The 269,288-nt window shown below is 35.4% G+C and overlaps 4 protein-coding genes across 4 annotated transcripts; 2 read left to right on the top strand and 2 right to left on the bottom strand.

Moving 5' to 3' along the window:
- The first annotated feature begins 26,269 nt into the window (after positions 1-26,269).
- Positions 26,270-232,539, top strand: PDS3 (phytoene desaturase 3). The gene is made up of 14 exons (XM_089813998.1): positions 26,270-27,065; positions 29,958-30,090; positions 30,846-30,934; positions 32,001-32,058; positions 55,016-55,171; positions 120,572-120,720; positions 177,011-177,130; positions 177,858-178,071; positions 178,293-178,395; positions 178,698-178,745; positions 179,116-179,161; positions 213,912-214,099; positions 230,252-230,414; positions 232,008-232,539. The coding sequence occupies exons 1-14, from the start codon at positions 26,880-26,882 to the stop codon at positions 232,068-232,070; spliced, it is 1,716 nt and encodes a 571-aa protein (XP_089670124.1). The 5' UTR covers positions 26,270-26,879; the 3' UTR covers positions 232,071-232,539.
- LOC149572900 (uncharacterized) lies at positions 124,925-125,454 on the top strand. Its single transcript, XM_089812302.1, has 2 exons — positions 124,925-125,154; positions 125,199-125,454. The coding sequence occupies exons 1-2, from the start codon at positions 124,925-124,927 to the stop codon at positions 125,452-125,454; spliced, it is 486 nt and encodes a 161-aa protein (XP_089668428.1).
- Positions 142,631-143,332, bottom strand: LOC149572899 (uncharacterized). The gene is made up of 2 exons (XM_089812301.1): positions 142,918-143,332; positions 142,631-142,813 (listed from the first exon to the last, which is right to left on the bottom strand). Exons 1-2 carry the CDS (start codon positions 143,035-143,037, stop codon positions 142,631-142,633), a joined length of 303 nt encoding a protein of 100 aa, XP_089668427.1. The 5' UTR covers positions 143,038-143,332.
- On the bottom strand, positions 143,354-144,275 carry LOC149572898 (uncharacterized). Its single transcript, XM_089812300.1, has 2 exons — positions 143,668-144,275; positions 143,354-143,556 (listed from the first exon to the last, which is right to left on the bottom strand). Exons 1-2 carry the CDS (start codon positions 143,879-143,881, stop codon positions 143,354-143,356), a joined length of 417 nt encoding a protein of 138 aa, XP_089668426.1. The 5' UTR covers positions 143,882-144,275.
- Positions 232,540-269,288: the final 36,749 nt, after the last annotated feature.

Raw genomic sequence — 269,288 nt, 5'->3', positions numbered from 1 at the left:
CGATAAGGAACAATATTAAAAGGGATTGAAGAAATTGATTGTTTTGTATTACTTGCATGGTACAAGGTTGTTCTTAGTCCTGTGTTCTAATTACTTGTAAATTTTGTATATAACTTAAATAGTAAATGTTACTTTTTAGTTTTGTCAACATTGTAAATTTTCTTGATGCCTTGCTTGATTCCTAATTTGACATATTTATAGATAAAGCATGTGCAATAAGTGAACATATAGTTGGATAATGAATTAGCTTTCACCTCCATTTAATCTGGTCTAAGCAATACTAAGGACTCCATGCAACAACTCTTGCATGAAATTGTAAGGAAAAGAGAATGGTGTCAATGCATGAAGATAACTATCAAGGCATAGTTTATTACTTGGGCATATGTGATTAATATTCGAAATAAATTTGATGAGCAGACAAAACAACATGCTAGTATTCTTACTAGCCTCCTGGTGCTCTCATAAATTATTCATTGTTCTATTTTATGTGGCTTCCACTTAATCTTTACAACTTGTTCTTTCATTTACCTCTATTTTATATTCTATGCTTAGTTTTTTGTTTCTTAGCCTTGGATTATATTTATGTTCAAGCAAATCTTTGGTCCACTCTATTTTCAAATTTAGGTGCTAGAATTATGGTTTATTGTTCATGTAAATATTCCTATAATTAATTATTGTTGGAAATATACTTGTTTTAGCATTTCTCTTTCTCCTAATAATGATGTAGTAATTAAGGACAATCTTTATTTTGAGATGTACTGTGACTCTATATTTGGTTTCCTTATGAGATTGGAAATAGTTCTTTCAATAGCTTTGATTATTCACTACTTGGTTTTGGTTTGATGTTGTCGAGAATAATATTTACTAAAATATATTGTTAGAATTTAACATTGTAACATTAACTTACCCATGAAGCCTAATGACCAAATGTATTTTAAAAAGGTCATAAGTATGTTCTACAAACTTTTATTGAAATGCTTGTAGATATCATTTCATATATAGTATAAATACTATGACTTTTGAATAATTTAAAGTGTCACCCTTAGTAATGGAACTTGCAATATCCTTTACACTTTTTAATGATGTTACTGACCTTCACTAGCTATTTAGTTTTAAAATTATCTTGCTCTCATTGTGTAATTTAAAAGTAACATTTTCAATGTAAAAAAAAATCATAATATTTAAACTTTAAAACTACTATCACCCAACTAATCTAAAAAGAAATTTATAAACCCATAGACACAATTTTGAAGTGAATTAGGCGAAGTTTTTGATAAGATAAACAAGTTTTAAGGGTGAATTAGGCGAAGTTACTAAAAACTCATGGGCATAATTTTTAAAAATTGTCCAATATCTTTGAATGTCTAGAAAGACTTATTACATATTTTGTTGCATAAACAAGTAAAATGGATTTTTTTTTGTTAGACTAAAATAGCATGGTTCAAGATAATCAACACTAATTTGAAAATAATGTATGATAACTTGACAATATCTTTATCCTCCTTAAGTGTCTTTTTCCCTTATAATTGTAGCTTTATTTCATCTATTTTGAGAAGTCATAATTATTGGACATGTACCTTCTATCACAGTAAAGTCATTTTTACATATTTGTACCTTTAATGTGTTACAAGAGCAACTTCAATTTGTTTAATTTTTTGCTACTATTAAGATAAATTTGTGTGTATGATTTTGTTATATTGATTATAAGGAAGATTTTCTTAATTTATCTCTTTTAATTTATATTTTTATTTAACTACCAGTGTGCATGTAGACCTTGTGTGTCTTTTTGATGTAATTTACAAGTAACAAAATATGGATAATTAACAGGAGCAACTAGAATGCAAAGACCATCATATGCGTGACTTGGAGCAATAATGAGAAGAAAGATAAACAAAAAATCATGTGAACAAGATAGAGATGAATTAAGCAGTGAGTCAGGTTTTTCACATTTCATTTTTTAATGTTCATATTTGTTACCATTATCTGATTCCTAAACAATAACATGTATTCAATATTCTTCTTTGGTTTGTTCTTTTCTAGGTATGGGCTAAAGATGACCTTCTTAGAGAGAAGAATAATGAATTAGCTACCTTATTGTATGGATATAGAATGAAGTTTGCCTATGTTAAAGATAGTTAGTGTTGTCATGTTCACATCATTGTGTAAATTGAGTGGTTTAAATATATTCTAAAATATTTCAAGACATGGTTAATGATTGCCCATAAGTGTCTTGGAAAATTAAGTAAATACATGAACATTATTGAGTAGGTCCTGATGGAAATGGGTATTTTCCACATTTAGTAGTCTTATGTAATGATTGTTTCAATCACTTTTATTCTTTAGACCAAAACTTCAATGTTGAATGCTACTATTTTCTTCTAGAAGACCAATAGATGAAATTGTTGCTGCAACATTTTTTTATCAAAATCATATGGAAAAAATTATCAAGTTTTTTGAAACACATCACAAGGTAATCAAACTTTCTTTAAGGGCTATTTAGGACTTAGGTATGTAACTCTATCATAAATAACTTGTTTTTGACAATGATAAGAAATATTGTTCTTTGATTAATTGTGTGTTCATAAGGTGCAATCATATTGTTCTATATTTTATTTTTAACTCTTTTTGTTCTATAATATACTAAGAATGGGGGTAGGACATCTATCTTAGTAGACAATAGCAAATGTTATAACAAATTATCAACCTACAGAAGGTGGGATACAAGACCTATCTATGTTAGGGGTATCATACCTTAATTCACTTGCTCAAGTATTTTTTCTTCCACTATTACAAACACACACACACACACACACACACACACACACACACACACACACACACACACACACACACACACACACACACACACACACACACACACACACACACACACACACAAATGGTACTTTTGAGGAAGAAAGTTGTGGACAATAGACAAAGCTGAAAAACACAATTTCTAGCATAGGTATGCATGTCTGCTAGAGATGTCTATAGTTTTTTAAAATTATAGACTATGGTAGACAAAAAAAACTTTACTCTTATAGTGAGGGTAATGCCATCAACAAGCCATAAAATCAAAATAACCAAAAGACTACAATACTTCTAAATCAAAACAACTAAGGAATCCCCTATTCGAAAACCACTAAGGAATTTTGTGCACTAACAATTTTCTGAATATTCTCAACATATATACCCTTCACATATATAAGAGTTGATCAAAGAATGCTTATGCATGGGTAAAGAGCACAAAAATTTTCCTAAAGGACTGTTGGGAGATGACCCTCCCACAAATGTACTAGTGTGATATCCAAATCCTACAAAATCATCATTGGTACATTTAGGGTAGGGTCAAGCTCTTAACAATGCTTGGGAAAATTTGTGTGCTCATTACTGGTGCATATGCCTTCTCTAAGAAACTCTTAGAAGCACAAATGAAGTTTGTATATGTTGTCAATATTCAAAAAAATTATTGGTGGTTGAAATTATTTGGTGGTCTTCTAATAGAGGATTTCTTAGCTATTTTGATTAGAAATCTTCTAGTCTTTTATGTGTTTTGATTTGTTGGCTTGTTGAGGGTTTTCCCTTGCTTATAATAGTTATAATTCTAATGTCCACAATAATTTATTACCTAAAAAAACTATAGAACTCTAACAAAAATGAATATTTTTTTTTCAGCTCTTCTTGTTGTCCATGCATATGGATTGAGGTTTTATTGTTCTCAACCTGCTTACTCAAAAGTACCATGTTTGTCGCTATCAAAATTTTAATAGAAATATTGTAATTTTGATGGTAGGCCCATTAGATGGTAGTTAGAATTTTGACAAACTTCCAAAAATGACCAACGAGGATGCCTATTATAATGATTTAGAATAACTAAGAGGGCTGGGGCTGAATTAGTTACCCTCAAGTCCAAATGTACCAATTCAACTTTTAAACACTTCAAACAACTTAATCAAACTCATATACCCACTCGGTCTGTTGGTGTTTTAAAATGTTGTAGGGTTTTAAATTATCCCGATGAGAACAAAACATATCTAGGGGCAGCTAACTCCCATTTTCAACATATCTTTTCAGACATCAGGCCAACTATAAGGCATGACCCTTCTTCTACTTCAGGCTCTGCAAAACCTAGGCGAGCGAACCTCAAATCCAATTAATATGGTACCAGTGCAAAACATATCCCTGGATCTAACAAAGCCGATTATGACCCTTATATCTCCTAATGACCCATGTAATAACATAGATCTACAGTAGCAAATTGCAAATCCTATGATATTCACAAGCTGAGTGAGGGCATCACATTTAGGTCCTTCAGCATAAAATGAGAAAATACGTTTGATTAATAATGTTGAATTCAGCAAAACCTCATATATGCAACAATAAGACCTAATGATCCTATAACTGATCAGTGTCTTAACCATTGGGCAAATCCATGAATCACAAACATACATATGAATATCTGAGACATATGTGTATCTTCAGATATCTGATCTATCTATTCAACTTGTAAATAGACATCAATGTTCAATTTAAACCTTATTCTTACATGATATCCCCATTAGTAACCTCACAACCCTATTGATTTCCCTGAAGCACTTATGTAACCCTTTGAGTCACAGGCAACAATGAAATAACATACAACCTTAAGGGACTGCAACTACAACCTAAGATTTATGTTAAAGATTATAAAACATTGAAGATCATTGATGAAGGAGACAAGATTCAAGATGAAACTCAACCATCTGTTGTTTTTTGTATTAATTTCCTTGAAATTATACATTCATATGCATGAAATGAAAACACAGAAAACACCTAATAGATTTGAACTATCTGTATTATCCTTGCTAATGCTATCCATACAAGAGAGAATATGCTGAAGAAAATTGTTTCACAGTAAAACACTGGGACCCTGCTAGTATTACCCAGAGAAAACTGCCAACCCTTACAATGAATGAAAGATAGAAAGATATAGGAGAAGATGAATTCTCGAATCTGATCTATGCCTGACATGTGTCCACTTTGAATTCAATCCCTTGCAACTGAATAACCTCTCTCTTCCTTCTCCCCTTTTGATCTAATTTGGTTTCTTCATCATCCTGTAACTGAATACAGTTCTGAAATAGGAATATGGAAGAAAACCTCCTATAGATTGAACCAGTGGTGTTCTATGCAAAAACTAACTTCATAATAGAAAAATTTAGTTTCTCCTAGTTTCAGCAATATATAACATCGCATATTTAGCCTACCGAAAACTCCTTAAATCTTAGTTTGAAAATGTCCCTTTCTGGTAAAACACTCAGGTCTGCAACTCTGATTTTAAATTTTCAAAAATTTAAAATTGCCTAAAGTTGAAACTTTGGAAAATGACCTTTTTAAATTTAAAAATGATTTGACGTGTATACCCACTTTTGAAAAAAAATAATTTAAAATAACATTTTAAAACAATTTGTTTTTTCCTCACCCCCTTCAAACTCGGTGTCAAACGGGTTTGACTGAGTGCCACGTGCTGCTTTGTGATTGGCTGCTCGAACATGTATCTGCCACGTTAGTGCCACCAAGGCCCATTGCCACATGGCACACACCTACAAACCCACATTCCTTAACCAGTGTGCATCTTTATTTTGCAAAATTGCACAAGTCGTTAGATCGTGACACGGGTCACGATCCTGTGACCTCCATCTGAGATTGCTCGACTGCCACCTCGTCAAGACCCACTGCCACGTGTCATATTTTTGTAATCTCACATTATTTAACTGTTAATCACAATCATTTTGTCATATTTTTGTAATCTCACATTATTTAACTGTTAATCACAATCATTTTGTCATATTTTTGTAATCTCACATTATTTAACTGTTAATCACAATCATTTTGTAGATTTGCGTTGTCCGTCAGATGAAGACACGTGTCAGAATCTTGTGCACTTGGTTTGAACTCGCCACCTCATTGCACTTGCATGTTCGGTCAAAATTATGCTTATGACTAGCCAGCTATTATTAATCTGTAACTCACTGTCGATAGGCCCCACAAATGAGCAACTTTACCTTTCAAAAGGCGTGCCTCTTTAAGACTTTTCCTATCGGACTGCTGGAGTACTTGAAGATTTAAAAATTCCCCAACATAGACAATGTGGGATAAATGTGGCTTCACATTTTTCCCTCTGTTCTCTACAATTTCTCGTTGCTATAAGTAACATTATGTTTACATTAGTCTCATGATTGACCATGCCTGCAGCTTATTACCTTTGATTGGGGTCTTGAACTGCAATTCTTCCTCCATCTTCTTGCACATACAAAGCATTTAGCAAGAATGATTAAGCAAAATGATTGCAGGGCCTTTGAATTGTGCTTTGTGCGTGGAGTTTCTACCCTTTTCTCATGCTTGGTTTACTATTTAATGCATGAATGACCCTTCAATGTGTTTGGCATGATCTGCCCTTTTCATTGCTTCCTTAGTTTGGCGTCTTCTTCTTTAGAAGGCGTGAGCTCTGTCTAAATGTGGGCTCGACCTTTTATATGCTACGCATGATTCCTTCTATGGCGATTTCCTTTTGTCATGAGGTGAGTTCTTTTTGTGCTGCAGCTTATGCTCAAAGCATGGGAGTTTTGTTTTATTGAGGGCTTCTGATCCTCCTGGCATAGGAGATCCTACCCTGTTGACTCCTCCTTTTTGATGCATTGACTCCTCTTTTCACACTACCTGCATTGCCTATCATGGGGTTTGCTTTGCTAAATGTGTGGGTTGTTTCTTTTTTGACGTGCGCTAACTTCTTTTTAAGCGCTGCCTCTGCACTTTCTTTGCTCTGTTCCTCTGTCTCTAGTCTGAGCATGAATGTTACTAACATTCTACCTTTTATCTTGCCCCCCCCTTTAACAGAGTTGCTCCTCTTTTCTTAGTGTGGCAACTCTTCTCAATGCCTTTTTGTTGTGTGAGAGTTTCCTTTTATTTCATGGCATTACTTTGTGGACATGGATAATCATTCCACCTTTGACTGCGAGTTCCTGCCATGCAGTGGCTTCCACACTCTTTTCAAACTACAGCCTCCTCTTTTCATGCCAACAACATTGCAAAGAGCCTTTTATAATGTCGTCCCTACCTTCTCTTCATACGCCTACTGCCTCTGATGTGGCGTGGACTCTGGTTGTCTTGTTTTGACATGGCATGGAGGCTTTCTTATTGCATGGATAGTGTTGCTTAATTTCCTATGATCTTCAACTTCAAACTCCCCATTTCCTGGTGTGGATTTTTGCTATTGTGTGGAGATGTGTCTTCAACTCTACAGGGGCTCTTACCTGCGACTTTTCTAATGCATTGGCTTTTCCATGCTGTTGCCTTTTGCTTGGGGGAGTTCTTCTTAATTGATGGCGGATTTTCATACTCTCATGGCGTGTGTCTTCTTTATACCTTGCTACCTCCTTTTACATTGCGTTGACTGCCATCAGAAAGCGTGGGTTTCCTACTGGTTGCTCTTTCTAATCAAAGTGTGAGGCTTTCTTTCCTTTATGCAACAACTTGTGCCTTGAAATTCTGGATTTTTCTTGACATTGGGTGTGTTGATATTCTACCTTCAACGTGGGGACTCCTCTTTGCAATTTAATGATGTCTATTCTCCATATTATCCATCAAACATTCATCTCTCTTCATGCAACTATTCTTACTTTTATGATCTAGTAATTGGAAGTTCTTTGCATGTCTGTAGTAATGGTGCATATTTGGAGATTTCTTCCTTCTTCTACTATTACACTATTTAACATGAGAAACTCTATTGTTAGGATTTATAGTTTCTATCTGGCCACCACAAGTACAAACTCCACCTTGATTATAATAAGAAATGCATCTCCAATTGCACTCTTAATTTTTTCTCTTGAGTTCATATTAATTTTATCTTTCTCCTTATAATGAGTTTGTGATTCTATTCTACTTGTCATTCCATCCTTGAGAGATTCTGAATTCTTTTTGTTATAATTATTTTGATTATGCATCAAATCTCTATTGCGAGCTTGCCCCACAGAACACTTAAACTCTTATCACTGTTTGTACAAAGAGCACGATACTAATATAAGTAGTCAAGTGCCCCAGAGTAATTACCACATTCAAACTAAAACCTGGCATATTGACTTGGCTTTAAAACATATTGTCCTCACAAATGTCCTAAATCTGATGAATTTAGTTGGGCCCCAAAGTGGGTCCGGCTAAAAAAAATTTGTTTCCCAACAACTGAGCTAGAAAATTGATCAATTGAACATCTGATACTGATTAGAAACAAATTCAACCGCTGAATCAGCATTTGAAACTCTAATTCACCTCTTTCTGCAACTTGTCAATTTCGTGCCAGGAGGTCCTTTGACTAGCCTTAAAAACTGACCCAAACCTTTGACCAGGCCCTAAAATCTGACCCACTGATACTTCATTCCACATACTCTTACCCCGTCAAATCTCATCTCATGAAAAACTCGAGGTCAAAAGATATTTGCTATCAAAGCTAACCTCTTAGAACTTCCTACAAGAAAACATGTCAGAAAGCAATAAACTGGGTTCAGATTTGGCTTTGAAAACTGGGCAAACTGCACTTGGAGAGATGAAAACTGGGGCATTGGTTTTCTGTCATGAGGAGAGTATGGATCTGCAATTTGGGCTCATGATGAATAACATGACACTTTTGGCAAGTGGTCAAAGTAGGTTACTCAAAATTTGACAACTAGAAACAATGATAGAAAAGTGATTTTTGCAAATGCAATTGACTTGGAAAAGTGTGCAAATAAATTCATCATGACTTACAAACTGGCACACTCAGAGTATTTTTGGAAGACAAAATAGTGGTACAATCCATTTTATCTCACCTATCATAGATTTCAAGTTATAACATCCCAAACAGGGGTACCAAACAATCTATACATTCACACTGGTAAAAAGATAGAAATCCCATTTGGAATCGCGTTTGAAAACTAACCAAATGGATTCGTCATGAGCTAAAACTTGAAATATAACAAGTCTCTGATGTCTACAATGCAATGCAAAAATAATTTCATCATTTGGGTCAACTGGGTCAAAGTTATATCTCATCAAACAGGGCTTCCCAGAATTATGTGCAATGTGCATAAGCATGAAAACAGTAAATGACCAACTTTGAGGGATTCAAGACCTAGTCAAAAGGACTTGAAACAACTTGAAATCTAAAACATAGGCTCTTAGGTAAGGACAATAGATACTCCCAAAGCAATGAGTCATGAAACATTTCTAGGTGCAAGATATTCACTTGCAAACATGGCCTCCTGTCGCTATTTGACACACGAGCAAAAATGCAGATTTGACATTCGCTCAAAACAAGACTTCACGGAATGGCTCGAAATGGAAATTTGTCTTCATGGAACACTTAGATAGGCTAAATGGAAGGTTTTAGAAATATTAAAAAGCTCTTAGGCCTCAAAGGTACAACCAGGTACATACGCATTTATGGCACTTTAAAGGGCTTGATTTCTCAAAATTCTCAAAATTTTCAATATGCGACTCAAAATTAACCATGCAATTTTAAGTCCCAACATAGTCTCTATAGCATACCATCAACAATTTAACATTTTATCAATTTACTCAACTCCATGCCTCTGTATGTGTCAACAACCAACTTAAATAAACTACTATAAAATATAGCATGCAAAGAAATAACATACACACATGATAATAACACTTTAAATTCAATGGCTCTTAGCAACAAGAGGGATGAAATGATCTGGGGGGAAAACTCCAATGGAAACTACTTTGTTGCTTCTGGGTATATGGCTCTTTGGAGCTTAAAAGAGAAGCCTCCTTGGTCGAAAGCTTGGATCCCAGGCCTCACTCCTAAAATCAATATATTTTATTGGATGGCCTTACAAAAAAAAATTCTCACTTAGGATAACCTTATAAAAAGAGGATAGATTTTGCCAAGTAGATGTAGTTTATGTAAGAAGCTACTGGAAATAGGCAACCACTTGTTCATTCACTGTTCCTTCTCTAGGGAGGTCTGGGACTTCCTGACCCAAGACTTAGGGATTAGTTGGTGCATGCCAGATAATCTCCTAGATTTTTTCTGCTAATGGAAATCCTTGTTCAAATCCCCTATTTTGCAGGAATTAGGAACTTGGATCTTACCCCACTACTATTGGAGCATATGGAAGGAGAGAAACAATAGATTCTTCAAATATATAGAGGATCCAACCATTGTTCTCGAGAAGAAGATTCACAAAAATATACAGGAAAACTACCTAGTAAGGAAGGGGGGAGATATCGAAGTGGGTGGTAGGAAAATGGAGAAGGAAAAAGAAAGAATGTTAAAAAGACAGGAAGCCAAGTGGCTTCTCCCCTTAGAAGAATGGCATAAAGCCAATTTTGACAGGGCCTCTAAGGAAATCTTGGCTCCTCGAGATGTGGAGGCATAATTAGGAATGAATTCGGGGATGGAGTAGTGGTCTTCTCTCTCCTGCTGGGATTCCAAACTAATCACTTTGTGGAAGCAAGTGCGACCTGCCATGTGGTGAAACTGGCTTTTGAAGTTGGAGTTACTAATCTATGGCTTGAAGGGGACTCAAATAACATTATTAAATGTTTAAATGGAAAATTTCATTATTCGTGGTTGATTACAAATCTTATTGATGAGACACGTGAGACTCTTGCTAAATTTGATAGAGTCCATGTCACTCACATTTTTCGAGAAGCAAACCCGATGGCAGATTGGTTTGCAAATAAAGGTGTCCAATCTGACCAAAAAATGACCTAGCAACTGGGAAAGAGTTTTTCGATGGATATTAAGAGCCTGATTAAGCTGGATAAGATCCAAGGGAGTACGGAGGAGATCAATCTACAATTATGAATAGGAAAGGCTTATGGGGAAAGGGTACGACTCTTAAAGGCTGTATTGGTAAATGCAAGAAGTGAGAATTATTACAGTTTATTCGACACACTTTATGGGTCATTTTTTGCATTTGTAACCTGAGCAACAACAAGGCTTATTTCCTCAGTCTCTCTCTAAAACATAGAGAACCCTATCAGGTGGTGAGGTTTCAGAGGGTTGTGCTTATGAGAATCGTGGGAGAGCAAAGTGCTGATATGGTGGGTGAAAGGTGCAGAAAATAACTGGTGGGAAAAATGGAGAAATGGAGAAGCAAGGAGAAAGTGTGGAAGAAGCTGGTTCAAGGGGGGATTTCAAGGTATATTATGAAGCTACATGGTTACGACCAAAACGTGACTAACAACATGGTCAATTCGTGGAAGGATGGTAGAGTCAAGGTGAATGGGATAACTTTTCTGATAATGGAGGAGGTGATTTTGGCAGTTATTGAGATTTTGATGGTAGGATTTAAGTTCTTTAGGGACAAAAAGCTTTCAGCCAGTGAAGTGAAGGACTTTTCTGACAACTCGAAGGAGCTGAATGCCATGAAAAAGAGTGATACGTTTTATGATCTAGATTCTATAATGAAGATTTGGAGGTATGTTCTGCATTTTTTCATTGAGTACATGACTCTTGACCCTAGGTTTGATCGTGTTTGCACCCACCATTTCATTCTTTTGAATCATTTTCAGCATGATAGAAAAGTTTCTTTCCCTTTCTATTTGTTGAACTCTATGAGCAAGGTGGTGTCAAGCTTCAAAAAGAAACCCTCTGCTAACCCTACTTTGCATGAGGGGTTGTTACTACTCATCTATGAGCACTTCAAGGCTCAGACGATAAGTAACATCCCTTCATAGGCTGGGAATGAGGAAATCGAAAGCTCTAGCTACTCCTCTAACTCGAATGATATACAGAGCATTATTTCTAAGGAAGGGGGGCTTACTTTCTTTGGTAAAAAAGTAACGCCTAATGTAAAGAAGTTGCCCTCCCCCATTACCCCTAGAAGAAAAAGCCCTAGAGATCATGGTCGGAAGAAGCTTGGGAATGAGGAGCAGGACAACTGTGATGAAGAGGAGGCTATGGAGTCTGAAGATAAGGAAAAGGAGTGGTAGGAGGAAAAAAGGAAACCTAGGGTGGGAAGAAATGCAAGAGGGTGGGCACAGAGGATGAGAGGTTGTAGCAGGACCCTAACTCTTCTTCGCTCCCTCTCTCCCCTATCCATCCCCAAGCCCACCCGGAGGAGCAGATAAAGGATAGTTTTGGAGCTGGGGGGGAGGTGCTGGCCAAAGATAGGAGGAAAGCCTGGAGAAATTTTAATGTGAGGACTTCAAAAATGGGTATTTTTAGAGAAGTGATGAACCCCTAGATCTTGGTGGATAGCTAGGAGGAACCGCGTCTTGAAGAGCTCATTAACCCTGCGATTGTGGCAATCTCTGATAATGCTAAGGAATCTGGGATGAACCTCTTGAACAATGCCCACAACAATATGATAAACAATTACAGGTCAATCAAGTGGCTTTTTCATGAGTTGGAGGAGGTTAAGAAGAAGGTGGGTCAAATGGAAGGAGCTAGGAATCTAAAGGGCCTAGAGAAAGGGACAGATTATGATGATAGGCATAGCCTAGTGGAAAGGAGGATCCACAACCTAGAAAATTATAATCACAATATGTTGAACCAGACGATCTCACTGCTCAACTCGATTAATAACAACATTCTATCTTTAACTGATTGGCTTAAAGATAGAGGCATGCAGGGGGATGTGGATGGAAAAGACGAGGCTAAAACCAGATCTGATGACGATAATACCATTGGTATCACTTTTTCTACTCTAGACTAGGAAAAACATAAGACTCACCAGCAGGAGGTCGAGGAGAAACAGATGGCCTAGGAGGTTGCCCATGTCATGAAGGAGCTGGAAAGAAAGATCGAGGATTAGTTCCTGTCTTTTTCCTTTTTGGTTGGTTTTTTGTTTTGCCTTTTGATTGTTTCGTTTGTCTTGTCTTTTCTGTTTGGCCTTTGCTTTGGCTTTTGTTTATTTAGTTGGGCCTAGTGCTTATTATCAACCTTCAAACTTGTTACTTTTGTGGTTGGGCTTCTAACGCTTATTTTCAGCCTATTATGTTTTAACTCTTGGGTTTCAGGATCCCTGTAAAACTTGTTTAGCTAATGAAAAAAAATTTGAACCTAGGATTTAACATGGAAACCTACTTTTGGAAAACCACCTAGTAACATGCTACCAATTTTCAATCTTCTGAAGTGAGCTCAATTAAGAGCCAACCCTATTAAAGGTTATACAACACATTGTTAAATGTGACCCTGTTAAAGGATTTAATCACCCTATTAGTAGTGGCCTTATTAGAGGACTTTAGAACATTACATTAGAATGCCACTATTGACATTTTTTGTTAACCTTTAGCCCATTGTAGATAATCAATCAGAGATATATTTCATGGGCTAAGTTTTGTAATTTTTGGCCAAGGAAAGTTGTTTATTTTTTGACATTTTCATGTGCAGGAAAACACTGTGCATTTTTGGGTGTCGAAGGAGTTGGTCAAATGAGACAGCTTATCAAATGAACACTTTTCTTCTCATTCAAAATTCATAGGTAAAAATTGTGGCTCATTTTTGTCCCCACCCAGGATCGCAAGACAATTTAAAGAGAAGGGACTCTTTGTTGTAATGTCATGCATGTTGAAACTATTGTGCATTTTTGGGCATCGTAGGAGTTTCATCAAATGAGTTGACTTATCAAAGGAAAAAAAATTTCTCATTCAATGTTGCGATCTTGCGTAGGTTGTGATGTCACATTGCAAGATGTTTTCATTCTTTTTGCATGATCACATGGCTTGTTAGGAAGAAAAATTTGATGTTGTGATGTCACACTACTAGATGTTTTTGTTCTTTTCATGAAATCGCAAGGCCTATGAGAGGAAATAAAAGTCTTCTTGCAATGTTGCACTATAGTGCATTTTTTTGTTTGCAACATCGCAAGGTGTGTGAAGGAAAGAAAAGTATCCTTGTGATGTTGCATTGTGGTGTGTTTTCGTGGTCTATGTGACATTGTGGGTCTTTTGTGCAAGAAGGAAATATGTAGTTCGATGGTTGTGTATTTTTTGCGCCTACATTATTTTTTCTTATTGACAGTGATGCAGCCCAAGAGCTCAACATGTATTGTTGAACTACTTTTTGGAGCATTTCACATGACATAAAGGCTTTTTCTTCCTACGTTGCCACTTGTAGAGGGTATGGGCATGATTTTCTTGATTGTAGGACCATTTGTTGGCCCATTTTTTGTCACTCCATGAGTAGATTTTTGTACAAAATTATTTTTTTCTAATTCTTCTTGATTTACATTCTATAATCATAACTCTAGTTGGTGGGAGTTTGAACGATATTATTGTAACCAAATTATGCCTAGTCTCTTTAAAGGCAACTTTGTACATTTTTTCTAGGATCTTCTTTGTTGTATTTTTGTTGTAGCTGTATGCTCTGCAACTATATTCCTTTGCCTACCATTAATGAAATATTTTTATTCTCACCTATTACTTCCATTCATTAGTATGTCCATGTATCTTACCTCACTTTGAATGTTTCATTCCTATTTTCCTTATTTGTATGTTGTGTTAAATATGTTATTAGTGGAAGCATAATGAAATTCCTTTTCCTTTCAACACCTTGATTAGTTCCAGACCTGCATGTGATTCCTTGGAAAATAGAATAGAGTTAAGATTGGTGTTTTTTTGGTGTCTTATTGATATGTAGTGTAGTCTTAGGCAAAGAGAATAATCAAATTTCAATCCAGTGCATCACCTTTCCCTTTCAATATCTCCTTCTCCCTTTTCCCTCAAAGTTGTAGTTTAGGTGCATCCTGATTGTAAGGAAGTTGGTCTTCTATAGAGATTCAACCTCAAAGTGCAAGTCCCACACTTGAAGGTTGTTTCCATGTTATACAATGTTGTTTAAGGGTCATCCCTCAAGAAAGGGTGTATGATTTTGTGTCAATAGTCACCTTGATTAAAGGATTTACAAAATGAATGTTCGGTCAACATTGATTAAAGGATTTTGGACTAATACGATGGTTAGAATGTAATAGTAGGTTAGATCGATAAATCACAACTAACTTTGAAAATTTAGATCTCCATTCACTCATATATTGGTCCATTGACTGGCCTCCATTAACATCTCCATCACTAATTTTTTGGCATCTCCTCAAGCAATCACACTTCACAAACTCTTCACACTTCACCTCTGTTATTCTCCTCTTCATAACTTCTTATTAAGATCATCAATCAACCACGAACCAACCTTAAAATTTATTCCTTATGCCTCCTTAAATAGGTAATTTTGATATTTTTTCGTTTAAACATCAACATTGATCATATGGTTAGGTCAAATTCATCAAATCCTTCCATCTTTTTGTTCTCCTTCTCCTTCTAGAAACATAATCAAATCCTTGCCTGTGATTATGTAAAAAACTCTCCTCATACTTTAAATATGACAACTCATTAATCCTTATCTTCCACGCACTTTGATTAACTCAAAATTCCAAATTTAACTTTTTTTGTCACTGAGAAATCACTATGTTCTTCAACTTGGTCATCAATGTGTAGCTCATCATACACTATGCTTTCTCACTCGACATCAACATGATTGCTCGACCATTGCTATGTTCAGTCACAACTACACTCCTCCATACATTTTCTTGGCAATAACTAACTACTCAGCTTGAATTATTCCACTCGACTTCTACTAAGTTCCTTAGTCTTATGCTTCAACTCCTTTATTGCCCATGCAATACTGATACTCAGTCAAGCTCATCCTTTTGACTTGTTTCAACTCTTAGCTTCATCTAATTGTATTCTACACTTAGTGTATTGATTGAACATCACATTATCTTGTCAAGAACTGACTAATCAAGTGCCCATTGTATTTACATGATACTTAACACATCTCAGCTCAACCTTTCACTAGGTCATCTCATAATCTCTTCTTTTCATATCCTCTTCATTAATAAAATGATATGGCACTCTACACTATTAGTAAATGTCTTTCTAGTAGGTTTGACACTCTATCTTACCAATAGGTTCAATAAATAAATGTTGTCAACATAACAATTGTTCCAATTGTAGTTTCCAACAATCTCCCTCTTTGACATTGATGGCAACACCTAATATACTTCACTTACTTTACTAGTTACCATGCAATCCAAAAGCTTCAACATTGTACTGTTTTCTCCCTCTATGGTTTTCTTTGGTCTCTCTTAGTTTCATTTCGATTCTCATTTAATCAATCTCAGGACGGTCCCTCTATCAATTCAATAGATACTCTTTCACTATATAAACCTCAACATATGTCAACCTTTTTGACAATAATCATTCTTTTATGCATAACTTCTTAGTAATACTCTCCCTCTTTGATATTATCAATGTCATACTCATCTCCCTCTTTATATGATAATTATGTATCTCTCCCTCTTACTGCATACTTGTATAGTAACTTATGCTTTCATCTCCCTCTTTGACAATAATGCCAAAGACATACCATACCACATATATCTTCATGTCAGTGCTCTAACTGATACAACAATATCATCTCTTCATAAAATCCATGTAGCTTCTTTTATTCATAGTTCAGTGTCTTCCATTACACACATTTAGGCAGCTCCTAAAGTGTGACCATTTGCATCAATATTCAAAATATTCTGATTCTTACAGATTGATGCAATGCAACATCTCTGCTTAGTTTTCTTTAGGTAGGGAAATGATCCCTAACTTGCCTCTTAGACACTCAAAAGCATCCTTAGGTAATGCCTTAGTGAACATGTTAGCTAATTTCTCCTTTGTGTTCACATATTCCAATCTCACTTCTTTCTCTTGTACCAGCTCTCTCAAGTAATGATACTTGATCTCAATACGCTTAGACTTTGTATGCATCACATGGTTCTTTGATATGTTTATAGAACTTGTGTTATCACAATAAATCACAACAAATTCAGTGATCTCTCCCTTCATGTATTTCAACAATTAATTGATCCATACAACATTTGAAAAATTCACTATTGCAACAACATATTCAACTTTTGTTGTAGATTATGAAATACAGTTATGATTCTCGCTTGTCGATGAGATCAATCTTCTACCCAAGAAGAAAGCTCCCCCACTTGTGATTTTCCTATCATCAACATTTCCTCCCCAGTTAGCATATGTGTACACTTTCAATTCAAAATTGTCACTTCTCTTATATCATAGGCCATGGTCTTCTATTCCTTTCAACTAGCTTAGTATCCTTTTTACTATCATCATATGATTCTCCTTGGGATTAGTTGAGAATTTAACAACAATTCAAAGAACTAATGCAATGTTAGGTCTCCTATGTACAACATATTGTAGTTTTCCAACTATAGACCTCTACAATGTTTGATTCACCTCAGAAAAATCATCATTCTTTGATAATTTGTGTCTAGTCACCATTGGTGTTCTAACTAGTCTCGAGTCTTCTATACCAAAGGTCTTCAAAATTTCTTTGATATACTTTGGTTGAGTAATGAAAATACCATTTTCATCTTATAAACTTGTAAACCAGCAAAGAATCCAATCTCTCCAACCATTGCCATTTCAAACTCCCTTTTCATTTGATTAGCAAATGACTTGCTCAATGAATCATTTCCTCCAAATATGATGTCATCAACAAAAATTCTAGTTGGCAATATCTTGTTTTCAACTTCACTTTTCAGATACAATTTGCTATTGTCATTAGTTCTTGCAAAACCAATCTTTACCAAGTAATTGTGTAACCTTTCATACCATGTTGTAGAGGCTTGCTTTAAATCATATAGAGCTTTGTATAATTTTCATACCATATCCCTTTTGTTTGAATCAACAAATCCTTCATGTTATTCTATGCAAACTTCTTCCTCTAGAATTCCATTCAAAAATATAGATTTTACATCCATTTGGTCCACTTTGAATCCTTTATAAGAAACATATATTGCAAGAAAAGTTATCACTCCTTGCAACTAGGGCAAAAGTTTCTCCATAATCAACCCCTTCCTCTTGTGCATATCCCTTACAAACCAATATTGCATTTTTTCTTGTGACTTCACCTTTCTCATTCAGCTTGTTTTTTAACACCCACTTAGTTCCAATCACATTTTTGTCTTTAGATCTGGATACCAATGTCGATGTTTTGTTCTTCTCAATTGGTTTAATTTCTTCATTCATTGCCTTGATCCAATCTTCATTCTTCAAAGCATCTTTTAAAAATTTAGGCTTAAACTCAAATAATAAACGTATACCATTCTTCAATCTTCTTATTGTCATGAATCATGAATCTTTATCTCCAATGATTTATTCTGGTGCATGATGTCTTCTTACATACTTTTCCAATACAGGTTCAAATCTTGGTTCATTTTGTTGTTGTTCATTGGATTTTGCATATTTAGTATCTTCTATTATCTCTAGTTGTAACTCAACTACCTCTGTCTGTTGTTCGGCAGTCACATCTTGTGACTCAACTCCTATATCCTAATGCTTGAAAGACTATTGATGTTCGAAAAAGATCTTCTTTAGAACCTCGATAGTGCTTGGTTGTTGATGCTCGGTAGCCACCTTTTCTAGTTCAAGTAAGGTGCTAGGTTCACCTTCATAGATATAGACAAACTTTCTATAATTTTCAAGTTATTTCTTGAATTCTTCTTCATTTTTCTCTGCAAATTCATCAACTCTAAAATTTGCACTTTCCACAATCTCTTAGTAGAATAACCTAGGAATATGCCTTCAATACTTTCAGCATCAAGTTTATCTTTTCTTGCATCTTTCAATACATAACATTTGCTTCCAAAGGCTTTAGAATAATTCACATTTGGTGCATATCTATACTAGAGTTCAAAAGGTGTTTTGTTTGTTCCTTTCTTCACTTGAACTCAGTTCAAAGTATAGAATGCAATGCTTACAGTCTCTCTCCAGTACTTTTGGGAAACATCCTTCTCCATCATCAGTGTTCTTGCACAATCCATAATAGATTTGTTCCTTCTTTCTTAGATATTATTATGTGTTGGAGTCCTTGGTGCACTCATTTTCTTCTTGATTGCTTTGTCATTGCAAAATATGTTGAACTCATCTGAGGTGAATTCATCACCTCTATCTGATCTCAAACATTTCAAACTCTTACATGTTTCTTTCTTAACTCTAGCAAGATACCACTTAAAAACATTTGAAATGCATCAATTTTTTCTTTAAGAAACATCATAGTCATCATTCTTGAAAAAACATCAACAAACATAATAAAGTATTTATCACCATAATATCTTTGTATTCCAATAGGACCACATAAGTCAATATGAACCAACTCCAAAACTTCATCAAAATAATATGTCTTGCTCTTAAAACTAGACTTTGTCATTTTACCCATTTGACATTGTTTTCACATCACTTTATCGGGTTTGCTTAGTATTGGTAACCCTCTAACTCTTTCCATTTTACTTATGCTTACCAAATTATAAAAATTCACATGTCATAGCCTCTTAAGCCATAACCAAACATCTTCACATTGTGCAAATTGACAAGTATCTTTAGATAGGTCTATATAGAACAAGTTACCTCTTATTTGCTCTCCACTTCCAACTAGTTCACCAGTAGCATCATAGATCTTGCCCTTCTTGTTCTAGAAATCAACTCTATAACCTGAACTTATCAAGTGTGCTATACTTGCTTCAAACCATCAACCTAAACACTTGATCTTTACATTCAGTTTACTTGGTCCTTGACCTTTCACATAACATGGTGCATCATTACCAAACTTAACACTACTTCTATTATAATGTTCTAGCTTATCAAACTTACTTGTGTCGCCAATCATATGATGTGAGAAACCACTATCATTTATCCATCTATCATTCTTAATCACATCTAAGATCAATGTAGTTTTCTCGTCTTCATCATAATCATCTTTCATTGTAACATAAACAACTTCTTTCATCATGATCATCAATATTACTATCAGAACCATCCTCTTCTGAAATATAGCAAGATTTCCTACCTTTTTCTTTGTAGTCTCTTTTATCTTTGCTGCTTCTATCATCTCTCCTTCCTTTGTACTTGAAATATTTCCTCTCATCTTTGGCATCTAGCTACAATGTGACCAACTCTGTTACATGTAAAACATATAGTATGAAGTTTACCTTTGTATTTGTCTTTTCCTTTAGGAAGTCTTCTTGCCAATAGTGCTTCAAGTTCATCAAGGTCATCATCAGATCCACTGCCACTTGCTACATACTTGATTTTCTTCTTTTCTCTTAGATCCATCAAGGGTTAGTTGAGCTTCGAATGTTGATTCAACATTTGCAGGGGAATAATTATCAAAATTTGATAATTCAAATATAGTAAGTCTAACAATCAAACTATCCAAGGGTAAATCATTACCAAGTGTACATCTCAATTCTTGAATTGCAGATACTTGTTGGTCATTTTTACCTTCCCACCAAATTGCCATATTTGAATTCAAACATAGTAACATTTACATATTTGAAAATTCAAAAAAAAATAGGGCACAAAATACGTATACTAAAACCTTAGATTATTCCCCTTTTCCTAAGTGTTGGCACAATTTAATATCTTTGTGAGCTTGTATCTTCCCCATCGTCAGATCTTCCTAGTATCTATGGCCATTGCCTTGTCGCCTTATAAAGTTACAAGGATCTTATGGAAGGTGACATGGCAACATTGTGACGCTTGTATTTGATGATGTCATTCCCTTGGTGGGCCGCAAAAGTAAAAGTTTTTCAAAGAGGTTGGCATACAGATAGGTTCTAATTGGTTCAAATCCTAGCATGGTCAAAAAATTGGTTGCATGTTTCTGGGCTATCAGATGAAGGCAGATCAACATCTCTCGTTATGTTGCTATGGAAAACTGATCGATCTAAAGTTATAGAGACATAATGAGGTCTTGAAACATGTTCGCAGTGGGCCCAGTTTCTCCAAATCTTAAGGGAGAAGGGTTAGGGTTACAATAATATGACCAAGTTTCCTTGTTATGATCTTACAATCCAACATAAGATCGTGAAGTCAATTACTAAGGTCGTCGATGTTACAATATGCAGTTATTGTAACATCATAGAATTGTATGGTCACATCAGGTGATAACAAATGGTTGCGATCTTACAGGATATGGTTGTCATAAGGTCATAGGTGCAACTGTAGAGGTCTTCCGAGGGCATGAAGACAAGGGTTTGTCATATCATCGTGGTGATCATAAGATCGTAAAGAAACTTTAAAGGGAGCCTGGTTTTATGATAAACTGATGATCATAAGATCATAGAGATTATTAAGAGTGTCCCCAAACATAAGATACCTTGACGATCGTAGGATCGTAAGACCTAGGTTGACCTAATAAAGATGTTTTACTTGTCTGAGCTGGAAAAGAAAAGGGTCTCTGACCAATAAAATTGCAAGAAAGGTACAAGGTGAGCGTTGAATGTAATTGACTTGCTGATACATCTGATTTAGAATGCTGGTAGTGAAGACAAAACAACTCTTTAATGGAAAATCAAAATTTTTATCGTTTGCAAATTTATTTTAGCATCCCCATGCCTAGTAAATGTAGAAGGAACATGTACTCATCACCTAGTTATCCATTTACCCAACTATGCATTGATTGGCGTCATTTCCATCACTTTAGGGTTTTCTCTAGCCATGGTTTCCATGATTTTCATGCCTCTGCAAGTGTACCAAATCCAATCCATCATTGGGATCATCTTGGTCATCCTCTAAGCATTTAATGGCAATGGTTGTGGAGTAACTTCGGTTAGAAATATCTCAGTTATGCTTGAACTATAAAAGCAAGGTTGTAATTCTTTCTTAGGGTTGACTCTTCTCTGTTTTCTCTGATATTTCTCTACAAGTTCACTGTAAATTCCCTTTGCCTTTGCACCTAATGACATCTTACCTTATCTCCTTCTATCATTGATGACTATGTAAGACCTATTTGCCTCTCATTAGTGTATTGTGGATATTTGTAATTTTGCATGATTGTGTCTCTTTGACCTATGAATGATATATAAGAGAATCTTATCTTTCTTGTGTCATTTATTTGGGTTTTCTGATTTGCATGTAATTGTTAGATTAAACAAGTCTGAGTGTGTATATCTTTTGGTGTCATGATGGTTCACAAATGCATGTATGGGTAGAGATTGGTTTGAACACTCTATTTTGGTCCATCACCTCTTAGATTAGAATAGGTAGATTTGTTCCTTTGCATCTCCTTCTCTCTTTTCCTCTCTAAGTGTAGTTACATGCACCCTGATAGTAAAGGAAGCCGACCTTCTCCGGAGACTCAACCTCATAGTTCAAGTCCCACAACTTGGAGGTTATTTCCATGTTTCACAAGGTTGTCCTCAGGTAAAAACTTTGGACAAGGGTGCAAAATTTGTGATAACAATACTCTTATTGCATAGATAAGAAATAAAGTCCTGAATACCTTACTTATCACAGTCTCATCAATTATATGTCCTTCAACTCCCCTGATAGCATTCACCACTTCTTTGATTAGGCTACATTACTGTGAAATGTTCTCACCTTCCTCCATTTTCATGTCATCAAACTTTCCTCTTAAGCTTTTTCCCTTAGCTCTTAACAAATTCTTGTCTCCCCCATGGATTTTTTACAACTTGTCCCACATTTTCTTAGCATTAGTGCATTCCTTCACATCATCAAATTCTACATAACTAAGGGTTGCTAAAAGTTCAATCATCATTTGGTTGTGCTCCCTTCAAACTTTCTTGATAAGTACCAAAGCTCTAATACCAATTGTTATAATGATTTAGAATAACTAAGAGGGGGGAGGGGGTGGGGGGAAGGGGGTGAATCAGTTATCCTCAAGTCTAGATGTACTAATTCAACTTTTATACACTTCAAAAAACTTAATCAAACTTAGATACACACTCCGTCTCTATAGCATACCATCAACAATTTAACATTTTATCCATTTACTCAACTCTCTATCTTTATGTGCCGACTACTAGTAAATAAACTACTATACAATATAACATGCAAAACAATAACATCCACACATATTAATAACACTTTGACACTAGGATTTAACGTGGAAACCCAATTTGGGAAAAACCACCAAGTAACATGCTACCAATTTTTCACTCTTTTGAAGTGAGCTTGGTTAAGAGCCAATCTTGGTAAAGGTTATACAACACACTATTAAATGTGACCTTGTTAAATGATTTAATCACCCTGTTAGGAGTGACCTTTTTAGAGAACTTTAGAACATTCGATTAGAATGTCACCTTGATTAAAGGATTTACAAAATTATTGTTAAGTCAGCCTTGATTAAAGGATTTTGGATTGATACAATGGTTAGAATGCAATTGTAGGTTGGATCTATAAAGTACAACTCACTTTGCAAGTTCAGATCTCCATTCGCTCATGTGTTGGTTCATGCACTAGCCTCTATTAACATCTCCATCATTGATTTACATGGGCATCTCCTTAGCAATCACACTTCACAATCTCTTCACACTTCATCTTTTTTGTTCTCCTCTTCACAACTTCTTCTTAAGATTGCCAATCAACCATGAATTGACCTTAAAATTCTTTCATGATGCCTCCTTAAATAGGTAATTTTGATCTTTTGTCTCTTAAACGTCACTATTGATCTTAGGGTTAGGTTTGATTCATTTAATCCTTCCATCTTTTCATTCTCCTTCTCCATCTAGAAACTTCTGATCAAATTCTTTCCTTTGATCATACAAAAAACTCTCCTCGTGCATTAAATATGCTGACTCATCAATCCTTATTCTCCATGGGTTTTGACTAACTCATAATTCCAATTGCGTCGGCCTAAAAATCATATCTTTCTCAAACTTTAAGTTTTGTTATCACTTGAAAATCACTGTGTTCTTTATCTTGATCATCATTGTCTAGCTCAGCACACACTATGCTTTTGCACTCAACATCAACATGCTCGCTTGGCTATTACTATGTTTAGTCGCAACTACACTCCTCCATACATTTGCTTCGCAATAACTAACTGCTCGACTTGAACTGTTTTACTCAGTTTCTACTAATTTCCTTAATCTTCTACTTTAACTCCTTTATTGACTATTCAATACTGATACTCGATCAAGCTTATTCTTTTGACTTGTTTCAACTCTTAGCTTCATCCAATTGTCTTCTACACTTCATGTATTGATTGAACAACATATTATCTTGTCAAGGACTAATTAATCAAGTGCCCATTGTATTTCTATGATACTTAACACATCTCAACTCAACCTTTCACTAGGTCATCACATATTCTCTTCTTTTCAAGTCCTCTTCATCAATCAAATGAGATGACATTCTACACTTTTAGTAATGTCTTTCTAGTAGGTTTGACATTCTGTCTTACTAATAGGTTTGACATCAATGACAACATAACAATTGTTCCAATTGTAGTTTCCAACAATACTTACAACAACATCCTCATCAATTTCATGGACAAATTGGAGTCAAAATTCTGATGGTTACCTACATTATTTATGACAGAGGCATTGTACTTGCAATGACACTTATGATGGTAGGCTTGTTGGATGTGAGTCTGAATTGCAATGACCTTCTCAATCCATGCCATTGAATAATTAAATAGACTAGTGTTGCCTTGCCTACGACCACTTTAATTGTTAGTGACAATAGGCAAGTCAAAATTTTGATGAGATTTCGTTAGATTTCTGGCCAATCAAATTCTAGCTTGTTGGTTACATTCTGACAGCTATAGGGGTTAGAATGTTGACATCCATGACGATCATCACAAAATCAATGACACCAATTATCATTAGATTTTTTGATGACAATTGTTTGACGACCCTATTGGTCGATTGTCTGAGGATTTGGTGTCACAATTCTGATAGATGGCCATAAAAATCCACCTTGAATGTACTGGTGGTCCCAATATTCTACTTATAGGTTGTATATCATAATCCATGTAGGTTTCTCCTTAATCTCATAACTCCGTGGGTCACAATTGGGTGTCCAATTTAAAACATTTTTATTCCATCTAGAAATTGTGGACCCTTCTCTAGGGCACTTTGCCTTTCCTTGCCCAAGGATAAGACCACCGTAAAGAAGTCATTTGGCAAGATTTGCAATTGAAACTTATCTCCCCATTTTGATATGCACCACTCATATATTTTCTTTGTTTTGACATGCCCCTCTCCCCATTTGATGATCAAACTAACCTCCTTGTATCTATCAACTATTTTCCTAATTTGTTCTTTTTGTAAAATAATAAAAATAGTTAAATCTAGAGGGAAATTACTTGATGCAATTCTTGGCTTTGAATGCATTTTTGTTTGTTTGGGGTATTGGTACTTTGCTTTTCAAAGGATTGCTTGTTTATTTGCTTGAATCACTAGGGACTTTAACTCGCTAGCTCTCAAATGTGTATGCATTTTACCAAAATTGTACCCTTGCTAATGTCTTCTAAAGTTAGGAGTTTTCCAATCATAGTTCCCCATTCATTCTTCTTTGGGGAAATTTCTTCCTCCTTGATTGAAGTTTTGCCTTTGCCATTCTCTACCTCTTGGCCTTGTTCCCTCCTTTTGTGGTTGCCATGCATTGTGTATTTGTCTTGTTGTCAACACTAGATACCTACATTTGTCCACCCATTTCCCATTCTCAAACAACAATTGTGACCTATATATGGGACTAGATTTCTGATCTACCCTAAAAAATGTCACTGTAGGCTTGCTATCTATTATTGATTTTTGCATGAAAATTATTAATTGGTATCTCACAGTCAAACTTCTTCTCCCTATCTTTCAATAGTCTACATTCTTTTCAATGCTTCTTGCCTCTCCCCTTTTTTTTGTGTTCCACCATTGCTTCTATGTTCCTCGTCCCATTGGTCCTTGTTCCTTTGCCCTGCTCCTCTACTACACTACTTCTCATGTGATCTAAATATTTTTGAAGGCTTCAAAATATTTCAATATATATGTTATATGCTAATATTAATATGAAATGATAATCACTAATATATATTAACAAGTTTATAAATATATATTAAATAAATTTAATAAGTAAATAAATTCATATTCTATTATAGATTGAAGACAAATTTATAATATAAAATTTTAAAAACTATATTATTTTATGATTTATTATTAAGTTAAAGTGTCATATTAACATTAAAATAAATAATAATTTCAATTATAGAATTTAAAAAAAATTCAAATTGAACCTTTAGTTTATTCGTGAAGTTGAATGGCTCCCACAAGAAATCAAGTCATTCTCGTACCTAGATGCCCCTCAAGCTTCAACATGAAGAGGTACAATTACAGCCGTCAAATTCGAGGAAGCTTTATAGCAATTACGCTCAAATCCTTACACATTCTGTATTTTGACATCCCCGGGCATAGATGGGATATTCCATTCCCTTTTTCTTGAGGGCAGAGGCCATAAAAGACGAAGCACTATTTTTCAAAAGGGGAAATAACGTGCAATTCGATAATGGAGTGGCTTTCGTTTGGTTTGGTCACTCATGTGGCGACACATACGTTGCTACAGGCAATACCACTCACTCCAAATCAATTTTATGTTTGTGTTGTCGACTAGCACAGCCGGTGATGCTAGCTGCTCCTAATGCAGATTCGATAAGATTAAACAAGCACAATTTACTCCCAGACGTCGCCTTGATTCATTGGTACGAATCTTAGGCCTTGCCCATGAATTTTTACAAATCCAAGCAAAAACAAAATGAATTGAAGCCTGAAATTTCAAATTATTCTTCACTGTTGGGGGCTTCGATTCCGTTAAAATTGCTTGAAGTTCCGTGATTAATCCTGGTAGAATATCCCGGGGCCGACTTATATAGAGTTTTTGCTGAAGGAAGTCCTCGTCTGCTCTCTGACAATTTCTCTTAAGATTAGCAGCGGCAGATTGGCCAGGAGGAGCAGGACTATGTGGCTTTACATTTATTAGCAGAGTATTGAATCGGTAATCTCAGTGTTAGGTTTGGGCAGATTGGAGGAAAAATGCAAGGGGTTGGCCTTTCATCAATTTCGAAGTCCCGTAGTGGAACATTTTGTGTGTCAGCTTTCAACTGCAGAAGTCAAGAACCATTTGAGATCGGGAGAAGTAATTATTTGGGCCGACCTGTTCGGGTTTTGTGTTTCAAGAAAAGAATAAATGCCAGCAGAAAATTTGTAGCTCCTTTACAGGTGCTGACAGCATAAAAATATCTTTGAGTGAAATATTCTGTTTTTTCGGGGAAAGAGTAGTTAGTTATAATAATCCTTTTGAACTGTAATGTAGGTTGCGTTATAAGACAGTCAACCGTTTTCTTTAAATGCTTGTGGAAAATTTAGTTTACATGCTCGTTATAGATTGAGAACAAAATACTTCAGAAATTTCAGTCCGTTGAAGATGGTATTTATTACTTTATAGGTAATTAGGATTGATTACACTCCCGATTGTGAAACTCATAACTTTTTTCCTTCAACAATTCCAATGGTTTTTTCGCTGGTTACAGCTCGGAGATGGTCTTATTTGCGTTAAGTTGCACCGCATTTACAATTTTCATTTATTTTTGATTTGAGTAATCAGCATGACGTATGAGTGAGCTTAGTTCAAATTTATCTTAGGTCGCCCAAATTGTTTGGAAATATATTGAATACATAGTTCGAATATCTATGCATTACCATAGATTTTGAAAACATAACTTGTATGATTTTTAATTGTAAGCACAACGAAATAGATTTCTTTGCGAGAAATAGTTCAACTGTTGAATCGTAGTTTGCTTTCTGATTGCGAAGAATGAACTCTAAATTGAAGAGACCTACAACGGCTGAGAGTAGTATTACACTGATAATAACCAAAATCTGTCAAATAAACAGAAAACAATGTTATTGTTCAAGAAGGAAAGAACTATAAGCAAAACTAGATGTTTTTCGTGTTTAGGCCAAACAGATGATATGATTTGCTGTGCGTTCTCATATCTTCCATATTTTCTTAATGTACTATAGACGTTAGGGGTAGGTGAGCAGTCTGTAATGGCTAACTGCTAACTGCCTAGTGGTTTCTTACTTGCAGGTCTTCATAATAGATTCTTTAGTTTGGCTTTTAAGTGACATTACGATACGAGTGTACTTACCTCTAGTAGAATTCAAACACGTCCATAGTTACTACATGATTAAATATCATTCTTGGACACTAGCTAAAATCTGTCATATAATACCTATAAATGCGAACTGTAACCTGAAGTAACTGTTTAAATTGTGTTTGGTGGCAGCATTTTTTATTCCTTAAATCCTTACAGTAAAGTGACATAGCGAATCAATAGATGCAAATATCTGTATATTTTTAATTTTTTCTATTAGTCTGTCTTACTCAGTGTTCCATGGGGTTTTTGGGATGGGTACGCCTCTAGGATGCAGGGACTGGGGAAATGTCCCCCTGCTGTGCCACCGCCATCACCTGTAGATGGGTCCCTTATTGCGGTCCTGAAGATGAATGTGTCATCAGGGTCCATTTACTCAGGGTTTTGTGGTTAAACCAAGTCTTCATTGATTGAGTGTGAGGATTAGGAAGAGTGTTAGCAAAAGCAAGAGCAAGTGCAAATCTTCATGGATGTTGATAAAATTGTGCAGCCTTGATCATTCAGACTAGTCAGGTTCTTCAGCATCACTATTATTTTTTTGAAGAATGAAGATTTGGTGAGAAATAATAAGGATGGTGTGCAGAAAACATAGTGATAAAATTGTGCAAATGGCATGTGCTGCCCTGGGGCCTCCACCCCTAGATTGCCACCCACTACCATCCTGTCATTGACCCTCACCATCCACAAATCTTGGTCCCTTGGAATGATTATCCTCAGGACCCATCACCACATCCTCCAATCCTGAGACTCTATGGAAGATAGGTTTCTTTGTAACTTGAAGTGACTGCCCACACTTTAAAGTGCACGAGCTAGGCTGCTGCACTTTATATTGCTCACAGGCTTACGATACATGGACACAGAATAGTAGTAGAGATAAATATCTTTTAATTTTTCAGTTCCTTTACTAATTTGTTTTTCTTTTACCTCTGTTAGAGCCACTCTTCTTCTATACGTACACCATAGTGCCATGGATATGGCATATATTTTATTTTATTATGCTATCAAAGTGACTTGCTCCTTGTCATTAAAATGTGTCCAACTTATCTCTACATTAAAACCAGGTAATTCACATGATTGCTTTCCGGAGAGTTTCTCATTTGGAAGGAAAAGGCTCTTGGGCATTGGTCTTTATACAGTGCTTTACTGTGTAACCTCAATTAGTTTTCATTTGCAATTTCAAAGAAAATAATAATTTCTACAAAAAGAGGAATTCCATTGCCAAGCTTTCTAGTTCTTTGATTTCCTAATTCACAATCATGCATCCATTTCGTCATTAACATAAGATTTCATACCACTGTTTTATATGTCAAATAAAGTGGTGTTGATGGTTATTTATTGGCTCTTTGGCCCTACTCTTAAAGATACTTTACCGTTGCAACTTGCGATTCAACTTGACTCAAATAACCATGAGTATCTTATCTGCTGTTATGAATTCAGTGCCATTTGTTGCAATGATTTTTTTCCCTTGACCTTTCCATTGACAGGCCATGTTTCATGGTGTAGATGAGTGCTTAAATGAGATGCAACATTGAGTCATATATAATGAATGTTTAATAATTTTATAATCATTGTTATGTTAGCATTGGAGAGCAGTTTCTCCGACTTCAAGTCTTTCTATACAGGGCACATTTTGATTATAACCCCTCCCTGTTTTCATCTCCTCATCTAGGTTTTTGCTCTTAATGTTTTAGAGAGAGGGAGGGGGAAAAAGGGAAGGTGGGGAGAGGGGAAATGTGGGAAGCCGGGAGGGGGCAAGTGAGGGAGGGAAGGAGAAAGGGAGAGAGAATCTAGGTCACCTGCTGAAATTTATTTCCAGCACTTGATAATTAGAAATCCATCTTATATTTGTTCAGATGTGTTTGTGTGGTCTGATGCTTGAATTCATGTTCTAAACTTGTCTTCTTATTGTTATAACTAGCAAATCTGAACTTCTTGGATTCAATGTATGATGTAGGTTACATGCAAGGACTACCCAAGGCCAGATATTGACAATACAATCAATTTTTTGGAAGCTTCTGCCTTATCTTCTTTGTTCAGGAGTTCGCCACGTCCTAATAGACCACTAGAGGTTGTGATAGCAGGAACAGGTATGTTTCTCAAAATGTGAAAATTGAGTAGTTCCCATGAAAACATGCTTCCCATGTTTTTCCTTCTGTACCACCTAAATGATTGAAAGTTTTCTATCTGACTTATTTACGTCATTAACTTGTAAACTTTAAAAGTGTCTTCTAACAAGTCGCTAGTAATCATGTCTACATGTGCTGGAAAATCAATTTACCCCAGTGCATATCTTATTTTCTCATACTTGGTTTAGCAGTATTTATCCTGTTCTTACTTCACCCTCCAGCTTTTGATGAGACAAAAGAGCTGATTTTCTAGCTAAGGTTTCATTCAGATAGATGCCTATTTGCTCATTTTCACCTGGGAACCCTGACATCTTTAGTATTATCTCCAGTAGGAAAGCTTAATTTTTGGCCTTGTTTAGTGGATTATTCTAGGATAGCTTAAAATCCATAGGGTGGCTGCATGAAACAAGTCTGTAATCTCTAGGCATTGGAACTGGTGATGCTCAGCTATGTTCTAAATATCAGTGCCGAACAGAGAGCATCATTATGGAAAGTCTTATAGGTGTTGGAATATTTGCAGAAGTAGCTGTAAAGATTTTTCAGTTTTGGTAGATTATTTTTTCATACAAGTGCCATAAAAATAATATTCTGGCCTATTCATGGCAAAACTATCCTGTTGACAACTTGTAAATTGTTTGGAAAACCCAATCATATTTTCTTCAGTACAAATTGAATGCAATCTTTAGAAGTTGTGACTTCCGCTCTGTTTTGTATAGGTTTGGCTGGTTTGTCAACTGCAAAATACTTGGCTGATGCTGGTCACAAGCCTATACTATTGGAAGCAAGAGATGTTCTTGGTGGAAAGGTACAGTTGCTGTCTACGCTTCTTTATTCTTTACCATGACATTGACTATTGCTTTTGTTGTTACCTCTGCTGCGAATTTCTTCGTATCTTTTTCTGCCATCTCAATTACTGCCAAGCCCTAAAGGCCTTTTACCTTACTTCTTCCTTTCTGCTGGAATCCTCCACTGGAGAGGAAATTGAACTGTTTGTTGCTTTTTTTTTCGTAATGAGCTTCTTTAGTGTTTGTGTTTTCATTATGTGGTGTTGCTGACGTTAGCATTAGAACTGTGAATAACGAGGTGATAAATCTGAAAAATCCTGTTCTTTACACTTGGAGGTCAAAATAGATAATCACACAGATCATGATGGAAGGATTTGAATTATTGAATTTTGATATCGTAAATACAGACATACTTATAATAGCTAAATATCATTATGATGATAGGACTGATGTCAGGATGCTGAGAAATATATTTAATCAAAAGCAATCTTTCTTATTCTAATTTCTAACGAATTATAGGCATTTTTGACATGCACTTTCACATGGAACTACATAATTTAATTTTGAGATTTTCACTTTTGCAATTTTTTTGACTTCGAGTCCTGTTTTGTCATGACACCAAGGGTTGAGTGCACATCTTGCTTCGTAGTGTCTTTTTTTGTGATTTTGAAACTTGAGAGATATGTTCCCATCAGAAAGGATGGTGATTCTTTTGCTAACCGATTTGGCTAACATTTCACTTGTAAAGCTTGGCTGATGCCACAATATAAGCTGACAACTTTACAACACTAGGGAACCTTAGCTATTGCTAACTATAAGAAAGAAGACATTTTTTTTTAAAGATGCTTTAAAAAAAATGAATTATCAGCGCAGGCATTTACTTTAAATAAGAATTGAAACTTGGAAGTAGGGTGTATTATCTTTAAGTTCGTCAGTCTGAACTGTAGTCCATTTTAAGATTCTATGCTGTGGTCTCTACCTTTTGTTGTATCTTTTTGGACTCATGTAATAATGTTGAAAAAATATTTATTATTTCTTGTTACATTGATTTATTTTCAACATATTTCATTTGTTGTGACATGGAAGGTAGCAGCTTGGAAGGATGATGAGGGAGACTGGTACGAGACAGGCTTACATATCTTCTGTAAGACAAATCTTTTCTTTCTTTCCTAAATAGAAGTATTGTATGAACACATAGGGAACACTTATGAAACTACAACCAAGAGATGAAATCAGTATGTAGATTAGATACCGTCAACAGAAATGCACTATCCTGTTTTTATTAATCTGAACACGGGGAGCAGAAAGCAAAGAGACAACTTGAGAACAAACCAAGCTCAGCAAACCTTAGAGGGAAAAGATTATTCCTCTTGGGATTGCTCCTCATTTACATCATGTCCCCTGGAGTCTTCGTTAATCTTTGCATGTTCTTCATCATGCTTGTTAGTAGACAATAAACTCAGTACCATTGTCAATTAACTCAGTACCATTGCCCAAGTTTCCATCATCTGGAAAACCAATTCCATTACAGTCTGTGAGGGGTATGCCATCTCCCACCCTCCGTCTTTCTCTGTAGAGCATGCTCCTTTGTAACCCCTCTTCTCTCTTTCTAAAACCAGCGATTGTCTCCTACTATACTGGGGACCTTTTCCTCAGAAAATTATTAAATAATGAATTAAATAATTGCTGCATGGCCAAGAAAATTGCTGCAGATCCTATTGCCAACAATAAAGTAAAACCATCACAAGGACAACCACAACTTCGAGTTTAACTGCCACCTTAAGGAAGAACTAATAATTAGGGGAATGACAACAACAAATTGATAACGATAGAGGATGCTCCTTCAATAAAGAAAAAATCAACTAAAGAAAGTTTAAAATGTTTCCAAATTGTCCATATAACAACCACCAAACTTCTAGATGAGAAAAACAATCAAGGCAAAGATAGCTTCAAAAGGATTTAACAAACCACCCTACTCATATGGTAGCTAGTACTAGGAGAGAGATCAGTTCCACTCAATTTGAAGAGACATAATGTCCCCTTTTGGGATCACCTTATACTTTACCCTAAATTCACAAGTCCAAAATGAAACAGGAGCAAAATTTTTGTTAGAGATGTAATTCTTACTCAAATAAGCTAAGCTGTATAAATATCTGAAGTCTAATTTCCCATATCAGGTTGATCTCCTTTGTCAAATGGGATTCTTCCACTCAGTCTGCTGTCAAATTCTGAAAAATACTCTTATATTGTTGCTCCTTTTATTGCTTGGAATGAAATTTCCTTTATAAATTAATTGGTGAAACGGCCACCACCTTTCATTAGAATTGTGTCACCATTTTTCATTCTTGCCTTTGAGAGTAACATGTTATTCCCCAAATTGCTCTCGCTTGGATGTCCTCCTCAAATGAAACATTCTACCCTTTATATCTTCTAGTGTGGGGGAAGAGTTGCACCTCCTCATCATGGCTGCCCTTCGCAAAGGTCTCAACCTTCCACAATTACCACCCTTTGGTTTAGTCACAACTGTTCATCATTTATGCCCTTTGAAAGAGTCACAGCACATACTAATTTTTCCTCTTTGAAATAGTCACAACACTTCATAATTACCATCTTTTCGAAGAGTCACAACTCACAACCCTTAATAACTTTTGCCCTTTGAAGGAGTCACTTTGATTTTCTTCTCATTTCTTTTTCCTCTTCTATCAATTATTCTTTACTTCACACCTTCCCTTTTTTCTTCCTTCTCCTTTCTCTCTCTCCCTTTTTAAATGAAGTTCTTTTCTCCCTTTTTATATCTCATGTTTGAGTGAGTCACAACTTTTTATTTTATACCTGTTGACTCTTCATTAACTTAACTAAATTTAATTATGCTATATTGTAATCTTATTATTTCATATTTTAATTTTTTAAATATCTTAGTTTTTATTATTATTATTGCTTAATCCTATTTCAGAAAGGGGACATCACAAGAGCTCCTAGCGAAAGATAAATAGAAACTTGTCCCTACAACTCACAATAAATAATCTGCAAATTTTATGCTTTGATCAGACTTTATCAGCTATGCTTAGGAGGTTAATACCGTACTTCTTTAACTCTGATTACAACTGAGAATAATCAATCTTGATCTGATATTATGTGGGAGTTTATCTGCAGTATTATTACTGGATATAGATGCTTGAAGGAGCAGACTGAATTGTGTTTGTGTGTCCTTCAAAACTGCATCACCATCCCTCTAAATATCTAAACCAAGAGACGTTACCCTCAAAGGGCATGTCCCTATCTTTGCTCGGCTTTCATAAACCTTTCTCACGAGTCGGCGACTTCAAGACTAGTTAAAATTAGCAACTAACTAACACATTGTGTTAGGTTAGTATCAATGCAAATTAATTTGGAAAGTTGCCGCCTCACAATAAGAAAAAAGGAGAGTATATAAAGCCATTCGTAGATATCTAGAATGAGAAGATTAAGTGCGACCTGCACTTCTACACCTAGAGATTATCATGTTAAATTAACACTCCCTCTTAAGTTGATAATCATACAGAGAGATATTATATCTAGCAACATCAATACAAATGAATAATCAAGAATTAATACTCTATATCTGTCTGAATCTTCTTAGAACACATAATACATTGTTATATTACTAAACCTGTGATATGACAAATCACTGCTACTAGTGATAAGACACAAGTTGTGACTCATAGAAACTGGTATTTCTATATCACAATGAGATCCCGAGTTTAAGATCTACCAGAATACAGGATAAACTTGGAGAATACTAAAATTCTTCCTTTATCCAAATTGTGACTCATAGACATAGCAATGTCTACCTCACAATATGATCTTGAACTCATCTAGATCTTACAGTAGAACTCTACTGCTTAGCACATTATCTAAGAGATTGTCACCTCTCATAATGTTTTATATATAAGTGTTCATCATTTCAGAGATCGTCACCTCTGAAATAATGAATACAAATGGTGGAGCCCATAATAGTCAATAGCCTGACAAATAAATTATTTTATTAATAATTTGAAGAATACAAATGAATTACAATTCAACCATACCAAGTCTTCTCCTGAACTGGTCTATCTTTACTTTACATAGAGGTTTGGTGAGAATGTTTGCTGTCTGATCTGCAGTGCAAATGTATTCTAATTTTACAGAATTCTTGTCTACCATATCTCTTACATAATGGTAAGGAATTTCAATATGCTTAGACTTGTCATGGAAAAATGGATTTACTGAAAGCTTGATGGAACTCTGATTATCACAATGAATAATCATAGGATTAATGGCTTGCCCAAATAATCCTACAAGTAACTTCCTTAGCCAGACTGCTTCTCGAGAGGCGATCGCTGCTGCAATGTATTCAGCTTCCGTGGAGCTGTGAGCTATTGAGGATTGCTTTCTACATATCCAAGATATCATAGCTGATCCTAAACTGAAACGGCATTCTGAAGTACTTTTTCTATCTTTAACACTTCCACCCCAATCTGAGTCGGTGAATCCATGCAAATCTAAATCAACGTTATCATATTTGAGTCCAAAATTAAGAGCGCCTTGTAAGTATCTCATAATGTGCTTAATTGCAACTAGATGAATCTCCTTTGGCTCACACATAAACTGACTCAAGACATTAATAGCATAGCAAATATCCGGTCTTGTGTTTACTAAATACATAAGGGACCCAATCCTCTGTCTGTATCTATGGAGGGTGATTTTGCTGTTGCTTCTTTAAGTTTATGTAAATTAGTCTCCATTGGAGAAGACATAGACTTGCAGTTCCACATTCCAAATCTCTTCAAAATATCTAAGGTATACTTCTTTTGATTAAGTATGATATTGTCAGAATTCTGTCGTACTTCCAATCCTAGGAAGTAATGGAGAAGCCCCAAGTCTTTCATCTCGAATTCTCTAGTTAGATCTTTCTTGCACTGATCTATAAGATAATCATCACCTGTGATTAATAAATCATCAACATACAATATCAAAATTATCATATCATCTTTATCTCTTTTATAATATAAATTTGGATCGGCTTCATTCTTGGAGAATCCTAAGCCGATGAGATACTTATCAATTCTTTCATACCAAGCCCTTAGAGCTTGTTTAAGCCCATAGAGAGCTTTTTTGAGCTTGCACACAAAATTGTTAGGATCATGAGTTCAAATCCTTCAAGTTGCTCCAGATATACTTTTTCTGTAATATTTCCATTTAAGAATGCTGTTTTTACATCCATCTGATGTACCTTCCATCCTTTCAATCTGGCAATTGCTAAGACTGCTCTTATTGAGGTATATCTGGCAATAGGAGCAAAGGGTTCTTCATAATCAACCCCTTCTTTCTGAGAAAATCCTCTGGCTACAAATCTGGCTTTATACTTCTCAATACTACCGTCAACAACATGCTTTATTTTAAATATCCATTTGGAAAAAACAACAGATTTTCCTTTAGGTCTTGGAACAATTTCCCAAACATCATTATTTATAATAGATTGGTATTCTTCTGTCATAGCTTCTTTCCAAGCTATATATTTAATAGCATCAGAAGGATTGGTTGGTTCTGTTTTGGACAAATCACTCATGTTTGTTGTATAATTAGAGAATCTTTTAGGTCTTTTGCTTTCTCTGACTGTTCCAGAAGGTGCAACAAAGTCTTGAGCTGCCTCGATTGTTTTAATGACCCAAAGTGGTCTTTTCTTTGAATTTTGATTTTCTTCAAGATTTAGGTTTTGAATTTCATCTTCAATTTCTTCTAAGTTCTTCCTTTGGGACCTAGATTCACTATTTCTTTTAGAACTAGATAAAGGAGAAGGCTCTTCAAAACTTAGGGCTCTTTTGAATGCAAGATCTTCTTCAGAAATCACATCCCTACTTAGTTCAATACTTTTTTGTCCAAGTATGAAAATCTTGTATGCCTTAGATGTTTCGTTATACCCTACAAAAATACCTTTCCTCCCAGAGGGTTCCAACTTGGTTCTCTTTTCTTTTGGAACATGGATATATACAGGACACCCAAAAATCCTGAGATGACTTATATTGGGTTTGACCTTAGTAAATACTTCTTCAGGAGTTTGATCTCTAAGGTAAGAGTGAGGGCTTCTATTTTGAATATATACTATAGTACAAGAGGCTTCTGCCCAAAGATAATATTCTAGATTTTGATCAAAAATCATAGCTCTAGCAGCTTCTATAATTGTTCTATTCTTTCTTTCTACTACCCCATTTTGTTATGGATTATAAGGAACATTGTACTCCCTCTAAATCCCTGATTCTTTACAAAAACTTTTAAACAAGTCTGAGGTATATTCCCTCCATTATCAATTCTAAGGGTTTTAATTTTATGTCCCAAAATTTTTTCAGTTAATGTCTTGAATTCTTTGAATCTCTTTAGGATTTCTTTTGATTCTTTGCATTTTAAGAAGTAAATCCGTGTTTTCCTAGGGTAGTCATCTATGAACAAAATGTAATACCAAAATCCTCCAAGAGAAGGAACAGAAATAGGTCCACATAAATCTGAATGAATTAATTCTAACACATTATTTGTTTTTCTAGTACTATCATGAAATGGACTTCTGGTGTTCTTACCTAGAGCACACCCTTTGCATATACTAGAGTGGTCTTTATTTAGTTTAGGTAACCCAGTAACCATCTTCTCCATCGTTGATAGGGTTTTGAAATTTAGGTGCTTTTGTGCCATATCTCATTTATGTCTGCTACTTCATGAATTAAGGCTTGAATAGGTCGGCTGGATTATTTATTCAGTTGATACAAATATCCTTTTCTTTGGCCTATCAACTTCGCTTTCTTGATTGAGGAATTCTTTGGCCAAGTTAACACTTTACCATCCACGAATACAACATTATGCCCATCATCTTCGAACACTGTAATTGAGATTAGATTTCTTTTAATTCTTGGTACGTAGAGTACACCTTTGAGAAGAAGAGAATTTCCAGATTTTAGCTTCAAAGTGCAATTTCCAATTCCTTCGACAGAATGTGTAGAATTATCACCAATGCTGACTTCGTCATTAACCTTTTCTGAAAAGGAGTCTAGTGCTTCTTTGTATCCCATTATATGTCTAGAAGATCCACTATCAATTACCCATGCTTTACTTGAAATTTCATTTGATAGTGATGAGTATAATACCCGATTCTCAGGATCATGGGTATCTTCTTCTCTAGTAACATTAGTACAGTTTGCTTGTTGTTTAGAATTCTCAGGACAATTAGATTTGTAGTGTCCAAATTTTTCACATTTTTCACATTTTATTTTTGATAAATCTTTCTTGGGTTTTCCATTCTTTTGATTTCCCTTTTTCTTCTTGAAATTCTTTTTCTTGCCCTTATAAGAATTTGTATTAAGAACATGGAGTTCTTCATCTTCTATTTTCAGTTTCCCTCCTTTGTTTAGTTTTCTGGATTCTTCTTGAAGGCAATCATTCTTTAGTCTGTTGAAGTCAGGAAGATTGTCTCTTGCACTTATTCCTTGTGCAAAAGTCTCCCATGAATCAGGTAATCCATCAATAGCCATTAGTGTTAAATCTGTGTCACTAATAATGGTTCCTATTCTTGACAATTCATCTCTAATGTCAGCAACCCTTAGGAAGTAGGAATTCATTTGTTCTCCTTTCTTTATCTGAATGTGATTTAGTTGCCTTTTTAGTGCGAGAACCCTCGTTGCATTGTTGATCTCATATGCATTTCATAATGCTTTCATCATATCAAATGCACTTTGATGTTTTGTAAGCATGGGTACGATATCATTTTTTACTTCATCTAATATGATTTGAATTGCTTTTCTATTTCCTCTGCTCCAGATGGATTTGTGAGGTTTAACTGAAGGTTGTGTGGATGTTCTCTCAACAACTTGTTTTACATCATTCGCTTCAAGAATCATCATGATTCTGAATTTCCAAGCATCAAAATGTTCCTTCCCATTAGACCTATCCTCGGGTCTGATTGTGTATGCCATAGAAGATAGGAGATTGTTGCTAGATGTATACAAAGTGTGATTACTGAAATTTTGTAGAGCCTAGGTTCGATTACCAGAGCTTTGATACCTTGTAAATAATCTGCAAATTTTATGCTTTGATCAGACTTTATCAACCATCCTTAGGAGGTTAATACCGTACTTCTTTAACTCTGATTACAACTGAGAATAATCAATCTTGATCTGATATTATGTGGGAGTTTATCTGCAATATTATTACTGGATATAGATGCTTGAAGGAGCAGACTGAATTGTGTTTGTGTGTCCTTCAAAACTGCATCACCATCCCTCTAAATATCTAAACCAAGAGATGTTACCCTCAAAGGGCATGTCCCTATCCTTGGTTGGCTTTCATAAACCTTTCTCATGAATCGGCGACTATAAGACTAGTTAAAATTAGCAACTAACACGCACATTGTGTTAGGTTAGTATCGATGCAAATTAATCTGGAAAGTCACCGCCTCACAATAAGAAAAAAAGAGAGTATATAAAGCCATTCGTAGATATCTAGAATGAGAAGATTAAGTGCGACCTGCACTTCCAGACCTGGAGATTATCATGTTAAATACTTAACAACTTTTGGGCATCCCATGCAATCTAAAGATCTTCCTAAGAAACAAATCAGCTACTTTTGCCACTGTATATGTCACTGAAATAGCAAAAGAGAGTGCGAATTTTGATGAACTATCAATCACCACATGTAAAAACTCTTACTAATTCTGCCTCTTTTTTCCAAATTTTGAATGTTTGACATTTTGCTAAACACGTGTCATGTAAACCTCTGAATTCTGATTTTTTGGGTTTTATATGTATTTGACTTTTGTTGTTCAAATTTTGGATTGAATTGTGTTGCAATAACATGTACCAAATAAGAGAGAATATAAAAACAACTTAACAATACTAAAAGGACCTTTTATTGATGAAATATGGGGTCTGATTACTGATAAATCAAGTCTGATATGGTATTTAATATTTATCATACTTTAGCAACAAGTACCAACTCTTAAGTATTTGATTGTTCAAGAATTACAACATACTTGGATGATGCATAACTCCAATGGCAATGAGATGAGCAATGTAGAAGACCATATGATGATGAAACAAACTCAAATCTGAACTCCAACAAGTCTGAAATTTCTGTTGATAACTGGAAGGTTTGAAATACAATGCTGATTGCAATTTGATAATGCCAGACTCTCCAAAATTTCCGCCAAACCCTTGCAGTCATAGATTTGCAAATAAATGAAATTTCCAGCACTTCCTCAATGCCAAAATGCTATCAAACCCTCCAAAGAGATTTCTAGCAATCTGATAATGAGCACAATGGTGAGTTCTGGATGAATCCACACAAAAGATGGATCTGGGTTTCTGTCCAAACCACCAAGAAAGGATTTTTGTCCTCAAATTTCTTGTAAATGAAAGCCAAAGCTCTCAAGCTACTCAGAGAGAAATTAAACAAACCAAGTATATCAAATGACTTTATAATAGGCCACCCCGAATAGATTAAAACTGCTTGTTACCAGTAACCTGTTCAGTCCATTTTTTTAATAAAAATTTCATCTAAATAACCTCTCAGTTTGTAAAAGGCTCTAATGCTTGTTTACGATTTGTACAAAATCAAGTTCAACAACAGTAAGGTGAAGCAACTAAGTCTCACTGTTTCTACTTTTTAAAACAATTCATCAACACAGGAGTATTTTTTTGTACATTGCTTGAAACAATAATAATAAGCTTGAGTAATAAATCTAAATAACAATCCCTTGCCTGTCAGTTATGCATACCCTAAACACGTCACACAGCTCATGGAGAAACAGTTGTTTATCAAGGACTTACTTGACGCTCGCCAATCTTCCTAAAAGGCCCAAGCGTGACATTCATAGCCTCTGCTCGTACCCAGCATGTTAGTTTCTCCCACAGATATAATCCTTTACTGCTATTGGAGTAATCTTCCAATCTGTGAGGGGCTCTCGATGTTGTCTACAATAACTCCCATCACTCTTGTTGCAAAACTCCTTCTTGTCAGTCCGCTTACTCATTGATTTGCCGATGCTGGCAAACATTATTGAATTTGAGTCCTTCCTGCACCTGATTTAACACCTCAGTCCCTCAGTTGCATTACCACGTCTGTTCACCTATTGCTACTCTTGAACACGTCTATGGCTCATGTTTCCCTGCTGGTGAGTCCTCCTGTTCCAGTCATTCCTCTGTTTTTCCCTTGGCTGTAAGTCACCACTCAGTAATGGTTGTGCACTATCATTATCTTGTTGATTCTCTATGATAGAGATTCAGTGTCACTTCATGCAAATTTCATAGATAGCATTCCGTGTTTGTCTGCTTCTCATTCACAATATGTGTTGTTCTTGTCCAATTCGCCCAGTCTTCGAACCTGCATGGTCTCCAAACCAACACTTGTATAGGTCAGTTATTTCTTCATCTGGCAATACTGCACAAGTAGCTTAATTCACTCGCCAGCTATCCTGGGCATACATCTCAATGCCGAAGATAGTAGTTTCTGGCAAGGCCTGTCTAACACCGGTGACAAGCCAATCCAGTTACATGGTCATGAAAGATGTTCTGTCTGTCCCAATTTTCTCCTGTCAACAGTTCATTCCCGAGCATGTTTTTTCTGTGCTGAAGACAGGCCCAAACAGACGAGTATTTTTTTGTACATGGCTTGCAACAATAATAATAAGCTTGAGTAATAAATCTAAATAACAATCCCTTGCCTGTCAGTTATGCATACCCCAAACAAGTCACACAGCTCATGGAAAAACAATTGTTTATCAAGGACTTACTCGACACTTGCCAATCTTCCTAAAAGCCCCAAGTGCGACATTGATAGCCTCTGCATGTACCCAGAATGTTAGTTTCTCCCACAGATATAATCCTTTACCGCTATTGAAGTAATCTTCCAATCTGTGAGGGTCTCTCGATTTTGTCTACAATAACTCCCTTCACTCTTGTTGCATAGCTCCTTGTCAGTCCTCCTCTTACTCATTGATTTGTCAATGCTGGCAAACATTATTGAATTTGAGTCGTTCCTGCGCCTGATTTAACACCTCAGTCTCTCAACTGCATTACCACTTCCGTTCACCTATTGCTACTCTTGAAAACATCTATGGCTCATGTTTCCCTACTGGTGACTCTGCCTGTTTCAGTCATTCCTCCGTTTTTCCCTTGGCTGTAAGTCAAGACTCAGTAATGGTTGTGCACTATCATTATCTTGTTGATTCTCCATGATAGAGATTAAGTGTCACTTCATGCAATTTTCATAGATAGCATTCCGTGTTTGTCTGCTTCTCATTCACAATATGTGTTGTTTCTTCTCCAATTTGCTCAATCTTTGAACCTGCATGGTCTCCAAACCAACACTTGTGTAGGTCAGTTATTTCTTCATCTGACAGTACTGCACAAGTAGTTTAATTCACTCGCCAGCTATCCCGGGCATATATCTCAATGCCGAAGATAGTTACTAGTTTCTGGCAAGGCCTGTCTAACACCGGTGACAAGCCAATCTAGTTACACGGCCATGAAAGATGTTCTGTCTGTCTCAATTTTCTCCTGTCAACAGTCCATTCCCGAGCATGTTTTTTCTGTGCCAAAGACAGGCCCAAACAGACAAGCCTTTGTTTCCCTACAACAGCCCAACCAATACAATTTGTTCTTTGTCCAAATTCCTGTCCAAAAAAATCCCCCCTAAATTAAGGGTTACCGAGCTGTAATGCCCAAACTCCTTGACTTCCTCAGCTACATAGCCATACTTGGCTAGCGCTCCCTCTTGTTCTTTTGTCTTGTTTTATTCTTCACTTTATATATATGTATAACCAAATCATTTAACTTGGAGCATGTGCGTGTGCACACACACACACATATACATACATGTAATTTATTAAATGCAAAGAAAAGAGGTTGAAAAAAAAAGCATTTAATAAATTCTTCTGAACTACTTTGAAATTAGAGGGGGACATCACAATCCTCCTTCCCCAAAAATTGCTTGACCTCAAGCAATTTCAGAGCTGGATGAAGCCAAATCTGCTCATTTTCCCAAGTCACATCTTCCATTGGTAGGTCCTTCCATTTCACCAAGTATTCTTTAATCACTCGCTTCTTGAGAGTCCTTTCATTGGTGTCAATGACTGCCTCCGGGATTAAGATCAATCTCTCTTCAACATCTAATGGTGGCAAGACTACTGATGGGTTAGGTTGTGTCCCATTGCTTTCTTGAGCCTAGACACATGAAATACATTGTGTATCTTGCTGCTTGAAGGTAGTTCTAGCTCATAAACCACTTCTCCAATTTGCTTGACCACTCGGTAAGGCCCATAAAACCTTGGCTTAAGCTTCTCAACTCCACTTTTCTTAAGAGAAGATTGCCTATAAGGCTGCAATCTTAAATACACCAAATCATTAACCTCAAACTCTCTCTCTATTTTATGGTGATCCGCATATTGTTTCTGCTGGTTCTGAGCTTGTTGGATATTTTCCTTTAATTATTTTACGATGTCCATGCTTTGCTGCAACAAATCCACAGCTTTGGGTACCTCATTGTCCATCAAAACACCATAAAGGCCATGTATGGCGACATCTTAATGGACATGTGATAGGTAGAGTTATAGCAATACTTGCTCATGTGCAACCACTTCACCCATGCTTTCTGCTGTCCTGAAACAAAATTCCTTTAAGTAAATTTCCAGCCATTTGTTAACAATTTTAGTTTGACCATCACTTTGTGGATGATAACAATGCTCGGAGTGAGCTTGGTTCCACCCAACCTGAGAAATTCTTGCCAAAATAAACTCACAAATTTACTATCTCTGTCACTTACTATGTTCCAGAGCAGCCCATGGAGTCTGAAAATTTCTTTTAAAAAATATATGCTACTTGCACTGCTGTATATGTAGCTAATATGGCAAAGAAATGTGCAAATTTAGTCAATCTATCAACCACAACATAGATGGAATTTTTACCTTGAGCAACTGGTAGGTCTGTTATGAATCCATGGAAATGCTCTCCCATTTTTGGTTTGGTATGGGCAAGGGCTGTAATAGAATAGCTGGATATGTGTTTCCATGTTGTTTTTGTTGATGTCTTGGGCATTCTTTTACAAACCTTTGAACTTCAAGCTTTAGTTCTTTACAACTGAATCTTTTGCATCGGATCAAACATCTATAGGTTGTACATGCATACCACTTGGGTTAACCCCCATAGAGGTCTTTGCCCCAAGATGCCCTTCTATGTTGAGTATATCCTTGAGTCACATGACGGTCTCATTATTCATCCATCATACATCTCTCACCATTGGCCACATTCTCTCAGGATCTTTCTTGGCTCTTTCAGAGTGGGATCCCATTGCCTTCAGTTGAGATTGATTACCAGTTGGACAAAAGTGGTGGAGTATGCCAGCTTTGCAACCTCAGTGAGGTTGAGTTGGAGGAGCTCTTTATCTTTCACTACCTTGTTTACTGTGAGATTAGAGGAAATTTGTATTGTCTTTTTAGAGAGGCTCAGTCCCCCTCCACCTTTTTCAGGTTCACAGACCAGAGATGTCTTGCTTTCTACTTACAAGAAGCTATTTGGCTCAGAGACCATTCTCTTTAGTGCTCCATTGTGCCCTGAGTCTGATCGGCTCAATACCTTCTTATTCTCTTGAACTCCCCCATGTGTGGCACCAAAAGACAATTGGCTTCTCCCTATCATTCTTGTTCCATGGGACCTTGCATAGGTTGCACTCAGAGATCCACCTCTTCTAGTCGAGTGGGCATTCAACGATGGCATTGCACTACTACCATGAATTATCCTTTGGTCTTGTGGTTCTTCTTCGTTGCTCTGGCTTCTTATTCTCTCTCAGTGGTTTGGGGTTCCCTACTTGCCCCTACAACCCCGTCCTTCAAGTTTCTATCTTTTTCTGTTTGTTTATTGTTCTATGTTCATTGATCACTTTTGGTGTTCCTTTTGTGGGCTACCCCTTGTTTTTACTCTTCACTCTCATTGATCCAACTTGTTGGACATTAATAAATTTATCTTATCCATCTGAAAGTCCTCTAGGTACTACTTTCCTTGATGCTTGAATCTCCTCTCCAACTCTTGTAAGTTGAAAGGGAACTCCACAAGTGATAACATCCATGTCATACCAAGAATAACACATTGTGGCCAAAACCAAAAAGAATTAATCTTTCAGCTCATAATCACCTGATTGTATGACCAGGTTAGAGATTTTTTGAGTACAATGAAGCACATACCTATTGGCCACCATCACCTTAAGCACATTGTGCTCTTTAGTTTGCAATCATTTATTGGCTACAAACTTTCATCAATGAAATTATGCGTAGCTCCTATATCAATCAAAGATGATCCGTTGCCTTTGTATCACACCTCTCGTCTTAAATGTTGCCTTTTGAGCGCAAGAGAGTCATGCAACAGTTCCATTGTCTTTGGACTCTTCTTCGAATGTGTTTTCCTCTTCTCTTCTCTCTGAACCAGACTTCTGACCTGATCTTTTTGCTGTAGATTCCTTAGCAGAAATATACTTTGACTGCTTAATTTTAGCCTTCACACTGCACTTAACTTATGGGTTTGAAGATTTTATTTATTCCTCCTCAGGTCATTTAAATACTTACTGACGAACCTATCGGAATCATTTCATGGCTGGTGTGACTCCCCATTGAAGTGTTTCTTGTCTTTGTCCTTCCTTCTTGTGAGAGAATCCTTTGGACTGAAACTTTGTTGTACAAGTAGAAGCCTCCATATCTCTTTCTTCTCCAATAGCCTCCTGCAATGTAGGTGGATTGAGAGCCTTAATGATATGTCAATCCATTCTCAAAAAGAACCATCAGCCTCCTCTCTGAAATATTTGTAACCAATACACCAAGTCATGAAAATCAGAAACAGATGTATAGCCCCATTGCTTCAGCTGTGCCAACTCTTTGAAATGCAGCTATTCGTCTGATGATGCCACCACTCATGTAGAAAGGGTGATTGTTCCCAACCTGAAATGTCAGAAATCTGTCATATTGTACCCTCTAGAATGCAGGATATATCACTTTGATATCATAATGTTTTGAATGTGTTTTGCAATGATTTAAGTTGACAAATAATCTGCAAATAATAAAGTAACTTGCAGCAAATAAACAACCTAAAAATATGACAACTTTCAAATATACATATAGCTGAAAATTGCAGATTTCATTTTTGATTTGAAAATGCAAAAATTTCAAATGTAAGAGAAACCCAGTTATCCAAATACATTACATATCTATTTCAAACATACCTAGAAAATTGGATAAGCTTTATTAATTCTCTACTTGCAACCAACTCGTGCAAGGTCCCAAGAATGGACACCGCATCCATAAATGAGTTCCTTTTCTGATGAAGCTATAATAGAAAGCAATAATAACCCTGATGCCTCTCCCAAACCAAACCCGCAATACCGAACCTTCAGTAGGGCTCCAAAAACTTAACACCACTCTGAAACGGGTACTGCCTATTACAATAATAGATAAGACGCCTATTATTAGTTAATGGTTATCTTGTAAATATCTTTAGATTTAGTTTGCTTTCGTTTTTTGCTTTCTCTAGAATAGAATGTTTCTATTCTTTACGATCGTTTCCTAAGGAAACATCGTCTCATTCTTTTGTATAAATTGACCTTTCGGTCTCTGTTATTTATAAGCAAGTATTTACCAATTACCTTGTAATATGGTATCAGAGCTAAATACTTAAATTTTTTCAGAAAAATTTATAATTTCTTCTTGAAATTATTTGTTTAAATTTTTCCAAAATTATTTCAGCTAATTTCTCCAAAACCCACCTAGGGTTTTTCTGCTTGGAGAAATTCCCGAATTACGGGTCTGCAAATCGCGTGGAAATCGTGGCCATTTTTTGAAGACTCGCATTTTTGGGGTGAAAATCTGCATGTTTCTGTATCAAATCTTCATGCTCTTAGCCGTCTCAGTCTGTCATCGTGCTCTGGGAAGCAGATTCGACCATTTTTCATCAAGAAATCTGAAGTTTTTTCAAGCTTTTTTCAGCTAGGGCCGTTTTTTTTCGAAACCCTAATTTTTGGGGTCGAAATTTTTTTTTGTTTGCAAATTCGTGGTGGGTTTTTCGAGAGCTCAACTGGGTTGTCGTCCGTTTTTTCTGGGTGCCTCAATTTTTGAGCCAGCAGATTCAGAAAACGACAGTAGATTCCTTCTGGATTTTTCGAGCTCTCTTTTGGGTCCTTTGATTCTTCTGGGTCTTCCATATTTTTGCCTCAAAGAACGTGCCTTCACAGATTTTCACAGTTTTTCATTGAAAAACGTGCCATGGCATCTCTGACAAATATTCTGCTTGAGCATAATTCCAAATTCAATGGTCGCAATTATGGAACCTGGAAGCAGCGCATCATCGCAATCTTCGAATATCGAAACACCGATCAACTTGTTCTGGGTGTTAAGCAGCGTCCGACTTCTCCGGGTCCTGATCAAGATACATGGGATCTGAACAATCGAGAGGCAGTAATGCTTCTCAAACTCTCCGTAGCTGATGACTAGCTTTCTCAGATTCCATCCGGCAAGACAGCGGCCGAAATCTGGACACATCTAAAAGGTCTTCATGAGACTTCCGACAAGAGCAGAGCCTTCTTTTTGAAAAACACTCTGTTTTCTATTGTCATGGATGAGCGCACCTCGCTCCAGGCACACCTGAATCGGATTCAGGAAATTCGTGATCAGTTACTTGCCATCGGTCGCAAGATGGAGGAAGAGGATATTGTGGTAATCACTCTTCGGAGTTTACCAAATTCCTATGAGCATTTTATCGAGACTCTCAACATCACATCTACTGGTGTTGATCTAAAGTTCACTGATCTTTGCACCCTGCTACTTCAGCAAGATCGGTGGAAACAACAGTTCGGTAGCAGCTCCAGTTCAACCTCCATTGAGCAAGCCTTTGCTGCGAAATCCTTTCAGAAGGATAAGGGCAAGTTTCAGCAACCATCTCAGCAGAAGTCTTCTGCTCCAGCATCCGATGGTACCAAAAAGAAGAACATTCAATGCAACTATTGCCACAAGTATGGTCACATGAAGGTTGCATGTTGGAAATGCTTAGCTGCCCAGTCTAAGCAATCAGGTTCGCAACCCAAAGCGAACAGTGCAGAGCACACTGAGCAGGTGGAATCTGCCTTTTATGCCTTCATGGCTAAAAGACCCGCAGATCATGTACAGTCATCTGCCTGGTACATTGATTCAGGTGCCTCTCGACATTTCACTCACCGCAGAGACTGGTTTACTGACTACCAGCCTTATTCAGATTCTGTTATCTTTGGTGGTGGAGAAGAGTACACGGTTGTTGGTAAAGGCAACATTCAAATTCAGTCTGTTGGGAGGAAGCTCATATTCCTTGATGTGTACTACGTTCCAGGGATGGAACTAAATCTACTCTCGGTCAGTTAGTTGCTGCGACATTCTCCACACTTGGCAGTCACCTTCAGTTCACATCAGTGCACCATCACTGATCGGGCGACTAAGTCTACTATTGCAGTTGGTCTTGAGGATCATGGTCTTTTCAGACTTACTGATTCTGGTGATTCTCAGGACTTAGCTATGGCTGCTCGGCGATCTTCCATCAGCTCACTTTGGCATCAGCGATATGGGCACTTAAATGTGCATTATCTCTCACAACTTGCTCGGGATGAGCTTGTTCTTGGTTTGCCAGAGATTCAAACCCAACACCTTGGAGTTTGTGACGCATGTCAGGCTGGGAAGCAACATCGCACACCTTTCCCCAGTGGCGATTCTTGGCGAGCTTCTCAAGTACTTCAGCTTGTTCATGTTGATATCTACGGCCCTATGGTCACTCCTTCTGTTCTTGGGTACAAGTATTTTCTTTTGTTTGTAGATGATTTCAGTAGAAAAATGTGGGTGTATTTCCTTAAAAAGAAATCCGATGCATTTATTGTATTTCAGAAGTTTAAACCCTTAGTTGAAAAAGAGTCTGGGATATCTATTATTACTCTTAGATCAGACAATGGGGGGGAATTTTGTTCTAATGTTTTCTCCAGCTTCTTGGATACACATGGCATCCAACGCCAGTTCACCACACCCCACACGCCACAACAGAACAGTGTAGTTGAACGTCGGAACAGGACAATCACCGAGATGGCTCGTTCCATGCTCGAACACAGACATGTTCCGAAGCGTTTTTGGGCAGAAGCAATTAACACTGTAGTTTATCTGTTGAACCGGTCACCCACAGTGGCGGTCAAAGGTAAAACTCCGGAAGAGGCCTGGTCAGGTCGCAAGCCCAGAATCAGTCACCTGAAGGTTTTTGGCTCTCTTGCTTTTGTTTGGATCCCTGATGCTTCACGCACCAAGTTGGATGCCAAGAGTCAGAAACTGATGCTTGCTGGATATAGCAGTCTTCACAAAGCCTACCGCCTTATTGATGTTGAGACATCTTGTCTCATATACAGCCGCGATGTAGTCTTTGATGAGCAGCGAGGACCATTCATGCCTGTTTCTCCTGTTCCTGATCCAGCAGACCAGCCTATGCAGGTTCATGATTTGGGAGTTCGGCTTCCATTAGGTCCACCTGATGGGAGGGCTCCAGTAGCTCCTACAGCTCCAGTCCTGCCAGTGATACCTGTACAACCACCTCCGGCTTCTCCTGCAGGATCACCTCGTTTTGAAGATGCTTCACCTGAGTTTGATCCAGATTCTTCTGATCAGGATCCTGCTGATCAAGCATCTCCTAGTACTACTGTTGGTCATTCTCCTCTCCGGCCTAAGTGGTGGGCTAAGACACTTGCTGATCTTCATGATGATGAGCTCATTGATGGGAGAACTACTCGAAAAAAGAGCAAAACTATAGATTCTGTTAACTTTGCTCTTATGGCCAACATTCACAGTATGTTTGAACCTCAAACATATTCCGAGGCTAAAGGAATTCCAGAGTGGGAACAGGCCATGCAATCTGAACACCAAAGCCTGCTGAAGAACAACACTTGGGTCCTTTATGATCTTCCCCCAGGGAAGAAACCCATTAGCTGCAAATGGGTCTACAAAATCAAATACAAATCAGATGGTACTTTGGATAAGTACAAAGCTCGTTTAGTGGCAAAGGGCTTTTCTCAGCGTCAGGGCATTGATTATGAGGAGACCTTTGCTCCTACTGCAAAGATGAGCACCATCAGATTAGTCTTAGCCATGGCAGCACAGTTTGGCTGGAAGGTCCATCAGATGGACGTAAAGAGTGCTTTCCTGAATGGTGATCTCCATGAAGAGGTCTACATGACGCAGCCTCTTGGTTTCAAGGTTGCTGGTAAAGACTATCAGGTTCTCAGATTGGTAAAAGCTCTCTATGGTTTGAAGCAGGCCCCTCGGGCATGGTACATGAAGATTGATACGTACCTCAGTGATCAAGGCTTCAAGAGGAGTTCTTCAGACTCAAATCTGTACATTAAGACTATTGACAGTGACATCATCCTTCTGGTTATCTATGTGGATGATCTGATCATCACTGGCAGTTCGGCATCTTTGATTCAGGGAATCAAACAACACTTATGCCAGTCTTTTGATATGACTGACCTTGGGCTTATGCATTATTGCTTAGGTGTTGAAGTTTGGCAACAGTCTTCTGGTATATTCATCTCTCAGTCCAAATATGCTAGAGCCTTGTTAGACAAATTCCGAATGCAGGATTGCAAACCTGCATCTACACCTATGGAGAAAGGTCTCAAGTTGTCAGCCAAGTCTGATTCTCCTTCCGTTGATGATACTACGTATAGGCAACTAGTAGGCAGCCTCATCTACCTATCTGCTACTAGGCCTGATATCAGCTTCGCAGTCAGCTATATTTCACGCTTTATGACAGCTCCTAAGGCTGATCATTGGATGGCAGCAAAGCGTGTGCTTCGTTATGTGAAAGGCACTTCTGATTATGGACTTCTGTATTCTCGGAGTTCTAATCCTAAACTCAGTGGGTTCACAAATTCAGATTGGGCAGGCTCTGTTGATGATAAAAAGTCAACATCTGGATATGTGTTCAGTTTGGGATCCGGTGCAGTCACATGGACCAGCAAGAAGCAGCAGGCAGTTTCTCTCTCTTCTACAGAGGCTGAATACAGAGGGACTGTTAAGGCAGGATGTGAAGCTGTCTGGCTTCGTCGGATGCTTGGGGATATGCAGATGTCACCAGCAGGACCGACTACTCTGTTTGTTGATAACGAAGGCGTTATCAAGTTAGCACGGAATCCAGTCTTCCATGAACGAACCAAGCATGTGGATGTTCATTGTCATTACATACGACAGTTGGTTGAAGACGAGACTATAGATCTGCAGTATGTTCCTACCACAGATCAAACTGCAGACATTCTCACCAAGCCTCTTGGTCCTGATAAGTTTGTCAAATTCAGAGGACAGCTTGGTGTGTTAGATAGATTAACCATTAAGGGAGGGTATTACAATAATAGATAAGACGCCTATTATTAGTTAATGGTTATCTTGTAAATATCTTTAGCTTTAGTTTGCTTTCGTTTTTTGCTTTCTCTGGAATAGAATGTTTCTATTCTTTACGATCGTTTCCTAAGGAAACATCGTCTCATTCTTTTGTATAAATTGACCTTTCGGTCTCTGTTATTTATAAGCAAGTATTTACCAATTACCTTGTAATACTGCCAGCCAAGAAAGTCACAACATCAAACAATCTCTTCAAAAACATCCTTCCAGTTTGGACAATCAAATTTGCAAATTCCTCTTTCAAAAGTAAACTTCACAAATATGCCCACCAGTGATCTATGAGATGAAATCACCAAGATATTCTTTAGATTGTTTCTCTTAACAATGTGGAGAATGTTGCTTGCAAAGGGTTTTATCCTCATAAACCCGAGAAAAGAAATCTCCTCCAAGAGCAATAGCAATATCAGAATTTCAAACTCAGCATCAAAGAAATAAGCTCCAACTTTCTCTTTTGTATTGTTCCTAGAAGGAATCAGCCTCTCCCAATTAGCTTTAAAAAGTATTAAAAGAAAATCAAAGACTAAAAAGTGCTCTTATCTCCAAAGATCCCCCTTCATTAAATTTTTGCATTTGACTTTAACCTTGCAGATCAAAAGTCTTAATTTTAAAATATACAAAATAATGATAAAGTTAAATATTCAACTTTATAAGGTTTTTTCTTTTCAAATATTCAACTTTATAAAGTTTTTTCTTGTCATTATTTAAATTATTCTCACCAGACTATACTAAAAATCAAGCCAATAAACTTCACTACTTCCACTGACTTGTCTAAAAATAGAACGTATGATGATTTGCTCGGTCAGTGCCCAAAACTAACTAAACCATTAAAAATATTATGTGTGTGAAAGCTCATCAGAAATACCTGCTCATCATAACTGCCAAAGACCTAATAAATATCTAATACTGCAACCTACTAGATCAATTGCCTCCCAAGATCCGTAGCCTTAATTCAATATTTTTCATGAACCCAACTGAATGGGCTAATGATTAATCACCCTGCTGAACAGTTAGGAAGGGGACACAGACTTAAAAAAAAAAGTATTTGATCAAAAGTGCTGTTTCTGGCAATTCTTTGGTAAGGTTAAAATGCTTGGTGCCAAGTTTCATGAAAGTGCCAACAATTTGAAAGATATACGTCCTTCAAGAAATTCTGTTGCTATTGCTTTTGTTGGCAAAGATAACACTTGAGCATCCTATTGGTGTACTCTACATCTCGTATTATCCATGCATTTTCCAATTATTCTTGAACCATGCATGCAGGTTATTTGTAGTTGGTTGTGAAAGATACAACATATATTGCTGCTTCTATTGAGAGTAGAGATATTCCCTGCAATCTTATTTTCATCTTGACAAATTGTTGGACTCCCCTGTAGAGCTTGAATGCTTCGATCTCTTGACCATCAATGTATAGTTTATTTCATTTTCCTCGGGTCTACATTCATTTTAATGAAAGTGCAACACAATTGTGAAATAAATTCATGAATATCCATAAGTGAGTCAGACTAGAGTTAGTTTTCATTATTACAATGTAATGTTCCCAATTTTAATTAATTTGGGGCCCAAGTTATTAATGTTTGTATTTAGGGGTTTCGATTGATTTAGTAAATCTCGGACTCATTTTTATTTATTTGTTTTGTAGGTGTTGGCCATCGGCTATTTTTGTAAACCCTCGGGATGTTTATCCGAAGGGTATTTAAGCATGGCATGTAGGTTGTAGTTAGTATGCGATTTGGATTATTTCTCTTGTACTGTGAATTCTAGTTGGGATTCTCTGTTGTTCTCCATTTTGGAAGTGAAAGATCTTCCCTATTTGGCTTGTACAGTTTTGGTGGGATTCAACCCTCACACTATTTTGTTGGGTGTTGCACTTTGCTCGGATTTGGCAAATCGAAGCACCATCTTTCGGCATATATTGAAGAAATTATTTGTATTCCAGTTTCTAATCTTGTATCCGATCTACTTGTGTATGAATAAATTTCGCATCCATTGTTGTAACGTGTGGCATCCAGACATTTCCGTATGGCTTTCTCTTTACCCGTACGGCTTCCATCACTCCCTACCCATACACTCTGACACCGTATGACCTGCTCATCCCCTTCGTACAAACACATAGTTCTATCGTATGGTCACATAATCTCCCGTACGGCTATCCAGTCATTACCGTGCAGCCTCCAGCATCGTCCCTACTCCCCTTCAGCGTTATTGAACGCCCTCCAGCATCGTCCCTACTCCCCTCCAGCATTACCATGCGGCCTCCAACATCGTCCCTACTCCCCACCAGCATTATGTACGGCCTCCAGCATCGTCCCTACTCCCCTCAAGCATTACCGAACGACCTCTAGCATTGTCCCTACTCCCCTCCAGCATTACCATACGGCCTCTAGCATTGTCCCTACTCCCCTCCAGCATTACCGTATGACCTCTAGCATCATCCCTAACGGCCTCCAACATCGTCCCTACTCCCCTCCAGCATTATTGTACGCTCTCCAGCATCGTCCCTACTTCCCTCCAACATTACCAAACGGCCTCCAGCATCGTCCCTACTCCCCTCCAACATTATTGTACAGCCCCAATTTTAGTATCCGTACTTCATGTTAATACCCAACAGAAATCAGGAACCATATTCTTGTTTGTCGCACGCACATAGAGGTCAGGAACATTACATACAATTGTACTTTTTTGTGTATCCTTTTGCACTTATGTTCTCCTAGTTGCCTTTCTTGAAGTTCCGCTAGAAATTTTTTTTATTATCTCCTTTATCTCATTATTATAAATAAAGGATGAAATTGTAATACAAGTCATGCCATTGAATGACATATTATTGTAGCAATAAATTAATGAATTATTCTCTATGCCAAAACTTTATTAGTGTCAATATATTGAATCTGATTAGAGAAGGATTGCAGCCAGGTGGATCCTGGTGAAATCTTATGAATCTGTTGAAGACTGCAGTATATCTCTTTTCCAATCTTGATTTTTAAACATTAAACTCAGTGTTCCACGGGGACGTGTCCCCTATGGTTTTGATGGACTTAATTATGAAAAATTCTTTTCTGAACTGTATCTGTAGGTCATTCAGTTTTTCACCAGAAAAAACTAATATCTTGGGATAAATAAGGAATATGAATTATTGAAACATTTGTTGATTGAAAGATTATGGAAATGGAATTGTCTGGTTATGTTTGTTTATGAAACAATTAAATAATATAATTTTTGAACCATGCCTAGTGACAACAAAAGAATCATAACTTGACTCCGTGATTCAACGGGTCTGACAGACATAAGAAAAATTTGGTAATCTGTACATTATGGTTAAGTTGTTTCAAATTTTTGCATATTGATAATCAGTCTATGAACTATCCAGCATTCATCACAGTGATTCTTACTGACATTTTTTTACTTATGAAAGAATCTGATATGTTGTTAAAAGGTCTCAACTCCCTTTCATTTTATCAAAGCATATTCTCCTAGTATTATATTAGGGCCAAACACTTGAAAATAATTCTTAAAAAGATGAAAGGAAATGCTTTTAGTTTACAGATGAATATCTAGTTTTGATACTTGTTAAAATTTGTTTAATCATCTCCTCATATTCTGTATGGTTGTTATCCAGTTGGAGCTTATCCTAATGTGCAAAACTTGTTTGGAGAGCTTGGTATCAATGATAGATTGCAGTGGAAGGAGCATTCCATGATATTTGCTATGCCAAACAAACCTGGACGGTTTAGCCGTTTTGATTTTCCAGAAGTTCTTCCAGCACCTTTGAATGGTATAATGATTTTTTATTCATTTCGATAAAGCCATAAGACTTCTAAGAAAACATGCATATGCTGCTTCCTTTTGTACTTCTCTTTGGGATGTGAAGAACTTGTTAAGTTTTAGAGTACATGGAGGTAAGCAGATGAAGTTTGAAAGAATGATGTTTGCAGAGAAAATTCATTCAGGGTATGTTAGTTTCTTCTTTGTCTAAGCCTTAATTTATTTCAGAATTATCGGGCAAGGCTTGGTCTCTGTTGATTTGATCATGCCATCTCTAACAAGTAGCAACTGTGGTATAACCTAAGGTCATCCTTACTTGGTTTGCTTTTTGAAGGCACTTGTGTTGAGAAATTTAGCCTCATAGTGAATTGAAGCCAATTCTATATAATATATGTTAATATATATGTGTGTTGATGAAAATCTAATATATGAAAGTCTGATCTAATATACATATGTCCATATACATACACATACACATACACATATATACATACATACATACATATATATATATATATTAGTCAAAAGTATATTACTAAAATCATGATAAGTATCGGCTTGATCGAAGACCAAATGTCAATTAAGTATCGACCATCATTGAAAATGATATTACATTGAAATGGCAAGTGATATGCAACTACAGTCACAAGTGTTATTGGATGTGACCCTACCACGTAGAGTCATGCCCCTGCGTGGCCTTGTTATTCAATGTATTAATATGCCTTGTTATTCAATGTATTAATATGCCTTCAAAGACTGCTGATAACCATCAATAACAAAGGCAATGTAAATCACAGTCTGCAATAAGGTCTGCAACATATATATCCATTATAGTCTGAAAGAGATCTGCTCCCATCAAAAGTCAGAGTTATTGTTCATCAGCATAATAGAACTGCAAAAGAAAGTCAATCAAATATATATCAGAATTCTCAAAAAGAAATTGAATAATACTCTAATCAGTACAATATTTCTGTCAATATCAGTTAGTTCAGTCTCCACCAAATCGATCTGTTTTCTTTAACATGGTATCAGAGCCTAATTGGTAGAGAGATTGCTAATTTTCGGAACACAAATTTTCAAATCACAATCACTAAATAAAAGTGACATCATGGAAAATAATGTTAGAGTGGAGGATAGGCTCGAAGGAGCAACAAATTTCTTCTCATGGAGAATTCAAATTACAACAATTCTCGAAGAATTGGAATTAGAATCATTTATTGAAGAAGACACTTCAATACCTGAAAACAAGGCAGAAAGATCTACTTGGAAAAAGTGAAATAATAAAGCCAGGAAAATCATTGTTGATTTGGTAAAAGGTCACATTCTCCCATTCATATCAAATCTAAAGAAAGCATTTGAAGTATTTAAAACAATTGAGGAGAGATTTGAGATTAATAACTCAAGTAGATTGCTCACATTAAAAAATCAACTTATGAATATAAAAATGAATAAAGGAAAGTCAATCTCATCCTACTTTAGAAGAATTTCCAAAATAAAGAATCAACTATCATCTATCGGAAATAAAGTTGAAGATCAAGAATTATCCATAATAGCACTTAGAGGGCTACCTATATCTTGGGAAGCATTTATCCAAGTCGCCAGTAGACCTTCAATACCAACCTTTGATCAACTTAAAAATGATTGCATCTTAGAAGAATCAAGACTAATTTCTAGAGGGATCATTTCAAACCAAGAGGGAGAAAATCAAGCTCTTTTCTCAATCTCTAGTAACAAAGAGAAGAAGAGAAAATTTAAACATAAAGGGAAGAAAAATGACCAAAGAAAAGGAAACAATAATCATAATAGGAAAGACTTCACCAAGGACATACTTACAATTCTGTCCAAAACGGGAAAAAATTCTAGCCACCATAGCCGAAACTAAAAAGGAAGAGAATCCACTATTCTACTTAGCTCTATCAAGTGAGATGAATTCCAACAAAAATGTGTGGATAATTGATAGTGGTGCATCTCGTTACATAATAGGATTCAGAGATAAGTTTGAAACTTTTGAAAATTATCTCACTAAAGGAGTCACCATTGGAGACAACTCCACCTATCCAATAAAAGGAATTGGGACTTGTTCTATACAACTAAGAACCATGATCACTCTAAAATTGAAAGATGTTCTCTTTATACCTGGCATAAAAAGGAACCTAGTATCCATCGTAGGACTTGTAGAGGAAGGGTATCCATGTTACCTTTAATGAAGACGAAGCGTTGTACTAGCCTAAAAATTCTAACATTAAGAATGCCATCACCATAGGGTTTAGAGATGGAACTCTATATAAACTATCTAACATTCAAAAGCAAGCCCTAAATCATGAAGTATCAAACCCTAATGAAATATGACATAGAAGGCTTGGACATCTTGGATTCAGTGCACTACCGAATATAGAAAAAATCACCACTGGAACACCTAACTTAAATTCAAACCATATAGGCATTTGTAAAGGATGCACTCTAGGGAAAAAATGTAAAAAGATCTTTTCTCACAAGTGAACACAAATCTAAATCAACACTGGAACTAGCTCACACTGATTTGTGTGGACCTATGCCAACACTCTCTCTAGGAGGATACTCATACTACATAATCTTTATTGATGACTTTTTTAGGAAAACTTGGATTTACTTCCTAAAAGTCATAGAATCAAATGAAGTTCTATTGAAATATAAAGAGTTCAAAGCACTTGTGGAAAATCAGACGTCAAAGAGAATAAAAACTCTAAGATCAGACAATGGGTGCAAATACACCTCTAAAAATTTCAAAGGTTTCTGCACCTGTGTTGGGATTAAGAGGGAGTATACTGTACCTTATAATCCTCAACAGAATGGAGTAGCAAAAACAAAAAACAAAACCATTGTTGAAGCAACAAAAGCCATCTTACATGATCAAAATTTACACTTCTCATTCTGGGTTGAGGTCACCAATATTGCTGTATATATTCAAAACATATGCCCACACTCAATCCTAGAAAACATAACCCCTGAAGAAGCCTTTACAGGAATTAAACTTGATCTAAGTCATCTCAGAATATTTGGTTGCCCTGTTTACATTCATATACCTAAAGGAAAAAGAACCAAGTTAGAACCATCCAAAAGGTATATTTGTTGGATACAGTGGAAACACTAAAGGGTATAGAGCTATGTTCCCCCGAGTTTTCGGGATGGGGACGACGGGGGACGGGTTTCCGAGATGACCATTTTTTTTGGCGATTTTGGGGACGGGGAACGGGGACAGCTAGATATATAGGGAAATTTTAAAATATACACTGAAAATTGCAAATATACATGTCATTCATATGAAACTAAGCACAAAGCATGTCATTTAAACATTATAGAACCTTAACATACAACACTTGAATGCCATCTAGGAAATAATAACCAATTACAGTACTTAATTGTCAATATGCATATCAATATATGAACAAAAAGATTTAAATATAAGTTTAGCAGTGAACAATATCATAAAAATGTGCAAATCTACATATGCCCAAAGGCTAGAGGGCTGTCATAAAATTTCATCATGTTCAAGTTCAACATAGAAAACAAAATATAGAAAAATGAAGTAGATTGTAATGTCCCCTTTTTAGCATTCATTGCATGATGTTGTCGTTAGCCTATTTCCCCATGGTCCCGTAGGCTAACCAGGACATTAAAGGGGCTTAGAGGCCATTTGGCCTAGATAGTTTCAGTTGCAGGTCTTTCTGAGGGGTTTTGAGGCAACTTTGGGCATACTTACTATTTATAGTAAGTCATCTTGGACATGGGCGGACATCCAGTGGCAACGGTATGTCAATGGTAATTGTTTAAAATCGACCAGAAGACTTGTTTATCATTGATAAGATTTGTTATGCATTGATAAAGCTATTTTATAAATTTAAATTTAAATATTTAACTTTATTAATGCATCGACTATAGTTTGTGGGAAATATTTAAATTAAAAGAGTTCCTTTTATTTTATAACACATTGGAGACATAAGTTACATAAAGGGAGTTATGTTTTATCCCACATTGAGAAAACAAAGGATGGAGCTCTTGTGAGAACACTATAAAAGAAATGGAAGAGCTTCTTTTAAGAATGCTTGGAAATATCAAAGAAATTGGGTAATATTCTGGAGATTATATCTCAATAGTTTGAAGGATGAAATCCCTTCAAGCTGGAAATCTTGACGCCATTGAAAGATATGGTCTTGAGATTCAACATGGTAACAACAAACTCCTGTTGCGCGGCACTGTAGCAGTCGGAATCATTGTAGTAGCGAGTTACTGTAGCAGTCGGAATCACTGTAGCAGCGAGTTACTGTAGCAGCCCGAATCATTGTAGTGCAGTACTGTAGCAGCAGGTTACTATAGTAGCCCGAATCACTGTAGCGCAGTATTGTAGCAGCGAGTTACTGTAGCAACAAGTTATTGTCGCAGTCCGGATCACTGTAGGTGCAAGTTACTGTAGCAATTTCAGAACTATTGACATTGCTGTAACCGCAATGGGTATGGACCATCATTGAACTTTATAGTTGATATAATGCCTTGAGTTTAATGAGAAGATATTATTGTTATGGTAGTTGTAATTTCCTGATAATCTGAAACAAGAAATAAATGAATGGTCATTGTTATTAGTTGCATATGGTTCTATGCTGCCTCCTATTTGCATCTCATATGAAACACAAACAATCTTGAGAAACCATTGATCAACATCAAGCTGAAAACTATAAGAAATTTGGTTGCAAGACAATTGTTTGACAAAATTACAGGAAGAAATAAACATTAAAAAAAATAACAAGACAAGGCAGGTTGTTACATAGATTGCTGCTCAAGCTCTTGGAAGCAAAAAAATTACCTCTTCTTGCAAAATGAAAACCCCAACCAGCTGCAACAGACTCCAACTTCATAGGCAAAACCAAACAAATGAGAAACCAAGCACAATGTGGTCTTTTTTAACCTTTTAGGGCATTTGGAGAGGCAGAGCCCACTGGACAACCAAGTAAGGACAAACAAAATAAAGCTTTTTTGTTTTAAATTTTTTTAAGCTTCTCAAAAAATGGAGACTGCTGGCCATCCTTGATACGGTTAGGGGACTTCTAGACATCCCCTTTCCGTACCGGGACAAGAAGCTGTCCCCCTTTTCTTTCCCAGAAGTCCCCAAGTTTTGGAGATGTCCCTTGGTGATTTGCAAATTTTGGGGACGGTTGGGGGACGTCCCCTACTTGTCCCCTCGTCCCTGGGACGTCCCCATCTCAGAAACATGGGTTTGTTGGCTAGGGACGCGTCCCTGGGGTACATAGGTATAGAGGCTATATACCTGGGCAAAGATCAGTCGAAACCAGTAGAGATGTCAAATTCGAAGAAGACATTGCCTTAAAACTCTATCCACAAGTACATAAGATGAGCCCATCACAGAATTGGATGAAACTCAACAAATTGAAAATTAGAGGGAGAACATATTAGAAAAAAATGAACTATAATCAAACACTAAAGATAGGGACATCTCTAATATCAAGAAAAGGCCACTATGGGCAAGGAAAATAATTGAAGAGAAATATGTTGAATTGGATGAAATCTCTAGAGAGAGTAAGAAAGCTAGAAATAAATCATGCTAGACTACACTAGTAACTAAGCTTACAAAATCTGAACCATCAATTATTGCAGAAGCTCTATCATGTCAAGCATGGAAAGATGCTATGGTCGAAGAATATCAATCCATATTACAAAATGATGTTTGGGATATCGTACCTAGGCCGAAAGACAAATTAGTTGTCTTATCAAAATGGTTATTCAAAAACAAGTATGCTTGAGATGGTACTATTGAAAAACATAAAGCAAGACTTGTTGCACGAGTTTTCTCTCAAAAGGCAGGTATTGATTATGAGGAAACATTTGCTCCACTTGCTTGATACACTTCAGTAAGGACAATTATTACAATCGCAGCATCCAAAGGATGGAAGATACATCAAATGGATGTCAAGACCTATAAAAGACAAGAACCTATATGTATGTAAACTAAAGAAAGTTCTTTATGGCCTTAAACAAGCACCACAAGCTTGGTATGAAAGGATAGATTGCTAACTCTCCAAACTAGGATACTCCAAAAATGAAGCTAATCCTAACATATATTTCAAAATATCTAATAGTGACATGTTAATTCTTATTGGTATGATTTCTAATCCAATTTTTTTTACCATCAACGTTTCGAATCCACTACATGATTCATCATTAGGATGAGAGAGAAACAACTGCAAAACCAAGTGAATTGCAAATGGGGACTAACTCAAAAGGTAAAGGACTAAGGAAAGAGGGAGTACATGCAAACCAAGGGTTGAAAGAAACTAGAAATTGAAAATAAAATATAAATAAAAGTAAAAATAAGTGGGGTAAATGATTGGGCAAGAAATCAAAAGACCTCTCATAAACTCACAAAAAACAAGCATATAAAATAAATACACTGGGAAAGAGGTAAAGAGAAGAAAAGAAAATGGAAATAACCAAACACAACGAAAGAAAGAGGAAATACACTAAGAGATACCCACGAAATGAAAAAATACAATAAGAGAAAAATAAAAATAAAAAATAAATATATATATATATATGTGCGCATATAAACATATATTTGTATGTAACCATAAATTATTACATATATGAATATATGCATGTATATATGTCTATGTATGTCTATTTATACAAATAAACATATATATATACACACACACACACACACATACAAATATAAACATATATACATATATTTATACACACACATATATAAATATAAGTATATCAATATATATACACATACATACAAATATATGCATATACGTGTGAGTCTAAAGATATATATGCATATCTAACTAGGACAAATGCACATGCCTATATATTTGTCCTAGTTAGACATGCATATATATTGTTAGACTAACAAATGTATGCATATATTTGTATCTATGTGTATATATATTGATATACTTATATTTATATATGTGTGTGTGTATAAATATATGTATATGTTTATATATATATATATATATATATGTGTGATTATATTTGTATATGTATATATATATATGTTTATTTACATGTATATATATCTTTAGACTCACAAATATATGCATATATATATATTGATATATTTATATATATGTGTGTGTATAAATATATGTATATATATATGTTTATTATTATATATAGACATACATAGACATATACACATGCATATATTCATATATGTTTGTATGCGTGCTTCTCTTATTGTATTTTTCATTTCGTGGGTGTCTCTTACTGTATTTCCTCTTTCTTTCATTGTGTTTGGTCATTTCCGATTTCTTTTCTTCTCTTTGCCTCTTTCCGGTGTATTTATTTTATATGCTTGTTTTTTGTGAGTTTATGGGAGGTCTTTTGATTTCTTGCTCAATCATTTACCCCACTTATTTTACTTTTATTTATATTTTATTTTCAATTTCTAGTTTCTTTCAACCCTTGGTTTGTGTATACTCTTTGTTTCCTTAGTCCTTTATCTTGTACGCTAGTTCCCTTCTGCAGCTCACTTGGTTTTGCAGCTCTTGCTCTCTCATCTTGATGATGAATCATGTAGTGTGATTTGAAACATTGATGGTAAAAAAAATTGAACACAATCTAATCCCGAAATCATACCAATAATTTCAATGGATTGTGGAAATTTGATCTCTCTAAATGTTAGTTCTTGTTCTCTATGTTGATGACTTATTAATAACATGTGAAGATCATCTAATTGAAAAATGTAAACAAGATCTTGTGGCCGAATTTGAAATGAAGGATCTAGGCCTACTACACTATTTTTTGGGTCTAGAAGTATCTCAAAAGAAAGATCATATTTTTCTAAATCAAGGGAAGTACACCCACGACATCTTGACTAGATTTGGTACGATGGACTACAAGCTCCTAGCGGCTCCTATGGAAACAAATCTACAAAAGTTAAAAGAAGAAGCAGTGAATTCAGAATCTGTTGATCGCACTCTCTATAGACAAATCATCGGATCACTTATGTATATGGTAAACACTAGGCTTGATAATTGCTATTCCACCGATGTATTAAGCCACTTCATGTGTGACCCAAAGAAGATTCATTTGATGGCTGCTAAACATATCTTAAGATATCTACGTGGTACTATTGGTCTTAGTTTGAAGTACAAAAATGTTGAGATAAAACTTGAAGGATATACTGATTCTATTTGGGCTAGTTGTTCCATAAACCACAAGAGTAGTACAGGGTGTTGCTTTAGTCTTGGATCAACAATAATATCCTGGTTCAATAGAAAACAACCAAAAGTTGCCTTGAGTTCCACCGAAGTTGAATATATGGCAACCTCCATGGGAGCTCGCGAAGCAGTATGGTTGAGAAAGCTACTATTTGGACTATTCAAAAAGCAACTAAGCTCCATAGTGATTCATTGTGATAACCAAAGCTGCATCAAACTTCTGCCAATCCTGTCTTTCACAATCGATCAAACCATAGTGAGACTCCATATCATTACATAAGAGATATGGTTGATAGAAATGTTATTAAACCGATTTACATCAGCACTGATGAGCAAATTCTTGACATTTCACCAAGCCCCTTGCAAGGTTGAAAATAGAGTACTTCAGAGGTAAACTTGGCATGACAAGTTTGTAAATACATTTGTAATTTAATATATTCATGAATAATTGAAAATTAAATATTTTTGTTTGTTATGAAAGGTGACGATCTTTTAAATGATGTGTGTGAGGTCACTATTGTAAGGTTGCAACCTTATCAATAGTTTGACCTATCTCCTAGATATACTACATTAACTTGGAACACCTAAATGTGTTGGATATCTAGGAGCATGTGTTATCATGGTTCTTTGGGTCGAATTATGCCGGACACCATAATAACCAACTTATCATGGTTCTTTGGGTCGAATTTCGCCGGTCACCATGATAACCAACTTATCATGGTTCTTTGGGCCGGATTTTGCCGACACCATGATGACCAACTTGTTATGGTTCTTTGGGCTGGATCTTGCCGGACATGATGACATAGTTACTCCTATAGACCACACTTAAGGTGGTGTTTAAACTTATATTAAAAGTTATATAAATTGTTTCAATTCCCTCTTTGCTAAAGAGGGAGTGTTGAGAAATTTAGCCTCATAGTGAATTGAAGCCAATTCTATATAATATATGTTAATATATGTGTTGATGAAAATCTAATATATGAAAGTCTGATCTAATACGTACATATATATACACACACACACATATACATATACATATACATATACATATACATATACATATACATATATCATCAACATATACATACATACATACATACATACATACATACATACATACATATATATATATATATATATATATACCATTATATTAGTCAAAAGTATATTACTAAAATCATGATAATTATCGGCTTGATCAAAGACCAAATGCTGATTAAGTATCGACCATCATTGAGAATGATATTACATTGAAATGGCAAGTGATACGCGACTACAATCACAAGTGTTATCGAATGTGACCACATAGGGTCATGGCCCTACGTGGCATGTACCATGTAGAGTCATGCCCCTACGTGGGCTTGTTATTCAATGTATTAAATTATTAATATGCCTTTGAAGATTGCAGATAACCATCAATAACAAAGGCAATGTAAATCAGACTCTGCAATAAGGTCTGCAACATATATATTCATTACAGTCTGAAAGAGATTTGCTCCCATCGAATGTCAAAGTTATTGTTCGTCAGCACAATTGAACTGCAAAAGAAAGTCAATCAAATATATATCAGAATTCTCAAAAAGAAATTGAATAATACTCTAATCGGTACAATACTTCTGTCAATAACAGTTAGTTCAGTCTCCACCAAATTGATTTGTTTTCTTTAATTGGTAAAGTCTTACCCTATTCATCACATCACTTCTAAAGCTTTGTGGGATGCAAGAACATGAAATCTCACTGCAAGAATTTCCATGCTTGGTGCTGATTTTTATAGGTTCTTCACCTAGTCCTTTATGTGCAAGAAAATTGTTGGCCACAACATCTTCCTAGCACAACCATCTGTATGATCCAATAATATTTGACAACATCTTTATGTGCTTCCTGAAGAGACCTTCTACTAGTCTTACAGAAAACACCTTATGAGGATTTGGTTGAGATTAATGTTGTACAACTTTCCTACTTTCTCACAGAGAATCTTTTGTGGGATACCTTCCATCTAAAGGTAATCATCAATTTTCCTCATGCATTTTTGTAGGATTACAACCTTGAAAAGATAGGCAGATGGAAATTTATCATTCATGTGCCTAGGTTCTTTATCAATTTATGGAAAAGGATTGATCCAAGGGCTACATGAGTTGGTGAAGGATGCTACACTGTGCTCTATGACATGTAAATAGGTTGTTGTGGGCTAAGTCACAAGGTTTGCCGAATTTTCGGCTTGAAATTCAAAATTCAGAGAACCCCCCCAAAAATAAAAAACCATAAAATTCGACCTAAATTCATACGACATAGAAAAGGTTGTCGTTTTTCAAAAACACTTTTTTATCGCCGGTTTTTTTAGGGTTTTCGACGAAACAAATGTTATAAATAAAGGATTTTTGTCATTGCAAATGCACCACGAGTTTCAGAATGTCGAAGCTGGCCGAAGCAATTGTTTTGAGCGTTCGTGTTGGCTTTGAACTGGAACCGTCATGTTGTTTGGAGGCTGGACGATGCCCTTTTATTTTGGCCGCCGCCCAGTTGTGGAGGATGACGCCCAGTTTTGGAGGACAACGCCTAGTGTGTTGACTGTTGAGTGTTGAGGACGAGAATGATGGTTTCCTAAGGCCGCTGTAGCCCACAACTCCTGCTTAGACTTTGGCTTGAACTTACCTTCAGACTCTTGCGACGGATATTAGGTAGGCATTACATAATTTTTGGTCATAATTTTTAGGATACGTTTTTTAATAATATAATATATGTTTAATTTGTTAAATGTTTGTAACTTTGTCATATAAAATTAATAAATATTAAGTCTATTATATTATAAATAAATAGAAGTTTGAACTCTTTTGTTTTTATATGGAATATTTTATCATTTTGTAAATTAAAAGTTAAATTTAAAACATTGCAAATTTTTATATAGAATAATAAGATATTATATAGTAAACTAACAATAAAAAATAAATATTTATAATAAAACAACAATAAATATTAACAAGTATGATTTTATTTTATGTTGAATTATTACATAAAAATATTTATATTAAAATATTATATTTATTTTTGTGAGCATTTAATATGTCATTTTTGTAATTATTTAGATTTGTATGTATTATTTATTTTTTAAGTAAACTTCAAAATAGTTAGACTTAATATCTTCATTTATTATTAATATTATCATTTTATATATTATAATTAATATATTTAATTTGTATATAAAATAAGAACTAATGTATATAGAAAAGATAGAAAATTTATTGTGTTTTTCTTTTATGCTTTAAAATATTAATTTTCTTTTGCATCATGCAGGCTGTAATTGAATGGCTCCCAAAAAATCAAAGTTTGAAGCATGGAAATATGTGACAAAAGATGGTGCTAAACTCTATTATACTAATCGTACGAAAGATCTTACAGGAAGTCTAACAAGGGCAAGAGACCACTTACTTGGTATTAGTGGGAGTATAGGAGGAGGTGTTAGAGCATGTCCAAAAGTGACTGATGCAATGGTAGCTGATATAGAGAGAGAACTAACTCTTTTCAGTGAAGTTGACCACAAAAAGATACCAAAAAAACAAAGAATTCAAGAGGATGTGTCTAGGTTCACATCTATTTCATCCTCTAGTTTGCTCGAGTTTACAGGCATAGGTGCAATAAAACAAAGTGAAACATTAAACAACTTTTGGAAACCAATAGAGAGACAAGAGGTGGATGATGCACGGGCTGATTATTTTTATACAAGTGCTGTTCCATTCAATTCGGCAAGCAATCCCCATATCCATAATGTAGTCGTGAAAACAATAGAGTTTGTTAAAGGCTACACACCTCCATCTTCATAAGCTTTCAGAACAACTCTTTTAGAGAGGTCCAAAGTAAGATTGATAGGAAAGTTAGATGTGATCAAAGCCTCTTGGAAGGCAACAGGTTCCACTATATTAAGTGATGGGTGATCAGATATATGTCAGAGGCCTTTGATTAATGTTTTAGTGGCTTCCTCTGAAGGAGTTGTGTTCTTGAAAGTGATTGACATGATCAATCAAAAGAAAACTTTAGCGCATATTTTCCAGATATTAGAAGAAGCTATTATTGAAGTGGGGGTAGAAAATGTGGTTTAGGTGGTTATTGATAGTATTGGTGTTTTTTTTTTTAACTACCAAGTGATAAGATACCTAAAATTAAGATGGTGAAGATCAAAATAACCTAAGGATTAACTACTTCCCATAATTAGCTAGATGGTCTTCAGATTTGGACCCAACTTCAACAAAATCATAAAGATTTTCTACTCTTTTGGCTCTGCTAAACCAAAGCGGGTGCACTTGAGGGATAGAAGATTCAAAACTTGATATTATCTTCACACTTTACTCATTCAATGACATTTTATTACAATACTCATCCCTTATAGCAGATTGGTCATGATTCTTCTATGATTTACAAGTAACTTTGGGTAACAACAGCTAACTAAAACACATAAATTACATGCAAACAAGTATGGACCAGCTATGATACTCTTCATACATTTAAAGTAAAATTAATTTTGATTTTAAGATTTTGCTTGATGCTTATCCATGATTTCTTCATATGCAAACTTAACTAATTGATCGGTGCCTCATCCATTGGGATTCAGAGTCCATCCAACTATTTTGATCTAATTGATTGCATTACAATCAATATTATCAATAATTCTCCTTAAAAGTTATTCTTATGCATATCCTTATTACTGCTTGGAAATCCTATCATATCACTGAAGCATTTACTCAATTCATTGAATCAAAAGCAATAGTGAATTGACATACAACCTATCCTAGTTGCATTAAATTGAACAAGCTTTGCCCATACAATCTCAAAACAACCAGTCAATAACAATGGAGACAAGATTCAGAGGAAAAAGATGTGGTGACAGTTCATCTTTGTATTAATTCTCTTTGAAAATTATGTAACATTGGAATAGAACTCAAAACAACTCAAGACTGGACAATCTAATCCTTCAAAGCTAATGTATCTTTAAATTTGCAGAGAAAATACATCATACAATTTTGACATCAAGAAAAAACTGAATCGAATAAAACTAGCAAAACTAAAAGTTATACAAATGTTTGGCCCTTTCTCTAGCCTTGGGATCTCACTTATATAGTGTGAGCTGCAACAAGCTTCAGGCTTAGGGAGTATTGACAGCTGTCCTTAAGACAAAAAGATATTTACAAGTTTATTGTCATAAAAGACAAAAATTGGTGCAACCTAATGATTTTCATCATGAATATTCTTTTGTGGGACCACTTCTGCTGTACTTCTCTGTTGTTGAGGAATTCATGACTGACTTTGATATTGTCGTCATTCCTCGGAAGGTGTAACCAATAGACTTTCTTGTGATGGACCTGGTTTTGATGTTTGTAGACTTAATTCAACTCGATGTTCTCCATCCTCATCATCATGCATTGACAAAATAATAGTTACATCTGATTCTCCTACTGACAAGTCATCAATTTGGACCTCTGTGCTTGTTACTGCAGTTGATTGTTGATCTTCGTCTTCTTTTGCTTTAACTGATGTATCAATTGTTTGCAACTCACCTTGGTCCACCTTATCTTCTTCATTTTCACCAATCACTAATTGTTTTGAATGTACAAAATCTTCCATCCACTTGTTAAAAATTGTGTCATCTGGCCAATCAAAACTCAAAACCTCTCATTGCTTATTCAAAACAAAGTCTCCTAACTTATTTATTTCAACAAAGTCTTCTCTGAATTATAGAACATGTGAACTTTAATGATTTCTTCAGTTGTCATTGCCCACAATATATGCCCCTTTTCACTTATAACCCCATTAATTCTAAGGCATAATAAATCATCTAGTTCTTTGTCCCATTCCTCCTTTTCTTTTAATTTATCTATTTTCTTAAGTGCATGGGGAAAATGTTCAAATTTCTCAGCAAGATACTTTGAGAAACAAATTATTATTCTTTTTTGTACTGCAATCCTCTTATCATCAAAATCAGATAGATCATTAGTCATGTCAAAGGTTTTTTCTATTTGTTCATAAGATAGACTAATGACTAAAACACACAAAAGGGTGACATCCTTATCCCTACTATCCATTTACTCATAATGGGCTTCAAAGCATCTTCACCACCTTTTATTTCATTCCGCATTTCCATTAGTTTTACCAATTGTTCATAAAATGTTGGCCAATCAATCCTATCGACTAGATACAAGATTATTTTTCTAATCTTGTCTTCATATAGGTCATTCAATTCCACATGTAATGCCTAGAGTTTATTTTTCTCCTCTTCAAATTCGTTAGCTGTGTAAAATTCTGGTCTCTGCGGGGTATCCGGTAGCTCTATAACGGGAGTTGTTTTAAAGGGCTTAATTGGAGGACGAGGATAAGCAATCCTAGGCTGGCTGGATTCTCCTACTTTTCTCTTTTTAAGTTGCTTATCCATTTGGGCCACCTGAGCTTCTAACTGGTGTATCCTATTCCCCTTTCCTCATATGCTTTGAGCATCTCTTCAAATTTAGCATTGAGCTCAAGGAATTTGTTTTTGTCCTTTGCTGCAATAGCAACACCAAAATCCACCATTTCTTTGGTCATACTAGAAACTTTCTCGCTATCCACCTCCTTTTCTCTATAGACCATGACGTTGCCTGTATGCTCAACATCTGAAACTTCCTGTATTCTAGTCTTGTACCTTTTCTCAATGGACCATATCACCAATGCTTGATGATCATTACTCAATTTCAATTCCTCGTGTGCTTGCAAGACCTCCTCCTCAGTTTTAAATTGAGTATCCTTTGCCTTCCTCACAGCATAAAAAATCATAGCATTGACTATGTCCCATTCAAGTAAAATCAAATTTCCTGAATCTTTCAGCAATTGTCTTCCCCCTTTAGGGGTTATTTGTGCAAACTCTTCCATAAAAGTAGAATTGACTTCCTCTTCAATTTTAGAGTCCTTTTTATTAGGTAGCTCTGCTTTGATTTGTTTGCACATGGCCTCAAAATTATCAATGTTTATCCTCCATAAGAATTGAGCAAAAGCTCTAGATTTTACACAACTTTCATCATCAATAAATTTTTTAGCAGCCTGTGCTATCATAGGATCTATTTCTTTACCTCTATAATCTCCCACAGTGAGATCCAGTGTTGGCACAGGAGGTTCTTCAGGTACTCCTTCAATATTTGCAGTTGTGACCACAATATCCCTCTCCCCTCCAATTTGTTTTAGCTGTTCTCTCAAGGATACTTCATTATCTATTATGAGTGGGGTCTAGGTAGGTGAGTACTCTTCAATATTGGAAGATGATCTCTGCTCCAATTTTTGTTTCTTAGGAGCATGTGGGCTCTCAAACCTTGGTCTTTTGTATGGAGGAACATACTGTACACTCCTAGCCACTATATACCGTCCTCTTTTTTGCAATGTATACTGCCCTGGGTTCAAAATCGTTTTTCCTGCCAGCCTCCTTTCCACCTCAAGGGCCTTGTCTGGGTATGATTGTGTCAGAATTTCTTTCTTTTCATTCAATGTTTGCATAATCCCAGTTACACTTCTCCTTCCTAAGCTCTTGTTCCTATAATGAGAACTTATTTCTAACTATGTCCTCAAGAAAGTATACCATTTTCTTATGAGCTTTGGCCTTTGATCTTTCTCTGAAGAGGTCATAAAATCCTTCCGAATCTATGAAACGGACATGGGATTGGGTTTGTTAGGTGGATATTTTGCAACCGACAGTTTTGGGTAAAAATTCAGTCGCAAAATAGGATGACCAGCCATAGCGTGTGAGACAGAGTCTCTCCTACCTTAAAGGGAAGGCTCCCCCTTCTCACTGTTCCTTGGATCAACTCAAGGTAAGCAAGAAATTGAGAGATTTATAAATAGGGTGTTACTATTATCCTTTCTTCTTAACTTTCAAGAAAGGATCCACTTATTCATAAAGTGAATAATGGGCAAGGTGAATCTCTAATTACACTTCAATCGAGAGCTGGAAACAATGATACTAATAAACTTTAACTAACTCAAAGGCTAGCCAAAACATACCAATTTGTCTCTAAGTTCAGTTGTACTTCTCTATGATAAAGCTTTATAATTAGGGCACAAAGACTCCTAAAAGTAAGAACAATCTAACTATTTTGCGAATTAAGACGAACATATAAGCTATAGACAAAGCTTCTAGCTATGGATTTTCACAATTGTTCCTAGTCAAAGCTCGGGCTTCAATTGTTTCTTAACTCTTTTCTAACAATTCACAAGATACAATATCAATAACAAAAGATAGTACAAATCAAAGATAACTTGAATGAATTATAGACAAAGCTTACAATTCATACAAGTGACAATTTCACTTAATCAAAGTTAAGTCTCAAATGCTCTTTTGTATTCACTTTCTCTCAAAATAATGCTCACACAAACAAAGTTCTGCTGGCACAATTTCTCCAGAGCTCTCTTGCATAAAAATAATGATGATTTTACAATGAGGGGGCACTTCTTTATATAGGCAAATAAGTTGAGAAAAAAAGGGAGGAAAAAGTGGGAGCAACTCAACCAACTTTGACCAAGTCTAACTACAGAAACTAAAGGGTTACATGCAATTGCACATGTAACACGCATTACATCTTTTGCATACATGCAATTCGCATTACATGCAATTACACATTTTCATGTAATGCATTCTTAACAACTATGAAATAGAAACTATACAACAATCTTAGAGATTGCTTCTTAGTGCCTTGAATTTCACAATGACGTCACACACTGTGGGAAGATCAGCAATCTTTATAGTCTTTGATATGGCTTCAATTCTCACTGCATTTTCATATGCTGATTGCACAACTTTGGAATTTGTTGTTGTATTATCTATCAAGTGTTTTGTCAAAGATTTGTACAAAACAAACTTGTTCATTGTATGCGAACCAAAATCTTCGGAATCTACACCAGCATTGATCTTGATTGTATATTCTAAATTCACTCTCTCTGCTACCAAAAGATTACCAAGATTATCAGTAACATGGCATCCCAATTGCTCCAAATCACAAGTAAGGCTTGTTTCAACTGCTTGACAATTTTCAAGAGCCACTTGCAATTTTGTGATCAACTTTCTTAAGGTCTCTTCCTTGTAACCAATGAGTCTTTGAAATCTGAAGAACATTTCACATGACGGAAGAACGTCACATGAGACCATAGCATTTAGATCAAATTTTATCATTTCATCCCAATCCTCAAGGATTTCCTTTAGGTTATCTGCTTCTCGAGTCAAAGAAGAAATTAAGCTTAGTTCCATTTTGTTCATCTCTTTGACATGCCTTAGAACTGAAAGTGTTTTTTAGTGATAGCTCGAACTCCTTCAACAATGATTTCCTATATCCAAGACTTAGTAGCTTCAATCAACCTTCTCTCTTTAGATGTTTGTGATATAACAACATTTTGAGAAGATTGCTTTTGGATGACCTCAATCAAACGAGCTATTTCCTTTTTCAACTTATTCTTCTTTTCCCAAAGCTCATGACTGCTTTTTGATACATTTGTCAATGCATCTTGAGCATCTTGTAAACAACTCAAACGAGATTGCTTTCCAACTTTAACCTTAGTAAACTTATAATCAGAACTGGTAAGTTCTTCAGCAGATTTATCTACTAAGGGCTTAGCAACCTCAACATATTTGGTTTTGTTAGAATCAACCAAAATTCTGGAAACAATTTTGTCTTTCAGAGATTTAGATTTAGTCTTCTTCACAGGGAGATCATCAGGAGAAATAATTACTTTCCTTCTCTTTGTAGTTATTCTACTCAACCATGCAGGTAGGTTGAAACTTTCATCCGTAGAAGCAGGCACAGTGGAGACCATTGGCATTGATCCAGACTGTATATCTGTAGTGACTAAACAGGATTCAGTTTGTATTACTGTAGGCATAGGAATATGTTGTGAAGATTTTGTCATGAAAAGTTCAAACCCTGTCAAAGATGTATCAAGTTGGGAAACTTGACCACTAGTAAGAGTCGAAAAATCTTCAAACACGAGGAGCAGTAGATGAAATCGGAAGAGCCATGGTGTTAACTTCCGAGATTGGAATGGAGTGAGTGAAAACAGTAGAAAATGAATCTACATCATCATCAACCTCATGCAAAAAGGGCTCTTCATGTGGAGAAGACGTGCAGGCTCGTGCAAGATTCTTCTAATTCTGTCACTGATTCTTGAATTGGTTCAGAAACTTGAGATGATTTAGTTCCTTTTCCGCCCTTTAATTTGAATTTGAGAGTACTCTTGGCATTTGAAGATGAAGCACCATCTTTCCTTGTAATTTTCAGTTGTGACTTCCTGCCAGGAGGACCAAAACTTTCACAATCCAAACCCATCTTAGGATTTACTCTTTTAAGTCCTTTACTTTTCAACCACTTGTTAGTGTTTACTAAGATGGATTGAAACCTGTCTATAATAGATGTACCTTCCCTTTGTTGCCATTGAATAGGGAAATGACACATTTTATCAAAATCAGCTTGATGAAATTTCGGATCAAGGATGTTGCCATCATCTTCAACTTGGAAATCTGGAGGGATTTCCAACATATTAAGATTGATTATTTGTTGCAAGGTTAACTTGCAATAATCCATCTTCATAATGCCAAGTTCTGTTCTCATGTCAATCCAAATATCTTTAATGCTATGAACATGAGTGTAGGCCCTCTTTGTCAGAGAGTTCATCTCTCGATAATCAAAATCAAAGCTAGTCTTGAATCTCTTCAATGTAATCAATTGCAACTCTGCTTCTATATTTTTCGCTTTAGGCATAGAAACAATTGAATAGTTGCCAATAGATAAAGGCCTAGTTGAGGTGATGCCAAATCTGGGCCTATGTGCAGCATGCTGATCACTCTGCATGTCCATGAGTTGTTTGGCTAACTCCATTTGAATGATTTGATCTGTAGCATACCTAGGTAAGATATACGGCTCTCCTTTGAAATATCCAACTCTCAAATATGTGAAAGTGGGAAATTGAAGAAAAATGCAGCCGTATTGGTTTACCTTTTCTGATACACAACCGTTTATCGAATTGACACCTGTAATGCCCAAAAAAGGCATCTTGGACTCTTTTGTAATAAAATTTACTATTAGCCAAAGTGATTTGGTCATAGTATTCCCAAACAGGTACTTGAAGACGATCTCCTTTGGTAGAAAGACCCGAAAAAGATCCCATGGCAGCAGCAATGTAAACTAGATAAGAATTCATGTAAAAAGGTACTGATGTTCCCACATTGCATATCTGCTGATAGAGCGTAGTACTAATAAGCTCTCCCCAAAATATGTGTTCTTTGTTCTCTATAATTTGAAACATAAATTTGTACATCCATGGTTCAAAATCGGAAGAATCCTTAAGACCATAGATCTTGCTGAGAAGGATGATGAGATCCTTGTATTCTTGTTTAAAATTTGACCGATGAAGAGTCTTTGGCAATTTGGAAAAATTGTTTCTCTTCTTGTCTAGCCAGTAAAGGTTGACATACTTTTGATAACTGTCCTTTTGCTCATTCCAACAGGCCAATGATGATCTTTTAGTGAAATTAACACATTCTAATTTACGAGGAACTTTGAAGATTTGTTCAATAACTTTAAGATCAAAGCTAATGATAACCTTTCCATCAACGTCTTTGATATTCTTTGTCTTAGGAGTGAACCGCCGAGTGCATCCATAAACAAAATTAGGTTTTATGGCCGCCATGGGAAATGTAGAAACTAAATGGATGTTGCTTCTTTTAATATGTTCCATCAAATGTGTAGTTGGAGCTTCAATCCTTTGTAGAAAATCAGCCACGTCTATATGACCAATCTTTGTGTCCAACACGTTGTCTAAGACAGATGTTAATTGAAGAACGAACTGCATGAGCCAATTATTTGTCATATTGATATTTCATCTTGCCTTTGGATTTGGATGGCGAGGACATTTCTTGTGCTTGTACTGCAACACAAAAATCCTAAAACACAAATACATCATCAGTAGGAATCTCCATGTAAGTAAATTCCGGAGCAGCAGTGAAGATTCAAAAAGGAGTGACTTTCGAAGAGAAAGCACATGCATATGCAATGGAATGAAAAGTGAAATGGAATAAAAATGTGAAATGAGATGATATGAAAATATGAATATGGAAAATGGAATGAAATGAAAAAAAAGAAAATGTGCGAAGGTGAAACGCATGGGAATGCGTGCAAAGTGAAAGTTGCTGATTTCAAAGTGACTTAAAGTTTTTAAGGCATTATTGAATGGAACATGCATATATGTAAATGCAATATGTAATGGAAAGTGGAAAGTGAAATGAGATGTAAGTGCGAATAAAAGGTACACTTTATGTGTATATGCGGGTGGAGGGTAACATGTAAAATATGTTATGAGGTGGAAATATGTACTTATTCATGCAAGCGCGAATGCGTATGTGAAGATGGAAATGAAAAATGAAAGTGAGATAATGAGTTATATAGTCACTTTTGAAGGAAGGAATAAGTCAAAGTACACGGAAAGCGAAAATGACATCCTTTTGTCTTTTTCAAAATATGACTCTTGATCAAAATCAGACCTTTTGGATGCAATTACACGTAAGGCATTTCATGTAATCGTGTCGTGCGAATGGAAGTGAAAAATGAGATGGATGAAAATGGAAACGGAAAATGGGATTACATGCATGTGCGGATGGCAAATGAAGTGAAAAACATGTAATCGTGTTTGTTGGATGAGATGTGAGATGTAATGACATGGAAATGGAATGTAAAAAATGATAATGCTTTCACATGTAATGAAGGAAAAACAAGTTTTTGAGAAAAAACTTGCAACTTCTCCAAATGGAGAAAAACCAACAAACAAGCACACAAAAGAAAAATAAAAGAAACAACATACTTTTGAAAACAACTCAAAACATGCCAAGATGGAATGCACTCCAAAGATGAAATTCGAATTTGAAACCTGGGGAAGAACCAAAAACATCAAAATGAAGGAGAAATTCATATTTAAAGGAAAAATGCACATTCCAAGGCAAAGATTTTTACGAATGGCATCCATTCAATGATTTCATGCATAAAATCAGCAAAGATAAGCATGAATTAAAATGCAAGAAAGAAGAAGTCCACTTACATGAAGAATAAGTGTCAAAAATGAAGGAAAAGATGTTCTTGTTTGAAATCTTCTTCAAAAATGGTGAGAAATTTTCAAATCTTCAAAATTCAAATGATGAAGGGCAACAAACAAGGAGATTATTGTGCAAGATGCCAAAACGTGCCCTAAATTATCTGTTTCTTGCAACGTTTTGAATATTTCATGTTCTTGGGATGTTTTTCCAAAAACGTGTTCTTCCAAGTAAAAACGTGATTCACCAAGCAAAACGATTTGATGTTTTAACACCAAAATGATGATCACAATATGGTGTAATCAGCATATAAGGTAAAAACGACTTGGTTGCAAGGAAAAAAGGTGATCAAACTTTGAAGATTTATGGAGTTTTATGCAAACTCGTGCCCTAGATTGGGAGTTTTGAACACATTTTTGGGCTCAATAAATTGATTTTTTATGAGGGCAAAATGGTCACCACTCCAAAATGTTTTCAAACAAAACAATACTTTTCGACTTTTTTGAAGACTAGGGCATAACAACAAGGGTTTTCATGAAATTTTAATAATTTCATCTAGGGTTTTTAACACATCTTACCTTGAAAGATAGGACCATTGGTTCTTTCACTATGGAGCATAACAAAATTATGCAAGGTGAAAAACCAGGTCAACAGATAGTGCAACGAATTGTGTGGGAGTTGGGAAGTTGATTGTAAAGAAGTACCCACAAATTTATTGGAGCCCATGTGCAGCCCATTGTTTGGATTTGTTGCTTCATGACTTGGCCAAGTTCCCATGAATACATGAAGCAATTTATAGAGGGAGATTAGTTGCAAATTCATTAGAAACCATTGTCTCACCTTGAGTCTTTACAAGAAACATGCATCGAGAGAGTTGAGGCCTTGTGACACAAGGTTTGCTTCATTTTATATCACATTGAGGAGAGTAATTGAAGAAAAGCAGCTTTGAGATCTATGATTTGTTCTATTATTGAGTGAGAAAGTTCAGCACTTTCTAAAAGTGCTAAGGGGAAGAACATACAGAAAATCATTTTAAACAACAATTTTTGGTAAAGTGGATCAAAGGTTTTGAACATATGTGGTCCAATTGTTGATGTTCTTCATATGGTGGATGGTGACGCTCCTTGCCTTGGCATGCTTTATGAAAGCATGGACCGTTGTAAAGAATCCATTCAGAGAGCATTGAAGAATGTGGAAGCAGAGTACATGGAGATATGAGAGGTAGTTGATTTCAGGTGGAAAATGATGCACACACCTCTACATGCAGCAACTTGCTATTTGGAGCTCAAGTTATTTCGTATTGATAGACAAAGTGATAGTGAAATTATGGCGGGGCTTTATGATGCCGTTAGTAAGTATGAGCGGGATCAAGACATTGCAGCTTTGATTAGGGACCAACGTTGGAGATACAAGAAAGTAGAAGGGATGTTTGGAATGGAAGCAACACAATATGATATGGCACGAGCTGAGGTAACTGGGTATAGATGGTGGATGAGCTATGGGGCACAAACTCCTGAACTACAACGCTTTTCCATTAGAGTATTGAGTTAGGGAGCAAGTTCATCAGCATGTGAATGAAACTGGAGTTGTTTTGACCACATTCATTCTAAAAAGAGGAACAAGCTGCTGTCTGGAAAGTTGGGAGATCTTGTCTATGTTCACAACAATTTGAAATTGCTCATGAACAAATCAGCAAAAGACTCCACATCTTCTTCACAAAAGGGAATTTCAGAAGACATTGCAACTGGACCTCTAGAGGAACCAGACTTCTTGGATGATGAGCTAAGTAGTGACACTAATGATGATTCTACAGCAGATCAGCCAAGTGCTCTTGATGACTTGGAGCTTTTTTGAAGTTTTATAATATTGACTTTTGACTATAATATTTTGACAAAAACTATCTTCGTACTTTTGAAAATTTTGAGCTATTTGAAGTTCTAAACTTTAAAGTATAAAACGCTGATCTATCTTTTGGATAGTAAAAGAACTTTGTAATTATGGTTTCACATGTTTCTTATGGATTATATCTTATAAATGTGATATCTTTTGTTGTAATGATTTCAAATCTATTTTGTAATCCCAAACTATTCTGATTATATATTGGATATATTGTTGGACATGAAGAGATGTTTTCTATTGTAGTTTTGAATTGAAAAGTTCCTTGTATGAAACTCAAACATATAATAATAATTATAAATAACATATTTTTTCGAGAATTGCATGAGGCGAATTTAATGTCAATTTTTTTTGTTGAGTTTTTTGACTTGTTGAACTTCATCCAAACTTCATCCTTGTCAAACTCGAACTCAAACTCGAACCTTGTGACATAGGTTGTGGGGAAACTGATCAATGAATGGGATGACCTTAATTGGTGTATATGCTGGATTTTCAGTACTTATAATATTAAAAACAACTCTCCTAGATTGCCTCTCGTCATATATGTTCTATAGATCTGATCTTGAATTAAAAAGGAGGGCAGATTACATGGATTAAGTCAAAAAGAGGTTGAAAAATGATAAAGAGTAAATATGAAAAGAAACAAAAAACAAAATAGGAGTCTGATAAGACAAATTGTAAAAGATACCACTTGGAAAGAATGTGAAAGAGAACGACTAATTCCTCTGTTCAATCCAAAGATGTTGGAGACTTTGAAATTTCATTTGGAAGCACTGAAATAGTCCAGGCAAGCTGCAATTATAGAAAAACCTTTGCCTGTATTATTGTGAGTGAAGAGAAGGTTAGGTTCATAGATCCCAACCACAGGCCTTTACTCAGACTCGGCAAGGCCGACTCGACTCGTGACTCGGCCATGACTTGGCAAAATGATGATTTTACTGGGCAGCCTATTTGAGTTATTTCGCTGATGTATTTCACTGAAGTAGCTGGTATTGATGTTTGGTATTGCTATTTCCAATTTAGGTTATGTTAATGTTCCCATGCTATGTAGTGTGTTATGAATGAATGAATAAGTCAGATCAGTCTTATTTACAAGCATTTTCGGTTGTTTTGACAAGTTTTTTGTGTGGCAAAAACTGCTTTAAAAATAAAATAAAAAAAAGATCAGAAGTATCCAGCACACAATCAGTTTTGTCTGGATATGAAATCCCAGTTTTTTGATTTTATCAATATTCTAAACCTTTGATTTCATTAATTATATAAGCTTGCCACAATCCATCCTATAGCAAATTGTTGTTGTTGGAAACGGTTGTGTTTTCTTTTTTTGCATCAACTTTTTGGATCACACTCTATGATCCATCATCATGATGATAGAATTGAAGGAGGAATGGATAGATTCTAGAACAAGGAGGGGGTTGAAGAGAAAGAGGCACAAGGATCAAGGCAGTAAAGAACAAAATAAGAGAAACTAAAGAGTAAAGAAACATACAAGAGTCAATGATAATCCGATAAGAATATAAACAAGATATGCATAAACATATACAAGACTACCCCTATATATATCCACGTCTATGATTATGAACAAAAACAATAACAAGATAACAAAACTAAATAAATAAAATGAGATAATACATGAATTAATTAAGACAAGCCTATAAATCAGCTTAGAAGCCGAAGTGGGCATCCTAGGCGTGGAGGTGGATTCCTGTGGAAGCCACCTAGAAGCACCTCTTAGGCATTCGAAGGTGAGTAGAAGCTTGTCACTTGCTTCCACTCGCCTCCAAATGCGTGGGAAGTGATTCCGAGTGGCTTCCGTAGGCATCCAAGCACATCTTTTTGCTCCTAAACCCTAAAATGGCTTTAAAAGAGGCCATTCAACCATTCTTTATCTGATTTTTTTTGCAGCTAGGCTCTCTTCTCATTTGGTCCCCATTTTGGCATTTCGAACGCAAGCTGATTATTTTCAGTGAGGATCATTCTTAGGGCAAGATATAGCTTCCAAATAGGAGTTTTAATCACCTAAGGCAAGCATTTGATCCCATTTTTTAGTTATTTTGAGATTTGGATGAATTTTTTGAGTTTGTGAAGAAAAATTTCAAGTTTTTTTCATAAAAAAAAGAAATAAAGAAACAAGTTTAGCTATCTATTTTGGTAGTTTTGTATCATGTTTTTGCTCTTGTATGCTCGATGTTCATAGATTTTCCCTAGTTTAAATTTATTTAATTACTTATCATAGGCATAGCAAGAAATTAGATTGTCTTGTGCAAGAATGCCTGATATCAATAGCCAAAGTTCAGTGGGAGGGTGAGCCGATAGTTTTAAAATTGATGTAGGTTCTCCTTTATAGAGACATACCACAAGAATCTCATAGGTTTTCGGAGGTGGCTCATATGTTTGGAAGTGTAATTAGTGTCAAAGTAACAAAAGAAAAGCATCCAATAGCTCGTATTCCTAGGTCAAACTTCATTTTATGGGCCTTGCCAATAAAGAATTTGCAATGTTCAAAGGCACAGATAGGAAGGGGATGTCTAATGCACAAATAACTTCATGTGTAAAAGAACAATAAGCTTCTGATAAATTGATAAAAAGATCAATTTTATTTTTTATCAACCTCCATCCAGAAACAAAACAATGCAATTACCCATTGAACCAATTGTCACTTAAGGAGGATCACTAGAGGGAAGTGGCCACCAAGCTTTGGGTTGTAGAATTTGAGTGTGCAAACTTGGATGCAATGATTCAAGATCTTACTACAATCACAGATGATGGTGCTGATAACATAATGACACATGGTGCATCTAGTATGAAAAGAACTGTTTTCGGTTCAAATGATGTTGAACTTGCAGCAACTGGAGGACTTAAAAATGATGATTTTTTCATGAATCCATATAATTCAGATTCGGATTGATGAACATTCAATCTTGAACTATATTTTGATTTTGTAATTGTGATGATTTTCTGATTTGCATTGGAATCGTGAACATAGACGTATATGATATAGTTTATAATCTTGTTGAACACTTGAATTTGAATTTGAATATGTATTGGTGAAGTTAAGTATAATACTATAAATGAATATGTATTTCTATATATATACATATATAGATATGTATATATATTTATGTGTATAAATACATATGTATGTATAGATATGTTTGTATGTATATTATACACATATATGTATACATACATATCTATATATATACATATACACATATATATGTATATATATATGTGTATATCTATCTATATATACATATGTATATACATATATATACATATGTATACATATATAGATATGTATATATACATGTGTGTATGAATACATATGTATGTATAGATGTGTGTATATATATATTATACACACACATATGTATACATACATATCTGTATATACATATATACACACACACATTTGAATATGTGTATATCTAACTATATAGATGTGTATGTACATGATGCGGGAGCGTTTTGACCCTTCATACATTATGATGAATTTCATAATATTGTAATATTTAAATCATTTAGATTTTCCTATAACCATGTTGAAAAAATGGTTAAAATGCTTAATTTTACATTGTGATGTATTAAAAACTAGGAAAAAAATACATTTGCATTGTAATGAGAGTGCTTAAAGAAGCATCGGAAAATGTACAAGGGTTAAAAGAATGTGTTGGGTTGGTTAAAAAGGTGGTTGGAAAGTTGTAAACCACCACAACCATTTTAAAAGCATTGTATTGGTCGTTCCAAATAGAGAGGAGTGAATGAGAAGAAGAATAGATCATTTTTGAAACAATTGGGTTTTCAAAAACTTGTTATTTTGATTGGTTTTAACTGTTTTAGTGTTGGTTCCAGGTCTTGTACGACCATGTATAGCCTGGAACCCTTGTATTTTCTGTACATTTGAAGATTAGGATGAATAATCTTCTTTCTCTTTTTGGTTTGGAACAATTTTGTTAAGTTTTGAAGAAGTTATGCTAGTTTTGGTAAAAGTGGTCATTTGCAGATTTGAGGATGCCCAGCTACAGTCAGATTTAAATGTTTGGTACAGACATATATGGATGAAACAAAAGCTCTAGTTGTATTCGTTGGAAAGATATATGAACTAGCTTTGATTTCCAATTGGTTTGAGTCATTTTCATTCAGATATGTGTCAGTTATGTTAATTTTAATGAAGATTGGTTTTTAAAGATTTGTGTTGAAGTTGCAGGCAATAATTTGTTCTTGTAGAATGATGTATGAATTGGAAAAATTAATGGCTTATATATTCAGAAACTAGACTCATGTAGGGTTGATTGAAAATTGGTTTGGTTTCATTTGGAGTCGTTTTGAGAAAGTTATTAGATGCACAAGGAAGGGTTACTGGTTTCACTTCTGATTTATGACAGAGAAAATGGGTCTACATGCAGAGACTATAACGTCTAATGGATTGAGTTCTTTTGGCTCATCTTTTGATATGTTTTAGTATTTCTAATTTAGAACAAATACTCCAAAGGGTTTTGCAAGAAAATGTAAGGATTGAAAGGTATGATTAATGTACTCGGGTATAGTAGTTAGAACATGTGAATGGTAAAAAATTGAAATTCAGTGTTGGAAAGAGTTTTGTTTTGCCTCATGAGATGTCTTTAAAATGAAATTTATTTCATGGATATGAAGGAATTAGCATGTATTCCAACATTTGGTTTGAAAGATCTCCAAATAGCACTCTGTCTGGACTGATTTGCCATAGTCAATGAATTGTAAATGTTAAATTTTTGAGGTTCAAGTTTTGTGTCACATCAGTACGTGTATGTGTATATAGATAGATATATACATATATACATATACATATACATATATACATATACATATATACACACATTTAAATAACATATACATAGACATATACATATACATATATGCATATATATATATAGATAGATAGATATACACATACATATATATACATTTATGTGTATATATATGTATGTATGTATGTATATATATATGAATAAAATGTGTATATATGCATATGTATATGTATAGATACATATGTATATATATAGATACGTATATATACATATGTGTGTACATAATATATGTATAGATACATACATATATGTAGACATATGTATCTATATACATATATTATATACACACATGTATACATACGTATCTATACATAGAGATATGGATACCTACATATGTATACATATGTATCTATATACATACGTATGTATATGTATAGATACGTATCTATATATAGATACGTATGTATAAATATGTACATATCCATATATGTATATGTATAGATACATATCTATATATAGATACGTATGTATACATGTGTGTATATAATATATACGTACATATATACATATGTATACATATATGTATGTATATAGATACATATGTATACATATATGTATATGTATAGATACATATCTATATATAGATACGTATGTATACATATGTGTGTATATAATACATGTGTATATATATATATGTATGTATGTATGTATGTATGTATACATGTTTGTATATAATATATGTATAGATTAGTATATGTATATATATATGTATAGATACATATCTATATATATAGATATGTATGTATACATATGTGTGGATATAATATATGTATATAGATACGTATGTATACATATATGTATACATACGTATCTATATATATGTATACGTATAGATACATATCTATATATATAGATACGTATGTATACATACGTGTGTATATAATATATGTATATAGATACGTATGTATGTATATATGTATATGTATACTATATTAGTATAGTATACATATACATATATACATACATACGTATCTATATACATATATTATATACACACGTATGTATACATACGTATCTATATATATAGATATGTATCTATACATATACATATATACATATATACACATATATTCATATATATACACATACATACACATACATATACATATACATATACATATACATATACATACACACGCACGCACACACACACATAATTTTGTGAATCCATGCATCTGCTCCTTGCTTCTCACATCTGCATCTGCATCCGGATCTACACCTAAATTGGTAACTACGTAAATAAGAACGCCAAATAATTTAAGAAAATTACTAATTCCAAATAAGCTCACACTCTATATTTCTTGTAAAGATCGAGTATTTGACTAAGATAGCCAGTTAGATAAGATAAGATATTAAATTCAAGATAATGTCCTACCAAAATGATTTTATTCAAGGACATTTTGAGAAATAATAAAACCAGAAATACCCTCATAATCATTACACTTAATATAATTTCAAAACAACATCCCCAACTCTAGGCCTTCTCCCATTAGGGGTGGAAAGGAATCAACCTTATTTAGTAGCAATTATTAGTAAATAATGAATCATAAAAAGATCTATAGTTTTGATTATAGGTAATCCTTTTGATTTCCACTTATTCCTATGTTCCTCTTAATCCCTAGGATGATAACTAGTTAGGTTAAAATATGTTGTCTTTAAAGCTCTTATTAAAGAAGGATACTAATAATAATATGATGATGATGAACTATAATGTGTATTGATCTTGTTAACTATGGTTCATGCTTAAATGGTATAACAAACCTTAAATACATGGTCAACTCATGCTTAGGATAGACCTATAATGAATATAGAATTGATGGAATTTAATTGTTTATGATATATGCTACTTTATCAAGGGCCAATGGTATAATCTAACTTGAAATCTGTCCACAATAATTGGACCACATTCATACTATTCTATTTGATAGAAAATACTAAATATTGTTGCATCTATAACTTGCATATTATGCTTACAATTATTCCCTATAACCCTCTTAAGTTGAAAGAATTATAAAGAATTGAGATAAGATGCTTTTTAAGAATTTAAATGACACAACTAGATACCCACATTTCCTTCCAATTCTCTTATAGAATCTACAATCCTAGGTTGGTAATTCTAAAACCTTATGTTTTTATAGTTAAACTCCGTGGTTTACTTTACAATCTATGGAAAAGTTGAAGTAAATTTTAATTTAGGTATGCATGGAAGCAAGAATGGGGTACAAGTAAACATTTAGGAGGAAATCTGATTGTAAAAGAGAGGAGGGGAATACAACCTCCCCTAGATTTAGATTCACATAGAGAGGACAGAATATGGCGGAATTATTCATGCCAATAAACAAGAGTCAATATATAGATCATAACGGGAGGGATTAGACATATGTCGCGGGTGGAATTCACTAGTGCATATAGATTGGGACTTTTCTCTCAGCTAAGCTGCACATTCAAGATGAGGAGCCAATGGTGAGATATATTTTGGTCGTCATAGATCCCATGCAGTGGCATACAAAGAAACTCGAAAGAAATGTACAAATAATTTATGCATGACTGTATTACTCAAGATTAAATAATACAATAAATGAAACTAAGAAAATATACTATTAGTTTTTTTGTTAAATTTCAATATGTATACTTGTTCATAAAATGATATACAAATCAATTTATAGAGGACAAACATATAAATTCCAAAATACATAAATATGTAAACAAATATAAAAAAATTGAAATAAGAAAGGAGTGCATATAAAAGCCTATGTATATGTATGTCTAGGAATGTAAACAAGCCTATATAAATAGAAAAATGAGTATATGTGTTTGTACACATACACGCTCAAATGTGTGTTTGTGAAACGCTAGAGCAATAATAAATAAGGACAAAAATAAAAAGTAAAAAATAAACTAGAAAAGCCCTAGCAAGAAGACAAGTAAACCTTAGAGAAAAAACTAAAAAGAAGAGGGAAAAAATGGGAGAAAAAAGGAAGAGAACACTAAGATGAGAAGATGAAAACCCTCTAAACGTCTAGATGACATACAACACTAAGAAAACAACCAAGGGAGCCATAAGGGGAAGGAGGGAGTAAGATGGGGTGGGTGAGGGAGGGGCAAAGGGGTTAGGGTGGGGTGAAGCTACGAGGAGAGAGAGAGAGAGAGAGAGGATTGATTTCTTAGTAAGGATAACAACAATTGCTAGGAATGATTAAGGTTCCACCCTTAATCATGACTAAGCTTTGAAGGGTGGTTTCTGATTTCAAAATGCAAATTATGTTTGAATGGTTCCTCCTCCATTTCTCTTGTGATTTAATATATTTCTTTCCTTTTAAAGTTGTGCCTTAAAGAAGAAGGTATGATATTGTTTAATTAATATTGCTAATTAATTAATCAACAAATCCATTTATCTATGTTCCCTCAAGTTTCTGGGACGGGGATGGCGGGACAGGTTTCCGGGCTGACAATTTTTCTTGGCGATTTTGGGGACAGGGGGGAGGAAGGGGAAAGCAAACAGGGATGGCTATATATATATATATATAGGAAAATTTTAAAATATACATGTCATTCATATGAAACTAGAACCTTAACATACACCATTTGAATGCCATCTAGGAAATAACCGATTTCAGTACTTAATTGTCAATATGCATATCACTATGTGAACAAAAATATTTAAATATAAGTTTAGCAATGAACAATATCATAAAAATATGAAAATTTATATGTGCCCAAAGGCTAGAGGGCTGTCATAAAATTTCATCATGATGTTCAAGTTCAACATAGAAAACAAAATATAGAAAAATGAAGTAGATTGCTGCTCAAGCTCTTGGAAGCAAAAAAATCACCTCTTCTTGCAAAATGAAAACCCCAGCCAGCTGCAACACACTCCAACTTCACAGACAAAACCAAACAAATGACAAAACAAGCACAATATGGTCTTTTTTGACCTTTTTAGGGCATTTGGAGAGGCAAAGGCCATTGGAAGACCAAGTAAGGACAAACAAAATAAAGCTTTTTGTTTTAATTTTTTTTTTAAACTTAACAAAAAACGGGGACGACTGGCCGTCCCTGGTACGGTTAGGGGACTTCTGGACGTCCCCTGGTGATTTGCAAATTTTGGGGACGTATGGGGGACGTCCCTCACCCGTGCCTTGTCCTCGGGACGTCCTCGTCTTGGAAACATGAGTTTTTTGGCCGGGGACATGTCCCTAGGGTACATAGCTATTTATATATAATTTTATTCTATATTCCATATGATGGAAAAAAGGGGTAAAAATTTTATTGAAAATCAGAACAGAACTTTACAAAACAGCAAGGGGCCAAAGCCCCAGGAACCAAAAGAAACCACAAGAAAAGCCATGAAATAAATCACCCTTCCCCAGTACCACTCACATCCTCTGCAAGAATCCTCTCCAAATCCTGACATAACTTGTTGGAAACCTGCTTCCACCCATCAATCTTCCCACCATCTATATTCTCTGACGCCCATTTGGCCAGACAATCAGTCACCCTATTCCATTCCCTTGGAATATGGGCATAAGACACTGATTCCGTCAAAGAGCTAACCTGTAATATCTTTTGCACCATCCTAGCCAACTGCCAACTAACACCAGAAGTCTTCCTCTCATGAAGTAAATTGACCAAGACCTAAGAATCCCACTCACGAATAACTATACGCCATCCTAAAGCATACGCTTGCTTCAAGGCATAGAGGATAGCCAAGCCTTCCATCCTATTGACAGTCTGTATCCCTTCATAAGAAGAGAAAATAAAAACCACTGATCCAAAAGAGTCCCTACCAACCCCGCCAATCCTAGCAGGTCCAGGATTTCCCCTAGAAGAGCCATCGTATTAATTTTCAAAAAGCCAACAGGAGGGGGCAGCCAACTCCCCTCTCGTTGAACTCTTTGCCTTACACTCCTACCTCTCCTGACACAAGAAGATGCCAACGATAGCCCCTGAATTCCTAACCAATCCACCATCTCAGCATCGCCTTTCTCTAATGGCAACACAATCTCACCTTTAGCTTAAACAGTATCCTAGATCATTCCTACAATTCTAAACAAAATGTGTTGGATCCCCAGTTTTTCGTCACGAAAGATTCTTTAATTCCTTTCCAACCAAACTTGCCAAAGCAGAAAGATGGGACCAACATACCAAACATCCTGCAAGAAAGAGGCCGAGGAGGGGGGCCTCCCTAGGCTAGTCCAAAACTCAACCAGGGAGGAGGCATGAAAGCATGGGCTTTTCCAAACACACCACTAGAAATGCCAGAGCTGTAAGGTGAAGGAACAAGGGAAGAACAAGTGAGGAGAATCCTGCTCCCCACATCTGCAGAGAACACACCTAGATGGGCTAGGAAAACCCCTCTTCTGGATATTATCTCAAGTCAAACACCTATTCCAAGCCAAAGTCCAAATAAAGTAGTTACACTTTGGCCAAGAAAACTTATTGCAAACTTTCTTCCACCACTGAACCTCCTCCCCCACAATCTACTGGGAAAGCAACACCTGATACCAAAAGAAACATTGTAAGCACCCTTGGGGTTAGGAGACCAAGCTAGCACATCCTCATCCACTAGGGCACTACAGCTTCAACAAGAAAGAATGTAATGAAGCTTAGCGCACTCCTCCTCTAGATCAACAATAGGCCATTCCTTCGGGTTCTTCAATCTCGCCTCCACCAATTGCCCTTGAAAGGAAAGAGACTTAAAGTTGCACACCCTTGACCATCCTGCTTCACAGAACCTCTGGCCCAATGTAAGCAAATGAGGATATGAGTAACAATGGGAGGGTGGCCATCCTAAGCGTCATACGAAAATTGCGCCTCTGACCCATTCTTGCAAATCTAGCATAAGCCACCCTTAATGAGCACAACCCCTTTCTTGAGAGTATTCCAAATCACAGAACCCTTCCCTGTCAGGCTATAACGAGGGATTTCACTCAGAGGAATTCTTGGAAAGTACTTTTGAGTCAAAATTCTAGCCCACACCCAGTCGTGTTCCACACACCAATACCAATACAATTTAGCTGCCAGAGTCGTACTAGATAGCAAAGACTGCCTTCGCCCAAGGCCATCGAAGTGTTTAGGGCTATATACAACATCCCATCTAACAAGGCTCCACTTGGAAGATAATAAACTACCAGCCCATAAAAATTGTGTTGCTAAGGAATCTAGATCCTTAACAAAGCCCATCAGCACCACCTGAATCATACTCCTGTAAAGAGGGAGAGCTTGAACCACAAATTTAAGCAACTGCACCGGACCTGCAAAAGATAGCCAACAAAGGGTCCAATGAGTAATCTTAACACGAATTTTTTTCAAAATTGCCTGCCAAGAATCCCTAGACTGCCTACCAATTGAAATGGGAATCCCAAGGTAGGTCAATGGGAGGTCCCCAATCTGAAATCTGAGAATATGAGCAATTCTCCTCTGAATGGAGTGCGAAGTATTGAAGAAAAAAATGGAAGACTTGCCCTCATTAATTGACTGGCCTGATGCAGCAAGATAAACATCCAACACCTTGCACATGTTTGAAGCCTCCCTAATGGTTGCTATGCCCATCAAGGCAGTATCATCCACAAACTATAAGTGAGATTGCATAGGTAAGCCACCTCCCCATTGTCATCCTTGAATGGATCCCTCCTCCACGTTCCTTTTTATCAAATAGCCTAAACCTTCCACTTAAAGAAGAAACAAGCAAGGAGAGAGGGGATCACCTTGCCGTAAATCCCACGAAGCACAAAAGAGTTCAGAGTGCTCCCCATTAATCAAAACAAAGGAAGAAACCGAAGTCACACAACTCACAACCCAACGAATCCACTCCTCAAAACCAAAGGTCCCCAAAAACTTTTGGAGGAAGGACCATCGAACTTTGTCATAAACCTTAGCCATGTCCAGCTTAATGAACATAGCCTTATCCTTGGATTTGGCCATAGAATGAATAGTCTCAGTAGCAATAACCACCCCATCGAAAATCTGGTGGCCCGCCACAAAACCACTCTGTTCCTCAGAAATCAGCTGCATAAGCCACTTTTTTAACCTATCAACAATCAACTTAGAGATAATTTTATAAATAACATTGCAAAGAGAAATGGGGCGAAATTGACTCAATCAATCAACCCCCTCACCTTTGGGGATGAGAGCAAGGAAGGTAGAATTCAGGGCCCAGAGCATTTGCTTATTCTTTTGAGATTCGTGAACGACTACCAATAAATCCAACTTGATAATCTCCCAAGATTCCTGGAAGAACTCAATCGGGAAACCATCCGGACCAGGAGCTTTATCCTTCTTCATCTGGAAAACAATCATTTCCAACTCCTCCAACGAAATAACACTCATAAGATGCTCCTCCATCTCCCAAGAGACCAAAGAAGGAATACAAGAGAGGATTTGAGCCTCTTCAACTGAGTCCGCTTGTGAGTCCTCCCTAAACAAAGAAGCAAAATACCGTATAGCTTCATTTGGGATATCTTGAGTTGAAGAAAGAACCTCTCCCTTGTCAGTCACCAAAGCCAATATAGAATTAACATGTCGCCTGGCCTTCATCAAATTGAAGAAGAAGGCAATATTCTTGTCTCCCTCCTGAAGCCACTCAATACAGGCTTTTTGTTTCCAATAGATTTCCTCCCTCAGCTCCCACTCCAGAGTTTTTAATGCCCTAACCTCATCCCACAACAAATTCTCGGACACCCCATCCTCCCTAATCAACCTCATAATACCATTCAATTCAGCTTGTGCAGCATGCTTTGCATGGTAAATGTTTCCAAAGCATTGTCAGTTCCACTGCTTAAGTTGATACTTCACATATTAGTGGAGCTTAGCAAAATTATACATTGCAGTACTATAAGCAGGCCTACCATTCGTCCACCACTCAGCCACACATTCATAAAGATCAGGGTCCCCCAACCCCATAAGCTGGAATTTGAAGGGCGGCTTCTGAGGCATTTGGGCAGGGGAAATAACTAGCTTAATAGGCTAGTGATCCCAACCTCTCCAATCTAATATCTTAGAACTCGAGGACCACAATCCCCCAACCCAAAAGTAGGAGACCATGAAACGATCTAGTCGTTCGGCAATGCAACTGTTTCCCACCCTTCTGTTGTTCCAAGTAAATTGACCATTGCTAGGTTTGGTGTCCACTAGACTGAGAGCTGTAATATTATCCCAAAACAACAACGTAGAAGGCTCAAGTCTTGCATTACCACCCCATTTCTTAGCTAAGTTAGTAATAGCATTAAAGTCACTAGCAATGATCCATGGCAGATAGGGAAATAAGCTACGAACAAAACGGATATTAGTCCAAACAAGAAGTTTACCTTGGAACTCAATAGGATTATAAACATTGGAGAAAAGAACAGACTCTCCTGACTTGGGACACGAAGAAACCATGGATAAAGAGGACTTAAAGGATAACCACCACAAAGGTTGAATCTTTCGAGGGTTCCAGAGACAAGCCACACCCCCTGAAGATCCTTGAGCCTCAATACACTTGCATTGACCATTCTTCCACAGCTAGGCACTATACCCATCATGCATTCAATAGATAACTTGGTCTCCTGAAGAAAAAGAACATCAGGAGAATGACTTCTTACCAACTCACGAACAACTAATTGTCTAGGGCTGCTGTTCAAGCCCCTTACATTCCATGAAATAATGATCATTTCAAAGGAGTCAAAAAATGAGAATCCAAGGTCTTGATAGACCTTGACTGCACCAAAGTCTCCCCTATCATTATAATCTTTTCCAAATCTTTCTTCCTACCAAGTTTACCGCTTTTATCCGAAACCCCCTTCTTACCATCCCTTTGCAGAATGCCCAGTTGAGGAGAAGGCTTGCCACTCTTAGCCACATCCGAAACAACAATCTGTGCAGGAAAAGAAGTGCCTCCATCCCCCTGCCCCAACTCAATATTTGGGCCCAAGTGATTTGCCCATCTGTGACCATAGGCATAGCAGACTCCTCCTGTGGAGCAGAGGAGTAATGGAAGTGTGATCCTCCAAGCCAGAACCTACCACACCCGGATCCACACTTAATAACCTTGGATTAACTTCTTGCTGACCGAAATCATCCGGGACCTCAAACCTGTTAAAAGTATCCTCGTCTTGTCTCTCCATTAAAGTCCTCTTATGGCCTCTATTTTTGTTACGAGCCTTAATAGGAACATAACCCTCAGCATCCATCCCCTCACTAGAAACAAGAATCTTCCCCTTATCAGCACTAGGGGTGTTACGAGGAGGAGGTGGAGGCTGAGGTTCTATAGGCTTAGCCTTCGAGCATCTACGCAGTAGGTGACCATATTCATGACAGAGGCGACATCGGAAAGGGAGGGTCTCGTAGTCCAATTGCTGCACCTAAGAATGGGAACCCGCACACATATCCCAAGCATCTGGCAAAAGTCTGCTCAAATCAATTTCCACACAAATTCAAGCAAAAGTCATTACTTTCTTACCTAGGGTTTGTGTTGAAGATCCCACCAGCTTCCCAAGCATTGAAGCAAGCATGTGCAAAACATCCTCACGACAACATTCAATTAGAAATCTGGGCAACCGAACCCACACCAGTACATGATTCAGAAGCTCCTCAGAGGGATTAAAGCCTGCGTGCCATGGCTTGACGAACAACCCAACCTGATTGTAAAAATAGGGCCTCCCCTCAAAAACTCTATTATGATCCGCCAGGCAGATAAATGTGACCATGAAAAAAATATTTGCAAGCAACATGACCTCCATTTTGCCCTCAAGTTCCCAAGTCCTTCAAGCCCATGATTCCAAAAATTGTAGAGACACTCTCAGTCCCAAAAATTTGCAATACAGAGAATGCTTTGAATAATATTCAATATCCTCAGCAATCATCTCAATCGGAATTACCAGTTTAGGTCTCTCTTTGCAGCGCTCAAGGCAGCCGTTAGTCTTCGAGATCTGAGATCCACCAGACGAATTCGAGACGAATTCAATTCCATAGACCCTATGCTCGGAGTGAAGAGGGTGTTGTCAAAACCCTCTCCTTTATTTGGCGATTTCAAACCCACTGCAGCCCAAAAGTACATGTCAGACACAACCCTAGATGGCTCACCTTGAGACGTAGCCATTCAAGGGCCTGGGATAGATCAGCGCAAGATAGATCCGGCCCTAGGCACCCCCGATTGGGAGAAAGCTTCACACACATAGGATAAAAAGCAAGCACAACTAGACCGGAGATTAAAAAACAAACGCAGCAAAATCACCCTCCCCAAAGATCAAAACAGACGCCCACCCTCACCTTTGCACAGATAGGGAACACACTCACAAGCTAGGGCACAGACTCCCTAGCTCGACTCCTTGCAGACCGATATGCCATCAACCTTCAATTATCACATTGATTTCTCATTCTATTCCATATTATGATTACTATTAAGTATTATAATATTATTATGTATGTATAATATTATTTTTAAAGTATTATAATATATGAAATAACAATAATATTATGTATTTAAATAATAATATCATTTATTTATATTACAATTATATAAGTTATTCATTTTTATATTTTATCATTATTATTAATTCTTTATTTATAATATATTAATATATTTACATATTATACATTCTTTTTAAATATTTTAATAATATATTATAAATAGAGTATATTCAATTTTATTTTATTTTTATACTATCATTCAATTATTGTTTGTATTTCAAATTGGGGACATCAAAACAAGGGACATGGCGGGATGAGATAAAAAGGTGGGAAAACCCAACAAACTTTTACTTATTCAACATTGCAAGCCCTTATGTCCTATAGTGCAATTACGTGTCCTAACTTTGCAGGTGATACTATCACATGCAATTACTTCTTGTTCTATATTATATGTAATTTGTCAATAACAAAATTACAAAATGTATGATAAAAAGCAAACTAAGCACTTGACAAGACACGACTCCTATTACATCATCTTTTGTTGATTTTTATGCTGCTATAGGATGCTCTCTAATTGATGTGTTTGGGTTTGGTGAAACCATCTCGAACTGGAATATGAATGCACATCCTTGATTGTTCTACATCATAATGGTGGTTACTTGGAGAGCATCTTTGTAGTCAAGGAAGAAAAATCCGTTAGAGCAAGAAGAACAATGAAAAACTTGAGAAAAAGCTTAAAAAATGGTATTCAGAAGATGTGAGACTTAGACAATTCAAAGGGTAACTGATTGGATTCGTAAAACATCATTTAGAACACCAAAACTTAGAAAATGATACCTACAAATTCATGAGAAAATTGCATAGGGTTGTCCAATTTTGCGAATTCAAATTGAGGACAACAGTAATATCCTTGGATGAGTTGTTTTACTTTTGTTTGATTGGCATTAATTCCCTTGCAGGTTGTAAATAATATTGATCATGTTGTAAATTTGTAATCACTAGCCATAATGACCACCTTATTTATGGTTCAAATATAAGTTTCAATTTGTTTATTGTCTATAAAAAAATAAAGAAAGAAGACAACAGTTGTTATGCAACACAATTGATTATGCAAGAAATTATTTCCGTATTTGTAGGTAGGGTAGAGGGCTAAGTACCTGAACTAGTTCTAATGTTTGTCATAGCAGTTGTTAATTTAACACACACACTTGTTGATTTAATAGCTAATATGTTTGACAACATTGTACCAATAGTTGTGACTTTAAAGCTGATCTTGCCAAATGATGACTAAATGTAACTGAATGAATGATTCCCTGTTCCTAACAAGCATCCAATTGTGTGATGCCATGTCAATTGCATAAATATGGGTGTCCCTGATGCGCTACGATTGGTCTCACTTTTTTGGGTTGTTTTGGACACCTTGGCAAAAAAGCATGCTGATGTGGGATCATATTTGGTGATGTGGCCTTGAAACCTTAGTTATAAGCAGGGGAATTTCCTAGTAAGATGCTTAGTAAAAAATGGGATTGATTTGAAATTTCCTTGTAGGATTTTGGGAAGCACAAAATTAGGGTGCTCAACTATTGTGTCCTCTCTGCCACAATATCTAATGGGATAAAGTCAAAAATTTTAAATGTGTGAAGATAGTTGCACATTGCTATAATGATATATAGAAATTGATTCAGCCATATGAATATTGGAATTAAAAGTTGGTGGTTCTGGTTTGTGGAGACTGTCTATGAGGTGGTTGGTATTGTACTTGGACGAGTTCTTTTGTTTGGGTTGATTTGTAGTCCGAATAGTAGTGATTTATAGAGAGATTGGTAATCTTAAAAGTTGTGGTATTAGAGAGGGATTGGTAGTCTTAATAGATATGATTTCTTTGAAAGTATCTGGACTCTGAAGTGTACAACCATCAGCTTCAAGTTTGTTTATAATCAAGATGGTTGGGTCAGATTTCTTGGCTCAGGTGCAGTGGGGATAACCTTCCCCATTTGGTACAGTGAATTTGTTAGATCTTATAAAAGTTCCTGCATCTTTTGAGTGGAATTGATATATGTTTTGAGATTAAATGGCTTGTTGAGCTTGTAAATAGTGTATCTTCCTCTTGACTTTTCTCTGTACTCAGAATCTTTCCAAGGATAAGAACTGTTTTAAAGTATTTGAGCTCCTATATTTCTTGATTGCGTACCCTACTTAGTATGTTACAATATTTGTTGGGCTCATACAATGAGGGAATAAGTTTAGTAGGGTTGCAAAGTGTTGGGTTTTGGAATGACAGTTTTGAATTCAGGGTTAGCTAGCTCTGGATAGACATCTTGTTTGCATTCTTAAGGGGGAGGAGGTTCTCCCTGCGAAAGTAACAAATTTTTTTTTTCTCGATATTATCATTCAATTCAAGGTTGTTTTTAAGTATCTTGGTCATCATGCCTCCCTTTGCTTTCCAATGCTATTTTAATGGCTTCAGAATATTGATGCTGAGTCCAAATTATACAGTAGGTATTCCCTATCTTTGAAGCTTTTCAAGTGACATTATAGATACACTTTCCCAGCTTCCTGTATTGCTTCTGGGTCTGATTTACCAGCTTTAATAAGTGATGAATTGTGGACCTTCTAAATATATTGAGATGGCCTGCCTTATTAAGTATAGTATAAAACTTTTAGTAATTTAAAAAATCAACAATCTTTGTAGAATTAATAATGTTCATTGTAAATATACATCTGGACAATTTAGAAAAGTTAAAGTATATGAAGTTGTTTCTAATTATCTCAGAAGCATTCATCCACTATTAAATCTCAAAATAAAATAACGTCAAATATTAAAGGACATGCTGGCTTGCCCAAAACAATGAATCACTTGACTAATGTAGGACAAAATGGCTTGCACATGACCTTTGCTTTTAAATGTAAGGACTCAATATCTTTCCTAGATGCTACCATCTGAAAAACAATATTCCTCGCAAAATCAGCTTTAGACATCAAGAGTTTCCTAAAATTATGTTGGAAATATTATGCTCAATTATCTTATAAAAATCTCTGTACATATTGTTGGGTGGATATTTTGCAACTGGCAGTTTCGAGTAAAATCCAGTCTCAAAATAGGTAGATCAGCCATAGTGTGTGAGGCAAAGTCTCTCCTAGCTTAAAGGGAAGGCTCCCTCTTCTCACTGTTCCTTGGATCAACTCAAGGTAAGCAATAAGTTAAGAGATTTGAAGGGGTATTACCAATATTCTTTCCTCTTAGCTTTCAGAAAAGAATCCACTTACCCACGGAGCGAGTAATAGGCTAGATGAAACCTCGAACTACACTTCTATCTAAAGTTTTAAACGCTAATACTGATAAACCAACACTAACTGGGGGGATGATGATCAGAATGTACAGGAGGGAAAAAAAAGATCATCGAACTGGAGAAGAGGAGCTTTTTCACTGTGAAATCAGATGCTTAAAAGAGTAATGCAGGCAGATAAGAATCCGAAAATCCAAAGGACTGGAAATATATATGACCAATTGAGCATTCATAACTCACATTTAAATCTCCCAAGCAAACACATAGAAGTTTAGATAGTCAATGCAGAGACATCTGACGGAGAAGGCAACTCAATGATGGAAGGATGTAAAGGGAGACTTAGATAATTAATGAAGACCTCAGCATCCGATGATGTAGGCAGTTGAGTTGGAGCTGATATGAGGCATTCAGTGCTTCGACGATAAGGCTCTTAACCAGATATTAAAGACGGTGAACATCCAAACAAGAGATATCAATCCGGTTTAATATAAAGGGAGATCGCAGGAAGAGCGAGGAAGACCAACAGCATCCCATTTCACAATTAGCATATTCATATACAGTCAGCAAACCATCCAATCAGGAATATGGGAAATAAATGAGCAGATTTGAAGAAAAGCACATTCTAACAGTCCAAACACTGTCAACGTTAGAATAAGGAAGGCAAAAAGCCAAACATAATCCCAGTCAGCAAAGAATAAAGTAAATAAGCAAAACAAAAGAAGCCGTGGATGATAGCGTGGAAAACAAAGTCATCATCCGATATTTATAGAAAAGGATAGAGTATAAGATAGGCATCGAAGTCTAAAGGAAAACAAGGAACCCGATAAGATAGGTGACTCAGAATCAGTACCAGCAATGGAAGGATTGATAATAAAGAAGGAAATGCAGTTTGCAGGCATGTGATCGAAAGGACACAGAGAGTAATAGCATTGATAGCAAAAACTTATTACTTCAGCTGACTATATAAAACTAGAGACAGGAGACTGATCAATATATATGACAGTCCATTAAATTTCAGAATTAAGATAAGATAGTAGAGAATCATGTACAATCTCAGAAGACAACATAGAGGTTATAATCACATTATTCAATCCCAGCCAAGGGGTCATTACAACTGCAGTTCTAAAATATATAATTACTGCAGATAAGTCTTCAATAATATCAAACCATTGTCATTAATCAATTCCTCAATTATCTGATCCATTTGACAAGTATATTATTATATACACTTAAGGGGTTCAATACCAACATCTATAACACATATGAAAGGTTTATGTGTAAGCTCTTAAGTAAAAAGAAGTTGTTGATGACTGGAAATTACATTATTAAAAGCATTGCGTATACTTTATTCAAGAAAAATTAGCAGATCTTGATGCAGATTGACGTTATCTTCGTGTTTAACTGTTAAATATTGAAGTTTATTGGGTTGTCTTCATTGTCTCAAGAAGGGATTGGCTAGCTGAAAGCTTACCAATTTGGCTCAAAGTTTGGTTTTAATCTACACTATAAGAATAACCTCTACCATTGGGACACAAAGACTTCCAGAAGTAGGGAATTCTAACTATTTTTCATGAATTTGAGATGGTAATACAAGCTACAGTCAAAGCTCCTAGTCTATGTATTGCCACTACTATTCCCAGTCAAAGCTTCGGCTTCCGATTGCTTCTTAAATCACTATGCTTTATTGAACACACAATAATAACATGAATCAAAGGTAATAGGCACAAATTCCAGTTTCGAATTTGCTCTATCACAATTGCTTACAGTCAAAGCTTTGAATCTAGTTGCTTCTTTTATTCACTTTTCTCCCAAATTCATACTACAAAATCAAAGTTATGCTTGCACAAGTGTGGTAGAGCTTTTTTGCATACAATGAAAGATAGATTTTACTATAAGAGAACACTCCTTTATATAGGCAAAGGATTTGAGAAAAAGATGGAGGAAAAAGTGGGAGCAACTCAACCAACTTTGACAATCTAACTGAAAGAGAAATTATTAGATTACATGTAATTACACATGCAACTCGTATTACATGTAATTACATAATTTCATGCAATACATCCTCTTTGATCTACAAACATAAAAACAAAATAACAATTTTAAAGATAGTTTTTTAGTGCCTTGAATTTGATGATAACATCATGCACTGTAGGAAGATAAAAAATCTCCATTGTCTTTGATATGGCTTCCATTCGAACTGCATTAGCATATGCTGATTTCACAACCTTGGAATTTACCGCCAAAGAATCTTGCAATTGCTTTGCTAAAGATTTATACAAGGAAAACTTGTTCACTATATGAGTACCAAAATCTTTAGAATCTTAATCAGCATTGATCCTAATTGTATATTTTGAAGTTATCCCTTCAACTACAACCAAATTACCATGTTCAGCAAGAATTTGGCATCCCATTTGTTCGAAGTCACATGTGATTCCAACTTCTATTGCTTGACAATCTTCTAAATTAGCTTGCAACTTTGTTATGAGCTTTTTCAAGGTCTCTTCCTTGTAACCCATGAGTCCTTGACATCTGTAGAACATTTCACAAGATGGAAGAACGTCACATGTAACCATGGTATCTAGATCAAATTTAGCGATCTTATTCGAATCATTCAGAATTTCTTTCAAAGTATTAGCCTCTTGAGCCAAAGATACAGTCAAATCATGTATCATTTCTTCAACATTTTTGACATGTCTAAGAACTTTGGTCGTATCTGTAATGGCTCGTACCCCTTCAAAAATGACTTCTCCCATCCAAGACTTCGCAACTTCTACTATCCTTTTCTCCTTAGGTGTCTGAGATACAATAGCTTCATGTTGTGAGGATTGTTGTTGAATTACCTTGTTTAAGTGAGCAATGTCCTGCTTGAGCTGATTTTTCTTTTCCCATAATTCATGATTGCTCTTTGACACATTAGCAAGTGCGTCTTGAGCATCTTGTAAGGAACCTAGTTGTGACTGTTTCCTAACTTCTACCTTGGTGAATATGTAATCAAAACGAGTAAGTTATTCAATTGGCTTGTTCACCAAGGGCTCAGCAATTTCAACAAACTTGGTCTTTTCAAAATCAACTAAGATCCTTGAAACAATATTATCTTTCAAAGATTTGGACTTAGTTTTCTTAATAGGAAGATCATCTGGGAGTACGACAACCTTCCTTCTCTTCATTGTGATCCTACTTAACCATGTAGGCAAACTGAAATTTTCATCTGTGGAAGCAGGTATAGTGGAGATCATTGGCATTGATCCTAATTGTATCTCCGGTGTGACCGAGCAGGATTCAGTTTGCACAGCTGAATAAATAGGTGCATGATAGGAGGAATTTGGCATGAATAACTCAAAACTAGTCAGGGATGTGTCAAGTTGAGAAACTTGACCTTCTATAAGAGTTGGAAAATCCTTGAACATATTCCCTAAATGTTCATATTGTTCAGCTGTTAAAATGGAAGGAGCTGTCGAAGATATAGGAAGAGCCAATGTATTGACTTTTTAAGTTGGGATGGAAGGTGTGAAAACAGTAGAAAATAAATCGACATCATCATCTATTGTAAGGTGCTTCCTACATGGATGGTTCATGAGTTCATGCAGGTCTCAGAGGAGATATAATCATGACTTCTCCTTCTTCCTCCTCATCTTGTTCATAAAGTTCTTCGTCTGATTCTTCTTTTGACTCTTGAACTCGTTCAGGTGACTAAGATAATTTAAATCCCTTTCCACTTTTAAATTTGAATTTGAGAGATTTCTTTATATTAGAAGAAGATGCTCCATTTTTGCCAACAATTTCTAATTGTGACTTTCTTCCAAGAGGACCAAAACTTCCACAATCCAAACCCAACTTTGGATTGACCCTTTTAAGAACTTTGATTGACCCTTTTAAGACCTTTGATTTTCAACCACTTGTTGGTGTTTGCCAAAATAGATTGAAATCTATCAAGGATAGATGTACCTTCCTTTTGCTACCATTGAATAGGAAAAGGGCATCGTTTATCAAAACCAACTTGATGATATTCTGGAACAAGAATATTACCATCATCTTCAACTTGGAAATCAGATGGGATCTCGAGCATATTAAGATCAATGATTTGCTGCAAAGTCAACCTGCAATAGTCCATTTTCATTATATCCAACTCCGTCCACATGTTAATCTAAATATCTTCTATATGATGGACATGGGTAAATGCTCTTTTGATTTTTGAATTCATCTCTTTGTAATCAAAATCAAATCTAGCTTTGAACTTCTTCAATGTAACCAACTGAAGTTCTGCCTCCATGGCCTTTGCTTTGTGTACAAAATTTATCATGTAATGACCAATCACCAAGGGCTTAGTAGAAGAAATACTAAAACCTGGTTTATGTAGAGCATGTTGGTCAGATTGAACCTCCATGAGTTGTTTGGCCAATTCCATTAAAATGATCTTGTCAGCAGCATACCTAGGTAAGGTATATGGTTCTCCTTTGAATACCCAACCCTTAAATAGGTAAAGGTTGGAAATTGGATAAAGATGCAACCATATTGATTAACCTTGGTTCAACCTTCATTAAACACCCTTTTGACAAATTACTGCTTATCAAACAAGCACTGAAAATGTCCAAAGAATGCATCCTGAACTCTTTTGTAATCGTATTTACTATCAGTTAGAGTAATCTGATCAGAGTATTCTCAAACTGGAATTTGAAGATGATTTCCTTTGGTTGAAAGCCTAGAAAAAGATCCCATAGCAGCAACAATATAGACAAGATATGAATTCATGTAGAATGGTGCCGATCTTCCTACATTGAGCAACTGCTCACAAAGCGTAGCCCTGATAAGTTCTCCCTGATGGTGCCCAAATTTTTGGGCCTCCATTTGAGCATTTTCTCATTTCTTTTACTTATAAGTTAATGTCTTCATAGTTTTGTTTTCATCAGTCTACTATGAAGGTGGAACTAACAAGCACTCCAGCTTTTCAATGGGATGAAAAAATTCATGGATATGTTGAGCCTTTCTAGATTATAAGGGAAGACGGTGAATTTATACTTCATCATGTGGAGGATGATCATAACCATGGCTTCATTGTCCTAGTACATGAACCTCTCCCACCCCAATACTTCATTTGTGTTGTCTTATACAAATGGTTAGGATCATAGACTGTTTTGCTAGTTTCAATTAGAAATTTTATTTTGCCAGAGAAATATCCACCTCCAACTGAATCACTAGATTTGCAGCCACTTCCTGTATCTACATTAAGAGATCCTTCATATGAAGCTCTGTACAACAATTCAGGTATTTCAATCCTATTCAAACATAGGTGGAGAGAGAGTACAGCTTGATATATTTATATTGCACTTGTAGCAGCACTTGCAAAGGAAAGATGTTGTGAACGGAAAAGGTCATTGATATCAATAAAACAAAATATTGACTTTAAAATACAATCACATATATACCTGATGCATAGGAGAACTCTGTCAAGTTCCCAAAATTCATAATCCTTCTTAGGAGATATTGTACAGTTGCAAATGTATATGATTAAAACTAATGATTCGTAGGCAGGTTTAAGTCCAAGAGTAGCTTTCTCAGGCATTCCTGAAATGTCCACAAAACTACATGAACAAATAAGAAATCAAATGAAGGATCTAACCTTGAGACAATTCCATTTGTTTATATTCATAGGTGATATTCAACATAGAGATGAAAGCCACGATGGAGATGGTTGTGCGTAGCGATAGAGTAAAATTTCCCAAGTCTTCAATCAGTGTCATTGGATTAAGGTTAGAAGTGGCGGCTTTGCACTTCATAACGTGAGCAACTAAATAGACATCCTCTCACTTCAAAAACGACAATATAAAATACACAATTATTTGCAATGACTGGCACCCAAAATTTGACACATAATTTCTTCTTCATGTCAAAGTAAAGCATAGAATTATGATAGATAAATTTGAACTAAGTCATCACCTGCGGATCATAATCTTGTATTTTCAAAGATGACCATATAAAGATGCTTGCCGATCTCACCCGACAAGATTGGAAGCTCTCCAAACAGGTTGAAGGGATGATTGCACACATGGTTGCATATAAGAGTTGAAGTACTTCGGCAATATTAAACACATTATATCTAGGCATCAAATATCTGGGAGTTGAAATCTTCATCGAAGGAAAGTACCATTCATTCAATTAACAGAAGAAATTTGTAAATAGATATTAAATTTTTTTTTTTTCCTGCGGCAATAATCCTGAAGTCAAAATACAAAATGTGATCAAATAAACCTCTACTTATTTGATTGGTCCTCTATAAAGTGAGAAGTATTAATTGTGAATTGATGAAGAAAGGAGTTTCATCGCAGGAGTTGAAGAATTATAAAATGACCGCCGATAAAAATTAGTAATATTTTCTCGAGATATAAGTTAATTACAAATTAACCAAAAGAAGAGGTGCGATCACTAAAGATTTATTTAACTAAAACTTTGTTGTTTAAAGGAAAAGTCATATCCTTTTATGAAAGGACGCCTTACCTCTATTTCTAATATATAAATATGTAAATCTATCCAACAACAAGACATATTCAGAAAGACATTCATATTCAGGAGAAATTATTTTATACTACTTGTACGGAGGGATAAGGATTTAATATGATTTTGTAATATAAATTCCATTATTTTATTTTAATAATAAAATAAAATGTGTTTTGTTTATTTTTAAAGGCATGGAGATTTAAATTGCAAATGAATTGTCCTTTGTAATTATTATTTGGAATTTTGTATACAATTTAAATGTTAGATAAATGGACAAGGTCATTTAGCATTTAAATTCGATCATCACAGATAGTGTGAAATATTAAATTGTTTCCATATCTGTGTCCATTTTGTCTCCCTGCCAGAGGAGTTAAAATTCAATTTGGACTAATTTAAGATTGCATAAATATTTGATTTGTCGCATTTTGATTATTTAATTGTTGGCAGTAAAGTGTATAAGAACATAATAAAGTTGTACATGAAAATTCATTGAAGTTGACTCTATTGCTCGGATGAGCAGAGGCATTGGTCTTTTTATTATTGAAGTCAGAAAATCTATAACTTCCTTCCTACAAGCATCAAACTAATTATTATTCAATTACACAAAACATTCAACCATTATCCAGCATTTAGTTTTCATTTTAATTGAGTTCGAGAACCTTGCCAGCCGGAGAACTCCATAACCCGCCTAGGTGTAGCGGACCCTGAAGTGCAGGGGAATCAAAAAGTATTTCCACTCGTTAGCCAAAACTGATTGAAAAGTCCTATTGGAGAAGTGGCAGGCTCTTGGATTTCCAATTTGCAGTTTTCGGAACCAACACCCCCCAAAAGATATGTTCCTTATTATCAATGATTTGGAAAATGAACTTATACATCCATGGTTCAAAATCATTAGAATCCTTGAGACCACATATCCTACTAAGAAGGATAATTAGGTTTTTGTATTCTGGCTTGAAATTAGACCTGTGAATGGTTTTTGGCCATCTTGAGAAATTGTTTCTCTTAGAATCCAACCAATATATATTAACATACTTTTGATAATTTCCCTTATTTGCATTCCATATCTCCAAAGATGTCTCTTTGGTCAAATCCACACACTATGTACTCTGTGGCACTTTGAAAATCTGCTCAATAACCTCAGGATCAAGGCTTATAATAACATTACCATTAGTATCCTTGATGGTTTTTGACTTCGGACTGAAACGCTTTGCACACCCAAGAACAAATTCTAGTTCTAGGGTAGCCATAGGAAAAGAAGACACCAAATAATTATTACTTCTTTTAATGCGTTTCATTTCATGACTAGTAGGAGCCTCTATCTGTCGCAAGAAATCAGTTATGTCTACATGCCCAATCCCTGTACCTGACACCCTATCAAGAATAGATGTAACCTGGGATGGAGTTGCATGAGCCAACTCCTTATCATATTGATATTTCATTTTGCCTTTTGATTTTGCAGATGGGGGCATCCCTTGTGCTTGTGTTGCAACATGAAAATTCCAAAATGTGAACACATCATTAGAAGAAATGGCTTCCATGAAAGCGTCGATTCTCGGTTAATAACAAAGATTTAGAGAATAAATTAGATACTTCAAAGATCTAATGTGATGATCTTGAAAAGATATAACATGCATATGCAGAGGATGGAAAACAGCTTGAGAGAATGAAAATATGAGATGGAAGTGAACTTTTATGAATATGCTTTAAGACGTGGAAGTGGAATGCACGGGAATGCGTACAAATGAAAACTTTTGACTTTTCAAAAGTGACTTTAAGTCAAAAATAGGTTTTCAAGATGTCATTGCATGAAAAGTGAATTACATGTATATGTGACATGCAATTAGGAATGAAAAGTGAGATTGCATGTAAATATAGATGAAAATTGAGTTTACATGTAATTGCATGCAAAAGATGAGATGCAATGTGTTGTGACATGAAATGGGAAATTACATGTAATTGCTCATGAAGTGTAATGGTGGATGCGGAATGAAATGATGCAATGTGCCTTGGTATGTAATAATGGAGATGGAATGAAATGATGCAATGTGCCTTGGTATGTAATAATGGATATGGAATGAAATGATGCACTTGCATTTGTTAATGGAAGATGGAGTGAAATGAAACGTGATCAAGCTCTTGGGAAAGAACTTGCAACTTCTTCCAAATGAAGAAAAACAAGAAAACAAGAAAACAAACACAAAAGAAACACGTGCCTTCAAACATGTCAACAAGCAAGATACCTCAACATGCAAACCCAAACTTGGAATTTGGGAAAAAACCAAAAGTACGAAAATGAGACTTTTCATCATTTTTAAAGGGAAAATGCACTTTTCATGACATCTATATCAACAAGTGTGGAGCATCAAGCTAAAACATGCATCAAATCAGCAAGATAAGCTTGAATTAATTAGCAAAAAGGAAAATGTCCACTTGATAATTAAATGCCAAAAATGAAGGAGAAAGAAACTCCAACTTTGACAAATTCTCCAACAAACTTGGACCTCTTCAATCTTTCAACGAGGAATTCAAAATGAGCATCCAATAATGCGTTTTTGGATGAGAATGCCCGAAAAACCCTCCCAACTCCAACATTTTCAATAAATGCAAGATAATGGGATGTTTTTGGAGAAAATCGTGATCCAAATCTGCTATTACATGAGTTGTTTTTGTAAATGGAATGCAAAAATGTGCTTCCTAATAGCAAGGATATGCAAGAAAACTCCAAAACACCTCTTTTTTCTGTTAATGTTTTAGCATGAGTAGAAGTAAAACATTGATTATTTGATATATTAATCTGTGTTTATGTTTTTTAGATAAATTGTTATTGGTGATTCTTATATATATAATATATATTATATATTATGCATTATATATCTTATATATATAATATATGATATATGTAATATAATATGTATTATATATATTATGCAGTATATATTATTATATAATAATATAATAATGTTATATTATATTACATATATGGTTAATATATTAATAATGTATATATAAGATGAGATATGCATATAGTTATTTATAAACTAAATGGTGATTAACTATAGAGACATGTCTCCTCCTCTCATATTATACATTTATGAGATCCAAATCTGCATTTGGAAATCATCAATTACAATGGCAATCAAAAGTACATTTGCAGAAACGATCTCAGTTACTTTAACATGGTATCAGAGCTCAGATTGCAAATGAAGAAGGGAGAAAAGTGAATCATGATAGAGTATAGGAAGGATGTAAGAGATTAATGCAACATCTGTGATACCATATCCAAAGTCTTGATTGAATCATCAAGAAACGCATGTTTTGAATTTTGATAATGTTGATACATGCTACGATGAAAAAGGCCAACAAAATTTAGAAGTGTACTTTTAGGAAGCAATAGAAGAGATTTGTATAAACATTGTGTCAACACATAATAAATAAATACCATATTTGTCTTTGTTCAGAGAACTGACAATGATACAAAATAATCATCATTATCAAGCAGTCGAAACTGAAAATATTATTTTACAGATGTTTAGACATCAATGATACTCATCGCCATAAGTGGAAGGAATCATGGATCCACAGGAAGAAATTCAAAATTCTTGAATCGTAGAACATTGGGGACTTACAGATGAATTGTTTTTTTGTTGTCCACAACATACCTGTGAGGGGCTACTCCTTGCTGCAAGATTGAGATGGTAGGTGTAATATGGGAGTTATGTGAAGTTTTAAATTAAACATCAAGATTTGGCCATTAAAATGGGAAAGGAAAGACATGGAATGAAAGCTTACCCAGTTAGTGTCCCAAATAGTCCACTTGAGTAAGGATAACAGTCATCGATATATGGAGAAGGAAGAACAGAGGAACAACGGTCTATTTAACATCGAAATGTTAGATACGGGATATTTTCAGAGTTTTGTGCCTTATTAAATGATCGCAAACACCGATATAATATTCTAACATAGTCCATACCAAATCCTTATTGGGATACACCATCTACAACTGGTGCTTTCTAACCAACGATGATCATTAAAATTGTCAAACAAAGCGTATAAGCATTGAAAGGAGGATTTTAATCTCAATATGGCTAACACCTTCCACTATACGTATGAACTATGTAGAGATTAACAATTGAAGATTGCCAATTCACGACCATGATTGATAGAGTACAGAATAGGGAGAAAACATGTGAGGACAACCATTCATGTATTCGAGAAAGAAGAAATACATTCATAAAATAAAAAATAAAAAAATAAAAAAACAAAAAAAAACAATCAACAACGAATAACAATAGCGACGAGGACTATAACCAAGATATTATTTGAGAATTGTTTTTGAATAGACCCAGGTAAGTTATATCATACGCAAGAAATTGATCAGATATCTTTGGGTGTCGACTCAGAGAAATTTTAGAGACTAAGGGCATAATATATTATCTAGATAGAGGAAGTATGATTAGCCAAAACAATTAGATCAATTAATGTTCACTATGGTCTTGGCATCAATTTGTGGTAGATGATTATGAGACGAATATCCCTGCATATTCACTTTATTTTCTATCATATTTGCAAGAGTATCAATGGCGGATGATGGATTCAATTTGTTGGTCTCAAGTTGGAAGCTGTAAATACCAATTCCATCATAATTTTGAGTTAGTGATGATCATTCGGGAGATGTGATGATGGTTACACTTCCAATTTCAACATAGTCATGAAAGATATGATGGAGATATCAGATAACCTATTACCAACATGATAAACCAATCAATGACTATCGAGGAAAGATAGATAGACGATGAATTATTAAGTATGATAAGAGTATTCAACAAGAATATAATTGTGCATTACACACCATCGTTAAAAATTACAATCAATGTCATTTAAGAAGAAATGGGGAAGATATTTGGCAATGACTCATCATACCATCTTTCAGGTCATATTTGCCTGTTGATGAAGCACTTCCCAGGAGAATGACACCAAGAAGGATAAAACATTGATCATGGGCAGGAAATATTAAGTCTACTAAACATAAATATTTGATAGAGATAGTATGGTGAAACAAGATATGAAAAACATATCCATTGGATGAGATGATCACTCTCAACACCATCGACTAATTAGATTCAATACATAGCCATGGACTTGGAGTCTTATAGTACATGAAATCATTTTCATTGCAGGGCTTAGGAGAATAGCTTTAGGGGATCCAAAACTATTTACAACTCATAAGGCATGTTTGCAAAGTGTTTTACAAATGGTGTGTAATGCCTTAGTAAGATTGAGAAGGAGTCTTTGCTGAAGAGTGTGTATACAAACTTGTGCTTGAGAGTGAGTTGATATTAGCATCAAGAGGATGAACCAAGAAGTATAAAAGATTGCATCATAGATGTTGATGTGTAGATAAGTAATTTTCTTAAGTACTACATTTATTTATTCATTGATTATTTATGTACTATAAGAGCTATTTTCCTTGATTTTTCTTTTCTTTCGAGAATGTTATTTCAAGAAAAAGAGGGAGGTAGATATTTTAGGCAACTTTGAAAGAGAGGGAGCTGATAGATGATATGATTCAGTCAATTTTCGGTGATCTCGATCATATTGATTTAGAGGGAGTAAACCATGTTGTGATGGAATCTTCAATGATCGATAAATTGTAACAGTAAAGAGGACTATAATTCATTCAACTATGTGATCTTAATGGACCTACCCCTTGTGTACATCATATGAAAGTGCAAGCTGGAACTTAGATATTCAAATTTGATGTGATGTGAAAGTGTTCAATGATATATGAGTGGTAACTTTACATTGTGGGGGAAATAATAGGCAATGTTTCATTCCCACTTGAACCATCCTTAGAAAATAAAATATTCCATGATACTCATGGGCAGATAAGTACTTGTATCTTTTACATTTTGTCATGCCCAAACTATGAGGGCAAGAACACAATTTTTAAAAAAAAAAAAAAAATTATTTATTTAAAACTCAACATGCTCTAAGTTTGCTATGATTGAGATAGAAGCTTTAGTACAGGTTCTTTACATTACAATCCTAGGTTTTAAACATGAGGGTGATAACATCATTAAAATGTTGAAGCTTGCATTATTAGATTAATATCGGTAAAATTATGATAATTCATTAACTTATAATGATATGCAATAAAACTTATTTAAATAACAATGTATATGAATTCGGATTTCAAATTACTTGCAATATCAAATCAATCAAACCTACATTAAAACTTATTTAAATTGCCAATTAATCAATAATTTTAATCTGCTTAATGGTTAAAACAATTAGATTACATTCAAATTAAAACCAACAAATTTAGTATTTACAAATTTAAACATAACTATGAAACTAAAAATTATTAACAATCGACAACAAGGAGTCCTAAATCAAAACATAAAATAACCTTAAAACTTTATTAAATTAACTAATCATACTTTAACAATTTAAAGTTTCATTTGAAACTAACTATTAAAATACAATATATATATAGAAAGGAATTTAGACTAAACTAATAAGAAAAAAAAAAACAATTTAAATAACTTAAAAACAAAGATAAACTATACAAAAAAAAAACTCTAACCTAAACTAAACCATCATTTAAATTACTAACAAACATAATTTAAAACATTTAACAAACTTAACTAAACAAATAAAACAACTAACCTACACCTAACACATCTAATTCTAACCCACTAACCCTACCCTATGCTACTCTGCCACCCCTCCCTTGGGTCACGTCAACCCACCTTTGGGTGAGCGCTTCCCAAGGTCAAGCGCCACCCAAGCGCTGACCAAAAGACAGCGCTCTGCCCCAAAACAGGCAGCGCAACCTTCTTAAAAGGGCGCCCAAACAAGTGGGTAAGGAACCCTTTTAAAACAAACTCCAATCACTATTAAATTTTTACCATGCCCTGCGCTTTTTGAGACGTGACAGGGTGACGTCATCACTAAGATGGCAGTGGCATTTTTTTTTAAACAAGAAAATCTTTTTACACAACAACCCATACTGACGCCCAAGGAAGGTGGTCAAACATTAAAGGCAATAAAGTTTTGTAGGTGATAATATAGATATTAATTTCTTTATTCTCTTAGGAAGGAATCCTTTCAAGAATATGCTCTGTAGTTTGGAAGCAATGAATCTTCTCTCCATGTATTTTCCAGAGAGTTTTTTACTCCTGGGAGTGCATATTTTTTTTGAAAGCAAAAATTTTGACAAGGCAAGGTCATGCTAATTTATGCATTTCATTCAAGTTGCTAAGGATTTGAATAAATCTATTATTAACATTTCTCCTTAATACAAGTATACCAATGCAAAGGAGCACATTAGGTAAAGTCTCTCAATCTCTAGTTAAACCTGTATGTTTGATATTAATTCTTCAATGACATGGTATGAGTTCTATGTTCTGATTATTATTATTGTTGATTTCAAGAATGCAACCTCTCAGTCCAATTGATCATATTTGAAGAACTTAGAAGGTGAATGATGCTATACACATAATAAAAGAAAAGGTGGTGGATTATTCTCATTCAAATTTGATTGTAACCACCATGCAATTTATCAAGAAATGAACTATCTTTGATTTCGTAATATATGGTTTGCTCTTGATTGATCTCATAATGATACTTATACATCAAAATTGAAACTCACTATATCAATTCAACTCTTCATTATCGTAATTAAAACTTGCACATTCATAAATCAAGACATTATCTATGATTCTATTCTCCCATTTATATATATGCAAATTAATTTATTCTATTTTGATGAGCACTCTAACAACTGAACATTATGATCAAATATTATGAGAACCAAATACACTCAACCATTATTTTATTGGCTAACCTGATTCAAAGCTCAGCCGGGAAAGAATCAGGAAGAAAACCCGGCTTCGTTGCCATATACAATAAGATTTAAAAATACAATCTTCAATAGGGTCTCAATCCCAATTATAACAATTTTATCCAATTTTCTTCATGATCATAATAAAAAATTTTGTAATATTTTCTGAATCTCATTTCAAGAGCCATGGAGGAAACCGATAACTGATCGGGTGACAACCAAGCAGAGCCAAAAGAACATCAAGCATGCATAGTCATACATGGTTTACACAATAAGATTCACAGTGAATCAAGACTAGGGAGAGGTGGATTCTTCCAACTGGAGAAGTCAAGCATAACACCAATTCAGATGCCCAATCGGGGCCAATAACCAAGAACTTCCGTTCTTCCATTTTAACTTGCCATACTCATACCAGGTTTGTGCTGACGGGTAGAGGCCCATAACACCCTACCCTTTATCCCTCTTCTCATCCTGAGAAGAGACTCTACACAGGTTGGAGTCCAACTAAACAGACCTCTCCCAAAATTGGTCACTTCTGTCCTCTCCTAGGGTGAGTAATACCAAAACACCCATGCAAGGAAACTCAAAATTGCAAACATAAACAAGAAAGGAAAACAACCAAAATAACAAGGTTTACAAATCTTCCCAACATACCCACAACCATACAACAGTAAAACAACAACAAGGTAACAAGAACATGAAACAAAACATAAAAACTGAATAAGGGAGATGGGAGTTTCCTACCTTCTCAAAGAGGTAATGGCAATGAACAAATTTGAGTAGAGTATCCCTCCTTCCTTCAAGCTTCAAGAAATCTTCTCTAAATGTAGAGATTGGGTAACCAAACCACTAGACCAAGGAAGGCCTCTAATAATCCTCCAACTCAACCACCCAAAAAGAGCAATAACTATCTCCACCCACTTAGCCACTCTAGAAACTCCTAACACAACCTACACCATGGTTAAACCCTAAAAGGAGGTGGGGTAAGACAACTCATGACAACCACTTGCAATTTTCGCACAAAGGCAAAAAGGGACTTTTTGAGTGCCCTCAAAAGTCAAAGCTAGGGGCTTAGGGGTTGGAAAAGACCCCTAACCCATACCCACACCCATAGGTTAGAAAAAAACATGTTTTAAAGCCTTAGGGAAGAGGTTAGAGTCAAATAAAATCTAGAGATAAAAAATAGGTCTATCTAACAACTCTAACTTGCAAATCAAGCACAATTCTGAAATAGGGAAAACTAACCCTAATTAAGAACCTAATAGAAAATTGACACTAACTTGAAACCAAAGGTTAAACAATTAATCCTAACTAGCATACCGAAGCACATAACATTTTACGAGTGTCAAGCGACACTGAAAGAACATAATTACGAACAACAGGGTTTCCAAATTTTAGCACATGGAGATCAGTTTTGTTCCTCCGTAGGGTTTCTCGGCTAAATATCTACACACTCATTGCACACATCAGTAGTCCCGAAAATCACATGTACATATATACGTATCAGAAATTTACATAATTTGAAACATACATAAATCAGGGTTTTCTTGCATCCTACTTATATCCTTAATCATAAGGATTCCAACTCAATGTGTTAATCCCACATTTTACTGATTTCATCAACATACATATACATGAGCATTAAATGACAATCATCAAATATATCTGGAAATAACATCACACAACATGAAATAATAAAATATGTTCTAAGCATCAGATAATGTCTCGACATCTCGAGTCGCGGATAACAAAATAAGAGTAATGTATCACTATGCTACGATGGGTCGGGGGCGAGGCCTCACATTTATTTATTCATTTATTTGTAATTCTATACATACCATAAGGGTCATTTTCTTTGATCTTTTCCTTTATGTTTGAGGATATTCTTACAGGAAAAGAAGGTTGGTACTTCAAATATGCTACCAAATATTGTACAGACTAAATCTAATGATAATAGTTCCAAAGACCCTGATGATCAAGTGTGGCTCTTGATGCAAGTATCTTTGATGATTGAGATTATGAGATTCTTCTACATTAAGAGAGAGTGTGACATTTCTTCGAAGGCAATGCTGGAGCTTAGAAGTTTGATTCTTAGGAGTCTAGAAATCCATGTGGGTGACTGCATGATGTTGATGGGCCTACTCCTACGTATATCATGAGGGAGTGATGAGTTTGTCAAGCATCCTTGGGAAAAGAGAGTTTTTTTGAGGAAGTAACAAGAGGACCCGACATCCCAAGATCCATATTCAGAGGGAGAAATTTTGAGATGCAATCCTCTATGGATGATATCTTCTCTACGAGGAGAAGTTCTAAAGGGAAATGTTAAATTGAAATATTTCAAAGGTAAAAATTGATATGTTGATTTGAATCTATATCTAGTTATATAATTGTTGTTTTAGATATGTAATGAAAGGTGACGATCTTTCATTGGCATATATAAACAGAAGGTAATCATTGTAAGGTAACGATCTTACATATGATAGTCTTGTTATCATGGTTCTTTAGGCTAGAATTTGCCAGACACCATGATAACAAACAAAAGGTAATCTTTGTAAGGTGACGATCTTACAAATGATAGTTCTGTGATCACGGACATCTCTAGATATTGTTTTCGGACAATTAGAGATCATGGGTAACAAATCTATTATGTGTATCATGAACATCTCTAGACATTGCTTAAGTGCAAGTAGACATCATGAATGCGTTATGGGCATCTCTAGACATTTCTTAAGTGCAAGTAGAGATCATGAGTGTGTCATGAACATCTCTAGACATGGCTTAAGTGCAAGTAGAGATCATGAACTGCAAATGTGTCATGGACACCTCTAGACATTGTTTAAGTGCAAGTAGAGATCATGAAAATTTTAATCACTATGGACATCTCTAGACATTACTTAAGTGCAAGTAGAGATCATAGGAAATACTTTATGTTGCTAAGAGATTTTAATATAAATTGTGTTGATTACATAATGATTCTGATTCTAATCTAATGATGTTTTACTTCTCCCTTGCTAAAGAGGGAGTGTTAATGTTTTAGCATCAGTAGAAGTAAAACATTGATTATTTGATATATTAATCTGTGTTTATGTTTTTCAGATAAATTGTTATTGGTGATTCTTATATATATAATATATCTAATATATTATGCATTATATATCTTATATACATAATATATATGATATATGTAATATAATATGTATTATATATATTATGCATTATATATTATTATATAATAATATAATAATATTATATTATATTACATATATGGTTAATAAATTAATATTATATATATAAGATGAGATATGCATATAGTTATTTATAAACTAAATGGTGGTTAACTATAGAGACATGTCTCTTGACGAGACATGTCTCCTCTCATATTATACATATATGAGATCCAAATTTGCATTTGGAAATCATCAATTACAATGGCAATGAAAAGTACATTTGCAGAAATGATCTCAGTTACTTTAACACTTTCCCCCAAAACGTGATAACAAATCCTCCAAAAATGGACGTTTTCTCAAAAACGTGGGGCCAAAAGGGCATGAAAAATAACGTTTTTCACAAGGAGATTCAATGTTTTAAGCATGAGAATGCTTGGATTTGCAAAAACACCCCTAGAGAAGAAGATTTGAAGACATTTCATGAAAGAATCCAAGTAAAATCATCAAAAACATTTTCTTGGAGGCCATAAACATAGATGTTTTGCCCTTAGAAACAGGGTTTTGGGCTGCAAATGCATGTGTATAAGCAAAACACACTTTAGAGATGCATATACATGTCTTGAGCTTCCTTTTACCCAGATACACCTTTTGGAGGCATTGACATGTTCTAAAAATATGCATTTTGGTCAAAAATGGGTTTCCAAGATGTGTATGCATGTCTCTTAGACAAAATACACCTTTTTGATGCCTTTACACATTTTTAAAAATATGCATGCAATGGAAAATGCACCTTTTTGGTGTGTTTGCATATTTTTGCAATATGCATATCTCACCTTTTTGGTGTGATTCATGTTTTTGCAATATGCAATTACATGTTTTTTATGCACTTACATGCATTTTCATTCTAAATCGCAACTTTTGGATGTAGTGACATTTTGAATTAAAATGTGCTTGTAGACATGTTTGCACAACTTAAGTGATGAATTAAGCACATGCTAATTTAATTTATAAATATTACTCAAATGAGACAAATAATATTTACACTATATAGTTAATATAGTATATGCAAATATCATTTTAAAAGTAATATTTACTAGAGCATTTGATTTAATACTAAAAAATTAAATCAAACTATATAGTTAATATAGTCACTTAAGTGAAAAATTGAAAAGCAACTCAATTTTAAATTATGACAAAGTGCACTATAGTTACTATTACTTAATTTTAACACATGTTAAAATTCAGTTCTGAGAATTCAAATTTTTTTTGCTGAAAATACTTTTCATTTGTTATTTGAAAGAATATAAATGTCATTGTATCATTCATTTCATGAATATACAATTGATATTTTACACAATAATGAAATACTTAAGGCAAAGTATCTCACACAAATCGAGAATGCAACTTTCATACGTACTAAGAACAAGGAAAATAAAACATATGGGAGAAAGTTAGAGATAACCAGTCATTGCCTTTCAGACTTTGACTGGTTAGATGTTCTCTGCCGCTGCATTGTCGCCCATGGTTCAGTTTTTGATCCGGTAAGCTCCAGGTTTTTCGTTCCCCTGCAAGAGAAAGAGGTGGGGTTAGATCTTTATGATCTAAGAAAAGACTAGTTATCTATAACCACATACTCGCACATATCATATTCTTCTTATTTTTGAATACGTACAAAAAATAGCAAGTGTATTCTAAGTATTCAGATGCAAATCACAGAGAGGTAGTTTGTGAGTGTCACGAGCCCGTGCTCGAACCTCATAAAAGAGCATTTCAAATATCAAAAAATTGAAAAGAGTGAGTTGCTGGAAAATAGAGCACTGTGACAAGGAACAAGCAGAGATAAGAACAAATTAAAAATTGTTAACAGTACAACAGATCAGTCATAAAACATGGAAGTATTTAAAAGCATGATGCAGTAGCAAGAAGCAATATACAGATGCAGAAAGATATCTTTTCAAAACAATGCAGTGAGTATAAAGTTCTAAATGTACAGAAAGGACAGAAATGTGTATATAAAAATTGAAACCTTTTCCAAACAGCTGCAAACAGCATCATATTGCATGCATTTTCAGAAAACATATTATCTAGAATACTGAAGCATAAACAATAAAAGCAAGCAACGCCATGATAACTCAGCCAATACACCAGTAAAAAATGGAAAAGGAGATACATAGATCTTAATCATAACAGGAAAAGATCGAAGATGTCACTGTTCTAAAGAGATATTCTAATGAGCAGAGTACAGTACAAAAGGAAATAATTTCTTGACCCAAATAATTTTGAGCTTTAATATACTTGAACTCATTGAAATTGGAAATAATGATGGAGATACAAGCAGATTCATCTGAGTTATGGGGCTTGCCAATCAATGGGTTATTCGTCTCCAGATTGGTCTAGAAGAGAGTAAAACTAAACACTATGAATTGGAGCTTATATTGCCAGAACCTGTAATGGAGATGGCAATACTCTCAAGAATGCATTCAAAAGGCAATGGTTCTGTGGTGTCTATTTTGGTTTTATCACAAGAAAGTCATCTATATGCTTATGATGATTCTGAAGTTGAAAAGCGACTGATCGATGTGGAATGCAATTCATTGCTTTCTCTTCCTAAGCCCATAATGATCAAAGCACCATTTACAGAGTCTTATATAACAGCTACAAAACTTGTTAGAATTCCAAATAATATTGAGTCTTCTCATGCTTTATCACAGCTTCGAAGAGTATTGAAGCAACTTTTCCCACCAACATTACTAGTAGGAACAAAACAATCTACAGTGGATAATAATCCTTATTCTACATATTTTGATGGATTAATGAAGATCAGGAGTCTGTATATAACGGGACATAGTAATGGAATGGTCAATGTGTGGGATGCATCATCTCCTCTCATGTTTTTACTGCTTTCCATTAAAACTCGAAGTGATGTAGAAGCTACTGTAAATGGTTGTACAGTTACAGCCATAGATTTCTGTCCTGTCTCATATTTACTTGTTACCGGTGATCAACATGGAATGGTTCAAATTTACAAGATTGTCCCTGAGCATCAGAAAGTTGACAACCATCTGAACAAGAGTTCAAGTCATCAAGGAGCTTCCTTGGACATTGCTACAGGGTTTCAAAAAATTGGGGTACTTAAAGTTCATAAGTCTAAGATTTGCTGCATCTGTATTGACAGGTCTTCTACACGTGTTGCTGCTGGCTGCTAAGAAGGCTTGGTTTCGGTTATTGATACAAAATCATGCAATGTATTATCGCATAAATGTTACTTCTCTGGATCTTCTCCAAGTATATGTGCTGTACAGTTTGAAAACTGCATGCTTCACGGTTCAACAACATTAATTTTATTTGTAGCGGCAAGAGATGCATCAGTGGTAGCTCTCAATGGAGAAACAGGAGAGAGTCTCAATTCATTTACTCTGCGACCTAAGAACCCATCTACTTCAATATTCATGCATGTTTAAGAACTGGATATCAATCATGCAAATGGAAATGACATCAAATGCAAAGAGCCGTCAACATTATCAGATAAAGAGAAAATCAGATCAGCAAACACCAAATTTCCTTCCTAAATGACAGCATAAATAAATAAAAAATTGCCCAGAAAACGTGCTTTCAGCATTATTTGTTAAGAGTGGCGGAAATTTTGAGCAGAGGATGCGAAAAATCAGATGTATTACCTCTGGTAGCTTCAAATAATCAAAAAGCAAGAAGTCGCCAATATAACCTTCACATATGGTGGCTATACCAAAAAACGCGTTTCCAACTCATGGCAGAACAAGAGAAATGCAGAACACATAATGGCGACTCCAAAATGGTGATTTCCATCTTAAACAATGATGAGAGTAGCTAAAACGTGCTTCCAGCACTAAATCCCAGCTGATAGCATGCACAAACAATATGATTTGAATACTTCAGCAGGCATTAACTTGGCAAAATCGATGGAATCTCCTCCAGCAAACCCTAGCCGACCTCTTCTATTCATGCAATGAAAGAAAATGCAAATGAAGTCGTTTTTAGGGTGTTCAAACCGACATACCTCCTTTTTTTCATTTTATAAATTTTGAAGTCCGTGAGGACTTAAAGTGGGTTTATTTCCCATTCTTATTTTTCCACAATGTTTGTATATTGACGTGGGTTATAAGTGTTTTTAAACACTTACTTCTTGTTGCAAATCAATAAAAATAAAAATATATAATAGTGACTTTATACACTATTTTATATTTTTATTTAAAATTGCAAGCCTTTATAACCCTATTTCCTTTGTTTCCTATCTTTAGCATTGAGGACAGGTGGATAAGTATGACATATGTTTAAAGGATGACATGTGTTTAAAGGAGGAGAAAAAGGATAAATAGTAGCTGAAGACTTGGTGTTTCAAATATTTTGAATTATGAGGAGGGATTGTAGGGATTTTATTTTGGGTCGAATTTAGACTTTGAACAAGCATTTTGGAGGTCTTTTTGGCCAGTTAGAACATTTTGAGGAATTTTGACATGAGTTATGGGTTTCATTATGACTTAGTGTAGCTATTAGGAAGTGAGTCATGCTTCTTGATATGTTTTGACTCCCTTTTTGTAGCCTGAATTCCTGAATTTGACCCAAGTGCTGGGATTGTATTTAGAGAGTTTTTGGAATTCATTTTAGGGTGGTTGGAATTATGCAAATAAGGCTTATGTGACAACTTTTTGTCCTTAATAATTTTGTGTAGAAATTTGTAACCCGGTTTTTGGAAAGATCAAATACAAGTGACAGTGGCTAAGTTTATGATTATTTGAATCTATTTTAAAGCCTTCACTTCTTTCTGTATGTTCAGGTGATTTGATAAAGACAACTAGTGAATCATCATTTTTCCATGTGTTGTCTCACCCAAACACCTAGTTATAGAAAAGTATGTTTGTTTGCAGGTTGTAATTCATGTTTTGAAAGGTGAAGCTTATAAGAGAAATATCCATTTTCTTCCTTATACTGGTTCATTTTCAGACTTTATTACAAAATATTTATGCAAGCCTATACAGAAAGGAAGTGTTTTGTATTCATTCAGATATGCTAATAATCCCTCCTAGTTATTAGTATTTGAACTTTCATATCATTTTGGTGCATCACCTGATTCTCTAGTTTAGAGTTTAATATTTTAAGTTTATTTCAGTAATTTATATCGCTTTCCCTCACAATTTCATCTTAGTTTTTGAGTTATCAGTGATTATCCAATAGGAACCGGCCTAGAATCCGGAGGTTTCATTTTCTAGTTACGCATTTCCCACATGCAGAAATGAATCCCATGTTAGGCAAGATTGTTAAACTTGTTTAGTTTAATAGGGTGCAAAATTTTAGCCTTAATAGTTACTTTAGGTGAAAAATCAAAATGATAAAAGTAACTTAAAAACGTAATATAGAATGAATTCATGTTATATATTTCAAAAAGTGAATGTCAACTTAAAAGTATAACATGATATTTTTAATTTGTGCATTTGCACCTAAAATGTCCACTTTTTGGGGACTAAATTGGTGATATCTTTTGATTGCCAACTCCAATTAAGCCCTAAGATAGATCAAATGGAAGGGAAAACTAAAAGCAATGACTTGAGTAAAACCAAATGACCAAAAACCAATAAACACACACTCAAAAATGAGAAAAAGGATGTTGAAGGCTTCAAAAATCAAGCATAGGCTCGAAAAATAGAGAAACTAAAAAGACTTGATGAAAGACTTCAGTAAAAGGATTTATTATATTAATTGGAATCGATTGGTTGATCAATACTAACCAATTAAATAACGAACTGAAGTCAGAGAAATGCGAAACTAAGTTGAAAAAGTTTCGTATTGTTACTTGCATTTTGTGGTGACAAAATACAGGACAACACATATTACCTCAAATCTTCTTGTGGACATGAAAGAAGTGCCAGCGTAACCAGGCATTGCAAAATACTTCTCTTACTGTTTGGTTATAAATGTTTTGTTTTAAACAATAGCTTGCAAAGTATTTGGAAAAAAAACATCTATGCACTATAAGCTTCTAGATATAAAACTTGATTTTTCAGATAATTTCACATAATAATAAATTTGTTTAAATTATACGTTAAAAATCCTTGCAAGTGTGTCTAATAATAGTTCACTCATACATGCATATTTATATTGACAATCACTTTTCTAAATTTTTAAAGGGTTTTGTCTGCTCATTGATATCAGGAATTTGGGCCATCCTAAAGAACAATGAGATGTTGACATGGCCAGAAAAAATACGATTTGCAATTGGACTTTTACCAGCAATAGCTGGAGGTCAAGCATATGTTGAAGCCCAAGATGGCTTAACTGTCAAAGAATGGATGCGCAAGCAGGTCTGAAACTGTTAATTTATCCTGCTTAAGTGTGATACTTTTGGTTTTTTTTTCTGTTTGCTCCAATTCCAATTTCCAGTTGCTATTAACCAACTAAACTGAATTTTTTTGTATTACATGCATAAACTACCTTAAATGCTATATTCCAAAAGATCATGTCTAACACTTACCAAACAAACATCTAACTGAAAGTTCACTGCTTTAATAAATGATTAAACGTTCGAGTCTTCTAAAATGCTGATTACATTAACTTTGATCGAAAGCCAGTTTCAAATTCATTCTCTCAAGTTACAGATATAAACATTAGCAAACATTAAAATACCTCATAATAGCATTAATGACTGTCCTTTAAGTTCTAATCCAAAGAGTTGAATAAAACAGTTCTGAAATAACAGAAAATCGTCTTCAGCTTCAGCTTGATGCATCATCAATTTACTCCCGTAACCCCAATGGTTGGCTGTGTTATGAAAATCATAATAGCTATCTTTCAAGCTGTTTTAACTTTAAGTTTAAACACATTCTGAAAGGTCTGATATTAACTTGTATTGGACTGAAATCACAACAGCAGCATTTCCAGAATTACAAGCAAGTCTTTCTAAAGCTTTTATTAAAAAACAATGGCTGAAAGTGCATCAAATTCACCCCTTAATATCATCAAATTCTCTTATAATCCATGCAGCTATCAGATGCCTCTCTTTATCCAGAAATAATTCGATTTTGGCATCATGACAACACAAATTCAGCCTCCAAAAACCCACATCCTCTCCGACAAGTGAGCAGCCTGTCTGAAACTGCAACAACCATAACCCATAAATTTCGTCATCTTTCATGGCATCTAAAAATGATAGGTATGGCTAGTATGAAGGTAGTGCAGACAGCATCCCAGAAGTCTGCAAGAACTTTGAAAGAAACTCCACAAAAGCCTTCACAAATCTCTGCAATGCTCATCCAAAATGTAAACCAAAACATACTCAATATTAAAAATCTTCAAGTTCATGCAAACCCAAAATCCAATGTTTAATTTTAAACGAGTATTGCCTATGAAGAATCACTGAACCAGCTAGAGTGGGTCTCTCACCACCAAAACCAACAAGATTGAAGAGGACTTTCATCCATATTTGATTAAATGTGAAGCATAGAGAAATAGGGATAAACAATGAATAAATAAATGATTACTATTTATTTAATAATTAATTAGTGACTGAAGGATGACCGGCAAACATTTTTTTCTCTACATCACTATCATTCTCTTGACACAGAATCATACTTAGTACTAATACCACTTCATCTATAAGGTGTTCATTAGGAATATTAGAAGAAGGGATCATTTTTTTCTTACCACTATAAGGCCTTCATAATGAAGATGAACAAAATAAGAGTTTTGATCTAGTCTCACAATTTCATATTTGTACACTATGTTCTGAAACTGCAAAATTCATATAACTTAAATCAAAACGCTAACATTGAGATGTGGAAGACCAACCCTAGCATCTTCCTCTTTCAAATGTTCTCTTAACAATTTGAGTCATGAGGCAACAGAGCCTAGGTGAAGAGGGATATTTTTAATTTCAAATAAACAGGAGCTATTTGACTGTTAAGGTTGGGATTCAATGGTAGAGCTCTGAAATCTGATGTGCATATTCATGTTCCAAAATGGCTTGCTAAGAATTTTTTTCGTATACTACTAGGCTTTAAGAAGATCTAGAAAAGACCTTCCTTGCTCCAGATGGTGACAAAGTAGTCATCACTAAAACAACTGGCAAGTGGGGCATATCTAGATAAAGAAAAACACAAAATATTCCAACACTTTCTAATATTTCTTCTTTTTTGGTATTTATTATTTCATTCTAAATTAGGGCATGCCTCAATTTTTCCATAGAGTAAGTATACTCAGAGTTTTCTCCATTGCTTACTTTTGATTCCATATACTTTCTATGATCGCACATGCTTTTTTCTATGTTCAACCACTGCTGAAAACCTTGCCCCCTAAGGGACAAAAGTAGGATTTTCCATTTTTAAGATCTGTTTAAATGTTTTTGTAAGGTTTTGAAACTCATCAAACTTTTTTGAAGGATCCTTACTACCCTCTTTTTGAAGCAAATGAACTTCAATTCTAACTTCATTCTCCTTATCTGCTTTTTCTTTCCTGCATGCAAGGCTGTGTTCATAGCAGGCAAGCCAAAACAGTAACCTAAAGTCTTACCACAGCCTTTCCTCAAGACATTTTCAAGGTTATAAATCCAAGAAGGCAAACAAAAAAAGGAAAAAATGGTTGGCAGAAGATTCAGAAAGTATGCTAGGCATGAAAAGAACATAAAAAAGATAACATTCATGAGACATTTTGTAATATCCCACCTGGATATTCTTGCAAATATTTCAGAATATAATAGAGAATTTATGCAAATAAGACCAGCAAATGAACTAGCAGATGCTCATATAAAATTCTCATTGCATTATGTTAGAAATTGTAATCTTTCCTTGGTGTATTTATAAACCAAGGTTATTTATTATTATAATATATTAGGATATAAGCCAAGGTATCCTAATATATTTCTTTTTTGTCCTTTTTCCACTACATCTTATTTTGTCATCTAGTGAAATATGTGAGGATAAATATGTATTGTAATTTCTAATTTTAGATTATTCCTCCTTAAGAGGAATCTCACACTTGGCCTCACACACATATGAATGGTGGCATTCATAGACATGGGAGTTACATTCTAACTCCTCTCTCTCATCTCTATTTAAGAGATGACCCTCTTCTCTCATTTAAAAACAATGAGGTTTCTTCCTCTTCTCAAATATTGTATGAGCCATTGCTCTCTTGCTCTCTCTTTTTCTTCTTAGGCTTTTGATGCCTCATTCATAATGTCACAAGGGGTTTTCTTTGCTTTCCCCTTTCCAAATATCTTGTCTCATGGTGTTGGAGCTTGAAGCTTTCTCTCTCCTATTTTATGGTAATATCTTTTCATGCATTTACTCACTTAGATTCTTTCCTGGTATTGCTTATTTACAGATTTCTTTTTCCATTTCTAACATGGTATCAGAGCAGTTTAATCTTTGTTTTGAGTGTTTGCATGAAGGTACGATTCGAAGGAGACTCTTCAAAGAGATTTCACTAATTTCTTCTTTAATCTTCTTAAGTTGGAAGAAATTGAAATTTTTTTTGGATTTGGCTGGTTTACCGCCAAACCCGTTTAACTTTTGTTTGCTCTAATTTGTGCAGGTTACTTCTTATTTTCTATTATTTTTCATCTAACCCCTTTTGGAAGGCTTGCCGCCAAAAGGGTTTTCCTATCTAAATATCATTTCATTTATATTGTTGATAAAGAATATTTTTTTTTCCAATTTTTCTTATGCCTAAAATGTTGGCTGTGCTTGCAAAGCTCGTAGGCTGTAGAACTATTGTTCTTTAGTTTTCAGCTTGGCCTTCCTTGTAACTGGTAACAGGTAGTTCTGGCTGCATATCATTTGGAACAAGCTTACTACAACATCGTTACAATGATTAGCCATTGCACAGAAATAACCATCTCCCAAGGCTACCAAAATGTTGACGCCGGGAGCAATTAGATCTGCCTTCAGTATAAGTGGATATGCTTAGGGCTTCGTTGTAAAATTAGTGCCCTCTGCTATGATCGAGGTCTTCTCGTAGATACGCTTCTGGGCCGCCGTGCGCCCTCCAAATGCAAGCTTTCATTGTTTTCCATTATTTCTCTATTCAATTGCAGGTTTTGGAAAACCCTACTTTTGCTATTGTTCGATTCAAGTTATGATTGTCGCTTCTCGAGTTCGAACTCGGGACGACTCGGAAGGTCATATTGCTCTCTGTTCCGTTAAAACTCGGTGACTTGACAGAGAAAGGGTTAAAACGCAGGAAGTGCATTCTTACTGCCACTAAGAAATTTGCTTCGAAGTTTCTCCTCTCGCTTTTGCTTATATGAGTCTTGGCCCAGTATTCTCTTAATTGCATCTGCTTGAATCTCTTGAGCTGCCTTCTCAGCTTGTATCTTCCGCTTGTCTTAGGATTGTTAGTGTCAAGAGTCGGCTGTCGCTGATGGCTCAAAAGTAAAAGGATCAAGATGACGAGCAAGCCTCCAAAGACTGCAAATAGTCCACGAGAATATCGCCTCCTCACTAGTTGTCGAAAATCAGGGGTTCTCCTCCTCATGGTATACATGAAGTAGATCTGGGTCCAAATCTTAAAATGCTGCACTCACCAACCAATTGGTCCCTTGCTCAATTCTGTGATCCCGATGGCAAAATATCTGTATCGCTACAAACAAGATCTCGTGTTAAACAAACCCTGCCAGCCCTCATGCTCCATAATGTGCTGAAACACCTCGATCATGGAATTCCCGCTGCTACCCACCATCAAATGCGTCCTAATTGTCCCATCGAGACTGGCCCCTGCCGTCTCTTGTCTGGTGTTTTCTGGTTCAGATTCTTTGTAGTTTGTAGTTGAAAGTTGTGTAGATTAGGTTTATAGGACTGCCTTTAGATCCAAAAATGGCAGCTGCTGATGTTGAATTCCGCTGCTTTCTTGGTGGCCTTTTCTGGTCCACCGATGACAGGAGCTTGAAAGACGCCTTCAGGGCTTTCGGCGAAGTTATGGATTTAAAGGTCGTGAGTGACCGTGAGACTGGAAGCTCTAGAGGGTTTGGATTTGTGACCTTTACGGATGAACAAGCCATGAAAGATGCCATTGAAGGTATGAACGAACATGACAATGAATGAAGACGACGTACCCAACGTGAGTTCGGCTTTCATCTTCCGCGTGCCAAAGCGCCTCCGAAACTTGAAAGACAGATTTTATAGTCCGCAACTTGTTTCAATCGGCCCTTTTCATTATGGTAGAGAGGAGCTTAGAGAGATGGAGAAATCCAAGTCCGAGGCAGTTCGAATGCAATCTCCACCTCTACAACGAATTGTAAGTTTTTGCACGCCACGCGCAGGGAGTGCATTTGTAGGGCTCAAATGAGCATCATCCCGGCGGATTCAGGGAAAGCCTTATTCTACGTGCTCGCTGCCTCCGCTGCTTTTGCTCAGGTTATGGAAGACAATACAAAGTGGGGATCTTTTGTTTCAGTTCCCTTGATTACAATGGGAGCATCTATGATTTTGTCTGACGTCCAGTTTATACCGATTTCTGCTCAAGCATATGATTTTGTATTTACGTTAATTATGCCAATGGCTGTATCGTTATCATTACTAGAAATAGATGTCAAGCAAGCCTTCTCTAATGCAGGAATTACCTTGAAGGCCTTTTGGTTGGGTGCTTTAGGGACTGTTCTGGGAACAATTATTGATGGTACAAGGCCATGGACTGCACAGTTGCGTATCTCAAGGGAATGACTTCCACCACACAGGAAGTGCTCTGCCTTTTCCTGGTATAGCCTCATATAATTTTTTTTTTTCCCTCAATCTGCAGTTGGTGGTCTTTTATTTTCAGTTTTTTTTAAATGATTGCTTGTTATGGTTAGAATTATGGTGCGAATTTTTAAAAGCAGAATCAGACTGATTGCTGCTCACTCACCTTTTGTCAGTATGCTATGACATATCTCTACTATTCCTAGTGACCTTTTTTTTAGCATGCAAGATTCTTTTTCTTTTTTTTTAGCTCTTGACAAAGGCATCATTTACTTTTATTATTGCCTCTTGTCAACCTATTTTTGGCATGAAATCATTGATTGTCAGACAAGTGCAATATTCTATTTTAAATCTCTCTTACTCATTACAAGCTTTTATTCAAACTTTTTTTAGAAAAGTTTCTTAACTCCTTTTAGTATATTCTTATCTGCCAGATCTGACCTCTATCATTACTTACTAAGTTTTTAGTTATATCTTTCTTAATGTTTTATTTCAAATTTTTTTTTTCTTTTTGAATCACTTCCAATCTTGAAGGCATAGTATGAGAAAAATGGGGAAATCTTTTTGCCCCATGACTTTATGTTCTTATTACTTTGAGGTTATAGTTTTGAACCAAGGTAAATATTGTGACTTTTTATACATTGTGACTTTCCAAAATCTTAAGTATGGAAAGGTGATTATTTTCTTTAACCAATCTATTTTCGTATATTTATTGGAGTATTTATGGGAGCCCACATATATGCCCAGATAAATATATAATTTATGACTATAATATTTCAGAAATTAATATTTACTCATGTTTACCCTCAATGGAGTTTTATACCTGATATCTATATTTAGTTGATCTTCCTTAAATCATTTTACTTAATTGGATTACGAGTAATCTTACACATTTGCCTTCATTTTGATATTTTGATGTGCACATAGCTGCACTTTTATGCTTTTATAGCATTATTCTATGCCCATGTTGGCACTTTATGGTTTTATACCATTGATCTACATGATTTAAATAATATTTTGAGTTGCATAGGGAGCTTAATATTTTTTCAAGGTTAACTATGTAGGTCCCCTCAGTATAACTGATACATAGTTTCCTTATCTGGCCCATGGAGTATCCCTCCATCCTATATTGGTATGCACTCATTTTATATGGAGTTTCCCTCCGTTTGATCCTATCTGTTCCATTTTGATAGGATAATATTTTTATGGAGTTTCCCTCCATGTTGTTCCATTTTCTGTTCCTCATGAAGAGGATGTTATTATTGGAGTTTTCTCTCCAAATTCAGATGATTTGAACCAATTTGAAGGCAATATGTTGTTCTATCCTCATAATCCATTCTTTTGATTATCCTAACAAATCATGATAATTCTAATTTGATCAGCATGTCTCTCTTTTTACTTTATTTTCATATATTAATGTGATAATGTTCTGCATTCTTTATTGCCTAGATCATGGGTCATGTAGGTGATGGAGTCGCGACCCATTCACTTGTAGTGGGATGACTCATTAATGAACTGTCTATATCCATGTGATTGACGCAATATTGATGCAGATTTCATTAGTTGGCCTTGTCTGTGGTCATTTGTGCATTAGTATAATATTCTTTTCATGAGAGCATTGATCAAGCTTTTTACTCAATTTGTCCTTGTTGACAATTTTTTGAGCATATACTTTATCTTGATATCAGGTCATCTCCATTGTTTTGTGGTAACATGTTTTACTCATTGTTTCTCTATGAGAGTTTTATTATCCTTATTCAAAAGGATTTCGAATTTGCATATATGATGGTATTCTACCTGTGGATATTTTTCTTGTTGTTTTTTTTTCAGGTGGTCCATCAACGAACCTTCTTGGTTTTCCACATATGAAGATGTGTCTATGCTTCCACATTCAAAGGACTCATATACTTCTCTTGGATCTACAAATGTTCCATATGTCTTGAAGACAATCAAATTACTTCATATTGAAGATTAAGTTGCAGATTTTTGTAAAAATTATGGGTTTAATACCCTTTGATATAATTACCCCAAGTAAAGATTAAAGGGGGGTGTTAGAAATTGTAATCTTTCCTTGGTGTATTTATAAACCAAGGTTAGACCTCCTTTATTTATTATTATAATATATTAGGATATAAGCCAAGGTATCCTAATATATTTCTTTTTTGTCCTTTTTCCACTACATCTTATTTTGTCATCTAGTGGAATATGTGAGGATAAATATGTATTGTAATTTCTAATTTTAGATTATTCCTCCTTAAGAGGAATCTCACACTTGGCCTCACACACATATGAATGGTGGCATTCATAGACATGGGAGTTACATTCTAACTCCTCTCTCTCATCTCTATTTAAGAGATGACCCTCTTCTCTCATTTAAAAACAATGAGGTTTCTTCCTCTTCTCAAATATTGTATGAGCCATTGCTCTCTTGCTCTCTCTTTTTCTTCTTAGGCTTTTGATGCCTCATTCATAATGTCACAAGGGGTTTTCTTTGCTTTCCCCTTTCCAAATATCTTGTCTCATGGTGTTGGAGCTTGAAGCTTTCTCTCTCCTATTTTATGGTAATATCTTTTCATGCATTTACTCACTTAGATTCTTTCCTGGTATTGCTTATTTATAGATTTCTTTTTCCATTTCTAACACATTATAAACCAACAGTACAATAACTTCAGAAAATATTCCAATCTTATATACAAAAGGTTACAGGCAGATTAGATAATAAGAAGGAACCTAAAATGTAGGTGAACTCCATTGTGGATCCATTCTGAGAATGAATTGGCTTTGTCCAATCCACCGAGAATCTGAAGGTTTCCATCCTCAGTTTCAACAAGAGAAAGCTAGAAGCTTCCCAAACTTCTCCAAAGAGAAATTTGAAAATCAAACTCAAATCTAATCTTGGTGAAATGAACCAAGCTCTTCCCCTCTAATGCCAACGCTGTGACTCTTCAATTTTCTTGGTTTCACTTGTAACCTCCCTAATTATAACCTTCAGGATTGTGGGAACTCCTTAAAGTACGAGACCCTTTTAATCTTTGAGTTGTACTTAAATCCTTAATTCACCACCAATGTATAATAACACTATACAAGAATGGTTGTTACTTACCACTTGGATACTTAATAGTGTATGCACCCTAAAATGGTCGCCTAGACTGTGGGCCCCCATTTTTCAATTTATCAAATTTCCTGAATCAATGGTTTGCAATATTTTATTAAATCAATTCAAATCAATTTCTTTGATCAAATTGTAATTAATTCAATTATTTCAACATTTCCTAAGGTTTGATCATTTTATCCTAAGTCTTATTTAATTAAAAGAAAACCTCTCTTTTAATTAAATAATAAATCCACATTTAATTAATTAAGAGAAAAATCCCTCTTTTAATTTAATTAAATATTTCCTATTTAATTAAAATAACTTGCTCCCTTTAATTAAATAAAATGCAACTTGAAAAAGGAAATAAAATAAATAAAAATTAAATAAATTTTTTTTCCTCTACACTTAAATGCACATATTTCTAAGTGGGATTCCATTTAATTTTCCTCCTATTTTTTCATTGGTGGAATTTTGTCTCATTCTTTCTCCACCCTTGATTAAATCTTATTGCCTCTTAATCATAATCGTCCATTCTTGTTTATAAGAGAGAGCCCTCTCCTCATTTTTGTCATCCACGATTATGCTATTGTTATGCTGTAGGTTTGGAGAGCGATTTTTGAGGAGTTTGAGCATTAAAACTTTTTGTAGAGAACTTCTATCTTTTTGTCTTCTTCTCTCATGCATCCATGGCTTCTATCATCATGATCCATCCTTGCATTTTCATATTAGCTTAGATCCATATTTGCTTTCATAGATTTATCTTGCATTGTTATTTCCTTTCATAGATTAGATTTCTTTTCTTGCATTGCTTTGCATTGTTATCATCTAGATTAGCTTGCATCTTCATTTGTATGCATATTTTGATCTTTGAATCTCTTGTTTTATGGTGTACGTGCATGGGCACAAACTAGGTCAAACTGAGGGCCTCCATTACAAACCCTTGCACTCTATGAATATTCAATGAATAGAGAGCTATGAGCCGCCATTTGAGACCTCATTCTTGAGCAATCTTAGATATAATGACTCATAGAAGTGTGCTCACATTTTAGGCACACAAATAGAGCAACATTTTTTTATATTATAGATTTTTTACAAGCCTTGTGCCCATTCGAGCAACAACATGAGACTTACAAGCTTATTCGAGCTCCTTATGAGCAACCACACTCAAAACAACAATTGGAATACCAAGAATCACAACCTAGATTCCACCGTTTACAATGAGACAAATACAACCAATGGAACACCAAGAGTCACAACTTAGCATTCATTGCTTCAACCACAATCTCCACAATGAGAACTCATTGCTTCAACCAACCAAGCTGAACCCCTTGGATCTTGATAGAGCAACACTGATATTTACAGGGTAAAATATATCAACTGTATCATAAGATTATCTAATGGCTTATTGACATTCTAGTTCAGTGTGTCAATCTTAATGTAGATTGAAAAAATAAGAGATAATTATTTAGTTATTGATCTCTAATAGGAAAGAGGGAAACCAAGTGAATACCTTGCTTTGTAGTTGCCCTTTCGAGTGTCTTCTTCTTAGTTAAATGATAGTCTATTGACTCACTATTTTATTTGCCAAGTTGGAGATATTATATTATTTTTCTTTGTATCCCTTTTGCTAAGTCTAATCCTTGGAATGCTGAGTCAATACTTAACGTGTTGAGTCGGATGGTTGTCATAATTTCCCTATTGTTGTCATAAGCCCTAATTAGTGTTTACAATAAAATATATTTAAAATCATATACATTATTTAAATACCTCATTGAAATTGTTAATTAATAAATATGATTGTTATCATCGTAATATTCATGTTAATCTAAAAATATTAAATAAAGCACAAGTAATAAATAACAATAAAATATAATATAATTTTCTATTATTATTAAATTAACTATAACTAGATAAAAATTACATTACATTTATTATAAATTGATAAATATTAAAATATTAAATGAGATGTATAATTGTAATTAAATAATACTAAATACTCTTATATAATAAAATAGGATTATTTGACATTATCATATAAGATGAAAAGACACAACTTTTCAAAATATAAGATATAGAAATTTTAAATGGAGCTAAAGGGGATTATAAAATGTTTTTTTTTTCTAAAAATGAGAAATGGTAGAAGTGAGTTCGTCACAGTGGTATCAGAGCACTGATTTTGTCAGCCTGTAAAATCATTTGAAACAAAGTGTGAAGCATTTGCAAAAAAAATCAGTTATCCTTCTTGTAATTACAAGATAAAGTAAGAATAAATTTGAACAAAATCATCTAGCAGCCAAAAGCCACAGTCTACAAGAGAGTGGACTCCAAACTGCTGTTATGACCATCTCTATTATAAAAACGACCCACATATGCAGATAGGTACAGTTATAAGACGAGCTACAGATATAATTTTTGACCAATTTGTTGACATTATAACGTTAATCACTTTTATTGTAAATGTTTTCCATTGATAACGGAGGATAAATTTGTCAAGGTTTCCAGTTGATTGAGCTTTGTGGAGGACATTGAAGTTAGGATTGAAACCCTGCTAATGAGATAAATGTTGCCTTAATAGGGAAGAAAAAGGAAAATGAAATATCATGTAAAGAAGAATAAGAAACACTTCAAAAGTAATGCATAATTGTGAGAAATACAACTTCACAACTTAAAATTTTGCTCGGTAACCAAGTTGATGCCGAGTGACAAACAATGGGTGCCGAGTGAACTCAGTACGTTAAGGAGCCGAGTGGAGTTTGCTCGGCAGTAGTGGATGCCGAGTGACTCGATCACCAAAGGGAGATGGAGCTTGGCAATGATGCTCGGTCAACACAGAGATCAAGTAAACTCGGTTGACTAAGGAACTGAGTGAGCTCGATCGACTCAACAAGGAAGAGACCGAGTGAGCTTGGTAGGCACAAGATGGAAAATCGGTAGAACCAACTGTAACTCGACAGAAACAACACAGGCAAGTGTTGACCGAGTTAACACTAGGAGGACTCAGTTAACAAGGGAACCTAGCAAGTTAATAACAGACTTGCTATCTGGTCTATTCCACCATTAAAACACGAAAAAGATAACAGAGAACATGCAACTCTGAACTTCTCAAATACTTAGCACCATGCATAATGAATAAAAAGGAGACAACAAAGAGCCAAAAAAATTGGGTCAGCTAGTATGCCTTCTTGCTTTCTTTCTATTCATAAATTGATTCAATTGAATACAAATCTAGGAGCATAGGGCTTCAACCAGAAACAAAATGCTTTAACCTATAACTTCTACTTGAAATGCAAACTTACAACATTACAAGGCTGCATACAATAACGTCTGGAGCAATCACTGCTTCACAGGACAAACTTACAGAGAACAAAGAGAATAAAAAATGTGCTGCTACATCCCTTGCCTTCTTCTTGTTCCTTTTGCTCTATGAACTCTCTGCACTTTCTTCTAATCTTCTGATTACTTACTCTCTGATTAAATGAGCCTTCCTTCTATAACGAACGGATTTTCATAACAAAATAAAGGCGATCAAGAAAGAGTTTTCCTCAACATGTTCTTGAACAAATATACTGAATTCCTTTTCATGAGACATTGACTGCTTTTAACTACCAACAATTAATTGAAATAACAAAGCTCAACTGAAATAACTATATCAAATGATCAACTATAATAACTATAATAATGATTAACTGAAAATAACGGTAAGAATGATCTACTGTAATAACTATAATAACTGAAATATCTATAACAATGATCAACTATAATAACTAATATAACGATTTACTATCTTTCCTTACAAGTAAAGTAAATGCTTAACATGAATAGAAGAAGAATATACAAGTAATATTCGCCGAGTCTTTAGTTGGTTGTGCAAGCCTCGACTTTCAGTAAGAGGAGAAGCATTAACTTAGGCTTAACCTTCCAACTTCAGACCATACTTATCCCCACAATCTATTGAATTAGATAGACCCTCTCTACCTCGGGATTAGGCTTGGGATACTTTTAGTCCAGCCAATTGAGCATTCCGGTGTTTAGAATGTCCGCATAGTTATGGACAAACATTTCTGAATAATTGGCTCTATTGACATCAAGTGACCATAGATGGCAAACATGCTTTTAAACGACCTTGGCTAAGGTTTTCTGATGGGTTCATTGATCTGATCACCACTGCTCGACTTGACAATAGGGGAACAATAATATGGACAAGCATGAGCAATTAAATAAAATTATTTTAGATTTATTACATCATATCTGATTTTTATTTCTATGTCATTGCAAATTCCATCTCACCTCTTCACCTTTTCCATGGGTATACAACCGGTGAGTCCTAGGTGCTCGGATCTCAGAGCAATCGGCTCTGTCTGTTGATTCTCAATTGATTCATGAATATTATATGTTTCAGCTTATCACAATCTATGATTTGAAGAATGTATTCTTTAAGGCTTGCAGAAAATATCATTTGAATTCTAATCTCTAGTGGCATAATAAATCATGATTTTATAACATGGTTACTTGGCTTTTATTTTCCATAAACAACTCTAACTTAGAAAAGGTCTAACCTATGATTTTAAGCAAGATAATTTGCAGCATGATATAAGTTGTAGTTTATTGCTATATAAATCTGAATGCTGTAACAACTGGTAAGAAATTATATTGCAATGTTTGGATTTTTGGTTAACAGCATAACCTAGTGTAATCTGAAAGAAAGAATGGAGTCTTGTTGGATGCTCAACAACCTGCCTCATATAAGATAAGATAAGATAATAATATTAATGTCCAACAAAAAAATCAGAAAGGTTTATGGGACTGAGCATACAAACATAAGAGCCGACCCCATCAAAAACACCAAAATAGTGTCAGAAAAGAAACAAAACAAGACAGAAGACCAAGAAACACAAGGTAAGGACTATGAATCCTTCTTTGGTACAAAGTAAACAGAAACAAAAGGATATAACTGAGGGCAATTCAAAGTCCTAGATCTACAGTGAGGCCCATTGGAGGAGTGTCGCTGCCTGATAAGACTGGTACAATGCCTGATTGATCTAGGAGTAGTGCTGAAAGGCCTTTTAACACCCCATGATGGAGACAGGGGGGAGTAAAAGGCAGTAATGAGCTGGTCAGAAGTGTGGATCTGAGACATAGCTAACTGAAGGGTATGCTCACGAAGTTGGGTGGCCTCTCGAAGATAAAGTGTAAGACACCGTTGATCATCATAGCTGAAGAACTCTGAAAGGGAGAAACAATCCCTGAAAAGACAATAAAATCTCCCTCTGATCTCATGGTAAATAGGGAAATGAAATAAGAAATGGGCTTTAAACTCAACCTCAGCCAAAGTACACAATCTACAAACTCGTTCCTCTCTAGCCATATGGCGATCGGTCTCGATCCGAAGACGATGAGAACCAACTTTGAAGGAGCCCAAGGAGAATCGAAGAGAATGACACCAACGATGATAGAGATAAGTAGGCCGCACGATAATACCATTCTGAATCTCAAGAAAATGCTCTGCATAAAAAGCCATCTTAGGATGTAATCCCCCGGGAGGATTACTCCAAGTAGTGATGATGTACTGTCTGTAGATATCTTGCCTAACACAGTCGTTCAACTATTGACGAGAGGGGAGGAGATGAGTAGGAGCATCTAGCGAGAACTGGTAAGGAGGGAGATGATCAATGTCAATCCCGATTGAACCCAATAGAGAGGTGGCAAGGGCATACCAACAGCGAGATTTAGTGGAAGTGTTGGATTTCCTAATCTGAACAAAAGAACAGTATGCCAGATAAGAGTATTTGTGATGGTCAACATCAGAGTCCATGAAACCTTGAAGCCGATGGAGAAACCAAATTAGGTCAAAAATGGTCGAAATCCTAAAAGGATGAGCTCCAAACTCTACTAAAACGATACTATTGTGGATGAGTTTGTGACATTTGATGATGTGCTGTAAAAATAACATTTGAACACGCTCAATAGAAGCCCAATCAGAGGCAAGAAGAGAAGGCCTCCAAACCAACGATCCATAAATAACAGTCGGTCTGACCAATGGATCCAAGAGGGACAACTTGGACAAAATATCTTGGAAATGATGCCTGAAACACTACCTCTCAATCATGGCTAGAGACCCCATACCCTTACTAATCCTGGATTGAATAGCTGGTCATAAACTGAAGTGCTCCCGAAAACTTAATACCAAGATAAATGTATGAAGAAGTGAGCTCAACCTCTTGTCCCTGGAAAAAGAAATGAAGATGAGAGGTCTTCAAGCAGTTAAAAATCATCACACGAGTCTTAGCCAGATTAACAAGTTGATGCTGATCACAGAAAGATGCTAGACCATCTAGGAGTCTCTGTAAACTATCCAGAGAAGAGGCCAGGAGAACAATATCATCTACAAAAAGGAGAATGTTTATCAACACCTGATGCAAATAAAAACCATCACCTAGATGAGAGGAGCTGACAAAAAAATCCTCGAGCTCATCAATATACAACCCAAACAGAGTAGGAGGAAGAGGGCAACCTTGTTTCACACCAATGGTGCTCTGAATCGGATTAGAGAAACCCTCCAGAGTCTTGAGCCTACTAGTCACCTTCTTGTACAATCTCATAATAGCAGTCAAAAGTATATCCGAGATCCCAATCTTATGAAGTCTCTGAAATAAGGCGACCCTAGGAACAAAATCGAAAGCCTTACAGAAATCCACAAAACATCAGTAGACTTTCTCTGAGCGATGCCTAGCCTCCTTAATAATAGCCTACAGAGTGAAGATATGATCCATAGTCTGATAGTTAGTATGAAAACTAGCTTTCCCTTTAGCTCGATAACCTCTCTTGTCTAGCTCACTAGATAAAATAGTGTTCAGAGCAGTAGCGTAAAGTTTGGCAAAGGTATGCCCAATCATGATAGTCCTATAGTTACCTGGGTCCGAAGTAGGTCTAGACTTACGGATAGGATAAATCACATGCCTCGACCATGTCTCAGGAAAATCAGTGCAAACAACTCTATTAAAGAGTGTAGGAAGATATGAACCAAGAATCGAAGCACCAAGTTTGAAATTTTTTGCCTGGAAACCATCCTCATCCGCAACTCTACTACACCTCATGGATCTAATGGCCTCAAGGATACAAGAGGAAGTGAATAGATGACAGAAAGGAGGTGGAATGGAATGAAGGGAGGGCTGACCCTAAATGTCATATAACGAAATGGTATGGGAAGTCTGAGAGCGGGAGTCAAGGATGGAGGACGGGGGGGAACACTGAAGGAAAAGGGTGCACCAAAAACTCTGGGGATTCTAGATAAGTGTGGAGCAGAGGGATCTACACTAAGAAGAAGCAAAATAATGCTTCATATGGCGAAGGAAACGAAGATAAGAAAGACGCCCGTGGGCAAAGTCAGGGGAGTGAGTCTCAAAGGCATAGTGAACAAAATGATGAAAAGCTTTACAATCATCTAAAGTAACGTGAATCAGAATCGTATCGGAATCGGCACGGCCGAATCGAATCATGAATCGGGGGTGAATCGCCGATGAATTGGCAAATTTGAAAAAACCCTTTAAATGTAAAGATTTCAACAATTTAAGACTTATTTCATGCACCCTTTATTGAATATAACTTAAAAACACTATAACATCATCAAATAGAATCTAACATACATAAACATGGAACATAAAATCCATCACATATGTAACTATGTTATCATTATGTACTAAAATGTAAATTGTATGCTAGCTGAAGTAAATAAAAATCAAATGATCATAATGATTCAAATCATAGAATCAGTAAGATGAAATCATGAAGATCTATAAGACATCAAATCATAAATGTATGTATAAATCTAAGATGAAGATCCGTGAAAGTTTGAAACATGTCTATCAGTGATTCAGTATCACTATCAATATCTATACAGTGTAAACAAAATATAAAAACAAGGTTCCAGTTCAAGCCTCATCATCCTCATCATCATCCTCTAGCTCTTTTGCAGCCTCAACCTTAGCCTCTAAGTATCCAGTTTGCCTATGAGAAAGGCGTGTAAGGTAGGTCTTAGAGGACCGCTAAGCCATGTCCCCTGCATGGGCAATGGGCTCACAAATCACATCGCTAGGGCCTGCGTTTGTGCGTGCGCGTGTGCGTCTACCAATGCCTGAACGTGCTCTAGTTGCCTCCTTTTCCCTGGCCACAGCCTCAGCCTCAGCCTCTACATCCACCTGGTCAACCCACGCGCGGTCTTCCTCAGTGAAGACTGGGTCCATGGTCTCTGTGATCCACTCTGATTCTGGATCAATCTCCTCCAGAATGATCGGAGAGGAGTCAGCGCCCAAAATCTATCTGATCCTAAGACGAAGGTTGTAATGAACAAAGACAAGATCATTCAACCTCTGCACTGTCAACCTGTTTCTCCTCTTTGAGTGTAATGATCCCATCTTTTGGCCTTCACGTTTTCCAAAGTCTAAGTGGAGGATAAGAAAAAATTAAATTAATTTCTTATAAAGTCATTAAATATATTAAAATTAAAAGGTGGCTTTATATTTAATTAATTTAATTAATTTACAAAAGAGATGCGTCTAGAGTGTGTATTAATTATTGGAAAGGTGGAAGCCTCTAGAAGCACAATTAATTATTGCAAGAGAGGAGTTTCTAGAGAGTGCATTAATTATTGGAAGGGGGAAGCTTCTAGCACTTGCAATTAATTAATGTTTTAGTTCTTTCTAGAAGGGTGAAGGAATAGGATAAATAGGGGTGAGAGTCTCATTGTTTAGCATGGGATTATTGTATCGGATGATTATGACTTGCATTTGATAAGAGCTTGGATGTGTGAATCACACTCATTTTTTGGCAATAGAGGACGTTCATTCTCTGTTGTAACATTCTAGATGTCATTCCCTTAGGGTTTGGTCTTTGGAATACATCTCTTTGTACTTGATTGCAGCATTTTTAGAATTAATATAATTTCAGCAGTTGATTCAGCTTTTGGGCATTCCTGGGTGTCCATTACAGTGGTATCAGAGCTATTTCTAGGGTAACCATTACAGTGGTATCAGAGCTATAAGTCCTGCCATCCTGTGGAGATCATATTGATAGCCGGATAAAGATGTATATTAGTCCAGATCAAGATGTGATGTTCAGACAGTTATTGGGTACATTAGAGAAGAAGCAACGTATGCAACAAGAGCAGAATAGGCGAATGGATATGATGTTGCAGCTTATGGCTAGACAGATGGGCATCAACATTGATGATTTGTACGTTGCTCCAGAGCAGAAGGTAGTCAATTTCTCAGGTGGGATCGAGACACGTATAGAACCAGCCAGCTATGATGTTGGTGATGTGAGCATTTCGGCAGAGTCAGTAGAGACATGCGTGCAAAGTCAGGAGACCACATATGAAGCCTTGTCAGGGGATGATGACGTAGCAATAGTGGAATTAGGAGAATGCGAGGATACTATCATATCAGCAGCCACTTCTATGTCAGTTGAAGCATCCAATGAGGAGTTTAATGGTATAAATGCAGTGGTTGATGTATTTTCTAATGAAGTTACACATGTTAATGATTATGAGTTTTCATGAACTACAAATTCAGTTCAGTTTTCTGTTGCAGCAGCTAATGTTGTTCCTATGTCCATATATTTCGATGCGGCAACACCTATTTGTAATGATCCCATCTTTTGGCCTTCACGTTTTCCAAAGTCTAAGTGAAGGATAAGAAAAAATTAAATTAATTTCTTATAAAGTCATTAAATAAATTAAATTTAAAAGGTGGCTTTATATTTAATTAATTTAATTAATTATTGTATTACAAAGGAGATGCGTCTAGAGTGTGTATTAATTATTGGAAAGGTGGAAGCCTCTAGAAGCACAATTAATTATTGCAAGAGAGGAGTTTCTAGAGAGTGCATTAATTATTGGAAGGGGGAAGCTTCTAGCACTTGCAACTAATTAATGTTTTAGTTCTTTCTAGAAGGGTGAAGGAATAGGATAAATAGGGGTGAGAGTCTCATTGTTTAGCATGGGATTATTGTATCGGATGATTATGACTTGCATTTGATAAGAGCTTGGATGTGTGAATCACACTCTTTTTTGGCAATAGGGAACGTTCATTCTCTGTTGTAACATTCTAGATGTCATTCTCTTAGGGTTTGGCCTTTGGAATACATCTCTTTGTACTTGATTGCAGCGTTTTTAGAATTAATATAATTTCAGTAGTTGGTTCAGCTTTTAGGCATTCCTAGGTGTCCATTACAGTGGTATCAGAGCTTGCTTGCAAAGTGTTTCACGAAGTTATAACCAGTAGGTGCCCATTACAGTGGTATCAGAGCTTCCTTGCAAAGTCTTTCATAAAGTTATAAGCGGTGGGTGCCCATTACAGTGGTAAAATTAAAAGGTGGCTTTATATTTAATTATTGTATTACAAAGGAGATGCGTCTAGAGTGTGTATTAATTATTGGAAAGGTGGAAGCCTCTAGAAGCACAATTAATTATTGCAAGCGAGGAGTTTCTAGAGAGTGCATTAATTATTGGAAGGGGGAAGCTTCTAGCACTTGCAATTAATTAATATTTTAGTTCTTTCTAGAAGGGTGAAGGAATAGGATAAATAGGTGTGAGAGTGTCATTGTTTAGCATGGGATTATTGTATCGGATGATTATGACTTGCATTTGATAAGAGCTTGGATGTGTGAATCACACTCATTTTTTTGGCAATAGAGGACATTCATTTTCTGTTGTAACATTCTAGACGTCATTCCTTAGGGTTTGGCCTTTGGAATACATCTCTTTGTACTTGATTGCAGCATTTTTAGAATAAATATAATTTCAGCAGTTGATTCAGCTTTTGGGCATTCCTGGGTGTCCATTATAGTGGTATTAGAGCTATAAGTTTTGCCATCCTGTGGAGATCATATTGATAGCCGGATAAAGATGTATATTAGTCTAGATCAAGATGTGATGTTCAGACAGTTATTGGGTACATTAGAGGAGAGGCAACGTATGCAACAGGAGCAGAATAGGCGAATGGATATGATGTTGTAGCTTATGGCTAGACAGATGGGCATCAACATTGATGATTTGTACGTTGCTCCAGAGCAGAAGGTAGTCGATTTCTCAGGTGGGATCGAGACACGTATAGAGCCAGCCAGCTATGATGTTGGTGATGTGGGCATTTCGGCAGAGTCTGTAGAGACATGCGTGCAAAGTCAGGAGACCACATATGAAGCCTTGTCAGGGGATGATGACATAGCAATAGTGGAATTAGGAGAATGCGAGGATACTATCATATCAGCAGCCACTTCTATGTCAGTTGAAGCATCCAATGAGGAGTTTAATGGTATAAATGCAGTGGTTGATGTATTTTCTAATGAAGACACACATGTTAATGATTATGAGTTTTCATCAACTACAAATTCAGTTCAGTTTTCTGTTGCAGCAGTTAATGTTGTTGCTATGTCCATATATTTCAATGTGGCAACACCTATTGTTGATACAGTTAGCATGGGTACATATGGTTCACCTACAACTACATCTTTTTCAATGCATGATGGTGATAATATGCATTCCAGTCCAATATATATTATGTGGATGGATAAAGGGAAGAAGACGTTTCATAGATCTTTTATGGAGTTGCCTTATTATGACATTCTGACTTCATCAGCACAAGTTTTGAATGCTAGGCTACAGGGGTTGGTCCTGATGTTGCGGGTTTGCAGTTGGTTTAACTTACATATGGATATCACATATTGGGATCCAGGTGGAGGTTGGAGTCCATTATGTTACTTAATTGCTTGAGGACAAGCAATTTCAAGGAGGGCGGATTTGTAATGATCCCATCTTTTGGCCTTCACGTTTTTCAAAGTCTAAGTGGAGGATAAGAAAAAATTAAATTAATTTCTTATAAAATCATTAAATAAATTAAAATTAAAAGGTGGTTTTATATTTAATTAATTTAATTAATTATTGTGTTATAAAGGAGATGCGTCTAGAGTGTGTATTAATTATTGGAAAGGTGGAAGCCTCTAGAAGCACAATTAATTATTGCAAGAGAGGAGTTTCTAGAGAGTGCATTAATTATTGGAAGGGGGAAGCTTCTAGCACTTGCAATTAATTAATGTTTTAGTTCTTTCTAGAACGGTGAAGGAATAGGATAAATAGGGGTGAGAGTCTCATTGTTTAGCATGGGATTATTGTATCGGATGATTATGACTTGCATTTGATAAGAGCTTGGATGTGTGAATCACACTCTTTTTTGGCAATAGGGAATGTTCATTCTCTGTTGTAACATTCTAGATGTCATTCCCTTAGGGTTTGGCCTTTGGAATACATCTCTTTGTACTTGATTGCAGCGTTTTTAGAATTAATTGTTACTTAATTGCTTGAGGACAAGCAATTTCAAGGAGGGCGGATTTGTAATGATCCCATCTTTTGGCCTTCACATTCTCCAAAGTCTAAGTGGAGGATAAGAAAAAATTAAATTAATTTCTTATAAAGTCATTAAATAAATTAAAATTAAAAGGTGGCTTTATATTTAATTAATTTAATTAATTTACAAAAGAGATGCGTCTAGAGTGTGTATTAATTATTGGAAAGGTGGAAGCCTCTAGAAGCACAATTAATTATTGCAAGAGAGGAGTTTCTAGAGAGTGCATTAATTATTGGAAGGGGGAAGCTTCTAGCACTTGCAATTAATTAATGTTTTAGTTCTTTCTAGAAGGGTGAAGGAATAGGATAAATAGGGGTGAGAGTCTCATTGTTTAGCATGGGATTATTGTATCGGATGATTATGACTTGCATTTGATAAGAGCTTGGATGTGTGAATCACACTCTTTTTTGGCAATAGGGAACGTTCATTCTCTGTTGTAACATTCTAGATGTCATTCCCTTAGGGTTTGGCCTTTGGAATACATCTCTTTGTACTTGATTGCAGCGTTTTTAGAATTAATATAATTTCAGGAGTTGGTTCAGCTTTTGGGCATTCCTAGGTGTCCATTACATTGAGTGGATGTGCTCGAACATGGATCAACTGTGCTCACATCCAGAATCGCTGCTCGGCTGACTCAGAATGCAGATGGCAATTTTTTGAAGGTTTGGGGTTGTGGCCCCGAACATTTGCCACCATCTATCTGAAATAAAGAAAAAACAAAAACAATTAGTCTCATTTACAAATTACAACTCTAAAATTAATGCATTAAATAATCAACTTTAAGTTTAGAATCTAGATTCATGAACATTGAATATATTATTTAATTTTTATCTGGTTGTAGTGTTGTTTGAGCATTTATGGCCATCTTGCCAGAGAAAAGTGGCCCGTCCTTATTGTTGAATTGGTCTAGCTCAACAATTGCAGCAGCGCTATTTTCATCGCTACTCAATCTCTGAATCACTGTGTATAAGCTAGTGAGAACCTCCGCATCTGCCTTGAACTCAGGATGGAAACGAAATGCCAGATTCAGATAGTAAGATGCTGCGCGGATGGGTCAATGGAGTTGATTCTGCCATCTCCTATTGATGATGTCCCAAATAGGGCCATACCTCTCCTGCACTCCTGCATATTGGGCTCTGATGGCCTCCTTGGCCCTATCCATGCCCTCATAAATGTAGCCCATAGAGGGCTTCACCCCATCAGCAGTTCGTAGCAAAGCTACAAGGGGCTCAGTGACCTACATATAAATTAAAACAAAAAATTTGAGTCAAAACTTAAATATAAAATAATATAACTTAAAGTAAAAGCAAAATACTAAATGTTAAATTGCAATAAATTTACCTTAAGGATTTCTCTAGCGGGTTTCCAAAAACCATCCTCATCAAATATGCAATCCGCCACATCTAACCCTACAGTGGTCGTAGCATAGGAAGAGCAAATCCACTTCTGCCCAACAAACATGCTCCTCAATCCATCCCTTGATGTCAACAAGGACTACAAGGTGATGAAATTCGAGGCAAACCTCGTGATACCTAGGCGAGCTAACTCCTTGCCTTTTGTGTACTTCCTCATTGTGCTAAGGACAAATGCATGATTATAAATGAATTTGCATATGTTTTTTGCCCTTTCCACACATGACTTGACAAACTCAAGTTTGCCAATTTCCTCCAACATGAGGTCAATGCAGTGTGCCGCACAAGGGGACCAAAATATGGTGGGGTGCCTCTCCATCAAAAGTTTACCTACAACAATTTTAAGTCAATTAGAAACTCAAATTTCAAAATTCAAATAAATTTATTTTCAAAACTTGAAAAGTTAAAAGTTTACTTGCTGCAACATAATTTGCTGCATTATCCATCACCACCTGGATCACATTTTGTTCCCCCACCTCTGCTATAACTTCCTCAATAGCCTCACATAAATATGTGGCATTTTTCACATGTGCGGAAGCATCAATGGATTTTATGAACATGGTATATCCTACAAGTAACAAAACAACGAATTATAATATTAAATGGATCATTAACGAATTAGCATTCAACAAATCAAAATTTACAATTATGTATGTAGGAAAGTAGAATGATCAATCACCTCCACAGGATACAAGAAAATTGAGGAGTGTTCTATTCCTCCTATCGGTCCAACCATCAGTCATGATGGTGCAACCCTTTGCAATCCATTCCTTTCGGTTCTCCTCGAGGTCAACCCTCATGTCCTCTACCATCCCATCCAGGAGGTATCCGCTCAACTTAGCCTCAGTTGGGGCTTTAAACCCCGGACCACAAATAGCAACCGCATCTATCATATTCTGCCAATAAGGAGCCTTGTCACAAATAAAAGTTTAGATGTCAAAGACTCAAATTATAAAACAAGTAGATATAATTAAAGTTTTACTTTTACTTTTAATTTTAACTTTAAAGAAAACAAAGAAAAAAGAATCAATTACCTGGCTGCAATAAATGGAATGTTGCAAAAGTACCAAAATTTGCATATCTCCTTGCTGGCAGCATCGTGAATCTCCTTGTTCAAACCCATGCCCTCAAGCGTGGGTTGGGAACTAGGAGTATTGCGGTGCAGAAAGTAACTATCCATTATGTTTTTCCGCACTCTAGGCTGCAATAGGTTGGTGTGGGACTTTGTCTCAGTATGTGACCAACTAGCACTAGCACTAGCACGAGCAGAATAACTAAGATAAAAAGGAGGCCTAGAAGAACCCTCTCCAACACAACCTACAGATGCGAAAGCTGATGCAGATGCAGATGTGGATGCGGCTGCGGATGCGGGAACATGGGAGCCAATACCCCTTAACCCTTCAACTTGCATTTTCCTATTTGCTTTGTCTTTTTCAATTTTTTCTAATGCCATTAAGCAAGTGCGTTTTGCCTCAGGAGTTTGGTGAGTGCGAAGTGTAACATCGTGTCTAGGTATAGCAACAATGTGGAATTCCAATCTATAAATACCCCCAGAAGTTATTTTTTCTTTACAAAACATGTATTTTGTTTGATATTTGGTTCTTCCAGGAAACTCTTCATTATATTTCCAACATTCATCTTTTTCACCCATTGGAATTTGCGAAAAATGAGAGCAAAGGCTGCTGCAATAATTTTTTTTATGTAAAATATCAAAGTTTGAAGCTAATAAAAATTAGAAAACAACAAACCCTAGCTTGCAACTTAGTAAAAATAAAGAACATTCAAGATTAACACTAAAATTCTTGAAAACTATAGAAATTTAACAAAAAACGCATGATACACTAAAAATTTAACAAAAAATGCATAATACACTAACATGCAAGAAAAAAATAAGCACTTACCTCTTGCAAATGAGTTGAGGAGTGTTGATATTGGCTCCTTAATGCTCCCAAAGCAATTGATGGGCTCCCCAAATGGCCTGCTGATCTCTTTGGTGCTCTTCCTTCTTGCTGGTTGGAAACCTATGGCTTTTGTTTTCTCTTCTTCTCTCTCACTTTTCCTCTCTTCTACTCATGCTTAACAAATAGAAGGCCCTTTAGGGTTATAACAAAGAGAATAGGTCAAAAACAAAGTGAAAAAAACAAGTGATTTTTAAAAAAATTTCAACTTCCCTTTTTACATGCCGTGGGCGATTCATACCCGATTTTTAAAGGCGATTTTTCCAAAAATCGGCGATACCGATACACGATGCAAAAAAAATCGCATAGCATGAATTTGGTCGCGAAATTGCCGATTCAGGTGATTCTCGTTACTATGCAATCATCATCAAACCATTTATTCATAGGGCAAGTATTCTGGCGCTTAGATCTGAGAGGAGGGGGGCGGTGAGGAATAGATAGAAGAGTGGACTCCCATATGGCAGAAGCAAGTAAGTCAAACATGACTGAGACCGTTTGAGAATTAGTAAAACTAGCAGGTGTCAGGAGTCTCCTAAGATGATAGGAAAAAAGCTCACCATCACCCTCGGAATAACGAAATCTAGTAGGAGTGCAGACATTGGTTGACTGGATGAGGGAGGACTGCAGGGAAGGTGCTAAACGGGAAGAAGAGTGGATATCAATGCCAAGGACAGCATGATCAGCAAAGGGGAGGCGAGAAATGGTAAAATGAAGGAAGAAGAAGTAATGACATAATCCACAACACTCGCACCACCACAGTGAGGCCAGCAAGTAAAGAGATGGGCGCTCGGGTAAAAGGATAAACCATTTAGAAACAATAAACCAGAAGACTCACATAGTTGAAGGAGGTGACGACCATAACCAGAAAGAGGACCAGAAGCATCATCTAAAGTATGCTGGAATCCCATACTGATTGGATCTAGCTCATAAGTACAGATCAAATCCCAACCACAGTCATGTATAGGAGGCTGGAGGTCCGTGGTGTGTGCATTGAACTCTCCAAGAATAATGATATCATCTATGGCAGTAAACTGTGAGATACTCTCCTGAAGGTCACCAAAAGGATCACCATTCTCAGAATCATTAATAGCATAAGGAGAAGAGGTCGGTGGAAAATAACAAACCGGGAGAAAGATTTCCCTCTGTTGGTGATTACAATGCCCAATATGGACCCACATGAATCTGGCAAAGGCATCCGAGTGAACCACTGAAGTCAACTTGAAAATATCATCTTTAATCAAACAAGCAACACCACCTGACCCACGAACTCCACTAGAAGTCCAGACCTCTTCTTTGCAAACTAATAGCCACTGGTAATCTGGATACCCAGGAAGAGGGCGCATGAGACTCTCGTGAGTCTCAATAACGGCCAAATTATCAGCGGACCCCACCGCATCATGAAAGAGACCAGATAATGACCATAAAGATCCATTACCATTCCAACAGTTGACAAGAAGAGAAGGGAATTTCCTCTTGTCAGATTGTTGCCGAAACCGCCATGTGGTTTTGTGGGTCGTCCTCTCAACCCACCTAGTAGGAAGAGAATCATGAACCACAACTCTAAGATTCCTAATCACAGCCCACTTTCTTGCCCGCCTAGCCTCAGCCACAATTCCTCGTGCATGTTTTAGTTCAGTAACCTGTGCTTTAGTGAGATCTTCATCAAGATAAATTTTCTCTTTGCTCTAAGTGCCCTAAGCTTGTCCGAAAGGGAGAGAAATCCGATGAAGAGAGCATCACCATTACCAAACTAACACTTGTCTAAAGTGATATGGATAAATCGAGTTGATCAAAGAGGAAAGAATGTCCAACAACCATAGGGTCCGTAGTGGGTGAGAGGCCTCAAATGCGCAAGTTGAGTTCACGTGCACGAAGAATGCGCTCATCATCAATTTTACACTACATTATCTTATCCAGGCTCAACTGAAGTGTAGTAGTTTTTGTGCTGGTGCAAAGAGAGGCCCATGATCTCACCTTCTGTTCAGTTTCAGCAATCAAAGAGGAATGTATTGTAGCCATTTCAGTTTGTTGATCCTTTATTTTGTCCAACCCTTCAAGTTGTTCAATAATAGATTGAACATTAGATTTTAAGCCTGCTGTTTCAGAGATAAAGGTATCTAAAAATCGTGTGAAACTCGTGTTGTTCAGTGTTGTAGACATTTTGACTTCTGAGATTTCAATTGTAAGTGTAGCAACTTGTTCTCTGAGTGTTGTATTATCAGCTTCAAGCTTTGTAACCTGATCACATAATTGCTGATAGGTCAAAAGCTGATGTTGTGAATGCTGTGGTAGGTCACAGTCACCTGTGGTTATTGTAGCAAAAACCAAAAACCCTCAGACCCCAACATGAAAAGATCTTGAACGCTAGTTTCCAATATGAATGTTGTTCACGATTTCAGAAAAAAACTTTTGTATGACTAGGAATCGTGGATGGGAAACAATGCAATGGTTACTAATTGACAGAGCTCAGTTGCTACGATAAAAGTAGTCGGTAATATGAAGAAGTTGGGTGCTTGAAAATGGAAGTCAGGTGCTATGAAAAATGGAAGTCGAGTGCTTGAAAAATGGATGGCTTCCTCCTCTCTTGACTTCTTAATAAAAAGAGATAATATGTTTCTTTGGCTTCAAAGAAGCCGTAACATAAAAGAAATGTCTTGGTTCTTGGACGCTAAATAAGTATGCTAAGTGTTCAATTGGTTTCAAGTAAGAAAATGAATAAAAAGATGGAAAAAGATTCAAAGGTTATAAATCGAAAATAATTATGGTTTATATCTATCTACATGCATGTAGATATACTTATGAGTTGGCATCATATTATTATAAAAAAATAATATTATGGTGTCAATTTATTCTTATATCTATGTAGATACATAGGTATTTATTATAATGATGTGGTGGAAAGATCAATCAAAACCTTTGAGGTACGTACTATATTTTAATTAAATTAATTTGTGTTTTAAAATGTTTACTTAATAGCTCATGCGGGTTCTTCAATTGTATCCTGAAGTTCAAGTCGCTATGTCCTTACCAAGGCAATTTAAGGTCATACCTGTCAATTTGATGATTGGATTAAGCTAGTATCCCATTCCATTGATCCTGTTTAGCAATGCTTCGCTCCTTCATCTTCTCCTGCAATCACCCGTGCAATATTTCCATGATAATAACAAGTTCCATAATAATTTTCATAATAACATTTAGTATAGATAAATAATTTAATTATTAACCATAATTCCAAAATCAAGCAACTGCTAAACATCACATGACAAATAATGGATAACAACCATCTTCATTAAACAGTTAATATAATGAATACAATGAATATAAATAACTACCTACTTCACATGATTATGAAAGAAAAATCCGTTCAATCTAACGGCTATGAATAAATTTAAAATTAGGTCAAAATTTGGGATGTAACACATTCCCTTTTGTCTTGCATCAAAATTTTTCCCTCTCTTTTCGGATTTCAAACTCACCTATCGAGTTTAAGTATGTCAGACGGGTAGGTGGGTGTGTGGCTCCAGGAGAACCGATCGTTTCAGATTTCTAATTCTCCCCTTTTGTCTTGAGCCACTCGAACAAGAATTACTCTGATCCAAATCAACTACACCAAGACTCTTTCTTAGGTGCACAAAACTTTCTATGCCCAAAGGCTTAGAGAAAATGTCTGCTAGTTATTGTTTAGATTTGCAAAATTCCATTTTGATGTCTCCATTCTGTTGTTCTGCATTTTGTCATCACAAAATGTTGGTAACAACACGAAACTTTTCCAAGCTAGTTTCACGTTTCTCTAAGCTTGAATTTGATATTTAATTGTTTAATGTTGATCGATTGATCTATTTTCAATTCAAATATCAAATTGTTTTACTAAAGGCCTTCGTCAAGTCTTTTTGGTTTTGCTTTCTGTCGAGCTTTTGCTTGATTTTTTGAAACCTCCATCGTTCGTGCTTTGCTTTTGAGTTTGCATTTGCTTTTTTTTAGTCCTTTGATTTTGCTCATGTCATGCCTTTCGTTTTTCCGTTTGCTTCGGTCTAACCTAGAGGTCAATCAGAGTTGTCAATCAAGAGTTATGTCCGTTTTAGTGCCTCAAAAGTGAACATTTTAGGTGCAACAACACGAATTAAAAATATGATATATTTTCAAATTGACATTTACTTTTTGAAAAATATAACATTATATTCACTGTTTGTTATGTTTTTAAGTTACTTTTACTTTAAATTTATAACTTAAAGTGACTACAGTGCACTGTATGTTATAATTTTAAGTTGAGTTACTTTTTAATTTTCCACTTAAAGTAACTATATAACTATATAGTTTCATTTTAATTTTTGGTTTTAAAAATCAAATGTTTATTTAAATGTTACTTTAAAATGATGTTTATGTATTATATTCCATAATAAGATAAATAAATATTGTTTATGACCCATTTTGTAACATTTTTATAATTAAGTGAATTAAATAACTTAAAGTCTTCATAAGTGGACATTTTATAGGTAAATGCATGTAAAATCTATCAAAAGTGGACTTTTTTCATGCTATTGCATATAAAGTTTACTTTGGTGGACCTTTTTAATGTCATTACATCAAACGTTCATCATAAGTGGACCTTTTTGATGCCATGACATGAAAAGTGAAGTTTTCATGTCTTTGCATCTAAGAAGTGAGATGTAACTTAAAATATGCAAGTGACCCAAAAAGGTCCAATTTTGATGACTTGCATGTTTTAAAACATGTTATGCACCCAAAAAGGTCTGATTTTACTTGGATGCATATTTTAAAACATGCTATTGATCCCAAAAGGTCCGATTTTAACTTGTTGCATGTTTTAAAATGTGTTGCCCTCCAAAAGGTCCGATTTTGAAAAAATACATGCATTTGCTCCCCAAGAACCTGATTTTGCTCATTGTGAGAGATTTACTTGGTGGATTTGCATGAAATCTTCTCCATTCAAGGCGTTTTTACTTGGCAATGAGTTTCCTTGCATCAAAAATGGATTTAATATGTTGAAAATCATTTTTGGGAGCTCAATCCTAGGGCACGTTTTTGATGAAAACTCCAAATACCTACATTTTTGATCAATGTTTTTGCATGAGGATGAATCGATTTGCTCTTATTTGGTAATTACATTGCATTTGAGTTAACATTTTGGTGTTTAAACACCAAATCGATTTACCCAAACTCCTTGGTGAAATATGTTTTTTGCCAAAAACATCCAATGAGTTTTCATTTGCAACAACGTTGGATCTTGGAGTGTTTTTAGCGCACGTTTTGGTATCTTCTAACAAGAAATCCTTGTTTGCTGCCCTCTCCCATTCGAATTTGCAAAGTTGGAAAAAGTCTTACCATTTTTGAAGAATTTTCAACATTGGAGCATCTTTTTCCTTCATTTGTGGCACTTAATCTTCATGTAAGTGGACTTCTTGCTATTTAATTCATGCTTATCTTGCTGATTTTATGCATGAAATTACTTGATGGTTGCCATTTGTGAAAATCTTTGCCATGGAAAGTGCATTTTTCTTTTAAATATGAAGTTTTTATTCATTTTCATGTTTTTGGTTCTTTCCCAAGTCCCAATTTCAAATTTGAGTTTTGAAGTGCTTTGCATCTTGGCATGTTTGAGTTATTTTTTGAAGGTACATTGTTTCTTTTGTTTTTTGTGTTTTGTGCTCACTTGCCAGTTTTCTCCACTTGGAGAAATTGCAAGTTCTTTCCCAAGAACTTGTTTTTGCTTCATTACATGCGAAAGCATCGTCATATTCTACATTCCATTTCCATGTCACATCACTTCATCTCTCCCTCAACGAAATGCGATTACATGTTTTTCATCCTATTCGCCATCCACATATGCATGTAATTCCATTTTTCACTTCCATTTTCACTTATGTCACTTTTTGCTTCCATTCGCATGACATTATTACACAAAATGTCTTACATGTAATTGCATCAAAAAAGTCCGATTTTGATTAAAAGTCACATTTTGAAAAGTCAAAAAGATGTCATTTTCAGTTTCCATGTGCTTTGACTTCTCCTTTTCACCAAAAGTGACTATAAAACTCATTATCTCACTTCCATTTTCCATTTCCATCCCTTCATATGCATTTGCGCTTTCGTGAGCAAATACATGTTTCCGCATCTTTCCATGTTTTCCATCTTGAACTTCATTCGCACATACATGTAAAGTGTATCTTTCACCCGCATTTGCATCTCATTTCACTCTCCATCTCCCGTTACATGTTGCATTTACATGTACTCATTTTTCATGTAATAATGCCTTGAAAATGCTGTCACTTTTTAAAATCAGCAGTTTTCATTTGCATGCATTCCCATGTGTTTCACCTTCACACATTCTCATTCTATTCCATTTCATTTCATCTTCCATTTTCTCACTTTCATTTCATTTCGTTACGCATTCCGTTCATTTCATTCCGCTTTTCGTTCCATTGCATATGCACATGCTTTCTCTTTGAAGTCATTTTGATGGATTTGTGAAGTCTCCAATCCATTTTCAAATCTTCACTGCTGATCCAGAATTCATTTCTATGGAGATCCCTTTCGATTATGTATTTATATTTTGGGATTTTTGCGTTGCAGCGCAAGCACAAGACATGTCCTCACCATTCAAATTCAAAGGCAAAATGAAATATCGATATGATAAAGAATTGGCTTATGCAGCTCCTTCTTCAGTCATGTCTATTTTGGATAACGTGTTGGACACAATGATTAGTCATGTTGATGTGGCTGATTTTTTACAAAGAGTTGAGGCTCTGGCTAATCATGAAATGAAGCGCATTAGGAGAAGCAACATTTATTTGGTATCCACGTTTCCTATGGCGGCTATAGAACCTGACTTCATTTATGGATGTGCACGGCTATTTACTCCCAAGATGAAAACTATCAAAGATGCTGACGACAAGGTTATCATTAGCCTAGATGCTGAGGTTATAGAAGAAATCTTCAAGGTTATGCATAAATCAGAATGTGCTGATTTGACTAAAAGATCATCATTGGTTAGTTGGAATGAGCAAAAGAGTAATTATTAGAAGTATGTCAACCTTTACTGGTTAGACAATAAAAGAAGCAATTTCTCCAGATGGCCAAAGATCGTTCATCGGTCAAATTTCAAACTAGAGTATAAAGATCTCATCATCCGTCTTAGTCGGATTTGTGGCCTTAAAGATTCTACTGATTTTGAGCCATGGATGTATAAGTTCATGTTTCAGATTATGGAGAATAAATAACACATCTTTTGGGGAGAACTTATCAGTATTGCATTCTACTAGCAAATATGCAATGTGGGAACATTAGTACCTTTTTACATGAATTCTTATCTAGTTTACATTGCTGCGGCCACAGGATCTTTCTCTGGTCTTTCTACCAAAGGAGATCATCTTCAAGTTCCTATTTGGGATTACTATGACCAAATCACTTTGGCAAATGGTAAATTCCACTACAGAAGAGTCCAAGATGCCTTCTTCGGACATTTCCGGTGCTTGTTTGATAAGTAGTTGGCTATCAAAAGAGTATCTGATGTAGCATGGGAGAAGGTGAATCAATACGGATGTATTTTTTTTTTCAGTTTCTCACTTTCACATACTTGAGAGTTGAACATTTCAAGGGAGAGCCGTATACCTTACCTAGGTATGCTACAGATCGAATTATCTTGATGGAGTTAGCTAGATAGCTCATGGACATGCAGAGTGATCAGCATGCTTCACATAGGCCTGGTTTTGGCATTACCTCAGCTAAGCCTTTGGCTATTGGCAATTATTCAATCATTTCTGTGCCTAAAGCAAAGAATATGAAAGCAGAGTTGTAGTTGATTACCTTGAAGAAGTCCAAGGTCAGATTTGAATTTGACTATCAAGAGATGAATTCTCAGATGAAAAGAGCCTACACTCATGTTCATCGCATTGAAGACATCAGGATAGAGATGAGGACAGAACTTGACATCATGAAGATGGGTTACTGCAGATTAACCTTGCAGCAGATAATTGATCTTAACATGTTGGAAATCCCTTCAGATTTCCAAGTTGAAGATGATGGTGACATTCTTGATCCAGAGTTTCATCAAGCCGGCTTTGATAAGAAATGCTCTTCTCCTATCCAATGGCAAACAAAATGAAGGTACATCTATCATGGACAGATTTCAATCCATCCCAATAAACACTAACAAATCGTTGAAAAGTAAAGACCTTGTTAATGTTTTAGTGTCAGTAAAAGTAAAACATTGATTATTTGAAATACTAATCTGTGTTTATCTTTTCAGATAAATTGTTATTCGTGATTCTTATGTATATAATATATATTATATATGTAATATGATATATATTATATATTATGCATTATATATCTCATCTATATATATATATATATGTGTGTGTGTGTGTAATATAATATGTATTACATATATTATGCATTATATATTATTATATAATAGTATAATAATATAATATTATATTACATATATGGTTAATATATTAATATTATATATATGTTAAAGATAAGTTATGCATATAGTTATTGATAATCTAAATGGTGATTAACTATAGAGACATGTCTCTTCATGTCTCTTGAAGAGACATGTCTCCTCTCATATTATACATATATGAGATCCAAATCTGCATTTGGAAATCATCAATTACAATGGCAATGAAAATACATTTGCAGAAACGATCTTAGTTACTTTAACATGGTATCAGAGCCAACTGCAAATGAAGAAGGGAGAAAGGTGAATCATTGCAGTTATAGGAAGAATATAAGAGATTAATCCAACATTTGCATTACCATATCCTAAGTGCTGATCAAATCATCAAGAAACACATGTTTTGAATCTCCAAAATGTTCACCCATGCTACGATGAAGGCAGCCAACAAAATCTACTTTCAAGAAGCAATGGAAGAGATTTGTATAAACATTGTGTCAACACATAATAAATAAATACTAGAATTGTCTTTGAAATAAAAACCCGACAAATGCAATGTTCAGAGGACTGATAGTGATACATAATATGTTTGGAGTCCTTGCCTAACGAATTATGTTTGGCAGCAAAATTCATTATTAGTAAAAATTGGCAGTATGCTACATATTAGAAAATACAAGTCATAAATCAGTCACTGCAGCACAGCGTGTTGCCTCAATCCATGATGCCTTTTTTTTGGCACTCGTAGTTTATGTTCTGGTGGTTGCTAAGTACTTGCGAATTTTCCAACTCTTTTAATAGAATTAACATTTGAAGGATCAACACTTCGATGAAAATTACTTGCACAACAATATATTACAATTTCTAGAAGTGCAAATCTTCACCCTTAACTTATAAATTGCTCATAGCGGTTCCATTCATCTCTTTGTTGGATATTTATATTAGGTGTTCCAAAAGACACAACTACAACTTCTACAAGAGATGACTGAGCTGCCTGCGTCATGCAGTAGAGTAATGGTTCAGACTTTTAAATGGGCAGAATTGTGCAATGAATCTTAACTAAGACGGACTCATTATTGAGACTTCATAAAAATCATTGAAAATTGCGAAGGGGATCATTCCAACAGCCTACTTGGAAGAGTGTACAACTGTCAATGGGAAATCACAGTAGTCAAAGGAAAAAGAGTGATAATATATTATGGAGAGAATTACAATTTGACCTGAGCAGTAAAATGTGGAAGGTGCACGTTACTGCTAGATGGGAATCGATGAAGGAACATAAGAAAGGATGAGCTTGTGTCAGGGTAAATCATTCCTCCATTTTTCTCTACTCCCAAACCCCTCTGCACAGTCTGTAAGCTTCATTCTATTGTGTTCCCAATTGGGATCGTTTCTCTAGCACCCATCAATTACATTATATTGGGATGTTGTCAAAGAAGCTTCAAAAGAAATAAGTGCGAAAATTGTTGGCACTATAAGGTTAGGCATCATGGAAGTTTTCCACAAAAAATTGTGCTGCGCCTACTCAGGATTTCGGTTGTAATCAAGTGAATATAATTCAAGGTTTATTTTGGGATGTATGTGCATTTGAATGCAAATTAAATCAGAAATTGCTTCGTCACAAAAATTCATATCGAATAATGATGTGACATTGAGAAGGCTCTCCCAACGTTCAATAGAGTTTAGTTAAACTAAAGATGATTCTCCTGCAATTGTTGGCTGGAGAAAGTAACAGATTTAATTTAGATTTTGTTTATATATATCTCAGGTAAGGTGGAAATTCACGAGCATAAAAATATCGATAAAGGGAAGACTGAGATTTAGTATAAAGTTACAATGCCTATAAAAGATGGACCCACCATAACCGGTTAAAAGAGAAGCGGGTCCTATCAAGCATAAGAAGCATCAGGTCCCACACATACATATTAAAAGTGGAATGAAGGGGATCTCCTTATTTCCTTGTGGGTCGCTAGCTTATTATTTAGCGCTGAATGCATATTTGGCAACATAGTAAACAGTCACAGAATAAAGGATTGTGAATAAACATTGGGATCTCTAATTGATTAAATACGATTATTACATAAGTAAATGACGGAAAAGGCATAGTATGTATATTATTGTAGCATTATATTTTCTCTCTCCACTTGTGGAGCATCGAGTTACTTGGAAAAATGTGGAACTCTTTGCCGAAGTAGAGAAGCTGACAATGTGAATAGTCAAGCAGAGTATTGGCTTTGCTAATGGAGAGATATACAGTCGTTCTTGAGCATATAAGAGTCAGGTCCTTCACTAGCATAGCCACCTGTTATGAGAAGTTACAACCAATTCAGTTGGTTGGTTGCTCTATTATTTCCAGTTATTGAGAACACTGATAACAAAGGTTCAAAAGAGTTTTGATAGAAGAAATCTTTTCTGAAGATTGGTGCTTCAGTTATAGCTATGTAGCACAATTATAAGCTGGTTGAAACTACTCCTAACTTTTCAACCGATAGATGACTGTATTAAGGATTGTAAAATCTCAAAGTTCATGGATTTTGTTTGTGAGAGAGAAGTTGTTTACCAATGATGTTCGAATGATAATACAGCAAGCATACACTCAATTGAACAAAATCTAGAATTCTGATTGCAATCACAAATGGTTCCTTTGATGCCTATGCAAATCTTTAGTATCAGAAAACTAGAGTAGTTGAAGTTCAAATTTTGCTGGGCCAAAGATCCCTGGATGATCGCTGAGTGATGGAGTTTCACATTGTTTAGTAGCATAGAGTATTTTGTTGGAGGATTGAATTGACCCTAGAATTAGAGGTACACATAATGGTACCAAGAAAAGGTGAGAGGATGTCACTATGATATGACAGTTATAAAAGTAACTGCATAGACATGGGTACGAGATTTCCCATGGTAACATTAAGGTAAGTATTTCTCTAACTAATTGAATATAATATATTGAATCATAGATTGAGATATATATTTTAATGAATATTGGTACATTGAGAAAGCATTAGGCTATATATTTATACTAAAATGAGGAAATAATATATTGAAAGCATAGATTGAGATATACATATTGAGTATATGTATATACTTAAATATTGATTTCATTTATATTATGCTGTATATATAATTAAATCATGATGAGTTTTCATTTTATAAATGTAAAATTATTTTCTCACAATTGTAGATTGTTTATATAGTGAATCGTGATATTATTAACGGGAATTATAGTTTTAGAAATCCTAACTAATGTTAAGATCCTTATGTATACTATAAAAGCTATGTGCCTAGATCTTTTCCTTCGAGAATGTTATTTCAGGCAACTTTGAAAGAGAGGGAGCAGATAAATGATATGATTCAGTCAATCTTCAGTAATCTCGATCATATTGATTCAGAGAGAGTAAATCATGTTGTGATAGAATCTTCAATGATTGATAAATTGTAACAGTAAAGAGGACTATAATTCATTCAACTGTGTAATCTTAATGGACCTACCCCTTGTGTACATGATATGAAAGTGCAAGTTGGAACTTAGAAAGAAGTATTCAAATTTGATGTGATGTGAAAGTGTTCAATGATATACAAGTGGTAACTTTACATTGTGGGGGGAATAATTTAGGCAATGTTTCATTTCCACTTGAACCATTCTTAGAAAAAGAGATATTCCATGATCCTCATGGGCAGATAAGTACTTGTATCTTTTACATTTATTTATTCAGTTATTCCATACATACTGTAAGGGTTATTTGCTTTAATCTTTTCCTTTATGTTTGAGGATATTCTTACAGGAAAAGAAGGTTGGTACTTCAAATATGCTACCAAATATTGTGCAGACTAAATCTAATAATAATAGTTCCAAAGACCCTGATGATCAAGTGTGGCTCTTGATGCAAGTATCTTTGATGATTGAGATTATGAGATTCTTCTACATTAAGAGGGAGTGTGACACTTCTTCGAAGGCAATGCTGGAGCTTAGAAGATTGATACTTAGAGAGAGTCTAGAAATCCATGTGGGTGACTGCATGATGTTGATGGGCCTACTCCTATGTATATCATGAGGGAGTGATGAGTTTGAAAAGCATCCTTGGGAAAATAGAGTTTCTGAGGAAGTAACAAGAGGACTTGACATCCCAGGATAAATATTCAGAGGGAGAAATTTTGAGATGCAATCCCTTATGGATGATATCTTCTCTATGAGAAGTTCTAAAGGGAAAAGTTAATTTGAAATATTTCAAAGGTAAAACTTGATATTTGATTTCAATCTATATCTGGTTAGATATGTAATGAAAGGTGACGATCTTTCATTGGCATATATAAATAGAAGGTAATCATTGTAAGGTGATGATCTTACATATGATAGGCCTGTTATCATGGTTCTTTGGGCCGGAATCTACCAGACATCATGATAACAAACAAAAGGTAATCTTTGTAAGGTGACGATCTTACAAATGATAGTCCTGTTATTATGGACATCTCTAGACATTGCTCAAGTGCAAGTAGAGATCATGAGTGTGTTATGGGCATCTCTAGACATTGCTTAAGTGCAAGTAGAGATCATATGTGTATCATGAACTTCTCTAGACATTGCTTAAGTACAAGTAGAGATTATTTTTGGGCTTCTCTAGACATTGCTTAAGTGCAAGTAGAGATTATTTATGGGCTTCTCTAGACATTGCTCAAGTGCAAGTAGAGATTATATGAGCTACCTTTAGACATTGCTTAAGTGCAAGTAGAGACTATGTGTGCTATCTCTAGACATTGCTTAAGTGCAAGTAGAGATCATTTACTGTTCATATTGTGTTGCTTATATGATGATTCTGACTTAATTAATGTTTTACTTCTCCCTAGCTAAAGAGGGAGTGTTAATGTTTTAGCGTCAGTAGAAGTAAAACATTGATTATTTGATATACTAATCTGTGTTTATCTTTTCAGATAAATTGTTATTCGTGATTCTTATATATATAATATATATTATATATGTAATATAATAAATGTTATATATTATGCATTATATATCTCATATATATAATATATATATGATATATGTAATATAATATGTATTATATATATTATGCATTATATATTATTATATAATAGTATAATAATATAATATTATATCACATATATGGTTAATATATTAATATTATATATATGTTAAAGATAAGTTATGCATATAGTTATTGATAATCTAAATGGTGATTAACTATAGAGACATGTCTCATCATGTCTCTTGAAGAGACATGTCTCCTCTCATATTATACATATATGAGATCAAAATCTGCATTTGGAAATCATCAATTACAATGGCAATAAAAATACATTTGCAGAAACGATCTTAGTTACTTTAACAGACCTTAAAAGAGTAAATCCTAAGATGGGCTTGGATTGTGGAAGTTTGGGTCCTCCTAGCAGGAAATCACAATTGGAGATTACAGGGAAAGATGGTGCCTTATCTTTTGATGCCAAGGGTTCCCTCAAATTCAAATTGAAGGGTGGAAAAAGAACAAAATCATCTCAAGTTCTTGAGTCAATTCAAGAATCAATAGTAAAGTCAAAAGAAGAATTGGAAACAAAATCTGATAAAGGAATTTAGATGAAGAAGGGGAAATCACGATCATATCTCCTCCAAAGCCTGCACAAGCCTGTACGTCTTCTATACATGAGAATCCTTTTTGCATGAGGTTGATGATGATGTAGATTCTTTTTCCATTGTTTTCACTCCTTCCATTCCAGTCTCAGAGATTAATATGATGGCTCTTCCTATTTCTTTTGCTGCTCCTTGCGTCCGTGCACATGAACAATATGATCACTTAGAAAATGTGTTTGAAGATTTTCTGACTCTTACCAGTGGTCAAGTTTCCCAACTTGATACATCTTTGATAGGATTTGAAGTTTTCATGACGAAGTCTTCTCAACATGTTCCTATGCCTTCAACAGTACAGTCTGAATTTTGCTCAGTCACTACGGATATACAATCTGGATCAATGCCAATGGTCTTCACCATGCCTACTTCTATAGATGAAAGTTTTAGCTTGCCTGCATGGTTGAGTAGAATAACAACAAAAAGAAGGAAAGTGGTTGTTCCTTTTGACATTCTTCCTACTAAGAAAACTAAATCCAAATATTTGAAAGATAAGATTGTTTCCAGAATTTTGGTTGATTCTAATAAAACCAAATTTGTTGAGGTTGCTGAGCCCTTGGTAGATAAATCTGTTGAGGAACATACTCGTTCAGACTACAAGTTTACTAAGGTTGAAGTTGGAAAACAATCACGTTTGGGTTGTTTGCAAGATGTTCAAGATGCATTGGCTAATGTATTAAAAAACAATCATGAGCTTTGGGAAAAGAAGAATCGACTGAAATAGGAGATCTCTTGTTTGAATGAGGTTATCTAGAAACAATTTTCTCAAAGTGTTGTTGTTATGTCTCAAACATCTAAAGAAAGAAGGCTGATTGAAGCTGCTAAGTCTTGGATACAGGAAATCATTTCTAAAAGAATTTGAGCCATCATAGAGACATATGCAGTTCTTAGGTGTGTCAAAGAGATGAATGAAATGGAGCAAAATTTAATTTCTTCTTTGACTCTGGAAGCAAATAACTTGAAGGAAATCCTTGATGATTGGAATGAAATGGTGAAATTTGATTTAGATGCCTTGGGTTCATTTGACATTCTTCCGTCATGTGAAATATTCTTCAGATTTCAAGGGTTCATTGGTTACAAGGAGGAGACATTAAGGAAGCTGATCACAAAGTTGCAGGTAGCCTTTGGAGATTGTCAAGCGTCGAAACAAGTGTTACCTGTGATTTGGAACAGATTGGATGTCATGTTACTGATGAATTTGGTAATTTTAGTGCAACAGAGATAGTAATTTAAGAATATACCAATATGATCAATGCTGATGTAGATTCTGAAGATTTTGGTTCACATACAATGAACAAGTTTGTTTTATATAAATCTTTGACAAAACACTTGTCAGATACTATGGCAACAAATTCCAAAGTTGTGCGATCAGCATATGAAAATGCAGTGAGAGTAGAAGCCATATCAAAGACTATGGAAATTGCTGATCTTCCCATTGTGCATGACATCATTGTCAAATTCAAGGCACTGAGAAACAATCTCTAAGATTGTTGTTTTGTTTTTATTTGATGTTAGTAGTTGTAAAGAATGCATTACATGAAAAAACATAATTACATGTAATGCTAGTTACATGTTTGTAAAAGATGTAATGCGAGTTGCATGTAATCCTATATTTTCTCCTATAGTTAGACTAGGTCAAAGTTGGTTAAATTGCTCCCACTTTTTTTTTCACTTTTTTCTCAACTCCTGTGCCTATATAAAGGAGTGCCCCCTCATTGTAAAATCATCATTATCTTTATGCAAGAGAGCTATGGAGAAATTGTGCCAGCAGAACTTTGTTTGTGTAAGCACTATTTCGAGAGAAAGTGAATACAAAGGAGCATTTGAGAGTTAACTTTGATTTAGTGAGATTGTTATTTGTGTGAATTGTAAGCTTTGTCTGTAATTCATCCAAGTTGTCTTTGATTCATGTTATTTTGTGTTATTGGTAATTGTATCTCGTGAATTGAATGGAAAAGAGTTAAAAAACAATTGAAGCCAAAGCTTTTACCAGGAGCAATTGTGAAAGTGTATAGTTAGAAGCTTTGTCTATAGCTTATATTTTCTTCTTAATTTGCAAAATAGTTAAGTTATTCTTACTTTTAGGAGTCGTTGTGCCCTAATTGTAAAGTTTTTTCATATCGAAGTACAAATGGACTTAGAGCCAAACCGGTACATTTTCAACTAGCCTTTGAGTTAGTGAAGTTTATCGGTATCACTGTTTCCAACTCTTGATAGAAGTGTAGTTAGAGATTCACCCTGCCCATTACTCGCTCCAGAAGTAAGTGGATTCTTTCTTGAAAGTCAAGAAGAAAGGATATTGGTAACACCCTTTTTACAAAATGTCTTGACTTCTCGCTTACCTTGAGTTGATTCAAGGAACGGTGAGAAGGGGGAGCCTTCCCTTTAAAGTAGGAGAGACTCTGTCTCACACACTGTGGCTAGTCGTCCTATTTTGCGACTGGATTTTTACCCAAACTGTCGGTTGCAAAATATCCACCCTATACATTCTCCACCAACTCTCTGATGAAGTGACATCTGATTTCTATGTGCTTGCTTCTCCCATGGAAGACTGGATTCTTAGACAATGCAATTGAGGAAATGTTGTTACAAAAGATTGTGTTTCCATCCTCTTGCTTTTCATGAAGATGCCATCATGCATTTTTTTTACTTCTATGCCTAGAAAGTAGTTCAAGAGACATAGGTATGTCATTTCAAAGTCATTCTTCATGGCCTCTTTGAAGTCACAAATTAGGAAATTATCATGTCCAGTGAAGATTAAGTCATCTACATAGAAGAAAAAAATCAAAACCTTACCATTTGCTGCTTTGATGTAAAGTTTGGGCTTACCATCGCTTTTGCTAAAGTCATTGCTCATCAAGTATGAGTCAATCCTGTTGTACCATGCCTGTGGAGCTTGCTTGAGACCATATAGAGCTCTCTTCAATCTGTACACCTTGTGTTCTTCACCTGGGACTTCATAACCAGGTGGCTGCTCCACATATACCTCTTCTTTCAATACACCATTCAAGAAGGCGAACTTCACATCGATTTGATATACCTTCCATTTGTCTTGGGCTGCAATTGCCATGACAACACGCACGGTTTTCATTCTTGCAACCGATGCATATATCTCATCATAATCTCTACCATACTGTTGCTTGTACCCCTTGACCAGTAAACGTGCCTTATGCCTATCTATTTTTCCTTCAGCATTGCAGTTGGTCTTGTAAACCCATTTAACTTCAATTACTTGCTTCTCGGGAGGCAAAGTAGTTAACTCCCATGTCTCATTTCTTTCAATAGCATCTATTTCCTCATCCATCGTGTTACACCATTTTTCATCGTTCATACCTTCTTCGAAGTAAATTGAATCACTAAGATAAAATGATGCAAAATTGACACTCTCATCAAACATTTCATCATACCTTTCTTCTTGGTATATCTCCCTTAGACTCTTAGTCTTTCTTGGCAATAAAGAGGCGAGAGTGGGATTTGAATTTTCAGTATTGCTGTTGCTAGTGTTTTGCATGCTAGCTTGGGGCTGTCTTGAACTACTAAGAGTTGAAACTCGGCATGTTTGAGGCTGCTTGCCTTTTTGCCTTTGTCTACAACTATCTATGTTTGCTGCTCCTTCATCTTGCTGATCACCAATGTCATCTTCTTCTTCAATGGTCGACACTTTACTTGAAGTGCTTGAAGATTCATCTATAAAGCCATCCTATGACTGATTTTCAAGAATTTCCGCATCTCTTAAAATGATGATCTTCTTGGTGATTGAATCATACAACCTATAAGCCTTTGATTTCGAGCTGTAACCAATGAAGATACACTTCACACCTTACACTACACACTTTTGTCATCCAACTTTTGCCTTTTTTCTTTGGCACATGTGCATATGCTACACATCCGAACACTCTTTAGTGCTTAATTGTCCATCTATTCTTTGACCATGTCTCAGGAGGAATCTTGTCATGAACTGACTTTGTAGGACACCTATTTATCAAATATACTATCATTGCTACAGGCTCTCCGCAATATTCAGTTGGAGTCCTTTTTCTTTCATCATACTCCTTACCATCTCAACAATGGTCCTGTTCTTCCTCTCAACCACTCCATTTTGATACAGAGTATAACTAGATGTAAGCTCCTTCTTGATGCCATTCTTCTTGCAAAAATTTACAAACATATTGGAGGTATACTCCCCTCCTCTATCCGACCTAAGAACCTTTACATAGTGTCCACATTCTTTTTCAGCCAAGGCTTTAAATTCAACAAATTTATCAAATGCTTCAGATTTTCTTTCTAAGAAATACACCCATGTCCTACGACTAAAATCATCTATGAATGTCACAAAATAAGTACTCCCTCCAATAAAAGTGGTTTGCATACGATCGACTAAATTAGAATGCACCAATTCTAATGGTGCCTTTGCCCTTCTAGAAATACTAGAATTAAAGGGAAGTCTATGTTGCTTACCTAAAATAAAAGCCTCACACTTGTCACATGAATCTATAATGCTTGACAAATCATCTACCATTCTTTTCTTGGACAACATATTTAAACCAACAAAGCCAAGATGTCCATACCTAAGATGCCATAGCTTGGAGGGGTCTTCAATCACTCTTCTAAGAGCTGATTGCTGATGTATTGTTGTACATGCATGCTTGGGAGGTGCAACAATGACTTGAGAAGAGAAACATGTCTCTATCTTCAAGAGGAACATCCGGTTCTTTGTCATTTGGACTGCTGCAAGTATTTTTTTAATCCCATCTTTTTCATGAATGACACACTTGTTATTTTCCATCAGCACCTTGTAACCATTTTGAATGAGTTGTTCCACACTCATCAAATTGTGCTTCATACCTGGGGCAAAATATACATTTTGTATCTCCTTCTTCTCACCTTGCTTGGTGCAGACCATGATAGATCCTTTGCCCACACTGAGAATGGTTCCATTATTTCTCATCTTAATTTCAGACTTGAAACTTTTATCAATGAAAGAAAATAAACTTTCATTACCACTCATGTAGTTGCTACAACCGCTGTTCAAGTACCATACCTCAGAGCTGCCTTCTTCACCAATGTTACACATGATGAAGGTTGTGAGACTGTTTGCATTTCCCATGTTCACATCAACCACATTTGCATTCTGTCTCGACTGATCACCCTATTTCTAGTATACATTTGCACAATGCCCAAACTTATGATAGTAGTAGCATTCTACATTGCTCTTGTTGGAGTTGTAATTCTTCTTACCTCCTCTAGAGCTGTTTTGAGAACTGCTTGCTCCCTCTTGGCTGCTTGCTCGTCTTGAGATTTTTGCACCAACATTCCTTTGCCCATTTCTTCCACGACCTCTACTTCTTGAGCCTCTACTGGAGCCATTTCTTCCTCTCCCCCTGCCTCTTGAATTCTCTTGAGCCTTGAAAGATTGCTCTTGGGAAGATGTAGTTGACCTGTTAATCCGATGCTCATGGGTTTGAAGAGTTCCCATCAACTTATCCATGATCAATGTGGTGAGGTCCTTTGCTTCCTCAATGGTCATCACAAGATTGTCATATTTCTGAGGTAAACTCTTCAATATCTTCTTCACTATCCTTTGCTCTTCATGCTCTTCTCCATTTGATTTGAGCTAGTTTATCAAAGTAGAGATTCTTGAGCTGAATTTCGCAATAGGTTTATTGTCCTTCATTTGGAGGTTCTCAAACTCTCTTCTGATCATCTGTAGCTTTACTACTCGGACTTTATCAGTTCCTTTGAAGTTTGTTTCAAGAATGTCCCAAGCTTCCTTTGAGTAATTTGCTACTGCAATCTTGGGAAAAATAGTCTCTATCATTGCTGCCTCAATTAGACTTAATGCTTTTGCATCCTTTCTCCTTGACTCTTTCAACTGAGTCTTTTGTGTTTTGTGAGGGCAACATACTGTGTTGGGTTGGTAACATCATTGAATCCATTGATTACAAACTCCCACAAATCATTAGCAACCATGATTATTCTCATTTTCTTTGCCCATGTATCATAATTCTATCCATTAAAGGACGGTGGTTGCTGCCATGTCTTTCTTGCATCTCTACCTATGTCAAATACCCAAAAAAAAAAGCACAAACTCATTGTGGATGTGCGGCCTCAAAGCTTTGATACCATGTGAGAAATACAACTTCACAATTTAAAATTTTGCTCGGCAACCAAGTTGATGCCGAGTGAACTCGACACGTTAAGGAGCTGAATAGAGTTTGCTCGGTATTAGTGGATGCTGAGTGACTCGGTCACCAAAGGGAGATGGAGCTTGGCAATGACGCTTGGTCAACCCGGAGATCGAGTGAACTCAGTCAACTAAGGAACCGAGTGAGCTCGGTCGACTCAACAAGGAAGAGACTGAGTGAGCTCGGTAGGCACAAGATGAAAATTCAGTAAAACCAACTGTAACTCAGCAGAAAAAACACAGGCAAGTGTTGACCGAGTTAACACTAGGAGGATCGATTAACAAGGGAACGGAGCAAGTTAATAAAAAACTTGCTGTCTGGTCTATTCCACCATTAAAACACGAGAAAGATAACAGAGAACATGCAACTCTGAACTTCTCAAATACTAAGCACCATGCATAATGAATAGAAAGGAGACAACAGAGAGCCAAAACAACTAGGTTGACTAGTATGCTTGCTTGCTTGCTTTCTATTCATAAACTGATTCAACTGAATACAAATCTGGGAGCATAGGGCTTCAACCAGAAATGAAATGCTTTAACCTATAACTTCTACTTGAAATGTAAACTTATAGCACTACAAGGCTGCATACAATAACGCCTGGAGCAATCATTGCTTCATAGGACGATCAAGACGAACTTACAGAGAACAAAGAGAATAAAGACTGTACTACTGCATCTACTATCTTATTCTTGTTCCTTTCGCTCTCTAAACTCTCTGCACTTTCTTCTGCATTTCTCCTGATCTGCTGATTACCTGCTCTCTGAATGAATGAGCCTTCATTCCCTTTTGTCTTGCATCAAATTTTTTCCCTCTTTTCAGATTTCAAACTCACCTACTGAGTTAAAGTATGTCAGATGGGTAGGTGGGTGTGTGGCTTCAGAACAACCGACCGTTTCAGATTTCTAACAAGAAAATGCAATGGGTGCGAATGATGAAATGGACATGACAAAGCAAAAAAACAAATCGCTGAGAAGAATAAGAAAAGAAAAAAATGATATGGTCACTGAAGAATGAGTTAGCAATGATGATCTAATCAACGGCTGGAGATTTAATTCAATTAGTGATTGCACCATTCGAATTATGGAATCACTTTATATGTGTTGAGCACTTGTATGTAGGACCATATCTGATAAAAGCCTCTCGCAGCCCAAACTCTAAGGGTCATAAACAACTTAATAACTCATATATACACTGCCAGAAAGAATATAAGATAGACGATGAATATATCGTTCTGGACTCTATTTCGTGGTGTTCCACTAGGATAATTGTTAGGAAGAACAAAAAGTCTAATTCTAGATGCTAAGTATTCGAATGTAAAATCTTATAAATTGAAATATAAACTAAAGAAGAAATAATTGAGGAAAGGACAACTTTTCTTCAACATGTATATTTTGAGTATATGCGAACGACATATAATACGTTGGGTACAAATAATGAGGAATTGGATATTCACATTTCAAGCTTCAATCTATCTGGTGTCATTGCACGCAAACAATGTATATACATACAACCATCAGAATCCATCCTATGATGATTTTGCAAGTGGGCCCGCACACCTAAATAAGTTTATTGAAGGGATTAAACAATACATATTCTCTTGCCTATTGCTGATAGCACTATGGTCTGCGATAAAAATAGTACATGAGATTATCCGGTAGATTAACTACCTCAGAGTAGTTCATGGAGACTAGAAGTTGAGAACCAATGGGTACAATGCCTGTTACCAATTCAATCTGCAACAGATTTATAATCATTAAATATTGAGTACGTGAGCACTGCACAGGGGTTTTGACTAAATAGCTATTATCATCAGTATATATAGACATATATTGCCCTCCTAGTAAATGTCATGGCTGAAGGGATACTCACCGAAATCAAAGCTTAAGGATACCCCGTACAAATGGTGGACCCACCTCTATTTTGATTAGAGAATTAAATAAAGGATAGTTAACATTAAAGATAAGCATCAAATAATATAAAGAAGACTGATTTCCAAGACATTTGAAATCATATAAGACTAAGTGGTTATACTTAGCAAGGGATTGAGCGGTGCTAAACAAAACTAAGGTATCTAAGGACATCAATTCCATGAGAGGATCAATCATTGAGGTATATAATCACTTTTCTTAGATTGATTAAAATGAAGAATATGGTAATTATATTTTATTGATGTTAAAATTATATTTTTTCTTAAGTTGGTTAATATGAAGGATAGAATAAATTAATTTTAAAAGCTATCTTATTCACAAATACCAAAGTCTTACATCAAATTCTAATGAAGATGTATATATTGGAGCCTAATAAAATAATAATCAATATTAGTGGATAGATCTATGAGAACTCTTGTATTAGTTCATAGTGGGTAGGGAGTGTGCATAGGGGAAGTAAATTGCTCACGTTGGGGAAATATGAACCCTATGTAGATCGTGTCCAAACTCGAGTAGTTGTAAATCTACCATCCACTATAGAACTAAGCACATATTGAGTGGTTAGGGAGCGTGCACATGGGGAGGAGTAAATCACTCACATTGGGGGGCAAGAGAATCCCAATATGGGAACCACAAGTAGATCGTGTCTGAACTCAAGCAGCTGTAAATATACCATCCACTACAAAACTAAGCACATGCCGAGTGGGTAGGGAGTGTGCATAGGGGGAGGAGTAAATCACTCATGTTGGGGCAAGAGAATTCCAATATAGGGAACCCCATGTAGATCGTGTCCGAACTTGAGCAGCTATAAATCTACCATCCACTACAGAGTTATGCATGTGAGAGAAAGTCAACAATGAAGGGAGAATTACTCGGGCACCCTATTGTAGTACTAGCTAAAAGAAAATTGCTAAAAGGCACATCTCCAAGAACTTTTAGTTTTTCAGACAGGGGAAAGGAGCGCAACATTTATGATCAAGTTAGTAAAACATTTCCTTAATTCTTGCTTCTTTCAAATTGTGTAAAGTAATCCAATGGAGTTTTTATCATGTATACTCTGTCTACATCATGTCTTCATGCATCAATGTGTTTACTTTGTGTCTTCTTTGTGTCTTTATGCATTCGTGTGTCTACCTCATGTTTGCATTGTGTCTTCATGCATTAATGTGTCTACTTTGTGTCTTTATTCATATACTTTTGCATAGGCCATGATAAACTAACATGTGTATTTTTACAAGTATTTAACACGGCTAGGTAAGATAATGAACAAGATTGCAACCCAAAGCCTGTCATAACAATGGCTTGAGGACAAGCAAATTTGAGAGGGGTGGACTTATCATGAGCCCTAATTAGTGTTTACAATAAAATATATTCAAATTCAACATTATTTAAATATCTTATTGAAATTATTAATTAATAAATATGATTTTTATCATGGTAATATTCATATTCATCTACAAATATTAAATAAACCACAAATAATAAATAACAATAAAATATAATATATTTTGTTATTATAATTAAATTAACTATAAGTAGATAAAAATTAGATTACATCTATTATATATTGATAAATATTAAAATTTTAAATGAGATATATAATTTCAATTTAATAATATTAAATATTCTTATATAATAAAATAATATTATTTAATACTATCATATAGGATAAAAAGATGCAAGTTTTCAAAATATAAGATATATAAATATTAAATGAAGGAGCTAAAGGGGATTATAAAAACATTTTTTTTTAAATTATAAAAAGGAGCGATGGCAGAAGCCAAGTTCGTCACAATTGTCTTCTCATAGCCACTTCTAACTCACTGTTTTAAATGCTAAGTTATATATTGCCTTCTATTTATTCGTTTATATGGTGTTTTCTTTGTAGTTCTTATTCCAGCCATTCCCTTCTCATCCCTTCTGAATCTTGTCCTGCCTTGTTCTGAGTACTTACTATCATTCAAATAGTTATTGTCAATGTGCTTTGTACTGTCACTATTGATCTGTTATGAAAGTTTATGTTTAAAATGCTAAAGTTTATCCTCCTATTTTCTTCTATCCATACGTCTTAGTCATAACTACCCTCCTCAATGACTCAGCAATCTCTCAGGTAGATTCATGTGTCCTTAAAATTTCTTCCATTTGATCCATACACATTGCATATATTAACTACTCCATGAATCTCCTGTTGCCCAGTGAATTCATAGGTCCCTTTTTTGACTGTATGTGTGGAACTCTAAACATCTTTTGTAGCCCTTGCTGACTATGTATGAGAGTACCACTTCCTGTATCACCTCCCATTGTCTCCAAGTGAGTTATCACTGCTCCTAACCCACGGTTTCTATGATCGCCAATGGAATATAACTATTTCTCTTGCAATGTTGATATGCAACGTGAATCACTGAGACAATTGAGACTCTAGAATGCCATATCAAGAAAGACCACAAACATCAGTCTTCCAGCATCAAAGATCAAATTATTAAGCGATAACGATGTTGCAATATATTTAGAAAATATAATCTCTTTTGAATTGCCTACTGCCCTGCAAATTTATTGTTGAGAACTAATACTGAGAATATAGAATAATTTATCTTCTCATAGGACTTTCCCCAATATTTAGAATATAATATTTTGTACAGTACAATTGGTCCTAATTTTTTTTCACAACATAAAAAATGATCCAAAATCTTCAAAATCTTTATTTTTGAAACAAACTCTGTAAAATGATCTTCAATTAGAATCTTCTCAAGTTTGTCTTTCTGAACCTCACAGGCTGGCAAGAAAACTAGCTCTGATACCACTGTAATATACTACCTAGATATACTCCCAAATTTTTTTTCACAAATATTTAAGAATATAACAGAGAATTTATGCAAATAAAACCAACAAATGAACTTGTAGATGATCATATAAAATATTCAGTAAATAATTATTGCATTATAAACCAACAATACAATAACTTCATAAATATTCCAATCTTAGATATAGAAGGTTACAGTGAGATTGGATAACAAGTAGGAGCTTGAAATGTAAGGTAGGCTTTGTTGCAAATCCACTCTGAAGATGAATTGGGTTTCTATCCAATCCATTGAGAATCCTGAAGGTTTCCATCCAAAAGTTTTAGCAAGAGAAAGCTAGAAGCTTCCCAAAATTCTCAAAAGATAAATCTCAAAATCAAACCCAAAGCCAAGCTGGCTCAAATGAACTAAGCTTTCCCGATTTTATTCCCAATGTAGCGAGTCTTCAATTTCCTTGGCTTCTCTTCATATTTCTCTCTTCTTGACACTTAATATTTCTTCTATGTCTTATTCCACCTTTAATTAATGTCTCCATTGAATAATAAAGTGGCATAATAAATAGACATATTAAATCTATTAACATTTAAATAAATATACTATTGAATTCAGAAAGCCACGTGTAATAGCTTGTTGGAATGCTCTCGCCGAGAAAATCTAAGTCCAATATTGAAACCAGAAATACGGGTCCTTGCTGACTTACTATAAATGATAAGTATCTAGAAACCCTGCTACCTTGACTCCAATTTGCCAGTGATGCCTATGTCTAATCTCATATTGATCCCAGCAAAGTCCGGGTTAGTCCATAGGACCATGGTGAAGGCTCACAATGCATCAAGAAATAGTGACCTAGAAAAAGGGGACATTATAGGTTTATATCCAAACACACTAAGAGATGATGATGTGATCAAGGAGACAAAGAATAACATAGCGACCAATTATGTGAAATTGATTCTTGGTGGCAATTTGGAAAAGGTTTACCTATTATAAATACACATAATATAAGGTACTATTTTCCAACATCAGGGTTTACTATTGGCTATTGGTCCTATTACAGAGCTAGTTTTGCTTCTCATTAATTTTTTAGATTCTTTTGTATTCATTATGCCCATGGAGGCAAAAGATTATTTTATAATGCACATAAGTAGCCAACAAGATAGAGATGTTTTTGTTGGTTTTTTAAGTTGCTTTTTTTTTATTCAAGAGATTTGTTGCCTACCTTTAGGAGCTACAAAAAAACTCTCATTGCATTGATAGTGATTGTAATTTTTTTATATATCTTCTCTTTGGTGTAAATCTCAATTTCTATATATAATGATTTGAAAGACTTTAGATTCTTAAGGTAGATATGACCATACTATAATATCTTATTATTAATATTTGAATTGTTCAAGTAATTAATACAAGAAAATAATATATGATAATATCATGTTTACAAGTGTATTGAAAATATATTATAATTGATATGCAATAGGGAATAGATTTCAATTGCCTTTGTTATTAATCGTAGTCTATCCCATTGCATTTATATATGTTAGTTACGGGTCATGAAAGAGGACACGTCTCATTGAAAAGACTGTCTAGTCGGTAAGTATAACGGTGATAACACTACTTGCAGGGCCGAAAGACCTGGTCAAAAGGATTAATGCCGATTACAGATAATTAGCATAAAACTCGATGCTAAAAGGTAATGATAAATAACGAGAAGTTATTACAAGGTATTATAAAATGCTCAACTTTTATTAGTAATATATATATATGTATGTATGTATGTATATGGATGATAATATATATATATATATATATATATATATATATATATATATAATATTATATACAATCAATGAGCAATTATATAATAATGTAATAACGTATAGATACACATGATAGATCTATAGGCACAAATTATTTAATTTCAATTTCTCACAAGGCTAACATATTTAACACTCTCTTTAGCAAGAGGGAAATTGAAAGAAAATAAAACAACTTACACAACAAAGTGTTATCATCATAGTGTTTGGTAAGGTTTAACCCAAGAATCAAAACACAATGGATTTTCATGGTGTCCGGCAAAATCTGGCCCGAAGAACCATGAAAGTTATCAATGTGTCCAGCAAGATCCGTCCTGAAGAGCAAGGATAACCCTAACTTCAAACATTTCTGTTTGAAGATAGATCAACTATAAATAAAGTCGTCACTTTATAATAGGATCAAAACACAAGAAAGGTCGTCACCTTTCCCAACACAAGCTTGCAAGAAAATTTTATATTAATGAATATGATAGTTTAATAAATGCATTTACAACAATGTCATACCAAGTCTACCTCTGAAGTACACAATTTTCAACTTCACAAGAGGCTTGGTAAAAATATCAGCATTCTGCTCATTTGTACTAATATAACTTAATTTAATAACATCTTGGCCAACCATATCTCTTATATAGTGATAAGAAGTCTCGATATGCTTCGATCAATTGTGGAAAACTAGATTTGCAGAAAGTTTGATACAATTCTGATTATCACAATGAATCACTATAGGATTTAGAGGTTTTCCGAATAACCCAAATAAGAGTTTCCTTAGCCAAATTGCTTCATGTCCTCCCATGGAGGCAGCGACATACTCAGCTTCAGTAGAATTTAAGGCGACAACTAGTTGTTTTCTACTGAACCAAGATATCATTGCTGACCCAAGATTGAAACAACAACCTGTAGTGCTTTTACGATTTGAGGAGCAACTTGCCCAATCTGAGTCAGTATACCCTTCAAGATTTATCTCAACATTTTTATACTTTAAACCAAAACCAATACTTCCTCGTAAGTATCTCAAGATGTGTTTGGGAGTCATTAAGTGAATCTTCTTTGGTTTACACATAAAATGACTCAGGACATTAGTAGCATAGCATATGTCCAATTTGGTATTTACAAGATACATAAGTAATCCAATGATCTATCTGAAGAGAGTAGGATCGATGTCCTTAAGAGTTTATAGCTTCTTCTTTTAGCTTGTGCAAGTTTGTTTCCATCGGAGTAGATAAGGGCTTACTATCCATCATTCCTAACCTAGTCAGAATATCTTGAGTATACTTTCCTTGATGTAAGAAGATGTCCTTTTTTTGACTAACTTCTAGTCCCAAGAAGTAGTGTAGTAACTCTAGATCTTTCATCTCAAATTCGGCTATAAGGTCTTGTCTGCATTTTTCAATCAATTTATCATCTCTTGTTATTAGTAAATCATCAACATATAGAACAAGTATTAACATCTCATCCTTTGAGGTTTTGAAGTATATGTTTGAGTCAACATCCTTCTTTGAGTATCCAAGTTTAGATAGATAGTTGTCTATCCTTTCATACCAAGCTCGAGGGGCTTGTTTGAGACCATAGAGTGCTTTCTTGAGTTTACATACATACAGCTTTTTATCTTTCATAGTGAACCCTTTAGGTTGTTCTATATAGACTTCTTCACTGATGATCCCATTTAGGAATGCAGTTTTTACATCCATCTGATGAATCTTCCATCATTTGGATGCTGCAATTGCAATGATTGTTCTTATAGAAGTGTAATGGGCTACTGGAGCAAAAGTTTCTTCATAGTCAATGTCAACTTTTTGAGAAAACCCTTGAGCAACAAATCTAGCTTTGTGTTTTTCAATACTTCCATTTGCAATGTATTTGATTTTATATAACCATTTTGAAAATACAACTGATTTGTCTTTAGGTCTAGGTACAATGTCCCAGACATCGTTTTGAAGTGTGGAATTGTATTCTTCCACCATGGCATCTTTCCACTCTTGTGAATTTAGAGCTTCTTTAGTTGTTGATGGTTCTGTTTTATTTAGCTTAGTTATCAAAGCAGTGTAACATGATTGATTTCGAGTTCTCTTGCTTTCTTTTGAGATCTCATTTGGTTCTACATTGTTTTCTTCAATCATCTTCCTTGCCCATAATGGTCTTTTCTTCCCATTAGTAATTTCCTCATTAGCTATACCTGATTCTCTTCCTTCAGATGTGTTCTCCCTCTGAGTCTCAATTTGTCTAGATTCTTCATCATCCGAGTTTGGTTCATCTTCTATGCTGGTTGAAAGTTTTAATGCAAAGTGTTCTTCAAAAATTATATCTCTACTTATTTCAACTGATCTTTGTCTGGGAATGTAAATTCTATAACCCTTGGAATTTTCACTATATCCTATAAATATACCTCTCTTTCCAAAAGGTTCGAGTTTAGTCCTTTTTTCTTTGGGTGTGTGCATGTAGACTGGACCTTCGAATATTTTGAGATGACTTAAATTTGGTTTAGTCCTTGAGAAAACTTCTAGTGTGGTATTTTTTAGAATTGAATGTGGACATTTGTTTTGAATATATACTGCAGCCTTGGAGGCTTTTGCCCAAAATGAAGCGTGCATATTTTGATCATGTAACATAGCTTTTTTGGCTTTAATGATGGTTCTATTTTTTCTTTTTGCGACTCCATTTTGTTGAGGATTATAAGGTACTGTATACTCCCTCTTAATCTGAATAGAATTGCAAAAACTTTTAAAGATTTCAGATGTATATTCACCTCCATTGTCTGATCTTAATGTTTTAATCCTTTTACCAGTCTGATTTTCCACTAAGGCTCTGAAGGTTTTGAATTTTGATAGTACTTCATTAGACTCTTTGAAGTTCAAAAAATAGATCCAAGTCTTCCTAGAGAAGTCATCAATGAAAGGTATATAATAAAGGAATTCCCCTGAGATGGTGTGGGTAGGGGTCGACATTAGTTTGAGTGGACTAGTTCCAAGACCGATTTTGACTTGTGTTCACTAGAGGGGAATGGTCTTTTTATGATTTTCCCTAGAGCACACCCTTTGCAAGTTCCTATATGGGTTGAGTGTAGTTTAGGGGTTCTAGAAGTGATCTTTTCTAAGTTTGGAAGTGAGCCAAACCCAATATGCCCAAGTCGTCTATGCCATAATTCATTAACATTTGATGTTTCATGACTAAGGGCTTGCTTTTGAATATTGCTTAATCTATATAATGTTCCAAATCTAGACCCTATGATAATAGTGCTTTTTAGATTTGATTTATTAGGCCAGTATAATACTTTTTCTTTGTTGAAGGTGACTTGATATCCATCATTGGTTAGACTCGAGATTGAAACTAGATTTCTCTTTATACCTGGTACAAATAACACATCTTTGAGATTAAGTGTAGCTCCATCTTTTAATTTGATGGAACAGGTCCCAATACCTTTGACAGGATAGGTGTCGTCGTCTCCAATTGTGACTCCTTTAGTAATATAAGTTCCAAATGTATCAAACATAACTCTGAACCAGAGATGTGACGAGATGCACCACTGTCTATGATCCAAGCTTCCTTATTTGAATTTACTTCACTTGAAAGGGCGATCCAAGCTTCCTTATTTGAATTTACTTCACTTGAAAGTGCAGAATAGTATAGTTGATTTTCATCTTCCCTTGTTTCAGCTAGGGAGGCTAGTATTATTTCTCTCTCTTGACAGTTTCTAAAGGTGTGTCCCATCTTCTCACACTTGTAACACTTAACTTTGGAGTAATCATTATTTCTAAAATTCTTTTTCTTATTATTGAATTTCCTTCTATTGAATTTTATCTTCCGTTTATTTGAGATATTGTGAAGAGCTTGATTTTCTCCCTCTTGGTTTGATGTGATTCCTCTGGAGATTAACCTTGACTCTTTTGATATGCATTCATTTTTTAGCTGATCAAAAGTAGGAATTGAAGGTCTACTTACCACTTGAATGAATGTATCCCAAGACATTGGTAGTCCTCTAAGAGCTATTAATGAAAGCTCTTGATCTTCTATTTTGTTTCCAATAGACGATAAGTGTTTCTTGGTTTCAAAAATTTTCTCGAAATAAGATTGAACATAATCTCCTTTTTCCATTTTAGTATTCAGTAGTTGAATTTTTAAGGTGATTAGTCTACTTGAGTTATTTATCTCAAATGTATTTTTTATGGTCTTAAATACCTCATATGCACTTTTGATATCTAATATAGAAGGAAGAATGTGATCCTTTATTGAATCGACAATAATTTTTCTTGCTTTATTGTTCCGCCTTTTCCAGGTGAGTCTTTCTGATTCACCCTGAGGTATTCAAATATCTTTTTCAATGAAGGTTTCTAGTTCCAGTTCTTCAAGAATTGTAATATTACAAGTTTTCCAAGAGAAAAAGTTTGATGCACCTTCAAGTCTACCTTCCACTCTGACATTGTTTGTCATTATGTCTTCCATTTTTTAATTTAAATGAAATTCGAGATTTCTCTACCGATTTGGCTCTGATACCATGTAAATTTTTTATATATCTTCTCTTTGGTGTAAATCTCAATTTCTATATATAATGATTTGAAAGACTTTAGATTCTTAAGGTAGATATGATCATACTGTAATATCTTAAAATTAATATTTGAATTGTTCAAGTAATCAATATAAGAAAATTATATATGATAATATCTTGTTTACAAGTGTATTGAAAATATATTTTAATTGATATGCGATAGGGAATAGATTTCAATTGCGTTTTTTATTAATCGTAGTCTATCCCATCGCATTTATATATGTTAGTTACAGGTCATGAAAGAGGACACGTCCCATTGAAAAGACTGTCTAGTCGGTAAGTATAATGGTGATAACAGTGAGAACACTGCTTGTGGGGCCGACAGACCCGGTCAAAAGGATTAACGCCGATTACAGATAATTAGCGTAAAACTCAATGCTAAGAGGTAATGATAAATAACAAGAAGTTATTACAAGGTATTATAAAATGCTCAACTTATATTAGTAATATATATATATGTAAATGATATCTATACAATCAATGAGCAATTATATAATAATGTAATAACGTATAGATACACATGATAGATCTATAGGCACAAATTATTTAATTTCAATTTCTCACAAGGCTAACATATTTAACAGTGACTTCTTATTGTCTTGTGTTAGAAATGCTTTTTCTTCTGTTGTTTATGGACTGTCTTTTGTGAGAATTAGGATTATCTAAAAGTCTAGAACTACTATCAAAATTTACTTTGGCTCTGTCATTCTTATTTGGTAATGATTATGATTTCTTTTGGGTATTGCAGGGTGTACCTGACCGAGTCAGTGATGAAGTATTTGTAGCCATGTCGAAGGCTTTAAACTTTATTAATCCTGAGGAGCTTTCAATGCAGTGCATTCTTATAGCCTTGAATCGTTTTCTTCAGGTCTATCAGTGCATTTTCAGCTTCTTTTTTATTTTCCTTCTTGAAGATTGATATCAGATGGTTATAATGACGTGCTGTAAGATGTTTGTTGATTAATTTCTCAGAATATATTCTATTGTGGATAGGGATCTATGCTCATGTTCAATTGGATTCAACATTTATCATAATTTATAAATTTATCACTGTTATATTTGTCCAATGAAAACAGTTTAAATTATATTGGGCGAAGTCTAGATTCTCTATGTTTTTTCCTTCTGGTTTGCCCTGTTCTCTGCTGTTTTTGGTGTTTTCTGTTTGCTGGTATGTGTTTTTTGCTGGTTGCTGAATGTTTAGCAGGTTTTATATTCATCCAGCAAAGTCTTAATTTTTGGTCTTTAATGTTTATCTTATGTAACTTGAACTGGGGTTTCGGGTCCCCTTAAAACCTGCTTTTACCTTAATCCAAAAAGACTATGGAAACATGCACATTGAACATTCTTGGAGGGAGTAATTACAAAATAAATTTCCTCAGATGCTTAGATTATGTTAGAACCGTGAATTCTGTGTATCAGATTCAATATAGACATTAAAACAAACATCAAAATCTTAGATATTCAGAAATTCGGAAGCTCATATCCTGATGCAAAGTAGTGTTGATGTATAAAAAGAGATTAGCCATGGGAAGATAGCAAAAGTTATTCTGCAGATATGCTTAGGGGCTTTAATTATCACTCCATATCTAATACAGGAAAAACATGGGTCAAAGATGGCCTTTTTGGATGGAAATCCACCGGAGAGGCTATGCAAGCCAATTGTTGATCATGTTCAGTCCCTAGGTGGTAACATTCAGATGAATTCCCGGTTACAAAAGATTGAGCTAAATCATGATGGAACAGTAAAGCACTTTGTTTTGGCCAGTGGTAATATTGTCGAAGGAGATGTTTATGTATCAGCTGTACCTGGTAAGAGGAAATCTCTTTGATGAGAGTAGATGGCATCTTTTTCTGGCAGTAATTAGTTTTTCCTTTTATTCCTTTTAGTGAGCTTGACTATTTCTTGCAACTTGCTATACTTTGGAGTTCACTTACCTACTATGGTCAATCGTGGGCATTACTGCAATGCCTTTTCCTCTTTCTCATCTCCTCTTGTTGACTTAATGAACTTATGTTTGTATATGAAATAGTTGACATTGTCAAGCTACTTTTACCGGAAGAGTGGAACGAAGTTTCCTACTTCAACAAACTTGAAAAGTTGGTAGGAGTTCCAGTAATCAACATTCACATTTGGTAAGTTGCAATTAATTAGAACATCTAGCTCATCGAATTATGAATGTATCATGTTTCCATTGTACTATCAACACATAACAAATAGTGGTGCATGGTTCAGTAAATCATCATCCAAAGGTTTAGTATCTATATTATAACCATTTTCAGTGACTTCTTTGTTAATATTATTCTTTTGTCTCATCAATTATTTTTGAACATGGTTCTCAGTCAGAGCTATAATTGTATTTTACATTTCTCCATTTTGATATGTTAGTCTGCCACTTTGATTCTTATGTCTTTGAAACTTTAATGTTTGTTGACAGGTTTGATCGAAAACTGAAAAACACATATGACCATTTACTGTTCAGCAGGTATTTACATTCTGCATTTCTTATCCATGGACAGCCTTAAATAATGTCATATGTTTATATTTGTTACATGCTTCAGCTTCTTTTTTCAGTTAAGGTTTGCATGATTATTACATAAAAAATTTGGCACTACTTTTCTTGTGATACATATATTTTTCAATTACATGTGGTAGACTTCTTCTTAATGCTTTTGTATTTCAATTTTTTTGCATATTTCACTTTATTACCAGTTTATGTATTCCCCTTGTCTCTTTTTTGCATCACCCATGGTTATCAATTAAGAACAAAGGAGATATGACATGTCTATATTTTTGCATATACAGATGTAGCTTCTTGGAATCGCTAAGAGAAATTTACCCTGTTTCTTGTGCAGGAGTTCTCTACTTAGCGTCTATGCAGATATGTCTGTTACTTGCAAGGTGCCTACCTATAGGTTCTTTATCCTTTGTACTTACTGATAGAGAAGTCATTTTTAAGTAACTATAAATGAAACATTCAAAATTCTCCTATGTTTTGCAACACGGGTATCACAGTTCATAGTTTTAGAATACATAAGCTTTTTTGTTGCTGAAATAGAAATACATTTGAAGTTAGAATATCTCTGGAATAATAGAAACATTCAATACAGAGCTTTTCAAATGTAAAATAATATGTATTGAAAATAAAATAAATATACTTTAATTACATTGTAAGTTTTTATCATCTCGCTGACAAATCTTCAGACACTTAGTTGTGGTTTGGTGGCATACATTAGAGTGCTGACAGTGCATTCATTTGCACCATTTGTTGCATGTTCTGAACAATGATCTAGTTTACTAAAAAATCTAAGCAGTTAAGTAGCAATAACCCAGAGGTTCAAATCCTATTACAAGAACTTTATGTGTTTCAAATTAAAACCAGAACTTCCACCAGTCCCCTGACATTCCCCAAAGCAGTGTTCATATAGCCTTAGAGAAATCCCTTACAGTGTAGTTCTAAACTTCTAGGACAATAAAGAGACATAAAAGATAAAAAAGAAAATAACAAAATTCCCTTTCCCCCAAAATAATAATTCTTTTTACATAAAAACAAATGCCTAAACCACCTAATGTCTATATTCAACTTCAAAATGACTTCAAAGAGAATCTATTAATACATCTCTTTTAGACTCAGTGAGTCACCCTTGAACAAACTGAAACCCCAAATCCAAACCTGTCCTCAAATGGCAACATAGTTTGAAAGATTCTTCATGTTCTTTTATGCATGCACTAGACCAAAGATTAATCATAGTTGCACCGCCCTGGGGGACGGTGGAACAAGTTTCTGGGACAGGGGGACAGACGGGCCTTAATTTGGGGATGGTGGGGGGACGACGGAGGGATAAGAGGGGTTTTATATAGTATACATATGGTACTGAAAATGCTAGTAATGAAAAGATGTATTGCAATATAAGATATAAAGATGCAAAAGAGTGGATACTTGAACATTGCATTGAATTGGAACATCGAACATTGAGCATAAATTGTCGAATCACCAAATAGCCAACACTGGAATGTCCCCCCATCCTTGGCGGAGGTGGCAGAATTTGGTGGCACCGTTGGGGACAGGGGAACAAAGTCCCCAAGTCCCTAGTGCATCCTCGTCTCTGGGACGTGGGGCACAATAAGGGGGGGATGCATCTCCATGTTACTATGAGAAAAAATGAAGGTTTTCAATTTTTTTGGGCAATTAACAAGATATGAACCATATGAGAAGAATGACCCTTGCATATATAAGAATGAGTGAGACATAAGACAACATAGGATTATGGCAATATATAATTTGACACACAAAAATGAAATGCTTTAAGTAAATAACTAGTAGTGGAAACAACCTAAAAGGGAACTAGTGAGGTAATATGCCATGTTCACACCTGATGTATTTACCTGACACACTCAAAACTTGTGCTCTAAAGATGAGGGTTACTACACCCAAGATTCATATGGCATAACAAATAAATCTGTATAGAATTGTGAGAATAACCATAATTGATTCTTTATTACTTCAATATAATGAAACACAAATGTTCAAAAATTACAATGCTTAGCCTCATGGTCTTTACTAATCCAAAAAACCAGCACTACTACTTAACTCCCAAATAACTGATAATAATGATCAACTTTTTCCTTCTAAATGATCAACTTTTTCCTAAATGATCAACTCAATTCTGCATGCATAAACACTAGTCCGAGCCTCTCTTTTATAGCATTCTTGTGCGTCCTGAACATCCCACTCCTCTTGATGAACAATAACAAGGATTCTTTCACCCATAATGTATATGCCCAGCAATATAAGTGAATGCATGACTCATTCCGTTCCTCATATCCATGTCAAGATGGGTATGTTCATGATTTTATTTTATGAGCGTTAGAAAAACGTGTTTTAATGCATTTGCTCGTAGGCCACAAATATTAATTAATCTAGACTCCTAGAAGAACACAATTATACTACTAAGAGGTGGGGTGAATCAGTAGTAGATACAAACTTATGAACTTAAATGCAAATGCAAATTTTTAATCTTCAAACTGAAATCTGAAAGTAGTTAAAACTGAAACCAAAAGCAATGCAACTGCAAAAGAAACAATCCAAATTATTTTAAGTGGAAGCCTATGATGGGAAAACCACAGTGAGAAATGCTGCTAGAATCTACTATCCTAATTTAAATTCACAATTGAAGAATTTACAAAATTTTGAGGCACCAACCCAAGGAATCACCTAAATATAAGGGATATAAATAGATATCTGTTAGAATTGTTTACACACACACACACACACACACACACATACATAAGTAATACATAAAACATAAAACATAAATAAATTACTTTTAATCAGAAGTTGAGTTGTACAAATTTATTTGTTAAGTAGAATGGAATCAGAAATTATACACACACAACTATATAAATATATACTAACACACACACACACACACACACACACACACACATATATATTATGTATGAAAAATATGTAAAAACCCTTTGCCGGCTATAACTCTATAACACCAATTTCTTTTACTGAATTAATAGCTTGGCAATTTTTCTAAATAACTATGAAGGACAAGCCAATTCGGCTCGCTATGCCAAATGAACATCAATTTACTGAATTTTGAATTTGTCTCTATCCAAAATGCAGATGCAAGTAAACAATGTTTTTATTCCATCCCTTTGGGAATATATGATTTTTGGTCTATTGAGAAATATATTTAATATTCAAAATACAGAAACTAAAATGCCAGGAATACAACGTGCAACTTTATTAGTTCGAATTTTCTGAGACAAACAAATTAATGTCAAATAGTTTTTGCACATTCAGACAAATTTGGAGTGATATAGAGGAACCTGATTTTCAATCTCTCTGCAGAATGTAATTGCAATGGGCCGCCCAAACTTGAAGAACACAATTTCCAAGGAATTGATGCCATGGATGTGATGAGCAGTTCCTTCAACCCCAACACAATGCACCTGCTACAACCCCAACCCATGCTGATACTACTTCCCCCTCATGCTAGCATACACTCTAATCCCAAGCCACAATCTTTAGTATTCCCAATTGCTGCTATAATTTTCCTCTTGTGATTTCCAGAGAATTAAATCACAGGCCCTGTTTGATATTCGCCCAGCCTCCAATTGCAATTGCCAAACCTTTAGGGAGGATGTAAATGGTTTGTGAACACAAATCACCACCCTTAGAAAGCCAAACGTCAACCTTTAGACCAACTTCAAATTCCAGTTTGCAACAACACAGTGTGATGGGAAATTCCTCAAACCCTCTCCAACATTCAGGCAAGTCTCACAAATGCTAATCTCCAAAGATACAGGATGGACAATAGGAGATATGCAATGCTATACAACAACACAATTTGCTAACCACCCTTCCAATGCAATTCTCAAAAACTTCATAAAACCCTCAGCTAGATGCACAATAATTTCAGCACAATTAATAAGATTATTCTTCTCCCTAGATACAAAAGATACAGTAGGAGAATGTTGGCCGATTGTATACTTCAGCACAATTTCCAAGAACTTTCTAGACTTAACCCTTATACATTAGCAAGGGCATACAATTCAGAACTCAGGAAAAAGCCACCAAGGCACAAAAAGAAAATATATAAAATGTGCTTTTCCCAATGAAATGAGCTCTCTTTTATAACCTTTCGTTGGCCAAAAGTTCCTAAAACACTCCACTTCATAAATCGTGGAAGTTTCCCAAAAGAACTCAACACTTCAAACTATCCAACATACTTTTTAGAAATATCTCTTAAAGTCATTATTATAACAATATAAATATTATTATAATAATGCAACTTAATAATTAATAAATAAGAGCTCATGCAATTATTAAACTTATTTACTACAGGTGACGACCAATTGCTAGAGCCACTCATTGCACTGCTAAAAATAGCAACTGCTTAAAATAAACTTACTAAAACTAGTAAGTTCACAACTAGGACCCCCAAAACACCCTGTCAACTCACGAGAGTCGCTATGATGAGCTAACTCCATCAACTACATAGACTTTCCAAAAAATGGGACATTACAGAATAATATTAAGTATGTATCCAAAATATATGTGTAGTATCTATTTGGACTATATATTCAAATGTTGTACAATATATTTCTGAAATCTTATCCAGTTACAAGAATGATCATATATATACATATTAGTAACAATGAAATCAGAATTATATATATATGAATGACTGTTCTTAATAGAATCTAATTTAGGAATAGCAAGTCTTTGTAACAAATCCACATTGAAGTAATGACTCATTGATGAGGAACTAGGAGGAAACGTGACTTGTTGGTCTGCAAAGTTGGTGTGACTTTGAGAAGACAACTTGGGGCTCTGTACTGTTAAAACCTTGACTATGAGATTCTCAAAATTTGAGCCTTTTCTTTGCTTTGTGGTTAATGTTTTTCTTTTCCCTTTGCGGTTCCCATATGTGTGAAATCTCTTGGTGTCTCTTGGGGTTCAGCTCTTCGAGCTTGACTTTGATTTCTTTGATCTAATATTTGTAATGGAATTAAATGATGAAGCACGAGTGCCAAAAGGATTTAAAACTAGAGAAACCATTTGCGAAATGAAAAATGAATTTGGAGAATAAAAAAATGGAGAAAAAATGAAACTCTCGTATAGGCTTGTTCTTATAGAGGTCTCTGAGTTTCCATACCCACCTTCTATAGATTTTGATGGAAAATTTGTGGTGGCAACAATGGAGCAAGGGGGAATACTGGGGTCTGGCTCCAATGGATGTTGAAATGGTGCTGGAATCAACCCTATAGACCCCAGAGAAGGACAGAATGGTAAGTTATCTTTTTGTACTTGTAAGACTCTTACCCTTTCTCGAAATGAACATACGAGGACAGCCATTAAAACTGAAAGAGCAAGACTGAAAAATATTGTAATTTTCTTTGTTGCCATGGATTTTGAGGTGTTACCATCAAGAATTTTTTTTGATGAATGGCTGAATAATATATGGGGAAAGAAATTAGGCATCCAAGTGAATTTCTTAAGAATGTTGCAAAAGCGTTTTTTGTTATCTTTGAAAATAACCATAATATGTAGGAAAGGGTGCTAAAAAACATTTTGGAATGTTGGTAAAGCCCCTTTTAGGGCTTTCCCATGGTTTGCAGAGGGCAATATTGAACTAGTTATACCTCGTATTTCTCCAAACTAGGTTGAATTAAAAAACCTCCAACTGAAATTTTGTCCCTTTCTTCCTAGGTCTGGGCTTTGTTTTGTAAATTAAAGAGTCCAAAATAACTCTCTCTCATTTGAATGCAAGGGTTCTTATTGCCCTTGCTCCTCAAGTTTCCATCCCTGATAAGATATCGTTGAGCCTTGAAGATAACCTCTATGAGTGGGAATTGACCTTGCTTGGCAATATAAATGCTTGTTTTTATTGTAGAAAGAAAGGGTATAATAGGAAAAATTGTCTTAATCATAAGGGTCTCAATATTGTGCCTAATCAAAATCTTAATAATGATAATAACAACCCTAATAAGACTACGAAGGAAAAAAATAATGAGATATTAGACGAGCAAAATATTCAAGACATTGATAAAAATGACGGTGATAGATCTAATGTGGAAAATTATGGAAATTTTGATGATTCTAATATTAAGAACAATTTTGTTTCCCTCACCAATCCCCTCTTTTAGGACTATGAAGTTATTCCAAAATCTAAAGCTGAAAAGGCTTATCTCATGTCCTATAGCCTAGATCGACCTAAACTGCCTAATAATGACCAAGGTGTCCCAAGTAGAAAGGATACCCAACAATTGGCATTCAAGACCATTAATGATAGAGCTGAAAAAGATAGAAATAGTTAAATGACATTTTTGGAATATAAAGACCTGTCACTTGTGAGGACAAATATATGAATGATGGAAAAAATGAAGATTAGGTTGAAATTGATAAAAAATTGTTGACCCTACTAAGCAAGATGGATTCATTGAAGTCATTGCCAAAAAAATGAGAAAGATGATAGATAAGAATTCTATCATAAGTAACAAATCAAAGAAACTAGAAGTGTCTGATTGTTTCAACAAGCTATATAGATTGCAAAAACTCTCTTAATTTTGTTTAAAATGAATTTTACTAGTTGGAATGTGAGAAGCCTTGAGATGCCAGATAGAAATTATGTTGTCAGAGAATGGAGGAATAAATTGTAGAACATAGATTTTGTCTCTATGCAATAAATTAAATTGATGGAATATCACTCCACTATTATGAAATTTACTTGGGGGCAGGTGAAACATTATATATGTTCTCATGAGAAAGGAAAAGGGGGAGTAGCTATTCATATTAACCTTGGGAAGATCAAATTGTTGAAAATGGTTTCTCACCTTGCAACAGTGTAGTGTGGGTCACCCTAAAGTGGTAGAATAAAACATGTGGAATATGCAACATTTATGCTTCCAAGGACTATATATAGATATATATATATATATATATATAGAGAGAGAGAGAGAGAGAGAGAGAGAGAGAGAGAGACTTTGGAATTGGCTTGCTAAGGCTCTCCTAAAGGCCCATTGGATAGTTGTTGGTGACTTTAACATGGTGGAGATAGGAGAGGAGAAATGTGGAGAAATAAGAAATCTTTGGAAGGGAAATGTGTAATGTCCCCATTTTTGTCTTTATCAAAGTTTCGTGGATTAGCCTATTAATGTGATCCTTGTAGGCTAATTATTGTGGATAGAAGGTCTTTTGAGGTAGTGGCTTGACTAGGGAGGGTCTTATCTTCTTCACAATTCAGTAAGCTACATTTTGATTTTTGTTTGGCTTAGATTGGACTTCATTTGGGCTTAGTTTTGTGTACTTACTATTTGTGGTAAGTGGGTGTTGATCGAGATGGACCCTTTCTATTTTTGGAAAGTGCATTTGGTCACATGGAGAAATGATAGATATGACACCTATTTCAGATGACATATTTAAATGATGAGTATTTTGGGAGTTATTATATTTTTAGTGGCCAAATTATTATTAAATAATAAAATGACTTATTAAAAAGTTATAATTTAACTTTATAATTTCACTTAAATTGAAGGTTGAGTTATCAGTGGAAAGTGTCATTTATTAATTAGTTAAGCCAATTCAAGTGAGAGAATCTAATGAAAGCTTCTAATTAATGTTGTGTGGTGAAGCTTCCTGAGTGAAGTTACATTTTGGCAACAAAAGGGAATCTGAAAGTTATAAATACAAGCCCATTTGTTTAGAAAAACATGCTTGAATATTTATTTGCTTTTTTTGCCTTTGTGGCTTTTCTGAATTCTAATTTTGTGTGCCCTTACTGAAGTATAAGAGTTATTTTGAGAATTACTCTTGCAAATTGTATTGAAGTATACAATTTGTCATTCTCCTACTGTTCAACTATGTCCAAGGACAATTTGCTGTTGTGATTTATCTTTTGATTATCTCTTGTGAGGGTTTTCGAGTTGTGAGTTTCCATCCATTACTGATGTATAATGGATTGGATTTGAGATTGTGACATCTCCTTACTGTGTTCATCTGTGGCTGGAAGAAGTGTTTGTTAGTTAAGAATTTTGGGATCAATTTTGAAAAATCTAGGAGCAAAGTTTATATATTACTGACCTGTGTATGCTGGTTAGAGTGTAATGTCCCCATTTTTAGCAGGTTCCTGTAGTTGGCTAGGTCAGTTCACTATTGCGACCCTTGTGAGCTGACAGTAGGATTTGAGGGTCTTAGTTGTGTGGTTGTAGGCTTTCCAGTAGCCTATGGTGTGTTTTGGCTTCGTTTGAGGGACTTACTATTTAAAGTAAGTCAATTTGTTGGTTTCGATGAGCTCAGTTGATTCAAAGGAGTTGGAGGATGCTCTTAGGTTTTATTTTGGGCTTCCGGTTTGGGCTCCAAAAATCTTGGAGGGAGTGTCTATTTATAGTAAGTCACCTCGTCAGGTTCATTCATCGTCTTTCATCATCATGATCACTTTGGTGTTGTCAAATTTCGATTCTGATGCTTCTTCAGTTGTTTTCACAAGATGGGTGAATTATTATTATTATTCATCTAAATATGTTGAGGTTGCTATTTTTGTTGGTGTTGTTGGTTGGTCACCTCAGTATCATAACTTGTTGGAACCGGGACGAAAAGTTTTAAATCATGGGAATAAGAAACAATGGCCTTACATGTCAGAATTTGAAGTTATGGTGGAAAATGCCATTTTCAGAGCCAAAAACAATTAATAAATTACCTTATAATGACACTTTATTATGTTTTAATGTTGTGTGAGGGAAGCTTCTTAAGTGAAGTTCATTTGGGAAGCTTTGTGCTATTTGGAGATTATAAATATGAGCCCATTTGATGAGTAAAGCATCTGATTATTTGTTTATCTCTTTGCTTTGTTGTCTTTGTGACAGTTCTGAGTTTGAGATTTTGTGCCTTTGCTGAAGTAAAAGGGTTTTGGTTTTGAGTTGTGCTTTGATTCCATAGTTGAAGTTTTGTGGAAATAATTCTGAGAATTATTTATCTTCTTGTAGCTGGAAGAAATCAACTAGGGTTGTAGCTTCTTGGCTATAGCGACTGTAATTAAGAAGTGGATTGGAGATTGATCAATTACTACATTGCATGGCTAATGGGAATTGTGACTGGCTCTGATCATTCCTACCTGCAATTTCATTTGGAAGATTACTATGCATATCTGTGGTTGTCGTCTACCTCCCTATGGTAGCATTTGATATTATTTGGGCTGGTGGCTGCGAAAGAGTTTATGAGCCTTGCAGTTCATCTCTAAGGGCTGCGAGTTGATATCTGGGTCTACAATTATATATTTCAGACCTGCACTAATGTCCATTGGACCTGCAAATATTTCCTAAGTGCTACGGTTTGAAGTTTGGTGCCTACAAATTGTTCTTACAGGGGTGGTGTTGACTTTTGGACTGTAAGAGCCTATGTTCAAGCATACAAAACAATGTTTTGGGGGTTAAAACAGTTATATTGGTAGTGGATGCTGCATTGGCATGAGAGTTTACAATTTGCTTCAAATCAGGTTCTTCATAACCATAGTTTGAATGTTTGTAATTTCCAGTTGCCATCGGTTATGTTAGCAATAAGAATTTGCATTGAATAAACTAGATGTCAGATTGTAATTACATTGATGCATTGAATGAACTGTTATAAGTGAGGATTAGTAAATTCAATTCTTGCAAATCTATTTGGCATAGTCATTTATAATTTGTATTAATATTCTTTGCAAAAAATTGAAATGGAGAAACAAATACATCCTAATCAGCATTAGTAATAGAAATAACGAAGTTGTTAGGCAAGTGTTTGACGAAATGTCAAACCTTAGAATTTGAAAGAAAATTGTTGTTTGGTTTCACCATAACCAGGCCAAGGTTATTATAGTGGTATCATAGCGGTTTCCTGCCATCCTGCGGGGTAGGAAAGTTATTTTATTTTCAGATTTGTTGTTGCATTTGGAGTGACCAACACTCTAGCATTTTCTAGCCATGGACAGACATAGGAGGACTGACAAGTCTAGAAGTTGCTGGAGTAATGAGGAAGTTAGTGTGAAAATGAATGCTTTGCAAGAGAGTGTGGAGAAACTCAAGCTTTATCAACAGAAATTGGCGGAGAGCTTGTCGGATCCAGAGACAGTTGAGAGGGCAATTGGGTATATGGTTTTCGCCTTTAGAAGGCCGACATCGATGTTGCAGAGAAGGAAGCTTGAGTTTTCGCCAATAGGTGTCCATGATGCAGATGTACCTATATTTAGTATGACACCTGCTAGTCCTATCCTTAGTAATGATGATGGACTTATTTCACAGGGACATGTGGATGTGTTAGTGCCCGTGGTGGATAGTAGCACTAAGCTTCAACAGGTTGAAGCTCCCCGAGTTGCGAAGCATAACTATTCGCAACTAGTTGCTGACATGGATTACCTTTTGGAGTGGGGTAGCACCTATTATGAGACATTGTTAGAGAAAGAAGAGGAGGTGGTTGAGCTCACCCAAGAGCTTGAGGTGATTGTGGACTCTCTTCAGTGTACTCAATTGGCTCTTTAGAAGTCACAGTCATGATTGGATGAGGTGACCGTGGAATTGGAGCATGTTTAGACCACACCAATGCCAAATCCAATTCATTTTCATATTGTGGTTGGTGGTGAGTTTGGTTCTATGGTTGGGGATGATGGACGTGATGATGTGGCAGACACATCCATTTCGGATATGGGTGCAGTAGGTACGGATGAAGTAAGAGTATCAATGGAGTCAAGCTCTCATGTTGATTTGCTTCCTTCTGCCGGAAGCGAATCTATTTCTTCATCTCATACAGCTAATAGCATTGGATAGTTGGTAGTGACACATTTTCAGAGGGATCAGCTGTGGGTCGCAGGGGAGCAAGTTGATGCTTCCACATATAACTTCTACTGCATAGAGTCTTTCATGGAGTATCTTTTGGGGAGTTTGGATTTGTGGGAGGATTCATACAGAGTGTTTGAGGGTACTCTTATCCGAGGCTCTTGTGCCATTTAGAGGTTGGTGGAAAAGATTATAGAGACTGTCTACTATGCTTCCCCATAGGGATTTTGAGGTTGGGTTTTTGAGAGGATTTCCTAGGATCTTGATCGACCAGTAGTTCAGAGTCAAAGATTGGAGCCATCTTCTGATCCAGAGACTGATACTGATAAGCCCTCGACAGAGATTGGAAGTTTTTATCAACATTACACTGTGAGGAGTGCTTATCAATTTTATTTTGACTCACAGGTAGAGGATTTGGTTTCATGTTGGTGTGGGTTGGCTCCAGTTTCATGCCATCCATTATGGGATGGGTTAGCACGAGCTTTTGTAGATGAGATTGATAACTGCAAATTAGACCCCTTGCAGTGTCTGCACACCCAAGACAGTTTGGCAGAGGGTCGAGTTGGTGGTAGTGTTACAGGTACCTATGGTTGTTATCATCTCCATAGTGCAGTTGGGTGTGAGTACCAGTTTGATGGGGACTAAGGTGTGGATAGAGTTGGTATTTCAATTGGGTTGAGTTTCAATGAGTTGTTGCCTTCATCATTGCCTTGGATCAGTTTTCAAATGATTCTGATGTCAATGTCCATTATATGGGTGTTGGTGCTATAGGAGTTGCTCGTACACAACAGGGATAATACGCAATTCTACCTTTGGGATCTAGGTGGATTGTGATGTCCATTTTGCTTTAGGATTGCTTGGGGACAAGCAATCTTAGGGAGGGAGGACTATAATGTCACCATTTCTAGCAGGTTCCTACAATTGGCCAGGTCAGTTCACTATCAGACCCTCGTGAGCTGACAGTAGGATTTGAGGGTCTCAGTTGTGTGGTTATAGGCTTTCCAACAACCTATGGTGTGTATTGGCTCTATTTGAGGGACTTACTATTTATAGTAAGTCAATCTGTTGGTTCTGATGACCTCAGTTGAGTTAGAGGAGTTGGAGGATGCTCTTAGTTTTTATTTTGGGCTTCCGGTTTGGGCTCCAAGAATCTTGGAGGGAGCGTCTATTTATAGTAAGTCATCCCGTTAGGTTCATTCATCATCTTTCATCATCAGGATCACTTTGGTGTTGTCATATTTCGATTTTGATGCTTCTTTAGTTGTTTTCGCAAGATGGGTGAATTATTATTATTATTCATCTAAATGTGCTAAGGTTGCTATTTTTGTTGGTGTTGTTGGTTGGTCATCTTAGTATCATAACTCGTTGGAACTGAGATGAAAAGTTTTAGATCATGGGAACAAGAAATATTGGCCTTGTGTTAGAATTTGAAGTTATGGTGGAAAAGGTCATTTTCGGAGCCAAAAGCAATTAATAAATTAGTTTATAATGACGCTTTATTATGTTTTAATGTTGTGTGTAAAGCTTCTTAAGTAAAGTTCATTTGAGAAACTTTGTGCCATTTGGAGATTATAAATATGAGCCCATTTGATGAGTAAAGCATCTGATTATTTGTTTATCTCTTTGCTTTATTTTTGTGACAATTGTGAGTCTAAGGTTTTGTGCTCTTACTGAAGTAAAAGGGTTTTGGTTCTAAGTTGTGCTTTGATTCCATAGCTAAAGTATTGTGGAAATAATTTTGAGAATTATTTATCTTCGTATAGCTGGAAGAAATCAATTGGAGTTGTAGCTTCTTGGCTGTAGCGACTATAATTAAGAAGCGGATTGGAGATTGATCAATTACTTCATTGCATGGCTAATGGGAATTGTGACTGGCTCTGATCATTCGTACCTACGATTTCATTTGGAAGATTACCATGCATATTTGTGGCTGTCGTCTACCTCCCTGTGGTAGCATTTGATATTATTTGGGCTTTATGATTTTTTCTTGGTGGTTGCGAACTGGTTTATGAGCCTTGTGGTTCATCTTTGAGGGCTGCGAGTTGATATCTGGGTCTGCAATTATATATTTCAGACCTGCACTAATGACCATTGAGCCTGCAAATATTTCCTAAGTGCTATGGTTTGAAGTCTGGTGCTTGCAAATTGTTCTTACAAGGGTGGCATTGACTTTTGGACAGTAAGAGCCTATGTTCAAGCATACAGACCAGCGTTTTGGCATTAAGACAGTCATATTGGTAGTGGATGCTGCATTGTCATGAGAGTTTACAGTTTGCTTCAAATCGGGTTCTTTATAATCATATTTTGAATGTTTGTAATTTCCAGGTGCCATCGGTTATGTTAGCAATCAGAATTTGCATTGAAGAAACTAGATGTCAGATTGTAATTACATTGATGCGTTGAATGAACTGTTATAAATGAGGATTAGTGAATTCAATTCTTGCAAATCGATTTGGCATTGTCATTTATAATTTGTATTAATATTCCTTGCAAAAAATTGAAATGGAGAAGCAAATACATCTTGATCAACATTATTAAAAGAAATAATGAAGTTGTTAGACAAGTGTTTGACGAAATGCCAAACCTTAGAGTTTGAAAGAAAATTGTTGTTTGATTTAGCCATAACTAGGCGAAGGTTATTACATAGAGCTTTCTGTGCATTCTTGAAGGCTACCATATTCTCTTGTAGCAACAATTGGCATTATTTTTCATGCCTGCGATCACTTTTGACGGCTTAGCAAACACCAATTAGGGCCTGCGTTTATCTTCAGACATGCTGTAATTGTATTGGGAGAACTTGCATTGAGTTTTGTGACTTGCGTTGCAAGTTGGGAGCCCATGTTTTGCTGAAGTGGGGCTGCGTTCAACACCTAGAGGTTTGTAATTTGATTTTGGAACTCCACTATACTATGTGAGGCTCATGTAGCAAACACCGAAGGCCGTAATTTGGTTCAGAATTTAATTGGATGCTCTAGAACAGGTTCTATGTTTTCAATTGATATAAATAAATGAATCTGCAATTTATTACTGTGCAAGGACACTGAATGAGAAAATTGTTCTTTGTTCATTTCTAAATTAGTATCATAATTCAGCTAGTAGAACTTTTGCAAATGAGTTGGAACTAAATTTACAAGATTGCTACTTGGGAATTTGTAGTTTGTGGATTAGTTCAGCCCATAGCAATTTAAATCATATGCTAGTTTTGGAGAATGCTTGCCAAGTGTTTGACAAAATACTAGATTGTTGATTAATGAAAGAAATTGATGTTTTGTTTAAGCTATAACCAGACAGGGTTATTACAAAATAAATGTTTTTTCTGGGTTAAATTCAAAAGAAGATTGAATCTTGTTGATCCGATTAGTAGGAAAAAGGATATATTTTCTCATATCTGGTTTACTTGGTCAAATAACCAAATGGGGAGACAACGAGTCTATTGTAGACTGGATAGAGTGTATGTGGATGCTTCATTAATCATTTTTCCTTCCTCAGATTGCCTATCCGCTATTAGGGTACGCTTGCCTCTATTTCAAACCAATCCCCCATATGTTTTACAATGACTATTGAAGATTTTGATGGTGTACATGCCAATAATAGACGCAAAGGATAAAGATAGTATTTTCCAAAATACTCAAAAAACATTAAGAAAAAGTCCCTGTCTCATAAAACATGCCACATTATATTTACAGATTAAGAGTCTCCAAGATTAATAGTAGCAAAAACATGAGCAGAAGGCTGCATCATGGGAAGAGACGAGAGCAATGGCAACCATTAAGAAGAAGCTACTAGTAAACCCTATAGTCGTGCTTCTTTTCCACAAATATTGAATGATAAAATGAATGAGGAAAACGAGCTTTTGTTTAGGTATTCATTTCCAAATACTAGGAAGAGAAGATGCCAAGTTGCTCATTGCTAACCAAGTCTTCATCGATTTCCTCTCTTTTATTCTTTTTTGTATTTGTAATAAGGTCATGTCTTATTTTATGTCTATGCTTAGAGTATAGTTAGATGTCTCTAGGAATTACGTCGGGTAGATGTAAGAATAATGCATATTACTTAGTTATGATAAGTGATATTTTGTGTTATATTTAATCCGAGTAATTTGATATTGTCAATAATGCATTGAATTTCAAAATGTAATTAGTGGTTTACTTAATTGGTGAATTATAAATCAATAAGTTAACACTAAAATAAAAAATGCATTTATTGATAGAATTTTCAAAAGGAAAAAGTCCTAGGGGTGTTATGAGTCATAGTCAAAGAGGAGGCCAAGTGTAATCACGTTGGAATCAGGAATGAGTCTCCATGATGATGAGGTCTTGTAAAAGGAGTATTGTTTCCTCATTTATGCCATGTGTCATAGTTTTCCCCTAGACTTTCAGTTGTTATTGAAGACAATTAGGAGTCTTTATGGGACTTTTTGAGTGAATTTAGGAGAGTCTTGCAGTTTTTTGACTTGTCATCATGTGGTCATTATGGAAGAATAGTTTGACAAGTATTAGGCATTGTTTGGAGCATTTCTAGGACCTATTTTCAGAGGTTTTAGTTTTCATTCGACTTAGGAGGTTCCACATTCTTAGGCATCATTTATTGAGCAGTTGGAAGCAGTAGAGGAGGATTTTTGATAGATTCTATCATTTGTACTTCATTAGGCATTTAGTGAAGAGGAGCCTTTGGATTTTTTTGCATCGTGCCTATTCTGCAACTATTTCTGTGGAGTTGATGTTTTGAAAGCCTTTGAGAGCTAAATATATCTGATTTTGACCTATCTTGTTACTTTTCTGTGTGTGTATCATTGTGAATGATGTTTACTTTCTGTGTTTTCTCAAAGACCTTAAAGCTTGTGTCTCCTTTCTGCACCTATTTAAGTTCGTGAATTAGTTGCATAGGTCATATGTTGTGCATTTCAGCTTAGATTCATTTAAGCCTATGTATGAAAGTTTTATGCAAATAATTCCAATCAAAGGTTGTGTCTGCAAATCGTTATAAGAAATCTCATTGTGCTGTTTAAGGATCAGGTCCTTCATAATTTTGGTGTATCACCTTAGTTCTTTTTTTCTTTCAATGGTTACATTAGGTTTCTATCCCCTTTTCTATAAGTTTTATCAGTTTTGTTTAAAATAGGTGATTCAGATGATCAAACCCAATAGAAAACAGCCTAGAATCTGGAGGTTCAGTCAAGTTATAGGTCATCCACACCTTTGATTGATCCCATGTTCTCCAGAAATTCCGAGTGTTTAGGTGCTTAGAAAAGGGTGCAATTTCAGGAGTTAATAGAGATATTTGACTCAAATGTGTTTTCCTCTTTTTGGAAGGCATGGACACAAGTGAGAAGGATCTTGGGCTACAAAGGTGCTATTAATACCCCCCATGTTTCTCTGTCATTGATAGGTCTCTTTGCTGGGGTCTACAAATAAATGGGGAACCCCTAGCCCTTACCTAAAGTTGCTTAGCTAAACATTGGAATGAAATAGGCATCTCTGTCATTAGAGACATTTTGATTGATATTAGGCTAGGGACATGATATGAGCTTAGAGATAAATTTGATATTCCACATACTTACAAGAAAACATATACTCTGATCAGTAAAGCAGTTGGCACTTTTTTCCCCGACATACTGGTGTCTAGTCTAGATATGAATAACATTCTTAAATGACAAGATAGGACACCCCTGATGGATATTTCTATGAAGAAGATCTATGATATGATTAGGTATGATGCTTATATACTTATATCATTGAATCCGAAATGGAGCCTTGAATGGCTGGACTCCAAGTGGCACTTTATCTTAGACAATTCTTTGGCATCAACCTAGTGAACTTAGCTTTGTTTTAGATGGACCCATCTTCTTAAACAGCTTTCTGTTGGCAATATTGTACTCTCTCTTGGCATCACCCCTTTGTCATGTTCTCTTTGTCATTGTCCAGAAACTAGAGAACATATTTTCTTTGATTGTAAATTTGCGACCTTTGTCTGGTCTCTTTTCTTTGGCAGACCTATTAGCTGGAACTCTCCATCTAATTGTACTTGGATTGAAACTCTTGCTAGTTTTTTCATATTTCTGATGCCAAGCTCAATAAATTTTGGTTAGTTTTATTGGCGAAGTTCTTTGGTTTATTTGGAAAAAGAGAAATGAAAAGTTTTCAAGGGCACTAAAAGGGAACTTGCTGGGTTTTGCAAAGAGTTCATTTATTTCGTTATCATGCCACAGGTTTCTACTATATTGGAATTGTTAAGATTATAGTCTCATTCGGATTGAAGTTTTTCAGACTATTATTATGATATTAATATATTTATATATATATCTGTACTTGTGAAATTATATATATATATATAAAATTTGATCTTCACAAATACACACACACACACACACACACATATATATATATATGGATCAAATTAATTATATTAATAATGATAAAATGCTGATGGATCGCATCATTACTGTTTGTATATATTAAAGATCTAACGAATAGTATTAATCAGAAAATATTTAAATGTATAAAGTCAAGCCCATGGAGGGCCATGACTCTCCATGGCATCTGCCATGGGAGAGTCATGTCCCTCTGCGGACATTGACTCTCCTTGTATAATATAATGAATGCTATCGGTGACTGCTGAAAATCAATATCAATATCAAGGGCATAACGATTACCAGCAGTCACCTGATACAAGTTATCACCATTACATCATATTCTGATTTGAATATTGAATAAATTCAGTGACTTCTGATATATACATTAAATACGTCTAACATATGTATTGAACATTACAGTATAACTGTATAGATATAACCGTAATCCAAGTCTGATATATATAAGAGCATTAATTTTCTCTATAAAGATCCAATTTCCTTAATAGGAAATTCCAAAAAGTAGATTTATGGTATTGTTGCAGGAGGGAGCACTTCTTGTCTACAAAGTTGTTATGCAATTTGCACATTATTTTCATACCTACAATGAGATGCTACATGAAAAGGAAAGAGAAGCTCTCAAACAATTTGTAAAGCAAAGGTCTATAAACATTGAAGAGCATAACAAAGAGATCATGAAGACACATGGACTAGACACCTCTAATAGGGAAGTCACTGCAGATATGCCTCCACTTGATCCTCCGGTTAACATAGATGATGAGAACACAATTACACTACTAAGAGATGGTGGGGGGGGGGGGACGGTGGCGGTGGGGTGTGAATTAGTAGTGTAGAAAATCGTTAATCAATTTTTATTGATTGATTTACTTTGTAAGCACCATATATCAATTAATGTAAACACAAAATAATCGCAAGAGACTATGCACAAGATATATCATGGAAACCCAACTCAGGGAAAACCACCAACACAGAGATTGGTAGGAGTTACTATCCTAATCCAGTCTCAAAACAATTCCCTCTTTTCAATTACAACTTTAAAGGCTACAACCCTAAGGAGCAACAATTCCTCTCCAGAGCTATAACTCTTTAAATATTGAGCACCGACTCCTTCACTATGAGCTTCAACTCTTCCTCACCATAAGCACCAACTCATACAATTTAAACATTAACTAAACACTCTTAGTATCAATCCAAAGAAACTTCAAAACCTTATAAGAGCAGCAACCCACTATTTTCAAGCACCAATTTTAAAACATTTGACTTACAACAAAATCTGTGCACTTTGAATATAATTAAGATGTGGGTACATTTCAAGTATAGGCTTACTTCTTCTTCAAGATGAAATCTGTTGTTATACTAAGAACCATCAGTTCTGAACTCAATCGATCTCTATGTTCTCGATTCAATTTATCAATACCACTATCATTGATATAAATCTGCTTTATTGTGAGATGGCAACTGTAATGTCCCCATTTTTAGCAGGTTACTGCAGTTGGCCAGGTCAGTTCACCATCGCGACCCTTGTGAACGGACAGTAGGATTTGAGGGTGTTAGTTGTATGGTTATAGGCTTTCCAGCAGCCTATGGTGTGTTTTTGCTCTGTTTGAGGGACTTACTATTTATAGTCAATCTTTTGGTTCCGATGAGCTTAGTTGAGTCAAAGGAGTTGGAGGATGCTCTCAGTTTTTATTTTGGGCTTCCAGTTTGGGCTCCAAGAATCTTGGAGGGAGTGTCTATTTATAGTAAGTCATCCTGTTAGGTTCATTGTCTTTCCTCATCAAGATCACTTTGTTGTTGTCAGATTTTGATTCTGATGCTTCTTTAGTTGTTTTCGTAAGATGTGTGAATTATTATTATTATTCATCTAAATACGCTGAGGTTGCTATTTTTGTAAGTGTTGTTGGTTGGTCACCTCAGTATCATAGCTCGTTGGAACTGGGACAAAATGTTTTAAATCACAGGAACAAGAAACAGTGGCCTCACATGTTAGAATTTGAAGTTATGGTGGGAAAGGTCATTTTCGGAGCCAAAAGCAATTAATAAATTAGTGTATAATGACACTTTATTATGTTTTAATGTTGTGTTTGGGAAGCTTCTTAAGTGAAGTTCATTTGGGAAGCTTTGTGCCATTTGGAGATTATAAATATGAGCCCATTTGATGAGTAAAGCATCTGATTGTGTTTTTTTTGGTTGCTTGTGAAGAGTTTTTGAGTTTGCTGATTTCTTTGCCCTTGTTGAAGTATAAGGATTTGGAATTAAGAAGTGCCTGGTAATTCACAACTGAGGTATTGTGAATTAATTCTGAGAATTGTCTTAATTAAATTATAGTATTTCCTGACTGTTATGTACTGTACCTGGGAATTTCATTGTGGCTGGAGAATTTGTGATTTAGAATGCCAGTTTTGTCTACTGTTTGGCATGGTTAAAGAGGAATGTAATATGGCTGCCATCCCTATATTTGGCAGCGATTTCAGACTTTGTGGAAGGCTGTAATCAATTATTGGAGGGTAGCAATCAGGTTTTAGAGCACCTACGATTATAAGCAAGGAGCATGTATTTCTGAACCTGTGTAAATTGAATTATTGCTTGAGAGCTGCAATCCATATTTCATTTGTTAGAAGTCAATTTCTAGGTTCATTATTGCATTCTTGTAAATTTCCAAAAGTTAATTTTTAAATTGGATATTAGTAGTAATGTCATCAATTATAGAATTACTTTTGAATTGTTTAGTGACGTTCATTTGTTCAAATTGATAAAGACTTAATCTATTAAAATTGTGAGTAGCTGGCTGTGAATTTAAAGCATTATTTATTGAGTGATAATAATTTGCCCGCCAAATGTTTGACAAAATATCAAACTGTTGATTAGCAAAAGCAAATTGATGTTTGTTAAGGATATAGCCTATTGAGGGTTATTACAATGGTATCAGAGCGGTTTCTTGCTAGCATATAGGATTTGGGCTCAATTTTTATTTTGTTCGGTGCTGACTTTGAAGATTTTTAGAGCTGATTTCTAGAGTGAGCAGCACTTTAATTTCTCTAGCTATGGACAAACATAGGACTTACAATTCTAAAAGTCAGTGGAGTAATGAGGAAGTTAGCTAAAAATCAATGCCTTGCAAGAGAGTTTGGAGAAACTGAAGCTTCATCAACAGAGGTTGGCGGAGAGTTTGTTAGATCCCACGATAGTTTAGAGGGTAGCGAGGTATATGGATTCCACCTTTAGAAGGCTGACATCAAGGTTGCAAGGAAGGAAGCCTGAGTTTTCCTCGATAGGTGTCCATGATACTGATGTAGCTATATTTAGTACGACACTTGCTAGTCCTATCCATAGTGTTGATGATGGACTCATTTCACAGGGACATGCGGATGTGTTCGTGATGGATAGCAGCACTGAGCTTCAGCAAGTTGAGGCTCCCAAGGTAGTTGCTATGGTTAGTCCAGAGGCAGTTGATGATGTGGATGTCATTGACTTTTCAGACTCATTGGAGGAGGGAGTTGTTATTGGCGACTTATATGTCAACTACTGTAGTGTTGCTCTAGTACAGGTGGCAGTTGCTTCCTTTGGTGGGATTGAGGCATGTATGGAGTCACCCAACTATGATGTTGGTGATATAGGTGTTACAACGAAGTCAGGAGATGTGGATGCAGATGGTATGGACACATCTGATGATACTATGAACTGTATGAGGTATGATATCCCTTATCAAATATTGGGTGGTGACTCTAAGGAGGTTTTTGACAAGTCCTAGGATCAGTGTTTATAGGATCGATCTTTTGAGGTGGAAGTTGAGCCATGCGGGGATATTGATATTGCGAGGGCTTCCATTTCTTCAGATGAGGAGTTGGTTGAGGTACATTGTAGTTGTATCTTGGGTGCAAAATTGTGCGAGGATGATAGCACACGTCTGAGCGATCTTGTGGTGGGCAGTTCTGATTTAGTTTCCTATCATAGTTTAGTTAGTGAAACAAGGAGCTTGCATAGGAGGCAGGGGTTACAGAGGCATCATGTGACTAGTCAGTTGAAGGTGAATGAAAGTGACATCTCTTCAGCTTTTGAGCATTATGATGCGATCCATCTGATGTTGGCTACATTTGGTTGGGGTGCTCCTATGTCTGATGAGCACGGTGATAGTACTCTTTCTCTAGTAGAGGTTGATACGCTTCGAGAGGATATCAGAATCTTGAATCATATCTATTTGCAGCTAGTTGCTGATAGGGATTACCTTCTGGAGTGGGGTAGCACCTGTTATGACACAATGTTAGAGAAAGAGGAGGTGGTTGAGCTCACCTAAGAGCTTGAGATGACTATGGACTCTCTTCACTATACTCAGTTGGCTCTTCAGGAGTCACAGTCATGATTGGATGAGGTGACCGTGGAGTTGGAGCATGTTCAGACTACACTAGCCCCAAATCTAATTCATTTGCATATTATAGTTGGTGGTGAGTTTGCTTCTATGATTGGGGATGATGGACATGATGATGTGGCAGATACATCCATTTTGGATATGGGTGCAGTATGTACGGATGAAGTAAGAGTATCAGTGGAGTCGTGCTCTCATATTGATTTGCTTCCTTTTGTTGGAAGCGAATCTATTTCTTCATTTCATACAACTGATAGCATTGGACAGTTGGTGGTGACACATTTTTAGAGGGATCAGCTGTGGGTCACAGAGGAGCAAGTTGATGCTTCTACATTTAATTTCTACTGCACAAAGTCTTTCATGGAGTATCTTTTGGAGAGTTCGGATGTGCGGGAGGATTCATATAGAGTGTCTGAGGGTACTCTCATCCGAGGCTCTTGTGCCTTACAGAGGTTGGTGAGAGAGATTGTACAGACTCTGTCTACTATGCTTCCCCATAGGGATTTTGAGGTTGGGTTTGCTGAAAGGGTTGCCCAGGATCTTGCACGACCAATAGTTCGGAGTCAAAGATTGGAGCTGTCTTTTGATTACCAATTTGATGATGATGAGCCATTGATAGAGATTGGGAGTTTTTATTGGCACATTGAGGAGTGCTCATCATTTTTGTTTTGACCCATAGATAAAGGATTTGGTTTCATGTTGGTGTGGGTTGGCTCCAATTTCATGCCATCCATTATGGGATGGGTTAGCACCATCTTTTGCAGATGGGATTGATAACTGTAAATTAGACCCCTTGCAACATCTATACACCTAGGACAGTTTGGCAGAGGTTGGAGTTGGTGGCAGTGTTTCAGGTACCTATCGTTGTTACCATCTCCACAGTGCAGTTGGGTGTGAGTATCAATTTGATGGGGACTTAGGTGTGGATAGAGTTGGTATTTCAGTTGGGTTGAGTTTTGATGAGTTGTTGCTTTCATCAGCACCTCGGGTCAGTTTTTAGATGATTCTGATGTTGATGTCCGTTATTTGGGTGTTGGTTCTACAGGAGTTGTTTGTACACAGCAGGGATAGTATGCAGTTCTACCTTTGGGATCCAAGTGGATTGTGATTTTCATTTTGCTCTAGGATTGCTTGGGGACAAGCAATCTTAGGGAGAGAGGACTGTAATGTCCCCATTTTTAGCAGGTTCTTCAGTTGGCCAAGTCAGTTCTCCATTGCGACCCTCGTGAACTGACTGTAGGATTTAAGGGTCTTAGTTGTGTGGTTATAGGCTTTGCAACAGCCTATGGTGTGTTTTGGCTCTGTTTAAGGGACTTACTATTTATAGTAAGTCAATTTGTTGATTCCGATGTGTTTAGTTGAGTCAAAGGAGTTGGAGGATGCGCTCAGTTTTTATTTTGGGCTTCCGGTTTGGGCTCCAAGAATCTTGGAGGGAGCGCCTATTTATAGTAAGTCACCCTCTCGGTTCATTCATCGTCTTTCATCATCAGGATCACTTTGGTGTTGTCAGATTTCGATTTTGATGCTTCTTCAATTGTTTTCGCAAGACGGGTGAATTATTATTATTATTCATCTAAATATGTTGAGGTTGCTATTTTTGTTAGTGTTGTTGGTTGGTCACCTTAGTATCATAGCTCGTTGGAACTGGGACGAAAAGTGTTAAATCATGGGAACAAGAAACAGTGGCCTTACATGTTAGAATTTGAAGTTATGGTGGAAAAGGTTATTTTCGGAGCCAAAAGCAATTAATAAATTAGTTTATGGCACTTTATTATGTTTTAATGTTGTGTGTGGGAAGCTTCTTAAGTGAAGTTCATTTGTGAAACTTTGTGCCATTTGGAGATTGTAAATATGAGCCCATTTGATGAGTAAAGCTTTCGATTGATTATTTTCTTTTGTTGCCTGTGAAGAGTTTCTAAGTTTGCTGATTTCTTTGCCCTTGTTGAAGTATAAGGGTTTGGAATTACGAAGTGCCTAGTAATTCATAGTTGAGGTATTGTGAATTAATTCTGAGAATTGTCTTAATTAAATTATAGTATTTCCCGATTTTTATGTACTGTACCTGGGAATTAATTTCATTGTGGCTAGAGAATTTGTGATTTGGAATGTCATTATTGTCTGTTTGGTGTGGGTAAAGAGGAATGTACTGTAGTTGTCATCCCTGCATTTGATAGCTATTTCAGACTTTGTGGAAGGCTGCAATCAATTGTTGGAGGGAAGCAATCAGGTTTTAGAGCACCTACGATTATAAGCAAGGAGCATGTATTTCTGAACCTGCGAGTAAATTTAATTATTTCTTGAGAGCTGCAATCCATATTTCATCTGTTAGAAGTCAATTTCCAGGTTCATTATTGCATTCTTGTAAATTTTCAGAAGTCAATTTTTAAATTGGATATTAGTAGCATTGTCATCAATTATTGAATTATTTCTGAATTGTTTAGTGTTGTTCATTTGTCCAAATTGATAAAGACTTAATCTATTAAAATTGTGAGCAGCTGGCTGTGAATTTAAAACATTATTTATTGAGTGATAATAATTTGCCTGCCAAATGTTTGACAAAATATCAAACTATTGATTAGTAAAAGCAAATTGATGTTTGTTAAGGATATAGCCTATTGAGGGTTATTGCAGAAACTGAATACATGTATCTACTTGATGAGTCTGATAACGATTGTAAATCTGAATAATGAATCCTCTGTAAAAGTATAAAACTTTATTAACCAGAATGACAGACTGCTGTCACTGATGACCCTCTGTTATATAGTTTGAATTTAAACTGTAATCATGAATTAATAATCGGAAAACAGTCACGTAACTGCTTGAGAAACTTGTTTCAGACTTAGAGTGAGAAATGTCAAAATCAAATTAGAGAGATGCATACCTGAATATTCATCTAATTCCAAAGTCAATCTGAATATCTTTGTGATAGTTTGCTTGCAATCTATATTCTTAAACTCAGATAAACTTTTATCTCAGTAATTTACAGTGTCTGAAGCAATTTTGAAGATATGCGTAATATCAAAGATGCCCTGATTTATTCACAAATGTTTCTTTAGAACATGAATGAGATTAGAAAGTAATATACTGGTTCCAAATTCTAAAGAAGTCACAACAAAATGAGTATCTTCAGATTTCTTCTAACTGGTTAATCTCTGCATGATTATTTGTAGTGATATCTTTGTCTTCTTATCGTCTGAACAATCTTTGCTAATATATGCAGAATTCCTTAGTAATCTTTACACAGACTTGTACTTATATGAATGTCCTATTTAAAGGAATTTCAAGACTGGCAACAATAGGTATCTAATCTGAATATTAATGTCAAATATCTTCAGACTGTTGTACCTTTGAAGTCCCCTTTTCCATACCACGTACTTCAATTGTTTGCATGTGTATATAACTTATGTCAAACTTCAGCTTTGGTTAGCTGAGCAGTTTAAGTTGTAACTTATTTTCCAACTGCCATCTTCATCATGATCTTTGACACATCTTAGTTCCATTACCACTGCCGATATGAAGCTATTTTAATATATATTGTTCTCAGACAACAAACTTCTCACGTATTTTGAAGCTGCTATAACTCCAAAACTAAATCATATTCTTTTCTTAGACTTCTGAATATATTTATTTTTAATCACTGTGTGTCATCCGATAAACTTGACAGAGTATAAAAGATATTTAAAATTCTTGATAATTATCTTGGCTGTGTGCGCTTGTGCCTCTGATATGGCCGCTTTCTTTACTATTTGTTTGTCTTATCTAATGATTGAAGAAATACATTCAACAATTATTGAGCTAGGATATAACCAGCCAACGCTTTGCAAAAGGACAAATAAAGTCTAATGTAGCAGCAAGAACCCGCTGTTTATTATAAGACAAATTCTTCTGAAGTCAAAACATTTTTCTTTCTTCTTTCAAACTGAGCCACGTACTTGTGTTGAAAAAGACAACCAAATTTGTCTTTTATCAGATTGCAGATATGATAAAATATCACCCCATACGTATTGTTGAGGCTGACAACCAGGCAAGGCGCTTAGTAGTCACAGAAAAAAAAAGTTTATTTCCAGACTGACAACCAGACAAGACAAAGATAAGTATGTAATGTTTTGTTTTTATTAGCCCCAACGGTCCAAAACATATATCTCAGCCAAGCACATAGCTTCCTTCAGAAAACAAATATTTTCTTGGTATTCATCATTTGAAAATATAATATTCACCATGACTCTCAGCAATATAGCAATCACAATAAAAGACTTTCTGAGAACAAGCAACATGGTTCTGACAGCAACCAAATGTATAGAGATCTATTTCAGATAAAAACTGTAAGCACCCTTCTCAATATATATTTCACAGCTCTATCAATGTTTTCCATTTTGACATCACAGATCTATCATTGTTTTTCATTTTGACATCAATGACATTTAACAGTTGAGTGACTGGACAACAATTGAAGATCCCTTTGAAAGTCTTTAATTATCTTTTTGTATATCATGCAAGTATAATAGTATCGACTACTGATGACTGTTTTAAGCTATAGTAGATATAACAACTGATATCATTTTTTAATACACATCAGATACTCAGTCAGTTCTTTATTTTTATAGCATAAATGATTGTATCAGATTCATTTACAATCTTTAATATAAAAATATAATCTAATTTAAATGCGAAGTCTCATATGCTAATTATTGGTAATTGGCATTCTCTTGGTAGGGAATGTTACAAGATGTTATTCCCAAGTGCAATCCAAACTCTAATTGCGAATATTAGGGTAAATCAAGTAAATTTTCAATTGGGGAAATGCTAAAACACTTTTTGTTTTTTAATCAGTAAAGGGCTGAAGCCGTAAAATTTTATTAATTTATTAAGATAATAATACAATGCAATTTGATCTCTGTTCAGTGCAGGCATGGTAGGAAAGAACAGAGTAAAGAAAACCTTTGGTCTAGCCTGAAACTTATATAGTCCAAAATTCAAATTCATCATCTCCGAAGCTGCATTGGACTAGTAGTAACAAAGTTGATAAGGATTTAAAAATCCTCATTTACATGTTTAGATTTTAATTGCATCGTTATACAATGTGTGCATAACCCTATTTACATATCATATTCTGAAACATTGGCGATAAAGTATAATTTATATTTACAAGGCCTTGATATGATCCTTCTTGATCTCCTTTTTAAATTGATTCTCTCTTGATTGTTTTCCTCGATTGTGGATGCCTTTTTTCATGAGCCCTGCTTATCCTGCAAATCTCATCCTTCTGACTAAGATCCAACTGTTAGACAATCATAGACACATTAATATATCTAAGCTGTGGTTTTATCTTTTTACCTTATTTATGATTTCCATAAACTGACCATTATCTGACTAAGTTGTATATAAGGAGGCAGATCTGATTAACAGATCCTTATGTTTGTGTCCACTTAAATCAATGCCAAGTATTGAATACAATGAAAAAGAATATAAAAATTAACATAGATATATTAGGAAGTCCTTAAATATTCGTTTTTTTTAATGCATGTATCAACTAAGATTAATGAGATGATCTTTAGGGAAGAGGTACGCAGTAACACATCTATCATGTGTTCTTATTAAAATTATTGTTAAGTGTGACATGACCAGACCTTTAATTATGAAAGATCCTTATTACCTTTATTATCTGAATCTCGCAAGGAATTACAAAACATTTTTTACTTCAGAGCTTTTTTATCCTTTTGTTTGAGTCATACTTCTTTTCACATAAGAAAATAATTGTACTTATTTATTTCCATGACCCTACATACCTAATTTTTCTTTATCATGCTTGGAGGTTTTTTTCCAAAATTGAACATTTATTCAATATTATAGTCTGTGAATGCATTTGAGAGAAAATGTTCCATGTAGAAGAGTGAACATTCTTTTGCGTGGTCGTTGGACTTTGTATATCCCGGATGGGTATTTTCCTCAAATTTGCTCAAAATAATTTTCAGAAAACCACATACATATTTTGCAAATAAAACCAACATATTAAACCAGTAATGATCTAGAATACTCATTTAAATACTCAGTTTTAATACAACTTCAGAATTGTCATTGTATCATAAATCAGCAATACAACAACCAGAAGAATTTAATCCAATCAATAAAATGATCATCTCCACACATATTTTTCGAATAAAGTCACATGATTCATCTTCTACCTCATGATATGCTGAGATCATGTTATTGCTGTTGTAGAAATCAGAACTGATGTTTTCGACTTTTTGCTGATCCTTACGGTCTTTATTAGCAAAGTGTGCCTCATTAGGATGGGAAATGGTGGAAACATTGTTTTTGTTTTCATGCCCACAAATGGTATTGATTCCTTCAACAATTTGTGCCATATCCATAGTTCTATTTTTTTGTTCATCCTCTTTGTGAATGGCTGCAATAAAATTCTGACATTCGGCCTGATATAAGGAGTAATGTGTCATCCTCCTCTTTCTCTTCAACATGTTGGATAGCTATATCCCTATCTTTCAGCAACTTCAAATAGTCTGATTTCATTCTTTCCACTGCTTTCTTGAGAGTGTGAAGGTTTGCACTATCAATTCTTTTCATTGTTTCCTTCACCTTTTCAACATCTTTAATTTCCCACATGGTTTCTTTAATGATTTTACGAGTGTTATCAAAATCCACTAAGGCTGCAATAACCATATCATTTGATACATTCACCATATCTTCCAAATCATATGCTCCAAAATGGTCCTTCAAATCAGGCCCTAAAGTAACATCATCTTTCTCTAGTTCTTGAATGCTAGATTCATTTTTACATTCAGCTGTACCATTTTCAGAATTTTCCTTCCTCTTAAGATGTATTGTCTCATCAGCTATCACGTCAATGTCTTTACATAATTAATTCTCATTGATAGTCTCATTTTCAGCCTTAGGATCACCATAATCTTTGTCAATAATAACCTCAAACTCACCAAATAGGATGCTAGAATTACCATTAACCATGACAGTTGCCCTCTTATGGCCTTTGTTAGGTTGAAGTTGAACTAATGAGTCCTCAACTTCCTCAACACTGATCTTCAATTCTTCAGCTGACTCTTCCTGCTTGTTACCTCCACAAATGTGATCAAGTGACCAAAATTGTTTGGAAGTGAAACAAGTCTGCTCTTCCCCCATTTTGTTCTCGCTCATTTTCTAGTGTTCTACAACCTATAATTCTGTCACTTTTAGTTATTGTTTAGCCTGCTGTTGTTTGTACTTCTCAACTTTTGACTCACATTGTTTAAGCACCTTGTTAACCAAGTTACAAGCAGATTTTGAAGCCTTTTGTTCTCTGTTTGAAATTGCTAACAACATTTGTAGGTGTGGCTGTTAATGAGCATCACTCATTAATTTTCATACCATAATGTTTTCTATGGCCATAGTAACATCCACATCGTATTCTTCCCTGATTGTGCCTAATGGATTTTGAAACATGGTGTGTATTAAACCATACAATCCCATGTCAAGCATAAGATTGCATAATCTGATTTCTGCAAATGACTTTAGCATAGCAGCCCTTCTAGGGAAATGACTACCACTACTATTCCCAAGATTTTGAAAACTATCAACAATAAGTTGTATTACCTCCTTCATGACGTTTTCTTCATAAGGTTCTTGCGGTGCTAAAATTCTTATGATTTCCATTAGACAAGAAGCGATTACTAGTTTTATCTCGGCATCTGAATGTTTCAGCCACTTGTGTTGATTCTACCCCATAACTGTAGGAACAAGAGCTGTCTGCAATAAATTAGAGGGTAGTTATTCAACCATGGCTAAGCATCCTTCCAATTCAATCAATGTGCCAAGAACCTTTCCCCTATTTTAAAATTCCAATCCAAGTTTGCTATGTGTTTTATAAAGCACGTTGACTAAACTGGCTTTGGTGCCATTTTGGAAAAAATTGCTAATCTGATGTTCACTCCCATAGTTTGAAAGACACTGTCTTTGTCCAATAATAGCTGAAAAGAATACACTGTCTGGCGTATGTTCATTGCCTTGCTAATTGGTACCTTCCAATCCAAACCAACAAAACTTTGTGACAATATACTATAGTAATCCACTGTCCCAAAAATGCCTCAACAGATCTGAACTGTAATTAGGAATTTTGTAAGATCTCTTATGTAGTTTGACTATAATTCTTATTTTTTTGACAATACTACATATATTTACTTATCACTATGAAACCTTTGAGTTTTATATGATGTCAAATAGTTTCAACACTTGTTTTCTGTAATGACTTGTATTGATCCCCGAACTGTTAGAAACTCATTCAGGGCAGACCCATACATTAGAAGTTCCAATGCTGATTTTTGCTATCTTTCATGAGAATGAAATCAGATTCTCTGAAGATGCCAACATTCAACTGGATGCGTGCACCACTCCTTACACGACAAAAAATTTAAAGTTCCTCCTTGCTCAGACACAGTAGGAATAAATTCGTGGGAAATGTTCAAATGAATACTTTTTCAAAACATATTTCAAAGTGTTTCAAGTAGAAGGAATGGAAGAATCCGTCAAAATTACAACTATCCCTAACAATACGTTTTTGACTTTTTGGACAACTCAGAACTAGGTGATAGGAAATTGATGTTTGTTCTAGGAATAATCTCTACCCAAATCCAAGCAGCATGAATTCACTATTTTTTTAAGTATATGTATGTCCTTTAGTTTGCACACAGCTCGACTATCCCTAGGTAGAAACATAACATTCTCTCTGCAACTTCTGATAGTATATATTGAGATCTGATTTTGGAATCACATAAAATTCTTCAACTCTATATTAAAATCATCAGGCCAAACCATAGTATGTGCTTAAGGTTCAAAAAGAAATTAGTTTAATTATCTAACAAGATGCTCGGATCATAACGACAAGTAAAGCAACCTACTAGACACTTGTTCTTCAATTCCAGTCACTTCTATTCACCTCTCGGAAGATTTTTGCTACCACCTGTACTGGCAGTTATGAGGTGTTACTGTAATTAACCCCTTTGAGAGAGAATGGTTGTTCTGTCATAGGAATGACAAGCACCCAAAATGGATTCCAGTTGTATTGTATATGACTTTACTACAAGGTTTTGTGTGCAAATCCCAATCTTGTGGTTCAAAATTATTATAATATTCTACCATTCTCCCACAAGCATACAATCCGCTTTAGGCCCAGCTCTTGTTTAGTAACGTAAACATAGCCTCTGTGGCCATCCACTGCTCCTAGTCATCTATTCCCAGAAAACATCTGACACTTGCTCAAGAAGGTTTAACTTATTTTATCCCTTCACAACAATAGTTATTATTCTTGCACTAGTGCCGAAAGTGCCAAAGTTATTTTTGTTCCCTTCATTTCACAGTCCTTTTCCAAACATTCCCATCAAATGCTTCACAGCAGAAATTCTTCTGCAAACATTCTTGTCAAATGCTTCACAAACCGCACAAACTCTCCTGGCAGTTGTGTATTTGCCCAACATATAGCGTGAGTCATTCATACGCTTGGTATACAAAAATGCTCGCCAACAACACCAAATATCACAAACTAACGTTATTTAACCCGACTTTTATCTAAGATTTCAGATTGTTAGAGCTTGAATTGGCATTCAGAATTGCCATTTCACCTTCCCTCAAGCCTTTTCGACATGCAAGATAATAAGTTATTGCCCCTCACAATATTCAAAATATCGAGCGCAGGTCTGAAACAACTGCCAGAATATGTATATATATTTTTACAGATCGCATTTAGCAATACCCGACAATAGCCAAAATTGGTTGAAATGTTTGTCTTTGATGTGTCTATTACGTAGACTTAAATTCGTGCCAAATAAATATCGAGTCAAAGCTTCTCACTCTTGAATCAAAGAAAGGAATCAATAAAACAATTTCCAAATATTTTCTAGTCAAGTCCTACCGACAATATAATAATTCAACACAGTAAGACAAAAATGCTTCCAACAAATTCAAAAGATGACTGGCTAAAAAAATAGACTCCGTTTCTTTCCAGAAAGCCAACTTGACTGTAATCGACTCACTTGGAGTTATCTTCCAAACATGTAGGTAGTAACTGTTCCAAAGAAAAATCTTGTCTCGAGAATTTTTTCCGTTCTGAGTGTCAATTTTCTGCACTTAAATAACCATTCAACTCCAAACAACAGCTATCATTTGATTCAAAACATTTGTGGCAATCATTCCAAAACCTCAGTTTCCTAAATCAACACAAAAATATTTTCTAGGTTGCATGAGCTCAAATGGCGACTGTGAGCCACGACACTCACAACAGAACAAATGATGCCATTAAAATGTTTCACCCGAGTAGCATGAAAAAGTATGAAAATACTAGTGAACATTACAAAATGTTTTGCTGTGACTTTACCATTGAACTTATTTTCTGCACGGAAATAATGAGCTTTTATGGCCCAATAATATTTAATCTTTCATTTGCTTGATAAATTTATTTTGATATACATCAATCGCTTGGTATTATTCTCATTCAAATGAGATGTAATATTTCACCCACAACTATATAATAAATCCCTCTAGAGTCTAAACAGACCAGGAATTTATTAAATTTAAAAAAAATTCAGGTGGCCATGATATTCAAGAAATAATGTAAACATACCTTTGGCATCACCCCAAAACCACTGATAAAGTTTACAGAAAAAGTGGGAACTTAACTTTGTTAAGAGAAGCCAATTAGCATATTCTGATACCAGTTGTTCAAAGCATTTCATTTTTGGCATAAAACCCTTGATAAAATAATATTTTCTCTATGGAAAGATTTCACATTTTTAGCCCTTTTGTAAATGTCTCTGAAGAGAAACCTCATTGCCTGGCAAGACCATCACCTCTGATTATACTTGATAGAATGGTAGGACTAGTGCTCTGATAAAAACTCCTGGTAAACAATTTCCAGCATCTTCACAGGCTAACAGGATAGACTGCATTGATATTCCTATAATATCCCAGATGGGTATTTCCTTTCACTCAAAATAATTTTAAGAAAACCACATACATATTTTGCAAATAAAACCAACAGATTAAACCAGCAATGAATTGGAATATTTATTAAAATACTCTGTTTTAATACAACTTCACAATTGTCATTGTATTATAAATCAGCAATACAACAAAATCCAATCTTAAAAATAGTGTGTTACAGTCAAATTGGAGAGAAACAACAATGTGCACTTGTAACTCCGAATTTAAATTCTGATATGAATTCACCACAGATGATGAATTGGGGCTATGTCCAATCCACCAAGAAATCTTGAAGGTTTTCCATCCTTAGGCTTCGACAAAGAAAGCTAGAAGCTTCCCAAAGTTCTCCAAGGAGAAACCAGAAATTCAATTTCAAATCCAAGCATACCCAAAATGAGTCTCCCTTCTTTTAATGCATCAAGCTATGACCCTTTAGTTTCCACCTCTATGTCTTTCATCCTCTTCTTCCTTTGTAACCTTAATACCCTTTATAATATTAAATTAACCCATTTTATAAATTTTCTTTAAACTCTCATAAGCCAAATTTAATATTATGAATTTAACTTCAAAATTCCTAATGTCCCAAAAAGGGGACATTATAGCCTCCTTATTACGAAGTAATTGGAAAATATTTGCTTGATATTAACAGTGATCAAGAAATCAATTTACACAAGAGATTGAACGATGTTTTCTTAGGAAACAATTGTAAAGAATATCAAGATTCTATTCTAGAAACAAGAAACTAAATATTAGAAACTTTCTAATATATACAAGAGATTACAATAGATAACCATTATATACTAAACAAAGATAATAGAAACCATCTATTATCGTAATACCCTCCCTTAATGGTTAATCTATCCAGAGCACGAAGCTGTCAAAAGGTGTAAAAGGTAGATTTTGTCTGCTCGTAGTGCTCTGCATTGTTCGTTGTGGGCTAACCAAATTGCTTAGATATGGCAGCTAAGTGCTTCTGACATTCAACCTTCATGTGCCCATACTTGTGGCAATAGTTGCATTGAATGTTCTTTTTCTTGGAGCCTTCTGAAGCTAGACCAAAGGACCTCTGCTTAGAAGACTGCTGTGAACCAGAACTGCCTTATCACTATGGCGATATTTGAAGATGGTTAGCATTCGTTGTTTCCACGTTCCATTATTGGGACTATTGAACTTTTGATTTCCCTTGAGAAAAATATTACTCAGAGATCCATAGCACCTTTTTTAATTAAAAAGCATGAAAATTTGTGAAGGCACGTACTTCGAGGCAAAAAAAAGAAGACCCAAAAAAATTGAAGTGATACCCAAAAGAGAGCTCAGAAAACCCAAAAAGAATATGTTATCAATTTTCAGACCCGCTAGCTCAAAAATTGAGGCACCCGAAAAGTTTGACGATAACCCAGTTGAGCTCTCAAAAACACTCCAAGAATCTATAATCAGAAAAAAATTTGAGTCCAAAAATTAGGGTTTCAAACAAAAACCTCCATGTTAACAACAGAGAATAACTCTTAATTTTCAAAGGATTCATTCGTGCTAGTTGCAGATAGGACGTTAGTTGCAGATAGAAGGGTGCGAGTTTGCAGACTAGAAAAAATGTGGCGAGTTATAGACAAAATGATGCATTTTTTTGGCAAAAAACCCTAGTCGAACCAAAGGTTTTGGAAGCAAATATGCATGAAAATAATTTCAAAAATAAAAGGCAGGTAATTTCAACCAAGAAATTATAATTATTTTCGAATTTTTTTAGAGTATTGGCTCTGATACCATATTATGAAGTAATTGGCAAATATTTGCTTGATATTAATTGTGATCAAGAGATCAATTTATACAAGAGAACCATATTACGAAGTAATCGGAAAATATTTGCTTGATAGTAATTGTGATCAAGAGATCAATTTATACAAGAGACTGAACGATGTTTCCTTAGGAACAATTGTAAATAAAAGAAACATTCTAATCTAGAAGCAAGAAACTAAATATTTGAAACTTCCTAATATATACAGGAGATTACAATAGATAACCATTAGATACTAAACAAAGATAATAGAATCTATCTATTATCATAATATTAACCCCCTTTATAATATTAAATTAACCCATTTTATAAATTTGCTTTAAACTCTCATAAGCCAAATTTAATATTATGAATTTAACTTCAGAATTCCTAATGTCCCAAAAAGGGGACAATACAGACTCCTTATTGTTCTTTCACCCATCAAGAGCACAATAATGTAAATGCTGCCAAAAATTACTCAGATGACAATCCAATTGGTTGATTTAACGGGTGGCTTTACATGACTTAAATCTTTTGTTAAAAATCTGAAATGGTTGGGTAAGTTCAAGTTACGAAATTTTGGTTTATTCAGTTCCTCTACGCTTTAGTACCATGGCAGCATCTTGTATGGCCTTTCTAACTCTTTCCCTTACATTTACTGTGCATTGTGTGGTGTTTTAATTGAAATGGACTGTTTGATTTCTAGGACTAGTAAATTTAAAGGTTTTAGGGACGATGGAGGGTAAAATTGTGACATGCAATCTCTCTTGGGTCCTGCCTGTGATATCTTGTATTCAATTTTTGAACTTCCCATTCATATTCATGACAAATTTTTCTTATCTTACAGGAATACTATGATCCAAATCGATCAATGCTAGAGCTTGTATTTGCACCTGCAGAAGAATGGATTGGTCGCAGTGACACTGACATCCTTGAGGCTACTCTTATGGAACTTTCAAAACTATTTCCTGATGAAATTGCAATAGATGGAAGCAAAGCAAAGGTTTTGAAGTATCATATTGTTAAAACCCCACGGTAACTGTTTGTCCGTTATTTTATTTTGCTCTTTTCTTTTGTGTTTGATGCAGTATCATAAACTTTAAAGCTATTCTTCTCCACTCAACTCATGCCGCTATTGTGGATGAGGCAATCAAAAGAAGTAAATGCTAGTAATGCCTACAAGTTCACCATATTAATATCAGCTTGAGAAAGTGAAAAGAAAGTATTGGTTCATGCGAGAGCAATATTATATGAAAATTTCATAACCTATCTTCTAGGTTTTCAAACAGCATATATTTAATTGAAAATAGAGTGCAAATGGTTATGTATAAATGAAGCAAGATTTGTATTTGTGCCTACTAGATTTGCTGCCAAGTAACCCCAAGTGAGCCCCAACTGTCAAATGCAAAGACTCTGTCAGTTTTACTCTGTGGGACCAATGAGTTTGCAGAAACTCATTAGTTCCGACTATAATTGCCATGAGATTGGTACAGTATAAGAGATAGATACTAATACTGGTGTGCCATTCAAAAAGAAGATAGATGGATACTTGAGATGTGAAAATGAATGCTATGGTCAAACAAAATGCAGGACTTGATACAAAGCCACAAGTTACACTTTAAGTTCACTTGCAATACAAAGCTTGCAAATTTATTTAAACAATTTTTAACTGCTGGCACACAAAATGAGACATCTGGATAAACATTTAGAAGACAAATTGATATTATAAATGATACTGTGTAAATAACAAATTCACAACACTAACTACTCAATGAATAGCAATTTTAAGATAATACAGGCACAAGAATTATCACTGATGATACTAATGACATTAATATTGTTTATAGAGGAATTGCACAAAATTAAATGTTCAATTGCTACTAGTAACGCTAAATAGTGTTTTAAAGTGAATATAAGATTTCTTAAATTGTTTGATTTATTAATCATATTGGAGTTGCTAGTTCAACCAATGATTAAAATGATTACATTCATCCCCTAAATGCTAACACACCTTGCATGATGAGATACACTCGAAGCTAAATAGGGAATGCTTAAAATAAAGAAAATTTATAAATTGCAGGATTCAACTAAATAGAGCTTATTGTGGAAGATGTTTTTGTTCTAGAAAATGATAATGAGTGCTTTTCAACGTGGGCTATAAAAATACTTTTTTGGAAGCCAGCTATAGATGATTATATTTCGATAATGCTTTGTTATGTTCTTACAAAGTTTGGCAAAGCCTTTGATGAAAATCTAAACATTTGACAATTCAATGAACCTTTGTGACTCAAATCCAAAGTCATTTGGTGATGCTTTGGAAATCCACTTTCCTATTTTCATTACAAAATTTTGAGAAACCCTCAATTTTTTTTCGAAGTTTGATTGTTCAACAACTTGCTTGAATTATGAACATATTCTCATTCACTCTTTCAAAAAATCACCTCCTTATCTTGATTAATAAAATTGGATGTTGAATCTTTTGTACAACTTCATTATTGGAGACAATGTTATGATTGCTCAATCTCTAAGAGACACCATAGTGACAACATTTCTTTTTAGTTGAATAAAAAATTAGAAATTGGACTGTCGATATCATAACACAATGAATTATGAAAAATAGAATAGGCCAACTCTATCAACCAATGCTAGTGAAATTGATTATTTTGTTATGATATTCACAATCAATCTTACAGATTTTTGAGAAATAAATAAAATCTTTTATTTGTTCATAAACTATAAATATAAATTTACTTCTAATATTCATATAGATGATGGCTGCAGTTTGTTTAAATATCAATAACTTTTTAATAGTTTTAGATTAAGGTAAAAACAAGTTTTGAAAGGACTCGAAACCCTTTACAAAAAACTAAAGATAAACATTAAAGCACCACTAGGTTTTACAAGGACCTGAAACTTAAAGTTTTAAACAATGAAACCAGGTTTTACAGGGACCCGAAACCAAAAGTTTAAATAACTTTTTAATAGTTATTAATTACTAATTACTAATATTAAAATAATTTAGATGACATAACAAAGTGGGCATGCTTTAACCAGCCTCATCACATTAAAGAAAAACTTGCAAGAGTATAGAAAAAATTGATAAGATAGAATCGCAGTAGTGAATTGGGTGGAAATTTTGGAATGGATAAAACCATAGCTCTGTTGAATGAGAGCTATTACTCACCAGGGATGAATGCTGATGTAAAGAAGATGGTTCAAGGATGTAGAATTTGCCAACATGAAAAGGGGGTGAAACAAGATACTAGGTTGTATCAATCACTACCAATACTAGAGAGGCCTTGGGAACATATTAACATGAATTTTGTTTTGTTATTACCTTAGACACAAAGAGGTAATGATTTAGTTTTTGTTGTGTTGTAAGATTGTTGCAAGCATGAATGCTGATGATATTCCTATGGGGGAGTATTGTAAATGTGTTACTATGATAATATGTTACATTCACGACTGAGTTTATCATTGATGTCAACATAGCACTTTTCTGTGGTATTTGACAAAAGAATGACGGAAAGATCAAGTTGGTACGGACGGCTAGTTGAGTATTATAACTATCTGAGCTTATGAGAGATACATTTGAGTATCTGGTATATATAGTTAATGTCGGAAGAAGAAATGATAAGTCTGGAAGAAGTTATGTAAGTTTTGGTGATGTCTATTTTGAGATAGAGTTTACAAAGGCATGTTCTAGTAAACTTATTATATCTCCTAGCAGAACTGTTATTTTGAGAATTGAGGTTGAGGATATGAAGAAGACATGTTGGTGATGACATGGCTAAGATCGCTCGTCATAATATTGCGCGTATCGAAAGTTATTCAAGATGCAAGGCGGAATATTAATGTTATCGCTAAGTGTAACATGTTCTTAATGTGGTCCTATAATGATTAATTGAGAAGGTCTAACAACCGACTTAGGGAATTGTTTTGTGGACTCGGTATAAAGGAAGGACATTTTCTTTTATCATATGACATGGTTGATGATTGATGATAAGCAGCAGTAAGAGCGAAATGCAAAGTCAAGCAGAGTAGTGTGGAAGTGAAGGAAACTTCATTGCCGAGGTTTTGTTGAGTGATCCGAGGTTTGATATTTGGATCCGAAGTTCGTGACCTGGTCTACAAGGTCTGAAAATGATTGGTTCGGTTGATAGAACAAAGAAAAGAAGAAAATAACAATAAACTGCATGTTTAAGTAGTGAGCTCTTCTTGTAGTTGAAATTGCACGTTTGGGCAGTGGACTCTTTTTGCATACATTATACAACTCCTAATAGGGTTGACACAACTCCTAACAAGGTTGGAATCTCCTAACAAGGATTCAAAGTCTCCTAACAGAGACTCTATGTACTAAATGTTGTAATAGACTCCTAATAGGGTCCATCCTCTAACAAGGAATATTTATATTAGTACATCATCTTGTGGATATTATTTCCATCAGGGTTTTCCATCTGATCAAGTGTTTCCCTAGTTAACATATCTGGTGTAATTGTCTATGCGCATCTTATTATCGTTGCTATTTACTTTGGTTGAATGGTTAAGTTTTTTTAAAGAAGATAAATGTTTTAATTGTTGGAAAGTATTGATCTACTTACAAAGAGAGAGCTAGAAGGTATGGAAATTCTTGTTTGTTGGACATGTAAAGAGTTTGGTCATTTTTCGAGTAAATGTCCTAAGAGACTGAGAAAAGCTATGAAAGAGGAATTGGATCGGATAGTAAAGAATGAGACATGGGAATTGGTCCCTAGACTAGCAAATAAGAATGTGATAGAAACTAAATGGGCATTTAGGAACAAGAAGAATGAACAAGGTGAAGTTGTAAGGAACAAGGCAAGATTGGTTTGTAAAGGTTACTCACAGCAAGAAGGGAAAGACTATGATGAGACCTATGCTCCAGTGGCTAGGATAGAAGCAATAAGATTATTCTTAGCCTATGCAGCACAGAAGAAATTCAAAGAGTATGAGATGGATGTTAAGTCAACATTTCTTAATGGAGAACTTGAAGAAGAAGTGTACATCGAGCAACTTGAAGGTTATCCGTTGATAGATGACAAGGACATAGCATGCAGATTGAGGAAATCATCATATGGATTGAAACAAGCACCTGGAACTTGGTATGCAAGGTTGGACAAGCATTTGACAAAGCTTGGATATAGCAAAGGTATGAAAGACAATAATCTCTATTGGGAAGAAATTGATGATGGTTTGATGATTTTGGTAATATTTGTTGATGATATCATATTTGGAGGAAATAATAAAGAGAGTGACAAATTTGCTGAAGAGATGAAGAAAAAATTGAAATGAGTATGATAGGAGAAATGAAATACTTTCTAGGATTATAGATTGTACAGAATAAAGAAAGAATCTTTATTTCTCAAACTAAGTACTTGAAGGATTTATTGAAAAGGTTTGGTTTAGAAACATGCAAACCCATTGGAACACCTACGGTAATTGGACACAAGTTATCTACAAAGGATGAGATACCTATGTTGAGCAGAAGAAGTACAGATCTATGATTAAAGGATTGCAATATTTGACTCACACAAGGTTGGATATAGCAAATGCAGTTGGAATTGTTGCAAGATTCCAAGCTGATCCTGGAGAAGCACAATATGCAGCAGTCAAAAGGATATTTAGATATCTAAAGGGAACATTTGAGTTCGGATTGTGGTATGATAGATCTAATGAGTTTACTCTAAGTGCTTATATTGATGCTGATTGGGCAGGCAGTATGGATGATAGAAAGAACACCAATGGTGGAGCCTTCTTTCTTGGTTAAGTAAGAAGCAGGATTGTACATCACAAAGTACAACGGAAGCAGAATATGTTGCAGCAGCAAACAATTGCAATCAATTTGTTTGGATGAAGCAGATGCTGAAGGATATAATGATAGAAATCAGTGAACCTGTTGTTATACATTGTGACAACACAAGCACGGTAGATATGTCTAAGAATCCAGTGTTGCATTCGAGGACTAAGCATATTTCTATTAAGTATCACATGTTGAGAGAGAAAGTTGCAAAAAAGGAAATCAAATTGGAGTATGTGAGCACTAAAGAGAAGATTGTAGATATATTCATTAAGCCTCTTCCCAAAGATACTTTTGAGTATTTGCGAGGTATGCTTGGGGTTATGCCCCTTCCTACATCAGAGTAGAAGATGCAAAAGTGCATCAGTCTAGTGTAACAGAGTACCATTGTTGTTTGGATTGAATGTTGATGCTTCCTATATGGGGGAGTATCTATGATGGACAAAGTCATCTAGGACTCTTGTTGGATCTTGTTTTGAACACTGTCTTTTGACACTTGAGCTATTAAGAATCAGTTGTTGCAGAGTTTGATGCAGTAAAGTTGGTTGCTGAAACCTTTGACATTGATTTCAATGGGGGATATGTTCGGCATGAAAAACAACATGGTAAAACAGTATGATAGTTGGAGAAGTTTGGCATGAGTATAGTATGTTTGAAGAAGTACAACATGGAATGACAGTTTGACAGAAAGCACATTGAGGTATATCAATGGGGGAAGAATGATTAATGAAGAGAATTTGAAAAGATGAACAATATTTTGTTGGTATTCTTGGAACTAGATGTTTTCATCTATGTTACCATCAATGCCAAAGGGGGAGATTGTTGCAAGCATAAATGCTGATGATATTCCTATGGGGGAGTATTGTAGATGTGTTACTACAACGATAAGTTACATCCATGATTGAGTTTGTCATTGATGTCAACATAGCAGTTTTCTGTGGTATCTGACAGAAGAACAACGGAAAGATCAAGTTGGTACAGACGACTAGTTGAGTATTATAACTATCCGAGGTTATGAGAGATACATCTGAGTATCTGGTATATATAGCTAATGTCGGAAGAAGAAATGATAACTCTGGAAGAAGTTATGTAAGTTTTGGTGATGTCTGTTCTGAGATAGAGTTTACTAAGGCATGTTCTATTAAACTTGTTATATCTACTAGCAAAATTATTATTCTGAGAATCGAGTTGAGGATATGAAGAAGACATGTTGGTGATGACATGGCTAAGATCGCTCGTCATAATATTGCGTGTACGAAAAATTATTCAAGTTGCATTCAAAACATTAATGTTATTGCTAAGTGTAATGTGTTCTTAATGTGGTCCTATAATGAAAAACTTTTATTTGTTCATAAACTATAAAAATAAATTTACTTCTAAATTTCATATAGATGATGGCTACAGTTTGTTTAAATGTCAATAATTTTTTAATAGTTTTAGATTAAGGTAAAAACAAGTTTTGAAGGGACTCAAAACCCTTTACAAAAAACTAAAGATAAACATTAAAGCATCACCAGGTTTTACAAGGACCTAAAACCTAAGGTTTTAAACAACGAAACTAGGTTTTACAGGGACTTGAAACCAAAAAAATAAATAACTTTTTAATAGTTATTAATTACTAATTACTAATATTAAAATAATTAGATGACATAACAAAGTGGGCATGCTTTAACCAGCCGCATCACATTGAAGGAAAAATTGCAATAGTATAGAAAAATTTGATAAGATAGAAGAAGCGCAGAAGTGGATTGGGTGGAAATTTTGGCATGGATAAAACCATAACTCTGTTGAATGAGTTATTACTCGCCAGGGATGAATGCCGATGTAAAGGAGATGGTTCAAGGATGTAGAATCTGTTAACACGAAAAGGCGGTGAAACAAGATATCTGGTTGTATCAATCACTACCAATACCAGAGAGGCCTTGGGAACATATGAACATGAATTTAGTTTTGTTATTGCCTCAGACACAAAGAGGTAATGATTCAGTTTTTGTTGTACTTAATAGATTTTCTAAAATGACTCATTTTATTCTCTATCATACGACTAGTGATGCTTCCCATATTGCCAATCTATTTTTCAAAGAATTAGTTTGGTTGCATGGTTTGCCTAAGAGTACTGTTTCAGATTAGGATACATAGTTTGTTGGCCATTTTTGGCATACATTGGGAAAATGTTTGGCACACAGTTGAGTTTTAGTTCAACATACCATTCACAAATGAATGGCCGACGTTAGTTGTAAATAGAAGTTTGGTAAATTTGCTGCGATATTTAATTGGTGAAAAATCAAATTAGTGGGACTTGACATTGCCTGAGGTTGAGTTTTCCTATAATAACTCAGTAAATAAGAGTGTGGGGAAGAGTCCATTCAATGTTGTTTATGGATAAAGCCCAAGGGGTGTGGATGAGCTTAGAGAGAGTGCAGATCTAGTAAGGAAGGGTATTGTAGTTGAAGGTTTTGCAGAATATATAAGAGATTTGCAAAAAGAAGTGAAAGAGAAATTGGAGAAGAGTACTATCAAGTACAAAAGCTATGAGGATAGGCATAGAAGAGAGAAGTAATTTCATGTTAGTGAGCTGGGATGGATTCATCTAAGAAAAGAAAGGTTTCCACAAGGAACCTTAAATTAAATTAAAGTGGAATAAGATGGGTCCATGTTGGATCTTGAGGAAGTTTTCAGCTAACACATATGAAGTTGACCTTCTAGAGGACATTGATATCTCACCAATATTCAATGTTAGTGATTTGTATAAACATTATGATGGAGATGCTAGTACAACAACACATTTACCAATAGAAGTAGATCATTAACTAGCATGGATTGAGAAATTGTCTGAAAAGAAAGATGAGAATGTGGATGTTATTGTTGATTTTAGAATTGCAAAGAAAATGTGAGGAAAGGAATACATGGAGGATCAGGTTCATTGGAAGGATATACCAGCTAAGGCATCATAGTTGAAGGCAAGTGAGTTTCTCTAAATATGGATTTCCAGTTCCAAATTGGCCTAAATGACCACGAGTTCATTCTCATGAATCATTTTTCCACTCGGGGTGTTTGATGCAGGAGCATCTGGGTGTATGTGCAATCCCCATCATCCAAAAATAAAGAATTTTTTTTTTTGGTCTCAATTTTTGCTTTTTCGAATTCAGTTGTCAACAGTAATTAGGAGTCGTAAAGAGTAATTAGGAGCCATTAGTAGCCGTCGTGTTAGTTATAATTTTGATTTTTTAGTTTTTGACTTACTTTGGGCTCAATTGTTAGGAACAATTAGGAGCTGTTAGGAGTGATCCAGCCCAACCAAAAGCTATTGGGTGTTGTCTCACAGAGCCAATACATTAAAATTAGGGAAAAAAAGATATGTATTCTTTGTGGCTGCTGAATTTGTTTCCAACTCCTCAATTTAAAATTGAAAAGACTATTCACTTCCCTCCTCTTAACTTATTGTTTCTCTCCTCGTGTGTGTGTGTGTGTGTGTGTGTGTGTGTGTCTTTGTACTCATTTGAAGGGGCAACTTGTTGAGGCTTCCTTCGGAGAATTATTTTTTATTGTAGTTATTGATTTTGGAGGCAAACCATTAAGTTCTTTTTGGAGGCAAAGTGTCTCTTCATGTTTCCTAGGTTGTAATTCCAGTTTTTGTTTGTTGCTGAACTTCAAGCTGCAATTTTATTTGTGTTGTTGTTGGTAATTTATTGTTGCATGTTTGGGCATATCCTTGGGCATGACTGCTCCACTGACTATCATAGTTTCGAATGTAACCCCCATTGTCTGACACATCACCAAAAGTACTTACAGTGGATGTAACCACATGAGAGCCTAGTGCAACATGTCGTTCTCTATTGCTCTCAACATATGCACTCATCCCATCTATACCAACTACACTTGTAACTGTGCTAAGGGTAGCCTCATCCTTAACCTACTTACAACCATAATCCTTGGATATAAGATCCCCACTAACTGCTTCTATGGAGACCTGGGCTTTGCCTATATAAGATCTCCAAAGTCCATGATTGAGACTCACGAAGGGTCAATTGTGCACTCTCCAAGAGTCTATAGCCAATTCAAGCTCATTAGTGAGCTCATCTAGCTCCTCCTTTCCCTTTAAGGCATCATAGCAAGTGCAATCCCACTCGAGAAGATAATCCCTATCAACAAGTAATTGGAAATAGTCACGTTTTATTATTCCAATAAATTTTTGAAGTTCACAGAACTCTACTAGGGAAAAGCCACTATCACCTTGTTTATCCATCATAGGAGTACACCAACCAAATTTAGCCAACATTTGATGAGCAACATCAAAATGCTTTATGGTTGTGGCAATCATGCTATCATTAACCTCAAGTTGCCCAATCGAATGATAAGGACTTTGAAACCAATGACTCCCACACAAGTGTTTTGACCCAAAAATTGTACTGTGATATGAGTTTATATCTATATTATTCACCTCATGGTAAGCAGTGTCATGGGTGCTATTATTAGTGCACACATCAACAACTAATAAGGTACTGTTGCTATTTACTTCAAAAGATAGCTCAACTAGTAAGGTGGAAGTTGTTGTTTTGACAAACTCTTTGCACACTTCTGCATCAAATGTATTGCAAGTCCATCACACTCACAATCCTGGGATTTGATGCCACTAAATGAAATTTCTAACTTCTTCCCTAAGGTCTAATTTGATAAATCAGACTCATCATGACATGAATCGTCAACATACAATGCATCTTTAATAACCAATTATTGAGCACCTTCATGTGAGCACAACTCACTGGTACCATCCTGCACATGTGTGAGCACTATTGTCTCATGCTTATGCAAGGTATCATCAATTCTGTCATGAAAATTAGAACTGTTAGGGGTTAACTTCTCCATGCAATCTTCATTCTGAGCACTAGTATCATGAATGCCAATATTCAAGGTCAACATTATAACACTTTTTGGACTTTCCATGACTTCCAATTCTGCTTCATGCTCGAGTGGACAGCTGCTGTCATAGAAATCAGGCTTATTACCATGACTAATAACTAAGTTACCAATTCGGATGTGGATTCCGAAGTGGATTCCGGTAGTAGATACGGGATGCGGGGATTTTTTTTTGGATGTGGATGCAGGAGGAAATGTGTGTGTGTGTGTGTGTATACAAAGAAATGCAAGAAATATACAAAAAAAAAAAACATTTGATAGTATGACTATGATACGTAACCCTTTATCAAAATTGAAGATATTTCAAAATTCATATGATATATCAATATGCGCTTATCCAACATTAGAGTTTAGTCTTAAACAATAAGTTCAAATAGGTCATGTTCAAGATTCCAACAAAATAAAAACTTAGTTAATGATTGAAGATTCAATAAACTTGCATTAGAGTCTGACTTTGAATCACAGGGATTCGCAAATAAATCCACATTCTCATCATCATCTCCAACTGCTGAAAGATCATTTGAACCAAACATGGTTTCACTTATGTTAGATGCACCACATGCCACACGATCATCATCACCGTCTCCGATTGTAATAAGATCCTAAAGTGTTGTATCCAAACTTGCACACTTAGGGGCTACATCCCAAAGCTTTGTTGCCCCTTCCTTGTAATGACCATTCTCATGTGACAAAAAACACAAGTTGGTGTAAATAAAGACTGAGTCCTCAGCTTTCTTGGCGCCCAACTGGTTGCGCTTCACTGAATGGATAAAGGAGTATGTACTCCACTTTCTTTCAGCAGCTAAAGAACTAGCAACCTAGATAGTTGTCACAAATGAAAAACAAATTAATTTTAAAGAATGTGTGAAACACTAAATTCTAGAATGCAAGTGTAAACATAAAAGTTTAAAACAAAACAAAATAAAAAACTTACTTGTGATAGGACCTTGATTGCAAGAGGTTGAAGATGCTTAAAAGGTTGACCATACGTGTACCACCATGTGATAGCTCCCACTCTATTTTGGTCCTTTAGTGCAAATGGAGAATGCTTTAACCCCGAAGCGAACAGCCCAAATTCTTCCCTCACTTTTTCATGCATTTATTCCAGTGGGAAGAGTCTTGAAAGAGCTTTGTGGCACCCCTCAGCAACCTCCTCATTCGCAAATGGTGCAACTCTACCCAACATACCAATTACCTTCTCACTATAGTTAATAGGAGATAAGGCATATGCAAGGAGGTGCGATGGTGTAGTCATCTTATTCTAGCGATGGTGGATATTTTCTTGCATTTTTTTGCATAAGGCTTCGCTTTGTGTGGGGTCACTCTCATGTGCTTGTATAGAATGTTTCACCTTCTTAACCATGGTGTCCATGCCATCATATACATCCCCCAAGCAAGGTGTATCTATATCAGCAAAATGGAGCATAGTCATGATGGGCTTGGTGAAATCCAATACATATGCCACATGAGCCCACCAACGCTCATTCAAGATTAAATCCATGATCCTTTGTGCTCTTCCTGAATTTGAGACCTTCCATATGCTCCATTGATTACCAATGACCATTTGGCCCAATGCATCTTTTACCTTGAGGAGTCGTCTCATAAGAATTGTATGAGATGCAAAATGGGTCTTAGCAACTTAAGCAAGTTAACAATATGTCGATTGACAATTGACAATATAATTATAAATTTCAATTTTTAACTAAATTACAAATCCATCAAACTTAGTAATTTTAAATTAATGAAATTTACCTTCAACAACTCCAATTTGGAGTATGTTCTAAAAATGGATTGTGACATGTGGTGGTTTGTCACAAACATTTGTATGTCCTCCCCCTCTTGGTATATTTTCTTCACCCAATGTATTTGAGTGCCAATCCTCTGCATGATCAAGTTAAGGGAGTGAATAGTGCATGGGGTCCAAAAAATATGCTCATACCGACTCTCAACTAAAGCACCCGCACCCCTGCAATTGTTGGCATTGTCTGTGACCCCTTGTACCACATTCTCACTACCCACCATCTTGATGGCCTCGATGAGAATTCTACAAATGAATTCAGAATCCTTCACTTGCCCCTCACAATCAACAACCTTCATAAACATTGCCCCTTTGGGGGAAACTGCAATCACATTAATTAGTGGCCTGTTTCTTGTATCCTTCCAACCATTTGACACAATAGTGAGACCCAAAGTTTTCCAAGATTTTTCAATTGGTTGAAGGTCTTTCTCCGTGTGTCTTCTCTTGTTGCAATAGAGTTGTATGCACCTTTTCATACCTCGGGCTTGTGTAGTCAGTTGGTGATTCTTTGATTGCTGCTACCATTTCCTTCCAATATGATGATCTCACCAAGTTGAAAGGAAGCCCATTCGCATAGAGGCAACGTGCAATAGCTTCATCAGTGCAGTCTCTTGCTTCCATTTTAAATTCGGTGTACAATGGGCCTCTTTTGTGGGTTGAAATTCCCACTTCTCATCCTCTCCTGGCACAGGTACTTCCAAGAATGGGTGTTGGGAGGATGCAATTGGTTCAGTGGGTGCATGCATCTTGCTCTTTGAGGATGGACCTTGATAGTAGCTTTTTTTGGTCTATTGATCAATGCATCAACAACTTCTTGTTCTCCTACAAATGAAAGTATTTCTGCACTAGTCATCCCAATACCATTTTTTCCTTTGGACATTCCAAATCCTTTGCCAACAGGGCCCATAAAATGAAGCTTCACTCGGGAATCTGAGCTATTGATAGGTTTTCCTTTATTACTTTGACAATAATTGCACTTTCAATATTATGAGCCACCGCTTGCAACCTATGATATCCATGTTGTATGCGGCCACAAAGGAGAACCTATATCAATTTTGAAATTATTAGTCCCTTCACCTCCTTGGCCCCCCACTGAACTTTGACTAGCACTACCACTGGTATCCATTCTTGCCTAGGTTTTTTGCAACCTATTCTATAGGAAAATAAATAAATTTTAATTAGGTCTAAAAACTATGAACATCACACATACAAGTGGAAAGAAGTGAGAAAAAAATACTAAAATAGATGCCCAAACTTGCTTCTACATATCTTTCAAAATAAAAAATTTGAAGAAAAACTTGAAAAAATTCTTCAAGAACTTGAAAATATTCATCAAAGTACTCAAGAATGGGATTGATCACTTACCTTGAATGATTTAAACTCCCTTGAGAAAGCTATCTCTTGCTCTTAGTTCGATCCTCTTCGAAAATGTTGAACTTGGCTTCATAATGACAATGCAAACTAGAGAACAAATGAGAAGTGGTTGTAGGTGCAAACAAAGTTCCAAAATGAGTTGTGAATGCTTCAATATTCACCTTTAGGGTTGTTTTAGGGTTTTGTAGCAAAAAAAACCTTAAAAAAAAATTAAAACATGTGCTGAATGGGCAAGGTAAGTGGTTTTTTGTCTTTTATTGTATGTTTTGGGCCTTTTGGCCATTAGGCCCGCAGATGCTCCTAGATGCGTCCAGAAGCCCTACAGAAGCTAGTCGGAAGCTAGACGCAACGCATCCGGGAGCCTATGGCTAGCTTTTGGCCATCTTCTGTAGGGCTTCCAGATGTATCCGAAATCCGTCTGCATCAACTTCCGCACTTAGGGGTAGGAAGTCCGAATCGGTATCTTAGACTAATAACACCTGCTTGAGCACTTAATGTCCACTTCCTCCTCAAATTTCACCTTCCTATCACTAGACACAATTTGCCTATCATTACATAAACCAAATCTTTTTGCAAATAGATTATGATCTTTCCTATGATATTGTTTCTTTACCAAACCAATATTATGGCATAGCCTTGGATGAAAGTCTATAAAATGATAGAAGTTAAATCTCTCTTAACATATTGAGGGAGAGTACTCATATTCATCAAACATGCTTAGTTTTCATCCCTTTTGTCTTCCATGACTGAACAACTGCAAGAGTACTGATCACTGAAATGTCATCCATAAATCAAATATAAATTTAATTTCAAGCTCAATAGGGTGTCGAGAAACCGCTCTAATACCATGGTGGTTACAGTTTAGTGTTGATTAAGTCCTAGCAGGTTAGAACTTAGTGTTGATTAGTCTACAAAAGTTGCCTTCCAGTATGCAAATTTAACCTATAATTTTCTGATCTTATCATTTTCTTCTATCTATCGTGATTCCATAACTAGATAAATATGCATTTCATATAGGATAGTCAGATTTAAGAAGAAATTCGTGGTCTTACGTATATTTTGTACACTTGGTCAAAGCCCAATGTTCCTAGTTCAAAACAATATTGAGTGTGTTCAACAGATAGGGCTATTTTATGACTCAAAAAATATGAGGTTATAATTATTTTTTCCAAGTTACTAGTTTCTATTTTACGCAAATAAAATATTGTAACCGTGTATAATTTCTTGGATATCCACACCATGAATCAGACGAGTTTTTTTAAATAAACTTGAGTCACACCAAGTTGAAATAGGATTAGTCCTAGTTATTGACATATTCATCTATTTGCAATTAACTATGAGAGTCTCTTCTAGTTTGGTAGCATAATGGTTTATCACCCCCAGTTCCACGTCAATGCCATTGATGTTAGCATAAAGTGTGCTCTTGTACATATTTTAGTTTACTCATCCTTAAGAAAGTTTGTTAATCATGTATTATTGTGTCATATTGTGTTTCTCATGTTAAGTTCCTGTGAGTGCGGATGGTCCTATGAATTCTAAAGAGATTTCAACATTTCTTTTTTTGTTCTATGGTTGTCTTCCTTGTTTTTCAAACACAGCTGGGCCATAGGTTACAGGGACATTGCCCTAATCTACATCTTAGTTTCTTGCTAATGACAAGATTAAGATCCTCAGCTTGATAAAAGAAACCATAGAGGAACCACTGTCCAACATTTGAAAGTAGTATTTACAATACTGATGGCCCAACAAATGATATTTTGAAAGTGAACCCTTGAAACAAGATTGACAGGTTGGATTAATTTAATTTATTTTGATTTATGTATTCTCTATAAAAAGCTACTTCAGGCGTGAAAACTAACTACGCCCTCTCAGTTCTTAATGGGGGTAAACTCTATGAATCTTCTTTGCATCCTGTGATATATAGTTTAGCATATTATTTTTAAAATAAGTTGCCGGTTCGGATTTTGGTTTGTTTCGACATTTGGGTTCGAAATTCGCTCAATTTTTTTTTGGACTGGGTTCGGGTTTGTTTTGGGTTCGTACGTACAAGTTTTTTTTATAGAAAAAATATTTATATTCTCGTGAATGTGCCTCTACCATGAATGGTTTGTTGACTCTGTTCTGTAACTTGTAATGGTAACAACTGTAACCTCTGTTTACAAGAAAAAATTGACAGTAAAACTATAGCCTGTAATTTGTAACCTCAACTCAAAAGAAAAAAGTAAAAACATTAGAAAAAATTGTCGTTCAAGTCACCTGATTGTCTTTTGGATGCACGATAATGTTTCTGATGCAAAGTATAATGATTTTGCCTTGCCTTTTGGATACACAGTAATATTTCTGGATGCAAACTATAGTCTGTAATGTTTTTGCATTTTGGATGCACAAGTAAAATGACAGTAAAATAAATCTTGGACTCACGATACAAAACCGGAATGTGTAAAATGATTTATAAAATGCAAAAGCAACTGAAAAAATCAGTGTCGTTTCAGGGTTTTATTTAAAAAATGTTTCAAAAATCATTTGAAAAGTCAAGCATGACCAAATTTGTTGGTCATTCGCTCCGGATTCCATATTGGCTCAATGGGTTTTGTCATCATTTGCTGCAAAATCACCCCGTAGTTGTGCAGGGTCCTTCCCAGCGAATGATGAGCGAATTTACCAGTCTGCAGGCGAATTTGAAACAAATTCGAATTTGGACCAAACTGACTTGCTAATTTGGGGTTGCAGGGACGAATATGGTAACTTAGTTTTTTAACACTGTAAGTGTGTGCAAAATACGCCTTGCTGATACAGCTTGAGTGAGGTTACTGAATTCTTTTGGAGTGGTTGGATTAAATTTTGTTTTTTAAGTGTAACTTAGTAAGCTGTAGAGAATGCTACAAGTACATTGCATGTAGAACTTCTTCACACATGTATATTTCAATTTTTCAAAACCCTTACATAAAATTATGAGTATGAGAGATTGGGATCTTATGAATGTTCCAAATAATCTCCCTGAGTTCACATAAAATATATCTTCTCCTTGTTTGAAACTTCTTTCAATCAAGTTTTTCTTTAAATCTTGCACGAATACTAAAATATTTCTATTTGGGAGTCAATGTATAAAGATTTTCTAATTGCCAATGAAGTCAGAGTCTTGAAGAAAAATATTAATCAGTCGTTTCTTTTATTGTTGAGAACTACAAGTATCAAACTGCTTTCATCTACTTTGTTTATACCAAGAATATTTTCATGCATTCCTTTTTGTTCATCCTAACTGAACCTGCATATCCTTCTCCAGGTCTGTTTACAAGACAGTACCCAATTGTGAGCCTTGTCGTCCTTTACAGAGGTCACCAATAAATGGATTTTATTTGGCTGGTGATTACTCTAAACAAAAGTATTTGGCATCCATGGAGGGTGCCGTGCTATCAGGGAAGCTTTGTGCACAGGCTATTCTGGAGGTACTTCACTATTTTTATTATTTCTGCTATTTGTAATTATCACTTGGAGTTACATTTTGATTCTTAAGATCTTGTTTAAGTCTTTTAATATAGATTAGAATGTGTTGGATCTTGATTATTACATCTTAGTTTAGAATTTCATGTTGAATTATTGTTTTTAGTTGCATCTTATTAGCAGCAGACTTATTTTCTGCTTAAAACAGTTTTTTAATCGACAAAGCATTTCATTTTGACATCAACAGAAATTCTTAAAGGTTGAGGGGCAGGTATTGAAATTAAAATAAGAGACTCATAATCCCTACAGAATAATTGCAATCTTTTTATCTAAATGGAGTGATACATGTTCCTACTAATCCACTATTTTGTTTCTGAGAATTCCATCATGGACATAATTCAGTCCATGTATTCTAATTGAACTCCACTTGAAGCTCTAATATGTCATCCCCAATCTAAAATTCTGTTTATATCCATCAATCAAGTGCAGAGCAATGACTGAAACTTAATTGATTGAAAAAGTTGGAACTTAGAAGAAAGCCTTCTGGATTTTTGTACAAATTCAACTTCCATGTTGGACAATTCCTCAGGGAAATGTGCTCCCAAGGTTCACAAGGAAATTGTAGTAACTATGGTGGGTATCCTTATCTCTGCATGTGTAATGTTAGATGATATGGTTTACGGTATCAGCTCTTGCAGTTAAGCCATATCAGCCATTATAACCTTTTTCAACGTTATACCTTCTTTTATAGCATATCTGAAACTATAATTATGTCAATATAGGGATAATTTTATTATATTGCAACAAGTGTATTAATTTGGATGCAAATCCTATTGTACGGGGATACTACTGTACCAAAAATTATCATGGCCCTTGATTTTTCATACAGGAAAAGAAACTAAGAGTGGTTTTGGAATTGGATATGATCAAAATATCAACTAAGATATGTATAAATGTATAAAAATATCATATAGATACCATATATAATATAAAAGTCTTTGTTTTTGATAATATGATTCTTAACTGTTTTTGTTTATAAAAAGTAAGCTGTATCAGTGTTTTGTTAATGGTTGAGTTCCCATTTGCTATTTACTTCCACATTTTCTGTTCTGTTTGCCAGGGGGATTATTCTGTACATTAAAATATTTATATGTGGATGTAAGATCAATCTTATTCTTAAATGAGCTCATTCTTCTGCTAAGTGCTCTCTCAAACTTTGCCAACTGGGCCTATTCCAAATCATGTGATTTCCATCCAAAGATGGGCATGCATTTGTAGTGGAAGCCATAAATCAGCTTTACATTGTCTGCATATCTATGGTATACCATAGAAATATGAATAAGTTGTTACTCGAGGCTAAAACAGTTATATAAGGTTTCCCATGATATTCACCTTATGATTCAAATTTTATAGAGGGCAGTTCACGAATTCCAAAACTCCCCTGTTTTCTTTTCAATCTGATCTATTAGAATCACAGTCACTAATGTTATATCTGATGCTTTCTCTATCTTGAAGATGGTTATAGTTATTTTGTCTTTGTTGATCGAGTGTGTGAACTATGAAATTAACTTATTCCAGCTTAATTGAAAAATGGACAGGATTATGACTCACTTGTAGCTCGCGCTCGACAGAATGAAAGAGTCGGAGCAGTTTTGTCTTAATACCACCAAAATCCATTTACGGATTCAAGATTGTATTAATAGTGAAGCTTTTTATGTGATTGAAATGCTAGGTATCCTAATAAGGAAATTTTTAAGGGCATTGTACAGAATTTTAAAAGGTTTCCAAAGGAAACAAGGAAACCTTATGGTTAGACTTTGAGGTCCTTTTTTTTTTGTTTATGTATAATATTCCTTTGAAGGATTCATGTCAAAAAGCAGACTAGAAATTTTGTCCAGGAATGAAACTAGCAGAAGATACTTTCTGTAAGAAATACTAGATAACTTAAAGAGATCTAAAATCATAAAATTCAGGGGCCCATATACTTCGGAAAAGGGTCTGAATTATAGGAAAGAAACGTTCTAAGGAATCTGAATATTTACATGGTCTTGAGGAGAACTATGCTGGTATATGTTCTTGATATTTGTATTGCACCTTCTCAGACATGGAAATTGTTGCAGTGTTCATAAATCTTGTAGCGTGTGATTGAAAAGACACTAGTATTTGCAGGTATTACTGGATATTTTCTGATATTTCTCCTTCATAAAACAATACACAGTCTCCTTGTCATTTGTCTAAGCTTTCTCTCACATGTTCTCAAACAAAATTATGGTCCGAGTTCCATACAATGGTGGCGATCACATATCTGATAATAACTCTAATGGTAATGGTGGTAGACTGGAGGTGACAGTTCTAAATAACAAAATAATCATCATCATCATCATCATTATCATTATTGGTAGGATGGTGGACGTCGTTCAGGCTTGAAGCCTGTTGTCTGCAATTGGAACTGTTAATGTCTCCTGGGGAGGGCCATGCCTTTGGCAACTTAAAATGGCTATAGCCCATGTGAAGACATTTAATTGTGGATGGTAGTTTAAAAACTTCTATGTCTTTTTAACATCATTAAGAAACTGGTTTATATAAAATGTAAATCAGAAAAATGTTATATTAATATTTTTCTCTTTATATTATCTAACTGTTGGGAGGAGGCTATTAAAAGCTTCAACTTTTGTAACTTAAGAACAGAATGCCATGATTAGGAACTTGGATGCAATATCAAAAGCCTCCGGTCATAGAAAGGTACAAAGGACACTAGCAATTCCAGATTAGAAATGAAAAAGCTAAGACTAAAAGCCAACTAGAAATAACACCAACTACAATTGCTACCCAAGTATTAAAAGAGATTTAAAACTACTCTGACCCATAAATTGTTAGTTGTCGCTAGAAGTACATCTACAAGTGCAAAGCACACAACCAAAGATCACCTTTAACTAAATGTTGTGAAGAAAGAGAAGAAACTTAGGACAACTAATAAAAAAAGTTCACGAAGACAACATATAAGCTTGAAATGTTGCATTCATCCCTAAATTAATGTTTAAATGATTTGACAGACGGATGCACTACTTGTGTCCATGCCTGTTTCTTTCAACACATTTGAATATGTACTGTTGGGTGGCAGTGGCCTTGCCTAAGGGTAATGATTTGGAGCTGCCTAATCAACAGATTGGTTTCCATCTGATCCATTTCCATCAGAATGTACTACTCGGCATGTGAGAAGTGGATGGTCGAGTTCCCTTTGAAATCTCTATTTCATAAGGTTTGGGTCTTCAAACCTCAAATTTAGTAATTTACTCTAATATCATTTATCTTATGTTTTTTCTGGAAAAAAATGGCAAAATATGCAGTGTGTTTGCCCATGTCAGGGATAATCCAATCAAACAAAGGGCTATAAATCTTGCTTTCGCATTATGATTGTTGGAGATGTCAAAGAGTGTGACAAGATTGTCATTGATTTTATGTTATGCTAAGAAAGATAGTTTATCATTGATATCATATTGACATTGATGCAATGAAGAAATTAGTTTGACTTTCTAAGAAACAGTTATTACAGTTTATTGAAAAGGTGGTGAAGACATCAGTTATATTCTAAATGAATTACTATTATTAGTGTTGGATTGGAATGAATTGAAGAGAATACTATTGTTTTTGTTTCCACAATGGATGCTGCAAAACAAACAGCTTCTGAGCTTGACTTCCCTTAAGCTTAAGCTCGACTGCGCAATTAATATTCGTGCTATTTGTTTGGTTCTTGTTTGTCAATACAATGGGAATTACAATACGAGGTGGGGTAGTGTAATGTCTCCTTGGAGGTGATTTGATTTAATTAATTTCATTAATTAAGTTGTCCAAAATAATGAATATTTTATGAGGATGACTAATTAATTATTTTAATTAAATAAATAAGTGGTATTAAGTTAATTATTTATAAAGTTATCAAATAAATAAATATTAAAAGGTAACTTTATATTTAATTAATTTAATAAAGTGACTTGAATTATAAAATAATTTATAAAGTCAATAAAATAATGTTCTAGAAGTTTTTGGAGAAAGTGGAGAAAAAGAATAAATAGACATCCTAGGCTTCATTCTCAGCAGGCAGATTTGATGTTGTTGTTGTTGTTTCATCTTGTGGAGCCTAGGGTTTCTGCAGATTACTTCTTTGTCATAGGAAACGAAAACCTCCTAGTGATAGCAATTTTGAGGATGTGAAATATCACTTGAATTATTGCAGCTAGGAGGAAGATACTTCAGTCTTCTATTTGTGCTTCATTGCAAAGAACTTACTGGCCTTTGGCCAAGTTTTTGGTATAGGACAAATTGGAGCATCATTGGAGGATATTTTGGCATCTTCATTCTTCAATGTTGCACATTTTGAGGGACAAATTCATTGTTGGGGAATTCTGATTGAAAGATTAAAGTTTGCAGTCATATATCATCTCCTTAGAGAAATTCGAATTTATTCATGGAGGTTTTATATGGTGTTGATTTCTCTTGAGGAGGGAGGTGTTTGAATGTAGAGGATTAGGTGACTTAGTTGGGAGCATAAGGAGGTCAAAAATCATTGCAGAATATTTAATATTGCAAATTAGACCAGAACAGGGGTGATTTGACATGAAGGCATAAATAAATTCACACAAATTCATAAACACATGGGTATTTGGGCAATCACCTTCCTGAAGCTTGGCAATGATGATGGACAATAGAAATTGAAGGTTGCAGCTATTGTATGTTTTATCCTAGAGGTCAGTCACAGCAGGGGCAGCCATTAAAGGAATTCGATTTAATTCAAGGTAGAGTCTTTGTGTTGGTTTTTTCTTGCTACATCAACTCATCCTCAATGTGTCACCATTCCTTCCAGGTTTTCCTTTGATTGTCATTCAATTAGCATAGCATATTAAGAGCTATAGTTTGAGCTGTAGATTTGCATTTTTTATATATTAGCACAACACCATATTTGTATTGTAATTTGCCAAGAGTCTTGGCTATTTTAAAATCAGCATTGTATTTGGAAGATATTTGCAATTAAGGAGTAATAAGTGATTGTTGTTGTGCAATTAAATATCATAATAATCAGCATTAGATTTTGTATGCCAATTGTATGACGAAAAGTCACTTGGCTTTAGGTGGTTAGTTTGATGTTAGAATTCATTATTATGCATAGAAAGGATATAAAGGACTTGCATAAGCATCCTAGGTGTTTGATAGAATCATTTAGTAGTGAACTCCGAGTAATTCTTGCAATCACAATTGCTGTTAAAAGTTATTGAAGCAAATTGAAATGTTATATCAGTCATATGACCCTTGTATGCAAAGTGTTTGACAAAATTTCCAAGGCCAAAAATCAAAAGTTTTCAATCAGATTTGAGCAGAGTCGTTATAGGTAGGCAAAAATATTGTTTAATGCATGGTTCATGCATGCCTTGTTAAGTGCAACCTTGAAGGAAAAGAATAAAAAAGTAAGTATATTAAATCTATTTTGTGGAGGCTGACTCTTTTTGTATGGTTGATCTCATGTGAAGTGTCGCCACTCTTGAAGAGGCATGCTTAAATTAGTATTATTGTCCATGTTAAAGTGTGATTGTCTAACTAATATACATCAATCTGAAAACAATGATAGTCGATGTGTTAAGGCAGTGGTGATGTAGAATGTGTTAACAAATGGATGTCACCCTTGGTGAAAGGTCATTCTAGTTTTGAATTGAACTCATCCATTCAAGCAATCACCTACCTTCATGTAAAGGTAAAAAAATATGAATAAAAGAAAAAAATAATTTAACATCAGTAGAATTCTAAAGCATAATAGTGGAAGACTAAATGGGATACACACATATGAAAAGGGTGAAATATAATATCATTCTTCAAATTTTACAAGGTATAGACCGACATATATATAATATTGTTTGATCATTCTATCAAATTTTACTAGGTACACACACAAACACACACCCACACACACACACACACACACATCATTTCTATTCCTCCATTTGTTCAAACAAGGGTAGAAATGTTGAAAAAAGGTTTTAGCATGAAGCGATGCATCTTATTATTCAAAAAAATTGTCTCAACCTTGCAATATTTTCTAGATAGTTCTAAAAGTAGTTGGGGAATTTTCCACATGTTGGTGCCTTGTTAAAGTTAAAATGAGTTGTCAAAAGATGCCCTACCCACAGTATAATATAGGATGACCATTTATAGATTTTATATATATGATACCTGCCATGACAATTATTTGGGTAAAATATAGAGGATAAGAGTTTGGATTGAGACACTATATTTAACTTGGTTTATGCCTATCTTGGGCAACACAAGTCATGCATGGCAACCCATGTCAAAGAGGTTTCACAAATGGTATTGTAAAACCCCAAGTGGTGTCCAGGTTGTGAGAATTCCATAAAAGGAGAGCTTGGGGAGGAGTTTGAGCATTGAGTTTTGTTTGCAAGCTTGGGTGTTAGAAGGGTGCTTGTGAAGTTTCTCTCAGATTGAGTTGAGGTGATACTCTTGTAAGAACTTGCATTGCAAGTGTGTTGTAATCCCAATTGATTTTAATATACATTATGCATGACTTATAATGTGGGATTTTTATTGTGTGAGAGTTTTTCCACAACAAGTCATTGTGTTATGTGTTCATTATTGTTTCATTTATGCACTTTGTATTTCAAAATCCTTGTAATAGTTAAGTTGTTATTTACATAATCATCCTCTCAAGATTAGCATAGGAAGTGATTCCACATACCTTTGCTTCCTTACAAGTGGTATCATAGCCTCGCCAATTTTGGTTCTTTTTGTTGGGTACAAGATTTTTTGAGCTAATCAAGGTTTAAGTGGGAGCCTATGCAAAGTATTTCAATTTCTATATTGCAGGACAGTAAAGATGACAAGCATGTCATGGAGGATTGATGTTAAGAAGTTTTTTGGCATGAATTTCAAATTATGGAAGTTGAAGATTGAAGATTTGTTGATTGATCAAGATCTATGCGAAGTGGTGGATGAAAATGTCCAAAGGCCTATGGATCCAACTTTAGCTGCACGATATGATGCTCTAATAGAAAAGCTAAAAGTCTCATAAGATTATGTTTTGCAAACTTAGTTCTGACAAATGTCCATTAAGAATCCACTTCAAAGAAGCTTTGGAAGAAGCTACCTATGAATAAGATTTTCTTGAGGAAGAAGTTGTATTCCTTGAGAACGGAAGGTGGTTTGATATTTGAGCATCTCGAAAGATTTAATGTGTCGATAACTCAGTTGACCTAAGTGGGGGTGCAAATGGGTGAAGAAGAAAGGTGTCAAATCTTGTTATGTTCGTTGCCAAACTCATGGGATAGCCTTGTCATGACCATATAGATTATTGCAAACGTCTTGAAGATGAAGGATGTTGTTGGTTCTCTACTTTCTGAGGAGATGAGAAGGAAGGTCTCTTTCAATGCCAAAGATGCTTTGAGTGTTCAAAGAAGATCAAGAGAAAGAGGCGAGACTGAAAAACAACATGGTCGTTCTAAGTCTAAGAGTAAGGGAATATCAAAATCCCCTAGTATGTCCAAGACATTTTCCTAGAATTGTGGCAAACTCGATCACTTCCGAAAGGAAGAAGAAGAAGAAGATTTTGATTCTAAGTCTGAGAAGGAAGATGGAGATGCCCTTATTGCAACCTTAGCTACTTGTGTTGGTGACAATGCATGGTTGATAGGCTTAGTTGCATCTTTCCACAAGACTCCTAATAGAAAATAGTTTAGTAAGAATGAAAAGTTTGATAGTGGTAAGGTGTATTTGGACGATAACTCTTTTCTTGATATTGTTGGTTGTGGAAAATGTGAAATTTGTTGATGGTAGAATTGTGAGATTTTATGGTGTCTTACATCTCTTGGGTCTAGTAAGAAATTTATTTTCTAGTTAGCAAACTGATAGATGTCAGTGTGCATATACAATTTTTTGAAAACCAAATGTAAAAATGTCAAGAGATGCTATGGTGATAGAAAGAGGAAGCAAATTGGGTACATTGTACTAGTTGGATGCATGAAGAATTGAGTACAATAGTACTTCTAATAAGATTGTAAGAAAGCTACTGTATTGGAAAAAGGGAGGGTTTCTTTTTTAGCAAATGTTTATGGATTTTGGGTACCCAAGGATGCTTTGTCTAGTGAATCAGAGTTGCCTGAAAAGAACAAATCTTGAAAAATATGAATTTGGTTGATGGGTTGAATAATCACAATCTTGAGTTTGATTTTTGTGTGTTGTATCTATGGTGAACAAAATTGTATTTAGTTTTACTTGAGTTCTCATAAGTCTTCATGTATTTTGGATCTGATCCATTCAGATGTATTTGATCCAGTTGATGTTCCTTCTATTGGTGGATCAATTTATTATGTTTCTTTTATTGATGATTTCAGTAGGACATAGGTTATTTTCTTAATAGTAAAGCTAAAGATTTTTATCATTGCAAAAAAAATAAATTAATGGTTGAGTTGCGATCTAGAAAGAAGATCAAAATTTTAAGAATAGATAATGATGGTGAATATTGCTCCAATATTTTGATGCATCTTCTAAAAATTGTGGTATTAGGCAACACAAGACAACTTTGTATTCTCCGTAATAGAATGGGATTGCAAAAAGAATCAACAAGACCTTGAAGAAGAAGGCTTGGAGTATGCCGAGTGGTGTTGGATTTGAACAAAAGTTCTAGGCTAAAGCTATAGCCACTGCTTGCTACCTGATAAACATATCTCCCACTTTAGCTCTTGTTGATAAGACTCCAATGGAAGCATGGATCAGCTATAAGCCTTCACTTAAACATCTAAGAGTTTTTGGTTGTGAGGCATATGCTCATATGCCAAAGGAGAAGTAGACAAAAATGGGTAAAAAAGGATGTTAAATGTATATTCATCAGATAGAGTTATAGTGTGAAAGGATTTAAGCTTTGCGATCCTGTTGCACAAAAGGTATTTCATTCAAGGAGTGTTATTTTTAGAGAAACCAAGCCTTCTTTTGTTTCAATGCAATAAAACAAATGGAAGAAAAATAAGGATGTGATTCAATTGAATGCTGCACTTGAGAAAGTTGAATTGAGGCCCTTAGAAAGACAAGAAGTTGAGGAGAGCTCTATGATTTCAGAATAATCATAGGTAGAAGAGGACTTGAACCTAAACCTAAGATTGTTCGAAGGTCTCCTAGATAAAGAAAACCATCTTAAAGGTATGGTTATTCTCCTAATGATTGGAGATGCATATTTTCTTTGAGTGCTAATATTGATGGATGAAGATCTATAGAAGAGGCTCCTGGTATTAATGTTTTAGTGTTATGGAAGATAGTCATGGATGAGGAGATAACAACTCTTAAGAGGAATGATACATGAGACATTGTACCATTGCCTAAGGGATGAAAACTCATTGGATGTAAATGGGTGTTTAAAAGGAAGTTAGGTTCTAGTGGAAGCATTGAGAAGAACAAAGCATGATTGGTTACAAAAGAGTACTCCTAGGTTGTAGGAGTTGACTATGGTAATTTTTTTTCTCCTATAGCGAAAGTGACATCCATTTGGTTTTTTCTTTCTACTGCATCTTCTTATGATCTAGAAATTGAGCAAATGGATGTGAAAACAACTCTCCTTCATGAAGATTTGGAGGAAGAAATTTCTATGACACAACCAGAGCACTATGTGGTGAAAGGTAAAAGTCATTTGGTTTGTAGGATGAAAAAATCATTGTATGGTTTAAAACAAATCCATAGGATGTGGTACCAAAAATTTGATACATGTGTTGAGTTTGGGATTTGTGTGGTCCAAATATGACCATTGTATGTATTTCAAATTTGATGGTGATGATTTCCTAGTTATGTTGATGACATGTTGTTTAGTGGAAAAGGAAAAGGTTTGATTGTAGAATTAAAATATCAGCTCTTAGCGAAGTTTGAAATGAAAGATCTTGGTGCGGGAAGGCACATTCTGGGAATGGAGATTATAAGAGATAGATGAAACAATAAAATTTGGCTAGGCCAAAGTAAGTATGTTAGCATTGTATTGAAAAGATTAATTATGTAGGATTCTAGACCATTGTGTGTTCCTGTCACTATGGAAACACAACTTACTAGTTCACAATGTCCTACATCATGTTAGAGATGTAAGACATGAGTCAAGTATCGTATCAAAGTGTTGTTGGAAGTTTGATGTATGCTATGGTCTCTACAGGACCAAACATTGCCCAAGCATTAAGAGTTTTGTCCCATTACATGTCTAATATGAGAAGAGCACATTCAGATGTAGTAAAAAGAGTGTTTAGATACTTGCAAGGTACCTCAGAGTAGTCTATATGCTTTCATGGAATAAGAAACAAGCATTCCTTGAATATTTGATGCTGTGTCGATTTAGACATAGTTGGAGATCTTGATAGAAGAAGATCCACAAGTGTATATGTGTTTACATTATTGGTGGTGCAATTAGTTAAATGAGCAAGCGACAGGTCATGGTCAATTTATCCACTACAGAGGTAGAGTATAGGGAAGCTACTCATGCATACAATGAATCCATTTGGCTTAAGAGATTGTGTTCAAATAGGGTGTAGTGACAATTTATAGTGGCAGTCAGAGTGTAATCTTCCTAGTGAGGAACTTTATATATCATGTAAGAAGGAAGCACATTGATGCACAATCTTATTTTGTGTGAGATGTGACTAAGGATGACAAGGTGAAGTTGGAGAAGGTAGAAACTTTGTAGAACGTTGTTGATTCTTTAACTTAGTGTGTGAGCATATAGAACTTTAGATGGTGTTCGAAGTCTATAGGCCTTTCGACCCCTAGCAATTAAGTCCATGATAGTATGGATCCAATGACTCTTGCAAGGTATTCGACGAGTGGGAAAATGTTGAGACAACATGTGTTTCAACCTTGCAATATTTTCTAGATAGTTTCAAAAGTAGTTGGGAAATGTTCCACTTGTTGGTGCCTTGGAAAAGGTAAAATAAGTTGACAAAAGATGCCCTATCCATAGTATAATATAGGAGGGTCATTTTTAGATGTTATATGACACTTGTCATGACAATTATGAGGGTTAGAAATGGAGAATAAGAGTTTGGATGTGAGACATTATTTTTAACTTGGTTCATGGCTATCTTGGGGAACACAAGTCATGCATGTGCAACATGTGTCAAGGAGGTTTTGCACATGGTATTGTAAAATTGCAAGTGATTTCAAGGTTGTGACAAGCTTATATAAGGAGGAGTTGGGGAGGAGTTTTAGCATTGGGTTTTGTTTGCAAGATTGGGTGCTAGAAGGGTGCTTGTGAAGTTCCTCTTAGATTGAGTTGAGGTGATGCTTATATAAGAACTTGCATTGCTAGTGTGTTGTAATCTCCATTTTTTTTTATAATACATTATGCAGGGATTACAATGTGTGATTTTCCTCTCGTGAGGGTTTTCCAATGATAAATTGTTGTGGTATGTGTTCATTGTTGTTTCATTTATGCACTTGTTTGTATCTTAAATCTTTGTGATAGGTAAGTTATTATTTGCATAATCACCCTCTCAACATTAGCGTAGAAAGAGATTCCACATACCTTTGCTTCCTTACACTTATATAAACACGTGTAAAAGAAGATATATGGAAATGATTTACATTTGGAAGAAGATATACTATTAAGGTAGATTTGAGAGAAGTACATGCAAATTTAAAAGGAAGATACATGGAAATGATTGCAATAAAAATTCTATGAAGAACATTACATCTACAAGAAGCAATTTTATGAAGGAGAATTTACAGACCATCATCCACCAAAGAAGTTGTATTCAAGAAAAGAAGATGTAATATATATGATCATATAGATCCCCCGACTCTTGCAAGGTATTTGACAAGTGGGAAAATGTTGAGACAACATGTGTCTCAACCTTGCAATATTTTCTAGATAGTTTGAAAAGTAGTTGGGAAATGTTCCTCCTATTAGTGCCTTGGAAAAGGTAAAACGAGTTGTCAAATGATGGCCTATCCACAATATAATATAGGAGGGTCATTTATAGATGTTATATGACACCTGTCATGACAATTATGAGGGTAAAAAATAGGGGATAAGAGTTTGGATATGACACATTATTTTTAACCTGGTGCACAACTATCTTGAGTAGCACAAGTTATGCATGTGCAACATGTGTCAAGGAGGTTTTGCACATGGTATTGTCAAACAACAAGGGATTTCTAGGTTGTGAGAAGCTTATATAAGGAGGAGTTGGAGAGGAGTTTGAGCATTGAGTTTTGTTTCCAAGATCAGGTGCTAGAAGGGTGCTTGTGAACTTCCTCTCGAATTGAGTTGAGGTGATACTTTTATAAGAACTTGCATTGCAAGTGTGTTGTAATTTTCATTTTTTATTATAATACATTATGCAGGGATTACAATGTGTGGTTTTCCTCTCGTAAGGGTTTCCCTATAATAAATTATTGTTTTATGTGTTCATTGTTGTTTCATTTATGCACTTGTTTGTATCTTTAAATCTTTCTAATAGGCAAGTTGTTATTTGCATAATCACCCTCTCAACATAAGCACAAAAAGCAATTCCACATAGGTTTTCTTCCTTACACTTATATAAGGTTATGTGTAAAGGAAGATATATGGAATTGATTTACGTTTGCAAGAAGATAAACTATTAAAGTAAATTTGAGAGAAGTACATGCAAATTTAAAAGGAAGATACATGGAAATCATTGTAATAAAAATTCTATGAGGAACATCACATCTACAAGAAAAAAATTTATGAGGGAGAATTTATAGATCATTATCCACCAAAGAAGTTATATTCAAGAAAAAAAGATGTAGTATACAAGATTGATTCTCTTTTAAATTTTTTTAAAAGTAAAAACAAGTTTTAAAGGAATCTGAAACCCAAAATGAAAGATATCCAAGTCATCCCACAACATGAAATAGGACAAAACCACAACAAGATAGAACCAAAACTATGTAAAAGCCTCATCAGGCTCTCGCAAACAAAGACAAATGTTGTAGGACAAGAGAAAGAGTATAGGAAAGAAAAGATGCAAACAAAGAAAAGAAGGAAAGACTAGAAAAAAATCTAGTCCAAGCCCATCACCAACCAAAAGACTCTAAGAAATACATTTCTTCTTCCCCCTTATGCGATCAAAGTCATATCAAAATAGGGTGAAGATTTAATGTTTTTGTTAAATGTTTGCAATTGTTTGGAAACCAGAAATTGTTGTTTGTTGTTGATTGTTTTAGATTTCATTTATTACATATTTTCTTGGCTTTCACTTGCATATTCAAATAAGAGTTTCTCATTAAAGTACACATATAAGTTGGAAAATGGTGTAATACAATAAATAGATTTTAAAATATACTTTTTGGATGATTTCCAAAACTTTTTTAGTAGTTGACTGACAAAACATCTTCTCCAAAGCACTGAGTTGCTTAAAATCCACGTCTAACTCAATCCAAACTTCTTTGAAATTCTGAAATCTCTTCTCCAAAACTCTAATACCTTAGAAAACAAGGAAAAAAAACACATAAAAATGTAGAATGAAGCCTGCATAAATTTCACATGCCAAGGTTGGAAGTAACACCCAGACTTAGAGGGGTGACTTGGCCTTAAGAATTGTTCACAATATAAGGAAAATACTATTTTCATTTTTGTCTCCTAGATGCTAAGAAAACAAACAACCAATACCCAAAACTAGGGTAATATGAACATAAATTTGCAGACCAAAGTCTTTGAAAATGAAGACCAAAATTGAGAAAGGGAATTGAAATCCACAAGAACTTAAAAAAGTGTTGCCAAAAATGATAACACCATGCCACATTTAGAAAAAATACATCAAACTACTTTGCAACTTTTATTAACACCAAACACATATCATCAATCATAAGCCACAATTACGAAAAACTCAATTTGTATTCCCTAACCAGCTTGGTTGTATATTTCACCATCAAAACCAACACCATTGAAGAAATTTTCCATCCTCAACCAAAAATGAGAGATCATTCCAACATCTCCTTAATATGTCAATTTCAAAATGCTCAAATGAGAGCCAAAACACATTTTGATAGAATGGAGAGAAAACTTAGGGAACACCTTTTTGAAAAACCTTTTTACCCTTTCACTCTCTTTGGCATCCACATTTTGTGCCATAACAATAATTATTTAACAACTCAAGTTTACCCCACTTTCCTAGGGGTAGATTTTGGGGACATTTTATCAACATTTTATTTCATGCAAGTTCAAAAAAGAAAGACACATATTAATAATACATAAGAAGAAGTTAAAAAATATTAATTCTTTAACTTAGGTAATTCACAAAGGCTTGAAATGATAAAAGTCAATGTTTTGAATCTAAGAGGAAATTGAATTTGAGATCAAGTGCTCAAATAAACTTTTACGATATTATATACTAAAAAAAGAAATTTTGTTGGAATATACAAAAATTACAAGCTCAAGCTATCCACAAGATAGTGAGCCCCTCAAACATCTTTTTTTAGCCTACGTGAACCTAGAATAGGTTAACAGGAAGCCCAAATGGACTATGTGCAAGAACAAGACATTATATTCCCCCCTCACCAAGATTGCTTGTTCTCAAGCAACGAATCCTTATGTTGTAAAATCTTCTCTTCCATGTTTCATCCTTTATTAATGTTTTTCTACATTAACAAGTGTTCTTTGATAACCCTCTTTTGAAATGTATGCTCCCTAAAATCAACCATTTCCTTTAGGATCGATATCAATCTTCCTTCATCATCCAAAGGAGGCAACTCTGTAGAAGGAATCACATTGTGCCCAAGTTCTTTCTAAAGCATAATACATGAAAAAATATATGCATTTTTTTAGTCTAAGAAAGTCTATCTCATAATCCACCTCTCCAATTCTCCCAGTGACTTCAAACATACCGTAGGAGTGATACTTCAACTTCTCTAACCCACTCTTCTTGAGAGTGGAATGTCTATCAACTATTTTCTTTATGTTTTAGTCAATCTCAAATTTTTTATGTTGATGAATAAGAGAAATAGATCATTTTTTATTGTTGTTAGTGTTGTCATCAATGATAAAGGGGGAGAGTGTTAGCAACATATATTCAATGTTGTCATTGATGTCAACTTGTTATTTTCATTGATGTCCTTATATTGAAGTAATGTGCTTCCTAATGTGTGGAAATTGATAAAGGTTTGACATTGTGTTTTCGAATCGTGTTTTGATGACTGGTGGCATTATCAAGTTTGTACGTTGTCTAGTAGGAATGTGATAGTTGAGAAGTTTAAATATGCATGAAAGAGTATTTGAAATCCTTGTGAAAGAATGCTTATAACTCCTCCACATTTAGAAGTTGATGGCTTGTAGTTCCAGAGTTAATGTGTATGGTCTATGAATGTTCTCTCCAACAGTTCAAAAGTTGAGTTTTTATTTGGTGAAAGTGAGGTTGGTTTTTTGGTCTACCAAGTTTTATTTGCAAAATACTTTGCAATGGTGTTTTTTGGTGCTTGGTGCAGGAGCACACCTAGGCCAACCTCTTTATGTCTAGTATTTTGGTTTGTTTTTTGCTCTAGCCAAGTCAAGAAGAGTGGATTAGGTTGTTCTAAGACCTTAGAAGGTCATTTTCTATGTGGGCTAAGTGAGTTAGTCACTAGGACTAAGTTCACACAAATAGCCAATATTAGTTGCTGATTAATTTTTTAAGTGTTAGAAGCTTAAAGTGAGGTTAGAGTCTTAAATGTGTTCTAAACACATTATGATGTTGTAAAGATGCCATAGGGTCATTAATGGTTTTGGATCCTCAAAATTTTGGAGGTTAGTAGTACTAAGAAATATGATGATGACAATTAACAAACATGCCAAATGATGTCAAGAAGTTTCATGACAACATTTGCAATTATTGCAAATGTTGCATGCAACTTAGTTAACTTGGATTCCCTTATGGATGGGGAGTGCAAGATTGACCAACAAGCCCTGGAATGATGGAGATGGCATCTACTATTAGCCAAGATTTGAATCTTGTAGAAAGGCGGAAGCATTTTAATAGTTTTGAGTGTGGAATAGAGCTCTACAACAATATTACAACAAATTCTTGAGTTTTAGTAGTTATAGTGCCTTGAAATGGATTGAGAGACTCAATTTGATAATTGAATAGTGTTCTTTAATTAGTTTTGAGAGTTTTTCTTTCAATAGGTAAGTTGATATGAGTAGTTATAGAGTGCTGAATAAATTGTTCTTGTTTTATAGACCTTACTGGTTTTGTGCTGACCAGTCTGTACAGTTATGGCTCCCCCATGAAATCTAGCCATGGGAAATACTTAAGGGTATATGGAAATGCTAGAGGAGGCATTAGTGTATATATGTTTAGGATTAGGAGTCATAGAAGTTTGGGGAGCTATTTTTACTACTAAGCCCTAGGCAAACAAACAAAGCCCGGTTAAAGGTTTAGGATAGAAGAAAGAGAAGATTTCTTGTAGGGTAGAGAGCTACTGTATGAAAAAAGTATAGTTTCGGGTTGGATTTCATCATATCCTAATATGTTGTGAGGATTGAGAATTTACCAATCCATTAGGTCAAGTTTTGAATAAGTTTTCCACAAGATTACAGTCAACCCTAAAAACTAGGCCTATCAGCCTATTTTCCCTAGTTCATAGGAAACTAGTGTACTGAGGTTGCCAAACTCTAAAACCTATAGAATATTTTAGGAAGTCCAAAAGGGTACTCGAGTTTGGGATTAGTTTTCCAAGTTGTTTGGGAAGTTTTGGCAAGAAAGTGGAAAAAGTCATTGTTAAGGACTAATTGGAACTAGGCCTAATTAGGCTTCATAGAGACTAAATCTTGAAATCGATAGGGAAAAGAATTGAATATCTTTCCAAATGGATCTAGGAGGAGGCAAATGGAATGTTTTCATGATGATGGATACCCCTGCAATGAAGAGTGGAGTTTGTGAGAAACTAACACTTAGAGCTTTCTAAGTGAAAGTGAAGGATTATACTATCTAAAGGTGTTAGTCTTTCAAGGTTAAGCACAAGGGTTGAGAACTCTTTGAGAAGAGGTGGAATTGGACTTGGTTAATAGCCTAAGTCAATTAGGACCTAGAGGAGACTAGGTTCCTCAAATAGACAAGCTAGGTCTCTTAGTAGCAGTGTAAGCAAGCCTTGGAACACATACATCGTATTGGTAGCAGAGCCTAGTTGATCAGGCTTGTGGTGGATGTTGTAGCCTACTAAATTAGTGGGAGAAAATACATCAACTGGAACAATAGAAGAAACAACCATGGTGACTAACATTGAGTTAGCCAAGAAGGTTGAGGAACAAAAAGAAGATAACAAGTTGCTAAGGGAAAGACTAGCTCAAATGGAGTAACTCTTGGGTGAAGTCCAAGACAAAGCTAATAAGGTCAAGGACAAAATTGATTAGAAGGAAGAGAAAGAAGCAAGGGAAAATGAATTGGAATTGGAGGAGGAAGCACCAACACTTGACCTTGTTCTTCCTGAAGAGCCATTCTTAAAAGCAATAAGGCATTGAATGGCAAGGATTTGGAAGGTGTGCCACTATTTAGTGGACAAATGGATCCAGATTTAGTTGTGGATTGGATTAATAGCATTGAGAACCATTTTGAATGTGATGGTATCTCTAAGGCACAAAAAGTTATGGTAGCCAAGTCTAGGCTAAGAGGTTCAACTCTTACTTGGTGGAAGTTTGTGCAAATTGAGAGAGAAAAGGATGGAAAAGGTCCTATAGTTACATGGAAAGGCATGGTAACAAAAAAGAAGAAGACCTACCTTCCCGATGACTATGAAGTTCAACTTTATTGGAGGAGACAAAATCTTAGACAAAAAGATTTAGATGTCCAAGCATAGACCGAGGAGTTTCAAAAGCTATGTTTGAGATCTAAGGTGGTTGAAGAGGAAAACATCAAGCTTGCAAGGTACTTGAATGACCTTAAGTGGTCTATTGAAGAAGAAATGAGTCTAGTGAACTTAAAAACCATTCACCAATGCTATCAAATTACCTTGAATATAGAAGAGAAAAGTAAAAGGAAACAAGAAACTTCTAAAGGTAAAGGTAAAGGCAAAGATAGTAGAGGTCAAAGAGGTGGCTATGGTGTGAGAAGTTCTAAATCAAGGACTCAAGGAGACATTAAATTCAATAAACAACAAGAAGGAAGCTCAAGTAGAGGTGGTAGATGAAGAAACTCTAGCTCTCGAGGAAGAAATGGTGGACAAGGAGGAAGGGGCAATTACTTTGCCAATATGAAGTGCTACCATTGTAATCAAATGGGGCACCCTGCCTATAGATACCCACAGAAAGGTACTTCATCACAAGGAAGTGATAGGAGAACTAACCTAGTCCAAGATGAGTCTATTACAACAGAGAAGCATGCTGAGGTTCCATTGAATTTAGAAGAAGGAGAGAACCTCATAATGAGGAAAACTTTGATCAAGGAGCTAGTGAAAGAAGAGCCAAGCCAAAGAAGGTCCTTGTTTAGGATAAAATGTAAGATGATGGGAAAAGTGTGTAGAATCATCATTGACTCAGGGTCTATTGACAATATTGTGTCAGAGGAAGTAGTAAGTAAGATAAAATTTACAAGAATGCCTCACACCAATTCTTATAAGGTCACATGGCTCAATAAAGGCCAACATGTGTTGGTAAATGAACAAGCATGGGTGAAGTTCTCAATTGGAAGGTACAAGGATAAAGTTTTGTGTGATGTATTACCTATGGATGCATGTCACTTACTCCTAGGTAGATCATGACAATTTGATCACCAAGTTATATATGATGGAGGAAATAACTCCTATAGTTTTAAGAAAGACAATGTGACTTTTAAAATTCAGTCACTGTTGGAAGATGCTAAAGTAAAGACAGTAGGTCCAAATGTACTTATGGTCGCTGAAAAAGAGTTCTTACAAACCATGGAAGAGAGTGAAGGTGTAGGCCTTGCATTGGTGCTGAGACCAAGAGAGGGAGATGAAGGTAAGGAGACTAAGAAGGCAAAGTTACCAAAGGAGGTTCAAGGTATGTTGCAGACTTATCAAGGTATTGTAAGTGATGAAAAACCATCAACCTCACCCCCTAAAAGAACCATAAGCCATAGGATAGACCTTATCCTGGGAGCTACCTTACCTAACAAAGCAACCTACAAGATGACCCCTCAACAAAACAAGGAAATAGTAAGACAAATACAATAACTCCTAAACCAAGGCCTAAATAGAAAGAGTATTAGTCCATGTGTCATACCCACTGTACTTGCACCTAAGAAAGGAGGAATTTGGAGGCTTTGCATTGATTCAAGGGCTATCAATAGGATAACCATAAGGTATAGGTTCCATATCCCTAGGATTGAAGACCTAATGGATTGCCTAAGTGAAGGTAAATACTATAACAAGATAGACTTGAAGAGTGGCTATCACCAAATAAGAATACAAGAAGGAGATGAGTGGAGAACAACCTTCAAGACCAATGAAGGGCTGTATGAATGGCGTGTCATGCCATTTGGATTATCCAATGCCCCCTCCACATTCATGAGGCTCATGAATGAAGTTCTCAAAGACTATATAGACAAGTTTGTATTTTTATATCTAGATGATATACTAATCTGCACCTAGAACATCTTGACATTTTTTTGAAGAAGCTACATAATGAGAAGTTGATGATCAACTTGGAGAAGTGTGATTTGATCAAAACAGAGCTAGTGTACCTTGGGTTTGTCTTATCACAAGGAAAACTAAAAATGGACAAGAGAAAAGTAGAGGCTATCATGAATTGGCCTACTCCAAAGACAACAACAGAGGTAAGAGGTTTGCATGACCTTGCACAATACTATAGGAAATTCATAAGGAAATTTAGTGCAATTTGTGCTCCTATGTTAGATGCTATCAAGGGGGGAATGAAAACTAAGTTTGTATGGAATGAGCTTGCTAACAAGAGCTTTGAGTTATTGAAGGAGAAGATAGCTACCCAATTTTTTTGAGTGTTTCTGAGCTTTGAGAAGCTCCTCACCATTGAGTGTGATGCTAGCAATGTAGCAATTTGGGCTATTCTAAGCCAAGAGGAAAAGCCAATGGATTTTTACTAAGAAAAGTTAAGTAAAGCCAGGAAGAAGTACTCTTCATATGACCTGAGATGTATGCATTGGTGCAAGCTCTAAGGAAACGGAGACACTATTTTCTCCCAAAGGAATTTATTGTGTATTCAGACAATCAAGAACTTAGTTTCTTGAATTCACAAGAGAAGTTGAGTCACAATCACATGAAGTGGGGTGAGTACCTACAAGCTTATACTTTTAATATCAAACACAAGAAAGGTGTCTTCAATAAAGTGGCTGATACATTGTCTAGAAGGGATCTCACAATCTAAGAAATTTAGTTGAAGAGCAAGGGGATAGATCATTTCAAGGATCTATACAATGATGATGAGGATTTTGTAGACATTTATAAGGTATGTGCTGAATATGAGAATCATTTTCACAGTAGATATGCTGAGTATATTTTGCAAAATGATATTTTGTTTAAAGGGAATTAGTTATGTGTCCCTAGAGGCTCTATTAGAAAGCATTTGATACAAGAAAAACATAATGGTGCTTTGAATGGTTAATTTGGGATTACTAAGACCCAAGAACTTGTTTCAAGGTTCTATTATTGGCCAAGGATGAATCTTGATGTTAGGAGGTGTGTGGAAAGTTGTGTTATATGTCAAAAAGCCAAGGGCACTTCTTCAAATGTAGGCCTTTATCAACCACTACCTATTCCTACTAGGCCATGGGAATGTTTAAGTATGTATTTTGTAGTTGGATCACCCAAGACAAGGCAAGGTATGGATATCATCTATGTGGTTGTAGATAGAGTTAGAAAGATAGCTCACTTTTTACCATGCAAGACCACTAATGACACTAGTCAAATAGCCTCTCTTTTCTTCAAAGAAATAGTGAGAATCCATGGGCTACCTATCAACATTATGTTAGATAGAGAGACTAAGTTTATGAGTCATTTTTGGAAGACTCTTTGGCATAGGTTAGGCACTAACTTATCCTTTGGATTAACTTACCATCCTCAAATTGATGGTCAAACTAAGATTGTCAATAGAAGCCTTTGGAATCTACTAAGGTGCTTAACTAAGGAGTATGGTCAACAATGGGATTAGTTGATTGGGCAAGATGAATATTCCTACAATGACACTACTAATAGATCAACAGGGAAGAGTCAATTTGAAATAGTGTATGGACTACATCCTAGACGTAATTATGGATTGAGAGATTTGAAGGATGGAGTGAAAGGAAGTGGATATACTGATGACTTTGCATATGATATGCAAGAGATACATGAAATAGTGAGGAAAACCTTGACAAAGAATACCTTGAAACACAAAGCCAAAGTGGATGAAAGTAGGATAGTTCAATTTAATGTTGGTGACTTGGTTATGATGCACCTTAACAAGTCAAGACTTCAAAAGAGAGTCCCTCACAATTTGCAGATGAGGAGGATAGGTCCCTATCCTATTTTGGCTAAGTATGGTAATAATGAATTTAGAGTCAAGTTGCTAGAAGACAATGGATTGTCTCCTAATTTTAATATTATAGACTTAGTCCATTACAAAGGACCACAACAATATATGGATCAAAGTCTTCATGAAGTGATTAGAGATGTGGAATATCTACAATTACCTACTGCTACAGTCACATGATTTTACAATGTATTAGACACTAGAGTCTACAAATAGACTAGACATATAACATACAAGGAAAACTTAATATAAAAGAATGGACAAATGGATGTTGATGTAGTATGTATAAAAGAGTCAGAGTTCAAGAAGATGGCAGTTCATCCAAACATCCTCAATCTAAGGGTGGATTGATCTTTTCATTTTGGGGAGGATGGTGTAGGATCACACCTAGGCTAACCTCTCGATGTCTAGTATTTTGTATTGTTTTTTACTCTAGCCAAGTCAAGAAGAGTAGATTGGGTTGTTTTAAGACCTTAGAAGGTCATTTTCTATGTGGGCTAAGTGAGTTATTCATTAGGACTAAGGTCACAAAAATAGCCAATGTTAGTTGCTGATTAATTTTCTTAGTGTTAGAAGCTTAAGGTGAGGTTATAGTCTTAAATGCATTCTAAACACATTATGATGTTGTAAAGATGCCATAGGGTCATCAATGGTTTTGGATCCTCAAAATTTTGGAGGTTAGTAGTCCTAAGAAATAGGATGATGGAAATTAACAAAGATTCCAAATGATGTCAAGAAGTTGTCATGACAACATTTGTAATTATTGCAAATGTTGCATGCAACCTAGTTACCTTGGATTCCCTTATGGATAGGGAGTGGGAGATCAATCAAAAAGCCCTAGAATGATGGAGATGACATCTACTATTAGCCAAGACTCAAATATTGTAGAAAGGGGGAAGCATTGTAATAGTTTTGAGTGTGGAATAGAGCTATACAATAGTATTACAACAAATTCTTGAGTTTTAACAGTAACAATACCCTTAAATGTATTGAAAGACTCGATCTAATAATTGAATAGTTTTCTTTAATTAGTTTTGAGAGTTTCTCTTTCGATACGAAAGTTGATTTGAGTAGTTATAGAGTGTTGAGTAAAGTGTTCTTGTTTTAGAGACCTTACTGATTCTATGCAAACTAGTCTATATAGTTATGGCCCTGCCATGAAATCTAGCCATGGGAAATACCTAAGTGTAGATAGAAATGCTAGGGGAGTCATTAGTGTATTTATTTTTAGGATTAGGAGTCATGGAAGTTTGGGGAGCTATTTTTACTAGTAAGCCCTAGGCAAGAAGACAAAGCCCAGTTAGAGGTTTAAGATAGAAGAAAGAGAGGATTTCTTGTAGTGTAGAGAGGTACTATATGGAAAAAGTACAATTCTAGGTGGGATTTCATCATATCCTAATATGTTGCAAGGATTGAGCTTATACCAATCCATTAGGTCAAGTTTTGAATAAGTTTTCCACAAGATTACAGTCAACCCTAAAAATGAGGCCTATTAGCCTATTTGCCCTAGTTCATAGGAAACTAGTGTACAGAGGTTGTCAGACTCTAAAACCTATGGAATATTTTAGTAAATCCAAAAGGGTACTTGATTTTGTGATTAGTTTTCCAAGTTTTTTGGGAAGTTTTGGCAAGAAAGTGGAAAAAGTCATTGTTAAGGGCTAATTGGAACTAGGCCTAATTAGGCTTCATAGAGACTAAATCTTGAAATTTATAGGGAAAAGACATGAAGATCATTCCAAATATATCTAATAGGTGGAAAATTAAATGTTTTCATGATGATGGATACCCCTTCAATGAAGAGTGGAGTTTGTGAGCAAGTAGCACTTAGAGCTTTCAAGGTGAAGGTGAAGGATTGTACCATCTAAAGGTGTTAGTCTTTCAAGGTTAAGCACATGGGTTAAGAACTCTTTGAGAAGAGTTGAAATTGGATTTATTTGATCACCTAAGCCAATTAGGACCTAGAGGAGACTAGGTTCCTAGAAGAGACAAGCCAGGTCTCTTAGTAGCAGTGCAAGCAAGCCTTGGAACACATACATCAATGCTAAATTTGGTCAACATGCTCAAAATGTTTATGTAGTATTCTAGTTCAATATTTTGTGGTGGTTTGTTCTGCAAGTAAAGATATGTTGTTCTATGTTTGATTACATCTGGTTGATTTAGTGGGTTATCTTGTTTGAGTTACGATATTTCAATTTTCATAAACTATTGAGGAAAATTTAAGAGGTTGATATGGATGTTGTTGTCTTATGTTTATATCTGCATTAAGTCATGTGCATAGGAGGATAAATTTAGATTTGATTGTTTAACACACACACACACACATTACATGTTAATTCTGATGTCATTGATGAAGAATGTTGTGTTGTTTGAACTTTAGTTAATGCAATTTTGAAAGGCATGTTATGATGTATTTGGGTCCCCTTTATCTCTTGGGGTGGATCACATTTAGTGCAAGGATTCATGGTGACTGACTTTGTGCAAATATTATCTTTCTTCATTGTGGCTGACGTACTTGAGGTTTATGGTGTTGAGGTTTTTGGTGACGATGTTGATTTATATGGTCCTATAGATGTTTGTGTTATGTATGGATTAAATGTTAAGGTAGTATGATGTGAATATGGAAAAGTAGATGTGTGAATTAATAATATCTTTTAGAGTTGGGAAAGTCTGTGCTAGTAAACAAATGACATGATTGGGAGATCCTACATCTTTTTGATTAATCAATTCATTGTGCCTACTAGAAGACAATGAGCTATTTTGGTCACTTGTAATTTTTTTTTTTATTGCACTATGGTTGTGCATCTTTAAGTTGCAAGTCCTTTTTATTTTGTCCTAAGGTTGTGCATCTTAGCCTAAAAGTCCAAATAGAGAGCAATATGCTCCTTGGCTTCTAGGCTAAAACACTAGAATTAGTTATTCATATTGTGAATGTGATTCTCACCATGGTTTTTCCCATTTAGGTTTTTACATGTAAAAATATGTCATTCATGTGTTTGTGTGTTCATTGCAAAATCTTTCATTTATGGTTAGGTGGATAAAAATAATTGATAAGTGTTTGTGATAGATAAAGTTCTATTGAAGATTGATTTTCCCCTCTTAGTGGTGAAATCATGACTAGAGGGACCTCAACAAATTAATATAATCAATGAAATATGATTTATGCAACATAAATATCAAGGGTCAATTGAGAGATAAGTAAGATTAGCCTTCAAGTTATTAGCAAATTAATTACAATGGACCTCAAACATCTAGTCTTACATGTTAGACATACATGTTTGACTACAAATTGAAATATTTACAATCCTTCATGTTGAACATTGAAGAGGTTATCAATTACTCAACTAATCAAAATTTCTCCTCAAGGGTCAAATACATCAATATATAGAGCCTTCACACACATTGAGTCAACTAGGAATTTCACCTTCTCCAAGATATTGAAAATGTATTACAAGATATAGGCCATGACCCAAATCATGAAGAACTCTATCAACTAAGTAGGAAATGACATGCAATCTAAGAGACCTGCTGGCCTAATATCTAGAAAGACTATGATATGGGCCAATAAGCTTTGTTGATCTATAAAATTCTTTACAAGATCAAAAAACACAAATTGGCCAAGAAACATGAAGAAAAGTAATGTTCCACAAAGATGCCTCAAGATCTCAACCCAAAATAATAGATTCGAGTGTGAGCCTAGGTGAAGGATGACCATCATACCAAGAACATGCTACAACGTATACAACTGTAAATGATCCAAATAAAGGAACACCACTGCTAACACTCATAGTGACAGACAACAACAAACAAGAAGAAAGCTAAAAAGAAATATTTCTAGTTGGTGTGATGTTGCCAAGAACCAAGATGCTCTTATATCACCTAGTCTTTTGGTATGTTTAACATTATCTTTAGATTTGTGATCCCAAGTTAACTATGTCTCCTACCTCAAATGCACACTCAATACTATACAAATCAATATACATCTTCAACTAATTTTGAGGATGTTGGATATTATTTGTTGTTCTTCATTTTGCAATAACAAAATAGAGGCAATACTATGAAACTTTGACAATTTAAAGTCTTTGATTTCTCTAAGTTGATTTACTATTTGATTTGTGAAAGTTGGTGAATTAACCTTTCTAATCCATATTATGAATCCTTTAATTAAGGGTCTCATCAATTTACCTTTGTTTTTGAAAGCTTAATTAGATTTATTGAATCTAATTGGATTTTCTTGATTTTTTAGTCCTTCAAAGTTCCTTTGTACAATTTAGTGTATTTGTTTGGTTTCTTTTGGTCCTTGTTTTTCCTTCAATCTCTTGCTTTCGATCATAGGCTCGTTTCAAGCTATCTTAGGACTTAATTGAGGTTTTGAATAAAAATATATTAAGGTTTAAGTGCATGTGTAATCAAACTTTAGAAGTTCGATTGTATATTTTAAACTTCAAATCTTATATTTTGTTGTCACATAGTGCATTTTGATGTTTATAAATTATAATCACTTCTAAATGTGTTAATAATTTATAAAGTTGTACCTAATTTTCTTTTAAGTTATAACTTAAATCACTTTATAGACAGTACTTTTTCAACCTATTTACACATTACACATGCACTTTAAGTTAACACATAAATCACTTAAGTGAAAAGTGCTCTTTTAAAACCCATTTGCACATCACACATGAACTTTTATATGTAATGTATAATAGGCTCTAAAATTTTTTTTAGGCCTTCGAAGTCCCCTTGGCATTTTAGTGTGTTTGTTTGGTTTCTTTTGGTCCTTTTGTTTCCTTCAATCTCTTTCTTTCATCTATAGGTTCGTTTGAAGCTATCTTAGGACTTAAGTGGGGCTGTGAATAAAAATATAGTAAGGTTTAAGTGCATATGCATCTGTAAACCCATTTGCACATTACACATGAACTTTTATATGTAATGTTTAATAGGCTCCAAAAATTGTGATTTCATTTAAGTGAAACAATTAGACATGTGCAAAATAGAAACCAAGTAAAAAGTAAGTTAAAACAAGTCATTTAAATATGCTTGCAACTGAATATGCAAATGCATATGAAAAGTGCAATTTTGTTCATATGCAATATGCAACTGAAGATGAAAAGTGTGTTTTGGCTTCAAAAGCTCTCATTTCTAGTGTCAAATCATACTTATTTAAACACATTGAATATTACACCACTTTTCCCTTAACATGTGTTGAAGTTGATGAAAGCTCAACCCCACAACTCCCAAGAATCACTGCATGCAAATACCCATTACATAAAGAGAGGAGCAAATCTATGGAGGTTCAAATTTAGAGATCTATAGAAGATGAGACATTCTTGATTTGCAAAAAAGAACTACAAATTGTATTGAATGAATGAATTTACAAAGAGAGATCAATCCTTATAAAAGGAGATAAAAAACCTAAAAGATAACTAACCTAGGTTGCATGATAATAATTAATAAAAGAATTAATTATTATATGCCTAAAGTTTAGCTTAAGAAAATTAGAGATAATATGTGATTTAATAAGTAAATAAAAATAATTTAATTAATAAAAAAAATACTTTATTACTTTAACACCCCCCCCCCCCGCCCCGCCCCGCCCCCAAAGATAAACTTAGGGAGTAGCTAAAAACCTAGAATATACTACTGAAAATAAATTTAAGTCCTGACAACAAGGCATGATGAGGTACCCAATCACAAACAAATCTCTCTAAAGAGGAGAAACAGAAAAAAACACATAGGAAAAACCCTACTCCAAAAAGAGATGGAAAGAATATCCTAGAAGATAGGAACAAAAGGATGATAATGAAGAACACCACTGAAGCATGAAGATGCAAACATTGTCAAACTAATGATCCAAAGAAGCTCCACTAAATAGAACATGAACAGGTAGAGAAGACTAATTATGAAGACCTAATCAATCAAATATGGAAGATATCTTCATGGTCTCCAAAACTAGGAATGCAAAGAAGAGAGTGTACATGGTAGATGACCTATCTCATCAAAATGTATAGGTACCTAGCCGCCACACCCACCTAGTACATTGGAAAAAATACTGAATACATAGACCACTCTATCAAACTAAGAAAGAAATAGAACCAATATAACCCCATGTAATATTAAGACGAAAGACAAGAACACTAAAAATGAATGTAATATCTCTTGTAGAAAGTAGAACTAGGAACATCGAGAATGCAAAAGAAGTACAAAAACCTATAATGGTATGTGTCAATGACACATCACGGGGCTAATGGCATGGAAGGAACACTCACTTAACAAAAGAAGTTGGTAAATATAGCCAATGTGAAATCCCCCAAAGAAATTTACAATTTAGTATGAGTACAACAAAAAAAGATGTGTAATATCCCAAAATACAAGAGTGCAACTTTAACTCAATGTGTTTGCAAAAAATGCTACAAAATGATGTCAAAAAAGATGATAAGAGACATAAGGTTGATACAAAATATAGTAAAATCTATGATGAATCATATGAAGAAAATAAATTGATCCCCATACCTAAAATAACCAAGATATTCACTAGAATGTAGAAATGCAAAAGACTGAATAGAATGTGGAAAAGATAACCAACATCACTGGAAAGAGATCTAAAAGACCTTTCCAACGATATAAAGAATTCGCAAATTGGATATTGGATGCTGAAGATATGTCTCCCAAAGATAAAAAATTAACTCTTGACTTTGTTAGCAAAAAAGCCATAAAAGTATCAAAACTAAAAAATTACCCAAACCTTTGGGACGGGCTCAAAACCATCTTTCTAGTGATATCTCATTTGTAGAAAAAGAAGTCTGTATGCCCAAGATATAAGAAAAAAACTAAAGGTAGGTCCAAACAGAGCCAGAAGGGGTAGTGAAGTGCTAATGTCAGCAAGTGACGAGCCCAAACTTGATGATCAAATGAATGTCGAGGCAAAAAATGCATAAAAAGTGACCCAAATGCCAGAAAAAACAATTCTCCAGAAAGAAAAATGAGCCCAGGAAAATATATCCCTACTAGTAAAATGATTTTGGTGGCAATAAATAACTCCACATGTCAAAAAAATGAATAGACCATTAGTGCATTGAAAAAATATTTCTATGGCTAAAAACCATTGGAAAAATAACAAATCAATAGATAAAAGTCTTCCCAAAATGTAGGTTGTCGACTCTTTAGGGCAGAGGGCCCAAGGTATGGTGCACTAAACAAGGTCCATTATCAAGTGGTCTCACCCCACATGGCCAAGTCACATTCGCAACCAAGAAACCATGGGGAATGTGATTGGAGGAGTAGTCCATGGCCCCAAAAAAGGTCACATGTCTTGAAAGTAATGCACCATCCAAGTAAGTTGCTCTATCAGTGGGTGGAGCCAATGAAAAATTGGTGTTCACCAATAAATGTGTAGGAAAGGGTAGATGAAAATAATGAAAATTAATATCTAAGTGCGATGACCATCTTGCATGAAGATTAAGGCAAGGCCTGGGTAAAATTGCCCAATGTTTAAGGGCCAAGGCATGCCAAAAAATGAATAGAGGTACTCCCTCCAAAAAATACACTTCTTAACATGCGATGGAGCCTTTGACTAGGGGTATTTGTGATGTAACACTAGTCTTGCTCCTACCCCAACTTCCTCTAGGGTCTCCTTAGGTCTTTCTCTTGACCTAATAGGGTTTCTTACTACCCACACTCTCCTTAGGATCCTATCTATGAGATCCTACTCCATTCAACTAGTGAAAACCAATTAGACAGAACAACAAATCCTTACACCATTTCCTAGGCTTGTATTAGCCCTCATTGTTCCCTCTTCACCAACTCCACAATCTACCCCAACATATTAAACTATAATTTCAAATGGATATATAACCATCTAGGAAGGCATTAGGATCCTCTCCAAGACCTACAACCACATTTTTCCTTGTAACGCTAATCGAGTTCCAAAAACCACACCAAAAATGATTCTAAATAGGAATACAAGCAATTAGCCCTACTTTTGATGAAAGTGTTGAATAACTTAAAAAGGTCTTTAACAATGGGTTAAACTAACCTTTGATCTAGATACCTTTTTAGAGAAGTAAAGGATTCTTGATGTCTTAGGCTTCCAAAGAATCCGTACATTACAACCTATAAATGTGCCTACAAATTAGAGTTTACAAGGCACTAAAGCTTGCATGACAATATTTAAGTTTTCCCCTCCAATAGAACTTGACCATTGCATCCCATTATAGTTGGAACTTCAAAACTCATGCTTCGACCACTTCCCAATCCGTGATTAAAGCTATCAATTCTTTTAATCCCTCCTAACACCTCTGCAACATACTGTGATCCCTAGCCATGCAACTCTGGCTTGCTTAGGGAATCACCTTAAAAATACAATTATTACTTCCTAGGCTGCCTTCTTCACTTTAAAATATGTACATGGAGTCATCCTCCTAATCCCAAAAGCCTGCATAGATTCCATAGTGGGAAGAGGCTTTATGACCCCATCTTTACCAATTGCTTGGTTCAGGACAACAGACTGGGTGAACACAAAAGAATTTTAACAAATAACTAGAAACCTACAAAATCACAAAAAAATAACAAAAAAAACTTAAAATGAATTAATCTAACAGTTCTATTTTTTTATAACACTTCATCTAATCCATTAAAGTACTCAAAACTCAAAAAATCAAGAACTCTCACTATTATTCCTATTGTACATGTTGTACACACAAATCCAAATTTATTCCAAACACTTGATCATGTTGAGTATGGCCTTAAATACTTGTCAAAAGTCCAACAATAACTATTTCAGATGGTTATTAAGACCCATACACAAAGTTTCTCTTATGAAAAAAAGAGCAACTTTTACATTTTTTTGAACTTTGCACTCAAACTTGTCCCAAAGGCCACCAAACTTTACCCAAAGCCTAATAATGTCTTAAAAAATTTAGAAAGGACCTTAAATCTCTTTTTTGGCCATTCTTCCTACAAAATCACACAAATACCCCATTTAACCTAAAATGGGCATACTTGCAATTAAGAGCAACTAAGGCCTAATAAGTCTTCCTATAATTAACACACCTCAATTTAGGACCAAGCTAGTCCCTTTATTACTCTAGTGGTGTGTCTAGTACCACTACAAGCCAAAACAACATAGGAACCCTAGGTCTTCCATGAGCCTTACCTAGGTGTCCCTGAACCATACTCCCCCACAAAGAAAAACTATGTCACTCTTATGAACAAGAGGTCTTTGGAGATGATCAATTTGTTGAAGTCTACCTCAACAATCCAAGTTGCTTCTGAATTTGGTTTTTTTCTACACTTTATGAGATGTTCCATATTAAATTGATGTTTAGTAGCTTTCTTTACTCTAGAGTCTAACACCTTCTTAGCTTCCAACTTGTTTGGTAAAGGCACCACTATAGGGTCCAGATCAGTATTGAATCCTTGACTATTGTGAGAAATTTTAGGCAATGGACCTTTGAATTGAACCAAGTCTTGCATGTTGAAAACATGAGAAATTCACAAATCTAATGGCAAATCAACCTTAGAGACATTGGCTCCATATTTTTCTATGATTTTACAAGGTTCGACTCTCTTCATCTATAGTTTGGTTGGCACACCTTTTTGTAATCTTGATTTGTTCAAGTTCACCATGACATAATCTCCTATAGAAAACTGAATGTATCTCCTCTTCTCTTATAGTTTGAGTGATGTTCTCAACATGTCCACTCCTATATTCCATGCCTCCAAGATCTCTTGACTCACATACACCCCTTGGATGCAGTGCATACACAATTTCAAATGGTCTTCTTCTTGTGGTTCTACTCTTACTATCATTTTAAGTATATTCTACTTGAGGAATGATAACATCCCATGTTTTCCCATATTCTTTAGTTAGGCATCTCAAGAGATTATGTAACACTCTATTAACCGCCTTAGTCCAGCCATCTATTTAAGGATGGTAGGCTGAACCAAATGAGAGATTTGTAACAAGTCTACTCCATAAGGTCTTCCAAAAATGGCTCATGAACTTCACATCTCTATCTAACACAATACTAAATGGGAGACCATGAATCCTCACAACCACTTTAAAGAACAAGTGTGCAATGTGGCTAGCATCATTGATAGTTTTGTATGGTATGAAATGCCCCATTTTGTTGAATTTGTCAACCATCGCATAAATACTGGTATATCCCTACTTTGTCTCAAGAAGACCTACTATGAAGTCCATGCTCACACACTCACATAGCCTATTTGGGAATAGTAAGGTTTGATATAAACCTACATTTCTTATTCCACCCTTGGCTTTCATACACACCATACACTGTTCAACATACCTAGACACATCCTTGACTAGTTTTGGCCAATAGTAGAATCTTTGGACTAACTCTAGAGTTTTGTTCACAAAAAAGTGACCACTTAGGCTACCATTGTTCTTTTTCTTGAATGAGGTTCTACCTCATTGATCCCCTTGGAACACATAACTAGTTACCCTTAAATAGTAGTCCATTCTCCAAGGTAAATTTAGAGAATTTGCTATGGAAACAGTTCTCAAAATTAGAACATACCTTGTACACTTCTATAAAGTCTTCATCCTCCTTGTAGATGTTCTTGAAACTCTCTATCCCAATGCTATGTCACTGAACTTCTTGGACAATTAACAATCTCCTGCTCAATGTATCTTCTACCTTATTCATTTGTGCTTTCTTATGCTTGATTGTGAAAGTGAATTCTTGTTAGTACTCCATCTATTTCAAATGCCTATTACTTAACTTCTCTTGAGTTTTAATATAACTTAGGACTTGGTTATCAATGAATACAATAAATTTCCTAGGAAATAAATAATGTCTGCACTTCCTAAGAGACTGAAGTAAGGCATATAGTTCTAGGTCATAAGAAGAATAATTCTTCTTGGCTTCATTTAATTTTTCACCGAAGAAGGCTATTGGCCTACCTTCTTGACTCAATGCTCCTCCTACTACTAAACCACTTTCATCACATTCTATGGTGAAGAGTTTGTCAAAACTAGGCAACTATAAGACATGTTGGGTGGCTACTTTTTTCTTCAACAACTCAAAGGATTTGTTTTGCTTCTAAGGTCCATTTGAACTTCGTCTTGACCCCACCCTTAATGGTATCTAATGAGGGTGCACATATACCACTAAAATTTCTAATAAATTTCCTATAAAACTAGTCTAAACCATGAAAAATTCTTACCTCAGTAGATGTGGTAGGTGCTGGCTAGTTGAGAATAATTGCAGCCTTCTCTTGATCCATCTTCAAGGACCCCTTTGACACTACAAAGCCCAAATACACAATCTCTTGTTTGAAAAAGTCACACTTCTGAAGGTTAATAGCAAGCTTCTCCTCATGTAACCTCTGCAATACAATCTCAACATGTTTAATGTACTCCTCTTTTTTTTTGTTGAATATTAGGATATCATCTAAATATACAACCACAAACCTTTTAGTGAAATATTTAAGTACTTCATTCATAAGCCTCATGAATGTACTAGAAGCATTTGAGAGGCCAAATGGCATCACAAACCACTCATCTCCCTCCTTAATCTTGATTTGATGATATCCACTTTTGAAATCCAAGTTTGTGAAGTAAATTTCCCCTCCAAGACAATCCATGAGATCCTTAATCCTAGGTATGGGAAACCTATACCTAATTGTGATCCTATATATGGCTCTTGAATCCATGCACAATCTTCAATTTCCTCCCTTCTTTGATACTAGTACAACAATGACTTCACATGAACTTATACTCTTCTTGATCAGGTTTTGATTCAAGAGTTCTTGTACTTTTCTTGCTACTTATGAGTTTTGATTAGGAGTGAGCATATATGCTTCTTTTTTTGGTAAAGATGCACTAGGGACAAAGTCAATTTGATGGCTTATCACCCTTCTAGGAGGTAAGGTGGTAGGGGTTGAATCACTTATAATATCCTTGTACTTTTCAAGCAATGCTTGTACTCTACAGAAAATGGTTCTTTGATTGTCTTTTCTTCTCCTTTGGACTTCAGTACAATTGCATAGCTTTGGCTCTCATCCTCCTTGAGATCTTTAACAAACTTCTTTCCACTACTTAGCAACATATTAGGAGTCTTGGACTATGGTTGCTCTCCTTCCAATAGATATTAGATCTTAAAAGTTCTACCTCCCTTCTTAAATGATATGGAATTATCTTTTCCATCATACACTGCCTCTTTGTCAAATTGCTAGGGTCTACCCAATAGTAGATGGAAAGCATCCATGGGTAAGATGTCATATAACAACCTATCCTTATACCCTACTATGGAGAACTTAAACCAAGTTTTTTAATTCACTAGAATACTTTGATCCTTGTTGAGCCAAGTTACCTTATAGGGATTCACATGGGGTATCTTGGTTAATTTGAGCTTGTTGAATACCTCCTCTAATATTATATTGCCAGTAGAGCTAGAATCCACTACTACCTTACATATCTTTCCAAGAACCTTGCACCTAATCCTAAACAAAGTTCTCCTATGCTTAGGTTCATCTTGAGCTTGTTGCTTGATCAATACCCTCCTAAACATGAGATTTTCACCTTTCTTTGACTCTATGTGATCCACTTTAAGGTCTTTTTCTAGTAGAGTTATCGTCTTAAGCATATGCCACTCTCTTGTCATGGTTGGAAGAAGAAGGCTTATCATGACCCCTATATGTTGGATGTCCTAGTTAACTATAGTTGTAGCATTTTGTGCTAGCAAAGTATGAATTAATTCTTCTTGATTGTCTACTACTATTAGAGCCTCCTTGGTTACCCCTTCCTCTACTATAACCTCCTCTTGGAGTGCTTTCAATATTTTTCTCAGTGAGTTTGGTTTCACCTTGGTTCCTCTGCTCACTACCTCTACCTTGATATCCTCCTCTTTAACCCATCTAATTTCTTCGCTTGCTTCTGTATTTGAAATTAGGGTCTCCCTTCCTTCTATTCTTTTCTTCCTCCTTTAATGCTAATTGATTACATCTATGAACAGTAGTAGGTGTCCACAAATTGAGCTTTTCTTGAATGTTCTAGTTTAGACCACCCAAGTACGTGGCTACTTTTATTGGCTCTTCTTATTTATTTTTTGACCTAAGCCATAACCTTTGAAACTCCTCTATATAAGAGGCCACATCCATGTATTTTTTCTTTAGTCCTTGTCTCCTCTTGTGAAGTTGAGTCTCATAGTCCTCTGGTTTGAAATTATCCTTCAACTTAGTTACAATTGCATTCCAATTTGCTATGGGATTTTTACCCATCCTAATACTCTTATCTTGGACATATTTCCACCATGTTAATGCCAACTCTCTGAATCTTGACTTATCTAGCTTGAGATTTTATGCTTCTTCCACTCCTTCACATTCGAAGTGATTCTTCATTCCATCTATCCAATCCATTATTGTATCAATGTCTATTTTTCCACTAAATAGTGGAACTCCTTCCAAGGCCTTCCCTCCTATGGCTTTTATGGCCTTAAATAAAGGCTCTTCATTTAATAGAAGGTCTAGTTTAGAGACAACATCTTCCTTTTCTATCTCCTTATCCCTATCATTGCCCTCTTCTTCCTTTTTCTTGCATGCATTAGCAAATGCATCTAAATTTAGCTCCACTTCTTCTAAAGATTCTTCAAGGAGCCTATTCTTCTCCTATTTCCAATCAACATCTTTGGCTAGCTCTTCATTTGTAACCATGATTGACTCACCTACTGATTCCCCACTAGGTTCAGCCATATACTTGATTCTTAAATCCTTAACTTGGCTCTGAGACCAATCTGATGTAACTCTAGTCTTGCTCCTACCCCAACTTCCTCTAGGGTCTCCTTAGGTCTTTCTCTTGACCTAATAGGGTTTCTTGCTACCCCAACTCTCCTTAGGATCATGTCTATGAGATCCCACTCCATTCAACTAGTGAACACCAATTAGATAGAACAATAACTCATTATACCACTTCCTAGGCTTGTATTAGCTCTTATTGTTCCCTCTTCACCAACTCCACAATCTACCCCAAAATAATTAACCATCACTCCAAATGGAGATATAACCATCTAGGAAGGCATTAGGATCCTCTCCAAGACCTACAACCAATTTTTTCCTTGTAACCCTAATCAAGTTCTAAGGACCACACCAAAATGCTTCTAAATAGGGCTATAAGCAATTAGCCCTACTTTTGATGATAATATTGAATAACTTTAAAAAGTACTTAACAAGGGGTCAAACTAACCTTTTATCTAGATACCTTTTTCAAAGAAGTAAAGGATCCTTGAGGTCCTAGGTTTCCAAACAATCTGTATAGTACAACCTACAAAAGTGCCTAAAAATTAGGGTGTTCAAGGCATTAAAGCCTGTCTCACAAGATGTAATATTTCCCCTCCAATGGACCTTCACCATTTCCTTCCATAATATTTAGAATTTCACAATTCATGCTTCTACCACTTCCCAATCCTTTATTGAAGCTATCAATTCTTTCAATCCCTCCTAACACCTCATCAATATATTGTGATCCCTAGCCATGCAACTTTGGCTAGTTGATGACATCACCTTAAAATACCATCTTTGCTTCCTAGGGCCCCTCCTTCATTGTATAGTATGTACATGGAGTCATCCTCCTAATCCCAAAATCTTGTCTAGATTTCACAATGGGAAGAGGCTCTATGACCCCATCTTTACTAGTTGCCTGGTTCCGAACAATAGATTGGCAGAACACAAAGGAATTTTAAAAACTAACTAGAAACATAAAAAATAACAAAATAATAACATAAATAACTTGAAAATGAATTACTTTAACACTTATATTTATTTTATCTTACTTCATCTAATCCATTAAAGCACTCAAAACTCACAAAATCAAGAAATCTCACTGTTATTCCTATTGTATGATCTGTATACACAAATCCAAATTTCTTCCAGCCCCTTGATCAAGTTGAGTATGGCCTTAAATATTTTCTAGAAGTACAACACCAACTATTTTAGATAGTTATTGTTGTCACTTAGGTTTGCACCCTTGTCCAAGGCCTATGCGCGAGGACAACCTAGTGAAACATGGAAACAACCTCCAAGCTGTGGGACTTGGACTACGAGGTTGAGTCTCCGGAGAAGGCCGGCTTCCTCTTACTGTCAGGGCGCACCTATCTATTCTCAGAAGGGAACGGGAGAAAGAGAGCATCAAAGCAAATCTACCTAGTCTAATCTAAGGCGGTGATGCACCAAAACAGAGTGTTCAGACTCATTCTTGCCCATGTATATGCTACAAAACCAGAATAACATACAAAATTCATACACATCCAGACTTATATCGATCAGTAATCACATACAGATCAGGAGAAACCAACCGAATGACACTAGGAAAAGGAGATTTCACTTATGTATTATTCGATAGGCCAAAGATAGATACAGTATGCAGATCGTTGATCTCAACAATACACCAATGGGAGGCAAAGTGATGCACATTCACACTGATGGCTGAAAGAGATGATACAGGTTATTACATGGCTCAGAGATAAAGGGGTCTTACACTGCAAGTTTGCAAGCAGTAGCAGAGGAATTAGGAAGAATCGACCCTCAGAACAGATCACGAAACTGCCTTTATAGATCAGGCACAACTAAAGATTTCCACGTTACACTCACTTCTTACCTACTGGCATTAACTTCCTGTCATGAGAATCCAATCGGGGATCTGGATTGAAATCCTGGCCTGCATACCGAGAAATCTCATTTCTTCTGAGAAGAGCCTGGAGAAGATAGAAACGGCGCCACAACATTCCCTGACATGGTAGATGGATCGACCGGATGGGTGGAGTGTCCTTATGTCCTGTATTCATTCCTGGTAGGTCGAAAATGATCACGAAGATCAGATCGCAAGATACGTCGATCGCCTCTGCATTTTGGTTCATGAATCATCCAAGCCTATCAGTTGACACGACTCCCTATAAGCTGACTAGGCCACTCGGGCCAATTGTAATCCTTTGTCTTGCCTCCTGGAGAGTCCTTCCGCGGTTGACCGCCTTCATCGAACTAACCGCGCCACCTTATCACCTAACCGTTGGCCGTCAGCTAATTGCCATGTTGAAAACCGAAATGAGAGGACACGTGTCTTCTGAGCGCTAACTCGCTATTGTAAAATCCGCACAATTCCTCCATGGTGAGATAGCGCCGACCCTAGATTCTCGCAGATCTGATGGTGGAGAATTGACCCCTTAATGCGCTGATCGCATTAAGAAACTCGGCCCCACAACACATCTGTGTTTTGACTTGGCACACTTGGTTGTTTTTGATTCGCCGCGGAATCTCTTTCCTATGACTGGGCCCCATCCAAATCGGTGCCACCTCAATGATGCATCTGGTGAGACTTGACCCCACCGATATGTGTCAGTCGGGCGCGATGTCGCCATGGTAAAAATCCTGCAGCTTCACTAAGGCGACATGGCGCCTACCGTTGATTTCTTCAAATCTGACGGTGGAGAACCTGAGCTTCCATAACCCTCCGTTCCTATTGATTCGTTGGGCCCGCCAACACGTGGCGTCCCCCTATTGGTTCATCAGTCACCCCACCCTATTTTCTTCTGACGACATGAAACGCAGCCCCTCTAGGACACGTGGCGCACGGGCGCCATGTCACTGATGCTAAAGTCTGAGCAGCTCCTGATGGCGAGATAGCGCCAGCCGTAGATCTCCTCAAATCTGACGGTCAGAGCGACGTACTTCACTCGCCATCCCTCCTGAACTACTGGGCCCGCTGGTTGTCGTGTCCTGACATATACACATGGCATCATCCGGTTGGTGAACCCGAGACTTGATCCGTAGGATGGCCACGCGACGGATGGGCGCTATTTCGCCAAGATAATATCTGCGCATCTCCGCCATAGTGAGATGGCGCCATCCGTTGATGCAACCAAAACTGACGGTGGAGATCGGAAACCTTGACTGTGCCAACCGTACTGATAGAGACTCCAGCCTGGTTACACGCGGTGGTTGCTCATTGGCCCATTGGGACACCACTAGGCAATCTTGCAACTTGGCCTCACAGGGTGACCACATGTCGATCGGGCGCCATGTCGCTATGGGAAAATTGAGGTTAAATTTCCATAGCGCCATAGCGCCCAACCGATGACGTGTCCCTATTTGTGCATGCTTCTTTTGTTTCGCTGTCGTGACACGGGCTCTGCCAACTGGGCAGATAAGGTACGTAATGGGGGCCAATATTTGTCTGAAGTTCTCCCCGTTTATTTTCTCCGGCCTGCCAAACTTTATCCGATTGTCGCAACATTTTCGGCCACGTGTCCCGCCCACCGTCGTGAATATCTCCGCCGGGCGCTATGTCGCCATGGAGATTTTTCGGTTGGCGTGTGATAGCGCCATAGCGCCAGAAAACTTTCCCGACCTGCCCTCCGTTGTAGCCTCCTGCCGGGCCCACCAACACGTGTCGTTCGGGCGTGATGTCGCCAAC

The sequence above is a fragment of the Cupressus sempervirens genome, chromosome 2, assembly GCF_028749045.1.
Source record: "Cupressus sempervirens isolate cs-2001-9-10 chromosome 2, ASM2874904v1, whole genome shotgun sequence".
NCBI classification, from domain to species: domain Eukaryota; kingdom Viridiplantae; phylum Streptophyta; class Pinopsida; order Cupressales; family Cupressaceae; genus Cupressus; species Cupressus sempervirens.
The sequence above is the reverse complement of the archived record's forward strand: the minus strand, read 5'-3'. Positions and strand labels throughout refer to the sequence as shown.

Coding starts and splice junctions, on each gene's coding strand:
- LOC149572899 (XM_089812301.1), bottom strand. CDS start 143,037: ATGTTTGTTGGGCAGAAGTGGATTTGCTCTTCCTATGCTACGACCACT. Junction 142,814..142,917: donor CCGCTAGAGAAATCCTTAAG/GTAAATTTATTG, acceptor ATTTATATGTAG/GTCACTGAGCCCCTTGTAGC.
- LOC149572900 (XM_089812302.1), top strand. CDS start 124,925: ATGCTGCACTCACCAACCAATTGGTCCCTTGCTCAATTCTGTGATCCC. Junction 125,155..125,198: donor CTCTTGTCTGGTGTTTTCTG/GTTCAGATTCTT, acceptor TGTGTAGATTAG/GTTTATAGGACTGCCTTTAG.
- LOC149572898 (XM_089812300.1), bottom strand. CDS start 143,881: ATGATAGATGCGGTTGCTATTTGTGGTCCGGGGTTTAAAGCCCCAACT. Junction 143,557..143,667: donor TTTTCTTGTATCCTGTGGAG/GTGATTGATCAT, acceptor TGTTACTTGTAG/GATATACCATGTTCATAAAA.
- PDS3 (XM_089813998.1), top strand. CDS start 26,880: ATGCAAGGGGTTGGCCTTTCATCAATTTCGAAGTCCCGTAGTGGAACA. Junction 177,131..177,857: donor CCTTGAATCGTTTTCTTCAG/GTCTATCAGTGC, acceptor TATCTAATACAG/GAAAAACATGGGTCAAAGAT. Junction 178,746..179,115: donor GACCATTTACTGTTCAGCAG/GTATTTACATTC, acceptor TTTCTTGTGCAG/GAGTTCTCTACTTAGCGTCT.